We start from the raw sequence: 288,358 nt of genomic DNA on the forward strand, positions 1-288,358 counted from the left end.
AAATAGCATACACTGGGTGGCTTATAAACAATACAAATTTGTTTCTTACAGTTTTGGTGGCTGGGAAGTCCAAGATCAAGGCACTGGCAGATTCAGTGTCTGGTGAGGGGGCCACCTTCTATAGACAGTCCTCTTTTCACTGTACCCATACATGGCAGAAGGGTAAAGGGGTCGTTCTTATAAGAGCACTAACCCCATTCATGAGTGCTCTGCCCTCATGACCTCCCAAAGACCCCATCTCCTAATACCATCACCTTAGGGATTAGGATTTCAACATATGAATTGGGAGGAGGAAATAAACATTCAGTCTATTGTAGTGTAATAGGCAGGATACTAGTTCAGCAGATCTGTCCCCCCAAAATTTAAGCTACAAAAAGAGAAGCATCCAGAAGATTAAGCAAAATGAAAGAAATTAACCCAACGTCATTGAAAAAATTTTGCAACTCCAAAGAGAAGTAACAAAGCAATAAAAGCCTGGAGGAAATATCTACAACAGGGGAAATTAAGACACCCCCAAACCACAGACAGAGTAGATGGATCATGTCTAGTTTGAAAGAGGTAAATGTCATATTGAAGCTCTCAAACGCTATGATCACAAGGCTGTGGCACTCTGGTAAATGCTGAATGAGCTAAAAATAATAGTGAAAACTACCCAGTATTTAACAAGACTTACAGAATCCATGATGCCAGTAAAGCGAAAACATAGTGGAGATAAAACAGGATATTGAATACCACCACTGACACCACCACCCCACCCATGGAGCAGGAGACCTGAGGCCCTGCTGGACATGTCCTGATTAGGAGTGGGGTTTTGGCTTCTGAGCCACAATCCTATGGTTATGAGCAAAGGCTTTGAAGGGAGCTGGCCCTACCACATACCAGCCATGTGACTTTCATAAACATCTCTACACTCTTTTCACTCTTTTCCTTGTGTGAAAAATGTGGATAATAACAGTCACTGCATTATGACTACGCTGTGGCTGTCACAATTAAATAAGATAATGTATTAAAAGGTTTAGCAAAGTTTCTGGCCCATAGTATTATTATGTTCTGTTGTTTCTGAATCAGTCAAAAAACAGACACTGAAGGGTCTGGTAACCACGTACAAATGTGGTGGGAAGAGAAGGGAGAGCTGAGCTAGGAAATCAAGAGGGTCCAGGACACATGGAGTCAGTGCCTAATGTTTGGCAGCTTCCATGAGAATCACAGTTTGAGGGAGCACTTCCCACAAGAATAGGGGTTGCTGTTATGGAAAAAAACAACAACAAATGTCCACAGCACCTAAGAAGCAGTGAACACAATAAATGAATCCATGTTCCTCTGGGTCTAAAGTTTGTGTCCTCAATTACTGTATTATCCTATCTTAAGATTTTAATTGGGACATTGAACACACAATAAAGTGTGTAAAGAGAACTAAAAAATAGATTTGTGAAATCATTCCATAGTTAAATACTATATGTGATTATGTTTCAAAGAGTTTTCAGTCTAACAAAACTTGCCCTCTATTAGATCCTTTCTAAAAACAACAAGAAGCTCACATCCTGTTCTTTTACCTGCTCTGTTATTTCTCCTTCAAAAGAGAACTGCATCTTATTCACCTTAGAATCCACAGGCACATAGGAGAGGCTCAATAAACATTTATTTCGTAAACCCAAGATGTCTTCCAGAAAATCATATTTCAGGCTTTAATACCTCAAAATGTAGTTAGCACAGAAAGATATAAATGAATAAATATAGTGCAGTCATATAGTGAAATACTACTCAGCAATAAAAAAGAACAAACTACTGATGCATTATCAAAAACTCAAAGGGATATATACTATATTATTCCATTTTGGAAAAGACAAAACTACAGGAACAGAAAACAAATCAGTGGTAGACAAGGGATGGGGGAAGGTAATAGATTACAAAGACGCATGAGGAAAGTTTGAGATGATGGAAGTGTTCTATATCTTGATTGTGGAGGTGGTTACATGACTGTATATCATCGTCAAAATTCATAGAACTGAATTTACTATATATAAATTATTCCTCAGTAAACCTGACTGAAAAATAAAGGAAGACCTAAAGATCATAATATATGACACTCTTTGATAATTTACTTAAAATACATTTAATAATTTTGAGGTGACTATCAGAGTATTTCACAGAAATCTTGAAAGCAACTGTCCTGCAATTAAAGTCCAAAACATCATTTAACTATAGCATATCAAAGATACAAATAATCCTAACTATTCATTTGCTGTTGTTTTTGTGAAGAATATGTTGTATAAGCCTGAAAAGGGGGTGAGAAATGAGATACGAGCCTAAATTTGGAAGAATCAAATGGAGCTGAAAAGTGGAAAGGGGTGTTTTCCTGTATGAAAAGTGTTAGTTTAGCTATCTTTAAATATTCAAGATCTGAATATACAACGAAGAAAAGACAGTCTCTTCAATAAATGGTGCTGGGAAAACTGGACAGCTACTTGTACAAAAGTAAAATTAGAACATTCTCTAACACCATATACAAAAATAAACTCAAAGTGAATTAAAGACCTAAATGTAAGACCAGATACTATAAAACTCCTAGAGGAAAACATAGGTGGAACACTTTTCAATATAATCGTAGCAATTTTTTTTTTTGATCCATCTCCTAAAGCAAAGGAAACAAAAGCAAAAATAAAAATGGGACCTAATTAAACTTAAAAGCTTTTGCACAGCAAAGGAAACCACCAATAAAACAAAAAGGCAACCTACTGAATGGGGGAAGATATTTGCAAATGATATGACTGATAGGGGGTTAATATCCAACATATATAAACAGTTCATACAACTCAACATCAAAAAAACCAAACAACCCTATTTAAAAATGGGCAGAAGGATTGAATAGACATATTTCCAAAGAGGAAACACAGATGGCCAACAGGCACATGAAAATATGCTCAGCATCACTAATCATCAGGGAAATGAAAATTAAAACCACAATGAAATATCACCTCACACCTGTCAGAATGGCTATCATCAAAAAGAACACAAATAACAAATGTTGGTGAGAATGTGGAGGAAAGGGAACACTGTTGGTGGGAATGTAAATCTGGGGCAGCCACTGTAGAAAACAGTATGGAGACGTCCCAAAAAACTAAAAATAGAACTAACATATGACCCAGCAATTCCACTCCTGGGTATATATCTGAAAAAAACCCAGAAATACTAATTTGAAAAGATACATGCACCCCAAGGTTCATAGCGGTGTTATTTACAATTGCCAAGGTATGGATGCAACCTAAGTGTACATCAACAGGTGAATGGATAAAGAAGATGTGAGATACACACACACACACACACACACACACACACACACACACACACACACACACACACACAATGGAATACTACCCAGCCATAAAGAAGAATGAAATTTTGCCATTTGCAGCAACATGGATGGACTTGGAGGGCATTATACTAAGTGAAATAAGTCAGACAGAGAAAGACAAATACTATATATCACTTATATGTTGAATCTAAAAAATACGACAAACTAATGAATAAAACAAAAAAGAAGCAGACTCACAGATATAGAGAACAAATTAGATGTTTACCAGTGGGGAGAGGGAAGGGGGGAGGGGCAATAAAGGGGTAGGGGACTCAAAAAATGGGTTATTATGGGATTATATAAAATCATGTGTGAAACTTTTGAAAATTATAAAGTACTATAGAACTTGAATCTTTCATTCAATAAAAAAAGAGTTTTAAAAAAGATCTGAATAATAAAAATACAAGCTTACATTTTCAAGGTATATAAAAACTATCTAGCAATTAGATAGCTACTTATCTTCATGGATCATTTCCTTGGTTGGTCATCTCTGTCACAGTTCATATCACTGAAGGTTGTTATATGCTGGCTTTCCTGTCTTCCCATTCATTAATTCCATTTTTCGTTCACTTAATAATTGTTTATTAAGCATCTCTATATGCCAGACACTGGGGATGCAGGGGTGAGTAAAACACATGAGAGCCATTCCTTTTGCCTTACATTCTGGTGAGAAGAGAAACCAAAAATGTGGACAAATAAATACTTTCAGGTAATGGTAAGTCTTATGAAAAAATAACACAGGGTGATGGGGTATACAATAATTTTGGGGGTAGGCAGTGGGTGGGCAGAGTACTTTGGATAGAGTAGAGAGGAGACAACATTTGCATGGATAACTCTGGGAAGTGAATGGTGAGGAGTCAGCCACGGGAAGAGCTCTGTGGGAAGAGTGTTCTAGGCATAGGGAACAATAAGAGCTAAAGCTTGAGACAGAAATGCATTTGGCATTAATGAGGACTATAAAGCAAGCCCATGTGGTCAGAATGCAGTGAACAAGGTAGGAGTGTAACGGATGAGTCCAGAAAGCTCTGCAGGTCTCAGAAGCCTTGGAGAGGAACTTCCAAGGCTAGTAAGACTTGCTGATGGATTGGACATGGGGTGGTGAGAAGAAGCACTGGGTGAGTGAGGATGCTTCATCCAAGATGGAAAAGACTGTGATAGGAAAAAACTCTGAAGGGAGACCAATAATTCTGTTTTGGTCTTGTTCTAGTTCAGATACACTAAGAGACATAAATGGAGATGTAAGAAGGCAGCTGGATATTCAGGAGTGGAGATCTAGGGAGAGAACAGAGTTAGACACATAATTCTGTAATTCATCAGCATATAAATTGTGTTTAAAGCAACGAGACTAGATATAATGACTTATGGAGTGAGTTTAAATGCAGAAGAAAAGAGGCTCTAGAATTGAGACCCAGGGCACTTTAATATTTAGAGATGGAATAAAGGAAGAAGTGACCCAGAAGCAACTCCAGTGATATAGGAGGAAAACTGAGAGCATGTGGTTGAAGCTAACGGTAGAATGTGTTTCAAATAGGAGGAAATGGTCATCTCTGCCAAATCCCACAGAGAGGTCAAATTAGAGAGGATTGAGAACTGATACTGAATTTGGTAAGGCGAAGTCACTGGTGACAGATTTGACAACAGTCATTTCCACAAATGCAATGAAAATATAATTGGAGTGGGTTGAACAGAGAAAGAGAATTGAGGAAGTGGAGAGAGCAAGTACAATATAAGCAATTATTGATAAGGTTCACTGTGAAAGGAAGGGCATAAGTTGGCAAGAATGTGGACTCTAGGGAGCGTTTAGGCATGACGCAGAACAGAGGTCAGATAATGGCAGGAGTGAATCTTCAACTAGGCAGGCATGCAATCCAGTGCCCTAGAGAGGACAGGGTATGCTTCTTCATCGTGAAAGGAGGGAGTACAAGTATTTGGTGGTGAGAAGATGTAGTAATTATTGCCTGATGGCTTCTGTTCCTTCAATGAAGTGTAAAGTGAGATCACCAGTTGAAAGTGAGGGAAGATGAAGTGCTGGAGGTTTAAGGAGAGAGGAGATGTAAAATAAACAACTTGAAGAGTCAGAGGCAATGTCATATTCATATTTGTATCCTAGCACAGTGCCTGGTACATTGTAGGCATATTGAAAAATGACTGAAGTTTAGAATCAGAAAAGAAAGGAAGAACTCTTACATGCATTAAAAACTTACATCTCAAAAATAAAAGTGATGTATTTGTAGTGTACTTTTGTTGACAAAGAGTCTGCTTGGATTTATTCTATAAATTCTAGAATATTAGAGGAAGAAAGCATCCTTGCAAAAGGTGATTTAGGACAAGATTACTACTTTACACTTTATTTATTAGGGTATCTTTCTCACTATGCTAATCTTTTCAAGCATGAGGGGATTCTGTCTTGTCATCTTTGTATCCTCAAGACATATATAAAACAGTGCCTGCCATGAAGTAAGTGCACAGTAATGCTTTTTTAAAATAAATAAATGACTAGTAACATAAGGAGCTTCTAATCCCAAGAGGATTTATAAACTGAAATGGAAGACTAGCCAAAAGAATTTAAATACTTCAGGGATGAACAATTGTAGTGGATTATAAAGACAAACATGCTTTAGGGACATTTTGAGGGAGTCACAATATGAAACTTTTCTACCTTCCCACAAAACTTTCTTTGTGACATTATTTCAAGCATGAAAACTGATCTAAATGGATTTTGGGTCTCACCAATGTGGCAGCTCTTATATTTGCTTGAGTTTACAGACTCTTTGATCTTTCCTCCATAATGGTCATGGATTTTCTTATTTAGCTAACTCTGTGCGTTATTGTGAACCACATTCCCAGATGCTTCAGAGCCACCCATCTTGCTTACTCTTCTCCTCTATAAAGACTTGGAGAGATATCTTTTCTGTCTGGATGATGAGGTACCACATTCACCCTCGCCTGCTATGGAAGACCAGCCCCAAAGGAGGTTTATACCAAGCAGGCAGATTCTGGTTCCACCTCATTCCTACGTTAAGGCTGTTCTTACTCCTAGAGTTTTGTATACCATGACCTTCCCATTTCTTGTAACATTGCTTTCAGGAGTAAAATATTTGAAAAATTAAAAAATAATCAGGAAAATATACTTGGGAATATATGATGGAAGGAGAGGGAAGATAGAAAAACAGAAACAGAGAAAGGTGGAAAAAGAAATTTGACCACTTTAAAGTCAATTAACATAATTACAGCCATTCAGTTGAGCAATACAAGAATATGATAAACTTCACAGCTGAGGGGGAAAAACATGGCAGAGGGGCATGCAAAGAAAAGCTGAGAAAGAAATCTAACTCTGAACTGGTCATTCTGCCCTGTAGTGAAGGGCATAGAAGCAATTTTTATGCTGGGGAGAAGTATGTGTGGCCATAACTATCTCTGCCTTCATGCTTGTATAGCAGTACAAATCACAAACGACAGAGAATATAAACATACTAACTGAGGCTTTTACCAAGAAGACTTGACTTTTCTGATTTAGAAACAGTTCAGAACAAGGAAGGAGGGGACCCGTTACTCAGTCATTGTGTAAGTGGCTGGCGCCCTCTAGTGGCTTCTTAATTCACTGCATGCGGGTCCTAAAATGCACTTTTGAGGAAAAGACCTTTTAGGAAAAAAATAACTAAACATTTTAGGAAAAAACAAAAACACCCCGTTTCAATGTCCTGACATAGAAGTTTTTCAGGGTGTTCTGTCAACAAAGCTAAAATTGGGGAAGATACAATATTTGTCTGTAAAACAATTAAATTATTGACAATAATCTCTGGTGACCGAAATGGGAAGGAAATCAAAAAGAGGGGATATATGTATACATATAACTGATTCACTTTGCTGTACAGCAGAAACTGTTGCTTTACAATGTTGTAAAGCAACTATACTCCAATAAAAATTAATACAAAATAAAGAAATAAATTATTGAAAATAAGCTAAGTCTTTGACAAAATGAAATGCCCGTGAACAAAACAATAGCAATTAGACCTTTCCAGGGGAGGTTTCTACACATCTATAAATGAAGCCAAGAGAATGGATGAGGCATTCAGATAAGCATATCAGAAAGAAAAGAAAAGGTTCAAGGAAGTCAACAACATCTAAACCTGTTAGGGAGCCCAAGATAAGAATTATCAAAGAAATAGGAGGACCTTAGACACTGGTATTTGAAAAGATCAGAGAGGAGAGACCATCAAGCCATGGTAGTGGACAGTGTCAAATGGGGGAGAAAAGTAAAGCAGACTCTGATTAAAAACCAGCCAATATGGGGGGTGTGGCTGAAATGTCACAGTAGGATGACCCTGAACTCACCTTCTCCCATGGGCACACCAACATTACAACTACTTACAGAGTAACTATCTATGAGAACGACATGAAGACTACCAGAAGAGATTAACACAACTAAAGATATTAATAAGGAACAACAAGATGGGTAAGAGGGGCACAGACATAGTATAGTCAGGACCCACACTCCCAGGTCAGTAATTCACAAACTGGAGGAATTTCACAATCATAGAGGTTCTCCCCAAGGAGCGAGAAGTCCCAACCCCACTTCAGGCTCCCCAACATGGGGGTCAAGTACTAGGAAGATGAGCCCTCAGAATGCCTGGCTTTGAAAACCGGGCGAGGGAAACAAGAGCAAAAACAAACAAATGGAACTAAATAAAACTAAAAATCTTTTGCACAGAAAAGGAAACTATCAACAAAGCAAAAAGATATTTGCAAATGATGTATCTGATAAGGGACTATTGAAAATATATATTGAAAAAATATATATTGAAAACATACAAAGAACTCATACAACTCAACATCAAAAAAACAAACAACCTGATTTAAAAGTAGGCAGAGGACCTGAATAGACATTTTTCCAAAGAAGGTGGCCAATAGACACATAAAAAGATGCCAACATCACTAATCGTCAGAGAAATGCAAATCAAAACACAGTGAGAGGGCTTCCCTGGTGGCGCAGTGGTTAAGAATCCGCCTGCTAATGCAGGGAACACGGGTTCAAAAGCCCTGGTCCGGGAAGATCCCACATACCGCGGAGCATCTAAGCCCGCGAGCCTAGAGCCCGTGCTCCGCAGCAAGAGAAGCCACCGCAATGAGAAGCCCGCGCACCGCAACGAAGGGCAGCCCCCGCCTGCAGCAACTAGAGAAAGCCTGCGCACAGCAACGAAGACACAACACAGCCAAATATTAAATAAATTTATATATAAAAAAAAAAACACAGTGAGATATCACCTCACACCTGTCAGAATGGCTATCATCAAAAAGACAATAAATAACAAGTGTTAGCTATGATGTGGGAAAAGGGAACCCTGGGTACTGTTAGTGGGATTGTAAATTAGTGCAATCAATATGGAAAACCGTATGGAGGTTTCTCAAAAAGTAAAAAATAGAATTGCTGTATGACCCAGGAATTTCACTTCTGGATTTTTACCCAAACAAAAACACTTATTAGAAAAACATATGCACCCCAATATTCACTGCAGCACTTTTTACAATAGCCAAAATATGAAAACAACCTACGTGTCCACTGATAGATGAATGCATAAAGAATATGTGGTATATATAATATTATATACATATATCTCCTGTATACAATGAAATATAACTCAGCCAAACCAAAAAAAGAATGAAATTTTGCCATTTTCGATAACAGGGATGGATATAGAGGGTACTATGCTAAATAAAATAAGGCAGAGGAAGACAAATACCCTATGTCCTCACATATATATGTGAGAATCTAAAAAACAAAGCAGACAAACAAACAAAACAAAGTGAAAACAGACTTATAGATACAGAGAATAATGGGTGGTAGGCCAGGGGTGGGCAGGTGGGGGAAAACTGGTGAATTACAAACCTCCAGTTATAAAATAAATAAGCCACAGGAATGTAATATACAGCATAAGGAATATGGTCAATAACATTGCAATAACTTTGGTGACAGATGGTTACTAGATTTATTGTGGTGATCATTCCATATGTATGCAAGTGTCAAATCACTATGTAGTATACCTGAAACTAACATAATATTGTACATCAACTATATTTCAGTAACTTTTAAAAATCTCTATGCTCAAAAAAGATTAGAAGGATAAAAAACAACATATTAAAAGTGATCTTTTGGTGATTAAAAAACCCAGCCATTGTGCAATGGATTCAAAGGTTAAAACAGGTACCATTCAAAAACAGGCAAACAATATTGATCAGGGTAATAAAATTATAGTTAAAATGAAACCTAAAAGTGTGTCAAATTTTTCCACTGTACTAGAATTTAGATATATCAAATACTGTTTGCATGGGCTCATTATACACACACACACACACGCACACTTTTCTAGTAACAAAATTTGATCTGTATTCTCAGTAAACAGCTTTTATTTCAACATGAGGAAATGGCTTATTGAGCTCTCTATTCAAGGGGAAATGAGTTGAACTAAAAGCTTTCTGTCTTCCTAACTACTTTAGACAGTGTCTGTTGTAAAACGCTGAGGCTATTAACTTCTCAAATGAATCACAATATATGAAGATATCCAAATTTAATGAGGTAAATGGAAGTATGCCCAGACTACAAAATTATTATTGAGAAATGCATTTAAAGCACTAAACATTTCCCTAATTTGGTTATTAGGCTAGAATGATTCTGCTGTTGTACCACTTCTATCTAGTCCATTTAAAGAAGAGAGAATTAGCATGTTATACAGGAAGCTCCTGAAATGCTTCCACTGCAGTAATACTGTTGGTATCTAGAGATTTGGCTCAGGTTTTAGATCTCAGTTAGGTAAGTTTTGTTTTGTAGGTTTTCATCGCCTTCCTACCAAATTTACTGACGCCTTAAGACAGAAGAATTATTTTACTCACTGAAAAGAGGTTTTTTTAACTGTTGAGCTATGACTTAACTGTCATTACTGACAAGTGAATAAACCCAGTCAATGTGCTGGGTTTACTTTAAAAAATGAAATTGAACAGAATAATTTTGAAGAGTTGGCTAAACTCAGATGATACAATTGAAACAGTATTTTAAGACAAATTCTACACAAAACCTCATTCTATACAAACACTTTATATTAATAGCACACAACTAGATTATATATTCCTTGAAGCTGGTTGACTGTACATTTAAAATCTTCAGGTCCCAGCACAGTGCCATGAGAATACACTGCTCAATTATTGAAATATTTCTTGACATGGATGACAACTGTGATAGGCAGGATTCTAAAGATACCCCCTTCCATAAGATTCCTGCCCCTGAATCTTGACTGAATTCCTGTTATTCAGTCAAACAATACTCTAAGTACTGCAGAAATGGGACTTTGCAGATGCAATTAAGGTTATTAGTTGACCTTATGAAAGGGCAATTACCTAAGTGGATCTAACCTAATCATACAAACCCTTAAAGGCAGAGAATATTCTCCAGATGCTGCAGAAAAAAAGGTAGGCAAAAGAGGAAGTCACTTTGAAGCACCACCAGGATTTGACTCCCAGTTGCTGACCTGAAGATGGAGGGAGACACAGGTCAAGAAAACAGAGATTCAGTCCTAGACCCACAAGGAACTAAATTCTGACAACTGAAGAAGCCTGGGAAGTAAATTCTTCCCCAAAGCCTCCAGAAAGGATCATAGCCCTACCAACACCAGGATTTTGGCCTCATAAGATCCTGAGCAGAGAACCTTACCACTGCTTGTCAGACTTCTGACGTGTAGAAATGTGAGATAATAAATGGGTATGGTTTTAAACCTCTAAATTTGTGATAGTTTGTGGCAATAGAAAAGTAATGCAAAAATCAAATAAACATGAAATTTTTTGCTATGTAAAAATTTTTTACTAGGTAGGATCTTAAAATTGGGTCCTACATATAATCAGATTCACAATGGTGCCCCTTATAGTCAAACAATTCTCTTTGGGGAAAGAATCTAGAATTTAAATCTACAAGTCTGGTGCAAACCCGAGCATTGCTTCAATTCACGCAGTTCCTTTCATTGTCTTTTCAAATAGGATGCTATATTATTTGGACAGAGGATTTGGTTTTGGAATTTCTCATTTCAATTTGTAATGCTATTTCCTCCAGGAAATCCTTGATCTCTCTTTCTTCTCTGAATTACCTAGTTGTATCATGTTAATGTGTCCCTATCTTAAGCCTCCTTAAATTCTGTTTACATGCCTTATATTCCTTTAATTTGAAGACTTTTGAGAAACATAACTTTTTTTTTTTAGTAGGCTGGGATTCATAGTGTAACGCAAAATTATATGGAAACTTTCATGTGCAGTTTAAGGGATAATAAAGTGAATAATTTGTCTACCCACCATCCAGGTCATTCTATATCCCAGAAGTTCTCTGTATGCTCCTCCTTAGTTGAATTCCCTCACTACTTCCAGAGATAACAACTATCCTGATTTTTGTGTTAAGCATTCTCTTGTTTTTCTTTATAGTTATTGCCTATGTTTACCTAAACAACATATTGTTTAGCTTTCCTTGTTTTGAACATAAAGTTTGTGAATTTCCACCAAAAGAAAAAATCCTGCTGTGATTTTGATTGGGATTGTCATCCCTTCTAATCTGGAAGCTCTTATTTTATTTTTCCCCCATATTACACTGGCTGAAACTTCCATTAGAAGTTGGAAAGAAATGGTGAGAGTGGATATCCTTACCTTGTTTCTAATCTTAGGAGGATATCATTCAGTCTTTCATCATCAAGTATGGTATCAGTTATAGGTTTTTCATAGATGTCCTTTATCAGATTAAGGAAGTTAATCTTCTATTCCTAAATTGCTGGGAGTTTGTTTTTTATTGTGATAAGATATATATAACAAAACATTTTTCCCATTTTAGCCATTTTGAAGTGTACAGCTCAGTAGCATTAGGTACATTCACATTGTTGTGCAGCCATAGCCACTATCCATCTCCAGAATTTTTCATCATCCCAAAATAAAACTCTGTAGCTATTAAACAATAAATCTCCATTCCCTTCTTCCAGCTCATGGTAACCATCATTTCTATGAATTTGCCTATTCTAAGTAACTCATATAAGTGAAATCATACAATATTTGTCCTTTCATATCTGGCTTATTTCACTTAGCATAAAGATTTCTAGGTTCATCCAAGTTGTAGCACAAATCAGAATTTCCTTCTTTATTAAGGCTGAATAATATTCCATTATTGTATGCATATACCACATTTTGTTTATCCATTCATCCATCAGTGGACACATGGGTTGCTCCCATCTTTTTTGCTGTTGTGAATAATGCTGCTAGGAACATTGGTGTACAAATATCTGTTCAAATCCCTGCTTTCAGTTCTTTTCAATATATACTCACAAGTGGAATTGCTGGGTAATATAATAATTCTAGTTTTAATTTTTCGAGGAACTGCCATACTGTTTTCCATAATGGCTAAATCTTTTACATTCTCTTCAGTAATGCACAAGGGTTCTAAATTCTTCACATCCTCACTAAAACTTATTTTCTGTTGTTTGTTTTAAGTAATAACTATCCTAATGGATGTGAATTGGTATCTCATTGTGGCTTTGATTTGCATTTCTCTAATGATTAGTTAGCATCTTTTCATCTGCTTATTGGCCATCTGTATATCTTCTTTGGAGAAATAGCTATTCAAGTCCTTTGCCCATTTTTAAATTGTGTTGTTACTACTGTTGTTGCTGTTGTTGAGTTTGTTTTTTTTTTGTTTTTTTTTTTGTGGTACGCGGGCCTCTCACTGTTGTGGCCTCTCCCGTTACGGAGCACAGGCTACAGATGCGCAGGCTCAGCGGCCATGGCTCACGGGCCCAGACACTCCACGGCATATGGGATCTTCCCGGAACGGGCATGAACCCGTGTCCCCTGCATCGGCAGGCGGACTCTCAACCACTGAGCCACCAGGGAAGCCCTGTTGTTGAGTTTTAAGAGTTCTTTCTATATTCTGGATATTAATCTCTTGTCAAATATATGATTTGAAAATATTTTCTCCTAGAGTTTTTTTCTAATCAAGAATGGATGTTGGGGACTTCCCTGGTGGCACAGTGGTTAAGAATCTGCCTGCCAATGCAGGTGACACGGGCTCGAGCCCTGGTCCGGGAAGATCCCACATGCTACGGAGAAGCGAAGCCCGTGCACCACAACTACTGAACCTGCACTCTAGAGCCCACAAGCCACAACTACTGAAGCCTGCGTGCCTAGAGCCCGTGCTCCACAATGAGAAGCCACCGCAATGAGAAGCCCCCCCACCACAACAAAAAGTAGCCCCCACTCGCCGCAACTACAGAAAGTCCGCGCACAGCAACAAAGACCCAATGCAGCCCAAAAACAACAACAAAAAGAATGGATGTTGGATTTTGTCAAAAGCTTTTTCAGCATCTATTGATGATGTTTTCAAAATTTTTACTTTGTTAATATGATGAATTTCTCTGACTGCTTTTTAAAAAACACTTTATTGAGACATAATTCATAGCCCATAAAATTCACCCATTTAAAGTATATAATTAAATGGTTTATAGCATCCACAGAATTATACGATCACCACAATCGCTTTTAGAACATTTCATTACTCCAAAAAGAAACCCTGTATCTAATAGTAGTCACTCCCATTTCCATCTGTATTATTCAGCTGTCATATTAATTAAGGCTGCCAAAAAAAAATACCACAGACTTGGTGGCTTAAACAATAGAAATTTATTTCTATTCTGGAGAACAGAATTTATTTAATTCTGGAGGCTGGAAGTCCAGATGGCTGTCTTTGTGCAGTATCCTCAGATGGCCTTTTTTCTGTTTGTGTGTACTCCTGGTATCTCTTCCTCTTCTTTTTTTAAAATAAATTTATTTATTTATTTTTGTCTGCATTGGGTCTTCGTTGCTGCATGCGGGCTTTCTCTAGTTGTGGCGAATGGGGGCTACTCTTTGTTGTGATGCGTGGGCTTCTCATTGCAGCGGCTTCTCTTGTTGTGGAGCACAGGCTCTAGGAGTGCGGGCTTCAGTAGTTGTGGCATGCAGGCTCAGTAGTTGTGGCTCGCAGGCTCTAGAGTGCAAGCTCAGTGGTTGTGGCACATGGGCTTAGCTGCTCCGCGGCATGTGGGATCTTCCCAGACCAGGGATGGAACCAGGGTCCCCTACATTGGCAGGCAAATTCTTAACCACTGTGCCACCAGGGAAGTCCCTCCTGTCCCTTTTCTATTCAATTCCCCACCCTTGAGAGACAAGCACTGTTTTGATTTCTATTATATATCAGTTTTGTTTGTTCTTAAAATTCATATAAATGGAGTCATATAGTATTTTTATGTATAGTTTTTTCATTCAGCATATTTTTGATATGTATCCACTTATTCTGTATAACAGTTTATTCTTTTTTATAGTACTTAACTGTATGAATGTATCAAGTTGCCTATTCATTCTTATACTCATGGACATTTGAGTTTTTCTAGTTTTTGGCTATAAATGAGATATGGTACTATGAACATTAATGTACAAGTTTTTTTGGTGGATGTATATTTTCATTTGTTTTGGCTAAATACCTAGGAGTGGTATTGCTGGATCATATAATAGCTGTATGTAGAAATTAAAAGGAACTGCCAAAGAATTTTCCAAAGTGATTCTAGATGTTCCACATCATTTGGTGTTACCAGTTATTTTAATATTAGCTATTCTTTTTTTTTGTTTATTTGTTAATATTAGCTATTCTCACGGGTAGCCTATTGTGGTTTTATTTTTATTTTCTTAATGACTAAAGATGTTGAACACTTTTAAATGTGCACATGACCACTCACATATATTATTCTGTGAAGTATCTGTTTAAGTCTTTTACCTTTTTTTTTGTTTTTTGGCCATGCTGTGCAGCATGCAGGATCTTAGTTCCCCAACCAGGGATTGAACCCAGGCCCCCTTCATTGGGAGCATGGAGTCTTAACCACTGGACAGCCAGGGAAGTCCCCTTACCAATTTTTAAATTGGGATTACAAATTTTTTTTAATTTATAGTGAGTTGTTTTACAAATTTTGAATGCAGGTTTTCTGTCTCATATATTTATAGCTCTCTCTCTGTAGCATGCATTTTCATTTTCTTAATGCTGAGAGATTTAAGAGAAGCTTTTCATTTTGATCAAGTCACTTATTTACTTTTATAACTAGTGCTTTTTGGGTCCTAAGAAATCTCTACATACTCCAAAGTCATGAAGTTATTCTCCTATGTTTCTTCCAGAATGTTTAAAGTTTTAGCTTTTACATTTAGGTTTATAATCCACCCTGACTTAATTTTAAAATATAATATGAGGTAGAAATTAGACTATTTTTTTCCCCCTTAAGTTTCTCCAACAGTTCCATCATTATTTGTTGAGGGCTTTCCTTTCAACATTGAATTACTTTGGTGCCTTGCTGAAAATCAGTTAAATATATACCTTTACATATTATATATATATATAAATATATATTAAATCATATAAATATATAAATACATAATTCGCTATGTTCCACTGATATATTTATGAACTCTTTTTAGTTCTATTGAATTTTAACTTTATAATAATTCTTAAAATCAGGTAGTATAGTGTAAGTCCTCCAACTTTGTTCTTTTTCAAGATTATCTGTCTACTCTAGGTCCTTGACATTTCCACTTAACTGTCAGAATCAGCTTGTTGAAGTCTTTAAAAAAATCTATTGGAATTTTGTTTGGGTCTGCATTGAATCTATACATCAATTTGAGACAGAACTGACATCTTAGCAATATTGAACATCATGAATGTGTTATATATTCTCTATCTCTTTATTTTTTTATTTTATTTTTTTTTTGCGGTACGCGGGCCTCTCACTGCTGTGGCCTCTCCCACTGTGGAGCACAGGCTCCGGATGCGCAGGCCCAGCGGCCATGGCTCACGGGCCCAGCTGCCCCGTGGCACGTGGGATCCACCCGGACCAGGGCACGAACCCGCATCAGCAGGCAGACTCCCAACCACTGTGCCACCAGGGAAGCCCTCTCTATCTCTTTAAATCTTTGTCTTGGCAGTGTTTTGAACTTTTTAATATACAGGTCTTCATGTCTTACATTAAATTTTTTCCTAGGTACTTTATGTTGCTTATTGTTGATATGAAAAAGGTTTTAGTGATTTGAATAGAAGATAAAAACAGTCACAACAGTCCCTTAAGCCAAAGCATAATCAAGGCCCTAATTCTCTTCAATTCGGTGGAGGCTGAGAGGTGAGGAAGCTGCAGAAGAAAAGTATGAAGCTAGCAGAGGCTGGTTCATGAGGTTTAAGGAAAGACACCATCTCCCAACATCAAAGTACAAGGTGAAGCAGCAAGAGCTGATGCAGAAGCTGCAAGTTATCCAGAAGATCTAGCTAAGATAATTAATGAAGGTGGCTACACTAAACAATAGACTTTCAGCGTAGACTAAACAGCCTTCTATTGGAAGAAGATGCCATCAGGACTTTCATAGCTAGAGAGGAGAAGTCAATACCTGGTTTCAAAGCTTCAAAGACAGGCTGACTTTCTTGTCAGGGGCTAACATAGCTGGTGACTTGAAGTTGAAGCCAATGCTCATTTACCATTCTGAAAATCCTATGGCACTTAAGAATTATGCTAAATCTACTCTGCCTGCACTCTGTAAATGCAACAATAAATCCTGGATGACAGTAAATCTGTCTACAACATGGTTTACTGAATATTTGAATCCCACTGTTGAGACCTACTGCTCAGAAGAAAAGATTCCTTTCAAAATATTACTGCTCATTTACAACACACCTGGTCACCAAGAGCTTGGATGGAGATGTACAATGAGATTAATGTTGTCCTCATGCCTGCTTAACACAACATCCCTTCTGCAGCCCATGGACCAAGGAGCAATTTCCACTTTCAAGTGTTATTATTTGAGAAATAAATTGTAAGGCTATAGCTGCAATAGTGAGTGATTCCTCTGATTGATCTGTGCAAAGTAAACTGAAAACCTGCTGGAAAGGATTCACCATGCTAAATACCATTAAGAACATCTGTGATTCATGGGAAGTCAAACTATTAACACTCATAGGAATTTGGAAGAAGTTAATCCCAAACCTCCTGGATGACTTGGAGGGGTTTAAGACTTTAGTGGAGGAAGCAGCAAGAGAACTAGAATCAGAAGTGGAGCCTGAAGTTTTGACTGAATTGTCACAATCTCATGATAAAACTTGAATGAATGAGGGGTTACTTCTTATGGATGAGCAAAGAGAGTGGTTCCTTGGGATGGAATCTACTCCTCGTGAAGATGCTGTAAAGACTGTTGAAGTGACAACAAAAGATTTAGAATATTATATCAACTTAGGTGATAAAGCAGGATTTGAGAGGATTGACTCCAATTCTGAAAGAAGTCCTACTGTGGGTAAAATGCTGTCAAACAGCACTGCATGCTACAGGGAATTGTTTGTTAAAGGAAGGGTCCATCTGTGCGGCAATCTTCATTGTTGTCTTATGTTAATAAATTGCCACAGACACCCCAGCCTCAGCCACCACCAAGACAGAGGAAAGATCCTCCACCAGAAAAAAGAATATGAATGCTGAAGGCTCAGATAATGCTTAGTATTTGTTAGCAATAAAGCATTTTAAAATTAAGGCATGTACATTGATTTTTTTTAGACATAATGCTACACAGACTAACATACATAGTTATATAAACATAACTTTGATTATGCTTGATTTGTTTACTGTGTATTTGCTTTATTGCAGTGGTCTGGAACTGCACTAGCAATAAAGCATTTTAAAATTAAGGCATGTACAAGACTGTCATGTGGATTAAATGAGTTATCAAATATAAAATGCCTAAAATAGTGCTTGATAAATGGTAAACATTCAACAAAAGCTAGCCATTATTAGTACAATTATGAACCAGTGGCAGAATGAGCTCTAAATTCATATTACTTGTTTTAAAAATAAAGTATCACTAGAAAAATAAGCAAATAATATGGTAGTCTGAATGTACTTATTATGCATTTTAACAATGATTTCTACATAAAAAATAAAGAAAAGGAAAGTAGCAAGTTTAAACCAAAACAATAAATAAAGTGAATTAATTTTCACAAAAAGTATAAGTAAGCTTTAGAAGAAAGAACTTTCTTTAAAAACCTTAAAATTTATTCAAAAGCAATAAAATAACAGTTTCTATGAAGTATGAACTGTATATAATAAGTAAACACAGCACAGTACCCAAAATTCCATTTTTCATCACATCAACGTCTTCTTTTAATTACAAATTTTCTCCCTGGAATAATGCAAATTAATAGATTATTATTTGAAATACTGATTTAGCATTAAAGGTCCACTATAATAATGAGGGGCATAATTTAAAGCAAGAGTGGAAAATATTTAGTCAGTTGAAAAACATGAATCAGAATGTCAGTAATGGACCACATCGATAGAAAAAGCAAATAAATCTGGTTGGGGGATTAGGAGGGAGTGCAAAATTAAATTAAATTGATTTTAAAAGCAAAAACAGGTGACAATAAAAATAAGATATTTAGACATTGGTGTCACTTTATGGTTCAACTGAAGGCACAGTAAGATAGATGAAGGGCTACATGAAAAAAGTCAATGAAAAAGAGAGAAGAGAGAAAAAAACAGAGCAGGAAATGAAAAAGACAAGAGAGAAATGTTGCACAAAGAAGTAGCACAACATACAAAAGTAGAAAAATAGAGGGAAAAGTCTCAGGAGATTCTAATACTATAGGTCAAATATTCTTGTCGTATTTTGGTCTTTGCTTGGGCCAGGAATTTGAAAATATTATCATGTCTCTAGGTACTTACCTGTACTCCTACTTCATCTTGGTTTTTTTTTCCACTTTTAATTGTTACCCAATCACTGATTTTATCAATTCTCATTTTTCATCTTATTGCACAGTATACAGGACCATATTTTGTAAACTACTTTTCTTTTTGAAAGTAAGAGGGATAAATAATACTCCTTTCAACTTCCTAATAAACTGTGAATTAGCTAATTAATTCACAACACTTCTACTGCTCTAATCTAAAACAGGAGTTCTTAACTTGAAGTCTGTGAACTCTTTGAAATTGTGTTCAAAATTGTGTGCATGTGTAACTTTTTGTGAGTTTTGAAGCTTTTGTCAGAGTCTGAAAGCAAAATACTACTGTGGTAGAGGCTTTACTGTGAATGGAATTGCCAACATAGTTAACCATTAAGAAAATCAGTATTGGGGCTGATCTTCTTGTTCCAAGAAAGGAAGCTAACACTTATTTAACATTTCTCACATACCAATTTCTATGTTCTTTCTGCTGCACCAGTGGACTTTAAGATTGCACTCTTTGGAGCAGGGCTAATGTACATCCTAAGCACAGTCCAATAGTGATGCCCCCAGCCCTTCCATTGCTTAAAATAAAGAGCTTTATTTTACACCTTTACACATATTAACTGATGAGTTAAATGCTATCAGGACTTAGCCTGCTGGTTTTTACTCTCTACAGAAGTGAAACTCACACCATGAATTAGAAACAAATGTAAATATCTGACAACACCTTCAAACCAAACTTTAAAACTTTAGTCATTCACCATACCAAAGAAAGATTTTTTTAACAGTGTAGATTAAATTGGAATATGGCAGATAAAGACAATAACAAAAAAGTCTACTATAGTTAAGTGTGGCAGTGAAAGGGTTAAGGGCATGATAGCTGGGGCAAAAAACTCTGTGGTGCTCCCCTTCCCTTGGTGCCCTAAGCTTGTACTTATTTTCCTTAAAAGTTAATCCAAGGCTGCTCTGTAGTTTTTGCATGAGCAGCCATGAAAGAGGTGAGCAAGTAATTGGGTAAAGCTCAGAAACAATTCACCCTCAATCAGATAAACTATCTTTGTATCTGATTGACATATTTGTGTTTCTTTATAACATTTCATTTAAACAACACTCCTTAGCATTTTAAAAGAGCTTAAAAAGTCTGCTTTTAAATCGGAGACCAATCCAATGTCTACTTTGGTGATGGGTGAAACAAGCTGAGGACCAGAACTAGCCTGTACATCAAGGTTCTACACCCCAGTTTAAAATACTTCATGTCAAATTTTACAAAGTGGTACACAGTTATTAATGCAATGCACATGTAAATGACCATGAAGGTAGTTAAAGAGTAAAACCATAGCAAGTCAAAGTTTCTTTCAATAGTAGCTGTCCTAGCTCTGAATTTTCTTACTTTCCATTAGAAAAAAACAGTGAAATTAGAAAAGAAAAAAATGGAGGTCCTACAGAAAAAAGCATTGAGAAGACATCTTCAGCCACCTTTTCCTCAACATTAGGTATAATCAGTAAGTAATGACCATTAGAGAATTGAAAAAAACCCACAGATGAGCATTTATCAAGCATCAGTCCTAGCACAGGTTCCAAAGGACACCGAATATAGTTCTCAGCAACCAAAAGAGCCAGTCCTTTCTGCCGAAGACAAAATTAAGCCAACACAGAGGCTCATGAGTTATAAGAGTCCCAAGTGAGCCTCAAGTCATGATGAGTATTGACAGTGAAACCGAGCAGGACCCTGTGTGGCTCCTGGGCACAGAAGCCTTTCTGTGTTCCCCGTTTATTGTTTGTAGAAAATAGGCTTCAGCCTCCATGACCTTCCCTGAATTCCAAAGGGCAGGTTCAAACCGTTGCTAATCAGAGAAGGGAGGGGACACAGAGACAGACAAAGGAGGAACAGTCCAAAAACAATAGCGCAGCCTTGGGGCAGGGTCCTGGTTCTGCCTCAAGGGATACACATAACAATATCTTTGAGCTCTTCTGCAGAACTAAAACTCCCAACAAATGGAAGATGTTAACTACTTGAAGCATTCTTCATTCCAGAGAGAAAGTCACAGTTTGATAACCTCAAGAACCACAGAAGCTCATCAGGAAACCACCTGAGGACAGATTAAAGGAATACAGGCCCTGCACATACCCTGATCCTTATCAGCAACCCTGCCCTTGAACCATTGCTATAAAATTCCTCACCAAACTCCCTGGGTTTTGAGGCTACGAGCCTGCTGTATCCCCCTTTGCCTGGCAAAGCAATAAAGCTCTCCTTTTCTACTTCACCCAAAACTCTGTCTCTGAAATTCAGTTCGGCACCAGTGCACAGAGGCCAAGTTTTTGGCATTAACAGTGGTTAATGCATTTAAAACTCAGCAGAGTATCACTAGTGTTAAAAAACAAAATACAACCAAGTATATTTGAAGATCTAATTGGCTTTATGAATAATGCATGAATCAGATAGCATTTCATCTAGTAAACAGGAGAGGAGCTCAGAGTGTTAGGGGAAACACTGACTGAAACCGATGCCCTAGCCAGGCACCATAGTAACCACTTGCATGAATTACCTTAAACAGGAGGTCCTGGGAAGGAATGCAGAATTAACAAGCTACCACCAACCGGAGTAATTCAGGGAAGGTCAAAAGGAGAGAGGAGACACCAGTCCATATGTCCTAGCACCCTCCCAGAATTCTCGCTGGAATCCATCTTGGCTGAGTGATGTGTGTGCCACCAGGAAGGACCCTGAGTCAAAATGACTGGCCAGAGACAACCTGGAAACTAATCCCATCACCGTCAAACCCGAGACTGAAAGCCAGTGGCAGAGCAGTCCTCCTGGGTTCCCTTACCCTCCTGCTCTCCACCCAGGTGCCCCTTCCCAATAGTCTCTTGCTTTGTCAGCACATGTGTCTCCTCGGACAATTCATTTCTGAGTGTTAGAGAAGAGTCCACTCTCAGGCCCTGGAAGGGGTCCCCCTTCCTGCAACAAAAGGAGCTGTACAATATGGAAGGCTTTAATAGGCAGAATCTGGGCAGGATAAGACAGTTATTAGCAAAAGAAAAGAAAGGATTGTTTCAGTCAAGGTCACCTTTCTTTGGGGGAAGGGTGGCAGGGGTCTTATCAGGCAGATTACCCCGCTAATGCTGATCAGAAAATTCCAATGATTGACTTAAAATTCCACTCCTAGGAGAGGCTGCAATTAGGTCTTGGTTTGCTCTCCTAGGGGCAAGTGACTCCACTTTGTGCTCCACCTTTTTGTTTTTTTAACACTAGCAATAAATAAAACTATATGTGTACAGAATTTAACTTTGGCTAGATTTTCTTAAGAACTGACTAAAGTATTTTGCACTGAGTTTCCATGATAATAGAATAGGTAAATTGATTTGAAATATTCAAATCCATCCATCTTTCCCAATGAGCTTTAGAGTGAGAAATATTCTATCAGCTGTGTAGTAATTTTAAGTCCCACAACCTTAATCTCTAATTGACTAAGTAGTTGCAAGACCAAACTATATAATTAGACAGTACTGAAGAAAAGATAAGTACAATTATGTAAATAGTATTATCAATAGTGGTTAAGAACAGAGACTCAGCTTCCTCATCTATATAGTGAGAATAATAATAATAGCCACTAAAATAGAAGATTTGGTATTATTGGGATAATAATAGTACCTATCACAAGGTTGTTAGTAAAGATTAAATGAGTTAATCTATGTAAAGCATTTAGAATAGTAAATCTATCACAAACTTATCCTGTATAAATTCTATTTTACCAAAAATAAGACTCTTGTATATCCATGACTGTAAGGGCCATTGGAATATAGCAGAGGATCTTAAAGGGAGCAGTACTCTCCCCTAGGGAACATTCTGGAAATCTGTAAGAGTACTTGTTGGTTGTCACTATGATGGGGAAAAAGGGACATCCTGTTGCTGGCACAGAATAGACAGGGACAAAAGACACCAGATGTCTTATGGTTTGCATGGCAGTTCTACACAACAAAACTATCTCCTTGGCAATCCTACTAGACTTCCCTAGTCCATTTATATTTTCCCACTCTACAAGATAACTGTTTCATATACCTCCCCTCTTCTTAAACCTCTAATACCCTACCCTGCCTTAGCTGATAACCCTGTTTCTTATTTCACTAAGAAAACAAAGGCAATTAATAATGGAATTCCTCCCCTCCCACCATGTGTTTCTTCCACTCCATGTATTTCTGTACCCTTATATTCTGCCTTCCTTCCCAGTACAGTGGATAAACTGCCCCTTCTTTTATTCAAGGCCAATTCTACTTCTCTTCTGGATCCTGTCCCCTTCAGCCTACCTTAAGGATTTTACTCCTTCCACTCTGTCTTGCATTATCAGTTTCCTCATCTACTGGATCATTCCTACCAACATACAAAATGCTGTTTTATCTCTTATCCTAAAAAACAAAATAAAAAACTCTCCCTTGACATCACATTCCCCTCATTTCTCTGCTCTACTGTATATCAAGAGTTGTTTATTCTTGGTGTTTGCATTTCTTCTCCTCCCATTCTTTGCTGATTCCACTCTAATCAGGCTTTTATCCTCACTATTACTCTGAAGCCATTCTTAAAAATGTCATTAACGGCTTCCACATTACCAAATATGATATCAATTATCAATCCTCACTTTATTTAGCAACATTTGACACAGTTGATCTCACCCTCCTTCTTGAAGCACATTTTTACTTGGCTTATGGAATATTATTATACTCTCCTATTTTTCTCCTATCTCACTGTTTACTTCTCAGTTAGCTTTAATTTAAATTATCAATATTCACATGCTAAAAGTAATTTAGCCTTACTAAATTAGGCTTAGTTTTTGGACTTTTTTCTTTTTTTAACCTCCATTAATTTCCTTGATTTAATCCATCATTATGGCTATAACTACCATCTATATGCTGATGATATCTAAATTTATAATTTGTCTCATAAATGCAACAATTTATCATCTTCATCTGGACATCTAATAGAACTCTCAAATTTATTATATCTAAAATCAAACCCTTGATTCTCTCCATGCCTCCAAATCTGCTCATCTCCTAGTATTCCTCATCTCAGTAAATGCTCAGTTACTCTGGCTAAACTCTTTGGAGTCTTTCATGACTTCTATGTCACTCAAAACCTACATCAAACACTGTTTGCTCTACCTGCAAAATATATCCAGAAATTGAACCATTCTCAACACCTTCACATCTATCCTCCTGCCTATCCAAAATCATATCCTGCCTGGATTTTTACAAGTAGCCTCCTATATGTTCTCTGTTCTTGTCCCTTTATCATCCATTCTTCATAAAGCAATCAGAGTGATCCTTTAAAAACATAAATCAGATCATGTCACTTTCTTAAGCATAACCCTCTGATGTTTTCCCATCACACTTCAAAAGGAGCTACAAGATCACTATGGCACCCCCACCTCCACTACCCCACCCTTGGCATTATCTCTTATCACATCTCCTCCCTCTTATTTACACCAAATCATCCATACACCTCCTAGCAGTTTTTTGAACATACCAGGCATGCTACCACCTCAGGACGATAACACTTGTTTCCATTCCTCCAATGCTCTTCCTTCAGATACTGAAGTAGTTTAATTCCTTACTTCCTATAGGACTCTGATCAAACGTCATCTTCTCATGAGACCTTCCCTGATCACCAGATCTAAAACAGTATACCTGAGTCACATCATATCCTCTTACCAGCTTTTCTTCATGACACTTATTTCCACCTGGCATTAGAGCATATGTTTATTTACTTGTTTATTGATGATCTCCCCACTAAAATGTAAGCTCTGTTTGGACAGGGTCTTGATCATTTTTGTTTTGTTTATTTCTATAATCCCAGTGCCTGGTACATAGTAGATGCTCAATAAATCCTAAATGAATTAAATGGCTAAATAAATGATATACAATAAACACAACTGTAGTTTTAAAGGCTAGATGAAAATTAATTTTATCAGGCTTTATAGAAGTTTGCCTTGTTTATCATCTTGTTTGCTATACACTTGAAATTTCATAATGTGTAAATTTTGTTTTTACCAATACCATTATTATTTCTAGTCTTCTGCTTATAAATAATAAATTAAGCTTTTTCTTTTTTTTGGCTGTGCCATGTGACTTGCAGAATCTCAGTTCCCCACCAGGGACTGAACCTGAGCCAGGGCAGTGAAAGTCCGCAATCCTAACCACTAGGCTATCAGGGAACTCCCCAGATTAAGCTCTTTTTAATGTAAGGAAGGACGTGGAGAAATGAATAGAAGCTCCAACAGTCTTTGTCTTGGATCCATTCTTAAAACACTTTTTAAACTTTTTAGGCCACCAAACCTATTTTGATATGTTTGAAATGAGGCAAATGGGCATTTGAAAAAAGCTGAAATTACCTGGAAGAGATTCTTTATTTCTCTGTGCAAACTATAGATTAACTGCTTATAAACAATGTCGAGTGTCTGTAAGGTGTGTGTAGCAGGGACAAAGTTGCCTCTTCAGTATGATATGCTCAGGAATAATGGGAGCAGAAAAATCATGTGAATGAGATATTCTGAGCCACTATGGAAATTCTATGACCAAAACAAAGACTACCTTAATAATCTTTACTAGAATGGTTTCCAGGAAGTCTAGGAACACAACTAATTTTGGAACTCCAAAAAACATTCTCTAATACTCTGGAGTTCAAAATACTTTCCCAGTATGAGGTAGAATTAGTCTTCAGTCAAATATAGGGATTATATTTAATCAAATATATAGGCTACTTTAACAAAAGGTAATTTTCAAAGCTTAATTTTCAACTCTACTTATCTAGGGTAAAAGCATTCTAAACTCACAATGAAGTTTTTCATACTTTCAATATTTGTGTACATCACCTAATGGCATGAGTGCTTCATTTAAACGTATGGGTTTCTTTCTTACAGAAAATAAAATGATACTAATTGGAGACAAATTATTATAACTTCTAATGTATGAAATACATACCTGAGTTTAACCAGCACCTGTTTGCATAGAAGACTTTTTTAATAGTCTCACTTCTTTGTTTATATATTTTAGCATTCCACTAAGTGTACTGAAGTCATTATTCTCAGAACTATCATCTTCTAGGTCATATGGGAGAGGTTTAAATGAGTCTGACTGGGTATAAGTCAGATCCTTCTGGCTTTCTTCTAATGTTGAAGGTTGTTTCAATTGCATTTTTTTTAAGTCCTGCAGTAATTCTTCAGAAAGATCTTCATCACTACGAGTTCTGAAACTAAGGTCACTGGCACTAATAGAGCGACGTAGTTTTCTACACTTGAAGAAAGCTGTGTGAGAATGCTTAGCAAATTTTGAATCTTGAATATCAGGCTCAATTTCTACTGGAGATGTAAATGGGGCTGGTAGAAACTTGATGTCTTCTGCCCTTTCATGTCCAGAAATTTTGGCTTGCAATCTGGTTAATTCTGATTCCTGTAGAAAAATTGGTACATAGTAGGTGCTGATTACATATTTCTTAAATGAATGAATCACTTAGAAAATCAGACTCTTAGAAATCATCTAAGTTAAACTTCATCCTAGTACAGAAATTCTTTTTATAAGAACTCTTGAGTTTTCCAAGCTCTGTTAAAACCCTTCATTGTGGGAAAATTATCTATATTCACTAGAAATATGTTTAAACTATACTAAAGAATTCCACTGAAAATTACATTTTCCTTATAGAACTTTTTCTTTCTTAGCATTGATGACAATATAAATTTCTATTCAAGACTGAAATCTTACATCTAAAAAATTTTCTGCAAAAGTATAAAAAGGTATACAGTCATTTGTTAATCTAACATACATACATACAAAAAACAATGCCCTGCAGAGTTTTCTAATAGGAAATAAATGTCTATTAGCTACTCTGCTTTATATGTCATCATCACAAGAAATCTTTACTAGAAAATTTTCAAAGAAAAGCCTTTAAATGATTAATAATATTTAATAAATTAATCCTTATTACATAAACTTTTCATTTCTGTTTTTCCGTGTCCTTCATTTGGGTCCTCTGACCCAACTTTGGGATCCTAAGAATAAGATTGCATACACTGAAAAGCGATAAAGCCAAAAAAAAAAAAGGGAAGACATTTTAATTTCGAAAGTTAAACATACGTAGTAGTTTCCTGTTCAAATACATTCTCCTTTTCTTACAAGTATCCATAAGATGCATATTTCTAAACCAGTCACTTTTAAACTGATAGTTTCTATTCTTTCTAAAAATACTGTACTTAAAACTAAAACTGTCATAACCACAGTGTACATTGCAAAATGAAAGTTTAACATGCATATTTCAGTCTTTTGATGTCTTTACAGTACTTTATCTAGATAAAATTGATTTATAAGTGGCAGAAGTGCGAATTTTTTTTAGTAAGTCTTGTATTCACATTTTTATAATCATAATTAATGAAGTAATTATAAAGTTGACACATATAAGGTCGTGTGCAGTTTAAGTTTTTTTTTAAACTTCTGTGTGTTACCTAGCCAAACTGAGAAATGTGGTATCTCAGATAAGCAGGATTCCATTTAACTTACAGTTCAACACCTAACTTTTACAAAGAAATGTAGTATATTGAATATATTAAACATAATTCAACTTTTTCTTAAGACTCAGAGAAGTTCACTTCTGTGATCATTATTGTAGTGTGCAATAATACAGTGATGTCTTCAGGGCTTTCAGAAAATGGACTTAGCTTTGCTCTTACTTCCTCAAATATGAGGGTACTTGTTAGGGTACCAAAAGAGGTGAACTGGAAACAGTGCCTCAAACAGTGTTCTTCTCTTCTCCCTCACTTCTGTTTCTGTTCTCTGTCATTTACTGCTGCTGTCAATGAATTGCTTTCCATTATTTATAGTTACTTCTAATTGTTACATTTATTCCAGCTTCTGCTCTTCTATTAGCTTTTCTTCTTTCTTTCTCTCTTATCCTCCTTAACTTCTCTCCAATCTAGACTCTGGAGCCAGCTGTGGTTGCCTTACTTTCTACTGTCAGAAAACAAAGAAATTCTACCTCTGTCTGGTATACTGGCTAATCATAGCACATGTTCTAAGATCTCTGTATGTATGGTTCATTTAAGAATTGCTGCTATTTTGACAATATTTTCACAACTTCCTAAGTATTTGAACTTAAAAACTTCTGAATAATTGATAAGTGCAATACAATTTTATTTATCTCATTGGTAATATCTAACAAGTGAGCAGACATTATTACTGTGACAAGGGATATACAATGCAGAATCTTTAAAATTTTTAGTCAATTTTTTGCAATGAAGTTTTATTATTTTGTGTAAATGTTGTAAATCCCCAGAACACTAACTATATTACTATTTCATAGAGTGTTCAACTGAAACTTAATTTTAGATTCTGTCTATTCATCTTTCCTCTAGTACTGTGAATATAAAGTATTTTATAAGAGGAATTTAAGTGCTCAGGTTAATAATTACAAATATTTCTAAAGTATTAATTGACTGAGTTCTTTTGGTTTTCAATAACTTCCATTTTGCTATAAAATCATTTATTGCTTCAAAACTATCAGTGAGGTTGGTCTTTTTTTAAGGTCTTAGCTGACAGTGTTAATCATACTTATTGGCAGTTTGAACTAATATTAAATTTTTTATCTCTATGCATCAATACTGAGATTAATTCAAATTCCAGAGTAAACTGTCATGATCAATAGGGGTGAATAAGTAGCAAGAGGTTATTTGAAAAATGACATATGTACTCAAAAACCAGTAAAAAATTTTTTTAACAGAATCTTGTACTTTCTACTTTATGATTTTTAGAGGAACTTGCCTGATTTCGAAAAATACTCCTATTTTTTCTTTTTTATATATATCTTTATTGGAGTATAATTGCTTTACAATGTTCTGTTAGTTTCTGCTGTACAACAAAGTGAATCAGCTATATGCATACACATATCCCCTCCTTCTTGAACCTTCCTCCCACCCTCCCTATCCCACCACTCTAGGTCGTCACAAAGCATCGAGCTGATCTCCTTGTGCTATGCGGCAGCTTCCCACTAATGCTCCTCCTTTTATTTTTTTATTATTATTATTATTTTTTTTTTCTGCGGTACGCAGGCCTCTCACTGTTGTGGCCTCTCCCGTTGCGGAGCATAGGCTCTGGATGCGCAGGCTCAGCGGCCATGGCTCACAGGCCCAGCCGCTCCGCGACATGTGGGATCTTCCCGGACCGGGGCACGAACCCATGTCCCCTGCATCGGCAGGCGGACTCTCAACCACTGTGCCATCAGGGAAGCCCTGCTTCTCCTTTTAAAGTACTTCAAGTATAAAACCCTCTGAAGTAAACATTATGATTAAGTTGGTATTTGCACAAGTTCCAGGCCAAGATGGCGATATAGGCTCCTCTCATATCTCCTCCCACACACAAAACACCAAATCTACAGCTACATAAGGAACAATTCCCTTCAAAAGAAACAAGCTGAGAAAAAAACATCTACACATTGGGTGGATAAGAAAATGCCCACACCAAAACTAGTAGGAAAGCTGAGACTCACTTTTGCCATAAACCCCACGTCAAGCACAGGGCCATACAATGGGAGGGAACACCTGACTTCCAGTTTCTTCCTTAGAAGCAAACGGCTTGGATCCCACATCTAGTGCTCCAACTTTTAAGACTTCCACCTGAGTGATGGGCCCTCAAAACACTTAGCTGTGAAAGCCAACAGGGCTTGAGTCTGACACACAAGATTACAGCAGACAAAGAAGCAGTTCTTAACAGGCTTCCAAGGAGGTACTATGGCTATCCCCTTAGAACTCAGTACAGAAGGAGCAGTACAAGGGAACCCTGTAAGACTATCAGCAGAAATTGCAGGCCAGAAGGTAGTGGCATGATATATTCAAAGTGCTGAAAGAAAAGAACTGCCAACCAAGAACACTCTTCCTGGGACTTCCCTGGTGGTGCAGTGGTTAAGAATCCGCCCTGCCAATGCAGGGGACACAGGTTTGATCCCTGGTCCGGGAAGATCCCACATGCCATGGAGCAACTAAGCCTGTGCACCACAACCACTGAACCAGTGCTCTAGGGCCTACGTGCCACAACTACTGAGCCTGTGCGCTGCAACTACTGAAGTCCGCGCACCTAGAGCCCATCCGCAACAAGAGAAGCCACCACAATGAGAAGCCCCTGCTCGCTGCAGATAGAGAAAGCCCATGTGCAGCAACAAAGGCCCAACGCAGCCAAAATAAATAAATAAATAAATAAATTAAATAAATACTCTTTGAGTTAAAAAAAAAAAGAATACTCTTCCTGGCAGTTGTCCTTCAGATTTGAAAGAGAGATAAAGCATTTTCCAGAGAAGCAAAAGCTGAAAGAGCTCATCTCCACTAGACTAACCTTACAAGAAATGTTACAGGGACTTCTTCAAGCTGAAATAAAAGGATACTAATTATTAACAGGAAAACATGAAAATTTAAATCTCATTGATAAAGGTAAATATATAGTTAAATTCATAATACTCTAATGTTGTAATGGTGGTAAGTAAATTACTTATAACTATAGTATGAAAGTTCAAAGACAAAAGTATTAAAACTAAAACTACAATGATTTGTTAATGGGTACACTGATAAAAAGAAGTAAATTTTGACATCAAAAACAAAATAAAGGGGGGACAGAGTAAAAATGTAAAGCTTTAGTATACATTCAAAGTTAAGTTCTTATCAACTTAAAATAGACTGTTATACATGTAAGATGTTTTATGTAAGCCTCAAGAAAACTACAAAGCAAAACTTATCATAGATACACAAAGATAAGGGAAACTAAACATTCCACTATAGAAAATCATCAAATTATAAAGGCAGAGAGCAACAGAAGAAGAAAGGAACGAAGGAATTAAAAACAGCCAGAGAACAATGAACAAAATGGCAATAGTAGGTCCATACCTATCAATAATTAAATATAGATGGACTAAATTCTCTAATCAAATGACAGAGTGGTTTAATAAAAAAATAAGACCTAACTGTATACTGCCTAGAAAGACTCACTTCAGTTTTAAGGACACACATAGACTGAAAGTGAAGGGATGTAAAAATATATTCCATGTAAATGGAAACCAAAAGAAAGCTGAGATAACTACACTTATTTAAAAAAAAAAAACAGACTTTAGGCCAAAAGTGTAACAAGAGACAAAGAGGGTCATTATATAATGATAAAGGGGTCAATCCAACGAAAGAATATAACATTTGTAAACATTTTGCACCTAAAAAACACAGGAGCACCTAAATATATAAAGCAAGCATTAACAGACAGCAACATATTAATGTAGGGGGCTTTAATATCCCAGTTTCATCAATGGATAGATCATCCAGACAGAAAATCAATACGAAAACATTGGACCTGAACTACAAGTTAGACCAAATGGACTTAACATTTACAGAACATTCCATCCAACACATGACAGGAGTGTACATATTCTTCTCAAGTGCATATGGAACATTCTCCAGGACAGATCATATGTTAGGTCACAAAACAAGTCTTAATAAATTTAAGAAGATTAAAATCATATCAAGCATCTTCCAACTACAGTGGTATAAAAGTAGAAATCAATTATAAGAAGAAAACTGGAAAATTCACCATTACTTGGAGATTAAACAACATGTTACATAACAACCAATGTGTCAAAGAATAAATCAACAGAGAAATTAAAATTATCTTAAGACAAATTAAAATGGAAATATAATACAACAAAGCTTATGGGATGCAGCAAAAGCAGACATAAGAGGGAAGTTTATAGCGATAAACGCCTACATTAAGAAACAAGAAAGATACCAAATAAAACAACCTAAATTTCTACCTTAGGAAATAAAAAAGGAAGAACAAACTAAGCCCAAAGTTAGTAGAAGGAAGGAAATGAATATCAGAGTGGAAATAAATTAAACAGTGACTAAAAAGACATAGAAAATATCAATGAAACTAAGAGCTGAGTTTTTAAAAAGATAAACACAATAGACAAACCTTTAGCAAGGCTTAACAAGAAAAAAAGAGAGAGAACTTAAATAAATAAAATCAGAAATGAAAGAGGAAATGTTACAACTTGACACCAAAAAAATACTAAGGATCAAAAGGGACTACTATGAACAATTATACACTAACAAATTGGTCAGCAAAGAAAAAAATAGGTAAAATCCTAGAAACATACAACTCAAGACTGAATCATGAAGAAAATATAAAATGAGATCTCAATAGACCAATTACTAGTAAGGAGATTGAATCAGTAATAATAATAATAAAAAAAAAATCTCCCAACAACAAAAGTCCAGAACCAAATGGCTTTATTGGTGAATTCTAACAAACATTTAAGAATTAATACCAATCCTCCTCAAACTAGTCTAAAGAAAAGAGATGGGAACATTTCCAAACTCATTTTACCAGGCCAGCATTCCCCTGATACCAAAACCAGACAAGGATGCCACAAGAAAAGAAAATTACAGGCCAACATCACTGATGAACATAGACATGAAAATCTTCAAAAAATATTAGCAAACTGAATGGCCAGCATCAAAAAATCTACAAACAATAAATGCTGGAGATGGTGTGGAGAAAAGGGAACCCTCCTACACTGTTGGTGGGAATATAAATTGGTACAGCCACGATGGAGGTTCCTTAAAAAACTAAAAATAGAGCTACCATACAATTCAGCAATCCCACTCCTGAGCATATATCTGGAGGAAACCATAATTTGAAAGGATGCATCCACCCTGATGTTCATTGCAGCACTATTTACATCAGCCAAGACATGGAAGCAACCTAAATGTCCATCAACAGAGGAATGCATAAAGAAGATGTGGTACATATATACAATGGACTATTACTCAGCCACAAAAAGGAACGAAATAATGCCATCTGCAGTGACATGGATGGACCTAGAGACTGTCATACAGAGTGAAGTAAGTCAGAAAGAGAAAGACAAATATCATATAATATCACTTACATGTGGAATCTAGAAAAATGGTACAGATGAACTTAGTTGCAAAGCAGAAACAGAGTCACAGATATAGAAAAAAACTTTTGGTTACCAAGGGGGGAAGGTAGGCAGATGGGATGAACTGGAAGATGGGGATTGACATATATACACTACTATAAATAAAATAGATGACAAATGAGAACCTACTGTCTAGCACAGGGAGCTCTACTCAGGGCTCTGTGGTGACCTAGATGGGAAGGGAATCTAAAAAAGAGTGGATGTATGTATATGTATAACTGATTCACTTTGCTGTACAGCAGAAACTAACACAACATTGTAAATCAACTATACTCCAATATCACTTAATAAAAAAAAGTATTTTAAAATAAATATTTTTAAAAAATATTAGCAAACTGAATTTAACAATGCATTAAAAGAATCATATACCATGATCAAGTGGGATTAGGTCCAGGGACATAAGGATGGTTCAACATCTGCAAATCAATGAGATACCACATTAACAAAATGAAGGATAAAAGTCATATGATCATCTCAAAAGATGCAGAAAAAGCACCTGACAAAGTTCAATATCCATTCATGATGAAAATGCACAACACGTGGTTATAGGGGGAATGTACTCCAACATAATAAAGGTCATATATGACAAACCTACAGTTAACATATTACACAACTGTGAAAAACTGAAAACATTTCCTTTAAAATCAGGAACAAGACAAGGATGCCAACTCTCACCACTTCTATTCAATACAGAATTGGGAGTCCTAGCCAGAGAAATTAGGGGGAAAAAAAAGGAATAGAAGGAATCCAAATTGGAAAGGAAGAAGTAAAACTGTAACTGTTTGTAAATGACATGATATTATATATAGAAAACCCTAAAGATGCCATCAAAAAACTGTTAGAACTAGTAAATGAATTCAGTAAACAGCAGGATACAAAATCAGTATATAAAAATCTGTTGTACATCTATATATTAATAATGAATTATCAGAAAGAGAAATTAGTAAAATAATCCCATTTATAATTTCATCAAAAAGAATAAAACGCCTAGAAATACATTTATCCAAGGAGATGAAAAACCTGTACACTGAAAACTGTAAGACACTGATGAAAGAAACTGAAGAAGATACAAATAAATGGAAAGATATTCTTTGCTCATGAACTGGAATAATTAATATTGTGAAAATGTCCTTACTATCCTAAGTGATCTACAGATTCAATTCAACCCCCATCAAAATTCCAATGGCATTTTTCACAGAAATAGAACAAGGTATCCTAAAATTTGTATGCAACCACAAAAGACCCCAAATAGCCAAAGCAATCTTGAAGAAGAACAAAGCTGGAAGCATCACACTTCCTGATTGCAAACCATGTTACAAAGCTATAGTATAGTACATATTAGCATAGAAATGGACACATAGATCAATGGAACAGAATAGATGGCCCAGAAATAAACCCATGCATGTATAGCCAATTAATTTATGACAAAGGAGCTAAGAATATACAATACAATGGAAAGAACAGTATCTTCAATGAATGGTGCTGGCAAAACTGGAGAGCCAGATGTAAAAAAATGAAACTGGACCCCGATCCTACACTATACACAAAAATCAACTCAAACTGTATTCAAAACTTAAATTTATGACCTGAAACCATAAAACTCTTATAAGAAAAAACACGGGGTAAGCACCTTGATATCAGGCGTGGTGATGATTTTTTGGATTTGACACTAAAAGCAAAGGCAACAAAAGCAAAAATAAAAAAGAGGGACTCTATAAACTAAAAAGCTTCTGCACAGCAATGGAAACCAATAAAATGAAAAGGCAACCTACAGAATGGGAAAAAATATTTGCAAATCATTTACTGATAAGGAGTTAATATCCAAAATACCTAAAGAACTCATACAACTCAAAAGCAAAGAAACAATCTAATTAAAAAATGGGCAGAGGAAATGAATATACATTTTTTTCAAAGAAGATATACAAAGAGCCAATAGGTACATGAAAAGGTACTCAATATCACTAACCATCTGGGAAATGCATATCAAAATCAAATGAGATATCACCTTATACTGTTAGAATGGCTATCATCAAAAAGACATCAAAAAGAGATGAGTGTTGGCAAGGGTGTGGAAAAAAGGGAGCCCCTGTGCACTGTTGGTGGGCATGTAAACTGGTACAGCCATTAAGGAAAACAGCATGAAGCTTCCCCCCAAAATTAAAAATAGAACTATCATTCGATCCAGCAATACCACTTCTGGGTATATATTCAAAGGGAATGAAAACAGGTTATCAGAGATATCTGTACTCCTATGTTCATTGCAGCATTATTCACAATAGCTCAGATAAGGAAAAAACCTAAGTGCCCATCAACGGATGAATGGATAAAGAAGATGTGGTACTACCAAACGTAAAATAGATAGCTAGTGGGAAGCAGCCACATAGCACAGGGAGATCAGCTCGGTGTTTTGTGACCACCTAGAGAGGTGGGATAGGGAGGGTGGGAGGGAGGGAGACACAAGAGGAAAGAGATATGGGGACATATGTATATTTATAACTGATTCACTTTGTTATAAAGCAGAAACTAACACACCATTGTAAAGCAGTTATACTCTAACAAAGATGTTAAAAAAAAAAAGATGTGGTAAATATACATACAATGGAATATACAATATGCCCTTTGGAACAACATGAATGGACCTTGAGGGCATTATGCTAAGTGAAATAAAACAGAGAAAGACAAATACTGCATGATATCACTTATATGTGGAATCTTAAAAAAAAAAAAAGTCAAACTCATAGAAACAGTGAGCAGGAAAGTGGTTGCCAGAGGCTGGGTGGTGGGGGAAATAGGAGAGGTTGCTAACAGGGTACAACCTTTCAGGTATAAGATGACTAAAGTCTGAGGGATCTAATATATAACATGATGACTACAGTTGGTAACACTAGTTGTATAATTGAAATTTGCTGAAAGATTAGAACTTGAATGTTCTCACACACACACACAAAATTTTTTTTAAGTTCATGGTTGAACGTAAATTATTTCTCCTGTGGTAATATGATACATATCAAATTAATAATGTCCAAATTCAGTGTCTTCTAAATAAAGTGCATTTTATTCAAATAGGTCAATTTTTGGTTATTTAGTCCTCTACAAACTACAAGGATGGGAAAATAAGTCATAAATTTACTTCATTATAGTTCTGCTTTATGTACTTCTATATGTTTACTTACTTTAATAAGTAATGCTTCGTTTATAGCTTCAATTACTTTATTCCTGTCTTGGACTTGCTGATGCAAATTGCTTATAGTGTCCTGAGCTTCTTTTAATTCTAGTTTTGTTTTCTCTAACTGTTCATTTAGTTGCTGAACAGAAGTCTTTTGAGAATCAGCAGTAATCTTCCACTTTGCATGCTTCTCCTGATGTGAAATCATCTACATAGCCCCAAAATTGAAAAGGAAAGGAAGAAAGAAAACAGGGTGAAGTTGGTTTCAACAACATTCTAATACTTTCCATTTCCACTTAAATGAAAGTAAATTCTGTTTGTAGTTACAAACATGATTTCTCAACAAATAACATACTAGAGGGAAAAAGGGGAGAAGGAACCCATAGTTTTAAATTTACTTAAGAACAGTTAACGAAATACCATGGACTGCTTTTGGATCCTGATTTGAACAAATCAGCTATAAAGACATTTTTGTGATAACTGAGGAAATCTGAACAACGATTGGATGTATGATGATATTAAGGAATTAAAGTCAATTTTTAGGTGTAATAATAGCATTGTGGTTATGTTTTTTTAAAATAGCCCTCATCCGACTTCCCTGATGGCGCAGTGGTTAAGAATCCACCTGCCAATGCAGGGACACGGGTTCGAACCCTGGTCCGGGAAGATTCCACATGTCTCAGAGCAACTAAGCCCGTGCACCACAATTACTGAACCTGCACTCTAGAGCCTGCGAGCCACAACTACTGAAGCCCGCGTGCCTAGAGCCTGTGCTCTGCAACAAGAGAAGCCACCGCAATGAGAAGCCTGCACACCGCAATGAAGACCCAACGCAGCCAAAAATAAAAATAAATAAATAAATTTATTAAAATAGTCCGTATCTTTTAGAAATGTTTACTGATGAAACAATCATGTTTGGGATTTGCTTCAAAACAATATGTGATATGTGGGGGAATGTGGGGAAGGGAAGAAAGGGAAGTGAGTGAGGTTAAAGATATGGTGACCATACTTCCCAGTTTGCCTACAGCTGTCTAGGTTTTATGCCTGGTATCCTGGTGTAGTTACTAATAGCACCCTTTTTCATTCTCAAAAGTATTTCCTTTTAGATAAAAGAGATGGTCGACATACTTATAGATCAAATCAAATTGGCCGTGAGTTGATAATTACTGAAGTTGAACAATATATAGGAAGAGTTATACTATTCTACTTTTGAATATGTTTAAAATTTTCCATAATAAAGTTTAAAAAAATCTCATTTTCATTGAAAAAAATCAGGAGTTTTGCAATTAAATAACTTTTCTGACAACTCTGAAACCTGTATTTTAAAAATTACAGTTAAAAATTATTGATCTCCTTTCCTATTACTTTAATGACATATCCTCTCATTTTTATATTCAACTTACATACACACTTTAAAAAAATCTTTGTTAAGAACAACAACAAAAAAACCTATATATATATTTTTTAACCTGTAAGTATTTATTTTAATTACTCCTATTTGAAGGTCCTTATTTTTGGAAAATAGCAAGGCATTTTATTATCCACTCTTTCCATTCCTTAAAGGCTTCTACAGGTTTTGGCAAATTCACATTATCCTCATGACTATGTTTTGGAGGGAGGTGTGTCAGCAGATTCATCTTCAATCCACCTCACCAGCGCTTTGTACCCTTCCACAGTGCTACAACCAATAGCATGCTGTAACTTGTGTAAACAGATAGGGTAAAAGTTTAGGGGGCACTGGTCAGCTTTTCCCAAATCTTTGGAACCTTGCATTAGATGTTCAAGCCACTGGCAGTGTTAAAGTCCAAATCTGTGTCCAACCTCATGGGTTAAAGTCTTATAGGATCAAAGTGGCAAAACACTAGTCATTTCAGGAATGTAATAGTTATCAAAAATTGAATAGTCGTTTGAAGGTGTTCTCTGCAGCTTCTTTACCTTGCCTTCATAAGATAAACTATTAAAAAAACGCCATACCTGACAAGGCTGAATATCCCCATATCATCTGTTAAAGAGGCCTGTCCAAAGGCAAAATTCCAGGGAATCTCTTGGGTAATGCTCAGTGTTATTCCCACAACACAGAAGGCATCTTTAGGCTTCTAATTTTTTAGAACTTCAGGGTATGCCCTGCATGAATTTGTAGGTTTTGGATGTTATCACTGACTCTAAAAGAACACCTTGAAGAGACAGGAACTGGTTCTAGGAGCTTTACTGTCAAGCCACAGAAAAATGCTTCACAGTAGCCCTTGAGTCATTTAATATATTCTTGACTGATAACTCTGGTGTTTCCTAGAGATCCAAAGCACTGTATATAAATACTGCATTTCTCTGGAGAGGGTGTCTTTCTGTAAGGATCACTGAAAAACTTTTCAAAAGTCTTGGGGAGCCTCAGGATGGGAGGTATCCAATCTGATCACGAATGCAAGATGGGTCCAAAGGTATCACCCTCTGGCTGGAAGTCTTCATTTATCAAAAGCTGTTCCACCAGCACCTAACTTTTACTGTGACACAAGTGCTGGGTTCTTAAGATGAGAGCTGTTTTTAGTGTCTGTTTAGAGTTCCATACTGTTTGCATAATGAAAGGTCTCTTCCATTCACATCGTGTTCCTATGTAGAGCTTTCATTTTTCTGTCTGAATGGGTTAAACAGCTGTTTCACCACGAGGCTTAAAAGGACCAGCATGTCTGGGGCCTGACTGGAAAAGCATTGTGCTGGGTGCCTTCATCCCCGACAGGCCTCCAAGACACCAGCTGCAGCCCCTGTGCGAGTATCCATATTAGGTGTTTTTATATGATGCATATAAAATATTAATACCAGATATTAAACAGCAATACTAGAACCAATTTTTACAATTCATTTTATGTACTATTGCTTATAAATAATTTCAGGATGCTTATAAAACTAAAAGTAAAAAATTGGATGATTAAAATAAAAGTAGAAATTCAGACCATGTAATAAAAGCATACTGAGTAGTTCCTGGCAAATACTTGAGATGGACCAATTATTACTGATGGTCACTAAGTTGACCAGCTAATATCAAATAATTATGCTGAACTCATCAGCATTCACATTTGTCTCTAAAGACCAAAGGTTGTAATCTCTTGGCCTGAGGACTGGATTCAGCTTGCAAATGTGTTTTGTTTGGCAGACAATGTTTTCAAAGAGATTTGACTCTAAATGCATTTAAACAAGACATGGTGACCACAAACCCAACTTATCCCTCACAAAGATGTTACCAAACTCCCTAGAAATGAGTTTAATATAAATATATTTGCAACCATTGCCATACGGAAAAATGCTTTATTAGAACTTCATAAGTAATTTATTCAGATCTTAAACATAAATTCTGGATATCTTCAAATATAGTTTTTAAAAAGACAAGAAATGCTATTCTAATGGGTGACACTGCCCATTTCTATAAAGGCTCAGGACACATGGATAGATAAAAAGTATTGTACTGCCTCTCTAACTTACTATCAGAGCAAATGTTGAAAATTACAACACATTAATAGATCTACATCACATGAAACAGCTTATATTGGTTATTAAATACCTCCAGTTAGTTTTGGCAAGCGCTATTTTATAACCAATGATACAATGATAATGATGTGCCAGGCTCTGGTGTAAGAACTTTAACTACACTAATTCATTTAATCCTCAGCACAGTTTTATGAAATAGATAGCATTATTATATCCATTTTAGTTAAAGATGTTAAGTTAGTTGCCCAAGGTTACATAAGTGTCAAGTAATGAGCTGAGATTTAGAACCAGGATGCCTGGCTAAAGAATTCAACCTCTTAACCCCACAGAATATTAGTTCACTGGATATGAAGCAAAAGTTATACGTTTAGGATACCAGAAATGGAAGACCACATGTATTACTCTATAATGAACATTTAAGAGCTAGACTTATACTTTGTTCAGATAGATCAACACACTTTAGCAGGGGGTAATAGAACAAATTAAATTTTTATTTACCTCTAGATGATAAGCTTCTTTGACAGATTCTACTTCTGCTGACAATTTCTTGATTTCTGCTTGCATTCTTACTTCTAACTGAGCTTCACGTACTTGAGAAGCCCCCAACTCTTCAGCTAAATGTTTTCCATGAGCTTCCTTAAAATGACATATTAAGTAAAGGTTACATTACTTGTTTATTTGGCTATTATAGCTAAACAACTCACCACATTTATAGAAGTATCTTAATCTTTTATAATACTATGTACTCATACACAGTTACCATATTAAATGTACACTTTAAAAAATGTATTAATCTAGATTTTAATCTAGATCTTTAAGAGAGTACTAATGGGAAAGTATCAGTATATTGTTTGTTATCATAATATAATAGAAGTTCACTAACCAATGCATTTTGTAAAATAAACTAATAACCACAGAACACTGAACTTTGGCAGATAATAGTCTGCTCTTAGGTATGGGTATGCATTTTTGCTCACCAGATGTGCTGTTTGCTTATCTACAGTCAGTTGTGTATTTATCCAGACCTATTTATGCTAGTTGTGTTTGTGACTACAATTATGTAGTTTTATTATACATTATGAACATTGATGAAATATGCATGTAAAATGAATGTTTTTATATGAAAACTAAGTTATATGCTTTGAGACAATTCAATGAGTGAGTCACAAACATTTGCTACCCAATTAGAACCAGTCAGGATAGTTGTAAAATATTGTGTGAAATCCCATAAAAAATACGAGATGCTATTCTCTGATTCACAAATGTCTTTCAATTCTTTTTCCATTTTAAGAAACTAAAATTGGAAACTATAGATGATGGAATATGAGTATGGTTTATGCAAGAAAGACTAGGTGGAATTTTAATCAAGTGACCCTACCATACACCAAAAACCAAGATTTGGTCCCACATTAAAAGATTAACGCATGAATGTAAACTTAGATTTTTGGGTTAAAATATAATACTTAAAGTGTCATTTTTTAAAAATAAATGTATTTATTTTGTTTATTTATTATTTTTGGCTGCATTGGGTCTTCGTTGCTGCGCGGGCTTTCTCTAGTTGCGGCAAGCGGGGGCTACTCTTCGTTGTGGTGAGCGGGCTTCTCACTGTGGTGGCTTCTCTTGTTGCGAAGCACGGGCTCTAGTCACGCGGGCTTCAGTAGTTGAGGCACGGGGGCTCAGGAGTTGTGGCACACGGGCCTAGTTGCTCTGCAGCACGTGGGATATTCCTGGACCAGGGCTTGAACCTGTGTCCCCTGCGTTGGCAGGTGGATTCTTAACCACTGTGCCACCAGGGAAGCCCTAAAGTGTCATTTTTTTTTTAATGTTTATTTATTTATTTATCTTTGGTGCGTTGGGGCTGCATTGGGTCTTCATTTTTTCTTTTTTTTTTTATGCGGTACGCGGGCCTCTCACTGTTGTGGCCTCTCCCGTTGCGGAGCACAGGCTCCAGATGCACAGGCTCAGCGGCCATGGCTCACGGGCCCCACCGCTCTGCAGCATGTGGGATCTTCCCGGACTGGGGCACGAACCCGTGTCCCCTGCATCGGCAGGCGGACTCTCAACCACTGTGCCACCAGGGAAGCCCTGGGTCTTCGTTTTTGCGTGCGGGCTGTCTTTAGCTGCGTCAAGCATGGGCTACTCTTGGTTGCGGTGCAAGTGTTTCTCATTGTGGTGGCTTTTCTTGTGGAGCACTGGCTCTAGGTGCGTGGGCTTCAGTAGTTGTGGCACATGGGCTTCAGTAGTTGTGGCTTGTAGGCTCTAGAGAGCAGGCTCAGTAGTTGTGATGCACGCGCTTAGTTGCTCTGCAGCATGTGGGATCTTCCAGGACCAGGGCTCGAACCCATGTCACCTGCATCAGCAGGCAGATTCTTAACCACTGCGCCACCAGGGAAGGCCTAAAATGTCATTTTTAATAATTCCCCACTTTCACTTACTTATTTGATTAACCGAGCTTAGTTTATCAGATAAAATCAATTATACTACATTTAGATACTATTGATAAGGACAGAAATGAGATAAAAGATAGCCTCCCTTTTCCTAGTAGACTCCCATGTGCCTGACATTCTAGTAAAAATTCCCTGTATATTTATTATTAGTCTAACCACCCAGAAATGTGAATAAAAATGTCATTAGGTTAACCAAGGCTAAATGTAAAAAAATTTTCAGTCAATTCCCATACTGAATTAGTAACCATAATAGAAAGCAGAAAAATCACAAGAACTTTTCTAGAATACCAATAAATACATTTTTTTCGAAGTCTAAGTAATTAACTCACATATATCAATCTAAATATTTTTAAGCCAAGTTGTTAACTTTCTATCTAATACTAGGGAAACACAATCTATATTAGTGCTCTTGTTATTTAAAAGCTCTTTTCCTCCCCAAGGGTTCTGGACTGCAGGTTTCTAACAGTTATAAATTTAGATAGTCAGTTTTCATATATGAATGGCTACAAATGTAAAAAGTTTTTACTAAAAAAGATTTATTAGAGACTTCCCTGGTGGTCCAGTGGTAAAGAATCCGCCTTACAATGCAGGGGACGCGGGTTCGATTCCTGGTCAGGGAACTAAGAGCACACATGCTGTGGGGCAACTAAGCCAGTGTGCCACAATTACTGAGCTCGCGTGCCTCAACTAGAGCCCGCGTGCCGCAAGCTACAGAACCCATGCGCCCTGGAGCCCAAGCGCCACAACTACCGAGCCCACGCACCCTGGAGCCTGCATGCCACAACTAGAGAGAAGCCCACGTGCCACAACGAAGAGCCTGTGTGCTGCAATGAAAGATCCCACATGCCTCAATGAAGATCCCGTGTGCTGCAACTAAGACACAATGCAGCCAAAAATAAATTATATTAAATAAATAAATAATGAATAAATCTTTTAAAAAAGATTTATTAGATTTATTTTTTTTGTTTGAGTGATAGCTCAAATTCACTTGAAAGTCTGAAAGTGCTTTATAACTCATTTTATTGAAAACTAATTAGTTTGACTAATACTCAGTTCTGAGAGACTTCCAAGTTACACTACAATGCTGTGCTAAATATAACAGTTTTTTAAAAAATTTGGGTAAAATACACATAACATAAAATTTACCACCTTAATCATTTTTAAGTGTAAAATTTGGTGGTATTAAATACATTCACATTGTTGTGGAACACAATTAACTTTTGTAAGAACTATATTCTATAGTCGAAAAAGTAAAGGTTAAAAATTTTAGTATTTTCAGTAAGGTAAAATTAGAATAGGGATTACTTTCTCTTTAGAGAGTTGCTTTATTTCCTCCAGTTCACTTGACAGCCTTTCTACTTCTCTCTGTGCTTGCACTTGTTGACGATGAGCCTCCACCAATTCTGTATGAGAATTCTGCAAATGCTCCCGAGATAGCCTCAATTCTTGCTCCAAATCTATGGCCTCCTTGTACTGAGTTGCAATGTACTGTTCCTGCTCTTTCATAACCTGAAATGCACAAGATATTTGTAGGTTTCAAAATAAAATGATACAGATAACCTATTCTTACTCTGATTTCTCTTTTAATAAATGACTTAACCCCTCCCAACTAAACCTCTATATAATTTAACATATAATGAATATCATCCACTGTGAAACTAACATTCGAAAATGTTTTCTTTTTTAATGATAAAAAAATGACAAAAGTACTATAATAAATCTGGGACTCACTGGTATATTTTACATGACTTTAATATGCAAGCTGCATAATCCTTTAACATTATGATGCAACATCACAGAATATATAATAATATAAAGAGAAGAAAGACGTTAATATTTCATTATCCATGTCAAAGATGGAGAATATACTGGCGTGAATAATCAAAACCTACCACTAACCCACACAGCTTGGTTAAGGATGATCTTATTCACTGCAAAAGGGAAATTTGTTATTGGGACTACTACTCCTTCTGAAAACCTTTTACATTCCTCAGTTAAATCCCTAGTAAAGTATTATTTCTTAGAGAAAAAGAAATCAGTAAAAAGTAAATTAGTTCTAAATTGGCTCAGTGAGGTAGATTAGATGGTAGATAATGACGCTTGACTTTAGGGCTGATAAGAAGGAAAGAAACCAGTACAAATCACTAGGACCCTAATGTCTAGAATGGGGGCCTAAGGTCCAACAGTGTTGTATATCAGTATAAATCTCATGTAAATATTTTTAGCCAGCCCTTGTTAAAGAACATGAAATGATTGAGCCAGTAACCTTTCTTTTTTCTCACTGGGGCCCAAACTTGGTCTCAGAGACCCTGCTTAATTTATGTATTGATATATAATCCAACAAATATTTATTCATGCTTACTATGTGATATGTACTATTCTAGGTGTTGAGGATAAAGGAGTGAACAGAGGAGACAAAGTGGCTACCCTTGTGGAGTTTATATTCAACTGGAAGAGACAGATAATCAATTAATCAAACACAATAAAGAGCTATATATTGATATTAAGTTTTAAAGTTGAGTATAGTATTTAAAAACAAAAAAAAGTTACATCCATGAGAGCTCTTAGAAACAAATTCACTTTTAAAAAAAGGCAAGTGGGTGGAATGAGTTCAGTAGTCAACACACATGCAAACTGATGATATGAAGTCATCAAACTTTATCTGGCAACTCAATGTACTTGGCCTCAATAACATACAACTATCTGTTAATTCATTCTCTGGATAGAGTCCCTCAAGGACAAAGGAGTGCATCCTATTAATATCTGATCTTCAGTTCTATCACATAGTAGGTTCTCAATTAAAACATACATATATTTATTGATCAAGTGAGCATATATCATGGATTTACTATGTGAGAGATATGCAAATGCCTATAAGGAATATAAAGACAAATAAGATGATAACCTCACCTATAATCAGAACATCAGAATAAAGTAATTAATAAGATAAGGAAAATAGTAGGTATCTGGCACAAATAATTAGCCTAAAAATACTTATGGCACAGTTTCTGTGCATACTAAATACCAATCACATACTAAAACCAATCAGTTTAAAATATAAAGATTTTAGACGAGGGGAAGATGGCGGAAGAGTAAGACGCGGAGATCACCTTCCTCCCCACAGATACACCAGAAATACATCTACACGTGGAACAACTCCTACAGAACACCTACTGAACGCTGGCAGAAGACCTCGGCCCTCCCAAAAGGCAAGAAACTCCCCACGTACCTGGGTAGGGCAAAAGAAAAAACAGAGACAAAAGAATAGGGACGGGACCTGCACCAGGGGGAGGGAGCTGTGAAGGAGGAAAGGTTTCCACACACTAGGAAGCCCCTACGCAGGTGGAGACTGCCGGTGGCGGAGGGGGAAAGCTTCGGAGCCGCGGAGGAGAGCGCAGCAACAGGGGTGCGGAGGGCAAAGCGGCGAGATTCCCGCACAGAGGATTGGTGCCGACCGGCACTCACCAGCCCGAGAGGCTTGTCTGCTCACCCGCCGGGGCGGGCGGGGCTGCGAGCTGTGGCTCGGGTTTCGGTCGGAGCGCAGGGAGAGGACTGGGGTTGGCGGCTTGAACATAGCCTGAAGGGGTTAGTGCACCACGGCTAGCCGGGAGGGAGTCCGGGGAAAAGTCTGGACCTACCGAAGATGCAAGAGACTTTTTCTTCCGTCTTTGTTTCCTGGTGTGCGATGAGAGGGGATTAAGAGCGCTGCTAAAAGGAGCTCCAGAGACGGGCTCGAGTCGCAGCTAAAAGCGCGGACCCCAGAGACCTGCAGGAGACGCTAAGGCTGCTGCTGCCGCCACCAAGAAGGCTGTCTGCGAGCACAGGTCACTATCCACACCCCCCTTCCGAAGAGCCTGTGCAGCCTGCCACTGCCAGGGTCCCGGGATCCAGAAACAACTTCCCCGGGAGAACGCACGGCACGCCTCAGGCTGGTGCAACACCACGCCGGCCTCTGCCACCGCAGGCCCGCCCCACAATCCGTGCCCCTTCCTCCCTCTGGCCTGAGTGAGCCAGAGCCCCCGACTCAGCGGCTCCTTTAACCCTGTCCTGTCTGAGCGAAGAACAGATGCACTCTTGTGACCTACATGCGGGGGGGGGGGGGGGGCAAATCCAAAACTGAGCCCCTGGGAGCTGTGAGAACAAAGAAGAGAAAGGGAAATCTCTCCCAGCAGCCTCAGAAGCAGCGGATTAAAGCTCCACAATCAACTTGATGTACCCTGCATCTGTGAATACATGAATAGAAAACAAATCATCCCATTTTGAGGAGGTGGACTTTGAGAGCAAGATTTATGATTTTTCCCCCTTTCCTCTTTTTGTGAATGTGTATGTGTATGCTTCTGTGTGACATTTTGTCTGTATAGCTTTGCTTCCACCATTTGTCCTAGGATTCTATCCGTTTTTTTTTCTTTTTAATTTTTTTTCTTAATAATTATTTTTTATTTTAATAACTGTATTTAATTTTATGTTATCTTCTTTCTTTCTTTCCTTCCCTCCCTCCTTTAGACAATGAATCATCCCAAATTGAGGAGATGGACTTTGAGAGCAAGATTTATGATTTTTTCCCCTTTTCCTCTTTTTGTGAGTGTGTATGTGTATACTTCTGTGTGAGATTCTGTCTGTAGAGCTTTGCATCCACCATTTGTCCTAGGGTTCTATCCATCCGTTTTTTTTTAATAATTATTTTTTATTTTAATAACTTTATTATATTTTATCTTACTTTATTTTATTTTACTTTATCTTCTTTCTTTTTCTTCTTCCTTCCCTCCTTCCTTCCTTCCTCCCTCCCTCCTTTCTTTCTTTCTTTCCTTCTTTCTTTCTACTTCTACTAATTCTTTCTTTCTACTTTTTCTCCCTTTTATTCTGAGCCGTGTGGATGAAAGGCTCTTGGTGCTGCAGCCAGGAGTTAGTGCTGTGCCTCTGAGGTGGGAGAGCCAACTTTAGGACACTGGTCCACAAGAGACCTCCCAGCTCCACATAATATCAAATGGCGAAAATCTCCCAATGATCTCCATCTCAACACCAGCACCCAGCTTCACTCAACAACCAGCAAGTTACAGTGCTGGACACCCTATACCAAACAACTAGCAAGACAAGAACACAACCCCACCCATTAGCAGAGAGGCTGCCTAAAATTGTAAGTCTACAGACACCCCAAAACACCCCACCAGACGTGGACCTGCCCACCAGAAAGACAAGATCCAGCCTCATCCACCAGAACACAGGCACTAGTCCCCTCCACCAGGAAGCCTACACAACCCATTGAACCAACCTTAGCCATTGGGGACAGACACCAAAAACAAAGGGAACTACGAACCAGCAGCCTGCAAAAAGGAGACTCCAAACTCAGTAAGATAAGCAAAATGAGAAGACAGAAAAACACACAGCAGATGAAGAAGCAAGATAAAAACCCACCAGACCTAACAAATGAAGAGGAAATAGGCAGTCTACCTGAAAAAGAATTCAGAATAATGATAGTAAAGATGATCCAAAATCTTGGAAATAGAAGAGACAAAATGCAAGAAACATTTAACAAGGACCTTGAAGAACTAAAGATGAAACAAACAATGATGAACAACACAATAAATGAAATGAAAAATACTCTAGATGGGATCAATAGCAGAATAACTGAGGCAGAAGAACAGATAAGTGACCTGGAAGATCAAATAGTGGAAATAACTACTGCAGAGCAGAATAAAGAAAAAAGAACGAAAAGAACTGAGGACAGTCTCAGAGACCTCTGGGACAACATTAAACACACCAACATTCGAATTATAGAGGTCCCAGAAGAAGAAGAGAAAAAGAAAGGGACCGACAAAATATTTGAAGATATTATAGATGAAAAGTTCCCTAATATGGGAAAGGAAAGAGTTAATCAAGTCCAGGAAGCACAGAGAGTCCCATACAGGATAAATCCAAGGAGAAATATGCCAAGACACATATTAATCAAACTGTCAAAAATTAAATACAAAGAAAACATATTAAAAGCAACAAGGGAAAAACAACAGATAACACATAAAGGAATCCCCATAAGGTTAACAGCTGATCTTTCAGCAGAAACTCTGCAAGCCAGAAGGGACTGGCAGGACACATTTAAAGTGATGAAGGAGAAAAATCTGCAACCAAGATTACTCTACCCAGCAAGGATCTCATTCAGATTTGATGGAGAAATTAAAACCTTTACAGACAAGCAAAAGCTGAGAGAGTTCAGCACCACCAAACCAGCTTTACAACAAATGCTAAAGGAACTTCTCTAGGCAAGAAACACAAGAGAAGGAAAAGACCTACAATAACGAACCCAAAACAATTGAGAAAATGGGAATAGGAACATACATATCGATAATTACCTTAAATGTAAATGGACTAAATACTCCCACCAAAAGACACAGATTGGCTGAATGGATACAAAAACAAGACCCATATACATGCTGTCTACAAGAGACCCACTTCAGACCTAGAGACACATACAGACTCAAAGTAAGGTGATGGAAAAAGATATTCCATGCAAATGGAAACCAAAAGAAACCTGGAGTAGCAATTCTCATATCAGACAAAATAGACTTTTAAATAAAGACTATTAGAAGAGACAAAGAAGGACACCACATAATGATCAAGGGATCAATCCAAGAAGAAGATATAACAATTGTAAATATTTATGCACGCAACATAGGAGCACCTCAATACATAAGGCAAATACTAACAGCCATAAAAGGGGAAATTGACCGTAACACATTCATAGTAAGGGACTTTAATACCCCACTTTCACCAATGGACAGATCATCCAAAATGAAAATAAATAAGGAAACACAAGCTTTAAATGATACATTAAACAAGATGGACTTAATTGATATTTATAGGACATTCCATCCAAAAACAACAGAATACACATTTTTCTGAGGTGCTCATGGAACATTCTCCAGGATAGATCATATCTTGGGTCACAAATCAAGCCTTGGTAAAGTTAATAAATTTGAAATTGTATCAAGTATCTTTTCCGACCACAACGCTATGAGACTAGATATCAATTACAGGAAAAGATCTGTAAAAAATACAAACAGATGGAGGCTAAACAATACACTACTTAATAACGAAGTGATCAGTGAAGAAATCAAAGAGGAAATAAAAAAATACCTAGAAACCAATGACAATGGAAACACGATGACCCACAACCTATGGGATGCAGCAAAAGCAGTTCTAAGAGGGAAGTTTATAGCAATAAAATCCTACCTTAAGGAACAGGAAACATCTCAAATAAACAACCTAACCTTGCACCTAAAGCAATTAGAGAAAGAAGAACAAAAAAACCCTGAAGTTAGCAGAAGGAAAGAAATCATAAAAATGAGATCAGAAATAAATGAAAAAGAAATGAAGGAAACGATAGCAAAGATCAATAAAACTAAAAGCTGGTTCTTTGAGAAGATAAACAAAATTGATAAACCATTAGCCAGACTCATCAAGAAAAAAAGGGAGAAGACTCAAATCAATAGAATTAGAAATGAAAAAGGAGAATTAACAACTGACACTGCAGAAATACAAAAGATCATGAGAGATTACTACAAGCAACTCTATGCCAATAAAATGGACAACCTGGAAGAAATAGACAAATTCTTAGAAAGGCACAACCTGCCAAGACTGAATCAGGAAGAAATAGAAAATATGAGCAGACCAATCACAAGCACTGAAATTGAAAATGTGATTAAAAATCTTCCAACAAACAAAAGCCCAGGACCAGATGGCTTCACAGGCAAATTCTATCAAACATTTAGAGAAGAGCTAACACCTATCCTTCTCAAACTCTTCCAAAATATAGCAGAGGGAGGAACACTCCCAAACTCATTCTATGAGGCCACCATCACCTTGATACCAAAACCAGACAAGGATGTCACAAAGAAAGAAAACTACAGGCCAATATCACTGATGAACATAGATCAAAAATCCTCAACAAAATACTAGCAAACAGAATCCAATAGCACATTAAAAGGATCATACACCATGATCGAGTGGGTTTATTCCAGGAATGCAAGGATTCTTCAATATATGCAAATCTATCAATGTGATCCACCATATTAACAAAGTGAACGAGAAAAACCATATGATCATCTCAATAGATGCAGAGGAAGCTTTCGACAAAATTCAACACCCATTTATGATAAAAACCCTGCAGAAAGTAGGCACAGAGGGAACTTTCCTCAACATAATAAAGGCCATATATGACAAACCCACAGCCAACATTGTCCTCAATGGTGAAAAACTGAAAGCATTTCCACTAAGATCAGGAACAAGACAAGGTTGCCCACTCTCACCATTCTTATTCAACATAGTTTTGGAAGTTTTAGCCACAGCAATCAGAGAAGAAAAGAAAATAAAAGGAATCCAAATCGGAAAAGAAGAGGTAAAGCTGTCACTGTTTGCAGATGACATGATACTATACATAGAGAATCCTAAAGATGCTACCAGAAAACTACTAGAGCTAATCAATGAATTTGGTAAAGTAGCAGGATACAAAATGCACAGAAATCTCTGGCATTTCTATACACTAATTATGAAAAATATGAAAGTGAAATCAAGAAAACACTCCCATTTATCATTGCAACAAAAAGAATAAAATATCTAGGAATAAACCTACCTAAGGAGACAAAAGACCTGTATTCAGAGAATTATAAGACGCTGATGAAAGAAATTAAAGATGATACAAATAGATGAAGAGATATACCATGTTCTTGGAGTGGAAGAATCAACGTTGTGAAAATGACTCTACTACCCAAAGCAATCTACAGATTCAATGCAATCCCTATCAAACTACCACTGGCATTTTTCACAGAACTAGAACAAAAAATTTCACAATTTGTATGGAAACACAAAAGACCCTGAATAGCCAAAGCAATCTTGAGAACAAAAAACGGAGCTGCAAGAATTAGGCTCCCTAACTTCAGACTATACTACAAAGCTACAGTAATGAAGACAGTATGGTACTGGCACAAAAACAGAAAGATAGATCAATGGAACAGGACAGAAAGCCCAGAGATAAACCCATGCACATATGGTCACCTTATCTTTGATAAAGGAGGCAAGAATGTACAGTGGAGAAAGGACAGCCTCTTCAATAAGTGGTGCTGGGAAAACTGGACAGGTACATGTAAAAGTATGAGATTAGATAACTCCCTAACACCATACACAAAAATAAGCTCAAAATGGATTAAAGACCTAAATGTAAGGCCAGAAACTATCAAACTCTTAGAGGAAAACATAGGCAGAACACTCTATGACATAAATCACAGCAAGATCCTTTTTGACCCACCTCCTAGAGAAATGGAAATAAAAACAAAAATGAACAAATGGGACCAATGAAACTTCAAAGCTTTTGCACAGCAAAGGAAACCATAAACAAGACAAAAAGACAACGCTCAGAATGGAGAAAATATTTGCAAATGAAGCAACTGACGAAGGATTAATCTCCAAAATTTATAAGCAGCTCAATAACAAAAAAACAAACAACCCAATCCAAAAATGGGCAGAAGACCTAAATAGACATTTCTCCAAAGAAGATATACAGACTGCCAACAAACACATGAAAGAATGCTCAACATCATTAATCATTAGAGAAATGCAAATCAAAACTACAATGAGATATCATCTCACACCAGTCAGAATGGCCATCATCAAAAAATCTACAAACAATAAATGCTGGAGAGGGTGTGGAGAAAAGGGAACACTCTTGCACTGCTGGTGGGAATGTGAATTGGTACAGCCACTATGGAGAACAGTATGGAGGTTCCTTAAAAAACTGCAAATAGAACTACTATATGACCCAGCAATCCCACTACTGGGCATATACCCTGAGAAAACCATCATTCAAAAAGAGTCATGTACCAAAATGTTCATTGCAGCTGTATTTACAATAGCCAGGAGATGGAAACAATCTAAGTGTCCATCATCAGATGAATGGATAAAGAAGATGTGGCACATATATACAATGGAATATTACCCATAAAAAGAAATGAAATGGAGCTATTTGTAATGAGATGGATAGGCCTAGAGTCTGTCATACAGAGTGAAGTAAGTTATAAAGAGAAAGACAAATTTTGCTAACATATATATATGGAATTTAAGGGAAAAAATGTCATGAAGAACCTAGGGGTAAGACAGGAATAAAGACACAGACCTACTAGAGAATGGACTTGAGGATATGGGGAGGGGGAAGGGTAAGCTGTGACAAAGCAAGAGAGAGGCATGGACATATATACACTACCAAACGTAAGGTAGATAGCTAGTGGGAAGCATCCGCATAGCACAGGGAGATCAGCTCGGTGCTTTGTGACCGCCTGGAGGGGTGGGATAGGGAGGGAGATGCAAGAGGGAAGAGATATGGGAGCATATGTATATGTATAACTGATTCACTTTGTTATAAAGCAGAAACTAACACACCATTGTAAAGCAATTATACTCTAATAAAGAGGCAGAAAAAAAAAAAAAGAAGCATAAGGACTTCCCTAGTGGCGCAGTGGTTAAGAATCCGCCTGCTAATGCAGGGGACACAGGTTCGATCCCTGGTCCGGGAAGATCCCACATGCCATGGAGCAACTAAGCCTATGTACCACAACTACTGAGCCTGTGCTCTAGAGCCTGCAAACCACAACTACTGAGCCTGCGCTCTACAGCCCATGAGCCACGACTACTGAGCCCGCTTGTCACAACTACTGCAGCCCGTGTGCCTAGAGCCTGTGCTCTGCAACAAAGAGAAGCCACCGCAATGAGAAGCCCGCGCACCACAACGAAGACCCAACACAGCCAAAAAATAAATAAATAAATTTATAAAAGATAAATATAAAGCATATTTAACACTAAAAAAACAAAAAAAAAGAAAAACAAAACATAACGATTTATATCAATCTTGTTCCTTAGAAGGAAAATAATTTGCTTACAATTTCCATTTCTTTCATCTTTTCTTGTGTCCGTTCAGTTTCTTTTTTCAGTTGACTTATCTCCTGTTCATTTTGTAGTGTTATAAACTCTTTTTCTCGAAGTTGTTCTTTGGCATTTTGCAATTTTTCATTCAAACCTTCTATCTGAATTTTAAACAGAGCAATGTTAATGTAACTAAAGAAAAATAATTCTTCAGTCATAAATGCAATCCAAGTAAGTCAGGTTTTAAACATGTATATCTAAAATAGCAAAAATTTAAAAATGTTTTTCTTTTTCTTTTTTCTTTTAGAAGAGAGTGAGTTTATTAGAACAAAGATTCAAAAATATGTTTTTCTTAAAACAACCATAACTTTGACATAAGTATCAGAATTCTTGTGCCTAATAAAATGCTTATATGTATACCTAAAATATACTAAAAGAGATGACAGTCTCAACCACATTTGTATAAGAAAGGAAAATAAAGGTACGTTAAAACAACACACATTACGTGGCCTTAAAAATAATTTTACAGGTAATTATCTGCATGAGGTAAAAAATACAATTAGTGAAAACAAACTCCCCTTCTTTACTATGTTCCTTCCTTAGAGGCAACCACAGTTAATAGAATTACTTGCAAATCCTTCCAGAGATATTTTATACATATTCAGATATGCACACATTATAATAAATATGTGAACACGTTGACATACAAAAAAAATACATTTAAAATAACATTAAAAGGGTAAGCACCAGAAGCCGGGGAGTCAGAGAAAAGGAAAAATGTGGTGGAAGGGTACAAAGTTTCAGTTAGGCAGGATGAATAAATTCTGGAGATACAATGTATGGCACAGTGAATGACTGTAATTAGTAATACTATGTTGTATACTTGATAAGTGTTCTCATAAAAAAAAGTAACTATATGAGGTTGTAGATATGTTAATTAGTTTGATTACTGTAATTATGTCATAATGTATGTGTATATTAAAACATCATGTTGTACATCTTAAATATATGCCATTTTTTGTCAATTATACCTCAATAAAGCTGGGGAAAAAATTGAGAAGAAAATGAATATAACATAGGATGTACAAGATAATTAAAATTATGCAGTATTGGGAATTCCCTGGCAGTCCTGTGGTTAGGACTCCATGCTGTCACTGCCAAGGGTCCAGGTTCAATCCCTGGTTGGGGAACTAAGATCCCACAAGCTACACAGCACAGTGAAAAAACAATAAATTAATAAATAAATAATAAAGTAAAATAATGCAGTATTTTTATTGTTTGTATTCTATTAAAAAGCTGTATTATGTGAATAACAGATGCTTACAGTTAAGGAGTTATTTTTTTTAAACAATTTAAGACGTAATTTTTAATAATTTACCTGTTTGTTGCTTGCTTTAAGTTCCAATTCTGATTTCTCCAGAGTACCCTCTAATTTAATTATTTTCTGTTCCATTTCTCCCCTGTACTCACGAATAGTCATATCCAAATGTGTAACCTAAGTACAAAAGCAACATTAAGCTGTCACTCAATTTTATTCTAACATGGAAAACTGTGTGCTTGCAATGTGATTTAGAATTGTTTATAGTGGGTATAACTAAAGAATAAATGCATCTCCAATAAATTATTAAAAAGAATGAGATAGGGGCTTCCCTGATGGTGCAGTGGTTGACAGTCCGCCTGCCAATGCAGGGGACATGGGTTTGTGTCCCGGTCTGGGAGGATCCCACATGCCGCGGAGCGGCTGGGCCCATGGGCCATGGCTGCTGAGCCTGCACGTCCAGAGCCTGTGCTCCGCAACGAGAGAAGGCACGACAGTGAGAGGCCCGCGTACCGCAAAAAAAAAAAAAGAATGAGACAAATAATCATTGCTTAATAATACTGGATCTTGAGCCTGATATATGATTATGTTCACATAAGTGACAAATAAAATGATTCAAACTTCATTTTATGCTTGATAAAAGCTGCTAGGGCTTCCCTGGTGGTGCAGTGGTTAAAAATCCGCCTGCCAATACAGGCGACATGGGTTCTATCCCTGGTCCAGGAAGATCCCACATGCCGCGGAGCAACTAAGCCTGTCCACCACAACTACTGAGCCTGCACTCTAGAGCCCGTGTGCCAAAACTACTGAATCCACATGCTGCAACTACTGAAGCCCGCGCACCTAGAGCCCGTGCTCCACAACAAAGAGAAGCAACCGCAATAAGAAGCCCGCACACTGCAACCAAGAGTAGCTCCCGCTCACCGCAACTAGAGGAAGCCCACGCACAGCAATAAAGACCAAATGCAGCCCCCCAAAATCAATAAAATTTAAGAAAAAAAAAGCTGCTAAATAACAATGCAACATGAAAATTGTGGGATGCAGCAAAAGCACTGCTTGGAGGAACATCTAAAGCATTGAATGCATATATTAGAAAAGAAGAAAGGGGCTTCCCTGGTGGTGCAGTGGTTGAGAGTCTGCCTGCCGATGCAGGGGACACAGGTCCGGGAAGATCCCACATGCCACGGAGCGGCTGGGCCCGTGAGCCATGGCTGCTGAGCCTGCGCGTCTGGAGCCTGTGCTCCTCAACGGGAGAGGCCACAACAGTGAGAGGCCCGCATACCGCAAAAGAAAAAAAAAAAAAAAGAAGGCCTAAAATCAGTCATCTAAGCTTCCACCTTGGGTAACTAGAAAAAGAAGAGCAAATTAAATCCAAACTAAGCAGAAGAAAAAAATAATAAAAATTAGAGCAGAACTCAATGAAATTAAAATTGGGAAATCAATAGAGAAAATCAACAAAGCAAAAAGCTGGTTCTTTGAAAAGATCAATAATATAAATAAGTCTCCAGCCAGACTAACTTAAAAAAAAAGAGGATATAAATTGCTAATATGAGAAATGAAAGAGGAGATATTACTACAAATCTCAAGGACATTAAAAGGATAATAGAGAAATATTAAAAACAACTCTCTGCCCATGAATTTAATAAAACTAGATGAAATAGACGAGTTACTCGAAAGGCACAATCTGCCAAAACTCACACAAGAAGAGACAATCTGAATAAGCCTATATCTATTAAAGAAATTCAATCAATGATTAATAACTTTCCAAAACAGAAAGCACCAGACTCAGATGGATTCATTGCTGAATTCTACCAGACATTTAAGGAAGAAATTATACTAATTCTCTACACTCTCACTTAGTAGATAGAAGCAGAGGAAATACTAACTCATTCTCTGAGGCCAGCATTACCCTGATACCAAAACCAGACAGAGACATTATAAAGAAAGAAAATTACAGACCAGTATCTTTCATGGACATATATATAAAAATTCTCAATAAAATATTATTGAATCATACCCAACGATGTATAAAAAGAACTATACACCACAACAAGCGGGATTTTTTCTAGGTATGAAAGGCTTTTTCAACATTTGAAAATTAATTAATGTAACTGATCACATCAATAGGCTAAAGAAGGAAATCACATGATCATATTAATAGATGCAGAAAAAAACATTTGACAAAATCCAACATCTATTCATGATAAAAACTCTTGGTAAACTAGGAATAGAGAGTAACTACCTCAACTTGATAAAGAATATCTAAAAAAAAACTAACAGCTAACATCACACTTAACAGTGAGAAACTCAAAGTTTTCCCATTAAGATCAGATACGAGGCAAAGATATTCCATCGTACCACTTCTTTTCAACATTGTACAGGATATCCTAGCTAATGCAGTAAGACAAGAAAAGGAAATAAAAGGTATACAGGTTGGGAACGAAGACATAAAACTGTCTTTGTTTGCAGATGACATGATGATTTAGGTAGAAAATCCAAAGGATTTGACAAAAAAATTCCTGGAACTAATAAGTGATTATAGCAGGTTGCAGGATACAAGGTTAATACACAAAAATCAATTGCTTTCCCATGTACCAGCAATGAACAAGAGAAATTTGAAGTTAAAAACAAAATTATCATTTATACTAGCATTCTCCAAAATGAAATAGTTATAAATCTAAACATATTCAAGATCTATATATGGAAAACTATAAAACTCCAATGAAAGAAATCAAAGAATTATATAAATGCAGAGAGAGTTCACGTTCATGGATAGGAAGACTTAATATTGTCAAGATGTCAGTTCTTCCCAACTTGATGTATAGATTCAAGGCAATGCCAATCAAAATCCCAGCAAGTTATTTTGTGGATATCAACAAACTGCTTCTAAAGTTTATAAGGAGAGGCAAAAAACCCAGAAGAGCCAACACAATTTTGAAAGAGAACAAAGTTGGAAAACTGACATTACTCAACTTCAAGACTTACTAAAAAGGTACAGTAATCAAGACAGTGTGGTACTGATGAAAGAATAGGTGAATAAATCAATGGAACAGAAGAGACCAGAAACAAACCCATGTAGATATAGTCGACTGATCTTTGACAAAGGAGCAAAGGCAATACAAGATATCCTTCAACAGGTGAATGGATAAATAAACCATAATATATCCAGGCAATGGAATACTATTCCATGCTAAAAAGAAATAAGCTTTGAAAAGACACGGAGGAAATTTAAATGCATATTACTAAGTGAAAGAAGCCAATCTGAAAAGGCTACAATACAATATGATTCCAACTGTATGACATTCTGGAAAAGGCAAAACTACAAAGACAGCAAAAAATCAGTGGTTGCCAGGGTTGGGATAAGAGGGAGAGGGATGAATAGGTGGGGCACAGAGGATTTTTAGGGCAGTGAAAATATTCTGAATGATACCATAATGATGGATAGCTGTCCAAACTCCTAGAATGTATAACACAAAAGTAAACTGTAATGTAAACTATGGACTTTGGGTGATTATGAAGTGTCAATGTATCAATAGGTTCATCAGCTTTAACAAATGTACCATTCTGGCAGGGAATGTTGATAATGGGGAAGGCTGCGCATCTGTGGGGGTGGGGCGTTTACAGGAAATCTCTCTACCTGCTGCTCAATTTTGCTGTGAACCTAAAACTGCTCTAAAAAATAAAGTCTTTTAAAAAAGATGTTGCTAAATAATGCCTTCTGAATATTTTTGTTCCTCTAATAAATACTAGCTGAGCAAGTAACTCCTTTAATCCCATTTTCTTCTGATATACAGTATTAAAAGAGATCAAAAGGTTCAGATACTAAGCTAAACTTCATTCCCGAAAATCCACCTGCTATAAAAATAGCAAGATAAAGAGAGACGACATATTTCTAATTTAAAAAATATTTATATGCACATAAAAAAGAAATACCTATAAAGGGACTTCCCTGGTGGCACAGTGGTTAAGAATCTGCCTGCCAATGCAGGGGACACGGGTTCGAGCCCTGGTCCAGGAAGATCCCACGTGCTGCGCAGCAACTAAGCCCACGAACCACAACTACTGAGCCTGCGCTCTAGAGCCCGCGAGCCACAACTACTGAGCCCATGCACCACAACTGAAGCCCACATGCCTAGAGCCCGTGCTCTGCAACGAGAAGCCACCTCAATGAGAAGCGCACACACAGCAACGAAGAGTAGAGAAAGCCCGCTCATAGCAACAAAGACCTAACACACCAAAATAAATGAATTTTTTTAAAAAAGCTATAAAAATGTCTATTTTGCCAAAAAGAGGGGACCTCTGAAACCTTGTGCGATTGTATTTTAACAGAAAATTTCATTAAAATATAGTTAAAAATATATATATATATATATAGTTAAGAAAACCAACTTGAGCTGCTCTTTGCTTTAGCTCCCAATTTCTCTCCTTAAGTGCCTGATCCATTTCAAGGAGTTCTTGCTTTTTGTCTTCAATCTCCATCTTGCATTCCCTGCAATTTAACAAAGTGAAAAAGATCTAAGCAAATAAATAGGAATATTATAGTTTCAAAAAAATTAAATCAAGTGGGTTACCTTTCCTGTAAGTTAAAAGTGACAGGATATATTCAACTATTTCAGATTGAGAGCTCACATTAAAGGAATAATGTATAAAGAAAATGACTGATATCAATGCAACTACTTTAACAGAGTGTTCTAAAAAGGCAAAAGTTAACTCAGATTCTACTATTGGAGACAATTTAAGCTAAATGTTAAAAGCACTACCAGGGAATAAGATTGAATCAGTATAAGAATTTTAAAAATATATCTATATTTTTTCATCTGTAGATCAAAGGAGTGTTTGAAAGTCTTTTATATATAATAGCTGTGAGTTCACTATAACTGAACGAGGCATTTATCTCATGATTGATGTCCCTGATATCCAAAGCTCAGTAAACGACCACTGTATTTCTTATGGGAATTTTTTAAAAACATCTTTATTGGAGTATAATTGCTTTACAATGGTGTGTTAGCTTCTGCTTTATAACAAAGTGACTCAGTTATACATATACATATGTTCCCATATCTCTTCACTCTTGCGTCTCCCTTCCTCCCACCCTCCCTATCCCACCCATCTAGGTGGTCACAAACCACAGAGCTGATATCCCTGTGCTATGCGGCTACTTCCCACTAGTTATCTATTTTACATTTGGTAGTGTATATATGTCTATGCCACTCTCTCACTTTGTCACAGCTTACCCTTCCCCCTCCCCATATCCTCAAGTCCATTCTGTAGTAGGTCTGTCTTTATTCCCGTCTTGCCCCTAGGTTCTTCATGACCTTTTTTTTCCCCTTAGATTCTATATATATGTGTTAGCATACGGTATTTGTTTTTCTCTTTCTGACTTACTTCACTCTGCATGACAGACTCCAGGTCCATTCACCTCACTACAAATAACTCAATTTTGTTTCTTTTTATGGCTGAGTAATATTCCATTGTATATATGTGCCACATCTTCTTTATCCATTCATGTGTTGATGGACACTTAGGTTGCTTCCATGTCCTGGCTATTGTAAATAGAGCTGCAATGAACATTTTGGTACATGACTCTTTTTGAATGATGGTTTTCTCAGGGTATATGCCCAGTAGTGGGATTGCTGGGTCATATGGTAGTTCTATTTGCAGTTTTTTAAGGAACCTCCATACTCTTCTCCATAGTGGCTGTATCAATTTACATTCCCACCAACAGTGCAAGAGGGTTCCCTTTTTTCCACCCCCTCTCCAGCATTTATTGTTTACAGATTTTTTGATGATGGCCATTCTGAACCCATGTGAGATGATATTTCATTGTAATTTTGATTTGCATTTCTCTAATGATTAATGATGTTGAGCATTCTTTCATGTGTTTGCTGGCAATCTGTATATCTTCTTTGGAGAAATGTCTATTTAGGTCTTCTGCCCATTTTTGGATTGGGTTGTTTTTTTGATATTGAGCTGCATGAGCTGCTTGTAAATTTTGGAGATTAATCCTTTGTCAGTTGCTTCATTTGCAAGTATTTTCTCCCATTCTGAACGTTGTCTTTTTGTCTTGTTTATGGTTTCCTTTGCTGTGCAAAAGCTTTTAAGTTTCATTAGGTCCTATCTATTTTTGTTTTTATTTCCATTTCTCTAGGAGGTGGGTCAAAAAGGATCTTGCTGTGATTTATGTCATAGAGTGTTCTGCCTATGTTTTCCTCTAAGAGTTTGATAGTGTCTGGCCTTACCATTTAGGTCTTTAATCCATTTTGAGTTTATTTTTGTGTATGGTGTTAGAGAGTGTTCTAATTTCATACTTTTACATGTACCTGTCCAGTTTTCCCAGCACCAGTTATTGAAGAGGCTGTCTTTTCTCCACTGTATATTCTTGCCTCCTTTATCAAAGATAAGGTGACATATATGCGTGGGTTTATCTCTGGCTTTCTCAGATTCTACTATTGGAGACAATTTAAGCTAAATGTTAAAAGCACTACCAGGGAATAAGATTGAATCAGTATAAGAATTTTAAAAATATATCTATACTTTTTCATCTATAGATCAAAGGAGTGTTTGCAAGTCTTTTTTTTTTTTTTTTTTTTTTTTGCGTTATGCGGGCCTCTCACAGTTGTGGCCTCTCCAATCGCGGAGCACAGGCTCCGGACGCGCAGGCCCAGCAGCCCAGCCGCTCCACATGTGGGATCCTCCCGGACCGGGGCACGAACCCGCGTCCCCTGCATTGGCAGGCGGACTCCCAACCACTGCGCCACCAGGGAAGCCCCTGCAAGTCTTTTATATATAATAGCTGTGAGTTCACTATAATTGAACGAGGCATTTATCTCATGATTGATGTCCCTGATATCCAAAGCTCAGTAAACGACCACTGTATTTCTTATGCAAATTTTACTCAAAATGACACCTTACATTTAGTGAAGTATTGAAGTCTAATATAGAAATATTTTAAATGTATTTTTTTAATGTATTTTTATAAATTCTAGCCCTCTTAAAACACTAACTTATGAATAATTTTATATATAAAAATGCTTAAAATGATACAATTTTAATATTTATATCACTCTGAAGCCTCTGATCAGAGAATTTTAATTTCAAACTCTAAGTTCTGATATCACAAAGGATGAAAATGTTGTTGATCTTGAATCTTCATATGATTTTCCAATCTTAAATATGAAACAATATAATAAAGGTGCTGACTTTAAAAAGCAGATTCTGAACTTCTTTAATGAGATGTTTACTGTTCTCCTAAAAGCCTGAAGAGTTCATACAAGGCTAAACTTATGTTCTAAAAGTAATATGAAATGAATTCTAAAGATAGCTCTAATTGCTGTCTATATGAATAGCTGCGCTTCCAAAATTCAGCTACTAGCTAGAATTTTAAGTTTTGTTTTACTTCTTTTATCCATTCATTCCCTTAATCATTTAGCAAATATTTATTGGATGTTTCTTATATGTCAAGGTTCTATGTACAGTGGAATTAATAGGCAACAGGATAGATGTTGTTCATTACATAGAGCTTACATTCTACTAGGTCAAGAGATGGACTATAAATAATAAACAACTCAACATGAAAAATATAATATAAAGTGCTATGTTAGAACATTAAATACAGTGATGAGATCGTGACTGGGAGGCTATATTAGAATAGGTGGTCAGGGAAGGGCGCTTTGAGGTAATGTGAAGGGTATGAAGAAGCTGGCCACACAACCATTATTTCAGGCCGAAGAAACAGCTATGACAGAAGTTCTAAGGTGGGAAAAAACTTGGTAAACTTTAAGTACAATAAAAAAGCCAGGAGCAAGCAGAACAATATGAAATGAGGCCAGAGAAGTAGGCAGGAACCTTGGGCTTTGTATTACAGGAAAAGGAGCTTGTATTTTTTTTTTTCGATTGTGGTAAAATACATATAACATAAGATCTACCATTTTAACCACTTTAAAGTGTACAATGCAGTTACACTAAGTACATTCACAATGTTGTGTAACCATTACCACTATTTCCAGTACTTTTTCATCATTCTGAAGGAAACCCCATATCCATTAGCAGTTTTTTCCATTCTCCCTTCCCCCAGTCCCTGGCAACAATTAATCTGCTTTCTATCTCTATGGATTTGCTAATTCTGGATATTTCATATAAATGGAATTATGCAACATATATGTGGTTTCTTTCATTTAGCATAATATTTTCAAGGTTCATCCATGTTGTAGCATGTTTCAGTACTCTATTCCTTTTCACGGCTGATTAATATTCCTTGTATGGATACACCATACTGTGTTTATCCATTTACAACTATCAGTGTACAGCTGGGTCGTTTCCACTTACTGGTTATTGGGAATAGCCGTACTATGAACATTTGTGCAAAAGTTTTGTTTGAACACCTGTTTTCAATTCTTTTGGGTACTTACCTAGGAGTGGAATTACTGAGTTATATGGTTAATGTATGTTTAAATTATTGAGGAACTGCCACACTGTTTTCCACAGAGGCTGTAACCTTTTTAGTTTACCATTTGTTATTTTCTGCTTGGATTTTTTTGTGTGTGTGTGGTATACGGGCCTCTCACTGTTGTGGCCTCTACCGTTGCGGAGCACAGGCCCTGGACGCGCAGGCTTAGCGGCCATGGCTCATGGGCCCAGCCGCTCCGTGGCATGTGGGATCTTCCCGGACCAGGGCACGGACAGGCGGACTCTCAACCACTGCGCCACCAGGGAAGCCCTTCTGCTTGGATTTTTTTTGTTTGTTTTTATTATGGCCATCTTAGTCGGATTGAAGTGGTATCTCATCGTGGTTTTGATTTACATTTCCCAAGGAGCTTGGTTATTATTCTGAATCTTTTGGGAAGCCATTAGAAGATTAAGTAGGGAAGCAATATGATCTGATTTATGTTTTGAATCATAAACTTAAATCAATTCTGTGGAGAATGAATTGTGGGGAAGGTCAAGAATTTAAGCTGGTAGACCAGGTGGGAAGCCAGAGCAACAGACCAGGTGAGAGATGATGATGGCTTGTGCTAAGGTGGTAGTAGAAAAAATAAGAAATCAATAGACTTCAGAATATGTTTTAGAAATAAAGTTGACATGACTTGCTAATAGACTGGATGAAAAAAGGGAGGGAAAGAGATAAAAATAATCTTATAGATTTCTGGTTTAAGCAACTCCATAATAATGAGATGGAGGAAGGGCAGGGTTATGAGTAAAAAAAATGAATTGTTTTAGCCACGTTTAAGATGCCTCTTTAAAATACGTCAGTGGAGATAACAAGTAGGTCATTAGATATGAGTCTGGAGTTTGGAGAAGAGGTCTTTCTAGAGATATGGGTTTGGAAGTCTCTGACACATAGTATTTAAAGCTATGTGAAATTTACCAAGAATGAATTTGTGGGTAGAAAAGAGAAGGGGTCCTGCTCTGAACCAAAGGTTACAATATCTAAGATTCTGGGTCACCTTGCTTCTCTCTATCCTGTTCTTTCATTACACATTTCACATCCTGGTCTGTTTTCCTTTTCAGAATCCATTTCCTACACTTTGGCTCCAGTCTGGCTCTCCACCCCTACTCACCACAGATGTGTACTGGAACAGCATTTTATGCTATTGCTGCTAATCTAAGAAACCAGACTTTAGAGTTGGACAGACTGTGTTTCACTCCCCTCTCTGGACCCTACTATCTGACTTTGGGCATTTTACTTAATTTTCTCAAGCCTCAGTTTTCTCAAGCATAAAAAGGTGATAATAAGCAACTCATAGGTTTGTTGTAAAGAAATGATTGAGATCATATATGAAGTCCCTGCCATAGTCCTGGCACAAAATTAGGGCTTAACACAAAGAACAACATTGTTATTGTTAATATTATTTTTCTATTAATCAGTGCTGTATGCTGGTCCAACCATTTTTTATCACTGTGGGATACAGGAGAGGGCCAATGTAAAATGGTCCAAAGAACAAGGATGGAAGTATTAGCCAACAGCAACAGCTATATTAGTGAGATGGAGCATGGGATGAACTGCCTAGGATGAGACACAGTGAGCTAAAGGCAGTTGAGAAGTTTGGACATCTAGAATTCAACAACAAACTCTATAGTATGACCCAAGGACTAAGGGTAATAAAGTGAAGTACCTGTAACTGTGATATCATTTTTTAGTATTTAACTCACCTAAGTTCAGCTGTGAGATCCGTTATAGCAGTGTATTTTTCCTCTAATGATAACTGAGCCTTCTGTAGAACATCTCTCAATTCCTGGAGTTGTCTTAAAGTACTCTTTAATTCTCCATGAGCATTTTGTAGTTCAGTCTCTAGTACTTCCCGTTTCTGCAAGGCTTCTGTTAGTTCAGTTTCAGTGTGGTGCTGTAACTTTTCTAACTCCTTCACTGTTAAAAGCAGAGAATAATTTTAGAATTATATATATAAACTACTTGTTATTCAGAAATTTGTAAGCAATTATAATTAAGAATATCCAATTTTATTCATCTATAAGAGGCAAAATACCACTGATTGTCCCTTCCCCGTCATCTCAAATTCTCACTTTATTCCATTTCTTTAAATATACAAATGCAGGCAGCTAAGCTGAGCTAACCTGTTGCTTACCAGCGTTTGTTTTCTTATCTAGTTCTGTCTTTGTCTGTTCTAATATCATGTCTAACTGAGAGAGATGCATTGCTTTATTTTCTCCATCTCGTTTTAGGTGCTTTATTTCTTTTTCCATTTTATACAGTTCTTCTCTGTAGTGATCCATCTCAAGTTTTACTTGCCTAATTAAAAACAAAAAATAAAATAAATAATAATTTGGAAACTTAAAAATCAACTAACTTATCTCTGACTGAACAAAGTCTGCAAGTTATATAAAGACAAATATCAGCAAAATGTCTAGTCATCGTGGGATGAATTGGGAGATTGGGATTGGGACTAACATATATATACTATATATGACATATATATACTAATATGTATAAAATGGATAACTAATTAAAAACCTGCTGTATAAAAAAAAAGTCTAGTCAAAATCTTAAATCACCTATTATATTGTTAAAAATGCTCCAACTAATAGATTGTAATTCTGTACCAATTACATGCCACTAAACACAACTATATGATGTATTTACCTAGTATACTACCTGGCACACAAAAGGTGCTCAATGTATTTGTTTTCTTTCTATTTGGAGATATTTTAATTTTTTTTTTAAGATTGTTGTTTTTGATGTGGACCATTTTTAAAGTCTTTATTGAATTTGTTACAATATTGCTTCTGTTTTATGTTTTGGCTTTTTGGCCGCGAGGCATGTGGGATCTTAGCTCCGTGACAAGGGATGAACCCGCACTCCCTGCACTGGAAGGCGAGGTCTTAACCACTGGACCACCAGGAAAATCCCTGAGATATTTTAATTTTAAAACAGATCCACAGAGATATATAACAGATATATTTTAACTCTAAACCCTTTTGGGAGAGAAAAACAGTTTTATAAATTATAGTTTCAGAAGTGAAAGAAGCAATAGTTGGAACAGAGAAAAACCCTGCTTCATGAAGAGAAGATCTTGGAACTAGATATATCTTCCTTATGAAGTTTATTTATCTAGTTCATAAGCTTCCTACTAGTAATTAGAACTTATTTTACCCACTGAATGTGCCTATTAGCTATAATTAAGAAGAGTTTTTGTCTAGAAGTCAAAGGGTGGGAGTAAGAAAAGAAAGAAGCAGTTATTTCAATTTTCTTAGTGAAACAAAAGCAAGATCATCAGTGAGAGCAAGGATTGGGGAGGGGTTGTTAGAGTTTTGAAAGAAAAGGCAAAGGTGTAAAAGAGTCCTCTACAAGAGTAAGTAACATTATGATTGCCAGACAGACAGCATTAAGAAAATGCCTAAGGTTTTGAAGTTATGGGTATAAAGTAAGACTGGTCAGTGTCGTTATATTTTTCTCCAGCCTCTGTAAAGATGCAAGCATGAATTAGTCTGAGTTGGATTTTTAGTTCTGTGTACACAAAGTAAGAGAGAGGTAAAGGAGTTGTGGGTTTATGTAAATCAGTGATTTTAATGATTAATTAGAATTTAAGCTAGGTAAAGAGAGGAGAAAGGGCATTAGGGAATGAGACAGTGGTAGAACTGATAGATCAGAGGTCCTAGTTACATCAAAGAATTGTTGAATTGGGGATATTAAAGGGAATGAGGTAATAATATAGAGGTAGATGCATAGTATTCAGATTATGTTGAAATAATGGGGATATTAGAAACGATAAGATCTAGGATAAATAATGTGAGTGAGTGGCTGAGGATCAGCTAGATAGATGTATATTGAAATCCCCAAGAATAAAGACAGGAGTAGTGTTGGAAAGAGCTATGTAAGTCAGGTGGCCTGTAGGTGTCAGCAACAACGAGGGATGATATGATCTGATGACATGAGGTTCATGGTGTATGTCATACTATTTCCCATCTCAATCCTGTGGTACAAGAACTATGGGGAAAAGTTTTTACTTTAGAGAGCTGCAGGGGAAGAAGCAATGTCCTCAGGGGACAGTCACATTTCTGTTACAGCAAGAGAAAAGAAGAGATAGAGAATATAGGGAATGTCTTTCAGGATGGACTGTAAATTCCAGAGGATAAAGTGGAAATCTTTCACAAGTTCAGATGCAGTGGGAAAAGGAAAGAAAATACATGAGGAGGTTTTTGGGACTTAGTAAGAGAGATGAGGGTAAATCTAACGCCTGGAAATCTGATGCTTCTGGGGAATCTGGCACAAGCAAAGATAAAGTTACAATGTTGATTAGTTTTTGTGGAATTAAGGTACACACTGGTGGTGAGGCTGTGTTAGTGGATAGACAAATATCAATGGCAGAAAGAAGGTCTGAAGAACTGTGGTCTTAGTCTTAAACATAGGATATCTTCTTGACCCCACTGACAGAGTTGTGGATATCTGGGTAAGCAAGTTGCTACTCAAAGCACAAAGGCCCTACCTTTATTCCTGTCAGAGGGGGGGAGGGAGTCTGAGGATGTTGTGGTTTAAGTTCAAATGCATAAGTTAACTCTTATTCCTGTTGGTAGAATGGTGGGCTAATTAAGAGTTTATTATTAATTATGTCAACTCTTGTCGACAAAGTATAAGAGGTCTGGGGAAGCTAGGTATAACTTTCAGCTCATAATTCCCTTTCTTGACCAAATAACTATTGATTTCTTAGCACAGCCCAGCCACATTAAATCAGGATCTTTAGAGGTAGGACCTAGACATCAGTACTTTTTAAAGCTCCTTGGGTGATTTTAATGTTCAGTCAATGTTGAGACCACTGTTTTCTTCTATTAATTTACTCCCTCCCATAAACAATTAGAATCCATGAAAAATTCCTCTATATGAGTACATCTTTGCCTGACACTTTCACAATTCAAGTTAATAAAACAGTTGCTGAGTGCCTATGAGGTACAAGGAACTATGCTGATTGTTGTGGGAGGACCCTTAAATTAAACCATATATTATCTTGGCCTTAAGGAACTACAATATAGTAGGAGAGAAAAGGATATTAACTTATAATACTAAAAGGCATGAGGGATATGAGGGAGGTGCAAACAATGCTATAGGAACACACACCGTAGAGAAATTAATTCCTCAAGCAAACACTTCACTGAACATTATCTGATAGTGAAACTCAAATATGACTGATGTTAAAGCAGGAAGACAAATATAAACTAACATATTCATTTTACCTGGCAGTACCAGTAAGTTCAATAACTTTTTGCCTTTTTAAATCTGCTTCATATGTGGCTGCTTCACATTTTTCCTCCATTTTTCTCAACTTTTCAGCTGAACTTTCCCTTTGTTTCTGAAGCTCTTGTTCAAGTTTTGATACCTTGTAAAGCAATTTCCAGTTAAGTATTTTAAATTCAAACACAGTTCAACATTTTTCAGAAGAAAAATATTTATATAAATTTGTAGCCTAGCCTATCAGTTTCAAGATGTTATTACAAAAATCAAAGTATAGACCGAGAAACAACGTTTTGAAAATATGAAAGCAAAACAATTTTTAATAAGAAAGATATTTCATTCACACACATACTTATAGAAGTGACCACATCATAACACTAAAATAGGACTTAAAAGAATTGTACAGAATAATGGTAAATGTTCCTCTTTTCATCATCCTCATCTGAAATGCTCTTTCTTCTCTTGTCAAACTATGTTTCTCTCCTTCTTCACAAATTGGCTCATACCAATTCCTAGAATTCCCATCTGCCCTCAAACGTTACAACTTGCATTTGCTCCTATTCATTCCTCCTGTTTTACTACATTGCAGGAGGTATTCTTCCTCCTATGTAAGTCAAACTGCTTCATAGGCGTTCTGGATTCAACTCCAATCCACTTTTTAAGGAACCTCATACTACTACCTCTACTCTCTGCTATATCTTCAATCTCTCTTTCTTCTGGTTTCTTTATATTAGCATTTAAACATGTTCAAGACCTTCCTATCATAAAAAACTTTCCTCCACACCTCTATCTCCTTCCGACTACCACCATTTCTTTCCTCCTCTTTATAGCCCAACTTCTCAGATTTTTTCTATGCTTGTTGTATCATTTTTCTCACTTTCTCATTCATTCCTCAACCCATAGCAATCTAGACACTGTACAGAAACTACACTGTGTCACCAATGGCTTCCATGCAGTTAATTCCAATGGACATTTTTCAACTTTCAATTTACTTGACACTGATTGCAGCAGCCCATGACACCAATTATCATCCTTTAAGTCATGAAATACTTACTTTGGCTTCCAGGTACTGTATCCTTCAGAGCTCTGTCAAAGTCAGGCATCTCACCCCTCATTCTATGTTCTCTCCCTAGTTAACCTCAGCCACTTCATTTTTTTTTTTTCAATTTTTTTTTTTGGCTGCATTGGGTCTTCGTTGCTGCACGCAGGCTTTCTCTAATGGCAGCGAGCGGGGGCTACTCTTCGTTGCGGTGCACGGGCTTCTCATTGAAGTGGCTTCTCTTGTTGCGGAGCACGGGCTCTAGGCGTGCAGCCTTCAGTAGTTGCAGCATGTGGGCTCAGTAGTTGCAGCAGTGGGCCCTAGAGCACGCAAGCTTCAGTAGTTGCGGCACGTGGGCTCCTTGTTGCGGCGCGCAGGCTCTAGGGCACATAGGCATCAGCAGTTGTGGCTTGTGGGCTCTAGAGCACAGGATTGGTAGTTGTGGCGCACGGACTTAGTTGCTCTGTGGAATGTGGGATCTTCCCATACCAGGGATCGAAGCCATGTCCCCTGCATTGGCAGGTGGATTCTTAACCACTGTGCCACCAGGGAAGTCCCACTTCATATTTTCAATGAACATTTACATGACTGTGATCTCAAAGTTAATATCTGGCTAATGACTTTGATATCCTCCCTGCTCTTCTAAAACCTCTCATTGAAGAACTAAGTACAGATTATAAGTCATTAATATCCACACCCCCAACTTAAGTTCCAAATATAAAATTAAAATAGTACCCAGGTAAAAAGGAAAGGGAACTATGGAAAATCTACCCATTCTGTGTTTGATTAAATGGCACACTCATAAGCAGAAAGAATCTAAAGATAACAATCTGAATAAATCCAACACGGAACCTGTGCATAGTGGAACATGAATAAAAAGTAGAAAAAATATATGCTGGAAAATTTATTCCAAATACTGAAGGAATTTTTAGATATAAACTTTTTAGACCCTCAAATAAATTAAACAAGACATAAAAATCTCTTAAAACAAAGATCATGAAGAAATAAAATAACCAAATGAAAAATACAAAGGAATTGATAGACTTAAGGAAAAAAAAACTCAGAAGAACCGTAAGACCGTTATAGAAATGAAAACAATTTCAGAAAGAACAAGAATTATAATCAATCTTACAAAAACTGGAGTCACTGACAAGGGATTTAGAAAGTGGGAATCAAATAACAGATGAGATGAAGAAATGCCTCAGGATGAAGCTGTACAACAGGCATAGCAAACAGTAGGTCTAGACTTAAACAAAAGGGATGGAGAGCCACAGGACAGATGTCTCTAAAAAAGAAAATACAGAATACCTGCCTGATATATTTGAATGTGCAGAGAAGAGATTCTTTAGTTCCACTGGAGAGGCTGAGGATGAAGTTAGAATACATAGATTAAAAGGTCATACAAATGACAAAAAGTGAGGTGTAGTGAGGTTACTGGGAACTATCATTTTCTAATTTATACTTTTCTGTAAAGTGTGATGAGAGGAAAACAAAACAAAAAATGTGAAATATCTGTCAGAATAATTCAGATGAATTTGGTAATGAATGAAAGATAAAAGATTCGATTCTAGAATAAAATTTCCTAGGATTCTTTCTTTGGAGTAATAACTTATTTTTTAAAATGAGTAGTTTCCTTTGGGATTTTTCTTTTAGTGCATTGCTTGGCATTTCTTTAGGGATTATCACACATCTCCTGATCCAAAATGAAGAAATTGAAAGCTATAATGATTCAGATAGGGATTATATTCAGGTCCAAAAAGGAAAAACTGAATAAAGAAGACTAAATTATAACTAAGTTGGATGGAGTGACAAAAATGTGCCCACGGTATTACACGATCACATTACATTGGAATAAAACTTTATACATTTTACAATGTTAATTTAGAATATTTCTTATAATATGGTATCTTTGAGGTTAAACAGCAATTTACATAACTAGCAAAAAAATCTATTATCAATTTAAAAAAATTTCTATTTCATAAAACCATTTTGCCCAATAATATATACCTGTTTTTCAAGTTTAGTTTGAATGTCTTCTAGCTCTCCATTTCTAAATGTCTCTTGTTGTAACATTTGCTGCTGTTGTTGAAGAGTATGCTGCAGAATAACATTTTGCTCAGTAGTCTCTTGAAGACTGTGATTTTTAATCTTCAGCTCTTTCTGTAAACAATATACCTAACAAATATACACATTTCTCATTATAATGACATATTTCAAATAAAAAGCAATAAAATGTCAATGTTGTCTACCTTATTAGATAATTACCCTCACTTGTCATATGGGACAATTGTATTCACAGCTATAATTTATTATGTGGAAGGGCAGGGCTCATTTTTCTGATGGGGAGGTATGTTAGAAGGGCCTGTTAATAGGGTTGGTTCTTGGATGATGTCTGGGAATGTGGCTTTTGAAATATTCCTTAAGTGATGAGACTGTTTTCCCTGGCTAGGGCACCAAATCATGCTTTCCTTCTAGGAGTTTGGAATTCTGATACTTATGGCTGTTCTTATGTGACCAGCCCCCAATAAAAAACCTTGAACTTTGAGTCATAAGCAGGCTTCCCTGGGCAGAAGTACTGCATAAATGTTGCCGCATTTCACTGCTACAAAAAGGAGCTTATTCTGCGTGACTTCTCCCAGAACGAGGGAGAAAATATAGAAAGCCATGGATTTCTTCACACTCCATTTGATATATCTTTTTCTCTTATTGATAATAAACCATAACCATGAAAACACTGTATAAATTTTAGGTGCTATTTAGTACATTATTGTTGCTATTATTGCCATTGTTTGTAAAATAATATCCCAGCAAGCACTCTTGAATATTCACGCTCCAAAAAACATACAGGAAAACAATACCAACTAAGAAATTGCACTTATTCACTCCAAATATTTAGGACTTGAATATGCTGATCCCCCAAATTGCTTTAAATGAAACCTTTAGAGTTATCTGGGAGAACCTATTAAGAAGGAAAAAAAATGCCCTTTGTCCAAGAAATCCAAATACTAAAAAGTGCCAAATCATTTTAAAATTCTATAAATAATACAGCATAATTTCATATATATTTCATAATATTTGTTACCTGTTCCTAAAGTAAGGGGAAGGTTTACTAAATGATGATATATAAATCTGATTTTAAAAGATGCAACCATTTAGGGCTTCCCTGGTGCACAGTGATTGAGGGTCTGCCTGCCAATGTCAGGGACGCGGGTTCGTGCCCCGGTCCAGGAGGATCCCACATGCCGTGGAGCAGCTTGGCCCATGAGCCATGGCCGCTAAGCCTGCACGTCCGGAGCCTGTGCTCCGCAATGGGAGAGGCCACAACAGTCAGAGGCCCGCGTACCGCAAAAAAAAAAAAAAAAGATGCAACCATTTAAAATCACAGTTTAGGGAGTTCAGTGGTGGCCTAGTGGCCCAGGTTCAATCCCTGGCTGGGGAACTGAGATCCTGCAAGCCACATGGCATGGCCAAAAAAAAAAAAAAAATCATAATTTAAAGGACAGTGACAAATAAATTTTACAAAATAAAGTGAAAAAAAAATCCCACATTTCATTAATATGAAAAACACTCAGGCAAATAGAAAAGTGAAAAGTATTAGAGAGTATTAGTATTAGAGTGAATTGTAAGTAAATCTTCTTCAAAAGATTTCTTATTGTTGCTTATGTAATAACTTTTTAAAATGAAGGAAAATAAACCCATCCCTTTAAAGCAAACAATCTTTCTAATAAATATCAACCCAGAAGAAAGTAATTTTAAACTCCTAAGAAACAGTGAAGAAGAATCCTGACTTGGTTTTTTCTAATTATACAGCAGTGGAATATTCAGCAGCATCATGAAAGGCTTAGGGGCCAAATAGCCTTTGCTTATGATAAGAAGCTCTTAAATTTCAAACTTCTTCATTATATGATGACACTGTAAACTTAGAGAACCTTACATATAAGAGGCAACTATCCAATTTCTAATATTATTATAATTCTTTTTAATGCTAATCTATTTTACTTAATGTTGTCTGTATGAAAATAATTTATTTAGTGTAAATAGGTATCAGTGACACCTGTTTTGTTTTTCCTGCTAGCTCCTGAGAAAACTACAGATCACAGCTCTGCTGTAGTTTACTTTATATAAAACGGACTTGCCTATAAGTTTATATACTATTCTTTGTTTACTGGAACATGCTGTCTTATACTTACTTTCCTAATCAAAAAAAAAAAATGGACAAAGTATTAAAATAAGACAAACTATTAGAAAAAAGATAAAGCCTAACCAAAACACTAAGAAAGTCATACCACATAAGAACAATTAAAAAATTTATTTTAGTAATCTAGTCACTAGCAAAATAATTTCCATTAAAAATACTGAAGTATCTAACATATTAGTTGTATCACAAATATTAATTCACAAAAATTAACCTACATCTATCTAATTTATACTGGCATTTCACTCTACTACCCTTTAACTTCCACTTGACTTTAAAAGTAAATATAAGACAAATAGTTTTGACATTATATTCTCTACTAAGTTATTATCATATTCAGAGAATAAACTTTTCCTAAAGAATTCATTATTTTATAATTAAAGTCAAGAAGAAAGTAGAATTTACATTATAATATCTACTTTACAATTAGCTTTATCTAATATTAATGTATATCCAAAAACGCTCTCATGATTATTACTAAAAAATAAAATATAACCCAGAAAAGTTACTGACACAATGTCAACTTTGCAAAATTTAAGTCCATCAATTTGAATAAAGGCATTTATCAATAAAATGACTGATCGTGCTGAATAAATGCTTTACGCAGAAAATGTTTTGGCTTATTCACATCTATTTTGTGTTTATTTTCTTCTATCATGTTGACAATGTAATTCTGCATGAACACATACATTATCACTTTTTAAAGCATTTTAATACAAATTAAAATATTTTCAAAATAATTCAGGACCTCCAAGTCACTATTATTTTCATCATAAATTTATTTATTTCAACATATGGAAAAGAATATTTGCCTGAGGCAAAAACTCAGGGGCATATTTATTAGCTTTGTGTGGTGGACTATCAACATGTAGTTCTTTCAGCTGGCTTTCTATCTATATGCTCTGGGGCCATTTAATTATTCAGCTAGTATGTGATTCGGGACTGCCTACTGATTTGGTAAAATATCTTTATAACATCACGTATTACTAACAGAATGGATGCACTATGAATTAAATCATATTTTCTAAAACCTAGCTACATATGATGAAAATCTCATAACTCTGCTGTTATAAGATATTAATTCTATTAACCAGTGTTAGAAAGAGTTTTCTCTGTAAGATATTATAATTTGCTCTAAAGACAAATAAGCCAAAACTAAATAAGTGTATGGATTGGTACCTAAAAAAAAAAAAGGTAAAGAGTAATTGGATTTTTCTCCATGTTTCTTATCAACACACAAGAAGAAGTGAAAGATGATCTTTTAAGTAAGTAAGCCAATGCACATGCAGTTGAGCTAATAATTCATCAGCAATAAAAGGGCTGCAAATCTTTCTAATTTACTTACTTACTTTTTCTCTAGTATTGTTGTACAAACATGACTACCATTTCTGATTTCTAATTCAGTTCCAGCCTAGGTTTATACTTCCTGCTATTCTGAAAAAAGTTCTAAGTTCATTTTGGGTAAATGCCTCTTATTCACCCAAGTCTCTGATGCTATTTCTAAGAATACAAATTCTAAAACTCAACAAACTCTCTGATTACAAACACTGCCTGTCTCCAGATTCCATCTCTGCCAAGTCCATTTATGCTGGAGTGCAGTGAGGGCTATAGATTTTAAATGCCTAAATAGGGACTTTCCTGGCAGTCCAGTGGTTAAGACTCTGAGCTCCCACTGCAGGCGGCATCGGTTTGATCCCTGGTCAGGGAATTAAGATCCCGCATGCTGCAGGGTGCGGCCAAAAAATAAGTAAATAAAAATTTAAAAATGCCTAAATAATGGTTTAAAGAAGATCCCGCTGGAAAAAAAAAATCACACTCCTATTCTAAAAAGTATAAGTATCTATAGTTTAGGTGGTTTAATTTCCATATATTGGAATACAGAAATATATGCCCACCTGTGAAAGATGCTATAAAAACCTTCATGAGGGGAAGTAGAAGGAAGAAGACAGGTCCATATAAAATACAAAGTTTTTGTTTTAACCTCTGAAGTTATATAATTATGTGATGCTTTTTTTTTTTTTTTTTTTTTTTGCGGTACGCGGGCCTCTCACCGTTGTGGCCTCTCCCGTTGCGGAGCACAGGCTCCGGACGCGTAGGCTCAGCGGCCATGGTTCACGGGCCTGGCCGCTCCGCGGCATGTGGGATCGTCCCAGACCAGGGCATGAACCCATGTCCCCTGCATCGGCAGGGGGACTCTCAACCACTGCGCCACCAGGGAAGCCCTGTGATGCATCTTTGATGAAGATTTGTTCACTTATTTTTTTTTTTTTTAAAGAAACGTTTTTGGTTTTTTTTAAAATTTTATTTATTTTTTATCTTTGGTTGTGTTGGGTCTTTGTTGCTGTGCCCAGGCTTTCTCTAGTTCCAGCGAGCGAGGGCTACTCTTCGTTGCGGTGCACAAGCTTCTCATTGCGGTGGCTTCTCCTGTTGCGGAGCACAGGCTCTAAGTGTGTGGGCTTCAGTAGTTGTCGAACACAGGCTCAGTAGTTGTGATTCGCAGGCTCTAGAGTGCAGGCTCAGTAGTTGTGGCGCATGGGCTTAGCTGCTCTGTGGCATGTGGGATCTTCCTGGACTAGGGCTCGAACCCGTGTCCCCTGCATGGGCAGGCAGATTCTTAACCACTGTGCCACCAGGGAAGTCCGATTTGTTGATTATTTCTAAACATGAAGTGAAGGTTTAAATATATATATTATAAATTCTAACAAAGAAATAAAGGAATTCTTCATTAAGATTATTCCTTTCAGCAAATATTTAGTGACTACCTATTATGTTGAAAGCAAAGTGGTTGACAATGAGCATACAGAGATGAATAAGATAATTCAAGAAAAGTCTTCTATCTAGTATCTGAGAAACTCTTCTCAATAAAGAAAGTTGAATTTATAAACCTAATTCTCAATCCTTCAAATAGAGGAAGAAAAAACAAAATGGAAAAATTTTGAAGAATTTTATACCTCTAAATCTAAAACAATATTCCAAGTGTTAATCATTTTATATTAGAATTACTCTGTGATCAACAATAATCTCCTGATTCCCTAAAAATAGGTAATAGAATTAGAATTTTAAGGTGTCATATTTTGTGTTTTATATGTCATATGATGTTTGTTTCTTAAAGTATATAAAATTGGGGACTTCCCTGGTGGCACAGTGGTTGGGAATCCGCCTGTGAATTCAGGGGACATGGGTTCGATCCCTGGTCTGGGAAGATCCCACATGCCGCAGAGCAGCTAAGCCCGTGCACCACAACTACTGAGCCTGCACTCTGGAGCCCGTGCACCACATCTACTGAGGCCGCATGCCACAACTGCTGAAGCCTGCACACCTAGAGCCCATGCTCTGCAACAAGAGAAGCCACTGCAATGAGAAGCCCGCGCACTGCAATGAAGAGTAGCCCCCACTCTCCTCAACTAGAGAAAGTCCATAAGCAGCAACGAAGACCCAACACAGCCATAAATAAATAAATAAATTTATTTTTTTAAAAAAGAATATAAAATTGGAGTTTATGTTTTACTGGAAAATTTTTTTTATATCAGCTATATAAAAATGTACTTTTAAAGTATCTTGAAAATAAACAATATCTCAAAAAGAAATCACTTGAAAAATATGCTATATTTAAAGGAAATGTTAATTTACTTCTTCAGATTTCTTCTTTAGCTGTTTTTCAAACTTTTCTTTATTTCCTTCCAATTGGTTCAAATGCAAAGCAAGTTCTTCCTTACAAATTTCCAATGCTGAATCTAGTTGTCTGACCTAAGCAGAAAAAAAGCAAAAAAGGAAAATCAACCAGTACTAATGAGTGCTTATTATATGCTCAATATTTTACAGCGTTATCTCCTAATGTTACCTCACTGCTTCAACCAGTGAATATACAGTCCAACTTAGGATATAAAATGCTATTAAAGAAGAGATTTATTTAGAAAACTAATTATTACTGCAAACTAGGAAACCAAAGAGGAAACCAGTGCCTGGAGTCCTGAAGAATAAATGGACATGAACAAGTGAAGAAGGGCATTCTAGGAAGAGGGGAGTACATTCAGAGACAAGGCACAGTGAAAAGGAATGGTAAGAAGTTGGCAGGAGCTTAGGGTACCAAAACCATGAATTTGTAAGAGATGGGTACTGGAAGGGTGGGATTAGCAAGATAGACTGGGGCCAATTGTCAAGGACCTGCAGGCCAGACACCCTGAAACATTTACCTAAAAAGGTAAGCAGTATTTAAACCTATTCCTTAAGTTCCCTTGATCAAGAAAAATAATAAAGTGAGTACAAACTGGAGTATTGTGTTAAAAATGCTATAGTGCGAATATTCTGAATACGCTGAAGTCACTAAGAAAATGAAATGTTTTTGTCGGCTAATGAAAAACAAACTTAGGTAAGACGGAGAAGGCTGCTTTTGCTCTGAATCAGTGAAAACATTTCCAGAAAGGCAGCAATGTAACTTGGTTCAAGTGTTCATAAAGCTGCAAATGCTTCACGCTACCTCAACATTAAAGAGCGAATGAGCAAAGAGCAACTCAAATTCAGTAAAATTTTTCAGAATTTGCACACATGCTCCACATCCCATCTGTTAATAAGATTCATTCTTGTCTTGTTCCTTTCTTTTCCTTATTGTATTTCTGAGCTTCTCGGGAGTATTTTTTTTCTTTCCTCAACGCTAATAGCATTCTAGTAAGTAGTCATGAAAGTGTGAAAGAAATTTCAACAAGATAAGGAGAAAAAGAAAAATGTTCCCTCTTCCAGATACTATTCTACATCATGAAATTATCTTTGCAACTCTTATTTCTAAAAAGAGACACAACTGAAAGACACAGTTTTCAAAGCCCGTCCCTATAGCCTGTGAATATAACCATTAACAGTTAAAAAGCTTATAATTTTGATTAATTATCTTTGTTAATAAACTGTTACCCTAATAATAATTTTTAAAGTCTTTTATGAGAGGTATAAATATTTACAGGTTTTCTTTATTAAGCATGAGAATAAGCATTGGTACTTGTATCATCTTCCACACACAGAAAAAAAAAAATCTATGACCGTCAGAACATCACGTGTGATAAAAATTAACAACGTAAAAACTCAATCAGGCAAGATTCATCACTAGATGTTAAAACCATTGGTCATTAGTTTGTTGAGGGACAGGTCTTTGAACATGGCCTCAAAGAATCACCCTATGTATTGCTTATTAATTATAAAGGAAAAATTATGCCCTTAAAATAGGGAGATCTGGCAGTAACCACCTTAAATAATAGGTGTCAAGATAGGCAAAGCCAATAATGGGGTGATGTGAAATTATGTGCCTCCTGATGTGAAGCAGTGGGAAGGACACTGTATAACCCACAGTATAATCCACAGTTGTGGTGTGTGTGCTATTATGGTTGACCTAGACTTTTCCAAAGATTCAGTGTCGTGAACAATAGGAGACAGTGAGTTTAGGGGAATCTAAAAAGCCAAAAGCAAAACATGAATTATGACTGCATTCTAAATTGGGGAAAGAAAAGGAACAAGCTAAAGTAGTGTTTCTCACAATTTAATGTTCACACAGATCACCTGGACACCTTAATTCAGAACCAGAGCCAGGTCTAGGGTGAGACAAAGGAGGTTTTAGGGCTCAAAGTTTAAGGAGGTACTCACTCTCAGGATCATGCAAATGCCTACCCTTCACTTGTACAACCCGGAGAATAAATGTCTCCTTAAATTGTATGCCAGAGGCACTCCCTTGCTTCACTTTAGTCCCAGCTCTGTTCAGTAGGTCAGATATTCTGCAAGTCAAACAAGTTCCCGGGTGATAGTGATGCTGCTAGACCATGCTTTGAGTAGCAAGATTATTAAGAACATTTTTAAATAATTGGGAAATTTTCAGTATGGACAGTATGTTGAATAGTGTTACTGAATTAATGTTGACTTTCTGTGGTGTATAGAGATGGTGTAATCAGGTAGGAGAAAGTTTCTATACACATGAGACCCAAGTTTAAGTATTAAGGGTGTAAAGTATCATGACATCTGCAACCTTCTCACAGGTGGACTAGCAAAAAGGAAATGTGTGAGTGGCGGTGGGACTGGGTGGGTGCATGTGCAAGAAGGCATGTGCGTGTGTGTGCAGAGAGATGAAGTGAGTATGGTTAGAGTTTAAAAGACAGTAAATCTAAATGAAAGGACACAGCTGTTCTCTGTACTAGTCTTTCATTTTGTAGGTTTGAAAGTTTTCATAATAAAACTTAATTAAAAATAAATTAATTAAAACTAATAAATAATAAAAACCAAAACATCTACTACTCTGTTGGATTTCTCATTTGAACAAAGAGCTTGAGACTCTAAATCTCATACAAATAAACATCATTCACTGTGTACAAACCACTCATAAATATACATGTATATATATGTACATGAATGAATAGAATCAAAACAAAGACACTGCTCTGCTAAACCAAAGAACCTCCTCGGGGGCATATTCTGGAGGCAACCACATAGGGGCTCTACGCTACCTACTTTCAACAGAAGCACCTAAGCTAGTCTTTTTTATTTTTTTTTCTACTTATAACTTTAACTTTCTTTGGGGAAATAAAACACACACAAAAATCTAGAGTGGAAAATAAAACCAAAGCAAAACAAATAAAATAAACAAATGAAATCACTAATAAGTACATTCTCAATTTTCTATTTAATAGCAGCTAACATAATTGCTTTAATTTATTGGGTTTTTTGTTACCAGTTCATAAACTTCCCATCAGTCTTCCAGCTATCATTATCATACTTCTATAAGTGATATAAGTTTAAACTTATAGATCCTTATAACTCTCCTACAGATAGAAAATTTCAAAATTTTTATGCAAAGAACAAACTGAGGCATGCAAAAGGACATGGCCAAAAGTCAAGAAAGAAGGTGGTAATGACATAATCAAGAAAAGAGAAATATACTTCAAACTTCTATTTGATATGTTAGAATCATTTAGGGAATTCCCTGGCAGTCAACCGGTTAGGACTTGGTGCTTTCACTGCTGAGGGCCCAGGTTCCACCCCTGGCAGGGAACTAAGATCCCACAGACCGCACAGTGCATCTCAAAGAAAAAGAAAAAAAAAAAAAAGAAAAAGAAAGAAAGAAAAGAATCATTTAGTATAGCTTCAATGAAAGCAAATCTACTAAAGGTACCAAAGGAATAAAACCTAACATCATAATTCATTCTTTAGCTGATTTCCTTCCTGTCTCATATCTGATTATTAACAAATGAAAATAACTTACCAGATGACTGGCTAGATGTGTTAGGTAATTTAATGAAAAACAGGAGTTAAGTGGCAAGATGGATTTTTTTTAATGAAATTATATCATGCCTACAACCTTTGTACAATAATGATTTTTTAAATATTAATGATCTTAGAGGTTATTTTTACATGAGGAAATGAACTGACATGGCATTAAATGTTAAAAGTTCTGGAGAATACTATAGGAAAGTTATGGATAAACATATAATTGGGTTTACGAGGGTACACATGGTCACGAAATGGATGAAAAACAGAGTACTAGGCAAAAAGTAAATAACATTGGATTTTTTAAATATCCTTTAATTTAATCCATATATAACAGAATGAAGGTCACAGCATATTTGAAGCTATTTTCAGCACTAAAAATGCAAAGAAGAAAACACTGAATATATGGTAATTACTTAGCAAACTCGAATAACTTAGTATGTGTTAAGTATTTTATGTACCTCATTTCATTTAATCCTCAAACCCAACCTCTTCTAGGGCATTGTGATCCCTATTTTACTGATGAAGAAATTAACGTTCAGAGTTTAAATAACCTAGCCAAGGTTACAGTTAATAAGTACACTGAAGCCAGAACTAAAACCTAAGTCAGTTTAGCTTCAAAGCCCATACTTTTAACCATAAGGTTATCCTGGCCACAAAACTGTATTTTACCCAAAAATTCTGGATTTATTCCCTATTTAATCATATAGCAGAACTAGTAAAAAGAAGCAAAACTGTATTGTTTGTAGTTTCATCTCTCTTCACTTCCTTTGTTAATTTTTTTACTGGTAATGTTAGTAAGTAGCTACAGTTTAAAAAACACATTTTTTGTTAAAAAAATCTTTCTTAAGGTATTATAAAAAGAAAAGAAGTTAGATAATCTATAGACTAGATTATCAACTATCAAATAATTAAGATCATAATTCACAATGAAAAATATACTACTTAAAGAAACTAAGTTCATTGACTTAGGTAAAATTTTTACCACTTTATTTATTTATTTATTTTTGTACCACTTTATTTTTATGTAAACTTTTTTTTTACAATTTATAGAGAAAACTAAAAAAGCCACAGGAATGTCTCCATTAAGAAAAAAAAAAAGAAAAAGAAAAAGAAAAAATTTTAAAGTATTAGCATACTAGCCTTGATTGTTTCTTCAGATACCTGGTTCTGTAATGTTTTCAAAGCTTCATCTTTCTTCATATTTTCCTTTTCCATTTCCTGAAAACATACAGATTGGTAGCAAAAATATACGTACGTGTATAAATATTTTAGCATTAGTAACAGGTTGTTAAACAATTGATTTGACTAGAATTAAAGGTATGTTAAAGAAACATAAACTTAAAATATTGGTCAGCTTTTAAACAGCACTTTTATAAAGATGATTTTACCCCTTTGCTTTCCGTCAAGAGTCTGTCTAGTGATTCAAGGTGATGTTGTTTACATATTATATCTTGCTGCAACATGGATATTGTCTTTTCTTGTTCTTTAAATTGTTGTTCTTTTTTCTCTAGTTGAGATTCAAGCTAAACACAGAAACAGGATTTATTAATTTTCATATTAATTTTTTAAAATTTGAAACATTTTAAATACAGTCGACCCTTGAACAAGACAGTTTTAAACTGAGTCCACTTATACATGGATTCTTTTCAATAAATATGTACTAAAGCACTACACCATCAGCGGTTGGCTGAATTCACAGATGGGAACTATGGAAAGGAAGGGTTGACTGTAAAGTTATATGTGGATTTTCAACTGCCCAGGGTTGGCACCCCTAACTCCCAAATTGTTCAAGGGTCAACTGTACACAGAAAAAACATAACACTCACAATTTAAATTACTACTGAAATTACATAGCTTATTGCATTTTGCCAAATTTCCTTCAGTTTCTCTCCTTTTAGAGAAGAAATGAAATCGCAAGTCCATATCTTATCCCTTCCCTCCCTCGCCAATACTATGTTCCCTCCCTCACCAATACTATGTTGAAATTGTTCTATATCATTCTCTGGTGTGTTTCATTCTCATACATGTTTTTTGTGCTTTTAACTATGTATGTAGACCCATGAACAATATGTAACATAATTTTGTTTTGAAAATTCACACAGACAATATCAACACTTTTGCAAGTTTCAGCAACTTATTTTTTTCACTTAATATTGTTTTAAATATTTATCCATGTATCCATGTGGATTCATATTTTTATGATAATACAGTATTCCACTGTAACAACAAACTAGTTTGTTCACTCTTCTACTCAGAAAGTTAGATATTGCTTTTTCACTATTATGATGTTACAATAACATCCTTTGTACATGTCTCTTTATACACATGTATAGGGGTTTCTTTAGAACATACCACCTAGAAGTGGACTTCCTGGTTGTAGGATATGCACATTTCTAACTTCATTAGGTATTTCTCTTCAAAGTGCATCAAAATTTATACTTTCACTAGAAATGTGTAAGTCTCACTCCTTACAACTTCACCACTAATTGACTGGTGTTATCAAATGACCAAAAAACTTTTGTGAAGACAAAACATGAGTAAACTGATATGTTTATATGTATATTTGTGCATATTATATACACAAGTATATAAAAATTATACATATGTGATAATAGCAGCAACAGGTTAACTAGAAAATACTAAAACCAAAGAACTGTGAAATGAAAACACTCAAATGAAAATAAATTACACAGCAGAAATTAAAGGAACAGAAAGAAAAAAGATTGAAGAAAGTGAACAGAACATAAGGGACCTGTTGGACACCATCAAGCACACCAGTATGCACATCATGGAAGTCCCAGAAGGAAGGGAGAAAGAGAGAGACAATATTTGAAGAAATAATGACTGAAAATGTCCCAAATTCGATGAAATAATGATATAAACATCCAAGAATCTCAACAAAATCCAAGTAAGTTGAACTCAAAAAGACCCACAATGAGACACATTATAATCAAACTTTCAAAAGACAATGACAAGAACTTCCCTGGTGGTCTAGTGATTAAGACTCCAAGCTCCCAACACAGGGGGCACGGGTTTGATCCCTGGCCCCCTGGTCGGGGAACTAAGATCCCACATGCCACGTGGCACAGACAAAAAAAAAAAGGAATAAGAAAAAGACAATGACAAAGAGAGAATCTTGAAGCAGCAAGAGATAAGCAAATCATCACATATAAGGGATCCTCAATAAGATTACATGCAGATTTCTCATCAGAAACTTTGAGGGTCAGGAGACAGTAGGCTGACAGTCAAAAGAAAAAAAATAACTGTCCATGAAGAATCCTCTATCTGGCAAAACTGTTCTGCAAAAGTGAGGGAGGAATTAAGACATTTTCAGGTAAAAGTTGAGGGAGGCTGTGACCATTAGACATGTCCCGCTAGAAATACTCAAGGGAATTCTGTAAGGTGAAATGAAAGAACACTAGATAGTAACCTGAAGTCATACGGAGAAATAAAAATCTTCATAAAAATAAATACATGGGCAATTGTAAAACCTAACATTATCGTAACAATGGATTGTAACTTCCACTTTTTGTTTTCTAAATGATTTAAGAGACTAATACAAATAAAGGAAAAAAAAGTTATTAGTCAAAAGTTAGTATTATTGTAACTTTAGTTTGTGACTCCAAATCTTGTTTTCTACAAAAGAGACTAATCCTTTTGAAGGAATTACCAGTTTGTTTTGGGGCACACAATGTACAAAGACGTAAGTTTGTGACAAAAGGTGTGGAGATAAAGCTATAAAGGAATAGAGTTTTTGTATGTTATTGAAATTAGAGTGGCATAAATTCAAATTAGAGTGTTATAACTTTAGGATGTTAAATGTAATCCCCATGGTAACCACAAAGAAAATAGCCATAAAATATAGACAAATGGAAATGAATTTTAAAATTTCAGTACAAAAAATTAACTAAATTCAAAAGAAGACAGTAATGTAGGAAAAGAGGGATAAAAAAGCTAGAAGGCATATAGAAAAAGAAAAGCAAGATGACAGAAGTCCCTCGTTATCAGTAATTACTTTAAATGTAAATGGATTAAACTCTCCAAGAGACACAGATTGGTAGAATGGAGAAAAGCACACATCCACCTATATGTTGTCTACAAGAGACTCATTTTATTTTATTTTTTTTGAATTTTATTTATTTTTTTATACAGCAGGTTCTTATTAGTCATTAATTTTATACACATCAGTGTATACATATCAATCCCAATAGCCCAATTCATCAAACCACCGTCCCCATCCCCCTGCGGCTTTCCCCCCTTGATGTCCATACGTTTGTTCTCTACATTTGTGTCTCACCTTCTGTCCTGGAAACCGGTTCATCTGTACCATTTTTCTAGGTTCCACATACATGCGTTAATATACGATATTTGTTTTTCTCTTTCTGACTTCACTCTGTATGACAGTCTCTAGATCCATCCACGTCTCAACAAATGACCCAATTTCGTTCCTTTTTATGGCTGAGTAATATTCCATTGTATACATGTACCACATCTTCTTTATCCATTCGTGTGTGGATGGGCATTTAGGTTGCTTCTGTGACCTGGCTATTGTAAATAGTGCTGCAATGAACATTGGGGTGCATGTGTCTTTTTGAATTATGGTTTTCTCTGGGTATATGCGCAGTAGTGGGATTGCTGGGTCATATGGTAATTCTATTTTTAGTTTTTTAAGGAACCTCCATACTGATCTCCATAGTGGCTGTATCAATTTACATTCCCACCAACAGTGCAAGAGGGTTCCCTTTTCTCCACACCCTCTCCAGCATTTGTTGTTTGTAGATTTTCTGATGATGCCCATTCTAAATGGTGTGAGGTGATACCTCATTGTAGTTTTGATTTACATTTCTCTAATAATTAGTGATGTTGAGTAGCTTTTCATGTGCTTCTTGGCCATCTGTATGTCTTTTTTGGAGAAATGTCTATTTAGGTCTTCTGCACATTTTTGGATTGGGTTGTTGCTTTCTTTAATGTTGAGCTGCATGAGCTGTTTATATATTTTGGAGATTCACCTTTTTTTTTTTTTTTTTTTTTTGCGGTATGTGGGCCTCTCACTGTTGTGGCCTCTCCCGTTGTGGAGCACAGGCTCTGGACGTGCAGGCTCAGCAGCCATGGCTCATGGGCCTAGCCGCTCCGCGGCATGTGGGATCTTCCCGGGCCGGGGCACGAACCCGTGTCCCCTGCATCGGCAGGCGGACTCTCAACCACTGCGCCACCAGGGAAGCCCTGGAGATTAATCCTTTGTCCGTTGATTCGTTTGCAAATATTTTCTCCCATTCTGAGGGTTGTCTTTTCGTCTTGTTTATGGTTTCCTTTGGTGTGAGAAAGCTTTTAAGTTTCATTAGGTCCCATTTGTTTATTTTTGTTTTTATTTCCATTACTCTAGGAGGTGGATCAAAAAGGATCTTGCTGTGATTTATGTCAAAGAGTGTTCTTCCTATGTTTTCCTCTAAGAGTTTCATAGTGTCCAGTCTTACATTTAGGTCTCGAATCCATTTTGAGTTTATTTTTGTGTATGGTGTTAGGGAGTGTTCTAATTTCATTCTTTTACATGTAGCTGTCCAGTTTTCCCAGCACCACTTATTGAAGAGACTGTCTTTTCTCCATTGTGTATCCTTGCCTCCTTTGTCATAGATTAGATGACCACAGGTGCGCAGGTTTACCTCTGGGATTTCTATCTTGTTCCACTGATCTATGTTTCTGTTTTTGTGCCAATACCATATTGTCTTGATTACTGTAGCTTTGTAGTATAGTCCGAAGTCAGGGAGTCTGATTCCTCCAGCTCCGTTCTTTTCCCTCAAGACTGCTTTGGCTATTCGGGGTCTTTTGTGTCTCCATATAAATTTTAAGATTTTTTGTTCTAGTTCTGTAAAAAATGCCATTGGTAATTTGATAGGGATTGCATTGAACCTGTAGATTGCTTTGGATAGTATAGTCATTTTCACAATATTGATTCTTCCAATCCAAGAAAATGGTATATCTCTCCATCTGTTGGTATCATCTTTTTTTCATCAGTGTCTTATAGTTTTCTGCATACAGGTCTTTTGTCTCCCTAGGTAGGTTTATTCCAAGGTATTTTATTCTTTTTGTTGCAGTGGTAAATGGGAGTGTTTCCTTAATTTCTCTTTCAGATTTTTCATCATTAGTGTATAGGAATGCAAGAGATTTCTGTGCATTAATTTTGCATCCTGCAACTATACCAGATTCATTGATTAGCTCTAGTAGTTTTCTGCTGGCATCTTTAGGATTCTCTATGTATAGTATCATGTCATCTGCAAACAGTGACAGTTTTACTTCTTCTTTTCCAACTTGTATCCCTTTTATTTCTTTTTCTTCTCCGATTGCCGTGGCTAGGACTTCCAAAACTATGTTGAATAAGAGTGGTGAAAGTGGACATCCTTGTCCTGTTCCTGATCTTAGAGGAAATGCTTTCAGTTTTTCACCATTGAGAATGATGTTTGCTGTGAGTTTGTCATATATGGTCTTTATTATGTTGAGGTAGGTTCCCTCTATGTCCACTTTCTGGAGATAAAATAGACTTTAAAGAATGTTACAAGAGACAAGGAAGGACACTACATAATGATCAAGGGATCAATCCAAGAAGAAGATATAGCAATTATAAATATATACGCACCCAACATACGAGCACCTCAGTACATAAGGCAACTGCTAACAACTATAAAAGACGAAATTGACAGTAACACAATAATAGTGGGGGACTTTAACACCTCACTTACACCAATGGACAGATCATCCAAAATGAAAATAAGGAAACAGAAGCTTTAAATGACACAATAGACCAGATAGATTTAATTGATATTATAGGACATTCCATCCAAAAACAGCAGATTACACTTTCTTCTCAAGTGCACATGAATGTTCTCCAGGATAGATCACATCCTGGGTCACAAATCAAGCCTCAGTAAATTTAAGAAAACTGAAATCATATCAAGAATCTGACCACAATGCTATGAGATTAGAAATGAACTACAGGGAAAGAAAATGTAAAAAATACAAATACATGGAGGCTAAACAATACGTTACTAAATAACCAAGAGATCACTGAAGAAATAAAAAAATACGTAGAGACAAATGACAATGAAAACACGACGATCCAGGACTTCCCTGGTGGCACAGTGGTTAAGAATCCGCCTGCCAATGCAGGGCACACGGGTTCGAGCCCTGGTCCGGGAAGATCCCACGTGCTGCAGAGCAACTAAGCCCGTGTGCCACAACTACTGAAGTCTGTGTGCCTAGAGCTTGTGCTCCGCAACAAGAGAAGCCCCCACATTGAGAAGCCCATGCACCAAAACAAAGAGTAGCCCCCGCTCGCCACAACTAGAGAAAGCCCACACACAGTAACGAACACCCAATGCAGCCAAAACTAAAACAAACAAACAAACAAACAAACACGACGATCCAAAACCTACGGGATGCATCAAAAGCAGTTCTAAGAGGGAAGTTTATAGCTATACAAGCCTACCTCAAGAAACAAGAAAAATCTCAAATAAACAATCTAACCTTACACCTAAAGGAACTAGAGAAAGAAGAACAAACAAAACCCAAAGTTAGCAGAAGGAAAGAACTCATAAAGATCAGAGGAGAAATAAATGGAATAGAAACAAAGAATACAATAGCAAAGATCAATAAAACTAAAAGCTGGTTCTTTGAGAAGATAAACAAAATTGATAAACCATTAGCCAGACTCATCAAGAAAAAGAGGGAGAGGACTCAAATCGAGAAAATTAGAAATGAAAAACGAGAAGTTACAACAGACAGCGGAGAAATACAAAGCATCCTAAGAGACTACTACCAGCAACTGTATGCCAATAAAATGGATAACCTGGAAGAAACGGACAAATTCTTAGAAAGGTATAACCTTCCAAGACTGAACCAGGAAGAAATAGAAAATATGAACAGACCAATCACAAGTAACGAAATTGAAACTGTGATTAAAAATCTTCCAACAAATAAAAGTCCAGGACCAGATGGCTTCAAAGGTGAATTCTATCAAACATTTAGAGATCAGCTAACACCCATCCTTCTCAAACTCTTCCAAAAAATTGCAGAGGAAGGAACACTCCCAAACTCATTCTATGAGGTCACCATCACCCTGATACCAAAACCAGAGACAAAGATACTACAAAAAAAGAAAATTACAGACACCCACCACAGGTGCATGGGTTTACCTCTGGGATTTCTATCTTGTTCCACTGATCTGTTTCTGTTTTTGTGCCAATACCATATTGTCTTGATTACTGTAGCTTTGTAGTATAGTCTGAAGTCTAAAAATTGCAGAGGAAGGAACACTCTGTAATTTAGATACAAAAATCCTCAACAAAATACCAGCAAACAGAATCCAACAACACATTAAAAGGATCGTATACTATGATCAAGTGGGATTTATCCCAGGGATGCAAAAATTCTTCAATATACACAAATCAATCAATGTGATACATTATATTAACAAATTGAAGAATAAAAACCATATGATCATCTCAATAGATGCAGAAAAAGCTTTTGACAAAATTCAACACCCATTTATGATAAGAGACTCATTTTAGATCCAAACATACTAATAGATAAAAAATGAAAAGATGGGAAAAGATAGTCCATGCAAATGGTAACTACAAGGGAGCAGGGATAGCTATAGTAATATCAGGCAAATCGTACTTTAAATTTAAAAAGATTATGAGACAAAGACAGATAATATATATTAATATAAGGTTATTACAATATAGCAATAAGATACAACAATTACAAACACTTATACACCAAAGACAGACTTTCAAAATATATGAAGCAAAAACAGACAGCGTTGAAGTGAAAAATAGACAGTTCTGCAACAGTACTTGAAGACTTCAATAGCCTATTCTCAATAATATGTAGAACAACCAGAGAGAATATAAGTAAGGAGAGGACTCAACACAATAAACAAATCATATTTAATAGACATACACAGCTCACTCAACCCCAAAACAATAGAATATACATTCTTCTCAAGTGCACATTGGATATTTTCCAGGATAGACAATATGTTAGGCTACAAATTTAAGTCTCAATAAATTTTACAAGACAGATATTATATAAAGTACATTCTCCAACCACAATGAGATGAAGTTAGAAATCAACAACAAAAGGAAAACTGGAAAATTCACAAAATTGTGATATTTATTAAACAATACATTTAAAAATAACCAATGAATCAAAGAAGAATTCACAAGGGAAATTAGAAACTACTTAGAAATGAATGAAAACAAAAACACAACTTACGAAAACTTACAGGACTCAGCAAAAACAATGTTTAGGGGGTAATTTATAGCTATAAATGCTTACATTAAAAAACAAGGAAGATCTCAAGTCAATAACCTAACTTTAAAACATAAGAAACAAGAAAAAGAAGAACAGAATAAACCCAAAGCTAGCAGAAGGAATAATAAAGATTACAGTAAAGATCAACAAAATAGAGAACAGAAAAACAATGAAGAATATCAATGAAATGAAAAATTGGTTCTTCAAAAACATAAACAAAATTGACAAATCTTTAGCTAGGTGGTCAAAAAAAGAGGACTCAGTATTACCAAAATCAGAAATGTAAGTGGGACTATTACTATCAATTCTACAGAAATAAAAAAAGATCATAAGAAAGTACAATGAATAATTATATACCAACAAGTTGGATAATCTAGATGAAATGGACAAATTCCTAGAAACACCTACAAAGACTCTATCATGAAGAAATAGATAATCTAAACAGACCTATAAATAGTAAGGAGATTGAATGGGAAATCAAAAATCTCCCAACTAAGAAAAGCCTTGAACCTGCTTGCTTTATTGATGAATTCTACCAAACACATAAAAAAGAACTAATACCAATCCTCCTCAAATGTTTCCAAAAAATTAAGGAGAGAATACTGCCTAATACTGTAAGACCTGCATTAACCTGATACGAAACCCAGACATTACAAGAAAAGAAAACTACAGACAAATATCTGTTATGAGCACTGATGCAAAAATCCTCAACACAATACTAACAATCCAAATTCAGCAGCATAGTAAAAGGATTAAACACAGTGACCAAGGGGAATTTATTCCTGGAATGCAATGAAAATTGATCAATGTTACGTGCAATATCAACAGAATGAAAGAAAAAAATAACACATGAGCATCTCAATAGAAAAAAATAACACATGAGCATCTCAGTTGATGCAGAAAAAACATTTGACATAATTCAACACCCTATCATGATACCCTCTCAACAAATTAGGAACAGAAGGAAACTACCCTCTCAACAAATTAGGAACAGAAGGAAACTACCTTCACATAATAAAAGCCTTATATGAAAAACCTACAGCTAACATACTCAATGGTGAAAGATTGAAAGCTTTTCCTCTATGCTCAGAACAAGAAAAGGATGCCCCTCTCACCACTTCTATTCAACATAATACTGGAAGTTCAAGTCAGAGCAATTAGGCAAGGTAAAGAAATAAAAGACATCCAAGTTGGAAAGGAAGATGTAAAATTATCTATTGGTAGATGATACGATCTTATACATAGAACACCCTAAAGATTTCACACAATAAAACTATTAGAACGGATAAATGAAATCAGAAAAGTAGAGGATGAAATTCAACACACAAAAGTCAGTTGCATTCCTATATGTGAACAATGAACAATCTGAAAAGAAAATTACAAAAACAATTTCATTTACAATAGTATCAAAAAGAATAAAATACTTAGGAATTAACCAAGGAGGTGAAAGACTTGTACAATTAAAATTACAAAACACTGATGAAAAGAATTGAAGAAAATGTAAATAAATAAAAACATATTACACGTTCATGGATTAGAAGACTTAATATTGTTAAAGTGTCAATATTACCCAATGCAATACAATCCCTAGCAAAATCCCAATGACATTTTTTGCTGAAACAGAAAAACCCACCCTAAAATTCATATGAAATCTCAAAGGACCCTGAACAGCCAAAACAATCTTGAAAATGAACAAAGCTGGAGGACCCTCATTTCCTGATTTCAAATCTATTACAAAGCTACAGTAATAAAACCTGTGATTTCGCATATGACATATAGACCAATGGAATAGAATCAAAAGCCCAGAAATAAATCCTCACATATATGGTCAAATGATTTTGACAAGGGTGCCAAGATCATTCAGTGGGGGGAAAGGACAGTCCTTTTAACAAATGGTGCTGAGAAAACTGGATATCCACATGCAAAAGAATGAAGTTGGACCCACAGCTAGCACCATATATAAAAATTAACTCAAAATGGACCAAAGACCTAAATTAAGACCTAAAAAAATAAAACTCTTAGAAGGAAACATAGAACAAAAGCTTCACAACATAGAACCAAAACTTCACAACATTGGATTTGGTAATAATTTCTTAAATATGACACCAAATAATTTCTTAAATATGACACCAAAGGTATAGGCAACAAAAGAAAAAATAGACAAACTGGACTTCATGAAAATTCTAATAGTCTGTGCATCCAAAGACACTCTCAACAGAGTAAAAAGGAAACCCACAGAATGGGAGAGAATATTTGCAAATCACATACCTTGATAAGGGATCAATATCCAGAATATATGGAAAAGTCCTAAAACTCAACAACTACATAAAAACAACCCTATTAAAAAATGGGTAAAGGAAATAACTAGACATTTCTCCAAAGAAGCTATATGACTAGACAACAAGCACATGAAAAGATTATCAGCATCACTGATCATTAGGGAAATGCAAATCAAAACTACAATGAGATACCACCTCACACTCATTAGGATGGCTACTGTTAAAAACCAGAAAACAAGTGTTTACAAGGATGTGGAGAAATTGGAACACTTGAGCACTGTTGGTGGGAATGTAATACGGTATAGCTGCTGTAGAAATCAGTATGGTTGGTCCTCAAAAAATTAAAAACAGAATTACCATATTATCAGCAATTCCACTTGTGCATGTATACTCAAAATAACTTAAAGCAGGGTCTCAAAGAGATATTTGTACACCCGCATGATCATAGCAGCATCATTCACAACAGCTAAAATGTGGAAACAAACCAAGTGGCCATCAACAGATGAATGGATAAGCAAAATGTGCTATGTACATACAATGGAATATTATTCAGCCTTACAAAGGAAGGAAATTCTGCAGTATGCTGCAACATGGATGAACCTTGAGGACATTATGCTAAGTGAAACAAACCAGTCATAAAAAGACAAATACTATATGATTTCACTTACATGAGGTACTTAGAGAAGGCAAATCACAGACACAGAAAGTAGAATAGTGATTGCCAAGAGTTGGGGGGAGAGGAGAATAGGGAGTTATTGTGTACTCTAATGAGTACAGAGATTCAGTTCTACAAGATGAGAAGAATTATGAGGATAAATGGTGGTGATGGTTGCACAACAATGTTAATACCACTGTACACTTAAAAATAGTTAAGATAACATAAATTATAACACCAATAACACTAATACTGATAATACTAACCACAATAAAAAGTTTGAAAAATATTAAATAACTTTAGAATTTTTTCTTAAAACATGAATATATTAAAATTAATTTTATGAATAAACAAGACTAAATGATGTTATAACCATAGATTTTCATAGAAGCTGACCCATCAATTATCAAGTAGGCCCTTGGACAGACCTATCATGCCAATTCTCTGCAGCAATTCAGTATTTGAGATATCAAATATAATATCTTCCTAGAATTTCTGCCATTTTCAAATTAAACTTTGAAGGATTTATCAGGGATAAACTCATCTGAAAAATATTTTTTATCTCCTGAGTCAGTAGTTCCATTTTTGAGACTCTATTATAAAATAATATTCTAAAATAAGAAAAAAATAGCTTACAATAAAGTTTACTGAAAATTAATTATAATCCTAATAGAAAAGTCAAATAGCAATAATTCTGTAAAACGAAGCTATTAAAAATTGTTTACGTGTGTTTGTGTATATGTGTACTATAAACATGTAAGTATGCAAAGATGCAGAGAAACTGGTCTAAAAGACATAAACTAATATTGTAACAATGATTCTAGGGTGGGATACTTTTTAAAACTTCATTTACATTCATTTTTTGGGTGTATGAGTCTGAGGTTTTTTAATACATGCATAGATTCATAAAACTCCCATCACAATAAGGATACAGAATGATTCCTTCACTCTCAAGACCCCTCATGTTAATCCTTTACAGCAGCAGTCCCCAACCTTTTTGGCACCAGGGACTGGTTTCGTGGAAGACACTTTTTCCACGGATGGGGGTGGGGAGGATGGTTTCGGGATGATTCAAGCGCATTACATTTATTGTGCACTTTATTTCTATTATTATTACATTGTAATATATAATGCAATAATTATACAACTCACCATAATGCTGACAGGAGGTGCAGCTCAGGTGGTAATGCAAGCAATGGGGAGTGGCTGTAAATACAGATGAAGCTTTGCTCGCTCACCTGCCGCCCACCTCCTGCTGTGCAGCCTGGTTCCTAACAGGTACTGTTCCATGGCCCGGGGGTTGGGGACACTTGCTTTATAGTCAACTCTCCACCCTTCCCAACACCTGGCAATCAATAAAATGATCTTCATCCTATAGCTTTTGACTTTATTGAGAATGTCAAAGAAATAGAATTGTATACAACATTTTGCAATTGGCTTCTTTCCATTAGCATAAAGCCTTGTAGATTCACCCATGTTTTCTCCTGAATCAATAGATTATTCCTTGTTATTACTGAGTAGTATTCCATTGTATTGAGGTACCATAGTTTACCCATTTACTCATTGAAAGACACTGGGTAGTTTCCAGTTTTTGGCAATTATGAATAAACCTACTATAAACATTTGTAGTAGGTTTTAGTGTAAAGATAAGTTTTCATTTGTCTAGAACAAATATCTAAGACTGCTGGGTCATATGTTAAGTGTATAAGAAGATGTTAAGTTGTTTCAGTAGTTTTACTACTTTGCATTATCCCCAGCAATATATGAGAAAACCAGTTGTTTCACATCCTGGGTAGCATTTGCTATTGTCAGATCTTCCTTCCTCCCTTCCTTTCTACCTCTCTCTCTCAGTATTCTAACAAGAATGCAGTAGTATTTCACTGTGCATTTAATTTGCATTTTCCTAATGATGAATCAAGTTCAACATATTTTCATATGCTTATTTGCCATTTGTATATCTTTTCTGATGAAGTATCTATTCAAGTCTTTGTCCATTAAAAAAATGGGATTACTTTCTTATTGATGAATTTTGAGAATTCTTTATATATGCTGGGTAAAAGTTCTTTGCTGGATATGTGATTTACAATATTTTCTCCCAGTTTATAGCTTGTCTTTTCATTCTCTTAATAATGTCTTTCATAGAGCATACATTTTTAATTTTGATGAATTCCAATTTATCAATTTTTCCCTTATATTGTTTTGGTTTTATATCTAAGAACTCTTGCCTAACCTAAGGTCATGAAGATTTTCTCCCATGTTTTCTTCTGAGTTTTAATATCTTTTTATTTTATATTTAAATATATGATTCACTTTGAATTAATTTTTATATAGGTATATACTGCAGCTCCATCTTTTTGCATATGGATGTCCAATTGTTCCAGCATTACTCATTCAAAAACTATTCTTTCTCCATTCTGAATTGGTTTTGTACCTTTGTTAAAAATCAGTTGACCACATTTGCCAGGTCTATTTCTAGACCCTATATTTTGTTCCTTTCATCTATGTGTCTATTATTTTGTTAATACCTCACTGTCTTGATTACTATAGGTTTATAGTAAGTCTTAAGATACGGTAGCATAAATCCACTAACTTTGTTCTCTTTCAAACTTGTTTTGCCTATTCTAGTTTCTTTGCCTTTCTATTACAAAATTCAAAATCAGCTATCTATGCGCACAAAAAAATTTTTACTGGGATTTTGATTGGAAATGTATTAAATCGAGAGATCTGTTTAAGGTGAACTGACATCCTAAATATATTGAGACTTACAATCCACAGAAATGGTATTTCTTTCCATTTATTTAGGTCTTTCTTTAACATTTTGTAGTTTTCAGCATACAAATATTCCACATATTTTGTTTTATTTACATCTATGTCTTATCTCTTTGGAGCTTTGTAAATAGCAGTATTTTTAAAATTTTAGCTTCTAATTGTTCATTGCTAGTACAGTTGACCCTTGAACAACGTGAGGATTAGTGGCAACAACCCCTCCTTGAAGTCAAAAATCTGTGAATAACTTTGCAGTCTGCCCTTCATATCTGCAGTTCTGTATCCACCAATTCAACCAACCGCAGACTGTGTAGTATTACACAAACTAAAAAAAATGCGAGGATAAATGGACCCACACAGTTCAAACCAGTGTTGTTCAAGAGTCAACTATATATAGAAATACAACTGATGTGGATGTTAACCTTGCATCCTGTGACCTTGCTCGCTCATTAATTTTAAGATATTTTTGTAGATTCTTTGGGATTTCCTACATAGACAGGAAACAGGGATAGCTTTGTTTCCTCCTGATTGAAATGGGCTTTTTAGTATGATGTTAAATAGGAGTGATGACAGCAGATATTCTTACTCTGTTCCCAATCTTACAGGAGAGAATTAAGTGTTTCACCATTAAGATATATTATCCATAGGATTTTTTGGGAAGATGCCCTTCATCAGGTTCATGAAGTTCCCTTCTATTTCTAGTTGGCTAAGAGTTTTCATCATGAGAAAATGTTGAATTTTATCAAAAGCTTTTTCTGCATCTATTGATATGATCATGTAGGTTTTTCTGGTTTTTGGTATGCTAATATGGTAGATTACAATGATTTTTTTTTTTCTGAATGTTGAACCAGCCTCCCATTCTCAGGATAAACCTCTCCTTTCCTTTATTAACCTTTAATATCTGTGAGGTGTCTAGTGATACACCCTTACTCACTCTTGATACAGGTTATCTGTGTTTTCTCTCTTTTTTTTTTTTACTTCATCAGACTGGCTAGAGGTTTATAAATTTTACTGATCTTTTCAAAGAACCAGATTTAGATTTCACTGATTTTCTCTACTAATATTCTCTTTTCAAATTCCAATTTCTTTCAATTATGCTTTTTATTATCTCCATCTTTCTGTTTCTTATGGGTTAATTTTGGTCTTCTTTTCCTAGTTTCTTAAGGTGGAAGTTTAGATTACTGATTTTTTTTAAGTTTTCTTCTAATGTATGCATTTAATGCTATAAAGCTCTATGAACTGCTCTAGCTGCATTCCACAAATTCAGATATATTGTTTTCATTTTCATTGTTTAAAATATTTTAAATTTCCCTTGAGACTTACTCATTGATCCATGGATTATTTAAAAGTGTGTTGTTTACACAACATTGTAAAGCAATTATACTCCAATAAAGATATTTTTTTAAAAAGTGTGTTGTTTAACTTCCAAATATTTGGGAAATTTCCAGATATCTTTCCATTAATGGTTTCTAGTTTAATTCCATTATGGTCAGAAAACATACTACATTTGACCCTTGAACAACATGGGTTTGAACAGTGCAGGTGCATTTATAGGCAGATTTTTTTCAATAAATACATACAGTACTAAACAATACGTGGTTGGTTAAATCCACTGATGTGGAACTGCAGATATAGAGGGCCCACTATGGGACTTGAGCATCTGCAGATCTGCTACAGTGGGTCCTGGAACCAATCACCCATGGATACCAAGGGACAACTGTATACATGGTTTTAATTCTTTGAAATTTGATAAGGCTGATTTTATGACCTAGGGTATGGTATATCTTGGTGAATATTTCAGGTGTACTGAAGAAGAATGTATATTCTGTTGTTGGTCCAGTGGTTAAGACTCTGCAATTCCACTGCAGTGGGCAGAGGTTCCATCCCTGGTTGGGGAACTAAGATCCTACATGCCAAGTAGCACGGCCAAAATTTTTTAAAAAAGAGAAAAAAAAAAGTTCGTTGACAGTGCTGTTCAGGTGAGTTCTATATCCTTGCTGAATTTTTAATCTACTTATTCTATCAATTACAGAAAAGAGTAGTGTTGACATCTCCAACTATAATTTTGTATTAATTTCTTTCTCCTTTCAGACCTCTTCACTTTTGCTTCACGTATTTTGAAATTAGTTTGTTAGGTACATATCACATTTAGGACTGTTATGTTTTCTTGGTGAATTGAGCCTTTTATCACTACACAATTTTCTATTTTATCCCTGGTAATTTTCTTTGTTCTAAAGTCTACTTTGATACTTATATTACCACTCCAGCTTTCTTTTGATTATTGTTTGCCTGGTACATCTTTTTCCATGCTTTTATACTTGACCTATCTACATCTTTATATTTAACATGGACTTCTTAAAGACAGTATATCTGCATCTTGTTTTTTTAAATTCAATCTCACAATTTCAATTTTTATTTGGTGTGTTTAGAACAGTTACATCTAAATTAATATCTGAGATGCCTGAATTTAAGCACATACCCCTTTATTAGTTTTCTCTTTGTCTCCTCTATTTTTCATTTGTTTCCCCTTTCCAGCCTTCTTTTAACTATATGAATATTTTCAGAATTCTATAATATTTTATTTGTTAGCATATTACTGTATCTGTATAGTTTTTTCAGTGGTTGTTCTAGGGATTATAATATACATACAGTAGTCCCCCCTTATCTGTAGTTTCGCTTTCCACAGTTTCAGTTACCCACACTCAACTGTAATATGAAAATATTAAATTCCACAAATAAACAATTCATAAGTTTTAAATATCATGCCATTCTGAGTAGCATGATTAAACCCTGAGGAAAACTCTTTCCTGCCCAGGATGTGAATCATCCCTTTGCCCAGCATATCCACACTGTATATGCTACCTGCCATTAGTCACTTAGCAGCCATCTCAGTTATCAGATTGACTGTCATGGTACAGCAGTGCTTGTGTACAAGTAACTCTTAATTTACTAAATAATGGCCCCAGAGTACAAGAGTAGTGAGGCTGGCCATTTGGATATTCTCTTACTGTGCCTAACTTATAAATTAAACTTCATCATAGGTATGTATGTATGTATAGAAAAAAACATAGTATTTATTGGGTTTGGTACTATCCACAGTTTCAGGAATCCAGTTGGGATCTTAGAACATATAATCTGTGGATAAAGGGGACCAACTGTTTTTAAATTTTCATAGTTTACTCAGAATTAGATTTTTCCACCTGAAGTGAAATGTACAAACTTTACAAGATTATACCATTCTTATTTTATATTGTAATCATCCAAGGTATTACATCAACATACAATGAAAACCTCACTAGACAATTCTATTCTTTCTTTCAATGGTCATAAATATTACAAAAATCTTAAAAGAATAAATATAGTCCATGGTATGTAACCAAATATTTACTGTTTTTGTTGCTCTTCATCCCTGAGGCTTAAATTTTCCCTCTTATTTCTCTTTTGCCTGAAGAACTTTATCATTTATTTTAGAACAAGTCTGCTCATGACAAGTTCTCTAAATTGCCCTTAATCTAAGAATGTCTTTATATATCCTAAAGAATATTATTGCTGGACATAAAATTCTATGTTGACAATTTTTCTCTTTCAGCACTTAAAAAAAAAACAGTTCTTCGGTCTTCTAACCTTCACAGTTTTTGATTTTCTGATGAGAAATCTGCAGTAAATTTTAATCTTTGTTCCTCTATATACAATGTGTTATTTATCTCTGGCTGCTTTCAAGATTTTATCCTCTTTAAGCTTGTTGAATTTGTAAATTTATTTCCTTCACAAATCTGCAAAGTTATCAGTCATAATTCCTTCAAATATTTTTTGTACCAGTCTCATTCTCCTCTTCTCTGGTACTCTGATGACATAAATGCTAGACTTTCTGATATTGTTCAACAGTTCTCTGAGGCTCTGTTCACTTTTTTCCAAATCTTTTTTTCTCTCTATTACTCAGACTGAATAATTTCTATTGCTCTACATTTGAAGTTTATATTTGTGTGTTAGCTACATTCTGCTATTAAACCCATCCAAACTATCTATTTTTTATTTGGTCTTGTGCTTCTGGTCTCACAGTTTCTCCTTCACTTTTGTTTTTTGTTTTTTTTTACTCTTCACTTTTAACTCAAGATCAAGAGAGCATCTCCTCTTAACCAATCTTCAAGCAAATAATATCTCTAGTGGAAAAGAGTCTACAGAATCACTCTTAGCTTGATAATGTCAAAAAGTAATGATCAAAACTGAAATGGCAAGAGTACTAAAGGAGAGAGCATTGTAAAATGATCCAGAAGTAATGTGATTCTAATTATAGTATTTGCCACTAACTTTTCTATGTCTTTGTTTCCTCATCTATTAAAATAAAGAAAGCTGAGCTAGTAATGTTTAAGGTTCTTTTCAGCATTCATATTCTAAATATATATTATATTTACTTATAAAAACATAATTAATATCTTACTCTTTCAATCTGCTTTTCCATTTCTTTATGCTGGTCAAGATGAATTTTCTTTGCCTTTTCAAAAGCTAAACAAATTTTCTCATGCTCTGTATTGATATTGGTTTCTAGACTTCTAACCTTTTCATTCTTTTCCTAGAAATACAAAAACACTTTAAAAGAACATAATTAAGAAAGAGTTTTACATAAAAGTACATTAGTAAAGCATAAAATTTATCATATTCTAGGCTTCAAAGAATCATAGTAGTTAATATGTCAACTTCAAAAATATTTAAATATTTATAAAAAAGAGAAAGTGTTTTTTAAAAAATTGTATCAAAATGATAAGATTGTTTAAAAATGCTACAAAGCATATCAAAGAACTACTACCATTTCCTTCAATTCTACTAAAATAAAAATGAGGAACTTTAGATAACAACTTGCCATATTAACTTAAAAATATATAACTTAAAAATATAGAAATGAAAATTGAATAATCTGAAGTTTGGTAGAATTTATATTTTCCTATATGGTACATTTTAGAATAATGATACTAAAACAAACATGCTGTTACAAATTAAGTTCCTTAAAGCCACAGTAAATCTGTATCAAAAAAAAGGTAATTTTTACCATAAGTTCCTGTTCTAGTTCCGCATTTTTTGCAGCAATAGAGGAATAAGCAACAATTTTTTCTTCTAGCTGTTTCTCTAGAGTTAAAAGTTGAGAACATTTCTTTGTCATCTGAAAACACATTGAAATAAATAAAAAATTATTTTTTAAAAATAAGTGACAATTCAGAAGAAAAACAGTGAAGGGAAGACCAGAAATATGACATAGCTTATTCCATCTGTGTAATACGTAAGTATTTATTTCAGATCCCTATGTTCAAATAGGATTGCCCCCGAACCCATTTCATAAAAGTAGCTATTAAAGACTGAAATTAGTACAATAAAATGTTAACAGTAGTAATTTCTTGTGGTAGAACTATCAATGTTTTATTTTCTTCTTTGTCCCTCTTTGTATTTTCAACGAGACTGTGCTAATATTTTAATTTTAAAAAAGTTGTTCATCTCAGTACTTGGCAATTTTCTAAGTAAGCTGATGGCTATAGTTATAGACTGACTAAATCTCCTTTCCATTACTTATTTAAGTTCCTATCCCACAGGTCTTTTCCCTAGTCTTGGCTACAGACTTTAAGATGAAAAATCAGACATTTAAAAAGTACCCTCAGATAGCTGCAGCCTCTGGTTTGAAGGGTGAGTAGAGCATATACACACGTGGACGTGGTCCACAATTACCTAATTCTGTTCTGTCCTCAGTGGAAATGACGATCAGATATTCATAAAACATACTTTATCCCCTTTTCAGAATGTAATCCATAAGATATCTGCATCAGATTCACATGTAATTGTTTAAAAATGCAGATTCCTTTGCATTACTCCATACGTACTAAATCAGAATCACTGGAATAGGACCCAAAACGTGCATGTTTAACAGGCGTTCCAGGTGGTTCTACTGTTTGCTAAAGTTTGAAATCCTCTACTACTACCCCTTTTTTCCAATTACATAATCCAAATTTTTTACTTGTAAATATGTATTTGCCATATTAACTTATACTTGGAAGAAATAATAGAATACAGTACAGTTTGTTTCACCAAATTTAGCCACTACAGTATTTTCCTACTTTTAACATATATTAAAACCCAGAAGTTTCCAAATATAATTTTAAAAGAAGTTATAACTCATGAGGTACCATTAATTTTTTTTTAGTGTATAAATCTGGACTTTAACATACAAGTTTTACAAAAACCCTACAACACTTTTTTCTTCTCTCAAAATCCAGTACATATAAATAGCTAATTCAAGCTTACTTCACTTTCAAGTTTGCTAGAGTTTGAAGCTTTCTCTAGCAGCTCCTCTTGAATCAGCTGAAACTGACTAGTTCTGTGGGCCATGTTAACCTTTAAATCAGAATTCTCAGCTTCTATCTGCATCAACTTATCACGTAATTCTTCTATTCCAGAAGCAAGTCTTTGCCTTTCTCTTTCATATTGCTTGTTCACAGTATGTTGATTTTGATCTTTTATACTTTCTGTTAATAAACATAAAAGGAAAATTGTTCTGTATAAAACTTAAAGAATAAAAACCCATTTCAATGTTGAAAGATTTAATCATAAGTTTAGTTTCTGATCTAAAGAATACTAAAGCGGATGGAGAATAAAACATACATTAAGGAAAATATAATGAAGGAACATGGTAAGCAAGGTACTTCCTATTATTAAATACATAACAAAGTAGGAATAAGGTCTTCTGACTCACTCACTTTTCTTTTTTTCCACAAAGAGCCCGTCTCCATCTTTAAAAATCCCACTGTTTGGATATAAATAATTGTTTGAAAAAGAAAACCCAAAACACACAAACATTGTCCTGTCTCCTTAAACCAAAGTTTATCATAAATTTATTTGGATAACTTGAGATCATTAATAATATTTGCTACTGTATATAGATGTAGGTTCAAAAGCCAAAAACAGAGAATCCTTCTTATTCCAAACGAGCTGATGAGAACTCAGTAATGCTTTTTAAAAACACTGAAGGTTATCAGAGGTAGTTGTTTGAATATACCTTTTCTCCATTATAAATGTACACACCTATGCCCACTCAAAGGTAAACAAGCTTTCAGGAGTGCTTTAAAGTAGATGCATAGGGACTTCCCTGGTGGTGCAGTGGATAAGAATCCAACTGCTAATGCAGGGAACAGAGGTTCAATCCCTGGTCCAGGAAGATCCCATATGCCGTGGAGCAACTAAGCCCATGCGCCACAACTACTGAGCCTGTGCTCTAGAGCCCATGAGCCACAACTACTGAGCCCACATGCTGCAACTACTGAAGCCCATGTTCTGCAACAAGAGAAGCCACTGCAATGAGAAGCCCACGCACCGCAATGAAGACTAGACCCTGCTCAACACAACTAGAGAAAGCTCGCGCACAGCAACGAAGATCCAACAGTCATAAATAAATAAATTTAAAAAAATAAATAAAGTAGATGCATAATGTAGATGACTGCCTGAGAATACACAGATGTGGAAACAAGTACAGATGTACTATGCCTTCAAGGACTGAATAAGTAGCCATTTCCCATCAATTCTCCATATCCCTAATAATTCAATTTCTAAGTAATCTATCATTGTCTCTGTTTTTCTGTGACGTTAGAGAATATATGATATATACTATCACCACCTCTAATAACTAGAATTCCCTCTGCTGATCCCATCATTCTCTTCTGTATTCCCTCTAATTACTTAGATATCTAATTTTCTCTGCTGTCATTTCTGCTACTGGCAGCCCATTGTACTTGAAGATAGAGCATGATAAGTTAAAGATGCATATGTTAACCACTAGGGCAACCACTAAAAAAAAAGAGATATAATTAATTACTCAATTGAGGACATTAAAAAAATGGAATACTATAATTCATTCAAAAGAAGGCAAGAAAGATGAACAAAGGGCAATAGAATAGAAAGCAAACAAATACCAAGATGGTAGATTTAAACCCCAAAAGATCGATAATTACATTAAATGTAAGTAACCTAAACATTCCAGTAAAAGAGTAAAAATCACTGGTTATTAAAGCAAGAACCAATTATATGCTTTCTATTAGAAATTGCCTTATATATAAAGATACAGGTTTAAAAGGATGGAAAAAGTTTTACCAGGCAAACACTAATCAACAAAAAGCTGCAGTGATTAACTATCAGATTATGACAGTTGAAAGGAAAAAATAGCATTGTCTAGTGAGGTTTTCGGTGTATGCTGGTATAATACACTGGACAATTATAATATAAAATATGGATGGTAAAGAGACCTATAACCTTGTAAAGTTTCTACATTTCACTTCAAGTGGAAAAAATCTTAATTCTGAGTAAACTATAAACTATCAGAAAGAAATTTACTCCATCAGTCTGGAAGGACGTTGTTGTTGAGCTATCAAGAAAAACTACCCTGCCTTCCAGTTCTTTGACAAAACCTCAGATGTGTGGCCTTCTGGCCAAGCGCCTGCGATTTCATATTGTTGGAGCACTCACTGTCTCCCTAGGAGTTGCAACTTTCTGTAAGTTTGCTGTGGCTGAACCAAGAAAGAAGGCATATGCAGATTTCTATAGAAATTATGATTCCATAAAATATTTTGAAGAGATGTGAGGAAGGTTGGTATCTTTCAGAGTGCAAAGTGATTTGGGGATATAAAGAATTTCTTTGGGTTGAGTTCCATGGAAGTTTGTCACTTACCTGTGTTCCTGAACTATGAAACTATGAACTATGAATATCTGGGCTAAGGAATAGTTTCTCGTGATAAATAAACAATTAACCAATTAAAAAAAAGAGAAATTTAGAGAACAACCCCATTTACAATTGAGTCAAAAAGAATAAAATACTTAGGAATAAATATAACCAAGTAGGTAAAAGATCTGTATACTGAAAACTACAAGATGTTGATGAAAGAAACTGAAGACACAAATAAATGGAAAGACATCTCATCCTCCTGGATTAGAAGAATTAACATTGTAAAACTGTCCATACTAACCCAAAGTGACCTACTGATTCAATTCAACCCCTATCAAAATTCCAATGGCATTTTTCACAGAAATTAACAAACAATCCTAAATATTTATATGGAACCACAAACGAGAAAGAAGAACAAAACTGGAGGCATTACACTTCCTGGTTTCAAACTATATTACAAAGTTATAGTAATCAGAAAAAGTATGGTACTGGCATAAAAACAGACACATAGATCAATGGAACAAAATAGAAAGACTATAAATAAATATATGGTCAATTAATTTACAACAAAGGAGTAAAGAGTATTCCATGGGGAAAGGATAGTCCCTTCAATAAATGGTGTCGGGAAAACTGGACAGCAACATACAAAAAAAATGAAACTGGACCATTATCTTACACCATACACAAAAATTAACTTAAAATGGATTAAAGACATGAACATAACACCTAAAGCCATAAAACTACTAGGGAAAAAAAAAAACAAAAACAGACTGTAAGCTATTAGACATCAGTCTCAGCAATGATTTTTTTTTTTTTTGGATTTTACACCAAAAGCAAAAACAAATGTGTGGGACTACATCAAACTAAAAATCTCCTGTATAGCAAAAGAAACCATCAATAAAATGAAAAGTCAACCTATGGAATGGGAAAAAATATTTCTAAATCATGTATCTGATAAGAGGTTAATATTCAAAATATATTTAAAAATTCATATAACTCAACAGCAAAAAAAAAAAAAAAAAGGGAAAAGGATCTGAATAGACATGTTTCCAGACAAGACACCAATGGCCAACAAGGTACATGAAAAGGTGCTTAACAACACGAATCATGGAAATCTAATCAAAACCACAATGAGATATCACCTCACACATGTTAGAAATGCTATTATCAAAAAGACAAGAAATAACAAGGGTTGACAAGAATGTGGAAAAAACGGAACCCTGCTGCCCTGCTAGCAGGAATGTAAACTGGTACAGCTACTGTGGAAAACAGTATGGGGGTTTCTCAAAAATTAAAAACAGAACTACCATATGACCCAGCAATTCCACTTCTGGTTATTTTTCTGAAGAAAACAAAATATTAATTAGAAAAGATATCTGCACTCCCATGTTCATTGCAGCATTATTTACAATAGCCAAAATATGGTAGCAACCTAAGTGCCCATCAATTGATAAATGGATAAAGAAGATGAATATGTAAACTGTATTTATACAATAGAATATTAGTCAGCCATGAAACAGAATGAAATCCTGCCATTTGAAACAACATTGATTGATCTAGATGGTATTATGCTAAGTGAAATAAGCTAGACAAAGACAAATACTGTATGATTTCATTTATATATGGAATCTAAAAAACAAAACAAATGAAGAAACGTAACAAAACAGAAACAGACATAGATACAGAGAACAAACTGGTGGTTGCAGTTGGGGAAGGGGAAGGAGGAGGAGATAAATAAAATAGGTGAGAGAGATTAAGAGGCACAAACTTTCAGTTACAAAATAAATGAGTCATGGGGATGAAAGGTACAGTATGGGGAATACAGTCAATAATATTGTAATAACATTGTATGGTGACAGATGGTAACTAGACTTATTGTGGTGATTTTGTAATGTCGAATCTTTATGTTGTGCACCTGGAACTAACAGTGTTGTAGGTCAATTATACTTTAATGATAAAGAAAGAAAGAAAAAGAAAGGAAGAAAGGGAAATATTCAAATTTTTAAAAGCAACGAAGAAACAAATAAACAAAACCTAAAGAGTCTTAAAAAGACTACCTAATAACCTAGATAATCATATATAAGGTATTCAAGTGATTTGCTATTAGTACAAATACTGCAAGTTTTCTTCTACACGGTGGTTTCTTCATGTTAATTATTGGCTAAGAACTAAGTATATTAAAAGTAAAAGTGGATCCATAATGTACAACATGATGATAATAAGTTACACTGTTGTATAGTATATTTGAAATTTAAGAGAGTAGATCTTAAAACTTTTTTCCTTTTTTTTGGTATGTAAATGAGATGACAATGTTACCAAATTTACTGTGGAAATCATAACATATGTAAGTCAACTCATTACACTATACACAAACTTACATAATGCTGCATGTCAACTATATCTCAAAAGAAGTGCAAAAAAAAATTTCACCCAATAATTACAGAATACAGAATTTTTTCAAGTGAATCTGGAATATTCACCAAAATAGACCATATGCTGGCCAATAAACTGAGTCTCAAAATATTTAAAAAATTGAAATCGGGTACATTCATGAATTCATTTGTTTAATGAAACCAACCTAATGTCCACCACTAATAACACAGAGGTATCTGGAAAAGGACTAAATATTTGGAAATAAACACACACAAGAGATATTATATTTTGAACTGAATAAAATAAAAGCATAACATATAAAATTAATGGGATTCAGCTAAAGCATTGACTAAAGGGAAGTTTGTACCTTTAAATACTTACATTTGAAAAGAAGAAAGATTTAAAGTCAATAATCTAAGTTTTCACTTTAAGAAAAATTTAAAAAGAAGAGAAAATTAAACCCAAAGTAACTGGGAAGGAGTATATGGATCCTGAGGGAAATGTTATACAGTAGTCCTCCCTTATCCTAGTTTTTGCATTCCATGGTTTCAGTTACCTGCTGTCAACTGAGGCTCGAAAATAATAAATGGAAAATTCCAGAAATAAACAATTCATAAGTTATAAACTGTGTGCCGTTCTGAGTAGTGTGATGAAGTCTCACACTGTCCCTTGCCGTCCAGCTCCGCCCTGCCTAGGATGTGAATAATAATCCCTTTGTCCATGTATCCCACCCGTTAGTCACTTAGTGGCCAACTAGGTTATCAAATCAACTGTTGCAGTACCGCAGTGCATGTGTTCAAGTAATCCTTATTTTACTTAATAATGGTCCCAAAGTGCAAGAGTAGTGATGCTAGCAATTCAAATATAAAAGAAGCCGTAACATGCTCCCTTTAAGCGAAAAGGTGAAAGTACTAAACTTAATAAGAAAAAAAGTTGTATGCTGAGGTTGCTAAGATCTACAGTAAGACTCTTCAATCCAGGAAATTGTAAAGAAAAAAGAAATTTGTGCTGGTTTTGTTATCACACGTCAAACTGCAAAAGTTATAGCCACAATGTGTGAAGATAGAAAAGGTATTAAATTTGTACAATAAGATATTTTGAGGGAGAGAGAGGCCACATTCACATAACTTTTATTATAGTATACTGTTATAATTGTTCTATTTTATTATTATTGTTGTTAATCTCTTACTGTGCCTAAGTTACAAATTAAACTTCATCACAGGCATGTATGTATAGGAAAAAACATAGTAGTACATAGGGTTTCATACTATCTGCAGCTTCAGGCATCCACCGGGGGTCCTGGAATGTATCCTGGGAGGATAGGCAGGGACTACTGTATGTCTTGATTGTGGTGATGGTAACAAGGGTATAACCATATGAAAAAAGCAAACATCTGGACTTCCCTGGTGGTGCAGTGGTTAAGAATCCGCCTGGCAATGCAGGGGACACGGGTTCGAACCCTGGTCCGGGAAGATCCCACATGCCATGGAGCAACTAAGCCTGTGCGCCACAACTACTGAGCCTGCACTCTAGAGCCCGCGAGCCACAACTACTGAGCCTGCATGCCACAACTACTGAAGCCCATGAGCCTAGAGCCCATGCTCTGCAACAACATAAGCCACCACAATGAGAAGACCATGCACCACAACGAAGAGTAGTCCCCACTCACCGCAGCTAGAGAAAGCCCGTGTGCAGTAACAAAGACCCAAGGCAGCCAAAAATAAATAAATAAATTTATTTTAAAAAAAAATCTGACAAAAAGCATTGAACTTTTATTTTAAATGGATGCATCCTACTGTAAGTAAATTTTACTTCAAAAATATATTTTTAAAGTATGATGCAAAGTTCAAGAATTTTGAAATAATTTTTACTGTCTTAACACATAAGTAGTAATAACAGATTATCAAGTATGTTTGATAATAGTAACCAGTTGATAATCTGTTTCTTTAAAAAACTATCATAAAGAACTCTGATTACAATTTATAATAAGAATTGAACATAATATACTTACCTACTTGATTACCTCCTAGTTTTACAGGTTCTGTTTCTAAACTATTTAATTTGCCACTTTCTTGGTTGTCATTAGAAGCAATAAGATTGTGAGATAATTGATTAGCAGTCAGGTTTGCCTGAAGCTTTTGAATTTCTGCCTCTTTCATTGCAAGCTTAATCCTGGCACAAAAGAAAATAAACCAAAAATTATTAGAAAGATTCTATAAAAATACCACAAACCATTTTCCCCTTTCAAATTAATATAATTTTAATTAAAAAAAATTTTAAACTCTGATATTAGTCAACTATTGGCCAAGATACAGAAAGTCTTATATACAACTGATTACACTGTAAACTGGTTCAGCTACTTTAGAAACTTGATAGTATACAACCTATGACCCAGCAATTTTACTTCTAGAAATATCTGCTAGAGAAATTCTCGCATATTGTACAGGAAACGTGTAAGTATGGACTTTGCAGCATTATTTGTAATAGCGGAAAACTAGAAATAAGGCAACTATTGATAAAGGAACAGATAAATTGTGATGTAGTTGTAGGAGAGACTCTTATACAGCTATTAAAACTAAACTAACCACACTAGTCCATCCATTGATCAACCATTCTACCTACCTACCTCGACACGAATTTTAAAAATGATGCTGAGTGAAAAAGCAAAATTACAAAACATATAAAAACAGTATATTTATATGTGTGAGTATAAACAAACACAAATGAATTGAAGGATAGATATCCATCTCATGATGGTAGATACTTAGGAGGAGAATGGGACTAGTGTTAAGGATCAAAGGGCATTATCTATCCTGTAATGTTTTATTTTTTATTTAAAGAAACAGATTTAAAAAAATATCAAAAAATGTTAAGAATCAGCTCTTAGTTGTGGAAATATGGATATTTGTTATAATACTCTCTAGACTTTTCTGTATATTTCTCAACTTCTCAACTAAAGATCTTAATTACCAATTTTCAAAACACATTGTATGTGCTAAAACTTCAGCATCTGAAAACCGTACCTCAATTCCGAAATCACCATTTTATTTGTCTCACAGCAGCCAATGTAACTGTCTTCCTTGTTTGACAAAATACTCATCTGGTGCTTAGACAGAGATGATTTAAAACCAAACATTTCTCTTTTTAACTGCAAGTTTAAAAACAAACATATATAAACTTACAATATCTATGATACAATTTATTTATTTATTTATTTATGGCTGCGTTGGGTCTTCATTGCTGCACACGGGCTTTCTCTAGTTGTATTGAGCAGGGGCTACTCTTTGTTGAGGTGAGGGGGCTTCTCATTTGTGGTGGCTTCCCTTGTTGCGGAGCATGGGCTCTAGGCATATGGGCTTCAGTAGTTGTGGTGTGCGGGCTCAGCAGTTGTGGCTCGCAGGCTCTAGAGCCCAGGCTCAGTAGTTGTGGCGCACAGGCTTAGTTGCTCCACGGCATGTGGGATCTTCCCGGGCCAGGGATCAAACCTGTGTCCCCTGCACTGGCAGGCAGATTCTTAACCTCTGTGCCACCAGGGAAGTCCGATACAATTATTTTTTATGTAAGTTTGAAAAATTGTGTGAATTTAATAGAAACAATCTAACAGCCATCAACAGAATGTATAAATTCATTATGAAATATTAACATAATGGGAAAACTACAATAGTTAAAATAAATCTGCATTATATAAATCATTATGGAGACATCACATGACACTGAGTGAAAAACAACAGAGGCACATATTGTACTTTCAAAAATGCACTGAACTATATATATATTTTTTTCCGGATACATCTGTATGTGGCAATATTTAAAATATGGGCAAGAAGGATACATATGAATTTCAAAATAGTGGCTACCTCTGAGGAGAGAGGGAGAGAATGGGGATCTAATGAAGTACATACTGAGGCTTTATTTCCCTATAAATTTTTATTCTAAAAATGTCTGAAGTAGATATCACAATATGTTTCCCAGATTTAGCAAATGTGCTATATTGGTCTCTTTATGTATTCTGTATGTTCTGAATAATAATTTTAAAAATTAGTTGTGAAAAGGGGCAAGGTAAGCACTTAATGACTACTACCTTCAAACTATAACAAAATCACACTTTTTAGAAATAGACAAATTCACATTTCTAAACCATGTTATATGGGATCAAGCATATATTATCACACCACTTTCAGAATCACATATCAAGTAATTCTTGATACTGAGTCAAAGGAAGTATCAATTTAAAATGAATGCTACCTGCATTTGATTACTATCAAATTTCAAAAGCAAACAGTACATTAGAAATCTAAGCAAACAGGGACTTCCCTGGTGGTCCAGTGGTTAAGACTCCACATTTCCACTGTAGCGGGCACGGGTTTGATCCCTGGCCTGGGAACAAAGATCCCACGTGCCATGTGGCCAAAAAAAAAAAAAAAAAAATTAAAAAAAACAATCTAAGCAAATAATCAGCATCCCAGGAAAGTAGATATTGCAGGGGGATGGGAACCAAGAATGGTATGTTCTGCTTTTAACTCTGCCACTAGCTAGCTGGACAAATTATTTACTTCCTTGGGTACACTTCTTCACCAATTCAATAAAATGATAATACTGAATTAGATGATTACTAAGGTCCCTTTCAGCTTCATAATTCCATGACAGTTTAAAATTGGTAAAAGTCTACCAGCCATCCATATGTGAAACCAATCATGACACATTTATCTTATCTTTATCTTATCTCCTGATTTCACCTTTACTTTGCACCTATGAATAACAAATTTCTGACACAAGTATACTTACTTTCTTCCTAATCTCACTTATAAATATGGTCATATATATAACTCATAGAGAAAAGGTGGCCAGATGCTACCATAAAAACAATTTAATATTCTGTACCATTCTAAGAGTATATGAAAAATTGCTCAACATGGTCAACAGGGAAATGGAAATTAAAACCACAATGTGATACCAGGTAATACTCATTAAGATGGCTACAATCAAAAAGACAGACAATAACAATTGTTGGCTAAGATGTAGAGAAACAGAAATCCTCACATTTTGCTGGTGAGAATGTAAAATGGTACAGCCACTTTGCAAAAGTTTGGCATAAATTTACCACATGACTCAGCAATTCTACTTCTAGGTATCTACTCAAGAGAAATGTGTGGACAGAGACTTGTAAGCAAATATTCATAACAGCATCATTCATAATAGTTCAAAAGTGGAAACAACCGAAATATACATCTACTGGTGAATGAATAAATAAAATGTGGCATATCCATACAAAGGAATAATATTAAACAATAGAAAGAAATGAAATACTGATATATATCACAATGAAAGATCCTCAAAAACATTAAGAAAACGTAAGACCATATATTGTACAATTCATTTATATGAAATGTCCAGAAAAGACAAATCTCCATAGGCAGAAAGTAGATTAGTGATTCCCTAGGAGTGGGGATGGGTACAGGGACTGATTATAAATGGGCACAAGGGACCTTTGGGGGATAGAAGTGTTTGAAAACTGGATTGTGGTGATTGTTCCAGAATCTGTAAATTTACTAAAAATCATTGAACAGTACACTTAAAATGGGTGAACGCTGTGGTATATAAATGTTCCTTTAAAACTGTTGTTTTAAAAAATTCTGTGCCATTCTTATACATGGCATCTGAGAGATTGAGAAAGGATGGAATAGTAGAAAGGTAAGTTCAGAAAAAAGGATTAGATAGAAAAGAACTGATGACTGAAAGCAGACGTGAGGAAAAAAATAGAAGGTAATAAAGCAACTACGAAATTATGATCTCTTATAAAGTACTTGGGTAAAATTTTCCTTGTCACACATACTTACTGGCAACTGGGACATAATTTTTTCCAAACTTCTCAGTTCCACCCTTGAACTTTCTATTTCTTGCTGACACAAATCCAGTCTCTCATTCTGTGTTGCAATACGAACTTTTAATTCTCGGTTTTCATTCATCAGAGAAAATTTTTCTCTAAGTATTTCGTCTTTATCCTCTAACTCACTCTCTAGCTTAAGAATACTTTGTCTAGATTCAGTTAGTTGTGCCATGACTTCTGAATTTTTCACTGCCATAATCCTTAATTTTTCTTTTCCATTATTATTTTCTTCTTTTAACTGCCTATGAAGAAAAAAGCATAAAAATGAAAATAAAACATACATTTACTTTCAATAATCATATTTAGTTAATCTCGCTTTTTAAATATTTTAAAGCTTAATTCTGAAATAATAATACTTGCTCACATTTACTGAGTGCCTACCTTCTGCATGCTAGGCACTCACAACTTTAAGTGGCTAGCACTATTGTTACTCCCTGCTTACGGATGGAGGAAAACAAGGCAACGAAAGGTTATGAAACTTGCCCAGTGTCTCACAGTAAGTAGTTGAGCAGAATAATCCCATTACCTTGGAGGTATTTCTGCTCCCTTTTAAAAAGTGTATGACAGGAGAGTTAGCTCCAAAATCCTGACACAATGTTTTGCAGCATCAAGAAAGTTTTAGATAGTATAAGGAAAAAAATCACAAACTATTTATTAGCCACAACTCTAAAAGATAAAATCTAATTAACCATTAACAGATTACTATGCAGCGTTTTTAAACCTATATGTGTATACCTATAAAAACATGTCAAACATTAGAACAATCTACTGTTTAGAACTGTTATTGTATTTCATCAGTTCCCTTTATCACATTTTTAACATCTCTGAAATGAGGTTACACTAGGTGATGCTTCATGATTTGAAGAATACATATTTTACTAGCTAATGTGGTCACACTACAAGGACACTACATCTGTGTTAATTTTTTCTAAATATATTCAAAGCAAATATGTTGATCACATTACTCTATATTTACAAGTATACTAACATCAACACATGTTTTATTCATTTAAAATCCTAAATTTACAAGTAGAAAACAATTTCAGTCATGGACGCCTATCTTTCTACATTATTTAAGCCCATAATTACAGAATTCAAAATATTCTATTTTTAAATGTTTCAGTTTTTTCTCTATTTCCACACAAAAATCCTTTTTTTTACAATAGGATACTGTACCTTAATTTCTCCTTCAGAATTTCAAGTTCACTTTTATATAGACCACACTCTTCCTGTAGCCTTTTATTTTCTTTTTCACAGTTAATCAGATTTTTCTCTAATATTGCTTCTTCAGCTTGAACCTAAAACAATAATTTGTTTTCAGTGGATGCACTAATGTGGTCATAAGTTTTAGGTATTTCAAATTAAAATGTAGTGATTTCGGAAATAAGCAGGAGAGTGGAGTAAGTACTCCACAAGTTTAAGTCCCCAGCCTTGTAGTGAAAGGAGCAAAATGAACTTCCAGCAACAAAGAACAGGGAGGGGGGAATGCTACCACCTGTCCAGAAATGGTTAAGAGCCTACAAGAAAGGAACAACAGCATGATTACCTGAAAGCAGAATTGTTCTGCTCTATGTAGACAAGGCAAGCAACTCATGTAGAGATGCTGCATCAAGTTACTAAAGGCTAACTTTAGTGTAAATGTTCCAGAGAAGTAATTTTTGAAATTTTAGCCACAGAATACTCCCAAGGAAATCACAGCCCCAAATTTAAAACAGATAAAAGTCAAGCATCCAGGTTTGAGCAGTGGAAATGGAGGACTGGACAGATCTGCCCCACTTCCTTTGTTATATCTATCTAACTATAGGGCTCTGCTGAGCAGTTTGAAATTTATAATCCTAAGTTAGGAGTATGAAAAAAATCATCTCTTACATTTTCCTCTCTTTCCTCTATAAAGTCCTCCCTCTCTAGGAGGATATTCTCCCTACTAAGTATTCTACCTCCCAGTCCAGATTACCTTATTAAAAATCCCTTCTACAATATTTCTTTCTCACGGGGACCTTTACCAAGGCTTTCAAAACAGTGATCTTATTAATTCACACTTAAGACGTCAGTATCTAATGGGATCTTAAATTTTTCTTATTTTTAATATTTCTTCTATCCTTCTACCTTTCTTCGAACAGAATTTGTAAATATTAAGGATATAAAGAATTTATATTAATTAAGGATATAAAGAATTTATCTTAAGGTCCAACATGTGGCCTCCCTCCAAAAAGGTTTATTATCATGTGGTATTACTTGAAGATATTCAATGAATGTAATTAAGCCACTATATTACTATGTAGAACCTATTCAAGGAACCTTCCCTCTGAAAGGCAGAAGTGAGTCTCTCTCAGGGTGTTATGTCTAAGGAGACCAATTAAAGGCTACATAATCTACTCTGCCTTCATTTTCACTGAGGTGATAGGAACAAATTTCCTGCTTTTACTTCTATAGCTCTAAACTGCTCACTCACCCCATCTTTCTCTACATTTTGTCCCTTGTCTCCACTCTTTTCCTTCTCTGGATAAGAAAGTTTCTGCTCATTATAAGAAGATGGTAAATATTATACTTAACTAATAATTATAAATTCTTTATTTCAATGATTTTATTATGAATGAGATCATAAAAATTACTCCCCACTTTAACCATATATAAAGATATTCTATTTATGTCTATATTTTCAGAATGTGGATGGTAATACAAAACACTGAATTTGCAAAACTGCCTCTTACCTTTTCCAGTTTTTCAGCCATCTTTTCTTCATAATGTTGGAAAGCTTTACTTAGCTCTTCAGCATTATATAGTGCTTCATTCCTTTGTTGTTCAGCTCTAGAATTTAACGAGATAATTAATAAAAGAATGCTCTGTACTTGTGTATGTAAGTTCCAAAATAACCTATATTTAATTATAAGGAATAACTAGAGAGAAGCAGATTTTTCGGTGTTAAAAAAGAGTATAAGCCTTAAAATGGCAAAATGAAAAATGAAGACTAGACTACAATAATTTCCTATGATATCTATATGAAAAATAATATAGAACATAAAATACTTATAAACTTTGAAACATACAGACATTCTTATGTGTTGGCAATTTTTTCTCTGTCTGGAAAAGACAGATTAGGGAAGTTGCCTGAGGCTATATGATAAATTTTCAAAGATCAGGTATTACAGAATCAATCCACTGTCTAGTATACTAAAAATACTCAGTAGGGCTTCCCTGGTGGCGCAGTGGTTGAGAGTCTGCCTGCCGATGCAGGGGACACGGGTTTGTGCCCCGGTCCGGAAAGATCCCACATGCCGCGGAGTGGCTGGGCCCGTGAGCCATGGCCGCTGAGCCTGTGCGTCCGGAGCCTGCTCCGCAATGGGAGAGGCCACAACATTGAGAGGCCCACATACTGCAAATTAAAAAAAAAAAAAAAAAAGTACTCAGTAGATCCTGTGATCTTTGAAAAGGCCAAGTAAATTTTCAAAAAAGATATAAAATCTGAACAACAAAATCCAACCACTACCAAGCAAGCCCAACCATTCTGTCTCACCTCTTAGTTCATCCTGACCTTTCTTCATACCTCTCACAGTGAATTGAGACTACTAGGCTGGAACTTGGTCAATTTCATATCCACATCTAAAAATTTTTCTATATTTAAACTTATTTTCATCACATTATTTTGAAGTTAGTGACTCTTCTCTTATCCAAGGTGAATTCCTTTATCTATACTCTGGATCTTAGTTCTTCCCTTTCAGGACTCTTCTGTATTTTCAGTCTCTTCTCTATTGGCTTACAAATTCAAGTGAAAGTATCTCTTATTTCCTGAATATATGGGGTTCTTAAATTTGGACAGCAACTGTGGATATCAGAGATGTTTGTCTGGTTCCAAGTTTCAAATAAAAAAGAGTTTAAACAATAAGGGATTTATTTGAAAATCTACGAGAATATATTCCATTCCTTAGTTGGCATAGCTGGAATTCAGAGAGCAAAGGATACCTGTTCTTTTCACTTTTTATTTTTTAAATGGTCCATACTTTTGACCAGATTTAATAGCTTTATTTATTTATTTTTATTTTTTGGCTGTGTTGGGTCTTTGTTGCTGTGTGCAGGCTTTCTCTAGATGCAGCGAGCGGGGGTTATTCCTCGTTTCAGTGCGCGGGCTTCTCATTGCGGTGGCTTCTCTTGTTGCGGAGCATGGGCTCTAGGCGCACAGTAGTTGTGGCACGTGGGCTCAGTAGTTGTGGCTTGCAGGCTCTAGAGTGCAGGCTCAGTAGTTGTGGCTTGCAGGCTCTAGAGTGCAGGCTCAGTAGTTGTGGCTCATGGGCTTAGTTGCTCCACAGCATGTGGGATCTTCCCAGACCAGGGCTCAAACCCGTGTCCCCTGCATTGGCAGGCGGATCCTTAACCACTGTGCCACCAGGGAAGTCCTACCACCAATATTTATAAAAAGGTCATAATATTTTCAGCCACACAGAAAAGAATGGATAAATATATACATGTACTCCCAACCCAACTTTTGTGAATCTTAACTCTTTGCTATTTTTGTTTCATGTAGCCTTTTTATTTTAAGCAAACAAAACGTTATAGACATTACAGAGTTGAGGTCCCTGTTCACCTCCAAATCCTATTCCCCTGACTTCTTCCACAGAGGTAACCCTAGTGTGACTTTGTTTTATTATCATCATACATTTTGTACATTCACATGTTGACCAAAATATCCACAAACAATACATCATAGTTCATCCACTGTAAGAGGCACATTGTTTTCACATTTTTAACATCTCTAAAATTATCATGTATTTTACGATTGATGGTATACCATAGTTTCATGATATTTTTTCTTAGTGATTACTAAAATAATGGTACACCTTAAAATCTGTGGAATCTTACATTCAATGAAATATCGTAATCTTCTGTCACGGTATTCAATTCATTGGGCCCTAGAGCCACAGTGTTTGGGTTCAAATTCTACCTCTACCACTTTCTAAATGGGTGACCTTAACTTCTCTCTAATTCAGTTTCTTCATCTATAAAATGAGGATATTATCAAACTCTTATGATAGTGTGAGGAATAAATAAGTTATATACCTAAAGCACTTAGAAAAGTGTTTACACATAATAAATGCTCAGTGAGTTACTACAATACCATCAAATTTAAAACTTTTGCCAATCTAATAGTATGACATGTTTGTAGCTTTACAACCTCACTGTAGTTTTAATTTACATTTTTGATGACAGTGAGGTTAAGCAACTTTCATGTTTCATTGGATATTTGAGTTTCCTGTCCTTTACCTCTACAGATTCTTTGTCTTTTATTATTGGATATCTCCCCCCAACCCTGCCTTTTCTTATTGATTTGTGAGAGTTCTTTACAAATTCCGGATATTAATCTTTGTGAATTATATTACTTGCAAATATTTCCCCAACATTAGTCTTGTCTTTTTCACTTTTTATTTGATGAGTTTTATAAACAAAAGGGTTTTTATTTTAATGGACTTAAAATTTAGCAATCTTTTCCTGTAATATTCATGCTTTTTTGCTCTCATTTTAAAACATTCTTCCCTACCATGAGACAACACATAAACTATTCTCATATAAAACATTCTTCCCGGGGCTTCCCTGGTGGCGCAGTGGTTGAGAGTCCGCCTGCCGATGCAGGGGACGCGGGTTCGTGCCCCTGTCCGGGAGGATCCCACATGCCGCGGAGCGGCTGGGCCCGTGAGCCATGGCCGCTGAGCCTCCGCAGCCGGAGCCTGTGCTCCGCAACGGGAGAGACCACAACAGTGAGAGGCCCGCATACCGCAAAAAACAAAAAACAAAAAACAAAAAACATTCTTCCCTACCATGAGACAACACAGAAACTATTCTCATGTATTTTCTCTAAAAGTTTTACTTTTCACAATTGGGCCTTTAATCCATCTAGAATTTTTTTTTTAATGCAGGTATAGTATGAGGCAGGAATCTAATTTAATTTTTTAATCAATAATTAATTCTCCCAGAATTATTTTTTGAAGCTTTTTTTTCAATATTTATTTATTTATTTAGGCTGCACCGGGTCTTAGTTGCAGCATGTGGGATCTTCGTAGCTGCATGTGGGATCTTTCAGTTGCAGCATGCAGACTTCTTAGTTGCAGCATGCACTCTTAGTTGTGGCATGGAAACTCCTTAGTTGTAGCATGCATGCAGGATCTAGTTCCCCGACCAGGGATCGAACCTGGGCCCCCTGCATTGGGAGAGCAGAGTCTTACCCACTGGAACCCCAGGGAAGTCCTCCTGAAGTATTTGTTTTTAAAATTAAGTCAGTACACCCTTAATGTGGATTCACCACTTTTTGATATTTTGCCACCATTGCTTTATGTCTCTCACTTGAGAGATTTTTTTTGCACTGAACTATATATCCTAGAGTAACTAGTAATATAACCACAAGTTAGTAATATAACCACAAGTAACTATCAAATTTAAGAAATCTAAAATTGATACAATATTACTAATACACAATTCATATATAAATTTTATTAATTATTCCAATAATTTCTTTATGGAATTTTCCTTCTTCTGATCCAGGGTCACTTACTGCTTTTAGTTATCATGTCTCTTTAGTCTCCTTAATCTGGAACATCTTCTCAGCTTTTCTCAGTCTTTCATGACAGTGACATTTTTGAAGAATAAACAGTTGTTTTACAGAAGACCAACCTGAGCTTGTCTGATGTTTCCTCATGATTAGTTTCAGGCTATTCATTCTCAAGAGGCATACCACATAAATGGTGTTGTACCCTTCTCACTATATCACATATGAAACACATGATGTCAGTTTGTCCAGCACCTTAATTATTGATTCTTCCATCCTTTGCCCTGATTTGTAATGCCACCTGTTACATTATGAAGATTCCACTGTATGCATGTTTGCTTAAGAGTCTCTGTTCTGTACCACTGATTTTTTTGTTTATTCCTATACCAATATCACATTGACTTAATTAGTATAACTTTAGAAGTCTTGTTATCTATAGACATGTTCTCTACCTTGGTCTACAGCTTCAAAAGTGCCTTGTTTGTTCTTGGACATTGGTTCTTCCACATGATTTTTAGGGTCAGTTCATTAAGTTCTACCAAAAATTTTGTTGGGATATCGATTGGAATTGTACTGAATGCATAAACTATTTTGGGAAAAACTGACACCTTTACGTTAGGTTCCCTTCCAGAAAAACGGTATACATCTCATTAGTTACATCTTCTCTTAAGGCTTTCAAAGAAGCTTTATTATTTTCTCCATTGTATTAAGTATGTCTTTTTAGTCTGATATTTTGACATCTGGGCATTACTGACCCTAGGAAGACTGGCCCTTCCAGGGCTAGCCAATTCTCAGAGATTAATAAACTTTGCACATGGGAGTGTACCTTTCATACACAAACTAAGCAATCCAGAGCCCACTCCCCATTCCTCTATCTGGCTCTTACACACCGGGCTAATATTCTCCTGTCCTAATCACCCCAGGACCAGGTACTAGACCACTCAGGACAGTCTTACACTTCTGCCCATTGAGATTATTCATACTAGCCAATCCGAAGGCTGAACACCCTACCTCAACCATTTCTTCCCACAGAAACCACAGTAAAACCTCCTGTTCATATTTTCTTCCCAACTCCCTCTGCCTTCTGAACAACCCTGATACTTCCCTGTGTGGTCCCTCTACATGACATGTCATGTCTCCTATTTCTAGTAATCTGTGAGTATAAAAACTTCTTCATTTATGACATCCATTTCCATGCCTATCTTGCCATACCTGATTAAAACAAATCCTGAGTACATTTTTAAACCTCCATTAAGATTGTACCTATCTTCTGTAGATTTTTTCAGATTTAACTTATAGTTATTTTATTTTAATTTTTTATTGAGTGAAGTGCTCACATCTTAAGTGAATGAATTTGTACATATGTATGTACCCACATAACTACTATCCAGATCAAATATAGAACATTTCCAGCACTCAAAAGGCTCCCTTGTGCACCCTCCCAGTCAATACTCTTCACCTAAAAAGGTAAACACTATTTGGACTTTTAACACCATATATTAATTTTGCTTATTCTTGATTTCTTAAGGAAATACACAGTATTCTTTTGCATCTGGCTTCCTTTGCTTAACATCTGTAGTATCTGTCCCTGTTGTTAAAGAACTATAGTTGCTTTTTCACTGATGCATACATTTCAGAATACGAATGAATATATTTATTAATTCTGTTGTTGATGAACACTTAGCAATTATTAATAAAGCTACTTTGAGCATCCTTGTACATGTCTTTTGATAGATACAGGTCTTCATTTCTGTTGGAGTAGATGCTGGATCATAGGGTGACTTACATTTAGGTTTAGTAGATACTGACAAATAGTTTTCCAAAGTGGTTCTACCAATTTATACTCCTACTATAAATATATTTGAATTCCAGTTGCTCTACAAATTCAAAACTTGATATTGTGAGTCTTTTTCATTTTAGCCACCATGTGCCATAGTGGGACTGTTCCTTTCGTCATCATCATTTTGATTATTTTATTTTTTTGTGGGGAAATTTCTAATGATTGATTCAATACCTTTAATGGCTAAACAACTATTAAGGTTTTCAATTTATTTAAAACATTCATTTATTTACTTATTTATTTGGCTGCACCGGGTCTTAGTTGTGGCACGCGGGATCTTTGTTGTCACATGTGGAATCTTTACTTGCAGCATGTGGGGGTCTTTAGTTGTGTCATGTGGGATCTTTAGTTGGGGCATGCAAACTCTTAGTTGCGGCATGTGGTATCTAGTTCCCTGACCAGGGATCAAACCGGATCCCCTGCATTGGGAGCGCAGAGTCTTAGCCACTGGACCACCAGGGAAATCCCCAAGATTTTCAATTTATGCTTAAGTTAGTTTTGTTAAACTTAACTTTGTTGGGAAATCATTTATTTAGTCTAAGTTTTCAAATGTATTATCTTAAAACGGTTCATAGTACTTAGTCTTATTTCTTAAATCATAGCTAAATCTGTAACTTAGGAGTTCCTTTTCAATTCCAATATTGGTCTTTATGCCTTTTCTCTTAGATTAATCTTGTCTGATGCCCATTACCTTGGTCACTGTGAAAAGAACCAGATTTAGGTTTGGGGGATTCTCTATTGCTTCTTTGTTTTCTATTTCACCCTTATCTTTATTATTTAATCACTTCTATATTTCTTTTGGCCCTCTCACTGTTGTGGCCTCTCCCGTTGCGGAGCACAGGCTCCAGACGCGCAGGCTCAGAGGCCATGGATCACGGGCCTAGCCGCACCGTGGCATGGGGGATCTTCCCAGACTGGGGCACAAACCCGCATCCCCTGCATTGGCAGGCGGACTCTCAACCACTGTGCCACCAGGGAAGCCCCTATTTTTCTTTTGATCAAGCTCTTTATGTCCTTTTCCTGACTACATAAATTGAATGTTTTAGCTCATTCACATACTAATTTTATTATTTTTTAAAATAAATTTATTTATTTTTATTTATTTATCTTTGGCTGTGTTGGGTCTCTGTCGCTGTGTGCAGGTTTTCTCTAGTTGCGGCGAGTGGGCTTCTCATTGTGGTGGCTTCTCTTGCTGCAGAGCACAGGCTCTAGGTGTGCGAGCTTCAGTAGTTGTGGCACGTGGGCTCGGTAGTTGTGGCTTGCGGGCTCTAGAGTGCAGGCTCAGTAGTTGTGGCACACAGGCTTAGCTGCTCTGTGGTATGTGGGATCTTCCCGGACCAGGGCTTGAACCCAGGTCCCCTGCATTGGCAGGCGGATTCTTAACCACTGTGTCACCAGGGAAGTCCCTCACATACTAATTTTAATACACGCACAGGAGACTAAAAATTTTCTTCTGAGAATATCTTTGGCTGCAGCACACAAGCTGCAATATTTTTTATATCACTCAGTTCTAAGTCTTCTAATTTTCATAATTTCTTCAACGGGCCATGAATAGCAAGAAGGTTGATTTTAAATTTTCAAACATACATGATTTGGGGGTGGGGGGGGCGGGGTTGTTATATATAACTTAATTATACTGTGGTCTGAGAAGGTGATATGTATGACACAAATATTTTTATCTTTGTTAAAATTCATGCTTTCTGGCAGAGTGAGGTAACAAATTATAAATGTTCTATGAGTGCCTGAAAGAATGTGAATTCTCAAATTGTTGGCTACAGGCTTCCATACATACATCCATTAGATCAAGATTATTAATCACTCAACTCTTCAGCTTCTTACTTTTTTGTTGCTTAATCTCACAATTCTAGTAAATGTGTAAAAGTGTTCCCTGTATGGTTACAGATTTGTTCATTGAAATTTTGTTTTAAGTATTTTGGGACTAAATTATTAAATAGAAGTTTAGAATCTTTATAGCTTCCTGCTTAAGTGTTACCTAAACATTATATATATGAGTTCTTTTTAACTCTAGTAATGCTTGTTGCACTTAGAACTATTCTGTGTGATATTAATATAGCTATACCTACTTTGTTTTGGTGACTATTTGCCTGAAACATTTCTTTTCATCCCTTTGAGTTCATCTTTTCTGTATCCTTATGTGGTTCTTTTTTTCTTTTTTTTTTTTTACAACATTGTGTTTAATTTCTGCTGTACAGCAAAGTGACTCAGTTATTCATATATATTTTTCATATTCTTTATCATTATGGTTTATTACAGAATATTGAATATAGTTCCCTGTCCTATAGGTAGGACTGTGTTGTTTATCCTGTGTCCTTATGTTTTAAGTATGTCTCTTATAAACAGCATAAAGCTCAACAACCTCCGCCTTTATACTGGCTTTTTAATCCATTATGATTAATCATCACCCAAAGAAAAGTCTTTGCAAAGGTTTTGATCTTTCATTTTCAGAATGCCTATCTTCATTCTAGTTCCTCAAAAAGCTCCAAGAGTCTTCATGTCACATCTTTACCTAAAAAATCTCAATTGCCTATTTATCCTCTCCAGGTTAAAACACAAATCTTTTGGCATAAAACACAAAGCCATTTAGTCTGGACCAAGCCTGTCTTTTTCCTCAAATCCTACTACACCTGTCCATTTATAAGTACACAAAACTCCTAGTGTTCTTCAGAAATGATGTTCTTTTTTTTTTGTTGTTTTGTTTTTTTTTGTTTTGCGGTACGCGGGCCTCTCACTGTTGTGGCCTCTCCCGTTGCGGAGCACAGGCTCCAGACGCACAGGCTCAGCGGCCATGGCTCACGGGCCCATCCACTCCGCGGCATGTGGGATCTTTCCGGACCAGGGCACGAACGCGTGTCCCCTGCAGCGGCAGGCGGACTCCCAACCACTGTGCCACCAGGGAAGCCCAGAAATGATGTTCTTTTATACTTCTATGACTTTGCACACGCTGTCCAGAACGTGTCCATCCCTACTTATTCACCTTATGACAGCGTAGTCAATACCCTACCCTAAAAATCATCTCTTGTATAAGTTCTACAGAGAGAACTAGTCACTCTTTCTCTGTACGTTTTTTTAGCTACATTGTAAGGCTTGTCTTCATGTATTATTATCTTATTATTTTAAATTATCATGTATAAAAAGCTCACCTGAGTAAGTAAAGCCTGAATTTCAGAATATTTAATCACACAGTTTACATTTACAATAGCTACATTTGTTAGTGTTTATTATTTACAAAGCAACTTACATTTCTTTTTTCATTTATTCCTCACATCAAGACAATATCATCTTGACTTAATAGATGAACAAACTGAGGTTCAAGAAGGTTAAATAGTTTTCCCAAGGTAACGAAGTCACTTAGAGGTAAAAACTGGCTGTTTGACTCCAAAACCTAAACATTTCCACTAAGTAATATTGCCTACCAAATATATATTGTAAGCTGAACTATACTAACCAAATACTGCTGAGAAAATGTTCTTCCAAACTCATTTTAATGAAAAAATGACATAGATGGGTTTTGAGCAGTTTTTAGAAGTTTAAATGCACACACAAATATTTATCTATGTATGACAACTTTTCAAAAAACACTTTCTTCATAACATTTATATAATAGAAGAAATTTTTAAAACATATTTTTGTTGCCAGAGAAGATAAAAATGCAAATTATGATTTTACCCTGTGTAAAAGCTGCTATAATTACATTATTATACTGTAAAATCTCCTTAAACTAAAAAATTTTTCATCTTTATTAGTTTAAAAGTTAACATTCAAAGTTAATGGTGATATGGTCAAAGCTAACTAGAAAACTTTATCTTAAGATATGGTTTATACAAAATAGATATTTTTGCATTACTTATGTATTCCTAAAGGAAGAATAACCACACTTTCTCATGAATTTAATTTCAGAAATAAGTAAGTATCATTTCATTGATAATCATTATCGGGCTTTAAGGAATTAATCCCAATTCAAAATGCCAATACCATAAAGTCCACATGTGAAATTTTTAATCAAAAATTTTAAAAAGTTAACGGACAAAAAAGAACATTAAATTTTCTACTGCCAAACTTCTGAAATTTTTTCACTTCAAAAACTAAGTAGAATTTTAAACAGGTACTATATTCTTTGTTTCTCCCCTACAAAAACAATTATTTGCTTTAAAAACACATACCTCTTTCCTTGTTTACTTTGTTCAAATAAGTCTACCTTCAGCTTTATACATTCCTCTTGGGACTTCTGCAAACTCTGTTCCTTTTCAGTCACCATTTTCTGACTCTGCTGTAATTTATCTTCTGCCTCTCTATAAAATAAAGATACTTTTAAAGGCTGTTGAAGAGATTGTTTCAGGTAAGCAAGAAATAGTTCAACATCAGGAATTCTATTAGTTTAAATCACTGAGTTAAGAGAAACAAATATTTAACAAGAGAAAGACAAAAGGCATATTCATCACTTGTGAACTATTAGTTTTCATAAGGAATAAAAGGATACTTCTATCAGATGATAAATATATCTGAAATAAAAGATTATATCCTATTTAATGATCAGACACTAGAAGTATTAGATATATTTCAGAAACTAGATAAGTATGACTGTTATCACCACTATATCCAGTGATTTTTCTGACAGTTGCAAAAAGCTAAAATGAAAATGTAGTAAGTATAAATTTTGGAAAAGAAAGACAAAATTCTTTTTTTTTGCTGATAATATCATTAGCTACCTGGAAAACCCCAGGAGAATCAAAACAAAAATTAGAATTAATTAAAGGTATGACAAATAGTCCAATTACAAAATAATTATAGTATTATACAAAAAGCAGTAGCCTTCCTATATACTATCAATGAACAGAACAAGAACAAATTCACAACAACCAAAAATATAAAATACCTAGAAATAAACTTAACATGTATTACAAAGAAAATTATGAAATTCTGATGATCATGAGAGATGACTTTAGTGTGCATCAGAATCATCTGCAGGACTTGTTAAAACACAGATTGCTGGGTCCCACCTCCCAGAGTTTGTGACTCCATAAGTCTGAGACAGGAACTGAGATCTGCATTTCTTACAAGTTCCCAGATGATGCTCATACTGCTGGTCCCAGAACTACTCTTTTGAGAATCACTAAAATGGAGCAATATGCTATTTAGTATGCATATATTTCTCATTTTATTCATAGCAGAAGAGGAAGATAAATTATAAAGTGCCTGATTCCTTGTATTTTATTTCTTGAACTCCCATCGAAGTACTGAGTACATATTACTATGTAGGGCAACAAGCAAACTAATTCATATTAATGAAAACACATAAATAAGCATCTCAGCTTAGATTTAGTCTTTTTTAGCCCCTATATACTGCATGTATCCTGCAGCCAAGAGGAGTTATGATGGACTGAAAACAGAATCAACAAGTTCTAACTAAGACAGTCTATACACCAATATGGATTTATTGGGGTGGGGGACAAATTTTAACAAGATACGTCAAAAAGTAAAAGTAGAAAATAAATATTTTAAAGCTGTAAGTTTTACCTCAAAACTTTATCTTGGGCTGAAACTTCTGCTTCCAAATTTATAATCTGTTCTTCTAAGATTGGTACAATGGCTGCCTGTTGTTGAGCAGATTCAAGCATAGAAACCTAAAACAAATAACTTTTAGAGCACTTTCTTCACAAAATAAATTAATCGACTTTGTCCTTAGTTTCTTTTACCATCTGACAGGGGTTCAGTAGAACTCCCCAGTCATTGTTCATTGTTTGTGAAGCTCATCTTATCTATCAATTTATATGGGCATGTCATCATCACAAGCTAGTCTCAGCATGTAAGCTCCTGCCATTACCCTCAACTTAACATCCCAAGATAACTGGTTAGTTATTTGGCGAAAAAAAGAGAACCTCTACAGACTAATTTAAAGATAAATTTATCTAAAAAGATAAATTTCACATACATTAGAAAATTAAATTTCAAAATCACATAAAAATACTTACTGAACCTTGTTGTTATTTAAAACCTAATTTTAGAATACATGCTTACTAGAGAAAACCTAGAAAATACAGAAAAGCATAGTAATCCTACAACTTGGAATATGAAGAGTGTAGGATGGTAGAAATCCACAACCTAAATGGTATCTGGAAAAGAATACCAGTAAGAGAACTAATTATCCCCCCGAAAAGGAAGCATGAGATAATAGTACAGGGCAGGGATGAGGTCCAGGATAGAAAACTTGGGATATAGTTCTAACTCTGTTGATGAGTCCCTCCTTTTCCTACTCTCAGAACACCAAGAGTCACATGATGGCCTACCAAGAAGAGATAGAAAGTTATTATTATTATCTGGAGAATTGAACAGGAAAGGTTTGAGACTCTTGAGACATTACATGGAATGATGAGCAGGGATGAGGAAGAGTTAAAAACAAAGAGATTAATAAGGAACAGTCAGCTTCTAGCTTCCTACCCCACCTCATTTGGGACTACCCCACAGGTAAGAAATCAAAGGATTCTTTGCTGGAGAAACTCAAGAGCTCCAAAGAAAAAGACTTCACATATGGATGTTGGATGGGGGAAGGGAGATATCTCTCTACAAAAGAGCCATCTTCTCAACCATCACCAACAAATGAAGCCCAATGGACAACAAACTTCACCTTTGCACAGAGAGCTTCCAAAGAGCATTTAAGTGCCTTCTCTTAAATACAAATAGCCAAAACACCAATATCTGAAAGCTTCTATCACAAAAGTCAGAGGTCAAAACAAAAGAAAAAAGCAACTGGCAGCAGCCAGGCAAACATATACACACACACAAACACACAGAATCATTAAATCTTCAGAGAGCTATGAGAAGATACTGCATCAGGATGTTATTAAATACAAAACAATCAGAGAAAATGAAAAAGCTCCAGAAAATGAAAAATTATGAAAGCCAAAAATAAAAGATTCAATAGGATGACAATGTTGAGGAAATCACAGAAAAAGTATCACAGGAAGACAAAGAGATGGAAAATACCAGGAAAAAACTTGAAAGATTTAGAGTACCAATCCAGGTTAGGAAAGATAGAAGAAAGAAAACAGAGTGAAGAAAATTATCAAAGATTACATAAGAAAAAATTCAGGGACCAAAGGACACAAGATTTCAGCCTAAAAGGGTCTTCATGTACCCAGCGCAATAAATAACAGAGGTCTATTCCTAAAAACATAAGTGGAAAAACAAATGAAAAAATATATTACCCACTAGGAAAAGTAATTCACAATGGTATCAGATGCTTTAGAGACAAACTGGAGGATAGAAGACAAGAAAGCAATGTCCTAAACATTCTGAGGTAAAATAATTTTCAACCTAGAATTCAATCAAGTGTGGGGGAGAACTTAAGAAATTTCAGACAGACAAGGAAGCTACCAGAAACATGCTCCAACTAAAGAAAGAGCAAACCAAGAAAAATGACATGGGATCAAGGAAACAATAGACCCAACCTAGAAAAACATCAAAGAGAAGTCCCAGGAGAGCAGCTGGGCAGCAGGTCTGAAGGGCAATAAGCTCAGAGAGAACAAGATGACAGTCTCCAGAAGTGTTAACTACTGTACAGACACTGCTAAAAGGTAAATTATGAATATGTTGATCGGTACAATGGGGAATTTCAGCAAAAGGTTTCCAACAGTAGCACATATGCAAAATCAAAGCTAAGACCTGCCCTGGAAAAGGCAGCCTCCCTAAAAAATATTTCATCAGGCAATTTAGAAAAAGCTGAGATGGGAAGTAAAACACAAATATCTCTTACTGCCTAGAATAAACACTGGTGTATTTACATGCTCAAAGAAAGGAACAAAATGCTAATAGTTCAGTAATTATTAGCAAAACTCTTTTAATATCTCTTAGACTTTAAATAATTAAGCCTCTATGACTTTAAAAAGAATCTACAGTTGATTAAAAAATTAAAATACAATTAATAAACAGAAAAGGTAAACAGACACAACAAAAGAAATCTAAATGACACACTGAAAAGGTAAACTTCACAAGAAATCAAGAAAAACAAAATAATTTTCCCTCAAAGATATTTAAAAATATAGATATGTTTAAAAAAATAATAATACGGAATGTAGACAGAGTGCAATAAATGCCTGAAAAAATTATTTCCCTGTGATTTGACCATTCTGGAAATCTAACCTAGAAATAATCCCAAACAACAAAAAAGTTTTATGTTCACTGAAGCATTTTTTCTCCTTAGGCTCAATAGTACTTTGTTTTGTTTGAAAAGTACAAAATAAAGACCTCCCATAACTCTACTACTTAAAACAATACATTGAAAAAGTAAATAGTGAAAGTTTCACTATGACCCTCCAACCGTTTCCAAAGTTATCAACAATATTGTGGAGCAGTCCTTCTGTCCTTATATTGATATATGTCATATGCATATCTATATACATACACACACATAGACACGTGCTCATTTTATAAAAAACAAAACAGATTATTGTGTGTGTGCATGTATGTGTATGTGTTTTGCTCTGTAATGTTTTTCTACCACTAAATATTTTAGGTAAGTTTTTGAGTGTTGACTGTGCAGACACCATTCTAAGTGCCTCTACATATATCATTTAAACCTTACAAACTTCTATAAAAGTCAAACAACTTTGCATTTACCTTAAAAAAAAAAGCTTAGTAGCAATCCATTATATGGATATATCATAATTTACTTTACCATGTCTCTGTTATTGGACATTTTGGTTTCTTCTAATTTTTTGTATACCAATCATATAGAAAAATATAGGAAACCACATAAACAGGGGAGCTATTAATTAAATTATGGTATACTCACATAAGGAAACATAATACTACCATAAAAAATGATTGTTGGGGACTTCCTTGGTGGTCTAGTGGTAAAGAATCCGCCTTCCAACACAGGGGACACAGGTTCGATCCCTGGTTGGGGAACTAAGATCCCACATGCCGCAGGGCAACTAAGCCCGTGCACCACAACTATTGAGCTTGTGCGCCTCAACAAGAGAGCCCGTATGCCACAAACTACAGAGCCCATGCACCCTGGAGCCCCACGTGCTATAACCAGAGAGAAGCCCAAGCACCACAACTAGACAGAAACCCAAGCAGACCATGTACCGTAACAAAAAGATCCCGCATGCCTCAACAAAGATCCCGTGTGCCACAAAGACCTGATGCAGCCAAAAAAAAATAAGGAAAATAAATAAATAAATAAAATAAATATTAAAAAAAAGAAGTCATATTAAAAATGATTGTTGGAAAAGCTACGTAAATGCATCCAAAACTGCTTAGACTATGTAAGAAGTATAATACAATTCCAGGAAAAAAAAACTATTCAAACATGTAATATTTAACTATGTAATAAACCAATAAAAGCAGTTTCTAGATGGTGGAAACTGGGTTATCTTTCTCCCTTTTCTTTTCTCTATTTTTGAAGTTTTCAGCAATGAGAATGTATTATTTTAAGAAGAAAGATAAGTAAGCTATATATTTCCTTTGTACACAAAGTAAAACCACACAAATTGATAATCTTAAGATTTTAAGAAGTTCTGAATTATCTAAATGCATAGGCTATACAAGTTCCCCTAAATAATTTTCAGATATTAAATTCACATAAAATTGATTCTATAACATGTTGATACTATATCATAATAAAAATTATTATACATAACACATTAAGGCAATACAAGGAATATTTTCCAATTATAAATCTTAAGATGATTACAATTATTTTCTGTTGGCATAGTCACCACTTCAAGAAACATACTTTTGCTCTTGACTGTGTCAATTCAAAGTGGACAGACTCTATTTTAGTCATTAAAGAATGATTCTGTGAGACCAAACAAGCATTCTGTTGCCTAAGATTAGTAAGTTTCTCTCGAAGACTTTTGATTTCCTGATCCACAGGGGTAGAAGATGAAAAAGACATCTGAAAAATGAAAAAGAACAATTTATTTTGAATTATTTCATTAAGCATTACATGTAATTAATGGAAATAATGAACAATTATCAATAAAATGACTAAGTAGCTCAGAAAAATGGGTTAAGATATTCAGTCAGTGTTGGTGAGGATATGAGACAATCAGCACTCTCTCCTCCACTGCTGGTGAACATGTACATAAATAAGTTCAGCCTGGAAAACAGTGGTATACTTTGGAAAAGTTCTTGGTATTATCCAGTAAAGCTGAACATGCTAAGACTCAACAATACTACTCCTGGGTATAAATCTGATAGAAACTTTTACACTTTTGCACCTGAAGATTAAAGACATAAAAATGATAAGAAATGAAATGCCCACAAACAACAAAATGGATAAATTATTATTTAACCGTTTGTATATTTCTATTATACTCTTTTGAATATATATTTTACAATAAATTATTTTAATTTTCATGGGAGTTGAGGTTTTCAAAACATTTAATTTTATTTTTTTGAATAATATATTTATGCAATTCAGAGTCAGAATTATATATTTTTAAAAAGTACATACAGAAGTATCATTCCCATCTTTAGTAGATAGGTAACCATTTTTACAAGTTTCTTGTTTATAAATTTTTATATAACATCAATCAGCAAAAAATAGGAAACTCCTTATATAGGAGAGTCATTAATTAAGTTAGGATCTTAAACCTAGTCTTCTAGTGTTTCCATACGCATATACAAGCAATACAAATTACCCACCCCGCCCCCAATAGCTCCTAATACAAAACCAGAAGAGTATGTATGTTATTCTGCACCTTGCATTTTTCACTTGAACAACATATCCTGGCAATCCCTCCACAATCAATTCACTGAGAAACTCCTATTCTTTTTTTTTTTTTTAACCCCCTTAGCTGCAGTTTCTATTGCATGCTTATTCAACCAACTAGACAAATGAGATACTTCTAGTCTTCTGTTATGACAAACAATGCCTTGTTTTGTACTTATACAGGTACTTTTCCAGAAATGGGATTTCCAAGTTAAGGGTAAACGCATTTGTGGTTTTGGTAAATATTACCAAATGCCTCTCCACTGAGGTTGTATCACTTTGCATTTCTACCAGCAATGTATGAGAATGCCTATTTCCCCCTAATATCACCAACAAAATAGTGTCAAATATCTGGATGTTTAATATTCTGGTAGTGAATTTCTCTTATTGTGACTGAGATTGAACATCTTTTTATTTGTTTTAATTTCCTTTTCCATTCATGTCTTTTGCCCATATTTCCATTGGGTTGATGATTTTTCCTTATTTCTAGGAGCTTTTTACATATCAAAGAGATTAGCCCTTTATCTTTAATAAGCATTACCAATATTTTTCCCCCTCTGATTTGTCATGTAACCTGTGATTCTGCTTAGGGTAAAACACAATGATTTCAATGTTTTTATATATAATAAAAACAATCAGCAATTTGAATTAGGGTAGAGATCAAATTTCCCAAAATTACATAATCTTTGTAGACATGGAATTTGAATTCATTTTCTAAAATGTAGGCTCAGATAGCTTCATCAAACAGCTTCCTTACAAAAAGAAAATCTCTCAACTGCTGGCTTTCTGAGGTGGGAAGAGGAAATTTTTATCAAGAAAGAGTACGATGTACATATGCAACCATATGTATATATGCATGCTGTCAATGGGGTAATAAAAAATAGGAGGAAGAGAGTGGAAAAAGAGATAAAAGGGTTGAGTAAGGAAGAGGAGTATACATAGGGAGATAGATAATACGGCCAAATAAAAAAGAGGGAGAGTGAGTTCAAGACCAGGAAAGATGTCTAAAATCATCCACAAAATTTAGAGATAATGAATGGAACACCTGATCCAGGCTAAACAGTAAGTACACTTTAACCACTTAATAAGCCATGCTTACCTATTACGTACATGGTACAGTACTAAAATCAAGGGGGTTACAATTTACTTGAGAAAACAAGATTAACTGCAAAAAGGTAATAAATATAGAAGTTTTAAAATAGAGTAATACACCAAAATAACTGCTCTCTTGTTAGGACAGAACAAGAACCATTATATTTAAATTCAAAGAGTCTGGAGTACTAAAAACTATGGAAAACATGAATAAGGTATTTGAAGAAAGAATTCAAAGAAAAAGCATTTTAAGTAGACAGGTCTAAAACTAAAACTACTTTTAAGTAGGCAGGTCTAAAAATAATAACCTTATCTCTTGGCTTTTTTTGAAAATCAGTACCACTATTGGGCATTTTACAAACTTTTTTATAAGGTGAGTAATTCAAAAGTCCAAGCTGGCTAGGCTGAGAAAGATCTTCCAGAACGAGCCTTTCAGACCTTGAGAGATTAGAGGCATAACCAGAATTTTCACGTGGGCTAACACTAGAAAAAAAAGAAAAAATACATTTTAGTTCTTAGGTACTTTAAGTATTCACTCTAAATTTCTATACATTAAATAAGAAAACCGAAAGAAAAGCACCTGAAATGTTGCTGAAAATCAGATTCCAGAAATGAACTTAAGGCATTTCAACTAAATTTTTAAATAAACCATAATTAGTTTTAAACTAGCAATCTATGTTTCTGGAGCCTCTATGCTAGGATTACTTAAGATTCAAAAAACAGCCATAATAATAAAAGATTAATTAAGCCTACACATATATTTTATACTCTGAGTCCTAATATATTCTTTAAATTTTATTTATTTATTTTTATTTTTGGCTGCGCTGGGTCTTCGTTGCTGCGCACGGGCTTTCTCTAGTTGTGGTGAGCGGGGGCTACTCTTCGTTGCGGTGCACGGGCTTCTCATTGTGGTGGCTTCTCTTGTTGCGGAGCACAGGCTCTAGGCGTGCAGGCTTCAGTAGTTGTGGCACGCAGGCTCAGTAGTTGTGGCTCGTTGGCTCTAGAGCACAGGCTCAAAATTTGTGGTGCATGGGCTTAGTTACTCCACGGCATATGGGATCTTCCCGGACCAGGGCCTGAACCCGTGTCTCCTGCATTGGCAGGCGAAGTCTTAACCACTGTGCCACCAGGGACTGAGTCCTAATATATTAAAGGTCTTAATATGTAACTGCTTCTCTAATAGTTCTTTTTCCTAAACTGAAAGTTATACTCAAATTATTTTTTTTTAATTATAGAACATTATTCTCTACTCTGGACACATCAGAAACACATCATATAATAATGATATTCACACATTTTACATTCATAAATTAAAGTCCTACTCAGAATTGTACATGTAATTTTACTCACTCACCTAGATAACTCTTCCCCTAAACTCCGCAAACTCCATTCTGTTATCTTCAGTTCACGTCTTAAGGAAGCAACATTTGCCAGCAAACTTTCTTCTTCATTGTCTTTATTATAGTAGTCTGAGGAACTAGACTCCATTTCCTAAAAAAAGAAATGAATTTCTTATACCTTGCCTGAAAGAATCTGTGGTGTCAGTCAAAATACTCTCACACTAAGTAAATTTTAACTCATTATTTTTCTATTTCAAATGTTGTGAAATCTTTCATGGTTAATTTAAAACAAAGCAAAATGAAACAAAACACCCAGCAACAATGAATTTCTCAGCGTGTTAAGCTATAATGGAAAGTTCAACAGAATTTCAGTGAATCAATTTTTCATTATAGCCAGGGACTAGTTATTAAAGTTCCCCTTTTCTAAGCATCTTTAATCTTCTAACAATTGTGTAGACTAAGTGTTTTTATTCCATGTTAAAGATGAAGAAACTAAGAATGAGACAAATAACTTGCTCAAGGTCACACAAACTGTAAATGGTGGAACCAATATTTGAACCTAGGTCATCAGGATCCAAAGATCTTTCAATTATGTCTCACTGTAGTTTTCTTATTTATTATAGATTTTCAATATGAAGTGTTCAAACTTACATAATCATGTTACAGCTGTGAACATCTGACAAAACTGGTATCATTACAGTCATTCATATTTTCTTTTTTTTTCTTTTTTTTTTTTTTTTTGGCTGCGTTGGGTCTTTGTTGCTGCATGGGCTTTCTCTAGTTGCAAGCGGGGGCTACCCTTCATTGCGGTGCACAGGCTTCTCACTGCAGTGGCTTCTCTTGTTGCAGAGCATGGGCTCTAGGCGCACGGGCTTTAGTAGTTGTGGCACATGGGCTCAGTAGTTGTGGCTCACGGCCTCAGTAGTTGTGGCACACAGGCTCAGTAGCTGTGGCACACGGGCTTAGCTGCTCCGTGGCATGCGGGATCTTCCCGGACCAGGGCTTGAACCCGTGTCCCCTGCATTGGCAGGTGGATTCTTAACCACTGCGCCACCAGGGAAGGCCTCATATTTTCTTAAAGGTAATTTATTATCACAGAAAGCTTATCCCCATCTCCCATTCGCCATGGTTAGAAAATTTAAAACCACACACTCACATTCACATCACAACCACAGAGATCAAAGTGACTTTTAGCAGGTTAACTCACAGAAATATATGAAGAAAAGCTTTTGTTTCTTCAACTGATCGGTATCTCAAGGGTTGTGAAATTCTCTACTAAGTAGCTTTGCACATAAAAAATCATGATAAAGTACCGCCTTTTACTGTTAATTAATATACATAATTATCATGAATTAATAATACAATTAAGATGAAGGCTTTATAATCTCTACTACTCCTATACATCTTCTTGCATAATCTTAAAATTACATTCCTCTTTCAGATACTATTTACCTTTGTCATTGTAGCATCTCTTTCATCACCCTTCTAGAATTCTGACCACATCTCAAGCTCCAAAAGGTTAGGAGTCCTGTGTATTATTTTCAGGACTATAAGGCACTTAGTGAAACTCAACATTTTCAATGAATAAATGATTACTAAACTGCCCTTCCTTCCCCTCACCTAGCTAAAATAATATGACAAATTCATTCCACACTCAAAATTTCTCAGATGTAGGGAGGAAGATTAAAAAGAAAACTCTCACCTTATTGGAAGAAACTGGCAGGAAATTAAATGAGACGCTATGGAATCTTAGTAGAGAAAATGTTTCTATCCTCTTTCCTCTTTTGTTTCCACAAATTTGCTTCTGCTTAAATAAGAAGACTCTCCCAAACACAAGTCAATGGTTAAGGTCCCCATTCTGCTTTCTTTGCAACATCTCTAGTTCCCTACAGGATGGTGAAAGAAAAAAGGGTTACGAACATTCAGGCAAATTCTAAAATGCCATTCGACATTGTTTCGACTAAATCAGGTTTATGTCCAACATCTTCTGTATATTTTCATGTAAGAATTCTCTAACCCTTCTGAAGTATCAATGAAAACGTTTGCTATGCAAACATATTTTCATTTTCCTAGTAGGCCATTTATTATCTTTAAAAAAAGATTCCTGGGACTTCCCCGGCAGTCCAGTGATTAAGACTCTGCGCTTCTACTGCAGGGGGCGCAGGATGGATACCTGCCAGCGATACCCGCCTGCCATGAGGTGCGGCCATTTATTTTAAATAAATTAATTAATTAATTAAATAAAGATTCCTCCTCCCTTCAACTGACACTAGTTATGAAGTCTAGCTTCATTGCCTGTACATACGTGGAAAAGCACATCCGGCTACAGACAGGTCCTGCCTTCTTTTTGCCCTAGTAACAATGCTTTTGTAGGTATACACACGCACACCCATCACACCGAAAAACAAGTGTTCATTATACTCCCTGTATGTAAAAAGATGGGCTGTAGTCGAAAAGTATTCCTCATTTTGGAAGGAGGTCATGGCTTTATATAGTACTGTCTTGTACCAAGAACGCTCAATTTGACAGAATTGGCCCTTCGTTTATCTGGAAGAAGTGGAGGAAAACATGACAGCTTCCTTTCCGGTTTTTCGTCAACTAAAATACAACCCTGCAGAGCAGCGTGCGCAGCGAGGGCGAGGACCAGACGAAACGCATCCAAGCATACCGACAGGGAAAGGAACAAAACTCCTTCAGGTAGGCGGGTTTCCACCCTCCAGGGGCAGTCGCTCACCACCCAAGTCATAGTTGTGAGAGAGACCCACCGACGACGGCGCACGCCGCGCTCTCCGCTGCGTTCGGAAACTTCGGACCCTCTGCCGGACCCCAAGCGTGGAACCCCAGACACACCACGCAGGAAACTAGCGAACCCCAGATGGCCCGAGGTCAAACCGCCGCGGGAGCCGTTGGGGACGCCCCGCCCCGCCGCAGCCCCGCCCCCCGCGAAGACTCTGCGTGAAGCGACGCCGGACGCGCGGGGCCTGTTGGGGATTGTGGTCTGCGAGCGCGTCCGAGCCTGCCCACCCGGAACTACATTTCCCACAATTACCGCCAAGACGCCCATTGGTGTGAGGGACGCCATGAGAAGCTGCGGCCGTCTGGGTATCGAGCGGGCGCGCTCACGCGGGGCCTGAGGGAGCCAAGACCCGGGAGGGTGTGGAAAGGGACTGCTGGCTCCGCCCTCAGTCCCTACCCTTTGTAGGCCGGCGTTTTCCCTTCTGAGAAACGCCCGTCCGCCCCGGCCTTCACCTGGAGTTTCTTCAGGTTCCAGGTTTCCCTGCCAACCACGAGGAGTCCAGGGAGGAAAAGCGGAGCATAGGCGCCTATAACCCACGCCTCCCACGCCTTTTCCAGCCCGAGATCGCCCAGGCAGGGATGGGCGACAAGATCTGGCTGCCCTTCCCGGTGGTCCTCTTGGCCTCTCAGCTGCTGCCTGGGGCGGCCGGCTTCACGCCCTCCTTAGACAGCGACTTCACTTTCACTCTTCCGGCCGGCCAGAAGGAGTGTTTCTACCAGCCCATGCCCCTGAAGGCCTCGCTGGAGATCGAGTACCAAGTAAGTGCAGAGGTTGAGCCAGCCTCCTTCCTTTAGCCTAGCTGCACGTCGTCGCCTCTCACCGGCTTAGAAACTTCTTGTGGATGACAGGGGTGCTGAAGAGGCGAGGGCTGCCCGGAAGAGGCCAGCTCCGCGCCAGCACGCGAGGCGAGGCTCTCCCCGGGGTTGGGGACCGAGAAGTTAGGCGGGACCTGGAATTGACTACCCCCACCCCTCCCCTTTCCTCCGGTCGGAAAGAGGCCAGCTCTGGTGATGTCGGTGGTTTTTCTCTTTGTTTCATAATTCACCTGTGTCTTTTCTAGCCAGTACACGCTTCAATACTGGGAATTTCACAATACAGGCCTAATACACGTTCTCCTTAATCATTGGACGAGATGATGACACTTGGCGTTAATCACCCCCACCACCCTCACTCAATTCCGGTATTGTAAATCTATACTGTCATTGCTTCAGTTAAGGATTTTTGAACTGTGACCATGTGATTATCACTAAATCCTATTTCGGAATATTTTGAAAGGGGCTATTGATGTGTTTAATGGTACATTTCCTTCTCAGTTATATACCCCTTATTTAAAAACCAAATAAGATCTAACTGTATATTAAAACTTTGTCATCTTTCTTTCAGCATTCTAAGCGTTTCTCCCATATCATTGTTTTCTTTTTAGTACCTGCGTAATATTATAGGGAATTGCCTTAATTTATGTGGTCATTCTGGTAGAGGGTGATTTCTTAGAAGAAGTCTTGTAAGCTCCAATACAGCAAATTTCGATGTTTCTAAGTAGCACTGGGGGGGAAAAAAAAAGATGCCTTGGTGTGGTTCATCTCTCAATTTTTTTACAAGTTACCTAATTTTTAATCAGATGTTAATTTTTTATAGTTGATGTAGAGAATCTTTTTCAATAACAGGTACTGTCACATATAGAGCAAAATGAAGTTATTTAGAATTTTCCTCTGAAGGAACTTTAGAATTAGATTATTTATAGATGCATAGGATAAGCATAAAGAGTAAAGTATCTAAAGTCACACAGTTAATGAGCAACACTGAGGCAGGAGCTCAGCATTTCTTGATTTCCAGTCCAGTTCAAAAGTTCATTTACTGAAGTTACCATGTGCCAGTAATGGAGAAGTAGAGACAAGGACACGGGGGAAGGGACAAACAACAGAAAGAACCCTTTTCAAGGATCTTAATATTTAAAGGTTACTGGCTCATAAACAACTAATTTCAATGAAGTATGGTTAGATGCTGTTGGAGGAGGGCTTCTTCTCTGGGGTATCAGAAAAGAATTCCTGGAGAAAATAAATTGGAATCTAGAAAGATGCTTAGGTGAAACAGGAATGCCAGGAAGAAGGGGCATTTCAGGAAAAGGATCAGAATGAATAGACAGTTCTGAAAATGCATAGTGTTAGTGTTCTAGCAGTGGGCAATATGTAGTGGACGCTAGAAGTGCTGAGTTTTCGATGGACCTTTAAGACTATAAAGTCTAGGGTGGGAGTAGAAGAAAGAGGTTGGAGAGGTCAAGAGGCTGGATCGTGGATCATGAATCTTAGCTTGTGTGCCATGCTGAGTAGCTCTGACCTTTGTCTGTATAAGGGCCATTGAAGATTAAGTAGTGTGGTAACTGTCAAAAATGTTTTACAGTGTGGAAGATGGATTTAAAGAGGGCAAAATTAGAGGTAAGGAAACCAAATGGGGTTAGAGAAATAGTCTAGATAAGAAAACAATTTTTATTGTTCAAAATTCATCAGTATTTACTGAGGTATTAGGAGAGAAATCTATTTTAAACTACTGACCTCTTATGATTGAGAGCTCCAGCTGTAGGAAAAAAATGCCTGGGCTGAAATCCTGACTCTGGCACTTACTACCTGTGTGATCTTGAGCAAGTTACTTAACCCCATACTTTTAAAATAGAGAAAATAATAGTAAGAGTTGATTTGAAACAATTAGTTAATAAGTGTTCATATACCATCCCTGACACATAGTAAATGTTCAATATATGTTAGTTTTTTTACGTTTACACTTCTAGATTTATATAGGTGGTATGGCTTAGCTTTATACTTTGCATCTTTAATCACTCAAAGGGACTATTCCCCTAAAGCATTCTGCCTAAACAATTTGTTTTGATTGAGGAAAGAAGTAAAATCATTAAATGTCTGTAGTCCTAGACAATGTTAGAAGGGTTTAAAGGGTAGAAATCATCTTCAACCCTTTGTCTGCATTTTCCAGCTCTGTGATTAATTTTCCAATAACTACAAGCTACTGGGTTTTGTCTTAGTTTTTAAAATGTCAGGGAACAGACTTTCTAGACATTGCCCTTGGCTTACTGTGACATATCGAAAAATTTTAACCGTTTCACACATTTTGGGTTTAAGAGGACACTTTTAGGATAATTGACCAGCCCCACAATATATTAAGTTCTTGAAATTTTGAAGTGTCAATATATATATCTTATGAATAGATCATTCATTTAAATTTTTAAATCGTTGAGTGCTTAATTTGTGTAAGCTTTATGCTAGATACTACAGATACAATGGTGAGTAAAAATATAGTCCGTGCACTCATGCAGTCTAGTTAAGAGGATAGACATTAATCAAATTATTACACAAATAAGTGTGATATTAGAACTCTAATAAGTGCTATGAAGTGAAGTGCATAAGCTGTGAGAGTGTTTAATAGAAGGACTTGATTTCACAGTGGGAATTGAGAGAAGACATCCCAGAAGAAGTGGAGTTCAGATCTGTAGAAGAATCAGGCTTACTAGGGATAAGGGGGTGGAGCAAGGTGATGGATAAAAAGAACAGCATGTGGCAATCCAAGGCTTTGAGGAAGAAGACTGAAGAACACACCTTTGAGGGACTGGAAGACTATGACAGAAAGGTGAAAGTGGGACTCGTCCATCATGATCCATTGAAGTCACTGGGAAGTTTAGTTTTAGATTTATGGTATTGTTTTATTTTATATTTTAGATAGATATTTTGTATATTTTAAAATTAGATTCTGTATTTTTTTTTATTTATTTATTTATTTTTGCGGTGCGTGGGCCTCTCAGTGTTGTGGCCTCTTCCGTTGCGGAGCACAGGCTCCGGACACCCAGGCTCAGCGGCCATGGCTCACGGGCCCAGCCGCTCCGCGGCACGTGGGATCCTCCCGGACCGGGGCACGAACCCGCGTCCCCTGCAACGGCAGGCGGACTCCTAACCACTGCACCACCAGGGAAGCCCAGCTTCTGTATTTTTAAATACCATTTTTAATGATTTCATTAAGCCTGACAGTCACTACCAATAATATCTTTTGTTTTACTGAAGTCTTTGCTTAGTTTTGTCACATTACTTACTTTTTGATTTAATGATATGGTTTTTGGTTTTTGGAGGAGAACCTTGAGTAATTCTTTCAGAACGCTTTGAGTCCTTGGATATCTGAAAATGGCTTTACCTTTTGCTTTCTCTTCAGTAAATATAATTTTTTACTTGGAAAAATTGAAGACATGGCTCCCTTGTGTATATATGCAAGAATGCTGATGCCATCCCAGTTCTTGTTATTTTGTAGTTCTCTACTACTACTCTTTGGAAGTTTCTAGGTTCTTTTTAAATCCTTTGGAAAAGTCACTAGGATTTTTGGATCTTTTTTCATTTATCCTGCTTCACATCTATTAGACTCTTGCAGTCTAAAGATTTTTATCTTTTGGAGCAGAACTTTTTATTCTCTTATTTGATAACTTCCTCTCCATTTCTCTTGGTTCTCTCTTTTTGAAATGCTTTATTAGGTGGGTATTTGAAATCTTTAGCTCTGTCCTTCATAAAGTTCTTACCATTTCCCTCATACTTTTCATCTATACTTTTTCACCTTGTTGTGAGAATTCCTTGGCTCCTTTTAGTTCTCTGATTTTTAGTCTCCATCCATGCCCATTCTGCTGTCATTACATTTGCTAAAGCTTTATTTGGGCAATCACATTTTTGGTTTTTCTAAGAACTTTTTCATATCAGCATCTTCATTTTCTGTAGATTTTTACATTCTTGAATTTCTCTGAGGATGTATATTACATTTATCTGAGAAAACATATTTTTAAGTCTGTTTACATTATTTTTTCAGAATTTGATCCTATGAGAAAAACCAATAACATGAAAGAGAGGGCATCAGTTTCAACAAATATTTGGTGTCTCTCTAGTCTGTTTTGAGAATTTTGAGATTGATAGATATTGGTAGCTAGATGTATTCTTTGCTCAGTGGAATATCTTCCAGAAATTCCTTACTCTTCAAATCCTTTAACAGCTTTCCTAGATTTCCAATCTATATAAATAGATTATTTATATCGTTATGTTTTCTTCATTTCATTGGGATTTAAAGAAGAAAAAAACTATGTATATTTAGCTAGCCATTTGAAACCAGTTCTGTTGATCAGTAAGTACAGCACAAGAATAGGTAATCTATCATTCCATTAAAGCCACCAAGAAAAATAAAATGGAGTTATACAAGAAAAAGAGTAGCCTCTGAAGGCAGATGGCTGAGTTCAAATTTTGACCATGCCAGTTATTTACCATATCACCTTAGGCAACCTTCTCTGTGCCTGTTTTCTGTGGGTTTTGTTTTTTTAGGCTAAAATGAAAATAATAGAACCTTCCTTTTAGAGTTGTTGTGAGGAATAAATCCACATAAAGCACTTAAAACAATGTGTGGCATAAAATGTAATTGTTAGCTGCCATCATCATTATCATCATTATCATCATCATCATTGGGACATTTTGAGATTGTAAAGGAACAGGTACTTTCCTGTTTCCTGTACTTATTCTTTGGCCAATAAGTAAATGGCCTGCTTGGAATATATAGTTCATATTGGGAAATAATAGGTATTGCTTGAAAAAGTCAGTTGGAATCAGATCATAGAGGCCTTGAGTTCCAGGCTAAGAAGTAGCTAGTTATTATTTTATTGAGGAGGAAACAAACTCAGAAAAGTTACATAGCAAGCCCTAAATTGCCCAAGGAAAAGGGTATACCAACTGAACTACCTTCTGTGTTTCTACTCTACAGGGCCTCTGTTTTAAGAAGATTATTTCAGTAATACCCGTAAGACCTAAATTTAAGTGATGGCAACAGGAATTAGCAAGAAAGGGACAAGTTCCAAAAATGAATGGAATTGAACCAAATGGTCTTTCTGCTCCTTTTTAGCCCTAACATGAGTCTTTTCACTTTCTTACCCCTCTAGGTTTAGAAATGAAATCTTTTCCTCATATGATCTACTTAATATAGCTTTTTATTTTTAGAATTTGTAAAATGTGCTCTTCTCTTCTATGCCTTCCTACAGGTTTTAGATGGAGCAGGATTAGATATTGATTTCCATCTTGCCTCTCCAAAAGGAAGAACCTTAGTTTTTGAACAAAGAAAATCAGATGGAGTTCACACGTAAGTAATCTCTTAGTTGGGTTCCTTGATCTGAATACCAGTGGGCACAGGAAAATTAGCACATTTGATACTAAATGTCAGCATTAAATGATTCCATATGAACATTTTAAACAGTCCTTGTTAGTGATCTATCTTAAACTAAAATGTCGTTCATTAATCTTATCTTTTTGTTTAGGCATTTTCTTTTGATCTTGACTAAGTTTTTGGTTTTTTTTGTTTTTTGCTTTGGTTAATGAGTATACCATAGGTACTGCATTCAATCTATTGTGGCATTTTAAACCTGCCCTTCTGGCTAGCACAGGCTTTTTCTATTTTAACTATAAGTTACTGTTCCAGGTATATATCTTAAAGTTTCTTGAACTACTGGCTATATCATTTTTGCCCATTGTTTTCTTAAAACAACAGTACAGTAATACATCTTTGTGTTTGTGTAAATTTTTATTTTACTCGAACCTCATTCTTTTTAGATAATTAGAAGATCTGAAAGTAAAAGATCTGACCATAGGAAACCATATAGAAATAAAATACTTTTTATAACTCTGAGTTTAGAGTTTGATAAAAGCCCATATATTGTATCTCTTATATCTCATTTCTCTTTTTTCATATCTCACTGGTATTTCCTTATTTCATTCTATTATTTTACTGCAGCACTTTGTTTACTCAGTATTGTTATCGTGTTTAAACTGTGAGTATATAGGAATAAGATCAAATATAGAATGTTTAATATTTGCCATAAACTAGACTTTGCATTTTATATGCTTCTAAATTAATCATTCCAACCCACTGTGAGAGATAGATTCTTTGATTTCCCAATTCCCATTTTACAGACAAGGAGGCTCAGGGAAATTAAGTAAGTCTGCAGGGATACACATTTATTAAGAGGAGGAGGCAGGATGAACCCAAATTCTTGCTTTCTACCATACAATGCTTAGAACATCTCTGGCACATAGCACTATGTAAGTACTAGCTATTTATAATCATTGGCCTTTGTTAACCAAAGTACCTGCCATGTAATTGATACTCAGTAAATATTGAATACATGTATGAGTGAACAAGGTGGGGAAAATGTTTCAACCATAATTTTTTAAGTGCTTTTGAAAATGGTCTTACCTATACAGAGCTCTAAAAATAATTTGCATAAACTATTGATAAATAAAATCAGAAGTGGTAATTTAAAAAGTCAGTTAAGATTGATATACCAGAATTAACTATGCTTTCTCTTTGATAGGTGTATGAACAAGAACTAAAAATGTAGTTCACCTTTAAATTTCAGAATATAGAAAATGTATAGAATTTCTGTCAATTTTAATTTCTCTCCAATTTTCTGCTTTCATTTAGAGATAAATTAAAATTAACTGTTAGGGGAAAAAAGGTATCTTATTGCTTTCTTGCATAGAATTACCTCTCATTAAACCATTGGGAGAAAAGAAAGAGTTTATAAGAGTTCACATTTATTGAGTTCTTTTGATGTGCCAGGTCACAGTTCTAATATGCACTTTACATGTATTAATTTTTTTTTAATTCTTCCTTCCCCACAGTCCTATGAGGTACATGATATTATTATCATCTTACCAATGAAGAAATTGAGGCATAGAGCAGTTAAGTACGTTGCTGAAGGTTACACAGCTAATGAACAGCAAAGCCAGGATTTAAGACCAGTCAGTCCAATTCACTCCTAATCACTACACCAGATTTACAAATCTACTTTCTAAAAATTAGATTTAAACAAAAATTTATCTTTAGCTATATTAACTTTTTAAAGGCAACTAAAATCTCAGTTATACCACCAAAACAGTTTTTTTCTTAAATTAAATTTTAAAACAAGTGCTATCCTTCCAGAAGTCAGGGTTAGTAAAAATGTCTCCAGACAGCACCTTAAACTGCTCAATACCTATTTGTCCAGTACTGTCATATATAAAAGCATTTTTCTAGACCACTGAATTAATATTACCTTAACTCACACCATAACATTAATTTTGGACTACTTATGCTAATTCTTTTTCTACTTGAAAGGAAAATTTACTCTATATGCTTTTATTTGGATAATATTTTATATCATTTGTAGTAATAATATTCCTTTCTACTAAAGGTAGTCAACACAAATTTAGAAATTAATATAGGAATGACTACAAAGTAATAAACATCTTTTTTTTGTATACACATGTTGAAGCTCATACATCTGAGTCAGTGCTTCTCAATTTTTTTTCATTTTTACTCCTGTCCCCATACAACCTTTTTTAGGCATTTTTTTCCTCATCATCCGCCATGAAATTTTAATACCGAAGATATACTACATGCCCCCTTTTTTTTTTAACTCTATGTATATCTGTGCTTTATATATAAAAAGAATAGGTACAAAGCTTACCCTTTTTATCCAATTCAGGGTTAAGAATGACTAAATAAAGTTGGGTTAAATAAAATTAAGACTAAACAAAATTAAAAGTTAGATTAAAAAGTTATTAACATTAAATTTAACTTTATATTTTCTGAATAACTTTTAATATAATTTATCATACATTGTGTCCACTACACATGCAAATTAGCAATTTATACACATAATAGCAATGTAATTGAAATTTTTTAAATCATTCCAAATATTTTTCAAGAAAAGTAGAATGATTAAAAAAATTACATTAACTTCTTAAAAAGTACTTTTAGTTACCTTAACTTTTAACTTTTGCTTGATGTGGGAAAATAACTTTAGCTACTCAGTGGTCATTGAGATATTATTGACTTTTTTCCCCAGTGTTTGGCATAATTGGTGATGGGTTGAATAACCTTTGTAAAATTAAATAATAAAATATAAACTAGCTTTATTCAAATCTTCCCCCAAAAATGCAAAGATTAAGAGATAAAATGTATGAAAGCATTGTGTAAATTATGAAGGAATATACAAGTGTTGACTATTTTTATTTATAGTATATATGCTAAAAGCCAATCACATCGCTGAGTAGTTATCTCTTATGCTTAAACAAAAACAGTAAGTCACAAATGGGGGAAGAAAAACAAGATTGGCTTTGAAGATGAAGATCACACAAGGCTATAGAAGATAATGCAAGGCACCTCAAAAATTGAAGATCAAACATACACATCCACAAGGGAGCCACCGGTATCATTAAGCATGTGTAGGCCACCTCTTGCCCTGTGACTTCTAGATCAAGCAATCAACCAATCAAACGTCCTCCAATCACAGCTATTTGCTAGCATTTTGTAGCAGTGTTCCTGGACACATTGTGTGTGTCTTCCATGAGCTCATGCTGCTTGTGATATGCCCAAGACAGCCCCATGAGAGAAAATTAAATACTAAGGAATACGATGTTGTCATAGGATTTAGCTTTGGAGGGCCACGATACTATTATAGCTTTTTTTTTTTTTTTTTGCCCATCTTGAACCAGTTTTCACCCCTAGGGGGCAGTATCCCCTCATCGAGAATGCGTAGTCTAAGTGAATAGTCACATTTGGTGGTTATACGCTTACTGTATCAGTGATGCCATTCATCAGAATACATTGGAAAGTTTTCCTCAGGTGCCCCACATCTAGGTCATATTACATAATGGTCACAACATTTTATTTTGTTTTGTTGCTTTTAATATTGTTCCCCCTGTATCCATACCAGTGTTTGCTTCAGGCTCCTTTCAAAAGTTAAATGAATCCTCAAAAGACAAAGGTTTGTCATGATTGAGGAGACTGCAAAGAATACAGACAGGCTCTGAGCAGTACTGTAGAAAGATCAATTAACTTGAGAGTCAGATATCCAAGCTTCATGTATGCCTATAACAGGCTGTGTGATCATGGGCAAGTATCTTAATCTATGTGAACCTTTTACTCACCTTGAAAAGGTCGATTATGCCTACTTTCAAATATGATGATAAGGATTAAAAGAAATAAAATGTGTCAAAGCATTATGTAAATTATGAAGAGGTATACAAGTATTGGCTATTTTTATTTATCGTATATATGCTAAAATCAAATCACATTGCTGAGTAGTTATCTCTTATGCTTAAACACAACAGTTAAGTCAGAAATAAGGGGAAGAAAAGGATGGAGATTGGCTTAAAAGATGAGACTCACATGTTGTTCAGAAGGTTGTAGGAAATAATATAAGCTGCCTCCAAATTTAAGCGACCTAGCATATTGGGGATAAGCAAAGTTCAAAATCATTTAGACCAACCTTCGTGAATAGTTACAACGAAAACTAAAACACAGGTTGAACTTTGTTTTTTGTGGCCAGCAGTAGTAAATGTCATTAGCCTGTGCAATATTTTGTTTGTTAAAGTTTCTCTCCACAAAAATATCAGAAAGCTATTTTGCTAAATTAACTCGGCCCAGGTCAATTATCTTGAATGTAAAGACAAGATCATAAGTTGTTATGAGTGGCACTTATTCAGTAAAGGTAGTGCCACTGCGAGTAAAACTCTGGTTCTTGGACACTGAACTCATCCCTAATTTTTGTAAACTATTACAAAGATGTACTTAATCCAAAGGGGCCTAGAAGAAAGCATTTAGGATAGTCCATCACTGCTTTTGAAAACAAAGCAAAACTCACTTTACAGATTAATCTCAAAGGGGAGGTTTGTAGTGATAGTTCCATATGAATTGAACTCATTATAGATTACTTTTAATAATGTATAAATATTAAGGTTCATTGTGAGGTATCATGTATCTAAGTTTTTAATCCTGTTTTCTTCCGAAAGTTAGGTCAAGCTCATTTGCCCAATTTACTGAGTAAATGCCAAGCACATCTAAGTTGCAAGTACTTGAATATATATTTCCAGATTGCTGGTTTCCCAAGAAATTTTAAATTGTCTTTCAATACTAAGGAAGTCTTTCCATCAGTAACCTGTCCAATTATTATAAACCATGTTATTCCTTCTCTTTTACAGTAGTCTTTTCTTTTGATCCCAGATGGAAGTACAGATAACTGAAGACATGTCCTCTTTTTCATACAGGATAGAGACTGAAGGTGGTGACTACATGTTCTGCTTTGATAATACATTCAGCACCATTTCTGAGAAGGTGATTTTCTTTGAATTAATCCTGGATAATATGGGAGAACAGGAGCAAGAACAAGAGGACTGGAAGAAATACATTACTGGCACAGATATGTTGGATATGAAATTGGAAGACATTCTGGTCAGTATGGTTTAATAAAATAATAAAAATTACTAACATCTAGAGACCTTAGTATGGATAGGCACTGAGCTAGGCATTTTATTTGCATTATCTCACCTAATGCTTGCTTAATTCTATGAGGATTATTATCTCCATCTTTCCAATGAGGAAAATTATGGATTAGGGATATTTTGTAACGTCTCTGTCACAGAACCAGAGAGAGAGAGAACTAGAATTTGGACACAGACTCTTAACTGCAGAACTCCCTTAGAATGTTCACAAACAGAAGACTGTAATAATGATCTGCAGAACACTTGCACATATAATAAAACTGAGTAATTTGTAAACACTTAAGATGTACAGGCATTTTTTCCCACACCATAGTTTTTATAATATGAAATTTGATATTACTTAATTTGGGGAACACTGTTAGCATTACTTAGCAGAAACTAGCACTACACTTAGGAGTAAAAGCTTTTAGATTATGGCTTCTTGGCTTGAATTGCTTTATGCGCTATCTATCATAAACATGCATAATGAAACGTGCATGTATAAGAACCTACTTGCTAATAATAGTACTGCCAGTGATGGGGAGAAAGATCATTACCCTTCGGCCACAGCTAGATGTAATAAAATGATAGAATTCTCAGTGATATTTATAAATAGTGTATATACCTGTGTTATAGAACTTTCTACAGGAGAAATAATGTGATTATTCCATGTTTGAAACTATATAACCTCTAATACCCTTATAACCTGAACTTTTTTTTTATAATATATTTTGATCACTTTGAGATTTCTTAGGAAAGCAACTATCAAATTATGAGACATACTGTAGATCAGTTAGCTTAAGAAGTCAGAAAATTAAATGATCATATCATATGTGTAATTCCTTAGTGACTGAGCTCTCCGAGCCTTGGTTTCCTATTGTCCTCGGGGATAATACCTCGAGTTGTTGTGAGGATAAAATGTGATATGGCATGTATATAAATGGTTTAAACAGAGTCTGGCACACAATAAATACTAGTTTTCTTACCTTCTCCATTGGTGTCACTGTGAATACAAACAAAGGATTAAGCTTAATTGGCATGAATTTTTACCATGAAAATTTTGATCTCATCATTTCATATGTATACTAAACTTAGTTGAATTTTAGAACTAGAAGACGACTTAGTTATCATTAGTCCAGCTCCAAACTGCCTTTCCCCTTTCATTCCATTTTATAAGTAAGGAACTGGCTTAAAATGGAAATGATGTATCCATAGTTTCACAACTAGTCCAGTCTTCTTCCCACTCATTTTTTAAATCTCAATCATATTAATATATTCTCCCATTTTAAATTTATATTGCCAACAAGAGCAAACTAGAAGTAGTTGTAAATTTTGTTAGTACTTCACTGCATTCTCAAGAGATTGACTTCATTCACAATTAAACAAAATGACCAGAAAGTTCAGATTTAAATATGGCTTAAAATACTTGGTCTTTTTTGAAAAAAAATAAAATGTCTTTCAGGAGATTTTTCGTTTACTCCCCCCACCCCAAAATTTGTATCACAACAGCAAACTTGAATAAATAATTTTATACTTGACTATCATCGTCATGATATTGAAAAGAACTATGGATGGTCTTTTTATTTGGGGATCTGAATCCCATATTCTTCTGGAAAATATACCATTGCTTTACAAATGTGCCCATATGATAACTATTATATTTTGTAGTTTTGTAGGTTTAGCAGAGCAGTCTGCAATTTTGAGTATTTTTTTTGCATTTAAATGAGGATTTTAAGCAAGGTGACTATCCAGGAAAATCTGTTCCTAGTATTTTCTTATTTTTGCCATCAATACTTTTTGAATTTCGAATCTCAACTTTACTTTATATTCATGTAAACCTTTTATAGTTTTTAAATCACTTCTCACCAGGACCCTACTATAAAAAGTTTTTTCAGAAGATGTGCAACTTAGAATGCATCTTGATAAGCTTGTTTTATAAATGAGATCTTGGAACATTTTTGTATTAAAAACAGATTATATTTTTTATGGTTGTTAGGGCTAAGAAGATAATGTATATAAAATTACTGGCACTATAGCACTCAAATGTATTTTCACATTATTTTCAATTCACAGTAGCTTTGTTCATTTTTAAAATAACTAATTATAAACAATAATTTAAATACATCATGAGAACTATTACATAAACTTTATATAATGAAGATCTTTAGGTAATCTAAGTAGTACCCACCCCTTAATTAAAATTGTGTTTGGATATTAAACTAGTAAGAGTACTGTGAAGCACATTTTTAAATTAACTTAAAATTACTGAGCATTCTTTCACAATAAATTTTTTTTTTTTATCTCCAGGAGTCCATCAACAGTATCAAGTCCAGACTAAGCAAAAGTGGTCATATCCAAACTCTGCTTAGAGCATTTGAAGCTCGTGATCGAAACATACAAGAAAGTAACTTTGATAGAGTAAATTTCTGGTCTATGGTTAATTTAGTGGTAATGGTGGTAGTGTCAGCCATTCAAGTATATATGCTTAAGAGTCTATTTGAAGATAAGAGGAAAAGTAGAACTTAAAACTCCAAAGTAGAGTACTTAACATTCAAAAAAAGGGGCAGAAAAATGCAATAAACTGTTACAGTCAAGACCATTAATAGTTGCTTGCAAAACGTTTTCAGGCATTACCATAAGTGTGAAATAAATATTAATTTTAACGTGAAAGGAAAGGCTTCACTTTCATCTGTGCAAGTAATCTTATTGTTCCAGTTGTACTTAAGTGTATAACAAGTATTTTGCAGGTATAAATGAATGAAGCCATATTAATAACGGCAGTTTCCTACATTTGAAAAAATTTTGCAAATGTCATAGGTGATTTAAATAAATGAACTTTGGGCCTAAATGTAACACTGAACTATGTTTTTAAAAGATTGTTACCCAGAAGTTTCTTTGTAAATGTGGCAATTACAAATTAACTGTAGAAGTTTTTCAATATATTAAGTTATAAATCATCTGAGAATTACCTAATCATGGATATCTTTAGAAGACAAAGACTCAACTTTTCTCTTTTTACATATGTATCTCCTAAATGTAAATAGAAACATAGCTGTGAAAAACAGATATGTGGGATTTTTATAACCAAATATATTTCATTTTAATAGCAAATAGTTTTATATACCTAGCTTACATTCCCAAAAGCTGACATTTTGAATAATTCTTAAAAATGCTAAGTCAAACTTATTAAAATTAGGACAGATTTTCTCTTTGAAGAATAAAGATTGCTCCCAGTCTCTATAGGAATACATTCTGTCTAATCCTTAACCAAAATATAGATTTTAAAATTAAATGTGAGGGAAAATCATTTTATTTTTATATTATCAACAGTGTTATGTTAGTTTTAACGTGTTTACTGACTTGGATGATACATTAATACCAGCAGTTGTGAAGGAAATACTGCTAAAAGGATCTGGACCTAATGTAAGTAAATATCACTTTTGTGTTCTCAAAATCAGTAAGAAAAGAATAAACTCAATATAAAAGAATTTAGAGAATATCCTTTCAAAATAAATTTCACTTAAACTATAAATAAAGTATTTGGAATCTGATTGGCTCATAATGACTCAATCCTAGTATAAATTATGAGATTAATTTCCAGTTAACTGGAAGAAACTGGGTTTTATTTTTTTACAATTGTTTTATTCTGTTTTGAATTATCATTTATAAGTATTCAGGTACATTTTACAAAACATAAGCCCTACTGGGTATAAATTTTATTTTTATTACAACTTTATTACAACTTTCATAAAGTGACCTTTCTGATCACTTTATTTGACATTCAGATAAGGATTAGAAACCCACAGAAGTTTAAAAACTCAATATGTGAATAACCCTATAGTCTCTGCCATCCTGTCTTACTCAAGTACTAATAATTTAATGAATTAAATAGAATTTTTAGGTTATACCCGTTTGTAATATTGTTTATGACATATACAAGTTAGAAACAATCAACTTATAAACTTGAGTGTAGAACAACCTCTGTGGGTTAGTACTGCTGGAATTCTTAATAAGCAATAATGATATCCAGAGAGAATGCTTTCATCTATAATTTACACTCAAGAGTGGTACAAAAAGAGATATTTCCCTCCTTCTTATATATTTCCCTCTATTCTTCTTCAGAAAAGAAGTTTAGATTTCCCAACTCTGAAGCTTTTTAAAAATGAGATAAGGTATTATTACCTTAATTGGTCAAGAAAATGCTCCTAAGTGTCCAGGAGTAGCCCCTATAACACATGCAAAACAAGGGCCAATAAGATTTTTGCCTATGAAGAGCCCTCCTTTTTCCCCTTCTGATACACTCATAATAAGAAGCAAACTTAAAGTACTATAGCTAATAAAACAGTACAGATATAAACTACTGCATCTTTTCTATAAAACTGTGATTAAGAATTCTACCTCTTACGTATAGCTGGTTACTGTACTGTACTGATTCTTTACCTAACAATAAATTTGTTACATCACCTTCTACATATGATTTGTGTCACTGATTTTAAACCATTGATTCAGTAACTTACTGTATAATAATGGCCTTATTTAGAAAACAAAGAATTTAAGAATATTGAGGACAATTTTATTTTTATAGACAAAGTGAAAAGAAGAGATTATTTAAGAAGCATGTTACCTGTATTAACCAAAAAGTAAAATCTGTAAGCACATTTGTACTAAATTCTTTAATATTTCTAAAGGAATATTGTTTATCTGCCTCATATGGTTTTTTTAATGTCAGTATTGTTTTGACATTAAAATTATGCTAAAACTGAGTAAGCTATTTATCACTTAACAGCTTATTTTGTCTTCAGTTTTTAATCATATAAACTTTTAAAATACTACAATATTTAACTGAGGCCTAGAGTTTCACTATGATTTGCATTTGGATTATTAATGATTGCTATTCTTTCATGTGAATGTCAAGATATAGAGGATAAGTGGTTGAAATAGCACTGAAATGATAAACTGAAATGTAATTTTATGCTATGTATGTTTATCCTTCTTAAGCATTATTATGTCCTAAAATTGACAATAATTGAGTACCTATAATTCTGTGCCTTCCCAAAGAAAATTCTTTATCTGAAAATTTCAAAGATATTGGTTCAGCATGTAATGGTTTTTCAATTGAAGTGTAATAATGCACAATCAGTGTTGCTCAAATTGCTTTATAATTATGAACAGACACAGCCGTATTAAATAAGCATTGAATACTGTGCTGAGTATATATAATAAAAATTACAATCAAAGAATGTCTTATTTATCTACCAGTCATTGTAAATGCTGTCTAATCCTTAAAGCCTTCATTGATTTCATCTTAACCAAGTGTGCTCTCCCTTCCATTTGAAAACCCATACGTCTCTGCACTTTTTATTGTATATCATTCTACCCTGCATTAGACTTGTTTATATATGTACTTATTCTTCTGTTGCCCAAACATGCATTGTAACTAAAAGGTGCTCAAAATACAGGGGCAAAGATCATCAGTTCTGAAAGTCTGGGATGCTAAATAAGCTAAATAAGCTTGTTCCAGTCTTCTACCCCACTGAAGAAATTGATTGTTTAGGACTGGAATTTGGCTCCAGAATCTTAATTTTTCACCCACGCAATTTGGGATTCTGGTGTCCACATTATCGTTGGACCATATGCTAACTGGGTGAACTTGGGAAATCAAAACTCCTTTGAACCTATTTCTTCATTTGTATAGGTATTTTAAGTAACATCTTAAAACTCAGTTAAAAGAGCATTAAGAGAGTCTAGTGCTTGGTGAAGTTGGTATATTATTGGTGATTTCCTTCATACTATTTAGACAAGCCACTCTTCCCCCACAAGCTGGTAGAATTCCTTAGGCACCTTTCTGGTTCTGCACGCCCATCACTTTCAGGTGTCTGGGCTTCTGGAAGGCTTGTGTCATTAGACAATGGATATACAGTTAATGTGTATCTAGGAGAATGATACAATAAAGAATCCACACCTAAGATGACATCATCTGAGAACGAGCATATCATGGATGCCAGATCCCTGCATCTAGAAGAAAAGGTGAGGAAATGCAGGGCAGGGAAAAAAATCAGAGGTCTTCAATGACCATGAGTCAACAGCAAAATGAACAATGAGAATCAGTTATCCAACAGTGAAATGAACTCCCTTATATATAAAGAAAGCAACTACTCCCCAGTCTTGGAAGTTTTCAAGTGGCAATAATGATCAGACATAAAAGGGATTACTTCTACATCTGGTGTAAAATGGAAGGATGGACTAACAAAACTACACTTTATACTCCTATTTCAATTTTAAAAGCAGTAAGTAATACTGTCTAATCCTTAAAGGATTAGGAGAAAGCTGAAAGAAAAGGCCAGGGTTTCAAAAGACACATTGTAGAGTTCTATTTTGCTGGATTCTTGCTTGGTGTTAAAAAACAAATTGCAAACAAAATTTAAAACACAATACCGTTTATAATTACTCCAAAGAAAATGACATACTTAGGTATAAATCTAACAGAACATGTACAGGATCAGTATGATAAAAATTATCAAATGGCTGGTAGAAGAAAGACCTAAATAAATGGAGAAACATACCATGTTCAAAGGTTGGAAGGCTCAACATAGTAAAAAGATCAATTCTTCCCTAAATTGTTCTATAAATTTAACATTAATTCTTATCAAAATCCAGCAAGGTTTTTTTGTAGACAAGGACAAGCTTATTCTAAAATTTATATGGAATGGAAAGGCAAAAGAATAAGGTAATTTTGAAAAAGAATAAAGTCTACCTATATTAAGGCTTACCTTATAGCTATAGTAATCAACACGGTGTGGTACTGGTGGAGGGACAGACACATAGATCAACAGAACAGACATTCTAGAATACACCAAGTCCAACTGATTTTTCACAATGGTGCAAAAGCAATTCAATAGGGAAAAGACAGCCTTTTAAACAAATGGTGCTGGAGCAACTGAGACAAACACAGGTAAAAACATGAACTTACCCAATAAAGATGTTAAAAAAAAAAAAAACCCAATAAAGATGTTAAAAAAAAAAAACATGAACTTAAATGTTAAAATGATAAAGCTTTTTGAAAAAAATATGAGAAAATCTTCAGCACTTAGGGCTAGACAAAGAAGTTCCACACTTGACACCAAATACATGACCCATAAAAGGAAAAACTGATAAATTGGACCTCCTCAAAAGTAAAATCTTTGCTCCATGAAAAACCCTATTAAGTGATGAAAAATTAAACTACTGATGGGGAGAAAACAGATGCAAATCACATATCCAAAAAAGGACTAGAATATCTAAAGAATTCTCAAAGCCCAACAGTTAAAAAAAAAAAAATTCAATTAGAAAATGACATGAACAGACATTTCACTGAAGAAAATTTGTGGATGGCAAATAAGCACATGAAAATAAGTTTAACATCATTAGCCATTAGTATAATTCAAGTTAAAACCATAAGATATCAGTACACACCTACCAGAAAGGCTAAAATAAGAAAAAGTAGTTACAACACCAAATGCTGGCAAGGATACAAGAGAACTTGGATCACACTCTTACATTGCTAGTGGGATATAAAATGGTAGAGTCACTCTGGAAAATATTTTGGCAGTTTCTTATAAAACTACACATGCACTTACCATGCAACCCAGCATTTATATTCTTGGACACATCCCTGAGAAATAAAAACATGCTCAAATAAAAATCTGTACACATTATTATACAAAGCAGCTTCATTTGCAATAGCCCAAACCTGGAAATAACCCAAATGTGCTTTAAAGAGTGAATGGTTAAACTTGGTACATCCATACTATGGAATACTGAGCAGCAATAAAAAGAATAAACAATTGATACATGCAACAATTTGGATAGACCTCAAAGGAATTATGGTTAGTGGGGGGAAAAAAATCGTAAAAGGTCACACACTATACCATTTCTTTTATGTAATATTCTTGAAATAACAAAATTATAGAGATGGAAAATGGATTAGTGGTTGCCAGGTGTTAGGAATGGAGAAAAGAAAGGGAATGTGGCTAAAAAAGGCAGCCTCGGGATGGAACAATTCACTCTCATGATGGTTACACAAACCTATGTGTTACAAAATTCACAGAACTACATACACATACAAATGAGTGTTTGTAAAATTGGTGAAATCTGAAAAAACTCTGTGGTTTGTACTGACATCAATTTTCTGGATTTAATATTGTACTATACGCAAGATGTCGCCACTGGGGGAAACTGAAGAGTACACAGGAACTTCCTAAACATTTTTTTTTTGCAATTTCTTGTGAATCTATAATTATTTCAAAATAAAAAGTTAAAACAAAAACGGGGCAGGTGAATTTTATACCTGGAACAGACATTACTGTGTTGTAAAATACATATTTCTAAATGAGCCCAGGAATAAGTAAAATAATTTAACTTCATGTTAAATAAAAACAAAATATTCTCATTGAAAAAAGAACTGTCATTTTAGGTTTTGGTTCAATTCTTAAGAATTTAATTATCAGTAGAAATGTGAAACACTGTATTCTTCAAGGCTCTTAACGAATTGAGCCTGATCGTTTTGACATGAAATACGAAAGAGGAGTCAGAAGTCAACCTTTTTCCTTTTTAGAGCGATTCCATTTTCCAAAATATCCAGAGGTTATACTACAATGAAGTGGTTATTAGAATACTGCCATGTGACGACTACACCTACTTCTCAACTAGTGCAAAATCATCATATGAATCTCAACAGAGAAGCTATCCTTGACTTTTTCAAATGCTAACTTTTCACTGGACAATCATGACATGTAGGTATAAGGAAAATCTTAAACAGTGGATGATTGATTCCTTCACCTATAAAGGTAACAACGTCTTTTTGCTGTAAAGGATCTTAGAATTAAGGCATATATAGGACATGCAGCTGAGAAGCAACTTATTCAGTATAATATAAGCCACTGTAAACTCTTAAATGCCAAAGGGACATAAATTTAAAAACAAATGTGCTAGCAATTACTACTTCACTATCCCTTGGACCAATAGCAAAGGAATAAAGAATGAAAAAGGTCATTTTATTTAGAATGAGGAAGAGGGAAACACTAGAAAACATTATGCATTTAGCTCATTCTCTCCTTTGATAATATATTTCCTTTCTGGCACCCAAGGGAAGATCAGGATGCAATACTTTTATATCCCCATAGCCTCTAATACAAGTTACATTCATCACAATAGACCCAAGGCAAGGTTTAATACTTTAGAATATGAAAAATTTGAGCATTACTATATCCAGTACTTTGGAGAATAGAAAAGCAAAGAATATGCCTTTAAAGAGTTGATGGTTTACCTGGGGAGGAAGACTAGTTAGTATTCAGGAATTATCAGCTACTCATTTTTCCAAGTCAGCTGTCATTCATTGCTTCAAGTTTTGCCAGATTCCTCAAATTTATGTTGCATCCCTCTTATGTGCACCCTTTACACTTCCCTTTCAAATCACTCTTCACACCATATCAGAATTAACGTATAAAAACCCTATACAAGACTCTAATCTCTAAAGGCAGAGAACATGTCTATTCTATCCACTGCACCCAGCACAATGCCTAGAACACAGTAATTGCTGATGCAAAGATGAGGCACACTGTTTATTAAGTAAAAAGTGAAGTTTCAAAACAACATGAACAATCCTCGTTAAGGAAAAACAGAAAAAGATAAAATGTCTTGAAGGCTAAGGCTTATATACCATTATCTCTGGATTGTAGAATTTGGAGGAGTTTCAGAACTGTACGTTTTGTGTTATCTGAATTTTCACTGAAATATTTTTGTATCATAGTTGAAAACAGTAAACCTTTTTCACTTGGGGAAAAAAATAACAGAGTTGATAAAGACTTCCTCCTCTGTTTTTCTCATCTACTACCTCCATGCCTCCCAATCATTGCCCCTTTCTTCTAAACCACATCTTCATTTTCTTAGAACCACTTCACTAACTTTTTGTTGCCAGCTAATACACAACGTGAAAGTAAGCAGAAAAGCAATACATGATAAACAAATTAGCACTATTTCCTCCAAGTCAGATTTAGATGGAGAAAAGGAGTATTTTAAACACCAGATGTAATTTCTATTACAAGAAAATCCATAATTGGAGAATACTGCAGCTTCCTTATGAAGGGAATGAACTGCCTGTTGATTGTTATATTTAACTAGTTTTCAATTATTACTACTACTAGACTATAGCAAATGCTTGTCATTTTCTACACCTAAATTTATATTTCTCAATACCAAAACACAAGTATAATTTCTTAAAGAGGTCACTTTCAGTAACTACCTCAAATATTTTAAGGCTGCTTTGCAGAGTTAGCCAAGAAAACCATCTGACATTTTTACTCACTACTCTGAATACCTTATAAATATTTTAAGTATCAATATTACTGACTCTGTTTCCTTGCCAGAACAGAGACTTTACCTCATTCTTTTTAAAACTCAAACTACATTCACATTAGTTTTTTTTCAGTATTTCTTTGATTTTTATTACAACCTGTTTTTTGTTCAACACCATTCAGAAGTATGGACTTTTGAATCCCCAGTATAGAATATCCATCTGGAAAGTCCCAGAAAGCATTCTCTTGAAAACATTTCCAAGTGCTTTTGCTTCAGAATAAGCTTTTAAATAAAACAACACAATGGTTTCCCACTATGTAGGTATTGTTTCAAAATACCAAATACTTCCTTTGTTCAACTAATACCTTAAATCTGCTCTAATTATTATTTTTATTCTATGATAGCAGGTAAGACACATTTTTATTGAAAATTTTCAGCATACCTGCCACAGTACCATCATGAAGAAATATGAATGTTCTAGGTCTTTGCTTGAAGAATGGTGATGAGCAAATGTTTAATAATAAAGAGCAGAAGCTTCTGGGAAATGCCTGGCAGAAGCAACAACTGTTAAAAAAGTCTTGTTCCATAATCCCATCCTACTCCACTTCTTTACTTATTCCACTACTTCCAAGCATCAACCTTTTCTCCCAATCAAGCCTATCTTCCTTACTGCTCTCTGAACAGGGCTGCTCTATTTAATGACATAACTAGCCTCCCAGGTCCTCAAAACTTAAAGACCCATGACCTGCTCAGTCAAGTACTGTCAACTAATCTCTCTAACCTCTCTCTTAAGTATTCCCAACATCCCCACTGCTTCTACTACCTCAGATTTAAGTAGATTTAGGGACTTCCTTGGTGGCACTGTCTGTGCTCCCAATGTAGGGGGCCCAGGTTGACCCCTGGTCAGGGAACTAGACCCCACATGCATGCTGCAGCTAAGAGTTTGCATGCCACAACTAAGAAGTCAGCCTGCTCCAACTAAGGAACACGCAAGCCACAACTAAGGAGCCCGCCTGCCGCAACTAAGACCCGGCGCAACCAAATAAATACAATATATTTTTTTTTTTAAGACACAGTTAAAAAAACAACAAAAAAAAAGATTTACCTATATTTAGATTAGCCCTAGCTGGCTTTGTACCTCATATTTCCCTCTAATTCATCCTACATCCCAGTGCCAAATTAATTGTAAAACACAACTTAGCATAGAGGTCCCATCAGAATCCAGGTCATTTCCAGCCTCAACTATGTCACACACTACCCAAATTCTACTGTCCTTTTCTGTGTGTGGTCTTAATGACTTTGCTTACCGTTCCTGTACTGTGGAATGCCCTAGTGTGTTCCCTTCTCTATAAATCCTGATCATTCATGGTCCAGTTTAAACTCCTTTATGAAGTCTTACCTAATAATTCCTTTCCCCAAAAGTCCTCCACAGCCAGGGCCCAGGCAAAAGTACTCTCTCCCTTCCCTTAAATGCTCTTGCCACTCTTGCCACTTTAAATAGGTAAACATATACATTCTAAGCTTCCCAGCAAAGAGAAAGAGATAATTATATCTACTTCACATTTTCCTCCTGGTAGTGTCTTAGAAAACAGTAGGCCCTCAAATATTGAGTGAAATGTTCATTCTCAACTCCAGGCCTGTTCTTACCCTGTTCCCTCATTTTGAACTTAGCTTTTCTTTCCCTTAGCCTCTATTTAACCCATCCTTCAAGGTACAACCTAAGAAATATTATACCAAATAAATCTCATTTCTCCAGCAATATAGCACATATTTGTAGATACCTGTAGTCATATGCTGTTTCCAAACGTTGCTTAATTCTCATGTTTATATCCTAAACTCCCCAAGACTGTACCATTCTCTAAAGTACGCTCATTGAACTCCCACCCCACCACCACCAAAATTCCATCTCCTTGAATTTATTTATGCTGTTTCTTATCCTACCCTATTTTCCGCCCATCAAAATCCTATCATCCTTGGAGGAGGGATGGATTGGGAGTCTGGGATTAGGAGATGCAAGCTACTATATATAGATAGAATGGATAAACAACAAGGTCCTACTGCACAGCACAGGGAACTATATTCAGTATCCTGTAATAAACCCTAATGGAAAAGAATATGAAAAAGAATATATATGTATAACTGAATCACTTTACAGCAGAAATTAACACAACGTTGTAAACCAACTATACTTGAACAAAATAAATTTTTAAAAAATCCCATCATCCTTCAGAGCCAAGTTCAAATGAGATTCCCTTCAGTAAGTCCTTCCCTAATGCCTCTCTTAGATTTACTCTTCCTATGGAACTCTGTACCAATATTCCATAGTACCTAATCTATTTCAACTCAGATTTAGTTCTATTTATGTTTGCATCCTCCATAATTTAAGAATTCAGAGCAGGACTCCTAATATTTCATTTTTCTCTTACAAGCAACTCACAGGTATTCAAAATATAATTGCTGCATTTAAATAAACAATAATGCAAAATGGTTTGAAAAACCATTTTCAGGAACTGAGGCATACAAAAATATCCTGCAATAATACTGAAGTAGGTTGAATTGAGTCCCCCAGAAGACAGAAGTCTGAACTTCAAGTACTTATGAATGTGAACTTATTTGGAAACAGGGCTTTGTAGGTGTATTTAAGTTAAGGATCTTGAGATAAGATCATCTTGGATTTGGTGTGGGGCCTTAATCCAATTACTGGTGTCTTTATAAGAGAAAGGACAGGGAGATTTGATACAGACTAAGGTTGTATAAATTGAAGGCATTAACTGGAATGCTATGTGTACAGCCAAGGAATGTCAAGGACTGCTGCCTACCAGAAGCTAAGAGAGAGGCATAGAATAGATTCTCCATCAGAGGTTCCAGAAAGAACCAACCTTGTCACCACCTTGAGTTCAGACTTCTAACCTCTAGAACCATGAGAGATAAATGGCTTTTGTTTTATGCCAAGTTTGTGGTAATTTTTTTTTTTTTTTTTGGCGTTACGCGGGCCTCTCCCCGTTGTGGCCTCTCCCGTTGTGGAGCACAGGTTCCGGACGCACAGGCTCAGCGGCCATGGCTCACGGGCCCAGCCGCTCCGCGGCATGTGGGATCTTCCCGGACCGGGGCACGAACCCGCGTCCCCTGTACCGGCAGGCGGACTCCCAACCACTGCGCCACCAGGGAAGCCCAAGTTTGTGGTAATTTTTTATGGCACCTCTAGGAAACCAATATATATAGTTTTTTAAACATCCAGAAAAATAAATTTTTTATCTTCAAAAATAAGCGCAATAATGAAGTTCTTAAGAAATAAACAGGTTTTGAATTTTATTTAACTAAAACTGTATTTTACCTAAACTTATGACATGGTTGATAAGCAGTGGCTTACCTTAAACTGAGTTTAGGGCAACCTCTCAATATGAAATGTCTTATGTTAAAAGTACACAATTTTAAAAGATGTAAAACCAAAGTTATACCTACGTATACTATAATTTAAAAAATTCATCCCAATTCTCAATATAATAATCATGATGAATAGATGAAGTTTTATGAGGTTATTTTCATTACAATATAAATCTTAATGTTCTTAATGGTGAAGGTTCAAAATTTCAATGTAACAATATTAGGTATGGGTCAATATTTTAACACTTATATCATGTTTCTAAGTTATCTAACTTTTGCTTTTCTAAGTCAGAGTGTGCTTAAGTAACACAAAACTGATTTCAATAATCCTAAAACAATAACAAAGCCATCAAATACAAAATATAAGTAATTGCATACTTTGTTAATCTGCTTATCTATGACACTGGCATTTTCAATTAGCAGATAAAATTTTATTATAACAAAGCTAACAACACACATAGTTTTTCTAGAAAGGGCCCCCAAATAAACGTAAATTATATTTTAAAACACTGAGTCTTACATTAAGTACTACTTTTTAAGTACAAACTTTTTTTTTTAATATTTTCAAATTTTTAAAAATTATTTCAAAAAAATCAAGAGTTTGACCCTACTGAGACATTTTAAATTATACCTTCCACATAAAGGCAATAAACAGCATAGGTAACTTAATTTTACACATTTTCCTGACTTATTTAACCAAGAAAATAAAACAAACTAAATTTAGCTGACATACAATTACATAAATTTAGTAAAACAACTATTTTCTTAGAAATTGTGATCCTCTGAAGCTTGACATTTTAAAGTTTAATTGCGATCACACAATTTCAGCCTTTAAAGTAGTAAAAAGTTAAATTACTACTATTCAATTCTTGTATTCATTTAACCTATAAAGTCATGAGGATTAGTATGGAATTATTGCTCTGACTGAAATACTATCTCCTCTCTATTCCTTTAGACTACTTTTGTGACTATTAAATATGTTCATGTAATAACACCACCGTCAATTTGCTATTCTCTAAAATAATACTGTTCTTATATGACAAGTCCAAACTAGACAAAAAACGTATTTTCTCTTTCCCATAATGCACAGATGGCATGAGCCAACTCTTAACACCTTGTTGGAAAGGAAAAGCCTATTGGCTCATCTAATTTTATGGAGGAACAGTTTGGATTCCTGCAGCCCTTTATCACCAAATCTCCTCCAGAACCCAAGAGCATATCTATAACAAGTTCACTGATTTTTTTGGGGGGGGAGGGGTGTATGCAGTTTTTACTATCTTAAGACAAACTGAGATCAATCTTAAGACAAACTGAGATCAATCAGAGAGCCACAAAATAATCAACCTACTCTAGCCTATATTACAGTCTTACCTCACTTATCCAGGAGTCGAGATTTCAAACAATCTCCTAAAATAGGAAGCATGAAAAACAAAAACTTGTTCATTACTCAAAACAAGGATGTTGATTGAAAAAAAAAGTGCACAACCTAAAAGTTGAGAATTATCTTTTATTCGGTGGACCTACTGAGGACTGAAGTCCAGGATACAGCCTCTCAGCTATCTCCAAGGAACTATTGTGAAGAGTCAGATGACCAAAACAAGGATATGGAATAGGACTAAGGTGCCAGGTGAAGCCTTCAGCTCAAGAACAATGACACTTCCTTGGTCTTAAAAAGACGTGATAAAATGTCTCTCTTCTCATCATAGATCAAAGTTATTTTCATCATTGCCTTGGCATTTCCTCATTCTGAAACTGCTTTTGCATCTTCAGAAGACATGTGCAAAATGCCATACTGTAATGTATACAGATAAATTACATTTTTGCACCAGAGAAATGGATCCAATCTTACAATCAATGGCCAAACTTACTCCAATAAATGCATTTTCCACAATGAAAAGCTAGAAAATAGTGGAAAATTTGAAATTTCATCATTATAGTGGTTGCTGGCTCTGCCTCAGCTACATAGGAATATATGGCTTCTATTGCAACCCTATTTTGCCATGGATTCTACAACCAATTAGAGTCTTCTCAATTAGGCCTTTAAATTCCTAGATGAACAGACAAAGCCTTGTATGTCACACAAGATGGAATACAGAATGAAGAATTTTTCCAACTCTAAGTACCTGCAAATGAAAGATTTTTATTTTCTATGTTCAATTATTCAATGACAGTTGAAAAACTATCTTCATTGTGTTTGATAATAGAAAACCTGATGCAACTTATGATCATAAACGTTTCAATCAATAAAATGTTAAATAGTAAAAAACAAAAAAAAACCTCGTTTTGAGTAATGAACAAACATAAGAAAGACATTTACTTTTTCTCAAAGGAAATCACTTTTTTAATTAATTATTTTTTTTTATTGGGGTATAGTTGTTTTACAATGTTGTGTTAGTTTCTACTGTACAGTGAAGTGAAATAGAGCTCCCTGTGCTATACAGCAGGTTCTCATTAGAAAATCACTCTTGAGCCATTACTCAAGAATCTGAAGATCAGAACTGTGGGTAAGAAAAGGTTTAAATTTTTACTTAAGTGGTTATCTATTTGTTCCAGAAAACTTCGCTTAAATTCTTCCCAGTCTACTGTAAATTAAAAACGTTTAGAAGCTAGATGGGAGAGAACGGAAAGGGAGAAAGCTGCTCAACACACTGTGAATACACATGGATTATTAACATGGGGACTGACACAAAAGATATGTGAAAAGTAGACAAATATAAAAGCACCACCTAGGCTACGTCATTAAGAGTAAGGGCTAGGGCTTCCCTGGTGGCACAGTGGTAAAGAATCCGCCTGCCAATGTAGGGGACACAGGTTTGAGCCCTGGTCCGGGAAGATCTCACATGCCGCAGAGCAAGTAAGCCCGTGCACTACAACTACTGAGCCCGAGCTCTAGAGCCCACGAGCCACAACTACTGAGCCCATGTGCTACAACTACTGAAGCCCACGCACCTAGAGCCTATGCTCCGCAACAAGAGAAGCCACCGCAATGAGAAGCCCGCGCACCGCAACGAAGAGTAGCCCCTGCTCGCCTCAACTAGAGAAAGCCCACACGCAGCAACAAAGACCCAAACACAGCCATAAATAAATAAATAAATAAATAAATAAATTTTAAAAGAAAAAAAAGAGTAAGGACTAGATTCCCTTAACCACATCTGGATCCCTGAGAATAGCACCATATTACAGCAACATACAATAAATGAACGTTCACAATCTCTCAGTAATTAGGAAAAGGTTAGCATGCTAAGAATAGTGTTTTTAAAAACGTGAAGTACTTCATAACTAGAAAAATCTTCAATAAAGTTGCATTTTAAATGTTTCTGGTCTTTAATGGTTTAAAAGTTGCTTATAAAGAGGTTTAAAAAGGTTTAAAAGTGGTTTATAAAGAGGTATCAAGAATGGGTTTCTAACTAACAATAGAACCACCATACAACCCAGAAATCCCACTACTGGGCATATACCCTGAGAAAACCAGAATTCAAAAAGAGTCATGTACCACAATGTTCATTGCAGCTCTATTTACAATAGCCAGGACATGGAAGCAACCTAAGTGTCCATCGACAGATGAATGGATAAAGAAGATGTGGCACATATATACAATGGAATATTACTCAGCCATAAAAAGAAATGAAACTGAGTTATTTGTAGTGAGGTGGATGGACCTAGAGACTGTCATACAGAGTGAAGTAAGTCAGAAAGAGAAAAACGAATACTGTATGCTAACATATGTATATGGAATCTAAAAAAAAAAACAATGGTTCTGAAGAACCTAGGGGCAGGACATGAATAAAGACACAGACGTAGAGAATGGACTTGAGGACACGGGGAGGGGGAAGGGGAAGCTGGGATGAAGTGAGAGAGTGGCAGGGACATATATACACTACCAAATGTAAAACAGATAGCTAGTGCGAAGCAGCTGCATAGCACAGGGAGATCAGCTTGGTGCTTTGTGTCCACCTAGAAGGGTGGGATAGGGAGGGTGGAAGGGAGATGCAAGAGAGAGGAGATATGGGGATATATGTATACATAGAGCTGATTCACTCTGTTATAAAGCACAAACTAAAACACCATTGTAAAGCAATTATACTCCAATAAAGATGTTAAAAAAAAAAAAGAATGGGTTTCTAATGGCATAATTCTTCATTGGAAAATTTATATCCAGAGGTAAGAAAAGCATAGAAAGTCTAAGATACATGGTTATGCAAAATTGTAACACCAAAGGGAAAAAAAAGCAATGGAACCGTTACAGATATGCTCTTGGGTTCTAGAAGAGATTTGGCAATATAGGAATAACAGGAACCAAAACTGTGCCTCCATCTTAAATGAACCAATAGGCTTTCCCTCCCAAAAGTCTCTCCAAAAAGCTTCATTTCCTTAAACTTCCATGTCTACTCAAGGAAGTTTAACTTCAGGGATATCTAAGCAAGTTTTACATATTTTCAAAGGGGACCCAAATTCTCACAAAATCTTGTTTTTGTCTCAAATTCTGTACAGGAAAAATTTCCTTACATTCCACTAATTCTGTATAGGAAATTCTAATCCTTCACTAAGTATGTACAATATTATTAATACTGGATGCTGCTATTATAACTTCATTTTGAGTAACTTTCAATGTAATTTATTTACTTATATAAATTGATTCTAAAATTATATGTGCAATTTTTATAAACACATAACAGCATGTAAATATTTAAAAATTCAAACGTGGTATTTCTCCAACAAAAGTAAAACATTTGAAAAACTTAATTTCTTAAAACAATTTTTTTGGTGAGCTAACTTTGAACCTCTGCTTAATAGAAAAAAATTACTTTTAACTAGCTGCTAGATATTCATTCAGATATTGTCAACATTTTTTTCTTTTCAGTACCTAACACAGTTAGTGATGGGTTAAATAACCTTGAAAACTAAATAACAAAATATAAACTAGCTTTATTTAATTCTCCAAGCTCAGGTCACACACAAAAGCACTTAGGATCAAACATAAATGACATCACAGGGGAGTTAGTAGAAGCCAATACACATGTGCAGACCCACCTCTGACAATGTGAGTTCAAGACTGAACAATCAAAGTCCTCCAGAACATAGCTATACATTTGCCACGGTTTCACAGCACTGATCTTAAAATTATTTTGTGTATGTTCCTTTAACTCAATGTCAGTGCTGCTCTTGTGATATTCAAGAAAAGTCAACGAAAGTAACTCAATACTAAGGAATAAGATTTTTGTCAGGTAGAGTTGAGTGAGCTCTGGAGGGCCACAAACCATTATCTCAGACTTTTTTGGCCCCCCCTCCCTATGCCATAAACCAATTTGTGCCCATATTCCCCCCCACTGGGAAAGCATGTTATAGGATAGGGGGAAGAAAAAGAATCAAAACCTTTCGGTAAATAAAAGGAACAGAAATTAAATTTATGATTTTAAACAGGATATAGTTTTACTTTATGCAGTAAGTACATCTTGTCATCTATGAAGGTTTTATTCATTTGTTTGCTTGCTTAAATCCAGTGGAAAACTTTCTTGAACGAGAAATCACATTCCTTGAAGATACTGCAAAAGTGAGGAGTTATTACTAAGCATCTATGCATCATCTCCAACAAAGAGAAAATGCAAGGGTTAAGAGCAAAAACCACCACTCCCTGGTGGTCCACTGGTTAATACTCCACCTCTGCTCCCAATTGGGGAACTAAGATCCCACATGCCACATAGCGAGACCAAATAAAAAAAGCAAAGAGGGATTTTGTTGGGTAGAAGTGAGGTAAGGGGAGAAAATAAGTGAGCTGGTTAATTTGCAGCCTTATTCTAATTTTAAATATAAAGAGAGCATAATATTTTGATCTAGTTATTGCTCCAAGATATTTTGATATTACGACTTAAAAGTTACTTGCTCCCATCTACTTGTTATTTAGTGAGCCAGTTTGCTTTCACAACGTCTCCCACCTCCAAATTTATATCAGACAGATATCTAGTTTCTTAATTGCTACTAATTATAAAAGAATCCCATGATAAAGTTCTCACTTCACATTTAACTGTCAAGTTTTTATTTCCCTGAGGAAAGAACATGACTGATCAACTGCCACAAAAGAAACTGAAGGAGACTTTTGGGAGTATATTCATAGAGGTACTCAAATATAATTAAAAAGGAAAACTTGCCCACGCAAAGAAGGCATTTTTACTATTTCCCAACGTTGTACAGACATCTTCCTTTGCCATTACATTCTCATTCAAACAACTCTAGAACCAGATTATAAAAGTCTGCTATAACTATACAAGTCAGATCAGGTTCCAACCAAAACTTAATAGTACCTAATAAAAACTCAATCAAGTAGCCCAAAACACAGAATTAGTTCTACACCAACACTAACAGAAATCTTAATACATACACAATAGAAACCAAACATACCTTGCAAAATAAAACATGGAAAAATACTCTCAACTCACATATCAGTGAACCTTCACTTCTGTTAAACATTTAGTAACAAAATATATCCAGCAAGATCTGTCTTCATCACTCCCACATTAGAATCTATACAATAACTCTGATAGCTCATATTCTGATCTAGTTTGATCACCTAAAGGCCTAAGAATCCATATTTACCCATGACTATGAGTGTATTTATAAAATATATTTGTTTTGAATAAAAATGGAATTAAAATGAATAAGGTATATTATTTTCACATCTTTTCTTTCTGTAGCCTGGGGCAAAGCTTTTCAGGGGAAAAAAAAAAAAGGAAATCCTTTTACATGAACCCTGACACCTTGTATATCCTTAAGAAGAAAAGAAAACACAGTTGAAAAGTCTGAATTTTTTTGAAGTTTGGGGACAGGGTAGATACAGGAAGATATATTGTCTTTCAAGTATAAAGTGTACAAGCTGCTAAACATAGTTTACTTCTTTACAGGATCATTTAAGATGAACATTCAATAATTATTAATATTTATTTGGGGGACAAGTGGAAAATGAAAGCAAAGTTTTATAAAGATTAATTCAAATGAACATATTTACAATGGAACTAGAACTCCTTGTCTCCCTGGCTAAATAAAAGCCGTCATCTACTGCACCAGTGTGTATTTTCAGGCAAATACAGAAGCAAAACTCATTAGCTCTTTAAAAAATACACACATTTAATGTTGGTCTGTTTTAATCTAAGTAAAGCAATTCCAAAAATACAAACTGAACATCAGAGCCATGTGAACCACCATGATAAAATAAAACAAACATTCACAATAATTACGTCTAAAGACAGTTCAGCTTAATAAATCATCTTCCAAGTATGCTAAAGAAAGAATTACTAAAAATACTGCTGGTGTTCAGTTAGAATTAAAGGACTTTGGGAAAAATGAAATAATATGATACACGTGGAGTGAATAAGGTTACACGGGATTTACATTTTCCATTACCCCTAGATATAAACAAACATTCAAAATCAACACAAACTCTGTGTGTTATTCAAAATATTGCAGCTGCAGGAAAGGCAACTTTAAATTAATAGCTAGGGGAAAATCAAGTTTTGGTGGAGGTAAACAGAAGTGACAGTTCTTAATTTGCACTTTTGTAAAGCTCATTTATACCTGGCCAACCAGGAACCAAATGCAGGACTACGAAGTTCTCTGCTTCTTTTGGCTATAATGTGACAAGAAAAGGTCATCTTTTGAAGATGCTTAAAGAAATAAAGCAACTTTCTTATAAACAGTCAAATAATCAATCAATGGAATAAATAAGTACTAACCCACATTTTTAACCGCTCTGTAATCACTACACTTTACATATTTTTCATTTTGGTGGCAAATTCTCCAAATTTTAGGCTAAAATCCACCAATCACTTTTAAGAGTAAAATGAATAGCCACCAAAATAAGAATATTCTTCTGTTTACTCTTTGGCTAAAAAAGAAAACAAACAAACAAAACAAAACAAAAAGGAACAGAAGACAGCTCTAACACTGGTGCTAAAAGAAACTTGTTTTTCTTTTTTTTTTTTTAACACATGTAAAATAAAGTTATCAATTTAAATCTTGGTATGCTGTATAAAAACAAGAGGTAATGTTGTAATAAAACAGCAGTTGTCTCTGCAGGCAACATACTGTTTGTTAACCCTGTGCAATAAAATACTTTGTTCATACTACACTTATTCAACATGACTAACAGTTACTACAGACATTTCAGGAATCTTCACGGGACTCCTATAGACTTACTGTTAAAACTGAGAGACATTTACAATCATAATGTGCCATGAAAACTTGAAAACGTTACTTCTAGTAGGAGATAATATTCATACTATTTGAATTTGTTTTAGGTACTGAACAGCTGAGTTACAAGGACTGAAAGTGAAAAGCATTCGAAAAAGCCCATGAACACTGTTGTTCACACCCTTCTTCAGAACACACTAAACTTGTCTGACACATTTCTCTTCATACATAGCAAGCAACAGCACCCAATAAAAGCCTGAGAAGAAATGCTGCTGTGTAAATACTGCAACTATTCCTGAAAAAAGAATTATGGGATATATACTCCAAAGCTGCCCATTCCCATAATTTGTATTGCATAGGTCACATAATCAATCACACACATATATATACACACGTGTGTATATATATGCACATGCAAAGAATATATTAAGACGACAATGAAGTCTAGTCACAGAGCAATTTACAGGCTCAATATATTTTTTACACTTTGAAAGAAAATTTCAATATTTTACAGTCTTTTAGTAGGCATTATATACACTGCACTTTATGAATTCTAAAAGGTATTGAAATAAATTTTTTCCAACATTTTGGTAACAAAACAGACAATGTTTCTCCAAATACTTGTGCTATGTATCTACATGATAAGTTTGCTCTGATAACCACTAACCACAAAAACTGACTCAATGGAATAATTAGAAAAATTATCTAACACCATGCATCGGTTTGAATCATTTTTAATATCCTATCCTAGAAACATTCTACAAATCTTAAGATTTAAAAAATTAAGTCTCTGTTCTGATTTTTAAAAGATATCTTTTTATGACAATATCCATAACATTGACAAGTACATGTTAAGGCTAGTATTATCTCCTTAAGTGACTTTTTTTTTACCTTTTTTTTTTTTAAGAAAGATAGTAAAAGCCAGACTCCTTTAGGGCTTTGAACTGTACCTACAGAAAATGAGAGTGCAGTGAACATAATGTTCAGTCCTACAGTCAGGATGCAGTTGCTCCTTCCCATTCCACAAGATACTGCACCTTTCCATCAAGTGTCACCCGACGAGCCAATACTCGGTATTTTTCACCACATGCTATTCTACCTGCAGCACCAAAATAACTGGTAATGGAGTTTTTTAGATGATTGAGTTGTAACTCCTGATCTGCTAAGTTATTCAAAATCTCTGTGTTGAGTTCATCAAATTGGTAATCTTCTTTGCCTTCATCATCCTTTACAATTTCTGAGTTCTGAGTCTGGAGTGCTCTTCTTGGAAGACGACCCCTTCTCCTCCGTAAATGTGGTATTGCAGCAGGCCAAGATCTTCCTGTACGAGTTCTTTTTCTGGAGTCAGATAATCTATAGAACAAACAAGGCCACAATTGTCTACACTTGCTGACATAAAAATCAGCCAAATCAAAACAACAAATGCTATATAAAATGGATTATCACTCGCCTTCATTAAATTCAATCACCTTCTTGAGGCTGACCTTTGAAGAGCTTTTCTTCCTTAACTATGTACTATTAAGCTTAAAAGAATCAGAGGAAATTTTTGATTTATGAGGCCAACGAGGCAAATTCTTACCAAGAGGATTTGTAAGTCAGGTCTTGTCAACGTTTTTATCATTAAAAAGAAGACAGTTCATTCATTCATTCATTTATTCATTCAATTCAAGAAACATTTAATAAGCACCTACTACATACAAGACACCTTTCCATGTGCTTAAACAGATGGCAGAACTAGTATAAAGATTCTCTTCATTACTAATTTTAGGCCTACTGTTAAGTAAGAAATAAGCCTAAACTAGATGTCAGGGTACCTTGGGTCTAGCTCAATATGATATCGGCCAAATTTAAATCTCTTATCCTCTGTGTTCTCTTAAGTGAAGAGATTAAGTGAAGGGGTTGAACTAGACAATCTTTGAGTTCAGAAATATAATGATTTTATAAAATAAAGTCAAAATATAGCATAACAGGGGCTTCCCTGGTGGCACAGTGGTTGAGGGTCCGCCTGCTGATGCAGGGGATGCGGGTTCGTGCCCGGTCCGGGGGGATCCCGCATGCCGCGGAGTGGCTGGGCCCGTGAGCCATGGCCGCTGGGCCTGAGCATCTGGAGCCTGTGCTCTGTGGCGGGAGAGGCCACAGCAGTGAGAGGTCCTCGTATCGCCAAAAAAAAATTAAAAAAATAAAATAAAATAAAATAAAATATAGCATAACAGCTAAATTCAAAGATTTTATAATCATACTGCCAAAGTTAAAATCCCAGCTCTGTATACTTGCTAATAAACATGCCATCTTGGGCTTGTTACAAAAACCTCCTAAGTCTCAGTTTTCTTATCTATAAAATGGGAACAACTCAAAAGATTGTTTTAAGAATTAAATAAGACAATGTACCAAAAAAAAAAACGTATGTAAGCTTAACACAATGCTTGGCAAGAGGCAAAAAAAAAAAAAAAAAAAAAGCTCACATTATTATTATTCACAATTCATTTAAAAATGAGTTACGTTTTAAGCCTTTAAATACTTAGAATTTTATATGATTTACAAGAGCAGTTTTTGAATTGTGAACAAAAATTAAACAAGAGGAAGTATAAAACCTAGAAGCTCATAGCTCTGGCCCCAAGTAAACTAAACTTTTCTTACCTGATACATCAAACTTCAGGAAAATGTTGCCCTTCTGAAGAGTTAGGTTAAATAAAATATTAGAGGGGAAGTCTACTATTGATAAAAATCCTGAGTTTAAAATCCTTTTATTAATAAAAGGATCTGTGTTCCTGATTCCAACTTATTAAAAAAAATATCCACACTTGTATATTAGAAGCATAAAAAGGTCTCACAGAAAACAGCACACCTATAAACACCAGGATACCTCTTCTCTGTGTACATAGCAAAATTCCTGACAAATGTGAAAATTTTAATGTCTGTGCTCTGAAAAGCAAAAATATTCAGATGAATATCAACAACCTAAGGAATCAACATATAGATTGCTTCTCAAAAGCTGAAAGACAAACTTGTATCACTTTCAATTGCTAAAAATTTATTTAATAACCACTTTACAAAGAAAAAGTCTACAGGAAAATTAGTCAAGGATAAGAACATAAAATATCTACCCATAATGCCTGGAAATACTAGACGAGGTAGTTTCTTTTGCACTGGAAGCACCCGTGAAATCCACATCTGAGGTATTGGATGAATGTGCAGTTCCCTCAGTTCTCCTGAGACAAAAGAATTTAAATGGTATAACGACTATATTACATAACAGTAGAAATATTAATTTCCCCCCCAAAAGAAAATTCCTAAGGTAGGAGAAAATAACTTTCTATTTACCCTATAGAACAAGGTAAATCCAAAGTAGGATTCTCTGAAATTGATTCCTTATCCTGGAAAATAAAAAAACACACCTAAAGCATGGTTTCTAAAGTAAAGATATTAGTTTCTCAGTAATTTCAAGTAGACTTCCTCTCTGAGAACATATGCCAATATATCCTCTTACCAAAGGTGGCTCAGCAGTCTTCTGAATCATTTTTCTTGTATATGGGCCAGGTGGACGACCTACAGACTTTTTCTTTCCTTTTTTTTCTATGCCATTGCTTACTTCCCTGAAACATAAAACCATTTATGTATTTAACCTCTGCACAAAGAAAACAAAAAGACAATGGACAATATACACTATCATAGCTCTACTTATGTGATAATTAGATTATACTTATATTTTGACATTAATGGTAATATAAAAACAACAAAGTTAAATCTACAAGTTTAGTCAAGTTCATAGATAATACATTCTAATTTAAATACTTCTTAAGAGATATTTATATACAAAAGGTTTAAGAAAAAAGTTCTCTAATACAATTCTGAAAAATACATACCACCTAAAATTTTTTTTAAAAAACACAAAATGAAACAAAAAAATACTACTATATTAGATGGAAGATTCAAAAACTCCTTAAAGTTCAATTATTTCATTTAGGTTGTTACTATGTAGGTACTTGGGGGATGTTTCAAGAATTTACTATACTAAAAGTGATTACAAATTTAGTAGTTAACCTCATGGAGCCAGGAAGTATCTATGTTAAAACAGAGTAGGTATAAACAGGGACATCCTGTGGGTTCCTAAATGATGCTAATCAGAAAGAGAATGAAGCCCGGGGTGGGAGAATGTAAAGGAAGAAGGAATCCTTCATACTGGGCAGGGGAGTCATTCAAGGACAAAATTAGAAAGATCAAGAAAACCATTTTTGAGACACAAAGGCAAATATCAAGCAATAGGAAGGGGAAAAAAGCAATAGGTCAAGAACATCTCTAATTAATAGAAGGGAAGAATGGCAAATATCAATACACAGAACATCCATTTCATTTATGCAACAAACATCTCCATATAAAGGGGATACTAACAATAGGAATACAAAGACATTCCCTGTGCTAAGGGTTCACAATATAGTTTGAAGGTGACAAATGTGTATACAAGCAGGATAATAAAATGGTTTAAGTGCTATAAGAACATTATCCAGGAACATTCAACTTAAAAACAAGGTAAAGGAACAATATTATATAATAGGCTAGAAAGAGGTGACTGGAGAAAACTAGGAAAGACTATCCCTCCACACACCAAACTAAGGTTGGGGAAAATAAAAGTGGAAATACAAGGAAGGAGAAAGTAGAGAAGCATAACTAGAACTATAATCAAAAGTTTCAAGGATAAGATGGATGGGGTATACATTTTTTTGTTTTTGTTTTTTGGAAAGATGATCACCATTAACATTTATAAAGGACCCCTGGACTAAAGAAAGTACACTTTAGTCCAATTCATACATAGGTCCCAGAAGAAACTGAGAATACCTTTAGAGAAAGTTAAACCATTACCTGGTGGCATCAAAAGAAAACCTTATAGCTACCACAGACAAAGTGTCCTATCAAAATCATGATAGGAATGAGAAAGATTGTGGAAATCTTTTTTCTAATTCATAATATAAGCAATTGTTAGCAAAAGATTAATGATAAAATTTGAAAGTGATACACGCCGCGGAGCGGCTGGGCCTGTGAGCCATGGCCGCTGGGTCTGCGCGTCCGGAGCCTGTGCTCTGCAACGGGAGAGGCCACGACAGTGAGAGGCCCGCGTACCGCAAAAAAAAAAAAAAAATTGAAAGTGATAGGAATAAGTATTCTTTCCTTAAGAAAAAACAAACCCTTAAAGTAGTATCTACTTAATTACCAACTCAAACGGATATAAAGCACTGTCAACCCTCTGTAATTACATTTTCTTATTCTCCAAGATAATTATCTCATAGCTTGTATTTGCTCCTTAAATTTCCCTCTCAGCTATCTTTCCCTCATCATTTCACTGAGAAAACAGAAGTTACCAAGCAATAACTTTAGTCATCTTCCAAATGCTAAATCTAAAACAGAACCAGCATTTGTACCCATCTTTGCCTTTTACATCCCATTTCAACAGAAGGGTGTAAGTTCTCCTATCAAAGGCTACTCCCACATTTAGGCTCTAAATCCTGTCCCTTTTGGCTTCTCAAAGACTTTACAATATCTTCAGTTTCCTACCCCTCTCCTATACCACTCTCTTCTCCACTGACACACAAAAATAAGTTACAATTATCTTCTATCTATTAAAAAAAAAACATCAATTGATTCAGCTTCTGTTCCCTTTACAGTACAGTAAAACTACTTCTGAGAGCTGATGATACATACCCTTTTCCACTTTCTTCCTTCTCTTTCAGAATTTTTAAAGATTATTTCCTTTTTTTCCCCTTTTCCTTTATTATCATCATCATCATCATTTTGAATCCGCCCATGTCCCTTATTGTAGGAAAAGCCCAGTTTTGACACGTAAATTGGGCAGTGCTGGATTCGATCACACTGACCCACTCCCATCTGACTTCTACCTTTACCACTCAAGCAGACTTGTTTTTGTCAAGGTCACTAATAACAGAATGTTATCTAATCCAATGAACATTTTTCTCTCATCTTAACCTGCCTCTCTGCAACAACATTCAGTAGTTTAATACACCCACATCTTTCTTGAAATACTCTCCTTCACTTGGTTTTCATGACATCAAACTTTCCTGGTTTCCTCCTATTTCACATTGCTTTCTGCTAGTCTCCTTCATTTACTTCACTTCTTTCAAAACTCTAAAAGATAGCAGGACATTATTCTGGGCCACATTCTCTTCTCTTCCCCTCTCTCTCTATTCTCATGGCTTTATAAATCAGCTTCAAAATTTATTATCATGTGTCCTGACCTCTCCTGAGCTCCTGATTTACACACCCAACGGCCTATATCTAACATCATCACCACTTAGATATTCCTCATAAGAATCTCAAACTCAATGAGTATGAAACAGAAGAATGCTTTATTCACCTTGCCAAAATCTGTTCTTCCAGATCTTGGTAAGTTACACCATCCACTAGTTGCTCAAGCCAGATATCTGGGCATTGTGTAACTTAATTTCTCCCTTCCTTTCAGAAATTTAATTCATTAGCAAAGCCAGCAAATTCTGCCTCCAGTGGAGATCTTGAATCTATTTTCTGTTTGACTGCTACCACCTACACCTACATAAGCAACCATTATTTATCTCTCACCTAGAAAAGTGAACGAGTCAATTTTTTCTTGCTTCTATTCTTACCTCTACTGATATCTGTTTTCCAAACAGCACCCAAAGAAGTATTTTTAAAGGATAATTCAATCTGCATACATCTTTAAATAGCTTCCCATTATTCTCAGAAAACAACCCAAACTCCTTATGAGACCTACAAAACTCTGTATGACCAAGCCCTACCCAACGTTTCTAGCACCTGATGCTATTCTCTAGCCCTCAATCACACCTCAGTAGCCTTCTGTGAGTTCCTAGAACATGCCTCACAGCTTCACACTTACTTTTGCTACCTGAAATATTCTTCCCTTTGTTCTTCACATTGTTAGGTCATGCTCATTCTTTAAGTTTCAGCTTAAATACCATCTTAAATAGGCCTTCCTTAAGCCTCCTTCTTAAAGTAGACCCCTACATCTCTATCCATCCCAGTACAGTCTAAATCTGTTTGCTATTTCCTAAATGGTACTAGCATGATCTGTAATTATTTTACTTGTTTATCACCTTTCTTCCCCACTATAATGTAAACCCCATCAGGGCAGAAAGAAAGTCTCATTTGTTATTATATCTCCAGCACTTAGACAGTAAGGTGCTTGATAAATGGAATGAATGAACAAACGAATGAGAAATGAACAAACAAATGAACAGGCCAGTACTTAAGCTGTTTGCTAACAAAATCAATAGGGCCTATTCATGGAAAGCCTTAGATCTAAACGTAAATAAATAAACATCTAGCATTAACTCTTTGTACCTTGTCCAAGCAAGAAATTATAAACAGGAAAACAAATCAGGGTCACTGCCACTTGTACTTTCAAATATACTAATGAGACTAAATAACATACATTTTTAGTTACAAATAAGCTAACGAGAAAAACTAAGCCACAGATCAACTTTTACCTTGAATCAGATATAGGTTTGGATGCCTTTCTGCCTTTAATTTTAAATTCATGGGAAGTTCCTTCAGGTTCTTTCTCTGCTTTGAAAGCCACATTTGGTGGCACAGGAGGAACACGAATTCGCAACCCAAACAAATGCTTCTTCTTCTTTATTTCTTTCCCAGACATAAACCTAAATTTTTAAAAAAAAGTAACTAAAAGTTTAAAAACTGAACACATATACATGGCAGACCCTAAGTTATAACTTTCAGATATAAAGGCTTTACACATGAAATCCACCCAATACTAGAAAAACTGACTTTTTGCCCCTTGCTTTCTTTGATTCTTATCTGCTCCAGAGCCAGTCCATAGTAGGATATGATGGGGGAGTAGGGAGAGAGGAATAGTATCAGAAGGGAGAAGAACACATGTCCATTTTTCTTTTTAAAATACGGCATCTAACTTTTTAAAGTTAGAACGAAGAATAGAGAGTGGTGTCTTTTTAGTTCCAATATGTTTCTCCATATTTTTAGTGTCATCTGTCAAAAACATCTCAAACAAGGTTTAGGAAAAGAATAATTCTATTTCAGAGTGGATCTGTGAGGAAAGAAACCCTGGCCAGAAAGTAATCAGTGAAAGCACTGATAAAGAAAATAGGAGACCAATCCTAGAGGCCCAGAAAATAAAAGGAGTGTCTGGTATGTCAGATCTGGAATTGGAAATAACCTGGAGTAGAGAAGTGACATTTCAGTGTGGGCCTGAGTTTCTGAAAAATATGCTCCTTAATCCTTTCCCAAAGTCCTTAGGGTCCTTATTCTAAAACACCCTCTTAGCTCTACTAGAGCATGCCTGGCCATAAAAACCACTACCAAGTGCTTACATTGTTCTTCCACTTTCATATAGGTTTGAGAAAGGGGAGCTCCCATTTCTACCATAACAGGAACAAATGTATTTCAAGCACACTAAGTTGGATTACAGAATTCATTGTCCCATAAAGTATTTTTACAGCACTGTAACTGCTCGTGGCTTTTTGAGCTGGCCTAAAGATCTAGCCACTTGTAATCCTAACATTTTTTAATGAGGAAATGTTGCTAAGTTCAAAAAAAGCAACTTGCTGCAAACAAAAATGTTATAATTCAATAGTTGGTTGGAACCAGCATATACATTTAAAAAATTATTTCTCTTGCATTTTGAAAATATTTTTAAGAGACATAGATATGCTGGTGTAAAAAAAAAAGAAGGGAAACATCTATACAAGAATGTATCAAACAATGTAACTTAATTATCAAAAACTTAAATCAAAAACTAATACTACTATTTATCAAAATACTACTAATTATCAAAAACTAATACTACTATTCTCTAAATGATGGCAATAACTAAACTTAAAACCACAGAAGACCTCAATCATTTAAAAACCCACATTCTCTATACTATATCCCCCTATCTTTTGCATATTCCTACCAGCTAGCAAGATTTTATTTTACTTTCAGTAGATTAAATTATAAAAACAAGTCATTATTGAGTATGCTTTTTCAACTGAACTGACCAAATTCCCCTGAGACACTGATAATGCCTCCCATCCACCATTCCCAGAGGACTGATCTTCCCTTCTCCAGCCTTTGAGAATCACTGCTTTACTCTGACTGAAAGAGAAGACGACATTAAAAGGTTTAAAATGGTATGTACTAACTCTATAATCAATCCCACAATTCTTAATGCCATTATTCCTTATTCTTACTAAATATCTCCCTCATAGGGATACATAAAATAAATCAACTTACATGGTCTTGTAATCATTTAATGCCTCCAGAACATGCTCATATCTTTCAGATTTTGGTGTGTCTGCCAGCTGTGAAGTATCAAGAAACAATTTAATGCACTATAATTTCATCAATTAGTATTACACAGGTGCCAGATAGAGGCAATGTGATACAGAAGAAAAGTGTACTGACTAGTAGTCAGATCTAAATTCTAATTCCAGGTCCTCACTGACAAGCTATGTGACCTAAGGCCATTTAACCTTTCAAAGCTTGTTTTCTCACCTATAAAAAAGGGAGTATAAATCCTTCACTAGTTTCTTTACTAATACTTGTATAGCTCAAATGATATGCCTGCAAGAACTATAAACTGTAAAATACAATAAAAATGGGATTTTATTATTAGTTATCATTAAATTTATTTTAATTCTATAACCTGGGAAAGTAATAATACATTAGAATTACTTTAATATCAACCATAAAAGCTTCTAATAAATATTAACAGGAAAGAATATAAAAAGTAAGGAGAAATATGCCATTTTATTTCCCAATACTTCTAATATTAACGCAAACCAATAATTTCTATAATTTAAAAAAATAATGTAAATTTGGGGATTTTATTTTCATAACAATTATAGACTTTGGTTAGCCCTAAACCCCAAAATGGCTCAGTAATTTTTTTGTCATCACATACCACTTTAAAATCTAAACATTCAATTCTAGAAAATATTCTATTTTGTTCCAGAAAGTTTCTTTCAGAGTCATTTCTGCCTTTTCTTCAAAGTTTAAAGACTAGGGCCCAACAGAAAAACAATTAAGTTATAAAAGACCATCCTCAAAGCTACAAAAACTAAAAAAAACTTCCAAAATATCACCACTGACTTTCAAAATTACTAGTAATTTTCTTTACCAGTTAAAACTCCCGAAGCTCAGAACTTCTTCAAGTAAAAAGAACAAACAAATCTGTCAAATAGAATATTAGAAATAGAAGAGACTCATAAAATCATCTACTTTTATTTTACAGATTAGTCAACAGATGTAAAGGTTAAATTGCTTAAATTCACACTGCTGGTTAGCTAGAGAGCTAGAACATGAACCCAAGTGACAATTAAGTACCTTCATTGAACATTCACTGAGAGCCCATTCTCAGTGTATTGGGTACTTAAAAAAAAAAAAAGAGGAAAAGGCAAAGGAAAGGAAAGGAAGGAAGGAAGCTGGTTTGGTGGTCATTCCTCTTAACCCTACCACACCTTCCTATTGTAATTTCTGAAGTGTCCAGTGATAGAAAATTTCTATTAAAGGAGAAATAATGGACTCAGGTTTTACAGTTGGAAAGAGACCCAAGATGTCCATCTAATTCAAGTTTTCATTAATACTTCAATCCCTTTTATAGTACTGAGTCATGCAACCTTGGTTTAAATAGTACCACTAATGAAACCTAATGAAGGAGCTCATTCCATGGGTGAACAAAACCTTCCTTCCTGGATTCCCTTTTTTATAAGACAGTTCTTCAAATATTTGACAATAGCTATCATGGCTAAGTATAAGATTAGATTAAAAATTTTAAGCAGCCCCATCACATGATTATTTCATATTAAGCTTGGCTAAATAATTCCATCCTCTTCCTGGTCCCCCACTGCCACCTCAACTCTAGAATCTTATTAGATGAACTGCTATCAAGCCAAGTATTCCCCATCATACGCTGCTTCTTCCATACTGTTGTTTGCATATTTAAGCCTAAAAGCAAAATTTAACAACTGTTGTTAATTTGATTTTGTTTTCAGCTCAGTGTTTGAGATGGTCTTTTCTCTTGATTCTGTCATCCTTCTTGAATTGAAGATAGAGAAAAAAACAGAACCCTGTGGCTCTCCGTTAGAATCTCCCTCAAGAATACTTCCAAGCCATTGACTGCTTTTGTTACTATTACTCAATTAGTTACAAATCCTTTTAATTTTTATTTTAACCAGTTCACATTTCGATATCTTATGTGAAACTGAGTTATACTATGTCTACACCATGCGCATTAGCATTTGACGTAACAGTGTTGCTAATCATATCAAAAAAGAAACCAGGGTATTTAACGTGGTTTATTCTAATAAATTAATGGCATTTTTTTCTTATTGCCTGTTTTTTTTGTTTTTTTTTTTTTTGCGGTACGCGGGCCTCTCACTGTTGTGGCCTCTCCCGTTGCGGAGCACAGGCTCCGGACGCGCAGGCCCAGCGGCCATGGCTCACAGGCCTGGCCGCTCCGCAGCATGTGGGATCTTCCCGGACCAGGGCACGAACCCCTGTCCCCTGCATCGGCAGGCGGACTCTCAACCACTGTGCCACCAGGGAAGCCCCCTTATTGCTTTTTAAATCTTCACAAGCCATATGTATGAAAAATCTGCTCTACAATTTTGCTGACATTCAACAACAGTTTCTAATTTCTCAAATCCACTCCTTTTTACTTTTTGAAAATCACAATGAACTCTCTTTTTTCTTTTGGTACTTATTCTCTGTGGGTTCCCAGAAATTTTAACTGTAAGTTGCTTCCGCACTCCAGGACTGTTCTGCATAGGACCGTTTATTTCAACTCGCATAATGCGGTCAAGGGTTCCCTTTCTATATTTTGAAAACGAAGAGTGCAAATATTATAATGTAAATCAAATAAGCTGTATTAGAAGAGCATCATCGGGCTTCCCTGGTGGCGCAGTGGTTGAGAGTCCGCCTGCCAATGCAGGGGACACGGGTTCGTGCCCCGATGCGGGAAGATCCCACATGCTGCCGAGCGGCTTGGCCCGTGAGCCATGGCTGCTGAGCCTGCGCGTCCAGAGCCTGTGCTCCGCAGCGAGAGAAGCCACAACAGTGAGAGGCCCGCGTACCGCAAAAAAAAAAAAAAAAAAAGAAGAGCATCACGTTCTAGATCTTCCATCTGACCATGAGGTTTATAATATATATCTTCAACAGAATAATCATTTTTGTTCCTCCCTCTACAGACACTAATCTCACACTATGTTTTCACTTTCAGGGTTGTATATTTCTGTACAGATATACATGCTATTATGTATAGTTAAAATTCTTCCCTTCAGTAAAATACATGCCTCAATTACCAATATTTAATTCCACACCACCGAGGCTTAAGTATGCCAAAAGCTTCAGTAATTTGTTTACCAACGTATACACTGCATGCTAATATACAACGCAAGGCCCCAAGTACTGCTTTTAACTAGATTTCTTATAATTTTCACTTAAAAGTATTACACCACCTCTACTATACTACATTTTCTCTAGCCAAAACATTGTTTCTGCCATAGTATTTCACTTGAATTTTACCTATGCTTTTCTCCCTACATCCTTCAAGTGAGGCAGCACTCAACACACTGCTCTCCTATCAACCTTTACATGTTTAAAATTTAAGACCACAGTTAACAGAAAAGTGGGTTGTCCTTACAGAACTGAAATTTCAAATCACATTAGGAAGCAAAGACAAACGATAATAGGCAGATTCTAAAAAGTATTAATATCTCATTGTAACTCCCAAAAGCAATCTGATACAACCTCATTCTAAACATCTTATTGTATATAAAAACCTTAAGCAAATTTTATTTGGGATGTCAAATGTTATATTACATAGTTTTACTATCTCAAAGAAAATAATTCAAAACAGCAGTTTCTCAAATAGCTATACTCGGTCTGTGTGATAATCATTAAGGCACCAAGTCTCAAAGATGTTTAACAAGATCACATAAGGAAATGATATAAAATAATCATTGTGTTCTAATATGTTCTAACAATCCTAATAATAATCAAGAAAGAACAAAATATATGATACATAAATGTTAAATTTGCCTTTCAGTATGTAAGGATATAAAGTTGACCCCTGAACAACTGGGGTTTGAACTGCATTGTCCACTTACGTACGGATTTTTTTTCACTAAATACATACTACAGTACCATACCGCGGTTGGTCGGATCTGCAGGTGCAGAACTGCAGACAGGGCAGGGTGCAGAGGGTCAGTGCCTCTAACCCCACGTTCTTCAAGAGTCAACTGTACTCTCTAAAATGTACTCTCTAAAATACACTCTCTAAAATTCTAGAGCAAACGTTTTTGTCATATAATCTATAGTATGTATAGTAAGAACTGATGTTCAAAATGACTTGAGTGTTCCAACGTACTCAACTAACCAATACAATCATACATCCTTTCATTTACCTCACTTTACTGTGCATCACAGATACTGTGTCTTTTTACAAATTGAAGGTTTGTGGCAACCCTGCCTCAAGCAAGTCTATCAGCTCCATTTTTGCAACAGTATTATTTTTAAATTAAGGTATGCACATTGCTTTTTAAAGACAAAATGCTATTGTGCACAACAGACTACAATGTAGTGTAAGTATAACTTTTGTATGCACTGGGAAACCAAAAAATTCGTGATTCTCTGTATTGTGATATTCGTTTTATTGCAGCAGCCTGGAACTGAAACCGCAATATCTCTGAGGTATGCCTGTAATATACTTAGCATACAGCAATTCTCATGTTTTGAGAGTACAGTTGGCCCTCAGTATCCCTGGGTTCCAACTGCAGAAAATCAATCAGATACTAAGGGCCAACTGTACTACAACATTTTATATAAGGGACTTGAGCATCCTCAGATTTTGGTATCTGAAGGGGGTCCTGGAACCAATTCCCTATGGATATCAAGGGATAACTGTAATTAATGTTATTTTATAAAAAGATTTTGAATATAAATATAAACAAAAAGAAAATTTTATTAACCTAATTTTGAATTTGTGACAAAATTTAATTTGCAATTCAATTTCAGGTAACCAAAGATTTACTACTTTAATAATTTGGAATAATACATTATTTGTATTATCTTTGTTTCTATTACCACAAACATTTAGAAGTAAACTAAATGAAAACACTGAAAAAATATTACTGACAAATTTTATGGTCTCTTTATCATTAAAATCTCACTCTAAAAACCATTTACAATATTAAGATGAAAATATTAATACAGAGGATTAAAACCTCAACTTCCATCTGTAAATAACTAGTCTGAGGATGAGATGACTAACCTAAGACGTCTGAAATATTTTCTTTTTTTTTAAATGCAGAGAAAGAGCAATGAGAAGTGACTAGAAAGTCACTTGTTCTGATAATAAATTTTATGGCTCCCAAAAATGAAACACTCCTCAGAAAAGTAAAACTTTTCTGTTGTAAAGTTATATTAGATTGTAATCATGTTTTTACTTTTTAAATAAAAGAGATATATTTTTCCATTTTGGCAAAGAATAAGAAATTGAAATTTCTTATGTGTTAAGACATTATCTCATAGGTTACAAAAAATAAAACATGTACCTATTGCTGAAATAAACTTTTTCTGACATGTGTCAGAAGTTTAGTTGGAACTGAGATACCTGAAATTCATAAACTGAACTCATTTCTTTAAAAACATCTAATTATGGTTTTTATTATTTTCAGCCTCTTCAATAGAATCTAAATTACATTTTTATTTTAATAAAAAATGATAGCATTTGAAATAAATAAAACAACTTGAGTTTGTTTGTTTGCGGTTTTTTTTGATGTGGACCACTTTTTTAAAGTCTTTATTAAATTTGTTAGAATATTGCTTCTGTTTTTTATGTTTTGGTTTTTTGGCCACAAGGCATGTGGGATCTTAGCTCCCCCACCAGGGATCGAACGCACACTCCCTGCATTGGAAGGCAAAGTCTTAACCACTGGACCACCAGGAAAGTCCCAAAACTTGAGTTTTTATATGCATGCCCGCTATCTATGTGAGGTAACCAATGCAGAATTTAATCATGTAAAACATAAAGTGTACTAAAAGGAATATAGATGTATCTGCATATGAAGTGCTGAAAGAACCATAGCTAGAAAGAAAGCATTTCAAATTAATGTATTAGAACATTAAATATTAAGATGACTATAAAGAACACTATACTTAACAATGCCTTTCACTTTTTTCTCCCATTACTAATCAGTTTATTAAAATTTATCAAATTTACAAGTCACTCACTTTCTCTCAAAAGTCATCTGAAAAAAGCTTTTAACAGAAAACTTAATGAGTATTATATTCCAATTTCTAACACTCAAAACACCTTAGCTCAATTGATTTTAATATCTTTGATTTTAAAATCTAAGTATTCCACAGGTATTTATTTTATGCAACTGATCTACCACTAACTTTTAAATAAATGTGTATTATGCAGTCTTTGATGCCCCATAAAACCCCCAGAACAACAACAAAAAAAACTTGATATCTTACTTGATGTGAACCTTATAAACTGCCTCACGTCTAAAAGCTACAGATGCAGAAACTCTTCCTAAATTTCAAATCAGTTTAGTTGTTACCTCAAAAAGTAATGCATGACTAATTCCACATATTATAAAACAAAAAATTTAATGTCCATATTTTAATATTTAATATCTGTATTTTAATAATTCTAAATAAATGCTAAAAACAAAGTAAATATTAAAGTTACTCTAGTTATTTTCTTCTTTGTGCTATTCTGTAGTTTCAAAATCTTCAATGAATATGCATTAATTTTTACATTGCTTTTTCAAAAAAAGACTCTTTGTAAACCAGCATGAGTGGTTACACTTTGCAAACAAAAAGCAAATGAGATGTCAGAATGAGGGGGATAATCTCTAACTCAGGTAGCTTCACTCTCTAACTTAGCTAACACTACTATCAGGTCTCACTATTCCTGGAAGTTAAATATATATAAGGGAGTACCAACAAGAGAGGAAAGAAGAGTGTTGGTTATATCCCTAAGTTTTATTTATTTATTTATTTTTTGGCTGCATTGGGTCTTGGTTGCTGTGCATGAGCTTTTCTCTAGTTGTGGCTAGCTGGCGCTACTCTTCGTTGCAGTGCGTGGGATTCTCATTGTGGTGGCTTCTCTTGTTGCAGAGCACGAGCTCTAGGTGCATGGGCTTCAGCAGTCGCGGCACGCGGGCTCAGTAGTTGTGGCTCATGGGCTCTAGAGCACAGGCTCACTAGTTGCTCCATGTGGGATCTTCCCAGACCAGGGATTGAACCCATGTCCCCTGCATTGGTAGGTGGATTCTTAACCACTGCGCCACCAGGGAAGTCCCCATCTCTAAGTTTAGAGTAAACTTAGAAGAAAAGGAGGAGGAATCATAAGTAAGATACCCAATAATAAGGATTTCTCCCTCCCTTCTATCTTTATCTACAGTGATTTTCACTTCAGAAAATGGAAGAATCAAGTAATTTACTTCCTCCTACATTTTTCCTCAAGTCAAGAGGCAACAAACAGGAGAATGAGGGCTATAGCCTCACCAAAGATTATTTCTCCCTAACTAAACATAAAATGCTACTTTAGACGTATGGCTTATACATGTGCGATAGTTGCTTTTAACAAAACAAAAAAGACATTAAGTAGCTAATGAAGTTAGCTCTAAGACCACCTACCTCTCCAGGGTGCAATCTATCCCAGTTTTCATTAATGTATGTCATAAGCTCAAGTTCAGAATCAAAGTATTTCTTCTTGTGAATAACACTTAGGTTGTAAAGGCATAGGTGTGCTATATCTACCCTGGAATCCAAAAATAATCAAACTTTATGAAAACAATGTTTTTGGTTATTGTTTAAAAATCACACAATATTTTTATAAAACCAGCAATTAAAAAATCCAAAGTATTTAGGTGAACAGAGGGTTAATATCACAAGTCATATTCACAATAAGTCATTACATATGAAAATAAATGAAAAACATTAACTAAACATTTAATTTATCCTGAATAGTAAAAATTAAAAGATATTTGATTTCTTGAAATACATTCAAAGAGGACCTGACTCTAAGAAAAAATAACTTATGATCTAAAATTTCATGTTTTCACTACTACATAAGCTACAAAATGGATCACACTTTAACATACTTTTATCTGATTCATGAATTAAATCTTATCTTTTCCTAAAATATGTAAAATATTTGACAAAAATTTCTAAGCACTTACTATATAAACATTTTCAGTAAATCTCCAAAATTCATCGTACTTCCCATGCCCAAGGATTACTTAACTGAGGCAGAAATTGGTATATTTGTTATAAGACGTTTCTCTGTTCTACTGACGCTATTCTGAAGGCCCAAAAGAACTAGAAACATGAATAAGAATTTTGAAGATCTAAAAGATATTTGAAAGTTACTTTTTATGCCATTAGAAACTGAATGGGCTTACTACTTCAGCAATAAAACTAGATAATCTTTGGGGAAGATGACATCAGGCTTGAGGATAAATACAGGAAAAGAAATAAAGCCAGGCATAAAGAAGAACAAATTTTTATTTAAGGTAAGTAAATCTATATAGAAAGTTTCATCCTGTAGATTTAAAAATATAGCTCTTTTTTGTTCCTTAACAGAAATGTCCATACTTACCATTGTAATGGTAGACGTTTGAGGTATTCTGGTCCAGAACTGCAGACAGAGCAAATAAATGTATAAAACCTAAGGAAAAAAGAAAAGTTATATACTGAGTAATCAAGAATACATATAAATTATTTAACAATTAAAATTAATATTCAGCAAGTGCAAATCCTACGATTGACATAAGGACTGATACACAAAGCAAAATATAATTTGAATCATGACACTGTGCTTTAAAGAGTTTCTTTTCCAGTAATGACAAATAATAAAATAGTTTGTATATGGGGGAAAGGGGCAATTTTTTTTTAACCATTAGAGACCTTCAGAGTTCACATACAGATTGATATACAGGCATAGTTTACTAATGGCTTGTGTGTAACGGGAATTGTGATGGCTACTCCTATACACATTGTCACTTTTCAATGCTCAAAACAACATGGTAGAAAAAGCCCAGGAGACAAGCTGACCTTCCTAAGGTCAGAAAGACAATAAATCACATAAGGTAAAATCTAAACCCAGAGTTTTTGATGTTACATTTAGTGATCTAATTTTTCTTCTAGAGCTCTCTCTGCTATTTCATGCTCTCTTAATCCAAAAAGACATTAGGTCTATCTTTGAGGTTCTTTGGATCCCCTTGAGGTTCTTTAAAAGAAGGTACCAATGAGAATAGTTTAGAGTACTGTGGGGCAATAGGTGCAAATATGTTCACTGGTCAAATACTTAAAAGCTTTCTGCAATATCCAAAAGTACAAAAATTATGTGCTTTTTTAAATTATATATAATTTAAGTATATTAAACAATATATTCCCAAGGTGAACCTTTTACAAATCATTATTAAAACTACTTTTAGAAATGTGAAAATGAAAAAACATAAATACAATTTTAAAAAGCTAAAAAAAGAAATCAGTCAAATGCCCTTCTCTCACCTGTCTCCAAATAGCATTGGCTTTTGAAGGCATTGCACACAAGCTTCATGAAACCACTGTTTACATTTGCAGCACTGTAGCATCTTTAAATACCAGCTATAAGAAAAAATTTAAAATTACTACCTTTCATGAGGTAAAGTTTAAAAAAAAAAAAAAACAACGACAAAAGTGACATACAGAATATAGTTCTGATTACAGTATCACATTTCTGGTATATTTAGTGCTAAACTTTTTCTTCCCAAAAAGGTTATTAATACTGACCATTTCATTCCTCTTCTCTTTTATCCATGAGAATTTATAAGCTCTTGAAAGCTACATCTACTATTTCTAATCAGTAAGTGCCTGGGTCCTAATTAGTAAAGGATCTTTGTGAAGCCTGGGATTTTTTCACATCAACAGTCTCAGAGGTCACTGATATGTAGAGCTATTTGTCTCATATACCAAATAGCCATAGGCAACTTTATGCCTTCACTGTGTTTCTATTATTCTTGTTCCTTATAATGAAAAGAAAAGGAGTACAGCAATTTAATAAATTTGGTTAACATAACCACAAATCTAATCTAAGACTCCACCAGGTATGAAGGCTTTGTGACAAATTTTGTTCTCTTTCAGATGGCTGAAGATGCTAAAACTGAATCTTCAGCTAAAGATATCCTCTCTTTTTAGTTAGTACATGGTTTTAATATCCTTACTTGCCACCCAAATAACGCCTTTTCTTCAAATAATTCTTTTGCTCAGTAAGTTAGCCCTACGTTAATTTTAAGCCATACACAGGCAAAGGCAAGATGCTACTAGTAAGGTCATTCATTCATCAAAAGACTAATGAATACTATGTTCTAAGTACTCTGTTAGGTGTTAAAGTGTTAGCAATATCAAACATAGTTCATAAAGTCATAGTACTTAAAGAACAATGAACAATCTGCTTCATAAAACTTAAAGAACAATGAACAATCTGCTTCATAAAATAATGTTTATAAACTAAGATGCTAGGTATAAATGAGTAAAGGAGAAAGATCAATCTCTAGGTTCACTTTAGCTCTTATAAATGATTTAAAGAAACCAGAGAGAATGCTTCTTAAACCTGCAGGCAACCAAAAACTGAGAAATGTTATAAAAATGTTAAACCACAAATAAAAATTCCATAAGACTAGAGACAAGGTAGAATGAAGAACTAAAATTTCATTCATTTACATATTCATTTATTCATGTTTTCATCACTGAACATCTTATATGTCCCAGCATTCTTCTAGAGAGCAGCCCTGTCTTAAGAGAAACATGGAGTCTGATAAGATTTAAGAAACCAATAATTATAATTTAATAGAGTTAAATGTAAAGTTATCCACTAACATTTTTTAAAATGTAGTACAAATACATGATGCACAATTTGGTTTAATATCAGCTTGTATGAAAAAAAGAACTAAAAGCTTTAGTTTTAGTTGACCATCTACAAACCCATAATGAGCCAAAAGAATATGATGGGACGACCAAAGAGGGGTAATACAATCTTTCCTTGCAACAACAGAAGCATAATACCTAGAACTCTAATAGCTTCGTTATATTCTGTCAGACTATTCCTGGAAACACTGCATTTTGTAATCATGGCACCATTATTTCAAGAGTAAACTTTCAAAAACTGAAGAGCAACAAAGACAGAGTTTGGAAAACACATCATAAAGAATGTTTGATAGGAATGGAGATTTTAAGCCTAGAAAAGAGAACACTTGGTATGTGAGTCATGGGAGTGGGAAATACGATTACTGGATTTAAGTATTTTAAGAGCTACCTCCTAAGAAAGATAAGATGCATGTGTTTAGTTACAAAGAGCAGAACTAGAACCAGTGATCAGAAGTTAAAGGTAAATTTCTAAACATTCTTAATTAGAACTCTGACTCACTTATTTAGCAAACATTTAATGATAAAGATGAATAAAACTACAGCTTCTAATCCCTCCCAATTTTCTTTATTGATACTTTCATGCATTTACAATTCACTATCACTCCCATACCACAATCAATAACAAAAATAAAGTGGACAATATAAGCAATTAAAAATTAAGGGCATTAAATAACCATATTTACTTACTCTCCAGGGCCTCCACAATAGCAGTAACATTGCTGGACATTGGTTTTATGACCTGCATCCCATTCAAGGTCTGCCACACTATAGGGTAATGTTTGCTTCATGACTTGCAATGCTTTGGCATTTGGTCCTTTCTTAAGCGCACCACCCCTCTATATCAGAGGGAAAAAGTTATTTAAAAGAGTGAAGGATAAAATTTTAAATACAATTCTATAATTTTAAAATGCTTCTGAAACTTATGAAGAAATTTCCATTCTAAATTTCTTACCATATCACAAACTGTTTGACCAATAATAATCTTTATTTATTTTGTTGTCTTTTCTTTCAAATTATTGCCCCAATTCCAAGACCACTACCAGAAAATAAGTGCAAGAATAGTTGCAAGTCACTTAAGCATCATTAGTCAAACAATAAGCAGTACCTCTTTCTACCCAAGATTGATTGCTCATTTCATTCAAATAAACTTTCAACGTACACAATCATTACGTTGATAGTGTCTTACAAATTCCATTTAGGGCGTTAGCCCAAAACACTTAAAAGATACCTTTGTTGTTGTTGCAAAAACACACTGTCGACAGAGCCATTTTTCATCTGAATCAATCACACTGGAATCAATATGAGGTGTGTGACACAACTGATGATATCCTTAATATCAAAAAAAGCATAAAGCAAATTCTCTTTTATTAATAAATACTGCAACACAATTTAAAGAAGGCATTTTAGTATTCTCTTTTCCTACGTTAATATATTTACAACTGATGACTAAACTTATGGTAACAGCTTCAAATTACCAATGTAAAGAATTTTTAATCATTAATCTTCAACAGGGGCATTAAGTATGTAATAAAACTTTTCCACAAGATTAAAAAAAAAATCAATGTTTACCTTGGCCACACTTATCACATATAACCATTTCATTGGGAGCTTCTGAATACTCTTCTTGACATATTGTACAGACCATTTCCCCACTTCCAGTGGCTCCTGAAATATTTAAAATATACATAAAGAATTGTTCCATATAACAAAACCACTTTTTTTACTCAGTGAGTAGCCCATATTGGCAATGTCTGTTTCCTAGATCATAATGGTATTTTCTCAAGGCAAAGTACTATACACAAAATGCTCTCTCTCTGCTCCTTATCTGTGTTCTTCCTACCTTTAACTTAAGATGCCTCACTGTCTACATTCATAATTTAATCTGCTTTTTGGCAGAGGGCATAATTTAAACTGCTCTCAGGCAGGATCCCTTACCATTTACTTCCAATATTCCCACCCTCTTGGGAGGCGAGAGAAGGGGATGTTTTGTGAACACTAGAACTACTCTCCAGAACACACACCTACCCATGAACATTACTCATTCACCCTACACTGCGTAACATCATGAGACTAAAGAAAAGGGGCAAGGAAGATCCGCCAATGACTCCCTACTCTCAAGATTCTGAACACTTCTTTTTACTTACTAATTTATAAAAAAGGCTGAACACTAATTATTTGATCTCCAGCTTCTGAAATCTGGAACTATGGTGTCAAACAACATACCTAAACAATAACCCACTGAAACAAAAATGAGGGGTTCCAGTTATTAATTACATTTTACCTGAATAGGTAAGTTATTTCTTCCTTAAACATTTTTATTCTAAAAACAATTTTATTCTGCAAAATTTAGAATATAATTTTATCACTTTAGCACAATTATTTCCAATAATCTCTTCTCATGAATTTCAATATACATAGTTAAAATACTAATACATACACTTTATTCACATACCAACAATAATAAAAAGGTACAATTTTGTGCTATGAGCCAGCATTGTGTTAGGCTCTTGATACATATTATTTTAATTCCACAATTTATTAGATACATATCCTATTTATAGAGAAGAATTGAAGCTCAGAAAGATAAAGTATATAATCCAAGTACCCTCAGTCACGGAGTATCAAGGCTAGGATTCAAACCCAGATACACCAGAGTCCATATTCTCTCCACTGTGAGATGCTTCTTTTCATTAATACTATGTAATGTTTTTTCCATCAAAAGCATTTCTCACACTGTAGTTTTCAAATGTATAACTTCTAAAAGCTGTATAATATTCTGTCCAGTGGAAAGAACCAAGTTTACTTTATTATGACTCTATTCTTAGATATGCAGGTTACCAAATTTTTTGCTTGTTCGTTTTTTGCATTTTTCCTTTTTTGTTTTGGCTCTTGTCCTCTCTCCTCTCCTCTCCCAGGCTTTGTTTGCTTGGCTGGATGTGGCTTCCCATAGTTTCTCAGTTTATGGCTCCAGTCACGAGAGCGACCAGACTGAGCCTAGAACCTCTCAGTCCAAATCTGCAACTTCCTGGAAAAGGACCAATAGCCCAGATTGTGGTAGGTGCCTGATCTGACTCCCACTATAACCATGTGGACTGGTGTAGGAGAAGGCAGTTCCTCGTAAAAGAGGATGCTGATCCGTCAAACAATATGCGTTCACCCTCAGGAAACAATCCTGAGGAAGCAGAGAATTGCCTTTACTTGTGAAATCCAACATGTCTTTTTTATCATCAAGTTTACAAAAACTTTCTGTGTAGCTTAGTGGCCTTCTATAGTCTCCCTCACTCTAAACCCAAATGACTATAAAGCCATTTCATCTTAGATATGCCAAATTTTTTGTTGTTGTTAAAAGAAAGCTGCAGCAAATATTTTTCATCTAGATTTTTTACTTATGAATTATTTCTTTTGAATAAACTGCTACAAATGAGTCTGCTGTATAGATGAAAGCATATAAAACATCTTTATGTATTTACTGCAACTATTAAATATCCAAAATAGAAATTTACATTGCCACCAGCAGTGTATCATTTTCACAGAAACCATAACAGTATTAGGTATTAAGATTAAAAATCCTTTTAAAATTATTTAATGGTTTTAATATACTATCTCCCTGTTGTAACGTACATTTCTTTGACTACCAATATGACTATACATTGTTCCTACTTATGAAAAAATTTTAAAAGAACCTTATGAGTGAAATTACTATAATTTTTAAGTTATTTTGATATATAACTACTATAAGCAGGATCCTTACAGGAAGAAAACTACTAAAGCTACACTCCACACTGACATCTGCCATATTGCAATTTTCAGGTTCACTTACTCATTCTATATCAACTGCAAGTTACATACATGTGTGCTACTTTCTGGGTGTTACAAAGAGTTAAATGGTCAAGTAGCTATCCTATCTCATTATGAGGATAGTAAAAGGAGCCAGCGAGGAAAAAACAACCACAGACCACTGAACTGATATACTGGATATGCCACATGTAGGACAAGACCCCCTCACTTTCATAACAACTTTCTATCTATGTACAACTGGTTTTCTTCTTCCCTTCTGGAAGGGAGGAAGGATGGGAGGGAGGGAAGAAAACACAAAGACAGACCTATATTTAACCCACAGGCACCTCAAAATGGTAGAAAAGTTGAAAGGGACACATAGTTAATACAACGGGAACAGAAGCAGTATAACATGTTTCAGTTCCACCATAGAGAACCATATTTACAAACTAAGCAAAAGGGATAATTCTGTATGCAGGGTAATAAGATCTGTTCAATATTACTACTGCTGGAGACCTCCTATCTGCCTCCTATTCCTTTCCTCACTGACCCCTCAATTTGAGATTCAAAACGTAACTTTAGACCTTTAAACTGATAAGTCCTAAAAACTGTAAAAAGTTTCTTTCACTAGAAAGACATTTTACTAGAGTAACAGCTATTGAGTTCTCCACCTAATCCCTGAGTACCATGTATAAAAATGGCAACTACAACATTCCAATTCCTTTACCAGAACTTTTTTTATTCTTTAAAAAAAAACTAAGAGTGAAATCAAGAAATTGAACACAGCAGTAACCTACCATAAAGTCGCATTTGGGATTCAAATTAAAAACCCAATTGATAAATACTTTACAGAATGTCTCCTTTCTACAGGGGGAGATATAAAAACACCTTAGTGCAGGCCCATTAACCCATTAAAAGGATACCAAAAGTAGGGCTTTAGTGTGCAGCTGAAGTACTCAGATTTTTACTATTCATAATTTTTTATAAAGCACTTTCCATGAAATAGATACCTGAAAAAAATACCTTTATTTAGCAGATTCAAAAAACATACAGTAATTATAGCTTGCAAAAATAAAAAGCATAACAAGAAACATACCTATAACCAAACCAAAGCATACCTGTATTCATTTTTACTTGTACCCAAATACAGCCTCATTTTCCCATCTAAACATAAAAAACCATAACTAAGCAGTAATTTTAAACTATTCTTATCAATGAATATTTCTAGCATTCTAAAGGTATTTAATAGTCCTAATTCCCCAAAACATCTGGCAAACAGTATGTTCTCAATAAATATTAGCTCTCTATATTACTTTGTACTAATACAGCCAAGTAACAGCAAAGGTGAAGTTGTGTTACTCATATTAGTAACTAAAATTTTTCTTCAAAGTTCTTAGAAGGGTCCTAACAATAATTTATACATGTGCGCATCAGTGATGCATCTGTCGTCTAATCTATCTCTACCCTAACAGAGCAATTCTTGTTCTTCTTATGGTCTATAAAATAGATTATAACTCCTTGAAGACTCTGAAGAATACATGGATTTTTTTAGTTATCTTAATACACTGTACTAAACAGAAAACACTAGAAAATGACAAGCTGAAGAAAATAAAATTTTAGTGTAAATCGTGTCCAAGGGAAATAGTAGCACCTGCCTGTTTGAATGTCCTTCCAGAGAACCCAGGATTTAGAACTGTCTTCAAATATGATGAAGCAGCTCTGTTTCAATATGTTTATCTGAAATACAGAGGAAAACTTATGGTGATTTCTTTTAAAATCAAAACCACGAAGTTAAATTTCAATCCAATATTATTAAAAGTTTACTACAGAAACTGCAAAAGATATTAAGGTAACTTGCCTTTTTGATAGTTCCAAGATAAAACAAGCCATCTGACCATCTAGCTAGGACATCCTGACCCTCTTCAAATTTACATGCTGGCTTTTTGACTTTATGTCCATCCTGTAAAGACAGCTTGGTCAAGGATGTTGGGGTCTTTTGGTTTCGACGTAAAGGAGACCGCTTGTGGACCAGTGAATTACCTGCCCCTGTAGAGTCTCTGTTTAGGAAATAAATAACCATATATAAGACTGACTGAAAGGGAGGGGATATCTGTATGTGTATGGCTGATTCACTCTGTTGTGCTGTGGAGGCTAACACAACATTGTAAAGCAACCATACTCCAATAAAAATTAATAAAACGAAACAGAACAGGACTGATTTACTTATAGAGCTTATTTTATAACAATCATATATTTCATGTATTAATCAAATTTTTTTACTTACTGAAAACCTTACATTTAGGGAAAATATTAACAAATACCTCAAATCATAAAAACTCCAGAAACAAAGAAGCTTAAAATAAAATGATAGCAGTTGTCAATATTCATTCAATGAGGCCAGGATTCAGCAACCACTCCAAGGTAACATATTCAGGGCAGCTCTCATCAAAATGACAGCTGTAAGTTGAAGTGGGTAGGCCATGGTCATAAGCAAAGGATGCCGTGAATCTCATATCTAGGTTTAGATAAACTAAAAGAAGCTGCATGGTACAATTTCATAAGCACTTGATAAAGAATAAAAATGATTAGGCCAACAGATACACACTACTATAGGTAAAACAGATAAACAACAAGGACCTACTGTATAGCACAGGAAACAATATTCAATATCTTGTAATAAGCTATAATGGGAAAGAATCGGAAAAAGAATACATATATAGGGACTTCTCTGGCAGTACAGGGTTAAGACTCCACGCTCCCAATGCAGGGGTCACTGGTCAATCCCTGGTCAGGGAACTAAGACCCCGCACGCCATGTGAACAAAAAAAAGAATACATACATATACACATATATACGTATATGTATAACTGAATCGCTTTGCTGTACACATGAAACACTGCAAATCAACTGTACTTCAGCTTAAGAAAAGATTATGCCACATGTAGTTAAAACACACTAACCAGTGACTCTGGGTAGTTGGGTATATTCAACCCACTGGAAGGGTAGTCATGACCTACCTCCAGGGAATCACTACTGAATTAAGCCTTGTTTATTGACGGGAATGTGTCACAGTCCCTCAAATATGCAGAATGGAAGTTTAAAAAAAAAAAACTAAGAGCCACCAATTTCACAAATCATACTCAACTGAGAAGCCAATTATAAGATCAGTTACATTTTTTAAGCATAAGACCCCAAAATTACATTGTAACTTATATATCAGTTATTGTATAAACAGCATAGCATACCACCAACAGCTTTCTTAAAGAAAACAAAGCCGTATTTGTTTGGTTTCACTTTCCCAATTTAGATTTTTTTTACTAACTAAACATACAACAGTACGTAAAACTAGATAGACGATAATTCAAAAACAGTATAAAAGTTAAGTAAAAACAAAACAAATAGGGAAGAAAAAAAATGTTTCCAATTGGGAATACTTATTTTCATTACCTATAAGGATAAACAAATTCTGGGAAATTCTGTCATAAACTACAACATGAACAAACCTTAAAGACATTACGCTAAAGCAAAATCAGCCAGACAAAATGGACAAATACTGTATAATTCCACTTACATAAGGTTATAAGAGCAGTCAAATTGATAGAGACAGAGAGTAGAATGGGGATTACCAGTGGCTTGGAGGAGGGAAGAGAAACTCTACACACTTCTAAAGTGTACAGAGTTTCAGTTTGAAAGATACACTACATTTTAAAAATATACAAAGGAATATGGGCTTCCCTGGTGGCACAGAAATTGAGAATCCACCTTCCAATGCCCAGGACATAGGTTAGAGCCCTGGTCCGGGAAGATCCCAAATGCCACGAAGCAACTAAGCTCGTGCACCACAGCTGCTGAGCCTGTGCTCTGGAGCCCGTGAACCACAACTACTAAAGCCCGTGTGCCTAGAGCCCATGCTCCGCAACAAGAGAAGCCACCACAATGAGAAGCCCGCACACTGCAACGAAGAGTGGCCCCCACTCGCCAAAACTAGAGAGAGCCCAGGCACAGCGGCAAAGACCCAATGCAGCCAAAAATAAATAAATAAATAAATAAATAAAATTTATTAAAAAACTTAAAATTAAAAAAAATAAAAATATCCAAAAGAATAATGACTGATAGCATCCCATATCTGCTAAAAAAACATTAATCTATATAACCAAGAAGTTAAACAAACTCCAAGTAGGATAAATACAAAGAGATACACATCCAGACAAACCACAGTAAAAATGCTGAAAGACAGAGAAAATCTTGAAAGCAAGAAGAAAAATAATTCATCACATGCAAAGAAACCCCAGTAAGGTTAACTACTCATCAGAAACAATGAAGGCCAGAAGGCAGTGAAATGACATATTCAAAGCACTGAAAGAAAAAAACCTGTCAATCAAGAATCTTATATCCAGCAAAACTGTCTTTCAAAAATGAAGGTGAAATAAAGATACTCCCAGATAAACAAAACCTGAGAGAATTTGTTGCTAGCAGAGCTACCTTATAAGAAATAAAGGAGGTTCTTAAGGTTGAAATTAAGTAAACCAAGGTAGAAATTCAAATACACACACACACACACACACACACACACAAAACAAAGAACACTAGGAAAAGTAATAAGGTAATTATAAAAGACAGTATAAATGCATATTTCCTCTAAAGGAAACATATGGAAAAATATGTACATAACTATATTGTTAGGCCTATAACATACAAGAATGAAATATATTTGACAATAAGAGCACAGAGGTGTTGGTGGGAACAAAATTGTATTTAAGTAATGACACCAGATGGCAGCTCCAACCCATAGGAACAGATCTAGGAAACTAAAAATGGTAAGTAAATATAAGTGAAATGAGTGTGTCAAGAAAGTACCCACCATATACCAAAGCAAGTCACTGTTTCAAGTAAAAAATGGTGTTCCATGGAAAAGCTACTAGCTCAGCCAGCAACTCAAACAATGGCATTAATACTTTATATATATATATATTTCCTATTCTGTCACACATAACATTAAAAACCTGAACTCAAGATTAAGATTTAGTGAAAATAATTTCTACTGTTTCATCAAGAATGTTCTTGAATGAAATAGGGTTTTCTGCATGTGTGTGCACATGTGTGTTTTGTTTGTTTTACTGTGAGTGCTCAAAAATAAAGAATGCTAGCACAGTTTGATGCCTTGTTTCACGCTAAGGTACACAGCAGTCTGACCAAACACAGTGTTTACGCCATTGTACAAATGTCAACACAGTGGGAAAGCAAACAACATCTTAGTATTATCATGAAAATAGTTTAGACCTTGCAGACCACCTGAAAGGACCCATGGATCACATTTTAAGAGCCATGCTCTAAATAAAGGAATATATATTGTCATACATTATTGTCAGAGTCAGCTGTAAGGAAAAGGCACTTCAATACTATACTTACAAGGGTAAAAAGACTTAAAAGCCTGATAAGATGAGTCCTAGATAAGTAAAAATGGAGAATGAGTCACTACAATAAATTTTATCAGCACAAATGCTCAATGCCAGGCTGAGAACTTTCTCCAGACAGTGAAACAATACCTTCAAATCACAGTATGAAAATGACCCTGTGAGCAAGTAACTTTCTAGAAAGCTACAAATCCAGTGGTCACAGCAGCACTTTGCTTCCCTTAAGTTAAAAAAACTAACTGAAAGCCTGAGCAACCTAATTAATTATGGGTGAGAAATGACCTCAACAGAATGCCAGGGTGACTACAATGACCTACAGCCTTCCAATTCTAGAGTGGAAGATGTACAAAAATCAAAACTGCAAACATTCCCAAATAGTTTCATATGCTCTGCTATTGCTTCAACAAATTCCCTCCCTTTTTCACCTTTGATGGCAAGGTCTGTCCCCATCTTACTCTCCATTATATTACTCCCACTACACGAGGACAGGTATGTCCTTAGACCTTAAGAAATGAACCATTAAAAATTTTTTTTCCATCTCCTAGTGTTTCCACCTAGTGTTTCTGGTATATCGTGTATCAACGGTACCTAATCTAATAACACTTGCCCTTGATTCCTTATGACCCCCTCCCACTACCACCTCCTTATTGTTTCCCTTCCATTTACAGCCAAACCTCTGGGGAAAAGTTACTTGAGTGATTACTATGTGCTCAACCACACATTAAGCTTTCTGCATATTTATTCTTTCACAGATCATTTGTTAAGCCCCCATTATGAGCCATTTACTGTGCCAGCAGAACAGATATAATACTCAGAACAATGTTATGGAGACATTTTTCCAGATAACAATTTCACAGATCCCTTTTTACATATGAAAAAACTGTAACTCTAAGAAGACAGATTAAATAACTTGACCAAGGTTATAGAATTACAGACCAGAGCCAGCATTCAATAAATCTTTCTACTGGCACCTTCCCAGTAGCATTCAACTATTCTTAAAAACTTGCAAGGATCGAGGCGGGAAAAGAGGAGAACTAAAATTCCCTTGATTCCTTCTGCCCCTCCCACCACTTCCTATTATTTCTTCCCTCTCATTCACAGCCAAACCTTTGGGAGAAAGTTATACACATTTAACTGTCTCTGCTCTTACAGTCATTCCCATTTAGTCTGAAACCCACTGCAACAGACACCACCACTCTCCCACCCAAACATTCCACCAAAACCAGGGAATGTGTGTGTTACTCTTATTCACAGTTGTATCCTCAAAGCTCTATATAGGGCAGGGTACATAAAAGTCAGAAAGGTTATATGAAATTTATAAAGTTCAAATTCAATTCAAAAACATCTATATTTAAAGTAACATGTTTTCTAAAAATGAATCTATGCACAAATAATCTGTTTGCTCTGAGTAAACAAGAGACTCTAATTCACATTCTAAGGCAAATGCACACCAATCTTTTATCCATATAAACATGGAGAACATAAATCATGTATTATATAAAACTGCTTTAATAAACAGATATTCTGTAAAATTATTACCCTCTTTTAAAATTCCTCTGCCCCTAAATTAGACATTATGGTACTAATAAAGCTATTTCATGTGTGGATTGTAAAAAAATAAAAGAAAAAAAGAAAATTCCTCTGCCCAAAGAAATTTTAGAGAAAGCAAATAAAGGGTAAATGACTCAATGACCCATAATACCATAACTCAAACATAACTAGGATAAACAATGTACATCTTCCCCTCTAAGGAACTTCCCCCCATTTTTTAACATATTTCTTGGAGTATAATTGCTTTACAATGGTATGTTAGTTTCTGCTGTATAACAAAGTGAATCAGCTATACATATACATATATCCCGGTATCTCCTCCCTTTTGTGTCTCCCTCCCACCTTCCCATCCCACCCCTCTAGGTGGTCACAAAGCACTGAGCTGATCTCCCTGTACTATCCCCCCATTACTGTCACTGATTAGTTCCCTCCTCTCTAGAATGTATGCTTTACTAGAAGTTAAATTGATTTTTGGAATTTTAGAATTTATTATTTCCTCTCTGATTACAAAGGTAAACATGCAGCTGTTTAAATAAATAATAGAGAAATCAAAACTGAAAATTCCCCATGCTATTTCCTGAAAAGAAGTAATGATGAAAAGAAAACTGTTCATCTCCTGATTTTTCTTACATATAAAATCCATATGTAGATATAATTTACATATGTTTTAAAAGAAGTGGATTATTACATGTAGTGCTCTACAAGCTTTCTCACATAACAATGTATCTTAGCCTATGTAATGTCCATTTGTATAATAAAAGTATGTAAGATAATCTTTCCATCAGCTGTTAAGCTACTTTCCAACTATTACCCAACTAAGGAACATTGAGGATTTTCTAGTGTTTTACTATTACAGGCAATAATACAAAGTTCATCCTTTTACATTTTATTTTTAAAGTATTCCAAATACTATATAAGATAAATTCATAAAGAATAATTACTATATCAAAGAATATGCATTTTCCCTTTTATTGTAGAAAATTATAAATATATACAAAAGTAGACAAGTATAATGAACCATCAGATATTCACCATCCAGTTTCAATTATCATCTCATGATGAATACTGTTTCACTTAAACACCCCATTTCCTCCAAACCCATATTATGTATATATTTAATGTGATACATATTGTCAAATGAACCTCAAAAGTGGTACCAATAACACTCTGACACTGGACTTCCCTGGTGGCGCAGTGGTTAAGGATCCGCCTGCCAATGCAAGGGACACAGATTTGAGCCCTGGTCAGGGAATATCCCACATGCTGCGGAGCAACTAAGCCCGGGCGCCACAACTACTGAGCCTGAGCTCTAGAGCCCACGTGCCACAACTACTGAAACCCACACACCTAGAGCCCGTGCTCTGCAACAATACAGGCCACCACACGAGAAGTCTGCGCACCGCAACAAGAGTAGCCCTACTCACCACAACTAGAAAAAGCCCGGGTGCAGCAACAAAGACCCAACACAACCAAAGATAAAATTTAATTAATTAATTAATTAATTTTTAAAAACCAACGCTCTGACACTATCAGAATAGTACCTGATGGCCCACACCTTCACCAAAATGGAGTGAGCATTATCCTTTCGCTATCTGACAACACACACAAGTACAAATTTCCATCTACATTTCTATCATTGAGAAGCTTTTTTTCCCCATAAATTTGTTAACAATTTGTATGTCTTCTGGGAACTGCAGTTGATGATCTTTGCCTGTTTTTAAAAACTGAAATGTTAATCCTTTCCATAATGATTTTCAAGAGCATCTTACATACTTTGAACTTCATTATTATATAAGTTGGAAATATTTTTCCCAGTTCATATACTGTAAAATTTCCTTCATAAATAGACTTTTTGACTGGGAGAATAGTGCTTCTGGGTGCTCAGTTGACTCTGGTCTATGGCTACAAAGCTGTATCTCTCATCCTGCATCAAGGCTACGCTGCCTCTCATGTTTAAGTCAAACCTGAGAAATTTACACAGAAAACCGAAACAAATAAAGGAGCTGGCCCACCTGCCCTTTCCTTAAGCTCTGTACTCCCTACCTTTGCTGTTGGGTTATGAATGCTCTTCTCAACACCCATTAAATCTCCAGTCCGTACCTTTTCTTTTTACAGGATGTTAAGAGTGTCTAGAATACTCCTGCTTCTCCCAAATGGAGTTGATGCAAGCTAAATTTCACAGTATTGGGCAGATAATCTTTAGCATATAAATTCAATGAAATTCCAGTGAAAACCCCAGCAGAATTTTTTGAGGTCAAACACTTCAGAAAATTAATATGAAAAAGTAAAAGTCCTAGAATAACTAAGTCAACTTTTAAAAGGAAGAACAAAGAGGTGAAGACTTGCCCTACCAGATACTGTGACACATTCCAGAGAAAACTGTTCTGTACTGGTAAGAGACAATCTATAACACCAGTTGAACAAAACAGGTATTTCCAAAACAGATCTATTTATGGGTAATTGTTAATGATAAAAATGATACTACAAGTCTGTACATACAGGATGTATTATTTACTAAACAGTGTTGGAGAAAATGGCTCACTTAAAGGGAGAAACAGTTGTATTCCTAGTTCACAATACACAAAAAGGTGAACTCCACATGGACCAAAGACATAAAGGTAAAATGTAAAACTTGAAATCTAACTGGAAAATGTAGAATATTGTTTTGATCTTGGAAGTGGAGCATACATTCAAAAACATGGAAAGATTCTGCGAAAGTGTTGATAAAAACAGAAACAGAACAAAATATATAGCACAATTATTTATGCAAACTGAAAAAATGCATACATAACACCACCAAATATTTTATAAGGACACCTACATATACAGGATGCATATTAAATATATTCAAGTGGGTATGGTAAGACAATTGGTAAATGAGAGCAGGGATGTGACTAAGGATTGGGGAAACTGGACAAATCCTGACCACAGACTTGGGATGATGTATCACACTCATAACATATGATACAGGTAACTGAGCAGCAGGAGTCGAATCATATTTCAACAATACTCACTACTACTATTACTATTTGCTTTTGAAATTTGATGACACACACATACAGACTATTTCTATCTATAATGCTATTATTACTAGAGTAGCATTTTTTTTTTCATCACTACTACTGATATCCATCTTGAAGGAGACTGCCTGGACAAAAAAGTTTCTTCCCTTGAAATCAAGTGGAGTCCAAGGGTTTAAGCCACTTCTTCCTTCTTGTTTTACTACTCATACAGTAAATAAGACCCTGACTCAAGAACTTGAGAACTGGATACATAATTCAAACAGTATGGCTTTTTTTCTCCCCCAGCCATTCCCCAACTTATTCCCCCAGCTAACTAGGAAACTTTCTGATTGTTACTTGTGAGACCATGGACAGTTTATTTCATCTGTCTGAGAAAATCTGTGGAGACGACTACAAGGCTAATATTAAAATACATGAGGGGGCCAGACAGCCCGGGCGCTGAGGGAGCTGAGACCCCCTTGTTCCCGGGCACCGCATCTCTTGTCCAAGGGGGTCCTAGGGGTGCCAAGCAGGAGGGATCCAGGAGACACTGGGTGCCACCAGCACATCCTTCCAGCCATGAGCACCCAGCAGGATAAATCGCCCAACAAAGAAACATCCAAGACACCAGTCAGATTTTTCCCATAGTTCTCTACGGGTGTTGGTGCTCCAGCCGGGTGTCAGGCCTGAGCCTCTGAGGTGGGAGAGCCGAGTTCAGGACACTGAACCACCAGAGATCTCCTGGCCCCACGTAATATCAATCGGCGAGAGCTTTCCCAGAGATCTCCGTCTCAACGCTAAGACCCAGCTCCACTCAATGATCAACAAGCACCAGTGCTGGACACCCTGTGCCAAACAACTAGCAAGACAGGAACATAACCTCATTCATTAGGAGAGAGGCTGCCTAAAATCATACTAAGTTCACAGACACCCCAAAACACACCACCGGAAGCAGTCCTGCCCACCAGAAAGACAACATCCAGCCTCATCCACCAGAACACAGGCACCAGTCCCCTCCACCAGGAAACCTACACAAACCACTGAACCAACCGTACCCACTGGGGGCAGACACCAAAAACAATGAGAACTACAAACCTGTAGCCAGAGAAAAGGTGACCCCAAACACACTAAGTTAAGCAAAATAAGAAGACAGAGAAATACGCAGCAGATGAAGGAGCAAGATAAAAACCCGCCAGACCAAATAAATGAAGAGGAAATAGGCAGGCTACCTGAAAAAGCATTCAGAGTAATGACAGTAAAGATGATCCAAAATCTTGCAAGTAGAATAGGGAAAATACAAGAAACATTTAACAAGGACCTTAAAAAATTAAAGAGCAAACAAACAATGATGAACAACATGATAAATGAAATTAAAAATTCTCTGGAAAGAATCAACAGCAGAATAACTGAGGCAGGAGAACGAATAAGTGACCTGGAAGATAAAATAGTGAAAATAACTACTACAGAGAAGAAGAAAGAAGAAAGAATGAAAAAAATTGAGGACAGTCTCAGAGACCTCTGGGACAACATTAAATGCACCAACATTCGAATTATAGGGGTCCCAGAAGAAGAGAAAAACAAAGAGACTGAGAAAATATTTGAAGAGATTATAGTTGCAAACTTCCCTAATATGGGAAAGGAATAAATCCAAGAAGAAACACGTCAAGACACATATGAATCAAACTATCAAAAATTAAATACAAAGAAAAAATATTAAAAACAGAAAGGGAAAAAGCAACAAATAACATACTATGGAATCCCCATAAGGTTAACAGCTGATCTTTCAGCAGAAACTCTGCAAGCCAGAAGGGAGTGGCAGGACATATTTAAAGTGATGACACGGAAAAACCTACAACCAAGATTACTCTACCCAGCAAGGATCTCACTCAGATTCAATGGAGAAATTAAAAACTTTACAGACAAGCAAAAGCTAAGAGAATTCAGCACCACCAAACCAGCTTTACAACAAACGCTAAAGGAACTTCTCTAGGCAGGAAACACAAGAGAAGGAAAAGACCTACAATAACAAACCCAAAACAATTAAGAAAATGGTCACAGGAACATACATCTAGATAATTACCTTAAATGTAAACTGATTAAATGTTCCAACTAAAAGACACAGACTGGCTGAATGGATACAAAAACAAGCCCTGTATATATGCTGTCTACAAGAGACCCACTTCAGACCTAGGGACACGTATAGACTGACAGTGAGGGGATGGAAAAAGATATTCCATGCAAATGGGAATCAAAAGAAAGCTGGAGTAGCAACTCTCATATCAGACAAAATAGACTTTAAAATAAAGACTATTACAAGAGACAAAGAAAGACACTACATAATGATCAAGGGATCAATCCAAGAAGAAGATATAACAATTGTAAATATTTATGCACCCAACATAGGAGCACCTCAATACATAAGGCAAATGTTAACAGCCACAAAAGGGGAAATCGACAGTAACACAATCATAGGGGGGACTTTAACACCCCACTTTCACCAATAGACAGATCATCCAAAATGAAAATAAATAAGGAAACACAAGCTTTAAATGATACATTAAACAAGGTGGACTTAATTGATATTTTTCGGACATTCCATCCAAAACAACAGAATACACTTTCTTCTCAAGTGCTCATGGAACATTCTCCAGGATAGATCATATCTTGGGTCACAAATCAAGCCTTGGTAAATTTAAGAAAACTGAAATCGTATCATGTATCTTTTCCAACCACAGCACTATGAGACTAGATATCAATTACAGGAAAAAAAATCTGTAAAAAATACAAATACATGGAGGCTAAACACTACATTACTTAATAACCAAGAGATCACTATAGAAATTGAAGAGGAAATCAAAAAATACCTAGAAACAAATTACAATGAAAACACAATGACTCAAAATTATGGGATGCAGCAAAGCAGTTCTAAGAGGGAAGTTCATAGCAATACATTCCTACCTCAAGAAACAAGAAACATCTCAAATAAACTACCTAACCTTACACCTAAAGCAATTAGAGAAAGAAGAATAAAAAACCCCCAAAGTTACCAGAAGGAAACAAATCATAAAGATCAGATCAGAAATAAATGAAAAAGAAATGAAGGGAACAATAGCAAAGATCAATAAAACTAGAAGCTGGTTCTTTGAGAAGATAAAATTGATAAAGCATTAACCAGACTATAAAGGAAAAAAGGGAGAAGACTCAAATCAATAAAATTAGAAATGAAAAAGGAGAAGTAACAACTGACACTGCAGAAATACAAAGGATCATGAGAGATTACTACAAGCAATTTTATGCCAAAAACATGGACAACCTGAAAGAAGTGGACAAATTCTTAGAAAAGCACAACCTTCCGAGACTGAACCAGAAGAAATAGAAAATATAAACAGACCAATCACAAGCACTGAAATTGAAACTGTGATTAAAAATATTCCATCAAACAAAAGCCCAGGACCAGATGGCTTCACAGGCGAATTCTGTCAAACATTTAGAGAAGAGCTACCACCTATCCTTCTCAAACTCTTCCAAAATATAGCAGAGGAAGGAACACTCCCAAACTCATTCCATGAGGCCACCATCACCCTGATACCTCAACCGGACAAAGATGTCACAAAGAAAGAAAACTACAAGCCAATATCACTGATGAACACAGATGCAAAAATCCTCAACAAAATACTAGCAAACAGAATCCAACAGCACATTAAAAGGATCATACACCATGATCAAGTGGGGTTTATCCCAGGAATGCAAGCATTCTCCAATATATGCAAATCAATCAATGTGATATACCATATTAACAAACTGAAGAATAAAAACCAAATGATCAACTCAATAGATGCAGAAAAAGCTTTCGACAAAATTCAACACCTATTTATGATAAAAACCCTCCAGAAAGTAGGCATAGAGGGAACTTACCTCAGCATAATAAAGGTCATATATGACGAACCCACATCCAACATCGTTCTCAATGGTGAAAAACTGAAACCATTTCCACTAAGATCAGGAACAAGACAAGGTAGCCCACTCTCACCACTATTATTCAACATAGTTTTGGAAGTTTTAGCCACAGCAATCAAAGAAAAAGAAATAAAAAGAATCCAAATAGTAAAACAAGAAGTAAAGCTGTCACTGTTTACACATGACATGATACTATACATAAAGAATCCTAAAGACACTACCAGAAAACTAGAGCTAATCACTGACTTTGGTAAAGTAGCAGGATACAAAATTAATGCACAGAAATCTCTGGCATTCCTATACGCTAATGATGAAATATCTGAAAGAGAAATTAAGGAAACACTCCCATTTACCAGTGCAATAAAAAGAATAAAACACCTAGGAATAAACCTACGTAAGGAGACAAAAGATCTGTACGCAGAAAACTATAAGACACTGATAAAAGAAATTAAAGATGATACAAACAGATGGAGAGATATACCATGTTCCTGGATTGGAAGAATCAACATCGTGAAAATGACTACACTACCCAAAGCAATCTACAGATTCAATGCAATCACTATCAAACTACCAATGAAATTTTTCACAGAACTAGAACAGAAAAATTCACAATGTGTATGGAAACACAAAATACCCTGAACAGCCAGAGCAATCTTGAGGGAGAAAAACGGAGCTGGAGGAATCAGGCTCCCGGACTTCAGACTACACTACAAAGTTACAGTAATCAAGACACTATGGTACTGGCACAAAAGCAGAAATATAGATCAATGGAACAGGATAGAAAATCCAGAGATAAAACCATGCACATGTGGTCACCTTACCTTTGATAAAGGAGGCAAGAATATACAATGGAGAAAAGATAGCCTCTTCAATAAGTGGTGCTGGGAAACCTGGACAGCTACATGTAAAAGGATGAAATTAGAACACTCCCTAACACCATACACAAAAATAAAATCAAAATGTGTTAAAGACCTAAATGTAAGGCCAGACACTATCTAACTCTTAGAGGAGAACATAGGCAGAACACTCTATGACATAAATCACAACAAGATCCTTTTTGACCCACCTCCTAGAGAAATGGAAATAATAACAAAAATAAACAAATGGGACCTAATGAAACTTAAAAGCCTTTGCACAGCAAAGGAAACCATAACAAGACAAAAAGACAACCCTCATAATGGGAGAAAGTATTTGCAAATGAAGCAACCGTCAAAGGATTAATCTCCAAAATATACAAGCAGGTCATACAGCTCAATATCCAAAAAACAAACAACCCAATCCAAAAATGGGCACAAGGCCTAAAGAGACATTTCTTCAAAGAAAATATACAGATTGCCAACAAACGCAAATCAAAACTACAATGAGGTATCACCCCACACCAGTCAGAATGGCCATCATCAACAAATCTACAAACAGTAAATGCTGGAGAGGGTGTGGAGAAAAGGGAACCCTCTTGCACTGTTGGTGTGAATGTAAATTGATACAGCCAATATGGAGACCAGTATGGAGGTTCCTCAAAAAACTACAAATAGAACTACCATATGACCCAGCAATCCCACTACTGGGCATATACCCTGAGAAAACCATCATTCAAAAAGAGTCATGTGCCACAATGTTCACTGCAGCTCTATTTACAACAGCCAGGACATGGAAGCAACCTAAGTGTCCATGGACAGATGAATGGATAAAGAAGATGTGGCACATATATACAATGGAATATTACTCAGCCATAAAAATAAATGAAGTTGAGTTATTTGTAGTGAGGTGGATGGACCTAGAGTCTGTCATACAGAGTGAAGTAATCAGAAAGAGAAAAATGAATACCGTATGCTAACACATATATATGGAATCTTAAAAAAAAAAAAACAATGGTTCTGAAGAACCTAGGGGCAGGACAGAAATTACGACATAGATATAGAGAATGGACTTGAGGACATGGGGAGGGGGAAGGGTAAGCTGAGACAAAGTGAGAGACTGGCACTGACATATATATACTACCCACGCCCACTGCATTGCAAGCACGGAGTCTCAACCACTGGACCACCAGGGAAGTCCCAGAATACAGCCTTATTATAAACAACTAACTCATACACTTTCGTCTCCTAAGCTGCTAATAACTAAAAATTGGTATCTCAGAACAAATATACTTTTTAATTAACCAGATCATTTAAGCAACCAAAACAGGTCATTCCCCCAAAAACCATTTTGAAGAAAAGGCCAAATGAAAGTTAAGGAAAACATAATGATTTTATTTAAACTATACAGCTGTGGACGTTCAACAAGTATTTACTGAATACCTGCTATGTGCCAGGTACTATGCTAGGTGGCAAGAGAAACAAATATGAAAGAATATGTGACATAAAACCAAGGAACCACAGCCTAAGTGGAGAAACAAAAGGCCACACAAAAACTATGTAACAATTCCTATAATGAATACACTCAAAAAGAATTTCTAATCTATCCAGAAGCAAGAAAAAAGGTCAGTCAAGGCTTCATCAACACTCAGCTAATTAACCTGAAAGATGAGTAGTAGTTTCCCAGATGAACTTTATAGAGGGCTTTGTAAGCCTAGGGAACATATGCAAAGGCTCAGAGTCCCAAGACAACACACACTTTTCTAGGAACAAAACTTCAGAATTGTTACAGCTAAAATTATAACAGAGAGAAAGTGGCAAAATAACATTGGCCAAATGAAAAAGACCCAAGTTAAATTAAATATCTTGCCTCTCTACTTCACTGCTATATATCCCCTGTACCTAGCACATAAATAGGTTCTCAATACTGGCTGAATGAATGAACATACAAATAAATTAATGCTATTAAAGGAGAGAAAAGATGGGAACCATAATAATTCTGTGAAAATCTATGAAAAAGGAAAGAATAACATGAATTAGGGCCATGAAGAAATTGGAGGAAAAAAAAGCCCTGTGTAGTAGGGCTTTGAGTAACTTAGTTTATATACTTTAGGCTTTCCAAGGTTTTTATTTTAATCATAGCATGACTCATATTAAGAAATGATTTTAAAAGTGGACTGGACAGGTACTAAGAATTATCTTGATGTGGTATTAAAAGCAAAGGAGAAATTCAGAATAACTCCCAGGTTTTCAACTTGGGGAACTGGGAGGACAGTATGAGGGAAATTAGGAGGAAAACAGTAGCAACATTAAATTATCTACGTTTTGTCAAAGAACGGATGTCTATTAAATAAAATATTTATAAACACTGACCATATACTGAGACACAAAACAAGCCTCAATAAATTTCAAGCTATAAAATCATATGCGGACCTCCCTGGTGGCAACCTCGTTAAGAATCCACACTCCAATAAGGGGACACGTGTTCAAGCCCTAGTCCAGGAAGATCCCACATGTGGCGGAGCAACTAAGCCCGTGTGCCACAACTATTGAGCCTGTGCTCTAGAGCCCATGTGCCACAACTACTGAAGCCCGCATACCTAGAGTCTGTGCTCCGCAACAAAAGAAGCCACCGCAATGAGAAACCCATGCACCACAACGAAGAGTAGCTCCCACTCGCCACAACTAGAGAAAGCCCGCGCACAGCAACAAAGACCCAACGCAGCTAAAAATAAAAACAAAAAAATTAAATCTTTAAAGAAAAAGAAAAATCACATGGCCTATGTTCTCTGACTGCAACAGTATAAAGCTAAAAAGCAATAAGAAATATAAATTAAAAGTTTAAATATCTAGACGTATACTTCTAAAATAACCCATGGGCCAAAGAAGCAATCATAATAGAAATTACCAAGCATTTTTAATTTAACAATTATAGTAACACCATATATTACAACTTTTAGGATGCAGCTAATGCAGTACTTAGATAAGTCTTAAAATATCTGTCTTAGAAAAGAATAAATTAAGTCTTCTTTTGTGGCTTAACATATAATGTATCTTGAACGTTCCATGTACACTTGAAACACATGATGGAATAGAAGAAAGTATATTCTGTTCCTTTTGGATGGAATGTTCGTATATATCTGTGAAAGTCCACCTGGATCATTTAAAGCCAATGTTTCCTTTTTGATTTTCTGTCTGGATGATCTATCCATTGATGAAAATGGAGTATTAAAGTCCCTATTATTATGGTACTGCTGTGTATTTCTCCCTTTAGGTTTGTTAACATTTGCTTGAAATATTCAGGTGCTCCTATTTGGGAGCATAAATATTTACAAATATTAAAACCTCTTGTTGTATTGACCCCTTTACCATTATGTAATGCCCTTCTGCATCTCTTATTACGGTCTTTTCCCACTGTGATGGTATGAAACTAGAAATGAATTATAAGAAAAAAACTGGAAAATTCACAAATATGGAGATTAAACAACATACTACTGAACAACCAATAATAATTCAAAGAAAAATCAAAAGATAACAAAAAATATCTTGAGACAAATGAAAGTGAAAATACAACATACCAAAACTTATGAGATGCAGCAAAAGCAGTTCTAAGAGGGAAGTTCACAGTAATACAGGCCTATGTCAGGAAACCAGAAAAATCTCTAATAAACAACCTAACTTTACAGCTCAAGGAACTAGAAAAACAAGAACAAAGGCCAGAGTTAGCACAAAGAAGAAAATAACAAAGACTGGAGCAGAAATAAATAAAATATAGACTAAAAAGCCAATAAATAAGATCAATGAAACTAAGAGCTCATTCTTTGAAAAGATAAGCAAAATAGACAAACCTTTAGCTACAGTCACCAAGAAAAAGAGAGAACTCAAATCAGTAAAATAAGAAGTATAAGAGGAGATGTTATAACTGATACCACAGAAATACAAAGAATCATAAGAGACTACTATGAACAACTGTACATCAACAAGATGGACAACCTAGAAGAAATGAGTGAATTCCTAGAAACACACAATCTACCAAGACTGAATCATGAAGAAACAGAAAATCTGAACAGACCGATTACCAGTAAGAAGATTGAATCAGTAATTTTAAAATAAACTAACAAACGAAAAGTCCAGGACCAGATGGCTTCTGAACATTCAAAGAATTAATACCAATCCACCTCAAACTCTTTCAAAAAATAGAAGATGAGGGAACACTTCCAAATTCATTTTATGAGACCAGCATTACCCTGATACCAAAACCAGTCAAAGATGTCACAAGAGGGCTTCCCTGGTGGCGCAGTGGTTGAGAGTCCGCCTGCCAATGCAAGGGACACGGGTTCGTGTCCCAGTCCGGGAAGATCCCACATGCCGCGGAGCGGCTGGGCCCGTGAGCCATGGCCGCTGAGCCTGCGCGTCTGGAGCCTGTGCTCCGCAACGGGAGAGGCCACAGCAGTGAGAGGCCCACATACCACAAAAAAAAAAAAAAAAAAAAAAAATGTCACAAGAAAATTACAGACCAATATCCCTGATTAACACAGATGCAAAAAATCCTCAACAAAATATTACCAAGCTGAATTCAACAATATATTAAAAAGATCACACACAATATATTAAAATGATCAAGTGGGATCATTCAGAGATGCAAGGATGGTGTAACATCCACAAATCAGTCAATGTGATACACATTAACAAAATGAAGAATAAAAACCATATGATCACCTCAATAGATGCAGAAAAAGCATTTGACAAAATTCAAAATCAATTTACGATAAAAACTCTCAACAAAGTGGATGTAGAGGGAATGTACCTCAACATATTAAAGGCCATATATGACAAGCCCACAGCTAACATCACACTCAGTGCTGTTCCTCTAAGATAAAGAACAAGACAAGGATACTCACCCTTGCAACTTTTATTCAACACACTATTAGAAGTCCTAGCCTGAGCAATTAGTCAAGAAAATGAAATACAAAGAAGGCATACATGGTCAAAACACATGAAAAGATGCTCAACATCACTAATTATTAGAGAAATGCAAATCAAAACTATAATGAGGTATCACCTCACACTGATCAGAAGGGCCATCATCAAAAACTCTACAAACAGTAAATGGTAGAGGGGTGTGGAGAAAAGGGAACCCTCCTACACCGTTGGTGGGAATGTAAATTAGTACAGCCTCTATGGAGAACAGCACAGAGGTTCCTCAAAAAAACTAAAAATAGAGTTACCATATGACCCAGCAATCCCACTCCTGAGCATATACCCAGAGAAAACCATGATCCGAAAAGATACATGCACCCCAATGTTCACTGCAGCACTATTTATTGGGTTGGTCAAAAAGTTCATTCAGTATTTTCTATAAGATGGCTATAGTAGCACTTAGCTGTCTTTAACTTCATTTGAAACAATTTTGTTATACTGTATTGTGACAGCTGTCATATCAGCGTGCATTTAAAAAAAATACCTATCAAAATTGGTGAATTTTTGTGTAGCCATTTTAATATTGAAGATGGAAGACAAAAAGCAACATTTTCGGTATATTATGCTTTATTTAAGAAAGGTAAAAATGCAACTGAAACTCAAAAAAAAGACTTGTGCATTGTATGGAGAAGGTGTGACTGATCAAACGTGTCAAAAGTAGTTTGCGGAGTTTCACGCTGGAGACTTCTCACTGGACGACACTCCATGGTCGGGTAGACCAGCTGAAGATGACAGAGATCAAATCGAGAAATTAACTGAGAATAATCAACGTTATACAATGCAGGAGATAGCCAACATACTCAAAACACCCAAATCGAGCACTGAACATCATTTGCACCAGCTTGGTTATGTGAATCACTTTGATGTCTGGGTTCCACATAAGTTCGGTGAAAACAACCTTCTTGACCGTATTTCCACATGCAATTCTCTACTTAAACACAACGAAAATGTTCTGTTTTTAAAACAAATTGTGATGGGCGATGAAAAGTGGATACTGTACAATCATGTGGAATGGAAGAGATCGTGGGACAAGTGAAATGAACCATCACCAACCACACCAAAGACCGGTCTTCATCCAGAGAAGGTGATGTTGTATATATGATGGGATTGGAAGGGAGTCCTCCATTATGAGCTCCTTCCAGAAAACCAAACAATTAATTCCAACAAGTATTACTCTTGATTAGACCAACTGAAAGCAGCACTCGACGAAAAGCATCCGGAATTAGTCAACAGAAAACGCATAATCTTCCAACAGGATAATGCAAAACCGTATGTTTCTTTGATGACCAGGCAAAAATAGTTACAGCTTGACTGGGAAGTTCTTATTCATCTGCCATATTCACCAGACATTGCACCTTTGGATTTCCATTTATTTCGGTCTTTACAAAGTTCTCTTAATGGAAAAAAATTTTAATTCCCTGTAAGACTGCAAAAGGCACCTGGAACAGTTTTTTGCTCAAAAAGATAGAGTTCTGGGAAGACGGAATTAAGAAGTTGCCTGAAAAATAGCAGAAGGTAGTGGAACAAAACATTGAATGCATTGTTCAATAAACTTCTTGGTGAAAATGAAAAATCTTTTATTTTTACTTAAAAACTGAAGGAACTTTTTGGCCAACCCAATACAACAGCCAAGATATGGAAGCAACCTAAATGTCCATCAAAAGAGGAATGGAAAAAGACGATGTGGTACATATATACAACGGATTATTACTCAGCCATAAAAAAAGGAACAAAATAGTGCCATTTGTAAAGATGTGGACAGACCTAGAGACTGTCATACAGAGTGAAGTAAGTCAGAAAGAGAAAAACAAATATCATATACTATTGATTATATGTGGAATCCAGAAAAATGGTACAGATAAACTTATTTGCAAAATAGAAATAGAGACACAGATGTAGAGAACTTATGGATACTGAGGAGGGAAGGGAGGGGTGGGATAAACTGGGAGATTGGGATTGACATATATACACTACTATGTATAAAACAGATAACTAACGAGAACCTACTGTATAGCACAGGGAACTCTACTCAATGCTCTGTGGTGACCTAAATGGGAAGGAAATCTAAAAAAGAGGGGAAATGTGTATACGTATAACTGATTAACTTTGCTGTACAGCACAAACACAACATTGTACAGCAACTATACTCTAATAAAAATTAATTTAAAAATAAAATAAAACTGATTGCAAAAAAGAAATCCAAATTGGAAAGGAAGAAATAAAACCGTTTCTATTTGAATATGACATGACATTATATATTAAAAACTGTACCAAAAACCTGCTAGAACTAGTAAACAAATTCAGTAAAGTTAGTACAGGATATAAAACCAACAAACAAAAACCTGAGTTTCTATATACTAATAACAAATTATCAAGAAGAGAAATTAAGAAAACAATCCCACTTACAATTGATTCAAAGAGAATAAAATACTTAGGAATAAACTTAACTAATGAAGAGAAAGACCTGTACTCGGAAAACTATAAGACCCTGAAGAAAGAAACTGAAGACACAAATAAATGGAAAAATATACCATGCTCATGGATTGGAAGAATGGGTATTATAAAAATGTCCATACTACCCAAAGTCACCTAGAGAGTCAATGCAATCCCTATCAAATTTCCAATGGCATTTTTCACAGAAATAGAACAAAAAATTGTACAATTTGTATGGAACCACAAAAGACCCCCAACAGCCAAAGCAATCTTGAGAAAGACAAGCAAAGCTGGAGGGATCACACTTCCTGATTTCAAACTATAATACAATTATCTCATAAAGCTACAGTAAACAAAACAGTATGGTAAAGGCATAAAAACAACAGATCAATAGAACAAAACAGACAGCCCAGAAATAAACCAATGTATATATGGTCAAACAGTTTACAACAAAGGAGCCAAGAACATACAATGGGGAAAGGACAGTCTCTTCAATAAACAGTTTTGGGAAAACTGGACAGCCACATGCAAAAGAATGAAACTGGATCACTATCTTACACCATACACAAAAATTAACTTAAAATGGAATAAAGACTTGAACATAAGACCTGAAACCATAAAACTCCTAGAAGAAAACACAGGATGTAAGCTCCTTTACATCAGTCTTGGCAATGATTTTTTGAATTTCACACTAAAAGCAAAGGCAACAAAAGTAAAAATAAACAAGTCGAACTATATCAAACTGAAAAGCTTCTGCAGAGCAAAGGAAACCATCATCAAAATGAAAAGGCAACCTACAGAATGGGAGAAAATATTTTCAAATTATATATTGTGTAATGGGTTAATATGCAACATATATAAGCAACTCATACAACTCAATAGCAAAATGACAAACAATCTGATTAAGAAATGGCCAGAGAATCTATATAGACACTTTTTCCAAAGAAGACATACAGATGGCCAATAGGCACATGAAAAGGAGCTCAACATCTCTAATCAGCAGGGAATGTAAATTAAAACCACAATAAGTTAACACTTGTATTTTGATAACAGAACGGCTATTATCAAAAGGACAGCAAATAAGTGTCGGTGAGGATGTGGAGAAAAGGGAACCCTTGTGCACTATTGGTGGAAAATGTAAATTGGGGCAGCTACTATGGAGAACAGTATGGAGAGGCCACAAAAAATTAAAAATAGGACTACCACATGATCCAACAATTCCACTTCTGGGCATTCATCTGAAGAAAACAAAAACACTGACTCAAAAATATATATGCACCCCCATGTTCACTGCAGCATTATTTACAATACACAAGACATGGAACCTGAGTTTCCACTTATGTATGAATGGATAAAGAAAACACAGGGTAGGGGACTTCCCTGGTGGTCCAGTAGTTAAGACTCCCCACTCCCAATGCAGGGGGCATGGGTTCGATCCCTGGTCAGGGAACTAAGATCCCACATGCTACACAGTGTGACCAGTCAGAAGGAAGGAAGGAAGGAAGGAAGGGAGGGAGGGAGAGAGGGAGGGAGAGAGAGGAAAGAAAGGGAGGGAAGGAAGGAAGGAAGGAAGGAAGGAAGGAAGGAAGGAAGGAAGGAAGGAAGAAAGAAAGAAAGAAAGAAAGAAAGAAAGAAAGAAAGAAAGAAAGAAAGAAAGAAAGAAAGAAAGGACTTCCCTGGTGGCACAGTGGTTGAGAATCCGCCTGCCAATGCAGGGGACATGGGTTCAATCCCTGGTCCAGGAAGATCCCACATAACGTGGAGCAACTAAGCCCATGCGCCACAACTACTTAGCCTGCACTCAGAGCCCATGTGCCACAACTACTGAAACCCGTGTGCCTAGAGCCCGTGCTCTGCAACAAGAGAAGCCACCACAATAAGAAGCCCACGCACCGCAACAAGAGTAGCCCCCCCCCCCGCTCACAGCAACTAGAGAAACAAGGCACCCAGCAACAAAGACCCAACTCAGCCAAAAATAAATAAAATTTAATAAGAGGGAGGAAAAAGAAAACGTAGGGTGTGTGTATGTGTAAAATAGAATACTGTTCATCCACAGAAAAGAATGAAATCTTGCCATTTGCAACAACATGGATGGACCTGAAGGACATTAGACTAAATGAAATAAATCAAAGACAAATACCATATGATCTCAATTACATATGGAATCTAAAACAACAATAACAAAAAATTGAGCTCATAGATACAGAAAACAGATTGGTGGCTGCCAGCTGTGGGGAGTAGAGGTAGGAAGGGTGAGCCAAATGGGTGAAGAGGGTCAAAAGGTACAAACATCCAGTTATAAAACAAGTCATAGGAATGTAATATACAGCATAGTGACTACAATTAATAATACTATATTTCATACTTGAAAATTGCTAAGAGAAAAGCCTGAAAGTTCTCATTGTAAGAAAAAAGTTTTATAACCATGTACGATGACAGAGTTAACTAGATTATTGTGGTAATCATTTTGCAATATATACAAATATCAAATCATTATGTTGTATGCCTGAAATATAATATGTAAATCATACATCAAAAAAAAAGAAACAAAATCCCAGTAGTGGATGCAGGGTCACACCAGGGATTGAAATGAGAAAAGTTCTAGTTGTCGTTTTTACTTTGCCAGTTGGAGTAAGTTTTCAACTAATAAAAAGTGGAGCAGATCCCAGAAAACAAAACAAAACAAAAAAGCAAAGATAGAAGACAGAAAGTTAATAAGTATCCATCTCATGTTGAAGGCGAGGGGAAATAACAAAAGCAAGGAAACCAAATGAAAAACAAAAAGAACCGAAATTAATGAAAGAAAAAAACCCCACAAAACAGAACCAATGGCACCAAAAAATCAGTCCTTTGAAAAGACTGATAATACTGGCAAACATCTGCAGAAGATTAATCAGGAAATCTAGGAAGCAGCTGGATATAAAGATACATGAAATCAGAAGCTCAGAACAAAAATCAGGTTTGGAACTAAAGATCTGGAAGTCTTGAAAATACTGATGGCTGTTTGGAGCCCTGGATAGAAATGAGAAGAGAAATAGGATGAGGAGGATTTTACTGTATTAAGATGGCACAGTAAAGATTTTTCTGTCCCTTCTCTCCCTAAAACAAGGAGAAAAGAAAAAATTAAAACAGAGTCCATCTTCACTCATATGAGAGTACTTGTGAAACTCCAAACCACAATAAAGGAAAATGGAAAGCAGATGAAAGAATAATAAACACTGCTAAAATGAGGAAGATTCAACTTAAGTGCCCAGCAGAAAGAACAATGAGAAGCAAACCCATTTGTACCACAGAACCCCAAAAGCCTCAAGAATTGGTGGCACCAGATGGAAAAGGCAGAGGTCAGGTGGGGCACAAAGAATGGTATATGCAGAAGTCTGTATAAAAGGACAGCTGGATTCCCAAGTCACATCTCCAATCCTGCATTTCCCATCAGAAGATGGAAAGTTCATTCTTTCAAGGAACTGAATCAGGGAAAACACAAGACACAGGGAGGGGAATAGGTGAAGTGTCTACTTTATAAAGAAAATAGGGGTAAGTTTTCTTTATAAACATATCAAGCCAATAAATAAAGGAATGAATTTTTTTAAGTCACCATTTTGCATTACCTAATGAATAAATGGATCGTTGCACTGAGTATCAGTAGCTTCTAATCGTGCACAACGAACACCCAGACATTATATGCTTCTTGACGGGAGAAGACACCACACCTATGAAGTAGTCTTGCCCCCACCCTAAAAAACAAACCTCAATCTGGTAAGCCTCTAGATCTAGCCACCAATTTATAGGAAATGCAGAGAAATAAATGGTCAGCTACCCAAAAGGGATATAATAAGCAAGATCCAGGCTGGGAAATCTGCATGTTAAATGACCTGGTTTCTTTAGCAAATAACAGGAAGGGGAGGGAGGGAGGGAAGAAAAGAGGGAGAAAGGAAAAAAGCAAGGAAGGAAATGTTGAGATGCAACATGTTGAGATGTAAGTGAAAAAGATTTAAAACATTTATTTTTAATTTGGCAAAACTAAACTATAATCTTTAAGAGGCACGTTTGCATAATAAGACTAGAAAGAAAAATAAGTAATCACCACAAAAGTCAGGATGTGATTATCTTTGAGGGAACAGAAGACTTGAAATTTCGGCTTCTGCGTTGGCTGGCAACATTCTATTTCTTGACCCGGGGTTGGTTACAAAGACCTTCATGTTATAATAATTTATTAACCTATAAATTTATTTTATGCAGTCTACATATGTGCTTTGTCTTACACCTCTGAAAAGGGTTTTGTTAAAAAAAAAAAAAACTATAATATCCTCAGAAATCTGAGAAAATACTGCATCCACGAAGTAAGATACTATGAAAGGGAGAATAACAAGCTCTAAGAAATGAAATTACAGCCAAAATAAAAAACTCAATAGAACAAAACCCAAAACTAACTGAAAATAGCTAAGAAAATCTGAGTATCAATCTAAGAAATCTAACATGTGACTAGTAAAAGTACAATAAACAGTGTAAGGTCGGATCTTAACAAACGGCACCACAAAACAGAGGAAAGCTTCAAGTGCGCTTTATTAGGGAGCGCTCCCGGGCGAGGTTCCCTGGTCCGAGAGAAAGGGGCCAGAGAAGTCGCACCCAGGGCGAGGGTTGGGCAAGATTTTATAGGAGAAGAAGGGAAAGGGGTGTGGTGAATCTGGGAGGGCTCAGGGTATTCCTTATTTGGTGGTCTTTTCGGGTATCCTGGGGGACCGTTAGTCCCGCCCCTCGAAAGGGGGGAAGGCTGGGCCGGGTTCAAAGTCCCCAGGTCAGTTCCTGGAACTGGGTGGTCCGGAAAGTCTCCAGCTCAGTTTCTGGAACTGGGTGGTCCGGAGAGTTTCGGTCTGATGCAACCTGTGAATCTGATTGTGTTCCCCTGCCTCGGGCCAGTTGGCCTTACATCCCGACATCTTTGGTGTAATGGGGCGGCGTTCTGATCTCTGGCTACTTCATGCTGAATGGGGGCGTCGAAAGGGGAGTCGGGCCACCAGAGGTCCGAGGCTTAGGGGAGACCAGTGGGGGGTTCTGTAGGAAGCAAGGTGTAAGGACCGAGGAGCATTTGGTTTGTGGCCACCCGAGAGACTTCCTCCATGCGCCTGCGAAGGAACCTAAGAAAACAGGGAGCAAACATAAGCAAGATACAGATGAGAATTAAGGGGCCTAAGATTGGTGTTAGCCAGGTATAGAGGGTGGATCGCCACCAATCGGGAATTGGGGAGGCGGACTGTTGGTGTTTGTGTTGGAGTTCTTCTCTTAAGCAATGAGAGGGCTTTTACGTTGTCTTCGAGGAGTCCTGTTTCATTGATGTAATAGCAGCATTCCTCCTGTAGGAAGAGGCAGGTACCTCCTTTGTCGGCCGTCAGGAGATCCAGCGCTCGTCGATTCTGGAGAGTGACTCGGGCTATGGAGGTGATTTGGCGCTGGAGAGAGGAGATGGAGCCAGCGGAGGCTTCAATGGCTAGCTGGAGTTTATGTTCTAAGTCGCGGGATGTTGAAACACTATGTGTTAGAGCTCCACCCCCACCCCCCACCCCGAGGCCTGCAGTGACCAGGGAGGAGGTGAGAGAGATGCCTGCGACCAGAGGAAGAAAGATAGCTCTTTTTCGTTGGGTAAAGGGCGGCGTGATTAGTGAGGAAAATTCGGCTTGGCTATACAGTGGGAGAGTAACGGGGATACATGGGAAGGGGGAGGAAGAATTGATCTCTTTTGTGAGGGAACCATTGCACCACAAAAACATGCCTGGTAGTGCTTCAACTGATGTGTTTACCGTGAGGGATGAGTTGCAAAGAAACCCAGTATCAGCTAGATTTAGGAGGCTGCCGTAACAGATGGTGAGATTTTTTGAATCAAGGAGGCAGGAGGGAAGCCGGGTTCAGGTGAGGGGAGAGATCAAGATAAATAGCTGGGTTTTCCATGCATAGTAGGTGGAACTCCTGGATGCGGGAGGGGCCCAGGAGGGAGAGAGACTTGTGGCCTAGGAGGTCGACCAGCCGATGGGAGGAAAACACGGTTAGTGGGTGGGCCAGAGTCAGCTTGAGTGTTTGTTTGGTCAGTTCAGCTGCCGCTGCTAGGGCCCGAAGGCATGGTTGCCATCCCCAAATGGTTGGGTCTAGCTGTTTGGAGAGGTAAGCCACGGGGCGGTAGGAAGGCCCTACAGGCTGGGCAAGGAGTCCAGTGGCTATTCCGGTCCGTTCATCCACGAAAAGGTGAAAAGGTCTGTTTGGGTTGGGCAGAGAAAGGGGAGGAGAACATATCAGAGCATTACGGAGGGTGAGAAAGGCCTGTCGAACGGCGGAAGGAGAGGTGAGGGGTCCTTGGGGGGTTTCTTTAGCGGCTAGATATAAGGGTTTAGTGAGGAGAGCGAAGTTAGGGATCCAGTGTCGGAAAAATCCTATAAGGCCCAAAAAGGAGAGAATTTGTTCCGCTGTTTCCGGAGGCTGGAGTTCACGGATAATCCGGGTGCGATCGGCTGTTAGACCTTTTGTGGTAGGGGTAAGGTGGAGCCCCAGGTAGGTTACAGAAGATACAGATAACTGAGCCTTGGCTGAAGAGACCCGATAACCGCGAGAGCCAAGGTAATTGAGGAGATCTGCAGTATGTTGTCTTGAGAGGCTGAGAGATGGGCTACAAAAGGAGGAGGTCATCTACATATTGAAGGAGTGTGCTGGGGGTAAGGGAGCAAGGTCCCGTGCCTGACCCAAGAGGTGAGGACTGTCGCGGAAGCCCTAGGGAAGAACTGCCCAGGTGAGCTGACTGAAAGTATGAGTATCCGGATCCGTCCAGGTAAAGGTGAAGAGGAAATAGGAGTTGGGATGTAGGGGGATAGTGAAAAAGGCATCTTTGAGATCCAGAACTGTAAAGTGGGTTGTGGATGGGGGGATATGGGAGAGCAAGGTGTATGGGTTTGGCACTACTGGGTGGAGAGGAATTACGGCCTCATTGATTAGTCGGAGGTCCTGGACCAGGTGATAATCCCCAGAGGCCTTGCGGACAGGCAGGATGGGGGTGTTGCAGGGAGAGTCAGTGGGGATAAGGAGTCCCTGGTTTAGGAGTCTGGTGATAATAGGTTGTAGGCCCCTAAGGTGAGTCTCAGAGATGGGAAATTGGGGCCTTGATGGAAATTTGGAGAAGTCCTTTAGGCGGATGAGAACGGGGGAATGGTGTGTTGCTATTATGGGCTTAGAAGTATCCCAGACTTGGGGATTGATTGGGTTCGGTGTGATTGGAAGAGGAGGATAGGAGGGGGAGGGTTCTAGAGACAGGCCGAGAAGAGGAAGCAGGAGTTGGGAGGAGGGGAACTTAGGATCAAGTTTAACCAGCTGGAGGGAGGCCCCTAAGTGGAAAAGGACATCTCGGCCTAGCAAGGGAACTGGGCAGGATGGTATGACTAAGAAGGAATGAGTAAAAGGGAGTCCTTCGATATGACATGGGAGTGGACCGGTCTGGAGTGGGAAGGATGGTTTGCCATCAATACCCATGACCGAGATCTGGGAAGGAGAAACTGGCCCGGAGTAGGTCGGCAGGACCGGACAGGTAGCCCCCGTGTCCACCAGAATTGAGATGGACTTACCCGCTACCTGTAGCGTTACCCTGGGCTCGGCGAGGGTGATGGGGGTCTTCGAGTCCAAACGCCGTCAGTCGTCAGCCAATCCCAGCAGTTCGAGTGGTAATGCCGTTGGGTCGGCCTGCCCCACGCGTGCAGACGCTGAGGGAGGGCCAGTCGTAGGGCAGTCACTCTTCCAGTGACCCGTTAGCCCGCAGCTGGGACAGGGCTTAGAGGGGTTGGGGATTGGGAGATTGGCGAGCCCAGTGGCCTTATTTTCCGCATTTGAAGCAGGCCCCCGGCGGGGTTGCCCTTTGCGGACCCCGTGGATGCTGTGATCCATGGGAGATGGCCGGCCTTAGGGCGGCTACAAGAGCTTGGGTTTGGAGGGCCACCTTCTGGTGCATCCGAGCCTGTCGACTGGATTCTGCCAAATCCTCACGGCCATTATAGACTTTAAAGGCCATTTTTACCAGATCTCGAATAGGGATTTGAGGGTCGTCTTCTGCCCGTTTTAATTTCTTTCAGATGTCCGGGGCTGACTGGGTGATAAAATGGGTGGCTAGGACCGCTGCCCCTGCCGGGGTGTTGGGATCCAGCCGGGTGTAGAGAGTTAAGGCCTCTGTAAGGCGATTGAGAAAGATAGCTGGATTTTCGTTAGGTTCTTGGGTTATCTCTTTTTTCAAAATTGACTACCTTATGAGCTGCAGCCTGCATGCCAGCCAGGAGGCATTGGATCATGAGGTCGCGTTTACGACGGCCATCTTGGCCATCCTGGTAAGTCCAGCCTGGATCGGTGCCAGGTACGGCAGTCGCTCCGACAGGCATGGAGTTGTTGGTAAGGTGAACCTGACCTGCATGGTTTCGGGCAGCAGTCTGAATTCTTTCCCTCTCGTCAGGGGTCAAAGTACAAGATAGGATCACAAAGATATCGTGCCAGGTTAGATCGTAAGCTTGAGAGAGATAGCGAAATTCTTTGATGTAGAGGGAAGAGTCGGCAGAAAAGGAGCCTAATTGCTTTTCTATTTGAGAGAGATCTTGGAGAGAAAAGGGAACATGAACTCTAACTAATCCTTCCGCTCCTGCTACCTCCCTCAGAGGGCAGAGGAGATTTCAATCTTGGGAGACATGAGAGCGTGTATGTGCACTAATTGGCGAAGCAAGGGGCGTGGGAGGAGAAACCGTTGAGGGAGGCGGGGTAGCGGTTGGAGGGGGCCGGAGCTGGTTCAGGAGGAGGAGGGACCGCCTCAGGGTAGGGTGGAGGTTGGAGAGGAGGTCTGGAGTGGGGAGAGGCGAGTGATTCGGGTGGGTCGGCTAGTGGAGAGGGGTCATGTCAAAGGAAATTAGGGGCTTGAATGTAGAAGATGTCTGGCAAGAAGGATCTGTGAAGTGGAACAATCGACGCAGAGGGAAGGGCGGGAGCGCAAATACCAGAAGGCCTGAACATAGGGGAACTCGGACCATTTGCCCGTCCTGCGGCAGTAATTATCTAGATCACGGAGGATGTTAAAATCGGAAGTCCCTTCAGGAAAATAGCAAGGGCTGTAAAATTGGCTAGGCGACACCCCAGGGGCGTCTTAGGATCTGGTTTCGATTGTGAGGTTCCCATGACCCCCAGTCTGTCCCTGAGTGAATGGAGAGGGAGAGAGGCGTCCCTGGTCTCAGTCTCCAATTCACGGCAGGTCGGAGGGCGGTCAGGCAACTGGGACGTCTCCACAGTTGCCCGAGGCCCGGAGAGAGGACGGAGGAGTCCCTGACGCGGCCGCGATTAAGGACAGGGAGTCCGCTGGGCAGGGACTCTGGGGGTCGGAGGGAACGAGGGGGACTTACGCTGTTTTCTGCCGAATCGGGTGGATGAGTAGAGGTTCCCTGGTTGTCTCCTGGGGGAGGGGAGGAGCGCCCCACGCGGTAACCTGCGGGGCTTGGTACCCCTCCCGGTTTCGGCACCAAATGTAAGGTCGGATCTTAACAAACGGCACCGCAAAACAGAGGAAAGCTTCAAGTGCGCTTTATTAGGGAGCGCTCCCAGGCGAGGTTCACTGGTCCGAGAGAAAGGGGCCAGAGAAGTCGCACCCAGGGCGAGGGTTGGGCAAGATTTTATAGGGGAAGAAGGGAAAGGGGTGTGGTGAATCTGGGAGGGCTCAGGGTATTCCTTATTTGGTGGTCTTTTCGGGTATCCTGGGGGACCGTTAGTCCCGCCCCTCGAAAGGGGGGAATGCTGGGCCGGGTTCAAAGTCCCCAGGTCAGTTCCTGGAACTGGGTGGTCCGGAAAGTCTCCAGCTCAGTTTCTGGAACTGGGTGGTCTGGAGAGTTTCGGTCTGATGCAACCTGTGAATCTGATTGTGTTCCCCTGCCTCGGGCCACGTGGCCTTACAAACAGTAGAAGAAATAGATAGAAAATTATCAAAGGAAAAGTAGAAGAAAACATTCTAGAACTGAAGAATAAGTCACCAGATTAAAAAGGTAAATCAAATGAAAAAGACTCAGGCCAAGAAAATCAAGGACAAAGAGACTATGCTTAGAAAGGCAACTTACAAAGGACTAAGAATAGGAATGACATTATCATTACAGCAACATTAGAAGCTAAAAGACAATGAAACTACTCATTTAAAATTCTGAGCGAAAAATAAATTGGGTGAAAATCAACTTTATAACCAGCCAAATTATCAATCAAGAGTGAAGGTAGGGGGCTTCCCTGGTGGCACAACGGTTAAGAGTCCGCCTGCCGATGCAGGGGACACGGGTTCATGCCCGGGTCCGGGAGGATCCCACATGCCGCGGAGCGGCTGGGCCCGTGAGCCATGGCCGCTGAGCCTGCGCGTCCGAAGCCTGTACTCCGCAACGGGAGAGGCCACAACAGTGAGAGGCCCACGTACAGTAAAAAAAAAAAAAAAAAGAAAAGAAAAAAGAGTGAAGGTAGGGACTTCCCTGGAAGTCCAGTGGTTAAGACTCCGCCCCTCCACTGCAGTGGGCGCGGGTTAGATCCCTGGTCGGGGAACTAAGATCCCACATGCCTCATGGCCGCCCCCCCACAAAAAAGAATGAACGTAAAATAAGAGTATTTTCAGGCCTAAGAAGTCTGTAAGACTTGTCCCCAAACACACATTCTTTGGCCCTGATAGAAGATACCAAAGAGGAACTAAACCAAATAAAAGACAGACATAAGATGCAAGGGAGTCAACATAGCAAACAAGCAAAGGGATGACTGTGAAGGCAAGCCTCAAGACAACATCTTTTAGGGAGCTACTTAGAGCAGAACTCCAGAAGAACTCCAGGAGAATATCTCTAAGAAAAATAAACGCAACTGATAAATAACAGATTGACTGTGGAAAAGAACTGTAAGACATCTTACAAACAGTGGAAAGATCTGTGAAGATTTCAATGTTCAAAGAAAACTAAGCAAATTTTCATGAGACAATTTTTAAACCTAGCTGTATGAGAAAGAAATAGAATCCTAGAGATAAGAGCTAAAAACAGCTATCAAATGCCTGACATTGTTCTAAGATCTTTGCATATACTAACTCACTAAAGCCTCACCATTACTTTGCCATATCATATTCTATGTGGCTCACATGTGAACTATTTTCATATAATCATACAAAGGTAAACAGGTTTTAAAATTTTTTATATAACCATATTGAAAGAATGGAGGAAGAGGCTATGAGAGAAATTCCTCATCCAACATCACAGGAAGAAAATGCCTAAAATTGGTGAATCAAGACAAAGCAATGGGGACTTCGCTGGTGGCGCAGTGGTTAAGAATCCGCCTGCCAATACAGGGGACATGGGTTCGATCCCTGGTCTGGGAAGATCCCACATGCCGTAGAGCAACTAAACCCATGCGCCACAACCACTGAGCCTGCGCTCTAGATCCCGCGAGCCACAACTACTGAAGCCCACATGCCCTAGAGCCCGTGTGTCACAACTACTGAGCCCGCGGACTGCAACTACTGAAGCCCGCATACCTAGAGCCTGTGCTCCACAAAGAGAAGCCACTGCAATGAGAAGCCCACGCACCACAACAAAGAGTAACCCCCGCTCACCACAACTAGAGAAATCTTGGGCACAGCAAGGAAGACCCAACACAGCCAAAACTAATTAATTAAGACACAGCAATGGGACTTCCCTGGTGGTCCAGAAGCTAAGACGCCCTGCTCCCAATGCAGGGGGCCTGAGTTCAATTCCTGGGCAGGGAACCAGATCTCACATGCCTCAACTAAAAGATCCCGCATGCCACAACTAAGACCTGGCGCGGACAAATACATAAATAAATATATATTTTTAAAAAGACACAGTAATGTTTTATTTAGAAATATAAAGAAGAAATAGTTAAAAGTTTAAAACAGTTGCCTAGGGCTTCCCTGGTGGCGCAGTGGTTGAGAGTCCGCCTGCCGATGCAGGGGACACGGGTTCGTGTCCCGGTCCGGGAAGATCCCACATGCCGCGGAGCGGCTAGGCCCGTGAGCCATGGCTGCTGAGCCTGCGCGTCCGGAGCCTGTGCTCCGCAAGGGGAGAGGCCACAACAGTGAGAGGCCCGCGTACCGCAAAAAAAAAAAAAAAAAAATTTGCCTCTAAGAAGGGTAGAGGGAACAGATAAAGCAAATGCATCTTTTTGGTTAAAAGTTTTTAAATTTTACAACTATTTGATGTTTTATACTCTTAATAAGTAATACTTTGATGAATATTAGAAATTAACTTTAAAAATACAGAAAATGATAAACGTGAAGAAAAACTCTTAGTAACATCAACATCCACAGCAGTGTTTCCCAAAGGGTATCCTCTGGAATAACAGTTCCACATGAAAAAAGTAGAACTAAATGTAGTTCTACTTTTTTCATGGAGTTGCTACATGAAAAAAATAATACCATGTAAAGTGGGGGGCTTTTTCACAAAGGATTACTTTGAAGCCTTTAATATGTTATGACACACTTTACAGTTTTTCCTTAACATTAGACCACAGAACTCCCCACACTCCCTTCCCCTTGAACCAGCTCAAAAAACTACTGTTTTAAGTCGGCAGTTCTCAAATGTAATTAGGTCTATAGACCAGTGTCAATCTATAACAAAGAAAAGCAAGGACAATATATTGAGCTTTAACTGAGTTAAAATTAATCACCTTACCGACCATTCTGTATTTTGAGAGCATATCCTTCTTACATTCTTAGAGCTGAAATACCTCTTCTTTTACGAAATAATGGTGATATGTGGCAGTTTTTAAAAACATTTTTACTTCCCCAAATAAAAAGCTGGCAACCCTACGTCAGTACAATACCTTCATCCCACCAAGAAAAGCTAAAGGTTTGCGCAAGTCAAATCTGGGAATCTTCAGAAAACTCTTTTATTCAAATGATGAACAAAAGAATCCTCTGAGGCAAGGAGTCACCACAGAAATAGAAAGATAATACAGAGAGAAATATCATTAAAAAAAAAAAAGACAACTAAGAAAAAGGAAAAAGTAGCGTATCAGATGTACCTAATAGGTTAGGTAAAATAAGTAATAAAAACTGTTTATCGAAGTTAACAATTCCAGTCACATATGATCATTGAGCTTAAATGCCAGACAACATGGGGTTTAGAAGCAAAGACTAACAGGTTAAGTTTAGCTTACTCTTTCTAAAAGCTTACCTCCTCAAGGAGGTAAAAAGACGTTTTGGGGTGGGAAAAATCTGAGCATTAATACAAGCTACTGGTTGCAAGAATGAAGAGGCTGTTGAAACTAGATTATTTTTTAACCATAAATATCATATTCTAACAAACCTATCCTCTTACTTTCATACACTGATGATTACGTCTGAATCTTCCGTGTAAAACATATACTAAAAGCAGACTCAAACAATTTTCTAGAAATTTATGACCTAATAACTTCAAACAAACGGAATTTGCATTTCAAATTACAAGTGAAAGAAAATATTTCGCTTTCTAAAACTTTACACAGTGTCTGGCACCAAGTAGGTACTTAATAATTATCTCTTGAATAAATTAATGAAAGCCTATACTTACCAGTACACATACTAGTTAAAAAAAGAAAAATCCACCTATCAGGCAAATATCACTATCCTATGAATACACATATACTACACAAAAGGCCAAAAACGCTTTTAAAATTGCCCTTAATTTCACCTCACTTGAAGACAAACTAAAAGCAGAGGCAAATTCTCCACCCCAACCTCAGGTTCTGCCTGTGCCCTGTAGAGTTAAAAACAGCTTAGCCAGCTAACAGGTCAGGCAATGACAGAAGTGTTTACAATTTCAGTGAGTGTGGCTTTGGCTCTCTTCATGAAATTATAGAAAATATACTTAAAAACCTTAAAATTTAGGATAAAACATCAGTTTTATAGAACACTTCTGTATGCTCAAGCTTTTGCAACAAGTATATAATATTTTGTGATCATAAAAAGATTTTTATAAACTATTAAAAGAGATGGTTAACTTTTTTAAGAACTGTAAATGACACATTAACATATCAAGTTTTTTTAGAATGGCAAAGAAATACCAAACATTTAGAGAGAGTATAAGACTTCAAGAATATACTGGATTTTTAAAAATGACAGTTGGTTAAGTCTTTTCATCACAACATCCATAGTCATCTAAACTATTTGTGCAAATAGAAAACAGAATGTCTCCACAATGACATTTTATTATTAGCTAGTAATATTAGTTTGCAGATCTCTGATGATATATTAGTTGTGAGATGATTAGTTATCTTGCATAGAAGTTAGTTATATTGCATACAATAGATAGCAGGTAACTACAGATTTAAATCACCAAAACCAACAATACTAATAATATACATAAAAACCATAGATAACTGTGAGTTAAATATATATTCACGTTCAAGTCCAAAACTGGTAAGGTTGATTGCAATACATAAATGAAACTCAACTAAAAATTCAGCCAAAAATGAACTGAATGGAAAGTTGAGAATTTTCATTGTAATCCTGCAGAATTTGGTTCTAAGACCAAACAGAACTGTGGTATCCTTGCTGCAAGCCAACAATGCCCTAGAGTTTAAAAGTTCCAATTCCTAAAAGAAAAATATGAACTGGATCTTGGACAGTACAACAGAACAGACATTTTAAAGGGCCTGAAAACATCTTCACCTTATTATACTGTTTAACTTTCTCAGGATCATTCACATCTCATTTTTTCCTAATAACAATGCCATAAGATAGGAAGGGGAGACTACTCTTCCCTTCAACAAATAACTCAGAAATAAAAATCACTTCCTTGACTAACACAATATTTTAAGTCAACTATACTCCAATAAAAATTTTAAAAAACAATCACTTCCTTGAGGATCTAAAGAAGTCACATAGTCTCTGAAACAGATGAAGTTATTCTAGATATTTGTCATTTTGGATCCCAAATATGAAATGAAGTCACAAAATACAGTGGGAAGGCCAAGAACATTTTCAGACTTAACAAGTGGTGAAATCAGGTCATTCATCACCACTAACAAGCCTTCTGTCCATAGTATATTTAACCACAAGGCTTCCACAAGCTTAATTTACCAATGATGAAATGTCTTTCTGGAGATGGTTCAACTTGGATGTTAAGTTTCCCGGGTAAGAACAGCTGGCTGTCCCAGATTCTGACACAATAGAAAGTTCAAAAACAACCAACTGTCTCTATTTTACTTTTTCAAACTTCTGCATATAAGAGTCTCATATAGATAAATACAAAAGGACTTTTATAAAATAGTTCCAACACTAACAAAACGGGGACATTAAGATATTTAGAGACTTCCCTGGTGATCCAGTGGTTAAGAATCCGCCTTCCAATGCAGGGTATGGGGAACCACATGCCGCAGGGCAACTAAGCCCGCACACTCTAGAGCCCGTGTGCCACAACCAGAGAGCCTGAGCACTGCAACTACTGAGCCCGCGCACTCTAGAGCCCGCGTGCCACAACTAGAGAGAAGCTCGCACGCCACCACAAAAGACCCCGCATGCTGCAAATAAGACCGAATGCAGCCAAATAAATAAATAAATGCATTTTTTTTTTTAAAAAAAAGTTATTAGGCTAGGGAACTATATCCAATCTCCTGGGATAAACCATAATGGAAAAGAATATTTTAAAAAAGAATGTATATATGTGTATAACTGCGTCACTCTGCTATACAGCAGAAATTAGCACAACATTGTAAATCAACTATACTTTAATAAATTTTTAAAAGATATTTATTAGGCTAAAAATGCTATAAATAAAGTGTCACGTTACTTTTCTCCTCTCATAGGAGTATTACATCCTTGCATCTCAATATCTAGCCATACACTCCACCTTTCAATTCTTCAAAACCAAGACCTTTCCCACCGAAGACATTCATACATATTGTACCTACTCCCAAAACTGCCCACTGCCCACCCCAACGCCTCCATTCTTTGAATAGCTGATTCTTCTAAGTAATTATATCAAAATAGTTGCACTCTACAATACTATCAGAGAAGTCTTATTCTTTAAAGCACTTATAACGTATTTACATTTCTTTTTTCTCAATTCTTTATTTTGAAAGTTGCCAAATATAGTCAAAACATAATAATCATCAGTATACTCTTCACCTAGATTCACCAATTAATATTTCACATTTCTCTCCCTCTCTCCAACACACACACACACATTTTTTGCTGATCCATTTGAAAGCTGCAGACACCATGACACTTCACCAGCAAATATCAGCATGTACCCCCTTAAAACAATGATCTTTCTCCTGTGTAGCCACAAGACCATTATCATTCGCAGCAAATTTAACATTAATATCATCACCTAATGTACAGTCCAAATTCTCCCATTTGACATACAAAAAAAATGTTCTTCAAAGCTTTTTTCAAAACCTAGGATCTTAGTCAAGGTTCACACATTGCATTTGTCATGTCTCTTTTGCCTCCTTTCATCTCAACTTTATCCCTGTCCTTGTTTTGTTGTTTTGTATTTTTAACACTCAACATTTTTTCATTTCAGCTATCTTGGTAGCATGCCACACGTTCTGGATTTGCCTTATCCTTTCCTCATGATTAAACAGTTTTAGAAAAAAAACACTACATAGGTGATACTGTGTGTTTACTTGCTTCCTGTGTGTATGTGTCTGTGTGTGTCTCCCTCCCCACTCCCTCCTCCAAAATACTGCATACTCCACAAAAGCAGTGAAAATGTCTATGCTGTTCCACAATATATCTCTAGCATGTAAAACTATATCCCACATTATAAGGTCCTCAATAATATTTGTTGAACAAATAAGAAAATAAATTCTCCATAGCATATAGCACTAAATTATAGTACTTTCTTCAAGATGAGCACCTAACAGATATCTGTTGATGTTAGTTCATGACTAAAAGGTAATGTAAAAGATACATGCACCCCCAATGTTCACAGCAGCACTATTTACAATAGACAAGATATGGAAGCAACCTAAATGTCCAATGACAGATGGATAAAGAAAATATGTGGGGGCTTCCCTGGTGGTGCAGTGGTTAAGAATCCACTGCCAATGCTGGGGACACGGGTTTGATCCCTGGCCCGGGAAGATCCCACATGCCATGGAGCAACTAAGCCCGTGTGCTACAACTATTGAGCCTGCACTCTAGAGCCCACGTACCACATACTACTGAAACCCGCACGCCTAGAGCCCGTGCTCCACAACAAGAGAAGCCACGACAATGAGAAGCCCGCTCACCGCAACGAAGATGCAACACAGCCAAAAATAAAACAAATAAATTAATTTTTAAAAAAAAGACGATATGGGGTGTGTGGGTGTGTGTGTGTGTGTGTGTGTGTGTGTAATGGAATATTACTCAGCCATAAAAAAGAAATAATAACATTTGCAGCAACATGGATGGACCTAGAGATTATCATGCTAAGTGAAGTAAGCAAGACAGAGAAAAACAAATATTGTATGGTATCACTTGTATGTGGGATCTTTAAACAAAAAAATGATATAAATGAAGAAGAAAACAAACTTGTGGTTACCAAGGGGGAAAGGGGGGAGGGCTAAATTAGGAGTTTGGGATTAACATATACACACTGCTATGTGTATAGATAACTAGCAAGGACCTAAAATAGATAACTAGCAAGGACCTACTGTATAACACATGGAACTATACTCAATATTTTGTAATAACTATAAGGTAAAAGAATCTGAAAAAGAAAAAATATGTATATAACAATCACTTTACTGTACACCTGAAACTAATACAACATTGTAAATCAACTATAATTCAATAAAAATAAAAATTAAATTAAAAAACTCACAAATCCCTGTTTAAAAAAAAAAGGTAATGTCATTAGGATCCAAAACTACATTATGAGGAGAATATTTTGAAATTCAGTATAAATTTATTTTTAGTACTAGGTAAGTGTTCTTAACCAGAGCTGCATAAACTACTCTTCTGTCTAATAGAGAATTCATGAACTGCTATCAAAAAGTCCTCAATTGTCAATAGAGGGGTTCAAGTTTCCATAAAGAAACTTTAAACTGTGAGGAGGAAATGATCATCTCTCTTCTCATTGAAAACTGGTTTATTTTGTTTCTATATGTTTTAAAACATCTTAATATTATAAAACTATTTTTCTTAAAAAAACAAAATACTCACCTAGGAATAGTAAAGCAGTATTTGTGCCAGACAGTCCTCAAAGAGCTGAGTTCTTTTTTTGGTGTGTATTAATAACTTAGCATATGTCTAGTTATAGCACCTAAGCTTTTTGAAAAATATGTGTTTACCATTTTTCTCCTATGTACACACTTTCAGAAAGAAGAACTTGGTGGAAGATCTGCTGGGGTACTCAATTCCTTCACTCACAAGGTACAGTCTAATCAGAGAAAACAGAAGCTACAAATATTAAATACCTCAACTTTCTCCCACCCCTTTCCCCCTAAATCTATCCACAAAAACAAGTACCTAATAAGCTTCTCTAAGAAAGACAAGTCTCTTCTCTCCAGTATGAGAGCGAGATCTCGTATTGAGAATCTCACTTTATCAATTATTGCCTTTCCTTTATTTTAAATCTCCAACTCTCCTTGGTGTAAATCTGCCGTAACCAAAATTAAAAACAAACAAAAACAACAAAAATCTTTACAAACTACATCTCCATTTTTCTCATTCTTTTCACCAATAAACTTTAAAAAGCACACTCCACTTAATCCATAGCAAATTGACAGTCCTAATTAACAGTTGCATCAAAGACCTCCAAATGACCCAATACCAGTCAATGCTCTAATTTCAGTTCTCATTGTACCCAAATCTTTACATAATAACTGATGATCATGACATACTTCTTAAATTCACTTCTCTTAGTTTCTAAAATACTCCTCACCCCTAGTGCAACGATTCTTCTCCCATCTATCTGACATTTCCTGTTACTGATTCTTCCTCCTTTGCCAACCCTTTAAATGGTGGAGTTGCCTAGGGTGCCCTCCTCTTGTGCTACATGTTCTGCTTGTCCTAAGTAGTCATGTTCTCCTAACGCTTCACCTAATTTTTGTCTGTTGACAATTTCTAAATCTTTCATCTCCAGCCCCATCCTATCTCAAAAGCTTCTGACCCTCATTTGACACTGCCCACTAGACACCTCAACCTGGATTATCCCAGCACCTTTAATTTAACAAAACTAACATTCTCTTCTAATTCCTCCCCTTTCTCCAGTATTCCCTATCTCAGCTAATACCATTACTATCTGACCATCTCTATCTAGAAATTTGTTATCCTTGATTCCTCCCTAATCCTCTTCCCTAACCCTCCAAATATTCACCAAATCCTGATTCTTCCTTAAAGACCACCTCACAAATGTCGCCTATAACCACAGCCTTATTTCAGATCATTATCAGCTCTCACCTGCACTATTACCATCAACTCCTAACTGATCTTTTTGCCACCAACCCCACCACTTATTTAATGCACTTTCAATTTGCTGTAAGGAAAACCTGTTTTAGCCACTCACTCCTTTGCTTAAAGAGCTCCAATGGGCCCTATGCCTAGAGAAGTCATTAACTAAAGGACACATAATTTTCACATTTTAAGTCTATGAAATGCAAATCTGTCTTACAATTGCTGGTAACTCCTAATCACTAACTAGCCAAGCAGCAGCAGCAGCAAAGTACTCCTCACTGCCAGTGCATATGCATACAATAAGAACACCAGAATCAAAACATAGAGAATGAGTATCAGAAGCCACTGGGGAGAAAATATTAGAGAAAATACTGAGGCACCTTTTATCCCTCTGGGAAACAAATGATTATGGGTGAAGTCAGGGTACACATAGTAAATCAGACATGTTCAGCTGGTCTCCTAAAGTGAGAATCAAGAAAAGACCTGCTGTACTTCACTATAAACCTGCAATAGAGACCAGCACCAATCTTTATATAATTATTTTAATTATTACATAGATTAGTTTAAGAAATACTATCACCAATATTCATGATGGCACCAAAATTGACACTGTGAGGGAAAGGTAGGCTATAAAACTCAAGTAGTGATTCAGAATACACACACACACACACAAAAAAACTATTAGAACTAATAAATCAGTTCAGCAAGGTTGCAGAATACAAGATTAACATACAAAAATCAATACTGTTTCTATATACTAGCAATGAACAATCAGAAAATGAAATTAAGAAAAAATTCCATTTGCAATAGTACCAAAAAGAACAAAATATTTAGGAATAAATTTAACAAAAAAGTGGAAGGCTTGTACAATGAAAACTACACAACAGAGAGAGGAATTAATAAATAAGACCTACATGAATGGAAAGTTATCCCATGTTCATAGATGTTATTAACATTGTTAAGATGGCAATATTTCCCAAATTGACGTAAACATTCAATGCAATATCTATCAATATCCAGGTGCCTTTTTTGCAGAAACTGACAGACAGATCTTAAAATCCACATAAAGCAAGGAACACAGAATACCTAAATAACCTTGAAAAAGAATGACAAAACTAGTTTAAGCATGCCCCAATTTCAGAACTTAAAGCAAAAGTAATCAAGATGTTATGATACAGGCATAAGTACACATAAGTGAAGGGAATGAAATTAAGAATCCAGAAACAAACCCTTACGTTTATGGTCAACTGATCTTTGAAAAGATTGCCAAAACAATTCCATGGGGAAAGAAGAGTTTTTAAACAAATGATTCTAGGGAACTGGTATTCACATGTAAAAAGAATAAAGCTGGACACCTACCTCATACCATACACAAAAATTAACACAAAACAGATCATAGACTAAATGTAAGAGCTAAAACTATATAATTCTTAGAAAAAAAGCATAGGAGTAAATCTTTGTGATCTTGTGTTAGGCAACAGTTTCTCAGATATGACATCAAAAGCACAAGCAAAAAAAGAAAAAGGAATAAATTAAACTTCATCAAAATTAAAAACTTCTGTGCTTCCAAGGACACCATAAAGTGAAAAGACAACCCACAGGAGAAAATAATTGCACATCATACATCTGATAAGGGACTTGTATCCAAAATATACAAAGAATGCTTACAACTCTCAATAAAAAGAGAAATAATCCAATTTTTTTTAAAATAGGAAAGGACCTGAATAGACAGTTCTTCAAAGAAGTTATACAACAGGCCAATAACTACAGGGTTTAAAACATGCTCAACAACATTAGCCATCAGGGTAATGCAAATCAAAACCACAATGAGATACCACTGCACACCCACTAGGATGATTATAATCAAAAAGACAGACAAGTACAAGCAAGGATGTGGAGAAACTGCAACCCTTAGTTGCTGGTGAGGCTGTAAAAAGGTGCAGGGGGCTTCCCTGGTGGCGCAGTGGTTGAGAGTCCGCCTGCCGATGCAGGGGACACGGGTTCATGCCCCGGTCCGGGAAGATCCCACATGCCGTGGAGCGGCTGGGCCGGTGAGCCTGCGCGTCCAGAGCCTGTGCTCTGCAATGGGAGAGGCCACAACAGTGAGAGGCCCCGCGTACAGCAAAAAAAAAAAAAAAAAAAAAGGTGCAGGGTCTTTGGAAAATGGTTTGGCAGTTCCTCAAAACGTTAAACACAGAGGTATCGTCTGACCTAGCAATTCCACTCCTAGCTACGTATCCAAGAGAAATTGTGTCCATACAAACCCTGTACATGTCGTTTATAGCAGCATTACTCATAATAGCTAAAAAATGGGGGGGAAAAACCCAATGTCCATCAACTGATGAATAAACAAAATATATGTCCATATAATTAAATATATTTTAGCCATAAAAAGGAAATACCGATACATGCTACAACATGGATGTACTCTGAAAACATTATGCTAGGTGAAAGAAGCCAAACACAAAAGGCCACAAAATGTATGATTTTACTTATATGAAATGTCCAGGATAGGCAAAATATAAACCCACAACGTAGATTAGTGGTTTTCAGGGGCTAGGGGGAGGCGGAGGAAATGAAGAATGAATGCTAATTGGTATGGGGTTTCCTTTTGGGGTAATAAAATGTTCTAAAATTAGATAATGGTAATGATTCTACACTCTATGAATTTTTTTTAAAAGACACTGAATTGTATACTTTAAAAGGATGAATTATAATGACATATGAAGTATCTCAATAAAAATGTTATTTTTTTAACTTTTAAGTAATTCAAAACAAGCAAATTTTTAACAGAAAGTCATAGAAATACCTTAACCCAATGTCCTTTATACTTTCCTTTTTATGTTTATCCAAGAATGATAGATAAAAAGCTGTCTTTCAATCGGCATAAAATAAAAATTCTACATGATAAGCTCTGTGTTCCAGCTTAATTAATAGGGCCTTTCCTTTCTTAATGATACACCAAATAATAGCACATCCTGCAATTGTTGGCATCTCATAGTTGATGATATACAGCATTTTACAGAGTTGTAATGAGTATCTTGGCAGGAAAAAACATTTTTCATTTTGTGTAATTATTTTAGTGCGTATTAAAAATATATTCATTCCCAGGGCTTCCCTGGCGGCACAGTGGTTGAGAGTCCGCCTGCCGATGCAGGGGACACGGGTTCGTGCCCCGGTCCGGGAAGACCCCACATGCCGCGGAGCGGCTGGGCTCGTGAGCCATGGCCGCTGAGCCTGCGCGTCCGGAGCCTGTGCTCCGCAACGGGAGAGGCCACAACAGTGAAAGGTCCGCGTACCGCAAAAAAAAAAAAAAAAATTATATATATATATATATATAAAATTCATTCCCAAACTGATGGTTATTGCTTAGAATAAAGCTAAATGAGTTAAAGCTAATATAAAGAAAACCACTTAGTAAATAATAATAGAGATACTCAGATATGGCAAGAAATCATTTTGGCAACAAAATTAAGTTTAATTTTGACATTGGTCAAAAGAATAAAGTTTAAATCCCTACAAAATATAAAATGCTTTCGTAAGTTAACCTCTCATACAATCCTCATTCCCACTCCCCAATATTCCAGTCACAACAATAATTCATTTTTCTCATTATTCCTGTGAGATGACGTTGTCAACAAGCATACCATAAAGGGCTTTATGTGTTACATTTGGACCTTATAAACATTACTCAGTATTCACACGATATTGGTTCCAGGACCCTCACCCCCACCCCTTCTCCCCTGACCCCTCAGACACCAAAATCCAAGGATGCTCTAGTCCTTCATATAAAATGGTATAGTATTTGCATATAACCTATCTTCCCATATACTTTAAATCATCTCTTGGTCACTTATAATACCTAATACAATGTAAATGCTGTGTAAAGAGTTGCCAATGCAAGACAAATTCAATTTTTGCTTTTGGGAAATTTCTGGAATTTTTTTCCTGTATATTTTCCATCTAAGGTTGGTTGAATCCACGAATGCAGAACCCCACAGATATGAGGGCTGACTGTATTTCTCAATCTTTTTTTTTTCCACCTTGGCCCAATGTTCCTGAAAATCCCATTAATAACAGCAACTCACTACAGCAGGGGTCCCCAACCCCCCGGGGCCACGGACAGGTACCAGTCTGTGGCCTGTGAGGAACCAGGCCGCACAGCAGGAAGTGAGCGGCAGGTAAGCAAGCGAAGCTTCATCTGTATTTACAGCCAGTCCCCATGGCTCGCATTACCACCTGAGCTCCGCCCCTATTCAGATCAGCTATAGGAGTACTAACCCTACTGTGAAATGCACATGCGGGGGATCTAGGTTGCGCTCCCTATGAGAATCTAATCTAAAGCCTGATGATCTGAGGTGGAGCTGAGGTGGTGATGCTAGTGCTGGGGAGCAGCTGCAAATACAGATTATCATTAGCAGAGAGGTTTGACTGCACAGAGACCATAATAAATCAATTGTTTGCAGACTCATCAAAACCCTATCAGTGAGTGGCAAGTGACAATTAAGTGCATCTGGTGGCAGGCTTTATAGTGAGTCGATGTACTTCAATTGTACAGCTGCACCTGGTGGCAGGCTTTAAGTCAGAATCCGACACTTATTTTAGTCCGCACATGGCCCGCCCATTGTTTTATTTACCACTTCCGTCCGCGCCTCTTTCCTGCACTTTGCACTTGTCTCAGGCACAGTTTTGTTAAGCCCACAGGCTAACCCCAGCCAAAATTAGTAAAAAACAAACGTCGCTGGAGAGCTTCTTTGAAAAGGGGTAAGACCCGATGATGAGACAGCAAAAGACTCTAAGACTGCCAACAAAAAGAAAGCTGCATTTAAAAGAAAATACCAAGAATGCTACTAAAATTATGGGTTCATTGCAACAGGTGATTCACATTCTCCAAGTCCGCTTTGTATAAAATGTGGCAACCGGCTATCCAACGAAGCCATGAAACCTTCAAAACTGCTTTGCCACATGCAGACCAAGCACCCTGCATTAAAAGACAAGCCTTTGGAGTTTTTCAAAAGAAAAAAACGTGACCACGAAGAACAGAAGCAATTATTGAAGGCCACCACTTCATCAAATGTGTCTGCACTGTGAACATCATTCTTAGTGGCTAACTGCATTGCTAAAGCTAAGAAGCCCTTTACTATTGAAGAGTTGATCCTGCCTGCTGCTAAGGACATTTGTTGTGAACTTTTAGGAGAGGCTGCAGTTCAAAAGGTGGCACGTGTTCCTCTTTCAGCTAGCACCATAACTAGATGAATTGACAAAACAGCAGAGAACATTGAGGCACAATTGTTAGAGGATTAATGAGTCACCATGGTACACAATCCAGGTTGATGAGTCTACCGATGTTGACAACAAGGCAACAATGCGTGGTTTTGTTCGATATATTTTTCAGGAGGATGTACGTGAGGATATGTTAAGTACACTTTTGTTGTCAACCAACACCACAGCTGCAGAACTATTCAAGTCTTTGAACGATTACATATCAGGAAAACTGAACTGGTCATTTTGTGTCGGTATATGCAGGGACAGAGCAGCTGCCACGACTGGACGGCTTTCTGGTTTCACTACTTGGGTCGAAGAGGTCACTTCTGAATGTGAGTCTACGCACTGTGTCATCCAGAGAAGTGCTGGTTAGCCGAAAAATGTCACCTGAATTTAACGTTTTACAGGATCTGATTAAAATTATCAACCACTTTAAAGCACATGCCCTTAATTCACGTCTGTTCATGCAGCTCTGTGAGGAGATGGACGCAGAGCACACACATCTTCTCTTATACACAGAAGTGAGATGGCTTTCTAAATGTAGATGACTGGCCAGAGTTTTTGAGTTACGAGAGCCGCTCCAGAGATTTCTTTTAGAAAAACAGTCACCACTGGCAGCACATTTCAGTGACACACAGTGGGTCACAAAATTGCTTACTTGTGTGACATATTCAACCTGCTCAACGAACTCAATCTGTCATTTCAAGGGAAAACGACAACTGTGTTCAGGTTGGCAAATAAAGTGGCTGCATTCAAAGCCAAACTGTAATTATGGGGGCAACAAGTGAACACTGGGATTTTTGACGTTTCAAACATTAGCAGAGATTTTGAAAGAGACTGAACCAGGGCCTTCTTTCTCCCAGCTGGTGCATGATCACCTATCTCAGCTTTCAAAAGAATCTGAGCATTACTTCCCAACCATAAAAGACCCCCAAACTGGGAAGGAATGGATCCACGACCCATCTGTGAATAAGCCGGGTGAATCAACTTTGTCCGTGCTGAAAGAGGATTGACTGCTTGAGATCACAAATGACGGTGGCCTTAAAAGTATGTTTGAGACAACTTCAAATCTCCATATGTTCAAGGCGGGATATCCTGAGACTGCCACAAAAACACTGAAAAGCCTGCTTCCATTTCCAACATCCTATCTTTGTGAAGCAGGGTTTTCTGCAGTGACAGCAACCAAAACAAGATTACAGAGTAGAATGGACAGAAGCAACACACTTCGGGTGTCACTGTCTCCCATCACCCCCACATGGGACCATCTAGTTGCAGGAAAACAAGCTCAGGGCTCCAACTCTGCATTATTGTAAGCTGTATAATTATTTCATTATATACTACAATGTAATAATAATAGAAATAAAGTGCACATTAAATATAATGCGCTTGAATCATCCACAAACCATCCCCCACCCACCCACCCACCCTGGTCCGTGGAAAAATTGTCTTCCACGAAACTGGTCCTTGGTGCCAAAAAGGTCCAGGACTGCTGCACTACAGCATTAGTTAGTTCTCTTTCCTTTCATTTCTACTCCCCTTCCCCCTTTTACTGAGGGGAGGAAGGGACTATTTTTAAATATACCTCCCCATGTTCCTGAGATGTCACCATTCTTGAGCAGCATCTCAAGAATTGGCTGCCTCCTCTACATCTAACCATCATTGGTATGACCAGCTGCTGGCTTTGGGAGCAAAGGAAGGAAAAAAAAAAAAAAGTGAGGGTTCAACTCACAAGGAGAGTGCCTGAAAAGAACTAAGAAGGGTGAATGAGTGCTGGTGTCCCAATGCCTTTCACATTCTGGAACATGGGAAGCAGAAGGGAGCTAGCTATCCACATTTCATCATGAATTAAACCCAGCCATGCCAGGTACCCAAGCATGTATTGCCTCCTGATTTAATAATATTGAAAAACTACAATATAAAAGACAAAGCCCAAGAAAACAGATTACAAAGGAAACAATCCAGGAACAGAGAACTTAAAAAATAAAGTCTATGGGGCTTCCCTGGTGGCGCAGTGGTTGAGAGTCCGCCTGCCAATGCAGGGGACACGAGTTCGTGCCCCGGTCCGGGAGGATCCCACATGCCGCGGAGCGGCTGGTCCCATGAGTCATGGCCGCTGAGCCTGCGCGTCCGGAGCCTGTACTCCACAACGGGAGAGGCCACAACAGTGAGAGGCCCACGTACCGCAAAAAGAAACCAAAAAAACCCACCAAAAAAATAAAATAAAATAAAGTCTATGGGAATTCCCTGGCAGTCCAGTAGTTAGGACTTAGCACTTTCACTGCCAGGGCCCTGGGTTCCATCCCTGGTCAGGGAACTAAGATACTGTAAGCTGCAGCCAAAATAAACAAATAAAGTCTAATTAATATACATAGAAAAAAATTAAGGATATGTTGCATCCAAACATTGAAAACATGATGATGTAAAAAAGGAACAATCAGAATCCAAGAATGAGCTCCTGAAATTAAAAATATGATTTAAAAAAATCTTTAATTGAACTGGAAAAATAAGTCAATGAAAATATCCCCAGATTATCGGGGGGCGGGTAAATGATCAAGGAAATGGAGAATATAAAAGAAAAGAGGGCTTCCCTGGTGGCGCAGTGGTTGAGAGTCCGCCTGCTGATGCAGGGGACATGCGTTCGTGCCCCGGTCCGGGAGGATCCCACGTGCCGCGGAGCGGCTGGGCCCGTGAGCCATGGCCGCGGAGCCTGCGCGTCCGGACCCTGTGTTCCGCAACGGGAGAGGCCACAACAGTGAGAGGCCCGCGTACCGCAAAAAAAAAAAAAAAGAAGAAGAAAAAAAGAAAAGAGGCCCTCAATAAAGAGATAATGCACAGAACCAAAAAAATTTTTTTGATCTACGTGTATATTTTCATCTCTAAAAATTAGGTCTACTTTGCATACTGCTCATAACATGCCTTTTTTCTTTTTTTCTTTTACAATTTAACAGTATATTTGAAACATCTTTCCATATCTAGAAATATATTTCCACGGCACCTTTTTATTTTTACTAGTTAATATTTATTTCACATTGAGATACAATTGAAATACACTATATTAGTTTCCTGTATACAATATGATTTGATATTTATATATATTGTGAAATGACAACAAAAGTCTTATAACATCAGTTAGCAATAAGTCTAGTTAACACCAGTTACCAGTTACAATTTTTTCTCCTGTATGAAACTTTTAAGATCTACTCAACTTTCAAATACGCAATAGAGTATTACTAACTACAGTCACTATGCTGTACATTACATCCCCATAACTTTATAACTGGAAATTTGTACCTGTTGACCCCCTTCACCCATTTTGTCCAACCCACACCCACAGCCCACAACTCCGGCAACCACCAATCTGTTCTCTGTATCTGAGCTTGGGTTTTTTGGTTGTTGTCCTGTTTTAGATTCCACATATAAGTGAGATCATACAGTATTTGTCTTTCTCTGTCTGACTTATTCTACTTAGCATAATGCCCTTAAGGTCCAGTCACCATGTTGTCACAAACTGCAACATCTCATTCTTTTTTATGGCTGAATAATATTCCATGACACACACACATACACATCCCTACCTCATTTTCTTTATCCATTCATCCACCGATAGACACTCAGGTTGCTTCCAGGTCTTTGCTATTATAAATAATGCTGCAATGAACATGGAAGGTATATACAGTTGACCCTTGAACAAGTAGGAGGTTAGGGGCAACAACCAACCCCCCACCCCCACCCCAATGCAGAGTCAAAATCTGAGTGCTGCTATCTCTGCCTCAAAAACAAAGGAACTGATAAATGACTCATCCAAGGTCAGGAAACTGAAATAGTCTTGGATAGAATCATAATCAAATCCTAGTTCTTCTGATTCCACATACTGTGATCTCTAATCAAACACAAACTTTCCCCCACACTTAGTTAATTTAAAGACCTGTAAAATGAAAATACAGGTACTATATTTGTGGGAAAAAAATCCACATAAAGGTGAATCCGCACACTTCAAACCTGTGTCATTCTAGGTCAACTGGGTATCTTTTCGAGTTAGTGTTTCCGTTTTCTTGAAATAAATACCCAGAAATGGAACTGCTGGATCATATGGTAGTCCTATTTTTAATTTTTTGAGGAACCACCATACTGTTTTTCATAGTGGCTGCACCAATTTACATTCCTACCAACAGTGCCCAAGGATTCCTTTTCTCTACATCCTCACCAACACTTGTTATTTCTTGTCTTTTTGGTAAGAGCCAATCTAACAGGTGTGAGGGAATATTATTTTTTAAATAATAATAAAATTTCCCAAGGTTGAAAGGAGACAAAAATCTTCAAAATGATAGGACTTTCAAAGTACTGATTTTCAAAAACCCTAAATTTGCATGAAATTGCATAACACTGAAAACAGAAGACTCAATAAGCTTCCCAAGAGAAAAATCAAGTTACCTAACAAAAGAATGAGAAGCAGAATTAGAGTTAAGATTCTAGAAGATAATGGACTGCCTCAAAATTGTGAAGAAAAATAAAGTTCAAACTAGAATCCCAATGAACCAAACTAAATTTGAAAAAAATGAAGGCATATAAAATAAATGTTAAGATCTTAAACCAAGATTTGAGGATTTGGCTCTAGTAAAGTGAGGAAATATCCCCCAAGAAAGAAAAAACATGGGATGCAGGAAACAGTGCACCCAACCCAAGAGAGCAACAGAGAGAAACCCCACAATGGCAGCCATGAAAAAAATCTAGAGCACAACTAGTCTGGACCAGAAAAAGAAAAAGAAAGAAAAAAAAAAGGTTCCAAAGAGTGGTGTTTGAGGAAAAAGGAAGATTAACAAACTAGACAGTTTAAGACAGTTTAAGACACCAGAAAAATTTACAGATAAGACAAAGGCAGAGAAAACATGAAAAAGTGTTAGAAATTTTAAGGGAAAAAATTGTTACAAGAAAGGAACTGTAATCATGGTTCTATCCAGCACAGCAGACGATAATATTTACTTGGTCAAGATCATATAAAAGCTGCTTATTAATCTTCAACCTTTAGAATCAACTATAAACAAGACAGATAATTATGGCTAAGAAGAGAATATTAAATGTTTTCAAAATTTAAAACAGAAAAGCAATGTGAAAATGACAAAAATTGAGCAGTGGAAGGAGGAAGAGAAACCAAGGCAAAGGAAGGGAGTTTAATAATACTTGCCTTACGAGGTGGAGGAATAAAGTCCAAAACTGATGGGATATGAAAAAAAGTTTAAGTTTAAAGTTAAGGAACTAACCAGTAGAAAACCCAAAAACTGGAAAGGGGAAAAGAAAAGAAATGTAGGGCGTAAGTTAACTGAATCTTTATCACAGCATAATCTTTATGTCTTTATACAGCAAAATGTCTAAAGTGAGTAAATCAAATAGTAGTATAAGGGCTTCCCTGGTGGCGCAGTGGTTGAGCGTCCGCCTGCTGATGCAGGGGACACGGGTTCGTGCCCCGGTCCGGGAAGATCCCACATGCCGGGGAGCGGCTGGGCCCGTGAGCCATGGCTGCTGAGCCTGCGCGTCCGGAGCCTGTGCTCGCAACGGGAGAGGCCACAACGGTGACGAGGCCCGCGTAACGCAAAAAAAAAAAAAAAAAAAAAAAAAAAAATAGTAGTATAAAAGTATCACTTAGCATTATGGAGACAATGAGCAGAACAAAGGAATATAACACTTAAAAATAAAATAATTCCCTCTCAAAGCAGGACTCAGGAGGCCTGAAGACTGTAGCTGTTCATTTAAATCCTTCTGTTTCTATACTCTGATATTTTTGGTCAACTACATGCATTACCCCACTAAAGGAAATTTTTAAGTGTTTAGCATAAGTGAAAAATATGCTTAAAAAGAAGGCAATGAGACTAAAAAAGGCATTTTTGGTAGCTGAGTGATATAGATTACTTTTTAAAGTTTTTTAATATTTAAATTTTCTACAATGAGTGTATCATATATATATCTTTATTAAAAGTTTAAATGAGAGCTGAAGTTGAAACTATTTTTTCAGAGCTTGGCTACATAAAGGAGAGAGGGCTACAAACATCTGGATAAGGATACAAGGTTAAGGTGAATGGCTTTTTCTGTTTTTAAGTATGTTTTAAGTATGAAAAGACCATGTTTCTAATATGAAAGGAGGATATCAAAAGATAACTGAAAACACAAGTCAGAGAAATTGAATCTTTAAGGGAAAGACTAGTCTTGAATCAAAGAAGGTACATTTCTTTTCATGTCAGTTTGGATACATTTATAGTTAAGTTGGTAGATGTGAAGATAGGAAGTTGAAGCAGTTCATGGTGGGTTTTTTGTTGTTTTTTTTAACATCTTTATTGGAGTATAATTGCTTTACAATGTTGTGTTAGTTTCTGCTGCATAACAAAGTTAATCAGCTGTATGTATACATACATCACCATATCCCCTCCCTCTTGCGTCTCCCTCCCACCCTCACTATCCCACCCTTCTAGGTGGTCACAAAGCATGGAGCTGATCTCCCTGTGCTGGTCTCCCTGTGTTATGCAGCTGCTTCCCACAAGCTATCTATTTTACACTTGGTAGTGTATATATGTCAATGCTACTCTCTCACTTTGTCCCAGCTTACCCTTCCCCCTCCCCGTGTCCTCAAGTCCATTCTCTACGTCTGCGTCTTTATTCCTGTCCTGAAGCAGTTCATGTTTGAGAGCCTCAAATTTTTTCCAAGAAGAGACAAAAATCTGCTTAAGGAGAGAAGCCAGGAATGCTAAACACCCTGCAATGCATAAAACCACCCTAACTCCCTAAAGAAAGAGTAGACTGAAGAAGCAGGTCTCAACGGTACCTGGGGATCTATGAGCTCTACAAAGTCCTAGCTAGTTTCAAAATAATATTAAGACATTATGTGCCTTTTTCACTCATTCTCCCAGAATTGTAGAGTGGAATTTTCCAGGGACTAAATGATATGTGATGATTTCACTCTTAAGATTAATGGGGTGTGCACATATGTATTCTCATTTTTTAATTCTTGGGGTCCTCAAGAATTAAGACTGTAAAGGGGTCCTAAGACCAAAAAATTTGAGAATCAAATTTGAGAATCACTGCACTAGTGAATTCTGTAAGGATATTCTAAATTTTTAATCTTTGCAAATAACCACTTTTTGTTTGTTCCTCTCTAATGAACAGCAATAAAACTCTTGAAACAAAAAAACTGAAAAACATCATATTCTGCAGGCTGTTTTTGAAAAAGAAAAATCTAAGAGATGAATTTAGACATAAAGTGGAAAAGACTGAAAAAATAGAAAACAGGACATTCAGGAGAAACTTGACTTGGGGAAGGATTTTATCCCCCTTGACAATTCTCATCAACCTAAAGGAAAAAGAATGCCCATTGTTTTCATTATAATCTAGAAACTTATTTTAGTTTCAGAAAGTTCCTAGAAGGTCATTTACTTCCTAGCTAATGAAAAAAAAAAAATCCCTCCTTATAATATCCCTAAATAAGATGATCATCTAGCCTCTGTTTAAACGCTTCCCTGAAAGGAGAATTCTCTATCTCACAACACCTAAATGCAATTTTATAAAACATTTAACAGGTTCACAAGGTTCCCAGACTACAAAGTTCCATTAACTACTTTATTAACCACTTATTTAAAAGATTTTAAATGAGTGTGATGGAAATACTACTAAAATATTTTTCTTTTTCATTTCAAGTATGAAAAACATGCCTATTATTAGTCTTTCCTTTGTATAGCTCTTAGTAATGTTTTAATAAGAAGTGGTAAGTTTCTAAACTTGACCCTAGAACAAAATTTAGTACTTCTTAACCCTGGCTGCAAAACAAAATCAAGTGGGAAAAAATTTTAAACACAAACGTATATAAAAGCCTGTACCAAATCTCTCAAATCAGAATCTCTAGGGTATGAGTTCTAAGAAACTGGTCTTGTTAGTTTTGGTTTGTTTTTCGGTTTTTTATTGATAGCTCTATGGGTGCTTATCTTAGATCAATTAGATCTATCAGCACTGGTCATCCCAAAACACCAAGGGCCAGTATTTTCAAATTCTAACAAAATATGGTTTTAAAAAATTCAGCATCTGGTTCAATAACACTTCTAAATATATTATACTCAACAGCGTACATGGCAGTTTACGCTGTACATGTCTGAAGTCAATAATTATGAACAGGGCAAAATAATTTATTCATTCAGTATTAGACATACTCATCATCTAGAGAGGAAAGTTGTAGAAGATGTTTTTAGTGCATAGGTTTCATTACAGGTATACCTGATTCTCTTGTTCTATACAACAACTCTTCTGGGAAAAGATTCTGGAAAATAATACTAACCAATTACACTGCACCTAGAGTTTATAAAGTGCTTTCTCCTTTATTTTCCTTCTTGACCCTCCCAACAATCCTGTGAGTAACACATGTGGGTAACATCCCCATTTTACAGGTAAAGAAACTAAAACTGCTGCGGATCTAGCAGATTAAACAAAGACCCCAATCTTCTGAGTATACATTCAGTACTTTCCAGTAGACACCTGTGTCTTTCCACTCCACCCCCCACTACAACTTAAAAAAATTGTGGGAGCTTTTCCTGCAATGTAAACTTCACTAGTAAGGGTAGAGAAAAACAAACGCGCATCTTTAGTTTGTTTTTAGAACCTGACTGACCGAAACCAAACCAATTTGACCTGTTCTTGCTACGCCTGCTTTGGTCCACTTTTGTCCCCCTAACTTTTATTTTTTAATCAAACATTTTAGTTTGTGATAATTGTAGATTTATATGCAGTTGTAAGAAATAATAAATTCCATGTAACTCTTACCAAGTGGAAGCATCTTTGATTTAGCATTTTATACTACAGAATAGTATCACAACCAAAAATATTTGATACCAATATTTCCATCATCACAAGGATCCCTCACATTGCCCTGTGCCCTTAATTTTTAAATCCTCATCTTAGGCAACATTTGGAAGTAAATACTCATTAAGTCCCTACTCAGCTTTATCCATTCAAAATAAGAGAACTGTCTTCATAAGCCATTAAAAAAACCCTCATGTTACACGAAGTACTGGTTAGGATTGTCACCACATAATGTAAGATTCTTAAGCCATTACTACAATATCCTTTGCATAATGGGATTTTTCAAGCTAAGACTGCAGTTCTAGTTTCATGAAACAAAAATTTTAACAGATATGCATACTGAATGATTCCATTATATAAAGTTCTATTCAAAATTAAAGTGAACAGTAACTAGGGAGAGGGAAGACTGAGAAAGGCTACATGTGAGCTTCCTAGAGAGAAGTATTCTACACCATGATAGGCTTATGAGAAACACAGTTATATCCATTTTTCAGAACCGTACTGGAGGGCTTCCCTGGTGGCGCTGTGGTTGAGAGTCCACCTGCCGATGAAGGGGACACGGGTTCGTGCCCCGGTCCGGGAGGATCCCACATGCCGCGGAGTGGCTGGGCCCGTGAGCCATGGCCGCGGAGCCTGCGCTTTCGGAGCCTGTGCTCCACAACGGGAGAGGCCACAGCAGTGAGAGGCCCGCGTACCGCAAAAAAAAAAAAAAAAAAAAAAAGTACTGGAATTAGGCAATGGTTTCTTAGATACGACATCAAAAACACAAGCAAAAAAAGAAAAAGGGATAAATTAAACTTCATCAAAATTAAAAACTTCTGTGCTTCAAAGGACATCATCCGCCAAAAAAAAAAAAAAAACGGGGACTTCCCTGGTGGCGCAGTGGTTGAGAGTCCGCCTGCCGATGCAGGGGACACGGGTTTGTGCCCCGGTCTGGGAGGATCCCACATGCCGCGGAGCGGCTGCGCCCATGAGCCACGGCCGCTGAGCCTGCACGTCCGGAGCCTGTGCTCCGCAACGGGAGAGGCCACAGTGAGAGGCCCGCGTACTGCCAAAAAAAAAAAAAAAAAAACAAAGGACACCATCAAGTGAAAAGACAACCCACAAGAGAAAATAATTGCACATCATACATCTGATGAGGGACTTGTATCCAAAATATACAAAGAATGCTTACAACTCTCAGTAAAAAGAGAAATAATCCAATTTTTTTTTAAATAGGCAAAGGACCTGAAGAGACAGTTCTTCAAAGAAGGTACACAACAGGTCAATAACTACAAAACATGCTCAACAACATTACCCATCGGGGTAATGTAAATCAAAACCACGAGGAGATACCACTGCACACCCACTAGGATGATTATGATCAAAAAGACAGACAAGTACAAGCAAGGATGTGGAGAAACTGTAACCCTCATAGTTGCTGGTGAGGCTGTAAAAGGGTGGAGGGTCTTTGGAAAATGGCTTGACATTTCCTCAAAACATTAAACACAGAGGTATCACCTGACCCAGCAATTCCACTCCTAGCTACATACCCAAGAGAAATGGAAGCACGTGTCCATACAAACCCTGTACATGTTATGTTTATAGTAGCATTATTCATAATAGCCAAAAAGTGGGGAAAAAACAATGTCAATCAACTGATGAATGAATGAACAAAATGTAGTACATACAATGAAATCTATTTTAGCCATAAAAAGGAAGTACTGATATGTGCTACAACATGGATATACTCTGAAAACATTACGCTAGGTGAAAGAAGCCAAACACAAAAGGCCACAAAAATGTATGAGTCCATTCATATGAAATGTCCAAGACAGACAAATATAAACACAAAAAGTAGATTAGTGGTTGGCCCAGGTAGGGAGGAATGGAGAGTGACTACTAATGGATACAGACTTTCATTCTGGAGTAATAAAATGCTCTGAAATTAGATAATGGTGACGGTTGTGCAACTCTGAATATACTAAAAATCACTGAATTATAACTTAAAAGGGTATATACATGTGAGTTATGTATATATAAATATAAAACATGCATTATATCTCAATTAAACTATTATTAAAAGTGTAGAGTTAAGATCTTCAAGATGTGTAAATTTTCCCTCAAAAAACTTTAAAAAATAATAAAAACAAAGGAGTGGGGGGGTAGAAGTACAGATGAAACAAGCATGGATACAAAACAGTTCATTATACTTCTATTCACTTTGTATGTGTTTGAAATTTTTTGAGTAAAAATAACAAAATAAATTTTTTAAAATAACAAGGTAAACTAATTTTCCTAAAATCCATTTTTGTTGTTTTTGACAAAGGAAAAAGAAACTTACATCTTAAAAAGACCAGAGACATTGATACCTTCACTATTCTTTTGCAATGTTATATGAAAACAGAGAAATGACAGAAGACGCGATGCGTGGCAAAAATGAAGATTACTTCATCTTAAAAATGTACAAAGAGAACTTGACTCTCCCTAGTTCAAAGATAGTTCTGAATCTCCTTAGTTCAAAGACAGTTCCTTAGTTCCTGTGGTTTCCATGGTTGATGGGTGTGACAATGCCTAATAAATGGATGCAATACTGTGCTGTCCAATACAGCAGTCACATATGGCCATTTAAATTTTAGTTTTAATGAAATAAATTCAATTATCAGCCTCACCAGTTACATTTCTAGCGTTCAACACCCCATTGGCCCATGGCTATCATACTGGATACAGCAGATATAGATAACTGCCATCACTGCAGAAAGTTCTATTGGACAACACTACTCGAATACATAAAAAACATCCAAAGAGAAACTACCATATTCCAATTTAGGATTGCTATACTGTATTTTGCTGCAAGAAACAAATCTTGAAGAACACGGGAAACAAAGCATAAAAATATCAACCAAGGAGTATCATTCACGGAAGTTTAGACTAACTAAAGCTGCAATTAAATTTTACTTTCAGAACCACCAAGCTACAGATGTTGGCCATGGCAACTGCTCAGAGGCAAATTTCCCCATCTGTTAAAATAGATTATCACTATACTGCCAGTTTCCTAAAGTCAGATGTAAAGATTATGCTGAAATACAAATAAAGCAAATTATCCTTTCAGTCAAAGATCTAATGAAAAGGTATATTTATAATCCATGACATCAAAGAACTTATGACCCACAGCAAAATACAAAGGATAAAATTCCTTTCCTAACTGAGCTTTGAGGTAACAGGCATAATTAAAAGCATAATTAAATATATTTTGTTTCATCTAGAAAAAAAGTTTAACCAGATGATTTCTATACTTCTAGTTCTAAAATTGTGTGTGCATTTCATCATGATAGGTATAGATTTCCGTTAATGCCCATTGACATGAATATGCAGTTATCAGGAAACAGGTGCACTCTTAATTCAAATACTTCAGAATATTTTTAGCACTTAAAAAAAATGAAGGCGAGCAAATTTAAAATATGAATTCAAATAGATTTTTATATTAGGAACCTAAAAAAAAAAGTTTCACCTTGTATTCCCTTTGCAAGCTATCACTACAAATGCTTGGAGTGTGAATAACATTCCAAATATCAAGAATAGAAAAGACATTTAAAATCAGCTCTTTCCTTGCCAAAACTACTGGGCACTTACAGCTGTTCGTCAAAATGGCTCCATTTAAAGCATTTCAAACCTCTGAAAAGGTCACTCAATAATTTAAGTACATTTTATTTTACCCACATTAAATACTTTTAAATTCACTGTCTTTGCAATCCACTGCTCAAAAAAGAAATTCTCAAGGGAGAATGAAAACATGGAAATTGAAACCAGCCTATAGGCAAAGTGTACAGAAGGGTCACCTGGAATCAATCTGAAGGAGAAAGTTACTACTACCGGAGCATCTGGAGTCAAATTAAATCAGGCACTATTTACATATTTCTAGTTCTATACTGACCTCACATGGTGCTTTCTTACGTTATACACAGGTCTACCTAGGTTTATATATTTGAATTAGTAAATGGGTTCTATCTTTAACCAAGTTCAATGTTTTAAAGAATAGAATAGCATTCCATATCCCTTTACCCATTGTTCAGGAACCCTCACAGTTCGTCAAATCACCCCGATAAATCCATCTGTTCCCTCTAGCTGCTTCCAAAGAAAAATTCTAGCAACCAAGGACGCCAGACTGTAAAACACATAGTTAAGAGTTCTGGCACTATTAAAACATGTTAAGAAATCTTGGCAAATTAGTTAAAATCCCTTCAACCGTGAGTACCTCAGTTGTAAAAATGAATACAATACTACAAATCTACATCCAAGCAGGCATACGAGTTAGATTTAATTAAACAGAAAACTGTCTCAAATTTTTGGTGGGCTCCGAATATAAGGTACCTCTCCCCCATCTCACACTTTCCCTTCCACTTCTTCCCCTTAAGCTTTCAGGGTTTGCTCTCACGTTCTACTTAGTGTTCCCCTTATCCTCCTACTCCATCCTGCCCTTCTACTCTACCCCCATACTCCAATTCCATACAATTCCACCACCCTCCCGTTTCATGCTGCTACTTCCCTTTGCGGCCCCTAAGGTCCCAGGCAACCCCTGCACTCTGGTCCCCCTCATCTCCCTCAGTCCCCATTTCCTCACGGCTCCTCCCTTCGGTTCCCCACCCCCTCATCACCAGGTTCATCCTGCCCCTCCAACCGTCTCCCGCCCCCAGGTTCCTTCCTGCCCCTCCAAACACAGCTTCCCCGTCTCAACGTTTCATCTTGTTCCTCCAACCGACTTCCCCAACGCCCTGCTCGCTCCTTTAGTCCCTATTTTCTCCAACACCCAACTGACTGCCCCTTTCCATCCATTCTTTTCGACATATGCAAGGCACCCCCATACGTACACTGGAGCCCCCACCCCCACCTCGAGCCTCCATCTTTCCCTTTTATACTTGCTTCCTTTCTTCCTCCTCCCCACCCCCTCCACCTCCTCCGGAAGAGCCTGGTTCCCAGGCCAAGGTCTCTCACCTCATTCGGTCACTTCAGTGGTGCCAACCGCTTCATACAGGAAAAAACAACCAATCACGACCCCGTGGGCGCTTCCCCTGCGAGTCCGAGCACTTACCGGGCACCCGCCCCACCAGGCACCCCGCACATACACACGCACAAACCGAGGACCTGGGGACGAAGGTTGGGGGGGGAGAGAGTGAGCGTTCTTACACCGGCCTCAAACACAGCCCACTTCACTACAACCCTTCGCCATTTTGGTTTCCCGCGGACTGCCGGTGCATTCTGGGAGCGCAGAGAGACTCCGGGACCGAATGGCAGCTCTCCAGAGCCGCGAGGGGGCGGAGACTGTGTGGTAAGCGCGGAAGAACACCGTGCCCTGCGTCCGCGGCAGGGACTGAACAAAGAAGGACTCTTTAACTTTGTGGTGGGGATAAGTCCTTCCGCCGCCGGCGCTAACACAATAGTGAACGCTGAGCTTGGGACCCTAGGCTGTACTGCTGCTGTTTGTGTTGCAGAGGGAAGATAGTGTCCAACTTTCACGCTGCATGTTCTGTTCCTGAGAAGTAGGACGGTGCTCGCTACGTCTTGCCTTGCCAGTATCCCTTCTGTGGAGAAAATCTCTTATCTTCACCCTGAGACCTGCTGTTCGAATTTCATTCAGCGCGGAAAAGACCCTGGATGTCAGAATTATATTTTGTTCGGCGATTATTGTCCAGCCCCAAATTCCTTCCTATCAGAAGCTGCTTATATAGAAGATTTTCGGACTTTTTTTCCCTGACGATGAAAGGTTTCTCTGTTTATTTGCTTTGCAAATCCTTACTAATTGTGATGAAATCTGAGAATAATTTCGTGCAAAGTGGTTTATTTTAGGAATACAGAACTTTTTCGTACTAGGGCAGACACTTAGCTGCCGACAGAGGTTCCAAGTGACAGACAGAGAGTGCATGCTTGTCTCTGTGACTTCTACTTAGATAAAACCCAGCTCCTCTTAGTAGCCACATGAGGGACCTTTGTTTATAACTTTGTCAAAATATTTTAAAAATCATTTTATATTTTGTGTCATATTACATCACAGGGATAATTAGTACCATGTTTTTCAATCTGTTTAAGAAGACAGCTTCAGTCTATCTGCTACCCTTCAAGTTTCATTTTGAACTCTGTGATAACATAGTTTCTCAAAAATATATCTTCAATGCCCTTCACACTTTTTGGTTGAGTAGAGTTTAACTTTAAAAAAAGTAGATGTAGTCCAAAAATGGATAAAGATATTACACAAACAGGTATATTTGCTGTGCATCTAAGCCTAGTCACAGAATATCAGTTTTAGAGAACATCTGGTCTAAATTCTCCTCAACATTTCTCTCAAGTGGTCAGCAACCCTCAGCTTCAACATCTTCAGTGGTTCAGTACCTCAGAGGCAGTCATTTCAATTTCACAAACACTAATAACTAGAAAGTTATTCCTTGTATAGATGTACAATCTGCCTTCCTATAATTTCCACTTACTAGTATAACTTTTGGCTTCTTTAGCCACACGAAAGTGTTCTAATTTCTTATACAGTAGAGAAGTCAATGATGCCTGTCTTTTTGAAATTTAAAAAAAAAAAGCTTGCTATTTGCCTATGTAAACATATAAGTACAAGAGGGCAATCATTTAATTTGAGGAAGCCAGGTGCTCAGGGAATAAAGGGCACTGAGGGAGGCACAGTAAAAAAAATTCCTGTAACTGTGGTCGTAGGAATTTCTGGGGACTTCCCTGGTGACACAGTGGTTAAGAATCTGCCTGCCAATGCAGGGGACACGGGTTCGAGCCCTGGTCCGGGAAGATCCCACATGCCACGGAGCAACTAAGCCTGTGCGCCGCAACTACTGAGCCTGCACTCTAGAGCCCGCGAGCCACAACTACTGAAGCCCTTGTACCTAGAGCCCGTGCTCCACAACGAAGAGTAGCCCCGCTCACCACAACTAGAGAAAGCCCACGTGCAGCAATGAAGACCCAAAGCAGCCAAAAATAAGTTAAAAATTTTTTAATATATATATTTTTACAGAGTGAAGTAAGTCAGAAAGAGAAAAACAAATACCGTATATTAACGCACATATGTGGAACCTAGAAAAATAGTACAGATGAACCAGTTTGCAAGGCAGAAATAGAGACACAGATGTAGAGACCAAACGTATGGACACCAAGGGGGGAAATTGGGGGTGGGGGGACTAATTGGGAGATTGGAATTGACATATATACACTAATATGTATAAACTAGATAACTAATAAGAACCTGCTGTATAAAAAATAAATAATTTTTTTTCATCTTTATTGGAGTATAATTGCTTTACAATGGTGTGTTCGTTTCTGCTTTACAACAAAATGAATCAGTTATATATATACATATGTTCCCATATCTCTTCCTTCTTGCGTCTCCCTCCCTCCCACCCTCCCTATCCCACCCCTCCAGGTGGTCACAAAGCACCGAGCTGATCTCCCTGTGCTATGCGGCTGCTTCCCACTAGCTATCTACCTTAAGTTTGGTAGTGTATATATGTCCATGCCTCTGTCTCCCTTTGTCACAGCTTACCCTTCCCCCTCCCCATATCCTCAAGTCCATTCTCTAGTAAGTCTGTGTCTTTATTCCTGTTTTACCCCTAGGTTCTTCATGACATTTTTTTTTCTTAAATTCCATATATACGTGTTAGCATACGGTATTTGTGTCTCTCTTTCTGACTTACTTCACTTTGTATGACAGACTCTAGGTCTATCCACCTCATCACAAATAGCTCAATTTCGTTTCTTTTTATGGCCGAGTAATATTCCATTGTATATATGTGCCACATCTTCTTTATCCACTCATCTGATGATGGACACTTAGGTTGTTTCCATCTCCGGGCTATTGTAAATAGAACTGCAATGAACATTTTGGTACATGACTCTTTTCGAATGTTGGTTTTCTCAGGGTATATGCCCAGTAGTGGGATTGCTGGGTCATATGGTAGTTCTATTTGTAGTTTTTTAAGGAACCTCCATACTGTTCTCCACAGTGGCTGCATCAATTTACATTCCCACCAACAGTGCAAGAGGGTTCCCTTTTCTCCACACCCTCTCCAGCATTTATTGTTTCTAGATTTTTTGATGATGGCCATTCTGACTGGTGTGAGAAGATATCTCATTGTAGTTTTGATTTGCATTTCTCTAGTGATTAGTGATGTTGAGCATCCTTTCATGTGTTTATTGGCAGTCTGTATATCTTCTTTGGAGAAATGTCTATTTAGGTCTTCTGCCCATTTTTGGATTGGATTGTTTGTTTTTCTGTTATTAAGCTGCATGAGCTGCTTGTAAATTTTGGAGATTAATCCTTTGTCAGTTGCTTCATTTGTAAATATTTTCTCCCATTCTGAGGGTTGTCTTTTGGTCTTCTTTATGGTTTCCTTTGCTGTGCAAAAGCTTTGAAATTTCATTAGGTCCCATTGGTTTATTTTTGTTTTTATTTCCATTTCTCTAGGAGGTGGGTCAAAAAGGATCTTGCTGTGATTTATGTCATAGTGTCCTGCCTATGTTTTCCTCTAAGAGTTTGATAGTTTCTGGCCTTACATTTAGGTCTGTAATCCATTTTGAGCTTATTTTTGTGTATGGTGTTAGGGAGTGATCTAATCTCATAGTTTTACATGTACCTGTCCAGTTTTCCCAGCACCACTTATTGAAGAGGCTGTCCTTTCTCCACTGTACATTCCTGCCTCCTTTATCAAAGATAAGGTGACCATATGTGCGTGGGTTTATCTCTGGGCTTTCTATCCTGTTCCATTGATCTATCTTTCTGTTTTTGTGCCAGTACCATACTGTCTTGATTACTGTAGCTTTGTAGTATAGTCTGAAGTGAGGGAACCTGATTCCTCCAGCTCCGTTTTTCGTTCTCAAGATTGCTTTGGCTATTCGGGGTCTTTTGTGTTTCCATACAAATAGTGAAATTTTTTGTTCCAGTTCTGTGAAAAATGCCACAAGCCGAGACTAAAGTTGTGCAACCATCACCACAATCCAGTTTTAGGATGTTTCCATCACCCTAAAAGAATTCATTATGCCTGTTTGCAATCAATCCTTGTTCTGACTTCCAAACTCAGGCAATCTGTTATCTGTCTCCATAGAAATGCCTTTTCTGGCCATTTCATAAATGGACTCACACAGTATGTCGTCTTTTGGTCTGACTTCTTTCACTCAGCACAATGTTTTTGAGGTTCATCCACATTGTACCATGTGTCTCTAGTTCTTTCCTTTTCATTGCTGAATAGTACTCCATTGTATGAATGTGCCATATTTTGTTTATTCATTCACCAGTTGATGCACATTTGAATTGTTTCCAGTTTGGGGCTATTATGAATAATGATGCTATGAATATTTGTGTACAAGTCTTGTGTAGATACTTGTTTTTACTTTTCTTGGATCGATTCCTAGAAGTGGAATTGCTGCATTGTATGGTAAGTTTATGTTTAAGCTTTTGAGATACTGCCAAAGTGTTTTCCAAAGTGTAAGCAATGAGAGAGAGTTCTGATTTCTCCACATCCTCACCAATACTTGTTATTGTCTATCTTTTTTATTTTACTGACTCCAGTGGGAGTGAAGTCGTTTCCTTTCATGGTTTCAATCTGTATTTCCCTAATGGCTAATGATGTTGAGCATCTTTTCATGTGCTTATTAGCCATTCTTATATCTTGTTTGGTGAAACATATATTCAAATCTTTTAACCACTTTTTTTTAACACCTTTATTGGAGTATAATTGCTTTACAATGGTGTGTTCGTTTCTGCTTTATAACAGAGTGAATCAGCTATATGTATACATATATCCCCATATCTCCTTCCTCTTGCGACTCCCTCCCACCCTCCCTATCCCACCCCTCTAGGTGGTCACAAGGCATGGAGCTGATCTCCCTGTGCTGATCTCCCTGTGATATGCATCTGCTTCCCACTAGCTATCTATTTTACATTTGGTAGTGTATATATGTCCATGCCACTCTCTCACTTCGTCCCAGCTTACCCTTCCCCCTCCCCGTGTCCTCAAGTCCATTCTCTATGTCTGCGTCTTTATCCCTGTCCTGCCCCTAGGTTCTTCAGAACCATTAAAAAAATTTTTTTGGATTCCATAAATATGTGTTAGCATACAGTATTTGCTTTTCTCTTTCTGACATATTTCACTCTGTATGACAGACTCTAGGTCCATCCACCTCACTACAAATAACTCAATTTAGTTTCTTTTGATGGCTGAGTAATATTCTAATGGTGTCTTTTGAAGCACAAAAGTTTCTTAATTTTGATAAAGTTCAATGGATCTTTTTTCAATGCCATATGCTTTTGATGTTATAGCTAAGAACTCTTTGCCTGACCCAAGATCACAAAGATTTTCTGTTATGTTTTCTCATGGAAGTTTTATAGGTTTAGCTCTTACATTTAAGTCTATGATCCATTTGAGTTAATTTTTGTGTATACTGTGAGGTATGGGCCTGTGTTCATCTTTTTGCATGTAAATTTTTAATTAGAGAAACAAACTCTTGTTGTGTTAAACCACTGCAATTTGGAGTTGTCTGCCACCCAGCATATTTTAATTTACTCTGACTGAAACAATCTAGATATGTTAATATGTAACAGAACTCAATAATAGCATTGAGCTCTCTACCATATTCAAAGCCAAAAATGAAAAATACAAAAATTTGAGAATATTCAAAATATTAGGTAATTCTCAAAATTTATAAAAATTTATATAATTGAAAAATCACAGAGAATGTTATAAAATACTGTGTTTATAAACGTACAAGCTCTCAATTATTAGCTATTATTCTCTGTGGAGAAAGACTAGAAGATCTTTTACATTATTCATTGTGCAGAGATAGAAATATGAATAACTAGACAAGTCAGAGACATCAAAGAAACACATTCTGTAAAAAAAAAAAAAAAAAACCAACAATGGTTCTGATGAACCTAGGGGCAAGACAGGAATAAAGATGCAGACATAGAGAGTGGACTTGAGGACATGGAGAGGGGTAAGGGTAAGCTGGGACGAAGTGAGAGAGTGGCATGGACATATATACACTACCAAATGTAAAATAGATAGCTAGTGGGAAGCAGCCACATAGCACAGGAAGATCAGCTTGGTGCTTTGTGACCACCTAGAGGGGTGGGATATGTAGGGTGGGAGGGAGAAGTAAGAGGGAGGAGGTATGGATATGTATGTATATGTATAGCTGATTCACTTTGTTATACAGCAGAAATTAACACACCATTGTAAAGCAATTATACTCCAATGAAGATGTTAAAAAAAAAAAAAAGGAAACACATTCTGTGTCCTTATAGTGTTTGCTTTCATTGGTCTGAAAAGGGAAATGGATCTGAAATATATATAAAAAAATAAAGAATGTTTTCATAATAATCAAATCAAAAGGATTTGTTAAAATTCCTTTCCTTTTTATCCAAAACTGAAACGTCCATATGTAACATGAACATTGTTTTTAAACCCAGTTATTTGTTGTAAAAATATATATAGCAAATTTAAACCCCTCATATAATACATCTTAAAATATAGCATGCCCATTATCAATTTATTACCTACCATTTCCAAATTCACCCTTCATTACTTGTTTTGTGAAAATGGATGTGGACCCTTTAAATATTTTTCCCTCACCAGCTGGCAGAATGTTAAGCTTTGTCAGAGGAGAGTGCTGGAGAGACCGTGCCATGTAAAATGGTTTTCCTACCACAGTAAAGTATCACATCACACGGGTCAGAATGGCCATCATCAAAAATCTACAAACAATAAATGGTGGAGAGGGTGTGGAGAAAAGGGGACCCTCTTGCGCTGTTGATGGGAATGTAAATTGATAGAACCATTATGGAGAACAGTGTGGAAGTTCCTTAAAAAACTGAAAGTAGAGCTACCATATGACCCAGCAATCCCACTACTGGGCATATACCCTGAGAAAACCATAATTCAAAAAGAGTCATGTACCACAATGTTCATTGCAGCACTATTTACAATAGCCAGGACATGGAAGCAACCTAAGTGTCCATCGACAGATGAATGGATAAAGAAGATGTGGCACATATATACAATGGAATATTACTCAGCCATAAAAAAATGAAATCGAGTTATTTGTAGTGAGGTGGATGGACCTAGAGTCTGTCATACAGAGTGAAGTATGTCAGAAAGAGAAAAACAAATACTGTATGTTAACACATATATATGGAATCTAAAAACAAAAAGTGGTTCTGATGAACCTAGGGGCAGGACAGGAATAAAGACGCAGACATAGAGAATGGACTTGAGGACACAGGGAGGGGGAAGGGTAAGCTGGGACGAAGTGAGAGAGTGGCATGGACATATATACACTACCAAATGTAAAATAGATAGCTAGTGGGAAGCAGCTGCATAGCACAGGGAGATCAGCTCGGTGCTTTGTGACCACCTAGAGGGGTGGGATAGTGAGGGTGGGAAGGAGACGCAAGAGGGAAGAGATATGGGGATATATGTATATGTATAGCTGATTCACTTTGTGATACAGCAGAAACTAACACAACATTGTAACACAATTATACTCCAATAAAGATATTAAAAAAATAAGAATAAAGTGGTTTTCCTTCCTGGTTCCAAAGTGTACTCTCAGCAGCCTCCCACAGTGTGCAAAGCTTCCCCAGAGCTGGGACCCTGTAGCATGTGCACATTCCTCAGGCTTGTCAAATCATCTTTCCCCTACCCTAATCCCAGAATAATTTACATGTGCTTCCATCAAATGATATTTGTGCTGTCTTGGCAGTCAAAAATTTAAGGCAAGTGAAAACTGTGTGTGCAGTCAAAACAAATCACTCAATTAAGAGTCATAAGGGACTTCCCTGGCGGTCCAGTGGTTAAGACTCCACGCCTCCATTGCAGGGTGCACAGGTTCGATCCCTGGTTGGGTAAAGTCCTGCATGTCACACAGCACGGCCCAAAAAAAAAAGAGTCATAAGAACTAGGTTCCAATTCATGCTTGTGACATATCCTGCCTATGACAGAAGCTTTTGAAGATTAAATCAGCAAAAGCTAGGAGGAAGGGGATGAGAGAGAGAATTATCCAGTGGTAAGAAAAAGTAAAGCATCTTATCTGCTTTGCTCTGCTATTTTGTCCACTGAGTGTTCAAAGATGTAGACAAGAAAAGACAGAAAGCATGATGTGAGAGACAGAATAACAGAAGCAGGAACGCTGGAAGACAAAGGACCTGAGCTGCTGACCAGCCTCTCTCACTTTATTAGCTGAGTGATCTTGGGCAAGTTTCCTAAACTCTCACAGCCTGAGCTTCTTTGCTGAATTCAATGGGGAGGATAAGAATATCAACATTAAAGCTTTATCATTTGGATTAAATGAAATAATATGTGTAAAAGTATTTTTTTCTCTTACAGCAGTTATTACATGTCTGACTCCCCTGATTCAACTGTGAGCTTCTTGAGGGTAGGAAACCATTACTATTCTTTATATCCCTATTCCTGGAAACACATTTGGACCACAGATCTGCCTTTATATAAATAAAATTTTAAATGGGTATTTATTTAACAATAAATAACAGAAAAACTGTGCTACACAGTGTTCAGGACAGGGTACAAGCATTGATAATATATATCCACAAAGTGAGCTGGAGGGCTTAGAGTGTGGAGATAGTGCCATTAATAAGTAATTGAGATACACAAATGTACAGAGGTGTGAAGGGTGTGATGCATGTTAGGAATAAGAACAAATTTAGTGAAACCTACTGTGAAAGATAGAAATAGGATTGAAAGGTGGTTGGGTCTTATCGTGAGAGACCTCGTATGACAAGTGGTATCAGTCAAGACTTTTTTCATTGCAAGGGTCATGACTGTAACCAGAACAAGCCTTGGAAAGGTGAAAACCCTTGCCTTGGTGTTGCCTAGAAACAGAAACTAAAGAGATATAAGGATCCTCCGTCTCTCTCCCTCTCTCTCTCTCTCATCTCTTCTCTCTGAATGGTGTTTCATCTCTTCCTCTGCAGATGGCGTTCTCTGTTTAGTGGGAAACAGGGCTTTTAGGAAGGTTATATCTTCTAGAGGAACCAATTAAGAAAAGGGAATTTTCTACCTCTACCTCCTTCCCCCATCCCTACCCCCCACGTTTAGTGTACCAGCCAAAAAAATCCCAGTGAAGTATTCTGTTGGGCTAGGCTCGGGTCACATGCTTATCCTGAACCAGATGTTATAGGCAAGAAGATGAGATAGTCAACAAAAATTGAACCAATGCCCATCCCTGTAGCCAAAAAAGTGGAGTCTTATTAGCTGTCACCGCAAGAGGCAGAGTACTGGACTGGACTGGGAGATAAGATGTTTTCCCAAAGAAGGATTTGCTATTCTGGGCTATCAAAATATTTTAAATCTACTAACATGCAGTGAAGTTTGAACTTCCATTATTATAATAATAGTAATAATAATAATATTTATTGAATGTTTACCCTCTGCTAAGATGTGTGAAAAAGTACTTTACATATGCTACTTTATTTAATATTCCCAATATTATCAATTCCTGTTTTACAGGTAAAGCATCTGAGGTACAGAGAAGATAAGCAAATTGTCCAGGGTCACAGAACAGTAAGTGCAGATCTGAATCCGATTTTTGTTTGTTTGTTTTGGCAGCACTACGCAGCTTGCAGGATCTTAGTTGTCTGACCAGGGATTGAACCTGGGCCACCCCAGTGAAAGCGCCATGTCCTAACCATTGGACCATCAGGGAATTCCCTGAATCCAGTTTTGTTTGACTCTGGAGATGATTTTTTAATCACTATCCTATAGAGAAATAGGAGAATCATCAGAGGATTTTTAAATAAATCCATCCTTTAGAAATATCGCTCTGGTGGTAGTGTGGAAATTGGATTCAAGATGGGAAATACTGCAAATAAAGAGGCCGCTGCAACTGTCTAGGTGAGTAATGGCTGAAGGTCTGAACAGCAAGGAAAGAAGAGACATCAGAGACAGAAGGAGATGCCAACAAAACTTGGCAGTCACTGGAAGAGATAGGTGACAGAATGAATTGATTTGAGGATAATCTTTGAGGTCTGTGGCTTGAGTGAGGTGAGAGATGATGACTGTATTTCTTCGTATCTTCTTCCCTCTTTCCTTTCTTTCTTCCCTTCTTCATTTTTGCAAAGACTGGATAAGGTGGCTGATATTAAAATTAACCAAGATAGATAATAAAAGATATGGAACAATTTGAGGGAAAAGCTAATTAACTAAGTTCTGAACAATTTGAATTTAAGGTGCCCATGGGATATTAAAATAAGATGTCAAGTATGCAGCAGGAAGTTCAGCTAGAGCTCAATAAAGGAGAGGGCTGGTATTAGATGGAAAGCTACACACCTAATCAAGCCTTGGTACTCCAGTCCAGTTTGCTTCACTAGTTTTCTTCCCTGTCTCTCCTATGCCAGGAACAAGGGTTTGGCAAAAATAGTAATTAAAAATGAATCAGAATATATTTAATTACATAATCTTGGCTATTCAAATTTAATTTCACAAAATGTACAAATTAAACTGGAGTATTTGAAGGATTGCTGACAAAAGAAAACAGGAATGAATAAATAGGGTCAATTTGTGGATCTTGTTTCACCGCTGTCATTAGTTAATCATTATCTCTGTGGTAAGATTTTTTTTTCCTTCTTTATGTTCCTCTCTATTTCCTAATTTTTCCACTCTTGTAATAGTTAAAAGGATATTTAAAACTCATGCAGTACAGTGATATAGGTTTCTGGTCATGTAACCTGTGAGAAAATGTAAATGCTGTCATCTAGGAGCGTTTGAAAGCTCCCAGGCTGTCAAAAGGTGGGGAGCTCTCCAGGGTACTGGACTCCCTCTCTTGAAATTCTGACTGGTGAACCAGATCTTTATGTCTCTTCTGACTTATCTGTCCTTGGTCTACCCTGAATCCTGCCCTCTGATCAACTGGCTGTCTCAACTATGTCTTAACCTGCAACTTAGTTCTCTGGATGAGTTCCCAACAGGCTTTAACTGTTCATTTTATGCTGATGCCTTCAAAATCGGTAGAACCAGTAACTTTCTTCCCACCCAAACTCATCTGTTCCATTTCTGTTGACATTAACCTTCCTTAATTTATCTAACAAATGCTACTGAGTATACAAAGAAATGTAAAATGCAAAACTATAAAACTTACAGAAGATAATATAGGAGAAAGTCTTTGCGATTTGGGTTTGGAAATTTGCTTTTAGACGCACCACTAAAACCATGCTCCATGAATTAAAAAATCGATAAGTTGAACTTTATGAAAATTAACTTCACTCTGCAAAAGACACCATTAAGAAAAGGAAATCAAGGAATGGGAGAAAATATTTGCAAAACACATCCAGTAAAGAACATATCCAAAAAATACAAAGAACTTTTAAAGCTCAACAATAAGAAAACAAAGAACCCAATTAAAAATGGGCAAAAAACCTGAACAGACAACTTACCAAAGAAAACATAAAGATGGCAAATAAAGCATATGAAAAGATGCTCAACATCATACGTCATTAAGGAACTGCGAATTAAAACGATGAGATACTATTACACACCTATTAGAATGGCTAAAATCCAAAATGCTGATAAAACCAAATGCTGGTGAAGATGTAGAGCAGTAGGAACTCTTATCATTGCTGGAGAATGGTACAGGCACTTTGGAAGACAGTTTGGCAGTTTCTTACAAAACTAGGTACAGTCTTACCATATGATCTGGGAATCACAATCTTAGGTGTTTACCCAAATAAATATAAATATGTCCACACAAAAACTTGCACATGAATGGTTACATATGTTTGTAGCAAAACTAGAAGCAACCAACATGTCCTTCAACAGTTGAATGGATAAACAAACTATGGTACATCCTTACAGTAGGATATCATTCAATGATAAAAAGAAATGAGCTATGAAGCAATGAAAGGACATGGAGGAAACAAATGCATATTGCTAAGTGAAAGACGCCAGTCTGAAAAGGCTACACACTGTATGAGTTCAACACTGTGATATTCTGGAAAAGGCAAAACTATAGAGACAGTAAAAAGATCAATAGTTGCCAGAGGTTAGGGAGGAGAGAGAGGGAGGGATAAATAGGAAGAACACAGGAGATTTTTAGCGTCATGAAACTATTATGTATTACACTATAATGGTGGATCATGACATTATGCAGTTGTCAAAACCCATAGAACTATACAACACAAAGAATGAACCTTAATGTAAACTATGGACTTCAGTTAATGTTTCAATATTGTCTCTTTAATTCTAACAAAAATACCACGCTAAAGATATAATATGGGAAACCAGGGTGGGGGAGGGAACATTATATGGTAACTCTGTATATCTGCTCGATTTTTCTATAAACCTAAAACTTCTAAAAATTAAAATCTATTAATAAAAATATTATCTAATGTTTACTATATGTCAGCCATTGCACTGAAAACTGGGATTATTGGCCCTCTTGGCATTTCAATGTAGCATGTGGGTTGTAGGGGGGACAGATACTAATGAAATATTGTCACAAGTGCGTAATTACATGCTGCTGTGAATGAAAGCTTTGTGGGACTATGAGACCTTATACCTAGTGTGGAGGTCTAGGGAAGTCTTCCCTAAGGAAGAGATGTTAGAACTATTATCTCAAGGATGAATAAGAGTTAATTAGTTGTGTGATTTTGTTTGTTTTTTGTTTGCTTATTTGTTTGTTTACAGTATGGAGAGTCACCCCTTTTATTTATTTTTTTAAATTTTTTTTTCAGGAAAATACTGGTCTTAGAGCAGATTAGTTATTTGGTCTTTTTACATATGCACTTTTTTTTTTTTTTGCGGTACGCGGGCCTCTCGCTGCTGTGGCCTCTCCCGTTGCGGAGCACAGGCTCCGGATGCGCAGGCTCAGAGGCCATGGCTCACAGGCCCAGCCTCTCCGCGGCATGTGGGATCTTCCTGGACCGGGGCACGAACCCATGTCCCCTGCATCGGCAGGTGGACTCTCAACCACTGCGCCACCAGGGAAGCCCTGCTCTTTCTTTTGAATACACACAGCCAGGGGTTCTAATAGAGAATCTCTCTGTTTACTTTAAGCCTTCAGAGGATCTCACTGGATTGCTTTGTGTTTTGATCAAGTGTTATAGTGTATAGGCTGTTGTCCATGTTGAATTGTTACTTGCACTTCAGGTACAAAAATTAGTTAAAAATTAAAGACTTTAAAAGATAAAACTATAAAACTCTTAGAAGAAAACATACCTGTGACCTTGGATTAGATAATGGTTTCTTAGATATGATACCAATAGCACAAGTAAAGAAAAAATAGATAAATTGGACATCAAAATGAAAAAAAATTGTATTTCAAAGGACACTAACAAGAAAGTAAACAGGGGGACTTCTCTGGTGGCACAGTGGTTAAGAATACGCCTGCCAATGCAGGGGACACAGGTTCAATCCCTCGTCCAGGAAGATCCCACATGCCACAGAGCAACTAAGCCCATGCGCCACAACTACTGAGGATGCCTTCTAGAGCCCGCGAGCCACAGCTACTGAGCCCACGCACCTAGAGCCCACGCTCCACAAGAGACGCTACTGCAATGAGAAGCCCGCGCAACACAACAAAGAGTAGACCCCACTCACTGCAACCAGAGAAAGCCCGCACGCAGCAACGAAGACCCAACACAGCCAAAAATAAATAAATAAATATATTAAAATAAGTAAATAAATTTATCTTAAAAAAATAATAAAGTAAATGGGAAAAAATATTTGGAAATCATATCTGATAAGGACATTTAATCAGAATATATAAAGAACTCAAATCTCTTATGAAAAGACCAACAATTTAATTGAAAATGGGCAAAGGATATGAATAGAAATTTCTCCAGAAACACAGGCAGTATGCTCTTTGACATTGGCCTTGGCAATATTTTTTTTTAATATGTCTCCTCGGGCAAGGGAAAAAAAGGCAAAAATAAACAAATGAGACTAGATCAAACTAAAAAGCTTTTGCACAGTGAAGGAAACTATCAACAAAATGAAAAGGCTGCCTACTGAATGGGAGAAGATATTTGCAAATGATATATCCGATAAGGGGTTAATATCCAAAATATACAAAGAACTCATACAACTCAATATAAAAAAAACAGCCAACTCAATTAAAAAATGGGCAGGGCTTCCCTGGTGGCGCAGTGGTTGAGAGTCTGCCTGCCGATGCAGGGGACACAGGTTCGTGCCCTGGTCCGGGAGGATCCCACACGCCGCAGAGCGGCTGGGCCCTTGAGCCGTGGCCGCTGAGCCTGCGCGTCCGGAGCCTGTGCTCCGCAACGGGAGAGGCCGCAACAGTGAGAGGCCCGCATACCACAAAAAAAAAAAAAAAAAAAGGGCAGAAGACCTGAATAAACATTTTTCCGAAGAAGACATACAGGTGGCCAACAGGCACGTGAAAAGACGTTCAACAACACTAATCATCACGGAAATGCAAACAATCAAAACCACAATAAGATATCATCTGTCAGAATGGATATTATCAAAGGAAAACAAGTGTTGGTAAGGATGTGGAGAAAAGGGATCCCTTGTGCACTGTTGGTGGGAATGTAAACTGGTGCAGCCACTATGGAAAATAGTATGGAGGATCCTCAAAAAATTAAAAATAGAACTACCATACAATCCAACAATTCCACACCTGGGTATATTTCTGAAGAAAACGAAAACACTATTTCAAAATGATATATGCATCCCTATGTTCATTGCAGCATTATTTGCAATAGCCAAGATATGAAGGCAACCTAAGTGGACATCAATAGATGAATGGACGAAGATGTGGTATATATACACAATGGAATATTACTGAGCCATAAAAAAGAATAAAATCTTGCCATTTGCAACATTTGGATCTAGAAGATATTATGTTAAGTGAAATAAATCAGACAGAGAAGACAAATACTGTATGATTTTACTTAGATGTAAAATCTAAAAAACAAAACAAGTGAACAAACAAAATGAAACAGAAACCAAGTCATAGATACAAAGAACAAACAGGTAGTTGCCAGAGGGGAAGTGGGTAAGGGGATAAAAGAGATTAAGAGGTACAAATTTCCAGTTACAAAATGTCACGGGAATGAAATGTACAGTGTGCAGAATATAGTCATATTTTTGTATAGTATCAGATGGTAACTAGACTTATTGTGATGATCATTTAAAATGTATAGAAATATCAAATCACTGTGTTGTGTGCCAGGAACTAACATAGTGTTATAGATCAATTATACTTCAAAAACAAACAGACAAACTTATAGAAAAGAGATAAGATTTGTGGTCATCAGAGACAGACAGTGGTGGGAGGAGGAACTGGATGAGGGTGGTCAAAAGTTACAAACTTCCAGTTATAAGATAAGTAAGTACTACGGACACAATGTACAACATGATTAATATAAGTAACACTGCTCTATCTTATATATGGAAGTTGTTAAGAGAGTAAACCCTAAGAGTTCTCATCGCAAGGAGAAAAAACTGTTTTTTCTTTTATTTTTTATCTATATGAGATGATGGATGTTCACTACACTTATTTTGGTCATCATTTCATGATGTATGTAAGTCAAATCATTATGCTGTTTACCTTAAATTTATACGGTGCTATATGTCATTATAGCTCAATAAAACTGGAAGGAAGAAATTAATTTTTTTTGTTTTTTGGCGGTACGCGGGCCTCTCACTGCTGTGGCTCCAAACGCGCAGGCTCAGCAGCCATGGCTCACGGACCTAGCTGCTCCGCGGCATGTGGGATCTTCCCGGACCGGGGCACGAATCCGTGTCCCCTGCATCGGCAGGCGGACTCTCAACCACTGTGCCACCAGGGAAACCCAGAAATTAATTTTTTTAAAGAGCCTTAAAAAAACTATAATTTAGTTCTTTTAAAATTACTTATTCACTTTCTAGCATAGGGCAAATATTGTGGTAAACCAAGAAACATATTTAATCATGATAATCCCTTGTATTTCCTTTGTCATACATTATCTCATTTGATCCTTTAACAGCTTAATTTTGTTCTTCTGCTTAAAATTCACAAAGGTTGGGGACTTCCGTGGTGGCATGGTGGTTAAGAACCCGCCTGCCAACGCAGGGACACCGGTTTGAGCCCTGGTCTGAGAAGATCCCACATGCCGTGAAGCAACTAAGCCGGTGTGCCTCAACTACTGAGCCCGCGCGCCTGGAGCCCGTGAGCCACAACAAGTGAAGCCACCACAATGAGAAGCCCACACACCGCAACGGAGAGTAGCCCCCGCTCGCCACAACTAGAGAAAGCCCGCAACAAAGACCCAACGCAGCCAAAAATAAATAAATAAATTTATTTAAAAAAAAATTCACAAAGGTTAATTGTGAAACCTAGTCATTTTGAGAAAGGACTCTTAAGAATCCCCTGAGAATAGTTTGCTTGAAAAAATATATATGAGTTCATTTTTAATAGAATCAAACTTTTAAGTCCCTGCTTGACTTTTAAGTCTAATTCTTTAGACTCTGGAATGGCTTATGCCAAGGCCTTGTGATGCTTGGTTGCGTCAATGGTCCAGGGTCATTCAAGAAAGAAGGTGGAAGGACTTCCCTGGTGGTCCAGTGGGTAGGACTCTGTGGTCCCAAGGCAGGGGGCCTGGGTTTGATCCCTGTTCGCGGAACTAGATCCTGCATGCCGCAACTAAGACCCTGTGCAGCCGAAATAAATAAATATTTTTTTAAAAAGAAAGAAAGAAAGAAGGTGGGAACGAAATGCTGTATGCCCTGCTCGGATTTTATTTGGGCAATCTTGTTAAAATAACTCTACGTTCCTTTATTTCCTCTTCTGTATAACAAATAGATTAAACAACATTACTGATTTTAAAAAGAGAGAAATTTCTCCAAAGATAATCAACAAATGGCCAACGAGCACAGCAAAAGATGTTCAACATTATTGGCCGTCAGGTTCCTTTACTTCAGCAGGAGACAGCTCAAGGATCATCTTAACTTCAGACCTTCCCATGGAGTCAGCTAAGACCTTGTTGTGGCTACATTGCAGCCAAATTCTCCCTCTGCCCACTCTTTCTTTCTTCCCTTCCCCTATAAGTGTTGATTTTAAGAGATTCCTAAATAAACTTCCCATGTGCTACTTTCCATCTCAGGGTCTGCTTCCCAGAGAACCCAACCTGTAACAAACTGCTTTTAGTAAAAGCTCACGTACTGGGCTTCCCTGGTGGCGCAGCTGTTGAGAGTCTGCCTGCCGATGCAGGGGACACGGATTCGTGTCCCGGTCCGGGAAGATCCCACGTGCCGCAGAGCGGCTGGGCCCGTGAGCCATGGCCGCTGAGCCTGCATGTCCGCAGCCTGTGCTCCGCAACGGGAGAGGCCACAACAGTGAGAGGCCCGCGTACAGCAAAAAAAAAAAAAAAAAAAAAAAAAGCTCATGTACCTAGTAGGGGCAGATGTATGAGAGGTATTCCGGGCCAGAAAAATTGATTATGATAACTATATGGATAAAATGATGGCCAAACCAGGGACTTTGGCTCAGTGGATTTGTAATCTAAGCCAGTCAGAAAAAGCATGGTGCTTGGGCTTTAACTCTTCTCCTGTGCCCAGTGCAGGGCTGACCTTGGGAAGGGAGGGGCCCAACCCTTTGGGATTTTCTGCTACCACTAGGCTAGCTCTAATCTCCACTTCAATTGTAGTTACTATATTTATGTCTAATTTCACAGGTCCCTGTATTTCCCATTATGAACTTGTTAATATTAATGGAGTTTATATTCATTAAACTGACCATACTTTATCAAATAAATATTTTAGAAATTGTACTGTAGATTTATTGTCTTCATGTGCTGTCTTGTTTGTACTAAGTCCTGATTAAAATATTTTACTCTACATAAATAACAAGGGCTAGGAACAATGACAGGTTTTGTCACTTTCATTTCTGCAAGGTTTGGAGTTGACACAGGGACTTTGATCCTAGGGTTCAACACATATGAGACATCTTCCCCAATGAAGCCCAGGCCAGCTGGAGGGAGAAATTAGGACAACAAACTGTTTTTAAATATTTATTTATTTATTTGGTTGCGCCAGGTTAGTTGCGGTGGGCTGGCTCCTTAGTTGCGGCATGCAAACTCTTACTTGTGGCATGCATGTGGGATCTATTTCTCTGGTCAGGGATTGAGCCTGGGCCCACTGCATTGGGAGCACAGAGGCTTAACCATTGCCCCACCAGGGAAGTCCCTAAACTTTTTTAACTAGCCTTCCCCTAAAGGATGGGAGGATGATATAGGACCAGGGTTGGGGTAGGTCAGGGGTTGAGGAAAACAAATGCAACAGTATGGAATTGCTTTTCCAGGCCCAAGGGGATAGGTAGAGCCTGGCACAGGTCTGCATTTATATCCCAGGTCACAGTAAAATGGCAGGGATGTCTAGACAGGTGACTAAAAGATATCATTGTCATTTTGATTTCTAGCATCTGGACAGTATCTGATGTTTGTCACATGAGTTACTGGAAAAGAGATGAGTGAGCATGTTCATCCTTCTTACCATCATACTCCAGAGTCTAGACCAACATTTCACATAAAGTGCTCTGAGGATGGAAGAATCTATATTTTTAACCTAAAAAACTTCGTGTCATTTTCCCTTAAATAAGTCAGTCAATTTCATCCGGGCCTTTTTTGATTCCATTATTTATTTCTAGAGATGAAGTAGGCAGAATAGAATAGAATGGATCTGGATATATTGTAGTTTGAAGAAGAGTAGAGCAGTGTTTTCAATTTAGTTTTACATTTAGTGTTTGGTAATGCTCAATCCTTTATTGGTGTGTTGCCTGTAACAGCTTGGATTAGTATCTTATTAACTACAGGAGTAGTTAATAATGACTTACCATTATTCTCTGAATATATTTTAAAGAAATGTCACCTTGCATTTGTTCATGCTGAAACCTATCTGACATGTTTTTTGCCCAGTCTCACTGTCTTACAACAGCTTCCTCTAATTTATCCTCATGAGTTTGGGTTTTCATCACAAAGAAGAACTAAGTGTCACCTAAATATCACTTTCTCCCTTTAAGTCTTACTTTTCTTCATCTGTGAAGTAGGATAATACTACAATATATCACTCACAGGATTGTTGGAAATATTAAGTAAGTAACCCATGTAAAGTGCCTAGCATGATGTCTGATATATAGTGACATTCTAGGAATGTAAATTTCTCTTCCCTCTCTTATTAGGTCCCTTAACAATTGAACACTCCCATTAATTCCTTTTTTGCTGTGGTTGTTAGAACAGGTCAAAACTCCTCAATGAATTACAAACATATTCAAGGGTTATTAGAGCCAACCATATGTGTATGAACTTTCAGAATTAGATAATTACAGCAATATTGACCTAATAGTTTCAGATTATATTAGTCAGGTCAGTATGCATTACAACTCAGGTTAGGAATTAATCAATACAGCAATCTCTCAGGATATTTTCTCTCTCCAACTTTAGACAGATTTTGATTAAACGACTCAACACAAAACTTCAATTATTCTGATATTTAGCAATACATACTTGTAAATAAATAACTTCAATTATGTCTAACAATAATCCTCTGTCTCATCCATGTGCTTTCCCACCCTCCTTTTTTTAATTGGTGGGAAGTGTTATGGTTATGAGAAGCTGTTTATACAACTTTTAAAATGAGTCTTAAAACAGTCCTTTGGGGCTTCCCTGGTGGCGCAGTGGTTGGGATTCCGCCTGCCGACGCAGGGGACGCGGGTTCGTGCCCCGGTCTGGGAAGATCCCATATGCCGCAGAGCGGCTGGGCCCGTGAGCCATGGCCGCTGAGCCTGCGCGTCTGGATGACTGTGCTCTGCAACTGGAGAGGCCACAACAGTGAAAGGCCCGCATACCGCAAAAAAAAAAAAAAAAAAAAACAGTCCTTTGTAGCTGGAATTTGATTGTTTGGTACCTATTATGCCTTGGCTGCTATTAAAATGTCTAAAAGGCTATAAACTATAAAGATTTCCCATACCTTACGCTTCTATTTTTTAGATTGCATCTATAATCCCAAGAAGTTTTGCTTTCAAATTGTTTAGTTTTGTTTCTGACTCTTCAGTCCTTGAAAAAATTTTAGACAAGTTATACTGTACCATGATTAAAAAGAAACAGTAGAATACAAATGGAAAGGGAGACCATAAATATCAGCCAACAGCCATACTTGATAAATTTTGGGAATTCTAGGTCTATGTAACTTTCTTAAATTGAACTCTGGGGTCTCAATTGATTTCATTTAGGATTTTTGTCAAGTGGGTGATGATAATGTCTACATAGATCTCATTCTTACTTTCCCAAACTTTGACTATGTAGTGAACTAAGTGTGGGTGATGAGTATGTCAGATTTCACAATAATGTGGAAATTATTGGGCTGAATTTGGTTTTGGAGAACGAACTGTTGTGGTATTTACTTCTGTTTAGATCAGTTTTAGTGTATAATGTCAAAACAATACTTTGGAACCAATAGTTCATAGGGTAAAAATTATCCATGTACAGATGGTAATCAGCGATCACTTAAACCCTAGATGTATAAATACCATAAGTACGTATTCAGAGTTGTGAATGGAATAAGGATTCCCACAGTTTTAACCCACCTTCAATAAGCCATGCAAGCTGTTTCACTCATAAAAAGCGTGAAACACAATCTGTTCTATACACTTTTGACAACCTCAATTGCTGTAACATGAGAAATCTTTTCTTAAGCGTAGAAACTCTCAACTGCTTTTAGACCACAAAGTCCATCAGCTTACAGCTCGAGTCTTCTATCCATTCAGAATATTTGGTACTCTTATGGACAGAAGTCCCACTGTTTAAATTAATAGATCTTGTATCTTTGGGAGTAAAGTGCTCTTACGTCATGACATGAATTTTGCTTTGGCCTTAATTTTCCTTTTATTTCTAGGGACTTCTGTAAAAAGGGTTCTTTTGTTAACATATAACATATTTTCATTGTAAAATAATGTTAGATTTTTCCTCTGTATTTTCACAAAAGCAAAATAATTTTTTTTTCTTTTTTTTTTTTTTGCGGTACGCAGGCCTCTCACCGCTGTGGCCTCTCCCTTTGCGGAGCACAGGCTCCAGACGCGCAGGCTCAGCGGCCATGGCTCACGGGCCCAGCCGTTCCCCGGCATGTGGGATCTTCCCGGACCGGGGCACGAACCCGTGTCCCCTGCATTGGCAGGTGGACTCTCAACCACTGCGCCACCAGGGAAGCCCAAAAGAAATTTTTTTGATCTGTGTCAGATATCCTGCAAACCGATTGCCACAAACTTCTGTGGAACAAACCACCTCACATGCAACAACATGAATGAACCTTGAGGGCATTATGCTAAGTGAAATAAGTCAGTCACAGAAAGAAAAATATTGCATGATTACACATATGTGAGGTATCTAAAATACTCAAATTCATGGAATCAAAGAATAACAAGCATAATGTTTCAATTAAACAATATGAATATGCTCTAGAGATCTACTGTACAACATTGTACCTATGTCAACTATAATATATTGTATACTTAAAAATTTCTTAAGAGGATAGGTCTCATGTTAAGTGTTGTTACCACAATAAAATAAAAAACAAACAAAAAAATTTTTGTACAAACCAATAGTTGTCTCTAACACATATTTTTCCAATTATAAAGTATTGATGTTATTTCTGGAAAAATATAGAAAAGAGTTTAAAGCATAAAATAAAAATTACTCATAATCTATATGGAAATAAACACTATTAACATTTGCTCTCCATAGTCCCATATAAAATATTTCTTTGAAAAGGAAGAAGAATTGTGACACCTATGGTTCATTTAAATTGGAAGTAGAAAATACTAGAAGTGTGATTACAAAATTTATGAATATTTCCTTTTCTGATACCTACTTTGGACTATGGATAAATAGCTCCATGAAACCAGAAGTAAAGACAGAGGAGATAGATCTGTAATTCCCATTCTCAAGAAAAGATCTATTAATTTTGAAAAAATTTTAAAATATGACTAATTATAAAATACCATAAGGAAGAATAAGAGATGAATAAACTCATCGTCAAGATGTATCTTTAAAGTGAAAAAGAACATTGAGAAGTACAATAAAAAAAAACATAGAATAGTACAACACAAAGACTGAACCCTAATATAAACTATGGACTTTAGTAAATATTAATGTGTCGATATTAGTTCATCAGTTTTAACCAAGGTACCACACCAATGCAAGATGCTAGTAACAGGGGAAACTGAAGGATTAGGGAAGGGAGTATATGGAAACTTTGTACTTTCTTCTCAACTTTTCTGTAAACCTAAAATTGCTCTAAAAAATAAAGTCCAGTAATTTTTAATATAAAAAATAAGTAAAGGAAAATAATATGAATCTTAAAACCTCAATACTTTCTGATGGATTTTCTACCTGCATGTTTGCTAATTCTTCTTCCTCTGCTTAGCCCTTAAATAATAACTACGACACCCCTTCCTCAGTCCTTTTCCTTTTTATTCTATAGTCTACTTTTCATAAATTAGTTCATCCATTTCCATACCTTCAACTGTTACTTATCACCTATCATTTATTTCCTCCCTTCTTCCACTAAAAACACCCACTATCCCTGTGTTCCTATCTTGGCTATACATCTACCATTTTCTATCCCACTTCCCCCTGTGCTACGTTTTCACTTACTTCTCTGCCTTTTTTCATGCTGTGCCCTCTGCCTGGAATGCCCTTCCCCTGCATCTCATCTTTCCATACCTTAATCATCCTTTAATGTTACTAGTTTTGTGAAGCTACTCCTGACCCAACCCTTGTATTCATTTAGCAATTGCATATAACCACAATTGGCGCTTTAAAAATGGGGAAAAACACCACACAGTCTGGTTTATATTGTCATTAGTTGTATGTTTTGCTTATTTCCTTCACTAATCTTTGACGTCCTGGGAGGTAGAAAATATGTATTACTCAACTTTACATTGCCCAAATATGATACTATAAGCATAGAAGATAATAAATACTTCAATTCATGATAATCAGGCTTTGAACTAAACTCTAACTTACTATTCTACGTTCATAAGATAACTTTTGAACCAAGTGGAAACTTTGATGGGGGTTGGTTGTCTGCAAGAAACATTCCTGAAATATTAAATTCTACAGTTTAGTGTTAGTAGGCATTTAGTGTTGAGAGTCATATATTTCTTGCTAAGTCATCAACAAACATTCAATTTAAAATATAATCAGGGGACTTCCCTGGTGGCACAGTGTTTGGGAATCTGCCTGTCAGTGCAGGGGACACGGGTTCAATCCCCGGTCCGGGAAGATCCCACATGCTGCGGAGCAACTAAGCCCATGAGCCACAACTACTGACCCTGTGTGCTGCAACTACTGAAGCCCGCCTGCCTAGAGCCCGTGCTCTGCAACAAGAGAAGCCACTGCAATGAGAAACCCGTGCACCACAACAAAGAGTAGACCCCGCTCACTGCAGCTAGAGAAAGCCCATGCACAGCAACAAAGACCCAATGCAGGGCTTCCCTGGTGGAGCAGTGGTTAGGAATCTGGCTGCCAATGCAGGGGACATGGGTTCAAGCCCTGGTCCGGGAAGATCCCACATGTCACGGAGCAACAAAGCCCGTGCGCCACAACTACTGAGCCTGCATGCCACAACTAATGAAGCTGAACTTCTCAGCTGGTTTTCACTTGGATTACAGGGAAATTAAAAAAAAAAAAAAAAAGACCCAATGCAACCAAAAATAAATAAATAAAATTAATTTTAAAAAATAAATAAAATATAATCAGCATAATTTATAGAATAATTATAAAAGCCTATTGAAGACTTTTATATTACCAGCCTTGAAGAAAGACTGGTAATACAATTTTTAAAATACCACCCAAAGAAATTGAGTCTCAAATAATCCAGAAAAAGTAAAGTTGGTAACTATAATTTCATTAGTATTTCTTTAGAACTTTTCAACTGAAGCGTGTCTGTAGAACTCAATATGAGTATTTTACTTGGCATGAGAGCTATAGTCTTACATGAAACATCAAATATTCACAAAAAGCATGAAAGAGGGATATCATAGCATGGGTGTATTTTCTGTTTTTGTTGTTTCCAAGAGCAGGACTTTGATCATACTATGAGTTTCTGGTCACTTACATACACACAAATAAAACTGAATATGCTGCAATGATTGTCAGTCAATTGTATTTATTAATTTAGACTAGAAGAAGATAATCATATAGTAAAAGACATATAGTAGATATTACAAGAAGATGATCATATACTAAAAAAAGTTTTACTGTAAAAAGAGGAAAATAATGAATTTCTCTGTGGGAGTGGAGAAAACTTTCCTATCAAGAAACAATAAGGAAAAGATTAATAAATTTTATTTCATAAAATAATTTTAAATTATGTGATAAAAATCACAATGAGCAAAATAGAAAAATCCCAAATTGGGAAAATTTTTGCAATATTTATCATAGAAAAGGGATTAATATCTCTAGCATATAAAAAGCTTCTAAAATATAAAAGACCAAAAATCCCATAGAAAAATCCCATAGAAAAAGTGGATTAGAGATGTCACAAAAAAGAAATGCTAATGACTCCCAACCATATGAAAAGATGTTCAATCTCATTCATAAGAAAAACAATGCAAATCAATACTGCAGTGAGATATCATTTCTCACCTATAAGATTGTCAAAAATCCCAAAGTTTGACAACACTCTTTTAGTGAGGCTGTTTGGGGCATGGACACTTTCCTATATGGCTTATGGGAATGCAAAACACTACAACTGTGAATGGCAGGGAATTTGGCAGTATTTGGCAAAATTACATGTGTATTTGACCCATAAATCCTACTTCCAGGAATCTATCTCGAACATTTACTGGCACAAATGAGAACAAATTTTGCATGGGGCTATTCATAACTACATTCTTTGTATTATCGAAAGACTGGAAACAACCAATAGACCATTAATATGGGAAAAGTTGAAAAAGTTGTGATACAGTTACACACTGTAGAATTATAAAACTGTAAAAAGAAATGAGAAACATTTTTATATATTAAAATGACATGATCATCAGGATGTATTAAGTGCAAAAAGCAAGGTGGACAAAAGTGTTTTGATATGCTACCATTTATCCATGCATGAGTAGAGAAAAATGGATGTACACATACATTTGCCTATATACATTTTTAAGTGGAATGATAAATCACACAATTTTTAAAATAGTTACCTGTGGGAGCAAGAAGGATAGGGCTGTGGGAACTGGGATAGAAGATAGATGTGTTTAATTATACCTTGCTTTTAGTTTAGACTCTGGAACAATGTAAATATTTAATATAGTTATAAAACAAAATGAAATTTTAAAAAATCTTGAAAAATTTAAAGCAAAAAACCAATTCAACTTAACCACATTTCCAGTTGGTGGCATAACCACACAGAGAGGAACTATTCCAAATGACTTTAAAACACAGTAATTTGACTGTAGGTTCCTATTGGGATATACCTTAAGGAAAAAGAAAAAGAAAATTGCAAAAACAAAAGAAAACAAACAAACAAAACCCTTAAACTGTTTTCAATTTCAGTATTCATATAGTTGATGGAGGTGTTGGTATTATCCTGGGATAATTGTGTGCTGTGGCATAAAGCAAATTAGCAATTATACTGGCATCACTGAGAACTGGGATTTTTGCCATGGGACAGATGAGATATAAATGTAAAAGAGAAGAGGAAAAAAACCCTAAATTTGAATTGAAAATATCAGTATGATCTCATAATGTCTTTTATCTTTAAATATATAGATATATACATTTCCTATCTCTGCCCACCAAAATGGTCTAGAAACGATGACAAACCAGAAGTAATGAGCAACCCCAGAGCCCAGTTTGTAGGCTGTATGTAGCATTTTGCACTAAAAGAAATCAAGGATCCTAGGAGAAATGGCTGATTCTGTCTAGGGCAGAAAATATAAAAGAAAAGCTTAGAATATTTTGTAATACCACAAAGCAAGAAGGCAAATCAAAGAACTCAGAAGCCAACTGACCAAAGATGGGATAATTTAAGTATTAAGTTATTAAAAAAGAAAATAATTGCAGTGGATTGAAAAACATAAACTTTAAATCCATGAATTCATAATGATTAGAAGAAACTAATTGGTCACATTTAGAAGGTTCTAGGGAGCCAACACTGTATTTTGAAACAAGTTAAAAAAAAAAAAAAAAGGAAAGAATCAAACCCTTATTCTACCTTTCCTATATGAACTCTACCAAATAGTTCATGAGAGAAAATTTCTTATTTATAGAAGTATTCTAGCTAAAAATGCAGAAGGACTTAATAGAACGAGAATATCACCATTTTACAACTTCTAATGACTTAATAGATGTATTAATTACATCTGCTAACATTAAAAAAGAGAGATAGGGCTTCCCTGGTGGCGCAGTGGTTGAGAGTCCGCCTGCTGATGCAGGGGACACGGGTTCGTGCCCCGGTCCGGGAAGATCCCACATGCCGCAGAGCGGCTAGGCCCGTGAGCCATGGCCGCTGAGCCTGCGCGTCCAGAGCCTGTGCTCCGCAGCGGGAGAGGCCACAACAGTGAGAGGCCCACGTAGCGCAAAAAAAAAAAAAAAAAAAAAGAGAGATAATCAGACATTGTGTGCCTTTTATGTGTCTAATACCACATATGAAGTAGTCCTGCCAAAAAAAAATAAAAATAAAAAAAATCCGAAATCTAGGCAAACCTAGCTTAGATCTAAACTATCAATTTACAGGAAACACAAGGGACAGAGGAATATACTAAACAGTATCATTGGGGATAACTCAGCAAATCTGGACTATGGAAACACTATAGGACAAAAAACATGTTTTTTTCAACAAATAAATGTCAAGTTAAGGGGGGCAGAGTGCAGGGGAATCTATAGATTAAAAAAGGTAAAAGACATAGCAACCAGTTGCAATGTATGGACATTATTTGGATCCTGATTGAAACAAATACTGTAAAAACCAAACTTTGTGAGACAATCAAGGATATTTGAACACTGAATATTAGATGATATTAAGAAACTTCATTTTTAGATGTGACAATAGTTTTGTTATTATGTTTTTTAAAGAGTCCATATCTTTTGGAAATACACACTGAAATATTTCTCTATGAAGCCATTTGAAATCTGGGATTTGCTCATAAGAAATGATGAGGGCAATAGGGGGCTAACAGATTGAACAAAATTGCCCATGAGTTGGTAATTATTTAATCTGGTGACAGGAATTCTTTATTCTGTTCTACTTTTGTAACTATTTAAAATTTTTCATAATAAAAGGTTAAAAATTGTCACCACCTGGCATCAAAACTCCTCTCTGTTTGGGAAAACCTTTGATCACTTTGGAAAGGTGAGACCCTGTGGGCTTGAAGAGGAGATAGGCAGGTCACCAGAGAAGTGAGAGAGAACATTATTAGTACTAGCGATATTTGAGCACATTTATTGATTAGAGAAAGTTGCCATTTGAGAGAGAGAACTTGAAAATACAAGGAAGTGAGGATAGCTGATGGAGCAAGGGCTTATTTTATTGATTAGCTGAGCTCACCTATTTCTCAAAAAAGTTTTAAAAATAAATTTTTTCCTAGCAAATGTTTGTTACAACATTCTGTCCTTCAAAGATCTCAGGCAATATTGAAATATCAACCCTTTTAACAAATATCTTCCAAGTCAATACCTTCAACTCTGTCCCTTCTCTGCCTTTTGAGTATTTCCATTCAAATATCCTGTCATTTCCTCTAACTCAGCATGAACATGAACTAACACCTGTAACTGGACACCCTTCTGACTGTCCTGCTTATGTCAATGGGGCTACAATTCCCAAAGTCACCAGCTGGTTAATCCTCTTAACTCCTTCCTTACCCTTGACACTCCAGTCCCAATCAACAAATTCTTTTTTTCTAAGCCTCTTTCTTGTCATTTTCTTTCCATTCCCATTCCCATATCCTTATAACACAGTTTGCAGATTATCCATTCATTCCAACAGCTATTTATTGAGCCAACTATGCACCAAGTACTATTCTAGATTCTGGAGATACATTAATGAACAAAAACATCAGAGACACGGTCTTTGTGGATTTTTGCATTCTCATGGAACTCACTGTCTAGAAATTCTATTGTCAAGGAGTGTAGGTCCATAGCTGCAATAACCCAGCAACTGGAAGAGTCCTAAATCATTACTCTTTGGTGATTATCCCATTTTTATAGTTCAAGTAAAATGGAAGTTTGACTCGTGCCCAGATAAGAGAGAAAATTCTCTGTCTCTACCCTCCATCTGTGGTGGTTTCTTGCACAACACTGTAGAGGGGGCTATTGTCCAAGTCCCTTCCTCTGAAAACTCGATCCAATAGACAACTGTCTGAATCTCACACTCAGGCAACAGAAAACAAATTTCAAATGGCCCTGGGAATTCCCTGGAGGTCCAGTGGTTGGGACTCAATGCTTTCACTGCCAGGGCCCAGGTTCAATCCCTGGTCGGGGAACTAAGATCCCGCAAGCTGCATGGTGCAGCCAAAACAAACAAACACACAAACGGCCCTTAAACATATAAAAAGATGTTATCATAAGATAATTGCAAACTAAAACTAGCTGAAATGACATCTTGAATCTTTCAGATTGTTGAAAAGCAAAAGTGTGGGGCTTCCCTGGTGGCAAAATGGTTGACAGTCCGCCTGCCGATGCAGGGGACACGGGCTTGTGCCCCGGTCTGGAAAGATCCCACATGCCGCATAGCGGCTGCGCCCGTGAGCCACGGCCGCTGAGCCTGCGCGTCCGGAGCCTGTGCTCCGCAACGGGAGAGGCCACAACAGTGAGAGGCCCGCGTACCGCAAAAAAAAAAAAAAGAAAAGCAAAAGTGTGACTACACACTCTGCTGACAAGAGTATGGAAATAAATAAAATGCTGTTGGGAGTATAAAATCTACAGTCCCTTGGAGGACATTTGGAAGGCATCTCAATTGCATTTATTCTTTGACCCAGCAATCTCACTTCTGGCAATTTATCCTAAAAATATATTTGCATTTATATAAAACAACACATTTACAGAGTTATGTGTTGAATAATTGTTTGTACTAGCCAAGACTGGAAAGAGCCCAAGTGCCCATCTATAGCATGGTTTCTCAATCTCAGTACTAACTGATATTTTGGACCAGATCAATTCTTTGTTGTGGGGCTGTCCTCTGCACTGTAGGATGGTTAGCAGCATCCCTGGCCTCTACTCACTAGATGACAGTAGCATTCTTCCCTCCAAACCAAAATGACTGCAGACATTCCCACATGTCTCCTGGGGTAAGGCTGGGGGACAAGATCTTTCCCAGTCCCCTGATGAAGACCACTGATCTATAGAGAACTGGTTAAATAAACAATGGTACATCCATAAATGGAATACTATGCAGCTGTAAAAATAATGAGAAGAGCTCAATGTACTGATACAGAAAGTTGATTGGATAATAAAAAAATGGAAACAAGAGAAGAAAGGAGGTTTCTGTTCTGATTACTACAAGGGTGCTGAGGAGAGACAGAGGGGAGCGTGTATGTCCATTATCTATAATACTTTTTAAAAGTATATTTTAGATAACTTAAATTTTATTTCCGTGAAAAGTAAGGCTATAATTTTAATCAAGACTATGTTCAAGACAGTGAAGATACAGAGAGAGAGAAAGATCATTTAATAAGTTATAACAATATTTCTCATGTAAAGTTATTTATAGAAAGTGTTTTTATTTTTTTAATAAATTTATTTATTTATTTATGTATTTTTGGCTGCGTTGGGTCTTCATTGCCGTGCATGGGCTTTCTCTAGTTGCCACAAGCAGGGGCTACTCTTCATTGCGGTGCACAGGCTTCTCATTGCAGTGGCTTCTCTTGTTACAGAGCATGGGCTCTAGGCACGCAGGCTTCAGTAGTTATGGCACGTGCGCTCAGTAGTTGTGTCTTGCAGGCTCTAGAGTGCAGGCTCAGTAGTTGTGGCACACTTGTGGCACACGGGCTTAGATGCTCCGCGGCATGTGGGATCTTCCCGGGCTCGAACCTGTGTCCCCTGCATTGGCAGACGGATTCTTAACCACTGTGCTACCAGGGAAGTCCCTAGAAAGTGTTTTTAAAAATAGTTAAAAAGAAAGTGTTAGAAGGCTGATTGCACTTGCTTTTAACTTAGGATATTGTGCTACTATAAGGAATTGCTTCAAGATCTGTTCTAGAATCTATTAATAACTAGTGATGGAAGCTATCAAATTATATCTTTCCAATGGATTTTAACTTCTTTTTTAAAATATTTATTTATTTATTTTGGCTGCGTTGGGTCTTCATTGCTGCACGCAGGCTTTCTCTAGCTGCGGCGCGCAGGCAAGCTGGGGCTACTCTTCGTTGTGGTGCACGGGCTTCTCCTTGCAGTGGCTTCTCTTGTTGCGGAGCATGGGGTCTAGGCGCGCGGACTTCAGTAGTTGCCTCACGCGGGCTCAGTAGTTGGGGCACACGGGCTTAGTTTCTCCACGGCATGTGGGATCTTTCCTGACCAGGGTTCGAATTTGTGTCCCCTGCACTGGCAGGCGGATTCTTAACCACTGCGCCACCATGTAAGTCTCTTAACTTCCTTTTAAAGATACTTCATTCTTTAAAGTCCTAAGCCAGAAAAGAAGCAAGCTGCTGCCTTTACGTTGCCAAGGATGTAAAACCATCCTCCAGTTGTGACTCAAATAAAAATAGCTATGGCATGGGAGAAGAAAAGATACCCTGCTGATAAAATGCATATCAGTGACATTGTCCCACAAAATCTATCCTTGATTAATCTTGCAGCTCCATGAAGATCTGTTTATTTCTCTACTCGTTTAACATCATGTCTGTGTGCCTGCTATGCACCAGGCATTACGTTAGGTACTGAGAATACAGTGACAGTCATAAATGATACATTTCTTGCTTTCAAGGAATGAGGGAATCAGACCCTAAAAACCCCATGTGTACAGAATGGGAGTATAGAAGAAGCACAGAGGAACTGGTTTATGATTTTGCCTTGTTTTATTCTATATAATGCTCATATCATTCCTCATGACTGTAGCAAATGCCTTGCTCTCTCATTGCTTACATAAAATCTATCCTTTCTATAAATTCAGTTTAGGGTCTACAAAGTTTCACCTCCTTGGAGAAGTCTTCCTGGACCATCTCCAAGACATCACAAATATAATATTTATCATTTATTGATCATATACGATGTACTAGGCCCTATACAGATAATACATTTTTTATCTTCACATCAACGCTTTGAGGGTGTGATTATTATGCCTACTTTACAAATGCGAAAATGAAGCTCAGAAAGATTAAATAACTTGCCCAAGTTCTCCCTGCTGCTAATTGGTTGTATGGAAATTCGATAAAAGGCCTGATTCCAAAGCCTGTACTCATAAATATTGTGCTTAATGGTCTACTACTGTGCTCCTCTGACTGTCATAGCATTTGTCAACTATACTACTCGCTCATTCATTCCAAATGACTCTTGTCATTTGCCGCTTAGGCTATTGTTTGTTTGCTGGGTTGTGGATACGTGTGTGTGCGTTTGAGTATCCATGTAATTGTCTTGCCTTCTCAACTTGATTGTAAACTTCTTAAGGGTGAGGACTTTTGGTCAGGCTCTACAATACAGCTTTCAGCTTGAGTTTGACTTACATTCAGCTGATGCCTAAATCTTTTTGATTCTTCCTTGAAATGCCCCTCAGATCTTTCTTTCTTTTCCTTCCCATTGCTAGTGCACTACCACACTCGCATCATTTCTTCCCTTTGTCTCCAAACCAGTCTCTGAGCCTCCATTTTCTTCTTCTCCCTTCAAAGATTTTTCCTCTCTTGCAGCCCAGGTTTGTCAGCCTAAAATATGCATCTTAGCATATCATTCCTGTTCTTAAAATACCCCTGATTCCACAGGACAAAGACAACATTCCTGAGCCCTTAGCCTGAGGTCAGAATCTGCATCTGCATCTCCCTGATACACACCCCACTCTCCAGCCCACTAGTACAGTCGCATTCCCCAGACAGAATATGCTCTCTCATAGCGCTGGGTCTTCTGCCATGCTGGAGTGAACTTATTTTTTTTTATTATTATTATTATTTTTTTATTTTTACTTTTGGCTGCATTGGGTCTTCATTGCTGTACACGGACTTTCTCTAGTTGTGTTGAGCCGGGGCTACTCTGTTGTGGTGAGTGGGCTTCTCATTGTGGTGGCTTCTCTTGTTGCAGAGCACGGGCTCTAGGCGTGCGGGCCTCAGTAGTTGCAGCACACGGGCTCAGTAGTTGTGGCACGCGAGCTCTAGAGTGCAGGCTCAGTAGTTGTGGCTCATGGGGCCAGCTGCTCTGGGGCATGTGGGATCTTCCTGGACCAGGGCTCAAACCCATGTCCCCTCCACTGGCAGGCAGATTCCCAACCACTGCGCCACCAGGGAAGCCCCCTGAACTTCTTTTTTTACATAGTGAGCCCCTCCTCCTCATCCTTCAAAGACCAGTTCAGATGTTGTAGATATTAGTCCCATTACTGCCAGAATTGAAAGCTCCTTCTGTGTTCTCCTCTTTTCATATTTCTATGTTTCAGTTGTTCACAGTATAATTTATTTAGATATTGACTAGTTTCTTTTTTTTTTAGTCTGGGCTCCTTGAAAAGAAAGAACCATGTATTTTCCCTATATATTCTACCATAGAGCAGGATCACAATATAAATAGGTGATGAATCAACAATTAAGTGAATAGCATTCCTTTTTTTTCATCTTCCTTTTTTTAACACCATTTTTTTTTGCCTATGCTTTTTCATTAGAGTTAGTCTACATATACTCATGAAAGAGTAAAAAAAAAAAACAACAAAAACCTATTGTGGATTGTTTTACATGTTTGCATTATGTGTCTCTTTCTCATAAGATTTTTTTTCCTTTCCCACTTCTGTAATGGCAGGAAACCCAGGAATCTTATTCAGGGTGTCCTGGAGACCATCCTTCCTCAGTCCCCACCCACTTTAATCAATTCTGAAGTATTAAAGGCACCTTCAGTCTTGTCCTTACTCTTAAGTCATGGAGGTACTTTTTGATTCAGACTGATGTCTTAGCCTTCTTTTCATTTGAACTATTCACCAGTCAACTGAGATACATTTTAATGGCAAACATTAGTCACAACAGAAAGACAAAGTCAAATAAAGTTACTATACTGGCTTTTATCAAATATTAAATCTTTTCTCTCCTGTCTTCAATGGCAGAGGCACTTGGCAGCTTCAGAGGCTGGGTTTCCCTGGTCCTTATCAGCATGTCTGCTTTTGCCTGCTTAATTTAGGGAAAAGGCTCTCTGTTGATCAGCCCTCAGAGAGTCAGTATTTTCATGAAATTGACCAATGCTGATCCCAGAAGCTGGAGCACACTTCCATAGAGAAGTCCCTGTCCAGGTCTAACTGTACTCTGTGTATTGAAGTGTTTTAGTGCTAAGTACATTTTTAAGTATTATAATTTATTTGAAAGTAATGATCCAAGTATGACATGGATTTGATTTATACTTGCTTACCACACTGTAGACCACTGAAAGGCAGGCACTGTCAACTCTAATACCTTGGACGGAGTAGACACCTAACAAATACTTCTTAAATTAAATGAATCGGAACCAGGGATGGCTACATAATTTGCCGAGCCCAGAGAAAAAAAAATAAAATACAGGTCTCCTTGCTCAAAAAGGAGGAAAAAAGTGACATAAAAAGTACTAAAATATAATGTTTATAACAGCATTATTCGTTTTGCCAAAAAATGGAAACAACCCAAAAGGTCATCAACTGATAAATGGATAAACAAAAGTGGTATATCCATACTATGCAATAGTATTTGGTTATAAAAAGGAATGATGTATTATACATGCTACAACATGAAT

General features: G+C 36.5%; 3 protein-coding genes and 1 pseudogene across 5 annotated transcripts; 1 reads left to right on the top strand and 3 right to left on the bottom strand.

Moving 5' to 3' along the window:
* Positions 1-18,523: 18,523 nt before the first annotated feature.
* CCDC18 (coiled-coil domain containing 18) lies at positions 18,524-134,244 on the bottom strand (the record flags this gene model as incomplete). The annotated part of the gene is made up of 28 exons (XM_082659726.1): positions 18,524-18,589; positions 26,100-26,567; positions 36,306-36,506; positions 40,274-40,411; positions 43,528-43,731; positions 53,142-53,285; positions 54,503-54,619; positions 58,832-58,931; positions 64,592-64,805; positions 65,023-65,186; positions 68,123-68,265; positions 71,167-71,334; positions 76,985-77,101; positions 81,734-81,811; positions 81,982-82,116; positions 100,041-100,172; positions 100,647-100,757; positions 101,888-102,108; positions 108,679-108,839; positions 109,691-109,815; positions 112,505-112,796; positions 113,731-113,852; positions 115,266-115,362; positions 125,108-125,236; positions 126,462-126,568; positions 130,684-130,845; positions 133,065-133,239; positions 134,111-134,244. 27 exons carry the CDS (start codon positions 134,242-134,244, stop codon positions 26,106-26,108), a joined length of 4,353 nt encoding a protein of 1,450 aa, XP_082515852.1. The 3' UTR covers positions 18,524-18,589; positions 26,100-26,105.
* Positions 37,807-38,761, bottom strand: LOC309825883 (archaemetzincin-2-like; annotated as a pseudogene). Its single transcript has one exon. The product of its transcript is annotated as an archaemetzincin-2-like (transcript).
* Positions 134,245-137,217: 2,973 nt separating the features above from the next.
* Positions 137,218-153,450, top strand: TMED5 (transmembrane p24 trafficking protein 5). 2 transcript variants are annotated; one of them, XM_082659703.1, is made up of 5 exons: positions 137,538-137,651; positions 137,954-138,073; positions 142,949-143,046; positions 147,996-148,179; positions 150,516-153,450. In XM_082659703.1, the coding sequence occupies exons 2-5, from the start codon at positions 138,026-138,028 to the stop codon at positions 150,732-150,734; spliced, it is 549 nt and encodes a 182-aa protein (XP_082515829.1). In that variant the 5' UTR covers positions 137,538-137,651; positions 137,954-138,025; the 3' UTR covers positions 150,735-153,450. The 2 variants fall into 2 exon arrangements, with proteins under 2 accessions (XP_082515828.1, XP_082515829.1); XM_082659702.1 differs by lacking the exon at positions 137,954-138,073 and having other exon boundaries at positions 137,218-137,651; positions 150,516-153,449.
* A 15,373-nt stretch (positions 153,451-168,823) lies between these two features.
* MTF2 (metal response element binding transcription factor 2) lies at positions 168,824-254,709 on the bottom strand. The gene is made up of 15 exons (XM_082648454.1): positions 254,476-254,709; positions 195,685-195,883; positions 195,482-195,563; positions 191,619-191,714; positions 191,278-191,378; positions 190,737-190,885; positions 188,655-188,750; positions 187,741-187,809; positions 186,777-186,900; positions 179,358-179,425; positions 177,596-177,766; positions 173,593-173,698; positions 173,427-173,479; positions 173,210-173,314; positions 168,824-171,458 (listed from the first exon to the last, which is right to left on the bottom strand). The coding sequence occupies exons 1-15, from the start codon at positions 254,478-254,480 to the stop codon at positions 171,101-171,103; spliced, it is 1,782 nt and encodes a 593-aa protein (XP_082504580.1). The 5' UTR covers positions 254,481-254,709; the 3' UTR covers positions 168,824-171,100.
* Between the last annotated feature and the right edge of the window lie 33,649 nt (positions 254,710-288,358).

The sequence above is a fragment of the Grampus griseus genome (assembly GCF_964374135.1).
Source record: "Grampus griseus genome assembly, chromosome: 1".
Lineage (NCBI taxonomy): Eukaryota > Metazoa > Chordata > Mammalia > Artiodactyla > Delphinidae > Grampus > Grampus griseus.

Coding starts and splice junctions, on each gene's coding strand:
- TMED5 (XM_082659702.1), top strand. CDS start 137,472: ATGGGCGACAAGATCTGGCTGCCCTTCCCGGTGGTCCTCTTGGCCTCT. Junction 137,652..142,948: donor CGCTGGAGATCGAGTACCAA/GTAAGTGCAGAG, acceptor GCCTTCCTACAG/GTTTTAGATGGAGCAGGATT. Junction 148,180..150,515: donor TGAAATTGGAAGACATTCTG/GTCAGTATGGTT, acceptor TTTTATCTCCAG/GAGTCCATCAACAGTATCAA.
- MTF2 (XM_082648454.1), bottom strand. Junction 191,379..191,618: donor ATGTGATAAGTGTGGCCAAG/GTAAACATTGAT, acceptor TTTGATATTAAG/GATATCATCAGTTGTGTCAC. Junction 179,426..186,776: donor ATAGATTGCACCCTGGAGAG/GTAGGTGGTCTT, acceptor GATACTTCACAG/CTGGCAGACACACCAAAATC.